We start from the raw sequence: 268,818 nt of genomic DNA on the forward strand, positions 1-268,818 counted from the left end.
CGCCCACTGTGATGAACGATCATCCCATATGTATATATACCGACACACGGACATCTGTATCGATATGGATCGGCGCGCCACCGCCGTACCCGAAGGAGGGCAGCGGGCCCTGATATTCACCGCCCTGATATTCACCAGTTGGCCGCGCGCGCCGGACGGCCCGAGTGACCCGGCCTGGGTTAGCTAGAGTTATCACCTCAATTGGGGGTTTATCCCGAGCTGTACCGTTTGTGGCAAATGTTCTACGGTGCTGCGTGACTCCGCACCAAAAAGCCTTTCATGCCAAGACTCCAGGGATACTCCTGTCGATCTGCCGCCCGGTCTGAGATCATTCTCGAAGCGCTAGATCGGGGAATCAAAGTTCTCAGGAACGGTGTGCTCGCTCCCAAGAACTCATTGGACACTCAAGAGGGTCGTCGCCACAGACTCAAATCCTTAGACAACATCACCTTATTACGAGCGATGCGGGATTCTATTGGCACGAAGGGTGCATGTCGAAAAGTAAGAAAACCAAGTCTAAATGCCGCCTCGACTTGCTAATGTACCACTGCGCCTGCGCGATGGGAGTTCATGTGTACTCGACGCTCCTGGGGAAGGCCAGTCTATACTGTTTGTAGAAAATGCACAATGTTCCGCGGAGTCTCAATCAATGGGTCGATTGCGATTGTGCCAAGTCTCTATATCTCCTGCTATTCCCCGCTTTGATTCCTGTAACTTCTTCGTCGACTCCAGTGTTTGCTGCCGAACCGCTTTCCTGATGCTGATATCTTCCCATCTCAGGCCAGCACCGCCTCTTTCCGAAGACTGGATGAGCCAAACCTCGTAGGCCGTGATGAACCTGTTTCAAGAAACTGACCCTCGATTTTCTTTCAAGGCCTGGAACGTTCTCGGAAATGTGTCACACCGAAGGACCAGCCCGGATCCCCCGGCTTACTGGACGGCCAGTCGGGTATTATCGTAGCTAATGAATCTCCAAGTTTGAGACAACACCAGCCTTTGACAAGTGTTTCAGAAGGCCTTTCGATCGTCCTACTGCCTCTTTAGTACACCAGGACTTGTCACGTCGTGGTCGGCTTCGGCCTCTGCAAAACACCCGTTTAATACATATCGTCTGCGAGCTTCGAAAAAAACAACAACTTTGACGCAGAATCAATTTTTGAAATTTCTCGCCCAAACTACGTTCTTTTGAACTGAAAATCCGCTCAGTTTCTCGTGACGGCGACCGCTATCGATTGATCCTAATTCCATAGGGTCTCGATTGCCATGTCGTCGTCGAAGCCAAAATGGCCGCCCTTGACGGTCGCGTCTGGCAACGGGAACGGGCCACGTCAGAATCTGCACGACCGCGTCTTGGACCTCTACCACGATACGAGCGTATATCTGAGCCATCTAAAGGCTCATAATCAGGGAGTCCCAAAGCCTATCGTTGATCTAATTACGGCCACGCAAAACCTCACCAGGGAGCTCATCAAAAGCCCCTTCGGTGAGGACTGGAGGAGAGCGGTCGCCGACCTCCGCGAGATCACCCTTGACATCAAGAAGACAACCCATTCCACGCAGAACGTCCTGACTACTCAATCTTTTCCACTCTCTAGCAAGATCCGATCATATGCGCAGGCAGCAGCGGGGGCACCTCCCCCAGCCCACACGGTCTCCTCCCATGGTTCCTCAAGCCCCGGGGCCACCCCCTCGGAGCTTAGCAAAGACCGTGAAGTGATCGTTAAACTGCCTGACGCGGGCGCAGTTAAAACCTTCCGTCGCCTGCGGGCGGTGGAGATCAAAAACTGCACTGAAATGGCCCGTGTAAAGGCCTCCAAAACCGCTGTGGCCGTGACCATTGCTGCTGTGCAATTCGTCGCGGCTCGCCAGCTGAAGTCAGGTGACTTGAGCCTCAGCCTCCGCTCTGCTCAGGAAGCAGAGATCGCCCGCTGTCACCCCTCCTGGGCCAGCGCCCTCCACAAAGGCGCTGTGGTCCGCCTGCCCACCTGGGGCGTGGTCGTTCACGACGTTCAGGTGAAATCTGCTGGTGACCTGAAGGACCCCCAGGAGGCGAAGCGGGTGGCCGATCAGATCTTAGCAGAAAACATATTTGCATGGGGAGACACCGCGCAGATCATTCATCTTGCCTGGCTGACTAGCACACCGACTAAGAAGTCCTCTGCATTAGTGATTGAGTTTTCAACCCCCCAAGCCGCGAATAAGGCCATCGACACAGGCACCATCTGGGACTCCTCGATCCTGACCACGGTCCTGTACGACCGGTCCGCTCGTATCCGCCGGTGCTTTAATTGCCAACAATACGGACACATAGGAAGCATCTGTTCCAATAAAACCACCTGTGGCCTCTGCGCGGGCAGCCACGAGACCCGGGACTGCCCCCAGCGAGCCACAACCACCGGCCAGGAGCCGCGCAAGTGCGCCAACAGCGGGGACGCGCACGCTGCCTGGTCCAAAGGGTGTAAGAAGTACGCAGAGGAGGTGGATAAGGTGCAGGCTGCGTCCTGCTACCGCCAGCGGTACCACCGCATTCCCCCCTACCTGCAAGACTTCCAAATGGATTCCGAGAGTAGCGGCTCAGACTCCACTGCCGTACAGAGCACCACTCCAGTGGAAAGCTCACAAGCCTCACAGTTAACCGAGGGACGCGGGGGATCAAAAACAACAACTTCGACGCAGAACAAATTTTTGAAATTTCTCGCCCACACCACGTCCTTTTGAACTGAAAATTCGCCCAGTTTCTCGTGACGACGACCGCTATCGATTGATCCTATTTTCATAGGGTATTGATCGCTATGTCGTCGTCAAAGCCGAAATGGCCGTCCCTGACGGTCGCGCGCGGCGACGGGAACGGGCCACGTCAGAATCTGCATGACCGCGTCCTGGACCTACATCACGATACGAGCGTCTTTCTGAGCCATCTAGAGGCTCATAATCAAGGAATCCCAAAGCCCCTCATCGAGCTGATCAGAAATACCCAGTTTGTTGTCGGAGAGGTCCTCAAACACCCTCTTGGCGAGGACTGGAAGCAGGCGGTGGCCGAGCTCCGCGAGATCACCCTCGACATCAAAAAGAACACTACCACCACCCATCACGTTCTGACAACTCAATCCACCGTCCCCTGGTCTGCTAAAGTGCGCTCCTACGCGCAGGCAGCCGTAGGGGCACCTCCCCCAGCCCATACAATCTCCTCCCATGGCTCCTCCAGCCCCGGGGCCAGCCCCTCAGAGCTCAGCAAGGACCGCGAGGTGATCGTCAAACTACCTGACCCCGGCACCGTACAGACGTTTCGACGTCTGAAAGCCGTGGAAATCAAGAATCGAGCAGAGAAAGCGCGTGTTAAGGCCTCAAAAGAGACCCTAGCGGCCACTCTGGCCTCCGTGCAATTCGTGGCCGCGCGCCAGCTTAAGTCAGGTGACTTGAGCCTCAGCCTCCGTACCGCCCAGGAGGCTGAGATCGCCCGTTGCCATCCTAGCTGGACCACGGCCTTCCACCAGAAAGCTACCGTCCGCCTGCCGACCTGGGGTGTGGTGGTTCACGACGTCCAGGTCAAATCAGTGGGCGATCTGGGCGACCCCCAAGAAATCAGGCGCGTGGGCGATCAACTTCTGGCAGAAAATCGCTTCACCTGGGGTGACGACGCCGCGAAGATCATCCATATCACCTGGCTCACGAATCGGCCTGCTAATAAGAAATCTTCTGCCTTAGTAATTGAGTTTTCAACCCCCCAAGCCGCGAACAAAGCTATCAGTGAGGGAACGATCTGGGATTCCACGATTCTGACTACGGTCCTGTATGACCGATCCGCTCGCATCCGCCGGTGCTTCAAATGCCAGCAATACGGCCACATAGGAAGCATCTGTTCCAACCCAACTACCTGCGGCCTCTGCGCAGGCAGCCACGAGACCCGTGACTGCCCCCAGCGGTCGTCTGCCGACCAGGGGCCTCGGAAGTGCGTTAATTGCGGGGACGCACACGCCGCCTGGTCCAAAATATGCAAGAAGTACGCCGAAGCGGTAGATAAGGTACAGGCTGCATCTAGCTACCGCCAGCGGTACCACCGCATTCCACCGTATCTGCAAGACTTCTGCCGGGATTCCGAGAGTAGCGGCTCGGATTCCACCGCCGTACAGAGCGCCACCCCAGTGGAAAGCTCACAGCAATCTGAGGGTTCTGGGGGTTCAACCACAACCACAGCAAAGAAAATACCTAGACCATCCAAGGGGTCTAGGAAAGCGAAGTCTGAGCCACCTCGCAAACAGCTGCCCCGCGCAGCCCCTAGCAAAACATCCTCGCAGTCAGACCTAAGCGCTGCTGACATCTCGTTCGCCCCCGTACGGGTGAGGAACAGCTCGTCAAATACCTCTACCTCTACCACCTCCCGTCGTTCCGCACGAATCGTGGACCGCCTAAACACCGCCAATCCGTCGAACCTCACGGATGAGACGGAACGCCACCAGAAAACGCCCCGCAACGACCGAACCGCGACAGCCCGTGGGACCCGCCTACATATATATCAGGATAACCACGAGGGGGACGACAGCAGCGACGAACTCTCAGAGCCACTAACTATGAGTGACTGGCAACCCTGCTCAATCCTCCAAGATAAAGACACGAACTCTAGCACCCACGCTCGAAAGAACAAGCGGAAAAGGGATATAGAGAACCTGGTGCAGATGGAAAGGGACCCACAAATCAATTTTGCAGTACAGAGCCAGACGCCCGAATTTAGAGGCCGTCGAAAGAGCATACGGAACAGCCTACAACGACCATCTAATGCATAAATTATTCCAGATTCTGCAATACAACGTGCACCGCTCCAAGAATGTGGTAATGGCTCAGTTCCTGCGCGACCCTAAAGTCCTAGAAGCCGACATCATCGCCATACAAGAACCATGGGATAATCCCTATCAAGGCACCACCCACCACCCTGCCAACGCGACTCACCAGTTGCTCTACCCAGCAGCGGCGGAGGTCGGAGGCAGCCGCGCGCGCGTGTGCCTATATGTCTCCCGCCGAATCGACCCTACTAAATGGAAACATACAGCCTATTCACGGGATTGCCAGGAGCTGGAATTGCAACACGATACCGGGACGCTCCGCCTGTATAACATATATAACCCACGCCTTGATACTGACACTCAAACCGACACCCTCGACCTCCTGGAACAGGCCCTGAATCGACAGGATAGCAGCTGCCTGCTCCTAGGGGACTTTAACCTCCACCACCCAGCCTGGGGTGGCGACCACGTCCGCCATACTGACCCCAGATCTGACAAACTGCTCGAATTAACAGACGCATGGCTCCTAGACCTCTGGACGGAGCCGGGCGTGGTAACCCGCGACGAGCAAGGCCACCAATCGACTATCGACCTCACCTGGGGGTCCATGGATCTGACAGCCCGCCTCATAGCCAGCGAGGTGGCCCCTGATGTTCACGCCGACTCTGACCACCTGCCAATCCGCCTACTGTTAGATATTACAACACCACCACCGCCGGCCCCCAAACGCCGCAACTGGAAGGCCATGGACGCGCAGAAACTCTGCAAATACGTGGCCGCGAATATTAATCCAGACAAATGGTCTAACAGCGACCCCTACACCATGGATACACCTGGTCAGATCGACGACGCTGCTGAACACCTTATTGAGATAGTCCAACAAGCCATTGCCCACTCTACCCCCTGGGCCCGCCCCTCTGAATGGGCCAACCCCGGATGGGCACCCGAATGCAGTGTGATGGTCAAACTGACCCGCCTCTACCGCTGTACACTGGCACGCACACTGAAGATGACTGGGCTGCGTACACCAAGGTCCGCAACCGGAAGGGGAAGGTTATCTCTAAATCCCTGCAACGCAGCCACCGCAGACGAGTGCAGCAGACAGTCGACCAGGGCCCCCGCGGCATGTGGCGCATTGTCAAATGGGCCCGTAACCGAGCCGCGGGCCAGGCAGGCGTCATCCCTACACTCTGCCAGGGGGACCGCGTAGCAGAGACTGCAGAACAGAAAGTTGACCTGCTCCGTGAAGCCTTCTTCCCCCCACCCCCTGTGGCCGACCTCTCTGATATAGAGAACCGAACATATCACACATCCCAGGACATTGCCTTTCCTGAAATTAATGAACACGAAATCACTAAAGCAATCCAAAAGGCACCCCCAGATAAAGCACCAGGACCAGACACGATCCCCAATAAGGTCTGGCGCGCCCTAACTGCGGTCCCAACCTTCATACAGGCGCTAAAAACACTCTTCAATGCCTGCATCCGTGTAGGACATAACCCCCAGCACTTCCAAACCTCCACGACAGTGGTTCTGCGCAAGGCAGCCCCCCGAGACTTCCGCCTGCCTAAATCCTACCGCCCTATTGCCCTGCTCAATACCCTAGGCAAGATCCTAGAATCGATCGTCGCGCTGCGCATCTCTTGGGCATTAGAAGAGCAGGGCTTGCTACCAAAGGGCCACCTAGGCGGACGAAAAGGGGTGTCCATCGATCATGCCACTCAACTAATCCTGGATGAGGTCTACTGTGCATGGGGACGTGGCCACAAAGCTAGCATGCTTCTCTTAGATATATCTGGCGCCTTTGACAACGTCTCGCACCAGCGTCTAATTCACAACCTCCGAACCATGCGTTTAGGCTGGACTGCCAGCTGGCTACAGTCCTTCCTATCAAACCGGCACACCCGACTACAGCTACCTGGATTCCTAAGTGAGATATTCGCTACCTCAACTGGGATCCCTCAAGGCAGCCCCCTCTCGCCTATTCTCTTTCTCATATTCAATACCCCCTTGATCAAGACGCTCATCCATAAGATCGGCAACGCCGGAACGACCTCCTTCGGCTGGATCGATGATTCATGTGTACTAGCCACAGGCCATACATACGCGGAAAACATCACAGTACTAGAAAAATGCCTAGAAAAGGCAGATCGCTGGGCTAGACGACACGCCGCGAGATTCGCTCCTGATAAATTCGAACTGATCCACTTCACCAATCCAAAGGAACCGGCTCACCCACCACCGCCAACAGGACCTGCCGACATATGGGACCCGTACAAATATGAGGGACATGACCTAATGCCCATCCAGCACCAGAATAAGATTATCCAACCAACGGAATCAGCTAGATATCTTGGTATCTGGCTTGATAAGACCCTCTCATTCAACACCCACTGCACGAAGGCAATCAACCGCGCGAATAGCAGCCTGGAGGCGCTGCGTAGCATCACTGGATCGACCTGGGGCACCTCCTTGACGGCCATGCGGAAGATATACCGCGCAGTAGTGGTCCCACAGCTTTTATACGGAATCACTGCATGGTGTAGTCCTGCTAGCAGGCTGATCCCTGCTACAGAACAGAACAAAATCATCAACGAATTCACTAAGATTCAGAAACGCGCGGCAGTGCTAATTAGCCGTGTCTTTAGAGGGACTGCAGCTGCTGCATTAAATATAGAACTCCACCTGCTGCCAATCAGCCTGCAGATGCAGCAAACCATCGAGGAAACTGCCATACGAATCCAGACAGGGCCACAATTTGCGTGCCCACGGGGACTCACAGGGAAGCCACGTTCCACTACAGAGATGCAGCGGAGCGGGCTCACACCGCTAGAAGCACTTAGGAAGAGAGGCGGCCCCCTGGCACCTACTACCCCTACACGCCCAGAAGAGTGGGAATCTCGGAAGGAATACGTGCTCCCCCCATGGGAGCCACCTCTCCAATGCAAGATTGAAGAGTATCAAGCCGCACTGAACACCCACGATGAAATATGCAAGGACAATGACCAACTGGTTATTTACACTGATGGCAGTGGATATCAGGGCCACGTGGGGGCCTCCGCTGTCTGCCTGCGCGAACAATGGACCCGAATAAACCATCTAGGCACAGAGATGGACTCAACTGTATACGCAGCTGAGCTGGATGGAATCCGCATGGCGATTGATACCGCCAGAGCCGGAGATATAGGCCCCCGTTCGCTCACCCTCTTCTCTGACAGCCAAGCTGCTATCCAGGCAGTCCAGAACCCGCGCCGCCCCTCCGGTCAATACATCTTAAGGACAATATATGAGAAGGTAAAGACCCTAATGGCACGCGGGCTAACAGACGTACAGATACGCTGGATCCCTGCCCATGTGGGTGTGGCAGGGAACGAGGCTGCGGATGAGGCAGCGAAGGGGGCCGCCGCACGAGGGGAAGTTGAATCAAGCTCAGCGGAGCCGGATCAACCAATTATCCGGCTGGCTGCGGCCGCCAAACGCGCGGTCCGCCAGCGAATCCAGCAGCGCTGGAAAAAACAGTGGGAAACGGAGAAAGGGGCCAAGCCGACACGGCGGCTGGTTGAGGCCCCCCACAAGAAGAATTTAGGCCTATATAAAAGCCTGTCGAAGCCGCACACATCAATCATCATCCAGATGCGCACCATGCGTATCGGTCTGCGCCACTTCCTGTACAAGATTAAGGCCTCCGAAACGGACCGGTGCAGCTGCGGAGAAGGGTCGCAGACCCCAAGACATGTTCTCCTGCAGTGTTCGTTACACGCAGAGGCCCGCAGGAAGATGATCGATAAGCTTTTCAAACGGGAATTCCGGGGGAACATGTCAGACTACGACACACTTGTATCTGACCCGCAGGCGATCCGCTACGTCGCCGAATTTATGCACCAAACAGGCCTGCTTAGCCAGTTCCGCCATGCAGAACTAACTGAACAGGACCAGGAACAAGGCAGCCTCCTGAGAGGCTCTGGAATAGATGTGGAAGACGATGGTTAGATGATCGAACGGGCAACAGCTGCCTAGAAGGGGTCTTTCTAGGTGTGGAAACGCGTGAGACGGAAACACTACATGGAATGGAGTGGGATAGATATTTAGCGCGCAGGATGGCGCAGGGGAGACATGCAGCCTAGTGGCGGGCTGCTTTAGTTGTGACTACACTCTTTTCGATGTTTCTTATGTCTTGTCTGCATTTGTGGGTTACGGCGTTTGGATACTAGATTCCTGCTTCATTTGGCGAAGCGCCTGCATAGCTAGTCGCTTCTATAGACGGGCTCCAACAGGTTAATAGAATCTTGATTGATTGATTGATTGATTGACTTGCTGTTGTGGATTTGCTGGATATGTTTGATTTACTGGATATGTTTGATGTAGATATTTTGGATGTGCTAGTGCTGGTAACTGACGCCGGGGGCCTTGGTCTCGCGAACCGGGGCCGTGGCGGAAGGGGCTCGACTTGGCCCCCTCGGCTCGGTGTCCCATGTTTCCGAGCGGGTATCACCCCTCAAGACCATGAGATTCTATGCGGTGGTGGCACATCTTTCAATCTTGAGCGCCTTCCATCCAGCCTCCGGCGATCGAAAACAACCTCCGGAAGCACGAAGAAGTAGATCGAAGACCTTGCGTACGAAGTGAACTACCTTAAAGCTGAGCTTTTATGGCACTTTGAATTCAAACGGGCGCTGCTCCAGCTGCTGCAGATGTACCCGCTGTTTCATAAAATGGAGGACGCTCATATTCAGGTGACTGCTCGCCTCCAAGAAGCAGAACAGCGTTATCTGGGTCAGTGCGGTATTACTCCAAATGCCAATACTGAAGAAGGTGTGATCTGGATGAAACCGCGGAAAGCGGGATTTGGGAGAGTTGACTGGAATGGTGATCGGCACGACATTATGGTATGGACATGGGCATTCCTTTGTACTGTGGATGCTAGCTAGTGGGCATTACATAATTTCCCTTCAATGCGGAATAATTGTCCCTTTCTGATGAAAACTTGATCATCTCTAGGCTGGTAACGACCGATAGTTTCTGTATTTTACAGATCAATTGTTCGAAATGCCATATATAAGTGGACTTCCCCGAAGAATCTCTCCAGAGAACCCTACATCACTTGCAATCCAGGGATCTGCTACGACACTTAACGATGGCCCAGGAAAACTTTCCATGGCAACACGGAGTCTGTGACTGCTCTTCTTCCTGCGACGTGTGTAGGTACAATCGTACTCTGGTTGAACATAGCAAACGCCAACTAGTATATCCCACAAGTCTCTGCGCAGCATTTACTCCTTGCTGTCTGTTCAACAGAATAGGTGCTCAATTCAAGGGCCAAGACGCTCAAAGCTGCGGTTGGGGCGTAAGTGTTCGGAGAGGATGTGTAGTAAGACCTGCTGACCAATGATGCAGTGCTGCATGTATTTCTCAGTTGGTTGTGTGCTCGGTCTTCCGTGCATCCCTTTGGGATTTCGACGATACGCAATCCGGAAGGAATACAAAATTAAGGGCAACGGCCTAACCGACTGCCTGGCAGCATGGTGTTGCTCTTGCTGCGTTCTACGTCAGCTAGACTGGGAGACAAAGCACCGTCCATCTGCCCAGCAGGAAGGGTATCAACGACCGTCGGGAATGGCCTACAATACGGAGAAGTAAACGGGAAGATATTACGTATATAAAGCTTGCACTCAAGATGACTTGCTAAATTATCCTCCCAACAAATACAATACTGGGTTATATGCTATATGCCCACATGACAGACTGATGGGCTTGTAAAATACCGTCGGGTGATAATTCTCCCGCCTGGCTGTTGTAACTAAGTTTAGATGCTTACGAAACGCTGGCTAGTTCTCTGATCAAGTAATCTAATATTTCATGCTTCTAGGATTGGTTAGTGGTATTTCACTTACTTGGCATGCTTTAGATCGTGGATAGTAAAAGCCATGGCCGTCCGATAAGGATTGAACGAGTAGCTTGAGTGTGCTCCAGATTTTGAGAGCTTCAATACAGTAATATATATAGGACGCCACGGGGTATTCGTCCCCTGATGGCCTACCCTTCAACGTAAACGAATAGTACCATGCACACAGTCGAATCGAAGCACTGCCATGCTATTGTACTGGCCTCCTGCCTCCTGCTTACTCGGAGCCGGTCACCCCAAAACTCCATCAATCTGGAAGTGGAATGCTTTTGATCATAATTCTCTATCTTTGGCAATATGGCTCGGTCAGGGGCGAAGTTCACACTGCTCTCTTTGCCCTGGCCTCCAATTTGATTTGATTTATGATGTCGCCATTGTGCCACTCAATGGTCAGCTCCGAGAAGCGGCTGCCGCCCCTTTTAATTCGATTAGACTATGCAGGAATAATAGCGCATATCTGGGCCATCCATTTCGGTTCTTTTACTGGAAGCCGATGAGAAGTGGGTATCCTGGCATATCCTCATATCGAGGACTATAGGGGCCTTTCTCTCTGGAATCTATCTAGCTGTAGTCCGGGTGAAAAAGGACGTGCGGATGCTGGTGGTTGGAAGCTTCGGAGGATTTGCATTCGTGAACGTTGCATGGTACAACCTGGCCACCTCCAGGTTATTCCGGCTGACAGCCTCGTATACGTTAATGGTGGTGATTAATAGTATTGGCGGTTGGTTCTACTGCCGCGGGCGTGGTATATCTGTGGGTGCTGGCTCCTCGGAGAGTCTGTTTGGATCCGGGCATTTTTTGATGCACTTATGTTCCTTGGCTGCATCAGCTGTCTACAGATTCACATTGATCTCTTGGATACGCTTTCGAGCCGACTGCTCGTGAGACACTCGGCTGCCTGCTAGGGAAACGACGTTGGTCTGGGCAACCATTTTGGAGGTGCATGAAGATACATTACACGGTTACTGTGCCGGAAGTGAAAAGCGAGTTGTAACAAACTTTCCTGCTAGTGTATCGTCAGTATCACTATCTAATCTAGCCAGATAAGCGGAATTATATAAGAGAGGGTCTATGTCGCCTCTGGACCGTCGTCCAACATGAACAAGCCTCTCAAGATGAATCCTCTTCCACAGGTCATCATTACATCCTGTGTGCTGTTGGTTCAGGCTAGCTCATAGGGTATAGACTATGCAATGGACCCATTTGGGATCAACGGGATCATCACCTGGTGAATATAACGAATGCCTGCCTATCACGCAGTTTCAAGCTGCTGCGGCACTTCCAAGACCAAGAACAGCTGGATATCTCGATTGCTCAAGTGCCCGACTTATGGCATTCATATGATTATCAATCTTCTATGAACAATTTATCATGCACGTCCTTCATCCAAAGCTACTTGCCGATCAATGAGAGTGAGGGCTGCCGCAACACACCTCCGTACACTTGCCACCGGCTGCTGGGTCAACTATGGGCTTGACCCTGCGTTAAGAGGCCAAAAACCGTCTAAAAATTGGAACTCACCCTCGCCCTTGCCAACGATCCTCCCGTCTTTGTGTTACAGGCCCAGTTCAACACCCATCTCAGCCTCCTATTCACTACCAACCTGCGCATCAGCTAAAACAATTACAAGGCTCTACCATCGCCCCCCAGTATGTCACCGAGTGTGCAGTCGCCGCAGTACTCTCGTTGTCAAAGCCAACCGCTTCGCTGCTTGATAGCATGATACACCATAGCTCCTCACCTAGAGTGACCCCGCATCCAACATCAATGCATATATCGCGCCATATTCCGTCCTCCTTGCCCGTATCTACGTCTAGTATAAGCTTCACGCGTATGTCCAAGTGATTCTGGGCGAGGTAACGAAATTTTGTGTCCCAAACACTCAACGCCTTAGTGGATGAAACCGTGTGGTTCGATTCATTGAATTGTTCGTTCCTTCTCTATAACATGACGCCGGCGAGACCATGCTTACGTATAACAAGATTTGGGGATGATGCATATCAGCATGTACTCCACCAGGTCAGTTTTTCGGAGCCAATGTGGTTCCTCGGCTACAAAAGTTCTTTTGATTCATATCAATGCCCTTCGCCAACACAGTTTGCTCCGAACCCCCGTAATCTGGAAGAGAGATTCATTTGGGGTATCTCTCTGGAATATAGGAAACTCTCAGCTCCTCTGCGACAAAATTGGGCAGCAACCGGTCTTCGTTATAGATGCTGCTGAAGAGGTATAGAGTGAAGACTGCACGGCGTTTCACGGCCGCCACAATCCATGATTCCCATGTTGGTCTAGTCCGTGCTAACTCAGCAGCACAAAAGAGGCCGTTTCGAGCGGTCCGAAATGCCATCTCCATAAGGTGAGGGAACCATTTCAGGATAAAGCCCGTATTAGAAGTACCCAGACTCGTGAAATGGCAGGAGATAGTAGGAATAAATAGCTGCATTCCCAACTGTGATAAAAGAGTATCTTGTAAAATAATCATCACCAACGGCTTAAGTCACTTATATCTATAATAAATCATCAAATTTGCAAGAGACGAGGAGGAATGTCCAATGCATCAAAAACCGTTAAAGGCGGGCTGCGGCGGCGGTTCCATATTCTTCAACGCTTCCCCTATTGCCTGAAATGTGGCAATCTGCCGCTCCTGCTCTTCCTGAGGCAGGGCGGCAAAAGCAGTTGTTTCTTCGTCCCACCTTTTCACACAGTCCACGTTCCAGTTGCACCTCTCAACCTCCCCAAAGATGGGGTGATAGAATCGGGGGTGACGTTTTGGCCACTCGGAGGCATGGTAATGATGCTTGACCAACGCGTTGCGCGAATTATGGGTGCCCGAGTCGGAATGACCTTGCCCAGCGGCGAACGCTTCAACCGTCAGGACCAGAAACTCTCCAACAACTTTGGACTCGGGGATATCATGGAACGCATGCCATGTCACGGTCTTGCCAGTGGTACGGCTCATTTCAGATAGGATAGCACCCGTGAAGGCAGAAGGCCCGGTGCCTGTGATCACGTCATCGAAGTCCAGCTGAAGCTCTGAGATTGGCTTTCCTTGCTTGATGGAGAGCTCATTGAGCCAGTGGAGGATATTCTCGACTAGTCGCATCATCACGGGCTGTCGGGGCTTGCACATGAAGGTCCATTGGCAGAAGGACTGCGATTTCTGACCCAATATAGGATGGTCACTGAACTGTGGCTCATCAATTTCGATGCCTATGACCATGCCGATATCTCTTTCGTCATGAGTGCTTGGGACAAATCGCTCGACGGGTCTTAATGCTTCCACGTCTATATCAGCATATACCCCTCCTTCTATGTACATGACAAGGTACCGAAGAAGGTCAGCCTTGATAATCGGCGCAGTCAAAGATCGATACGTTTCAACGATATCTGGTCGATTCTCCCCAAGAGGTCCGAAATTCGTTTCGACATAGTCGAGGTCATTCTGGTCGGTCAGAACTTCGTATCGATAACCCGGGTTTTTCACTGTCCAGCTGCGCGCAACCTCGATATCACGTCCGTCAAATTCCAATGGGTTCACTTTCCAAATCTGCCAGATTTTCCGGGGAAATGTTTCACCAACTTTGGCGGTCACCTGGGTAGAGTATGATCGAGTCTGGCCAAAGTCATGTGATGTCCTGGTGACACAGAAGTAGATGAATAGGAACAATGCCACCAGACCGCCATGTGTGAATCGACGTGCCCTCTTTTGAAAGAGACTTATCGGCACGAATTTTTTCTCCACCATGACTGTGCCTGTGATGTGATCTTACTCACTGGCCTCTTGTCTGGGGAAAGCATAGAAGTGGAAAAAAGGTGAAAGATCGTGAGCCCAGGAAAACATAGCCTTATTTCACCACTAGTGTAGATTACATACGGCACATAGCATTGTATTTCACATGTGGTCTTCACTAAATCTGAAATACATTACCTCGGGTTGCGTTAGTCCCTGACACCCTTGAAAGCGTGTGTCTCATTTGCTGGGCTGTCGTGTTGGTAATCCCGCGAGCGCAGTTGCAGCCACTGGTACGGGAACCATGTAAATTTCAAGATCCACTGGATCATTTGGTGGCATCTGGACGCTCTTACTTAATCGGCCGGACTAAATAGTAGGGATGTGGTGGGGGCGGTCAATCGTGGCTTTTTAGTGGAAAACGCCATTGACTTTCCTTAAATATTATCCGCATGATACCCATGGAACCCACTCAATGCGGCCCCAAACCTTGTCAAATTGCCGGGGCGAGATCGTGCCTGCACGGCTCAGCCACTCGATCATGCTCCCCGGGGAGTCAGCGTTCAGAGCCCGACGTGTGGAGGTAGAAAAGAGGGTCCGCAAAGACTTGGCATAATGTATACAAAACGCAATCTAGCGGCAGCCTCGGCACCAGAGGGTAGTGAGCAGGCCGAGCCTGCCCAGCGACCCGCTAAGGAGCACTAGTCACTGTATGAGTCCACACAATTCACGTGTTATCGAGTTACCAGGAGCTGTGTAATAATTCTCAAGTAGTGAGACCTTGGATTTTTATTCTTTGACCTTTCAAAAGACTCTGGCAACTTCATTTCTTGCCCCTGATGCCCATCCTACCCTCCTCAATCGAGAGCTTCTCGCCTCAGTTGAATTTGAGCCCCGAACGAGCCATCGAGGGTAGAGAGTGGAAACCACAGTTAGCCGAGAGGACACATCCTCGACATGGAATGTCGTCTTTTTCATGGATGGCTCCTTTCCTGTCCACTTTGTCCATTGGGCCGACAAATAACGATACAAACACGAATGAGAAACGACGGCGTACCAGGCCGACCGCATACCTAGATGGACTGCGAGGGTTTGCGGCTCTCCTGGTCTACTGGACACATCATCAACTTTGGGCCCACGATGGCGTAGGAGTTGGGAAGGCCTTCGAGCTAGCCTACGGTTACGATAACAAGTACTATTTCGCATGCCTTCCTGGTGTCCGAACGATCTTCGCCGGAGGTCATTTTGCCGTCAGCGTCTTCTTCGTGCTCTCTGGGTACGTTCTCTCAATGAAGCCACTGGGATGCATCCAGGATGGCGACTACGCTGGACTAGGTAAAAGTCTTTCCTCTGCGGTATTCCGCCGATGGTTTCGTCTCTATATACCTGTCATTTGCACAACGTTTTGCTACATGACTTTTTTGCATATCTTTAAAATTCGCACTATCCCAGAGCTTCAAGGAAGCTACCTCTCGGAGCTATGGAATTGGTACGCTGAATTCAAGAACTTCAGCTTCGTTCTGCGAACAGGCGGTGAGCCTTGGTTCACGTACAATTCCCATGCTTGGTCTATACCCGTCGAATATAGAGGCTCTCTGGCTGTTTACACCGCCGCGATCGTTTTTGCAAGATTCCGCCGCGACGCCCGGCTGATTGGTGAAGTGGTATTGGTGGTATACTTTTTGTACATTGCGGATGGGGCGCACTTTGCCATGTTTATCGCTGGCATGCTTTTGAGAGATCTCGATCTCCTCGCCATGCGCAATGACTTGCCCGACTTCTTTCGCAGATTGGAGCCCTTCAAGTCAGCTATTATGACTTTACTCTTCTATGCCAGCCTCTACCTCGGCGGGGTCCCATCGCATACGGATAACTTGCAGCAACTACGTGACTCACCAGGGTGGTACCTCTTATCATTCCTCAAGCCACAGGCAGTGTTCGACTACAAGTGGTTCTACCTGTTCTGGGCTGCTGTCTTTCTTGTCTCGTGCACGTCTCACCTTCCGTGGCTCAAGGCATTTTTTGCAGCCCCGTTCAACCAGTACTTGGGTCGCATTTCATTTGCCTTCTATTTAGTCCACGGACCGGTTCTGTGGATTTTAGGAGACAGGCTCTACGCTGCAGTGGGATTTGTGCGTGATTCACATGCCCAAAATTGTCCCTGGTGGATTAATCGTTTGCCCCTGCCTACCCTTGGTCCTTTTGGGCTTGAGGTCAACTTTCTCATCCCACAGCTGGTTTTGTTGCCCTTGACCCTCTGGCTTGCAGAGGTCACAACTAGACTAGTTGACGAGCCCGCTGTGAGGCTCTCTCAGCGGATGTATCAAGAGGTGCTTGTTGACAAAACTTGACAAACCTCCGCCTGTGTTTATGATCTACTTATTTGTTTTTGAGCCTCTCATGCAAAACCTACCCTGTATTTTAAATTGCTTTATGATAAAAGTCTAGCAATTCTTGGAGTCCCTAGGACCGGATACACCTCGATCATGAAGACTTGCATGAAAGTACGTACGCCATGTGTCTAAGATCATAGTGGAAAAGCTTTGTCAGAATATTGATTTCGGCATGTGTTCTTCGTAGCTTTACCTCAATTCTCACGGTCAATGCAATGTTAGTCTTAGAAGTTGTATCTAGCGAGGAATTAGGTTGATGCTCCAAGGATACGCCGATTACCATACACAGAAATTAACAGTTGCGGATCTGGCCATGCTACTTCCCATCGATGACTACTGGCAAACTACCGACCCTCAATTCAGCCACTACCCGCGTCCGTCGGAGCCCCCTTTTCTCATGACTGTGTCATTGACTAATCTCGGCAACCCGTTTTCTGGAATATGGCTTATTACCTCGTACTGTTACCTCCTGATGCTCTACTCTACACCCGCCAGACTGAACATGGCTAAAAGAACAGCTATACGCCTGATGCTTATTGCAGGGGTATTGTCCGCAGTGATCCTCGTCGCTAAACTTCAATCCAACCATCTCAACTTGCAAACGAATTTTCTGTCCACGCATCACTCCACGGTTGGTCCATATGGGAAATCACACAGTAATGCTGAGGAATCTGAGACAGCTTGCTCAAGCGTCCTCGGCAGCGAAGGTTGGTCTCACTGCCGGGATGGACAAACCACAGACGAGGACAGAAGACATCCTGGATTCGAAAAAGAAATGTCTCGAATGCACCATATACTATACTCAGTATCGAGGCCCGATCGGAAGTATTTCGAGATCGATTTTGGGAGAAGAGCCGTGATGAATCCCAATATCATACCCCATCCTGAATTGCTTGACACCTGGATCGTCACTGCACAGCTACATAACCCTCCTTCGGCTCGAATGGCATCAGTCTGGTTCGCTGAACTCGTCTGCAATGCGGCGTTCTCAGAAGATAAGCGAGTTCTGAGCTGTCTGGAACCACCACTGCAATTGCCCATACCAGCGACGTTTGGTGACTCCAGCAAGTGCGTCGGCGACATTTCGTACTTTAGTCTCAGCGTTGGGCCTCATGATGCGAGGGTATTCTACGGGCCCGAGATTCCGTACACCATTTATGGCTCCAATTCTTTTTTTACGTGCTTTGGACAATGGATCTCCGATTTTCGAATCTTGGTGGACTGGGGCATAGACACGATACATGAACACGAGTTCCGCCAGTATCGTGAGCTCCAACGTCCAATGCCATGGGATGCTGTTGAGAAGAATTGGTTCCTTTTCTGGGACGACTTTGGACAAATGTTCATACACCATAATATTGCACCAGAGCGAGTATTTGCGAAACTCGAGCTTGATGGTTCCGTTGGGCCAAACTTGGCTCTGGCGACCGCGACTTCAGACCAAGCGTGTCTCAAGAGATTCTTGCCTCAGACTACGAGCCCAACGGAGAGCATTCATCAATCGACAAACTCGCTAGCTATCACTCTATGTGCACGATCTGACCAACCTTGCCAACCCGATACGACCAATACCTTTGTGCTTTTCATCATCCAACAAAAGACCCTACAAGGTCTTCACCCCGTATATGAGCCATATGTCGTACTTACGCGGCGTTCTATGCCATACGAGATTTATGCGGTCTCATCAAAACCAATTTGGATTTTTGGTCGCAGAACTACTGCAAAAAAGTCAGATGTATCTGACTCCGAGATGCTCTACGTGACTAGCATCAGCTGGAAAAACCAAGGCCAGAAGTATCATGGGTACATTGATGACACACTGTTCCTGGCATTTGGCAGGGAGGATTCGGCCGCTGGCGGTATCGACGTTACCGCGAGAGACCTCCTAGCAGAGCTGGGTATGTGTGCAGGCTTTTGATTTAATTCTTTACTAGGAGTTCTGGTGGCTTGCATATCTCGTTTTTCAATTTTCTTGAGGGTGAATGTGATCTTGTTACGATGTATAATAGGTAGATGTGCTTGAATATTGGGAATTTGATCCAGCACCGAACAATCCACTATCGGTACGCGGAAATAACAGAACGAACTAAAGAAAAATCCCTTTAGAGTCAGTGTGGGTCCAAAATCCTCGTCAGTCTCCATTTCTCGTATTATTTTCCTATCTTCCTTTCTTCCTATCTGTTTGTTCGCGCAGAACTTGGTCAGTGGGCTGGGTGGCTTGGGCGGCGCTGTGTAGCGTGCTCTCCCACAGGATTAGTTTTTTTGACATGAAAATTATTGGCGTCCTCGCAAGCGTTATGCGTCCTTTCACATGTCTTTCGCCACCATTTTGCCTAAGACATTGATCGACCGAGGTGAGTCCCGTACATGGAGAGTGCCGCGTTGATTTTGAGCATGTGCCCAAAACTCAAAAATAGTTAGTGCCTGCGTGGTGGGGGGATATGATCCTCAAGCCAAGAACCCTGATCTCCCGCGTTGGGCGTTATGCATTAATTGGTCCATAGAGACTTTCAGCCTCACACCTCACTGCCAGAACGTCCCTCTGGCTGTCAAACTATTCGGTTAGATATCCGATCGACGGCTGCTTTAGTCGCACCTGGCCACCCTTGGTTTCCACGGGGTAATGATGACAGGAATTGTTCAATGCGGGCAATATCATGCATCACTACGAAGTTGAGGATAATCATGTGCGGTTTATTATCTGCTATCGTCGGAATCGGGCATTGGGCGAACTTTTGCGGAAATCATTTTCCACTGGGGGAAGTGAGATTTTAGCTAGGGCACAGTGATGAGGTCCGAGGAGAACTGACTGACAGACCTGAGGATTTAGACAAAGTTTCTTCGCTTTAGTATTTCTCCCCTTATTTCGGGCACCGTTCTTCCTGCTGTCTTGAGTGTTGTACCTTACAGAGTCAGAGCGAAGTTAAATCCCATCAAAGATGTTTCCTCACACACGCCACGAGTAATAATCTAAAGACTCAGGACCAAGGACGTATCTAAGATCATTTTCTATTTTTGATTAGTTTGCCAATGCCGATGTTGCATCCAATATTACAACTAGAGTGTTTTTAGATTACGATGTCTTTTGATGGGACTTCTGTTTTCCGCATAGCCATCTTTTAGAGGTGTCCATATTCATATAGGCAGTGTTGCTGGAGAGTCCCTTGCTTCTAACCACCATGACGCCATTTCAATGAGACTTAGTGCATTCCTATACATTTGAACAAATCAGTCCAAATATTTTGACCGTAAGAATGCCTTTCCTTCGTGTCATAGGGCATTCCTCCTTTGAGGAGACTTTTCGTCGTTATTCTTACCATGGATTATAACAATCAAATTTGAGAAGGCTCTAGGGTCTAGGTTGAGATAGACAAGTAGTGAAGAAATGCACCCTGCAGTCAGGTTTCCCATAGTGTCATAATTATGTAATTGTATTCTGGAATAGGAGTTATTATAAATGATTGTAGCTTGAGATAGCTTAGTAGCTAGAAGCTACCAGCATCAAATTAAGTATATCAGACAACAGTGGGATGAACCTCCGAGATTTTCTCTACGCCATTCTTAGACCAGGAACATCATGCTGGCTAGCAGGATGGCAGTACCAGCCACCTGAGCAGCTCCGGATCCAGTACCAGATGCCCCGTTGAATTGGGAGGTGCTCGAAGGCGAAGCAGTGTTGACAGTGGACGAAGTCGTGGAGGCCGCAGACGAAGTTTGCGGGCTTCCGCCCAACCCACTGACCGTGGTAGAATTGGAGCTGCTTGATTTGGTCGGAACACTTCCTGCAGCAGTCGATGTGGGAGCCGATGAGTACACCGGCGGGACAGAGACCGGGTGGCCAACACCAGAGCACAAAGATACAACTACATTGGAAACAGCTAAAGGGCGTGGTTAGAGGGGATCATACGTAGTGGCATGTGGCTTCTCATACCTTGTTGGTCCGTGACATCACAAGCTTGTTTGACGCAGGGCACAACCTGTTCCACAAGGCCCGTCTTTTGGCAATGGCATGCGAAATCCGTCAGCTCAGAGCAGCCGTCCGCACCAAGGGCCGAAGTGAGACATTTAAGCTTCAAGAGGAAGAAGGAGAAGAGAGCATAGGTTAGTTTTGAAATTAGATATGGAGCCGGGGCATTGAGCGGACAGGTCGTACAGAGCATTGTGGGATATTGGATAGTTGGGCGCTGGTGATGGCACCGGCGCCGAGCACGACAGCAGCAGCAGCGAGACGCATTGTGGCTGTGATGCGGAAACGGAGGGATGGATAGCCTGGAGGTTGTCTGGCATGAAGGGGCTCTCAACGCGACAAGCACAATAAAACTAGAATGTATGCACCGACTAGTCTTATATGATATGGCACTCCAGGCCCTATTTCTAACTAGCGGAGTATACCGGCTATGAGCACATCATTCATGTCACGCTATTATCGCGTGGACTTAGCTTGATTTCTCTTTTCTATTGACTCATTCGGCTCGGGTCTTTTCAAACTTGGTCTGCTGGTTTTTGTACAGAGTAATCCTGTTACTGTTATGGTATGAACAAATCAAATCAAAGGTTGAACGAGGCGGAGCCCCCAAAACCCAGACAAAGATGGTTTAGCGTGGTCCTTCTGGCTCTGTTGCTGGAGTGTTTGTACCCTGACTACATGGCGTTACCCACATATGTCTTTAAACGAAGTGGAGCGAGCCTGGAGGTGCGTGCGGGGTAATTGGAGAACCGAGGGACCATTCAACTTGCCATAAAAAAAGGAAATGAAGGGCCAGTAATTCGCCGTCATTTTGCTATGTTTTTTCTGGGTCGGCTTCAGCTGCGACACTACCATTCCTTTCTCATTTCATTTTCGCGCTGTTGACTCTACTTGTATTCATTCCTTCAATTGTTTACTGAAAAGAATTTCATTCTGTGTTTATTTAAATGAATAACTAGGGCTATGACATATCTTCTCTATTCATTATATCCGGGGTCAGTTCACGTTCCGGGATTGCCAAGGGTTGAAGCTATTTATTCGACCGTTTTCAATGTCGAGCACACGTACCAGGGGCCCCCACAAAAATCCACCGACCGACAGTCCGCTCTTCTTGAACACAACAACTCCTGAATTTTAGTCTTGTCAATCCAGCGTGGCTACATGTGTCGGACACTACTGGTCCCCGCGCATATCTCGTTTCTACACACCAGCCCTGGTTCCCTTGTACTGCCACCTATGATGGAGTGCAACCTCAGCAGCAAGTCACTGCAAAACAACCAGATGAACATTCTCGTAATGAATAAGGCAAGGATGAAGGTCGTGGCCCTTATGTGGCATCTCACTCGTCAACCTCTGAGCGTCAAATCACGTCTTCCGAGGCAGCCAAAGACACTTCGCTCAAGTGTAAACGCTGCCAAAAGAATATCGAGGCCGAGGTCCCTGAAGTAAGACCAGTACTGTTGCATAGATTTCATGAGATTCTCAGCAATATTCTAAAAATTCACAAGCAATTACATAAAGACACATACCTGTCCCTACAAATGCGACACGAACGCATGTGTCTGGTGGTCTGCATCCCAGAAGGACCTCGCACAGCACTTGCCATCTGTACGTAAGGTCTATGAGCCAACTAGGCACGCCGCGATCTATTGCTCCCACCGTCATTAAGACTATTCTGAGAATGGAAGAAAAGAACCTATGCGACATGATATTCTGCTGCACCATATCAGAGCCAAGCATAGGCTACAGTAGAGGCTAGGTTTTGATACGTGCAACTAGCCAAGCATTGAGTGTTAGTATATATAGCGTTTGTATCACACCCTCACAGGCAAATCCATTGTTCCTCATTTTTTCGGAGGGCCTAAAAGGGCTAAGTACCTCCGAGAAAGCCCCTTCTACCTGCCCATCATATTAAGAAAATATAAGCAAGAGAAAGTGCTTTTACTGCATCAGGAATAGTGGGGAAAATACTGTAACTGTTTCTCTAATACTTAAGTTTCCAATTTGATCGATGCTCAAATGAACTCAGACCCTCTTGGCCAAGGAAGGTTCTCCTATAGCTCAAAGAGGTCGATACAGAAACACCAGGATAATTTGCGTTGGACCAGCCCCTGGCGTCCCTAGTTCTAGCCTTCGTCAGATTGAGGGATATGGCGGTTTGCGGGGATCATATCTGGTTACGGCTGAGATTGTTTTTTGGTATCCCGATATGTCACTCCGACTGGATTGCGATCCACATGTTGCACTAGCAAGATCTGCCTTTCCGGATTGATAATTCACATAGCTAGGCAGTAAACGCAAGCCATCTATACTAGCTTCTCTCAACTACCCACCAACTTTTCTCGATAATGATAGGAATTATTGACCACCAGCCGTTTCACAAGTTGTTGACCCAGCCTTTAGACCAGGCTACTGTTCTAATGGTACTTTCGCTTGCTCGATCCCCTTTGGGACATCCACCAGCCAGTAGAACACAAATCCGACAACCATAAGCAATAGATTCGGAATCATCGGAAAGCGCAAGTTGTGTGTCCGATCTTGAATCACGCCCATTACCAGAGGGTTGATCCACCCCGTCGCCAAATCCAGGGTGATCTCCAGCCCGAAGAACTGCGCCTCAGAGTTTTCAGGGATCAGAGAAGAGTAGATAGCACGGTTGTACGCCCGAAGCGCACTGCTAGTCGACATGAAGAGTACTTGCTCAACCCAGAACTCAGCCTGATGTTTGTAGCCTATTGCAATGTTGTTGCTGATACCCATGCAGCCCCAAAGAACACAAACAATGTTCACCAGAAGCAGCGCATATGCCCATGACTTCACGGAGAGACGAAGCTGTGGGTAAAGATACATGAAGCCAAGACTGCCCATGCATGCAAAAGCCACGCTGGTGAATGACCACACTGAGTAGACACCAGAGCTAGTACTAAAGCCGGTGACCTGAAGGAAAAGCGCGCCGATTAGTTGCAAGTGGTTTGAATAGCCGGTGTTCCATAGTACCCATCCGATACAAAGCTTGAAAGCTTCGGAATACCGTGGCGCATTTCTCAGCAGTCTGAACCAGTTTTTGGCCGGTACCAGCATGGGTCTCTTGTCCTTGGTGCGATCAAACTCTTTACCGCAGACTGATGGGAGCAGGCATTGACCAAGGATGGCAAAGAGAACTATAAAAGTCAGCACCGCAGGACCCTTGAGCTGTGGCATAATGAGAGTCACTTGTAATGCAGCCCGCGATCGTAATAGCAAGAAGGTAGTTGAAATATCCAACCTTGACATAAGACCCACGCCCATAGACAAGAATGACACCAATGATCAGCGCAGTCAGACCCCCAACATTGCTCGAGACCAACGCCAGAACACTGACCGAGACGCCTTTATACCAGACCGTCCTCTCACCTTGGGATCCTGCAATCTTGGAATCGCGGAAGCAGCCAGTGGAACGCATGAAGATGGGGATGTACGAGCCCTCGATGACTGTGTAGACGCCTCCCACGGTTGTCAGAAGGCAGTATAGGACCGATAAAGCGGTCAGATGGCTGTAAGTTTGACCTGTCAGGCCGGCGAATGGCAAAGCTAGGGCGCCAAAAAGGAAAATCGAGGTCATCATCATAGTCTTGCGGTAGTCTTCCATAGTGATCAGCGGTGGCAAATCGAACGCGCTGAGGGCTCATACATACAGAGATAGTCTGCAAGGCCAGCAGTGATAATTGACACAATGCCTTCCGCGGCTCGACTGATTGCACGTAGGTATAATCTAGTTTCGAGTTAGAGATTCGAGTTGCGATGCTTAAAGCAACGAAACTCACGTGTAGCTGTTGTAGTCAATCTCTCCGGCACCAAATTTCACAAGGCAACTGATATTGGTACCACGGTGTGAACAACGCTTATTCGATCCGGCCTGGTGGCCTAAAAGGTTGGCCGCAGACAGAATGGCTGCAGAGACGTATGTTGAAGCCATGGAAGAGGTTGGGCCAGTCTAATGATCGAACTCCGTCAAGTCTCAGCCAATCATTCGATCGAAACTGATGAGCATGGGGAATCAAGTCTCACCGAGTAGCACAGAAACAGAAATGCCCATAATGCTCTCTTGGAATTGAAGACAGCCTTGGAGCGCGCTCCCTCCAAATCGTCGACGTCGTGCTGCACCGTGGGTCGTAAACCATGCTTATCGGTGTCTCCGTCGTCTCTGGGGATGTCTTCCTCGATGGAAGGACCTGTGTGCATGTCGCGATCGGGAGTCACTCCACTGGCAAAGAGATAATCCACGTAGTCTGAGCTTGGATCTGGCCTATTAAGGGAATCGAATAATTGACTGGAAGACAATGAGAAAGAACCTCAGTAACGCACGCGCTCAATGTATACCGACATGGGTAAGCTGCTGGTACTAAATAAATATGCCACTCGCATGATTCGTCCGAAAGTAGGACAAGAGCTGATAAGAATGCATAACTGAGACACCAGTCATCCCATCATCTGGCATACACACTGCGCGTTGAGAGAGTTTGAGCAGATTACTGGAAGGAAACAGAGTGCCAAGCAACGGTAACATATAAGGGGGCCGAAATCTCCCCACTTTTATGTGCACGGGATTTCATGCCACAACGCCTGCGAATCACCGCCTGTTAGCGACTGAGAATTGTCCGAATTGGAAACTCAATAAGGATGAATGTAGCTTTTCAGATCCGCCGACCAATAAGCCGCATGGTTACGACAATGAGGATTACTTTCTGCCCGTCAACCACAATCTGCGGCACTACCAGTCCCTTTTAACTTGGCATATGTCCGATCGCTTTCCGTGAGAGTTGTCGGATTTTGGTCCTCATAGCCTCTGATGCCAGTCGGGTCGGCTTTAGGATGTGGCGTGAAGAATGCTTGAACATTTCCTGCTTTTTAGTTGCATCTGTTCCAGCCCTCTGTCTGGGCGTTGGAGTGACGTTACAAGCGCGGTCCGTGGCTCTCGGTTACGAGCTCCTCCTGCTATTTTTCAGAGGCCTTCTAGGGAGCTTGTCGCCTCTTTGCTGCGATGTTATCGCGATGCTACTTTTTCGGATCTGATCTCGCGAGCCTCATAAAAGCTAGACGCATCTTCAATGTTGGCAGAGTTGGCCTGGTGTCTCGTGTCGGCAGCGTTTGCAAACAGAATTATTGAGCTCATCTGCATCAAACAGCGGCGTTGAGGCGCAAAAGGGAATTAAGGCTAACTTGTACTGGCTTTTCTTCATGTCGCAGCTAAAACAGAGATTAGCGATGCCTCAAGCAAATAGGTGATAGGTGGCTCCACCTTCGACGTCGTTCTCCAAGGTGTTCCTAACGTGATGATCCTCAAACCGGGTAACCAATCCGTTTGGGTTGGCCAAATGCGGGCTTTGTCTCTTGTAGCTAGCAGATGAGCGCTGTGGAGGCGTGTACTATTGGATGGAAGGAAGCAGAGAGAAACTTGCTTCGACCGCTAGCGTCTAGTGCCATAGTCGTGAGCTACCGCTGCGAGATCACAGGAACTGCTACCGAGTACTAGGACCATGCATGCTTGAACACTTTAGCAGTGTAGAGATGCATTCAACATATCTGTGTCTAAATTGAAGAGTCGAGAGTGGAACAGGATGATAGCGTTTGCTGTTTGTACGTCTCCGATGATAGACAGTGTGACAAAGAAAGAATATCTCGGGACGACAATCCATGCTATACATAACAAGCGTGACCTCGGATCTACAGCTTCCGACAGAGACTATTATCCATCTTCAGTCGCGCCGCAAGGACGAAGACAGTTGACACCAGCGCTGTTCCAGCAGCATAGAATATTGCTGGTTTGTAGGGGCCAATTGAGTCCGCGTGGTCTGCTCCTGTAGCTTGGATCAGGAACCCCCCTATCGGACTGCCCAAAAAGTCACCAATAAACCAGCCAGTGACGGCCATTCCCATCCCTATTGATGCTTGCCCCGGTCCTAGAATTCTGGCAATGGCAGTAGGCATTGTAACGAAGAATGCTCCATTTGACAATCCATTAAAAGCAGCAAAGAGGAGTTGCAGGGTTAATGTGGATGAAACAGGCCAGATAGCGAACATGGTTAACGTATTAAGTCCCATTGCCAACAGCAGGGTATTTGTTGAGCCAAGCTTGTCACAGGCAATGCCTGAACTAAGACGCCCAATTGCCATGCACGCATTGAAACAAGCCACAATCCACGCTGCAGTTTTGCTGGTTAGCCCTATTGAGTGTGCGACAAAAGGCAAGAAGAATTGAGGAACGAAAAGTAGAAATACACCAATCGCTCCGGCTGTGAATAGGCAGGAAAAAGGCGAGTTTTGGAATAATGAAAAGTCGACGGAGGGGCCGGTATGAGTTGGCACTCGCTCTTTGATGAGCATTGCAGCCGGCACCCCAGTTGCCAGTGACATTAGTGCCATTGCATGAAATGTCCAAGCGACGCCTACTCTCTCGATGAGGGTCTGAAGCACAATAGCCATAACTGTAGCCCCAAGGCCCCCGCCAAGCTTCACCAGACCATTTGCAGTTCCTAGACGCTTGTTGAACCATTGCACCGGCAGGATATTTGACATTGTGTACATCAGAGCCCCACCAAAACCGTACAGGGCTCCAGACACGAACATCCCGCCAACATTGTTGACAGCGAAGCCGCCAATTATGTTACTAATTGCAAATAGCAGGATCCCAATTAAGGTGCTCCATCGGGCTCCAATCAGTTGTGCGAGTCGAATACAGACTAGTCCTAGGCCAACTGTCAGGGCAAGTCCGAGGGAGCCGGCAAAGGACAATGTGCTGGCTGGTGTATCTGTCATCGTAGTTCGTATCAGGCCAGCCTGAAGTATTCCCCATGACCCAGACCAAGCATTGACCCAAAATGTCTGAACAAAACAGGCAAAAACCACAATCCATCCATAGCCACCATCGGGAATAGCTTCCACTGAGCGGGAAGCGGAAGATGGAGCAAATGCGTCATCTTCACTTTGGTCTCTGTCTCTAGTGAGGTCTGCCAGCGGCAAATTCTGGGGGATAACCTCCGATCTGATTGATGTCTCCATGCTGTTGGATCCAGTCAGGGGCTTGAGCAAATGCTTATATTCTTGTGAAGTCGCTGATAGATGAGCCTGATGACGCTTTTAGAGAGAAAAAGGTCATACACATGCCTGTTTTGTCTCCAGAATGATGTTGGCAAGGTAAAAGTTATCATGTCAAGTATGACATGTGAAACCTAGGTATGGAATTAAGGAGCGAGGTACTATCACTATCAGATATTCAACCAGTTAGGGATCACATAACAAACAGAACTAATTCCCCACCAAACCAAGCCGTCAAACAGCAGCGGATCTGATTCTTGAGGCGAATCTTAAGAAGTTGACCTGAAATAAGACGTAGACTCCATATTCATAGCTTTGCCCCCCGAGCACAGGTGCTGATGGAAAGAGCTAGGAACTCATTCAGCTCAGCACTGGGTCATGAGTCTGATGTCTGAACAGCCACCAATTACAACAGACCGCAATGTTTAAACATAAGAATGCTACGTCGCGGCCTCGACTATCACATGCCAAGCATGACTGAGGACTTCTACAGCACGGACACCAGAGTTGCCCCCGAAAAAGTAACCAGGTGTGCCTGGCGAGTACCATTGCACGTGGCCTGCCCATGGGTCGTCTCGTCCTGAACTAACTGCTCCCTCAGCTCTTCTTCAACTTAAAGTTCAGTTCATCAAACCCAATAGCGACTCGTGAAAATGCTTTGAGAACTCTCCAGCCTAAATATCCAGCAAAAAGCTGTCTACTACCGCCGCATTATTCTATGTAGTGTTGCTCGCGATCTTCCATCACCCCAACCTGTAATCTTCGACTATCCGGTCGTTCTCATCTTCTGGCCGGCAATCCCCAAGAAATTGCACAATCATTAGCTTGAGGCCCACGACGGTTCAACAGCTGAATGGACCATTGATAGTTGGCCATAGAGCCCGACCTAGCCAACTGCTGAACAAGAGGGTCGGTCTGAGCTGAAGCTCCTTTTTTAATGTTCTTCCGCCCTGTGGGTGAACCTCGCAAATCTGGGATGATCCTCATCAATCAGCCTTTAGCGCAACATCTTTAAGTTAGGAGGATAGGTTGCCTTGGGATATGGTGATTATGAGTTAATTCCCAGAAAACTTAAGTCCTAGTTGCCTCCTTCCATGCGCTGGAAGCATGATTGGTTTTGACCTGCACCAACTGCTGGATGATGTTGTGCCGCCTACTTTAATTGAGCCAGCCGTAACTAGAATCCTCTTCTACTTGGATAATTACCTCTGGGTGCTAGAAAATAATGGGAGCATTCCTCCAACGGCGGCGACAGTCCATTTAGCAGGCATCCTTATGAGCAGTCAAGGCGTCCTTTCACAATCCCTAAACCACATGTGATTGAAGATGACGCCATAACTGTGGGCATGATATGTAAGTCATAGTTCCTGGTCCAAATCTCGTTACATGTGCGCACTGCAGGCGCTGAACACTGACCACGGAGATGGCTGTAGTGTCATTTGGGGCGGACCCTAGCACTACAAGCATACCTCTCGCGCCTTGACACGGGGCGCGTTGGCTGCAGCGGGCCACGGCTAAAGAAACCTCCGATGTAAATAATCTACGGCGGGTTGTTGCAACCACTTCCGCAAATCGTTTGAACGCGGCTATATTACGGACCGCAGTATTCTTTTATAAAGATTCCACTATGTGATCATAATTTTTGCTTATTTTGTTATCGAATCGAGATGCTGCGAATGAAAGGAACTTTGGATCTGGTCTGCGGCTGCGTTATATACTGTAGTATTTAAGCGGAGCAAATCTATGCATCTAAGAGGTCCCGACCGCCGACCTCTCCGCTTCTGGTAAGTACATTCGTAGTTGGCTTGTATCAGCTTTCTTCAGACGAAGGTGTGGTATAGTTGGATTGTGCCTTGACCTGTTGGGCTTAGATTGCGGACTAGCGCCCGCATTGCCGCATAAGATTATGCAGTATTGACTCCTACTAGTGGCGGCTTAGTCTTACTACGCCGCAGGAGTCAGTTACAATCAATTTGCAGAACATCGGATGCTTCGGTAGGCTCTGCAGAACTAAGCACTACCTAAGGACTGACCAATCGCTAGTCGTGGCCCATGTTTACCAACTTCCGAGGTTGGTGCGAACACCAGGAAGCAAGGTCAGGGCGAAATGACGCAAAAGCCAAATATAACTGAGACACCAAGGTGCCACATACTGCCAGGCCACTGGTAGCAAACCCTTTCGTCATCGCCATCGCCCCTTGTCTACTTAGGTACAGTCCGCACGCGGATATGACTTTGGAACGCCATAAGCTTGAGGAAACGGTAAGGACCGGGATTCTAATGCTTGAGCCTCAATTTCCGCCGACGATTTAGCCAGTCATACGTTCTCCAGCAGTCCAGGTAGAGAGATGGGCCTTCACTGCGAATACATGTAACTGGTTGACCATGGCGCAGACTAAACCACACTCGATCATCACTGCAGGGGCTACTGGCCACCACTCCAACTAGGCAGATCCATGTGTGTGCCTCTGGGGAGCACCTGATCCAGGTATCCATGGACGTTTTGACCAAAGCATCCTTCAAGATTTGAACGAGTTTTTGCAAAGTACTGGCGTTGACTGAGACATAATCATCGAGGAGATACCAGAATATTAAAGCAGCGGCCTGGCAGGATTGATCGATTCCGTTGGAGGTAGATGGATGGACATTTTCCGGTGCATCATGGCGTTGGCTGATCTTTTGTTGTAGCTGATTACGCCACTTGATCTTGGTGGAATTATACAAGCCCTCCTCTCCTGTTGAGGCCACGTAATGTTTATCTGGATATCTGCAGATCAGGCTGATGTCCTGGAAGATGGTGATCGCTTTGCGGGAAAGGTTATAGTATCCGGTCTGACGCGCAGCCCGCTTGAGAGCGGCCGTAACTAGATATGTCGGCGGCTTCAATGGTGTTGGTGGAATATCCAGACCCGGAATGTCAAACTCAGAGTCGAATATAACCGCCTCTGTCAGGACACATCTGCTGGGGTCAGAGGCTCCGTTGGCCGTTGGGCGGATGAATTGATAGGGGCTCTTACACGGGTATTAAGGCGGTAAAAAATGCACCAAAGCCCATCTTATGAAGTCCTCCTTTGACTCGGAGCAACTTCACCAGGCCTTCCCTATGAATCCGGGATGAGTCCTCGTCACTCCTCAACGACTACATTGGTTAAGGACTGATTCTACGACACAATGCAAAAGTAGCTCACCGAGAAAAAGACTAGCGGAGGAATGCACGCAATCGTCCCCTCGTCCAGCACACCACCAGGAGAAGCTAGCTTCTCGCGAAGGAGCCGCAGCGCCATAGTATAGTGGTATATTGTGATAGGATTATTGCTTCTGCCCTGAAAAGCATCCAGATGAGCAGAAGCCGAGAACAACGTGGCATGGAAGAAGCAAGGGTCGGCCAGGACTTGGGACACCCAACCAGTGCGCAGGAGAAAGGCAAGACTGCCATTTTCGACCTCGAGCGGTGCCATTCCGAACGTCTCAATAACTATTGGAGGATGTCATTTCGAGCCTATGGTCAGGACATATATACTTGCAAAAGACGGTCCTTGCTATGCCTGGGAGCTCATCCACCTACAAGAATGCAGTAGTATAGGCATGTGTTTCTGTGTAGGAACGGGAAATGACACCTTTGCATCTACTCGTTGTAGACCTAGCGAATCTACAAAGTAGGATGTAGCAGTATTGCGAGCGAAGGTAGCGATTGAACCATTCCAATACGTGCACTGAGTTTGGCGTCTATCAACGTCAGCAGCAGTTACTAGGGCAGACAGAGCATTAGAGATAGCCGTACCGGGTACATCGTGTGCGGCTGGGTAATAGCCTGTCACATCGTCTCTTTCCTGCCTTGCACGCCAGACAAGCTCGGTTGGCCTGTTGCTCATCTGCTACCGGTGGTAATCTGACTCGGGTCGCATCTATTTGTTTCATTCGCTGAAGAGAGAGGTGAAATATCTCATCCTGAAGTCTACGGTGAGCTTCCAAGGGAAACACAGAAACACCCTGTGCTAGGATGAACTGGGGCCCGGCGTAGGAACATTCTCGCTGAAGACTAAGTATTGAGTTAAAAACCAAATAAGTTTCCGGCCTATGGGTATCCCTTACCATCGACACGTAGAGCATACAGGAATAGCTCGATCGCATCTGCGTTTCTTCTGAGCGCATGACACACACGCGTTACCCGCGGTAACTGCCCCCACTCCCATAACGCCCGTAGGTTCAATATCTCTCATCACAATCATAAAAGGGTCAAAAATCCTTGAGGTTGGGTTCATGATGAACAGAAAAATAATGAAATAGCGATAGGAATAAGTTCTTCTACCTGCTTCCCTGAAAAGTCGGCGAGTGCTGACGTGGGATTGAAGCTAAATTTACTAACCAATTATCGAGTAGCTAAGATGCTAATCTATCAGCCACCTGGTCAACTTGACCCAGCGGAGATATTAAGGTGAGTACCCCCCTTTAGCGAACAGCTCTCTCTCTCTCCGCTTTTCAGTCATCCATCTCCTTGAGTGTCCATTTGATATCACCGCATCTCAAGATAATTGTCTCTGCACCCATAAGCAAGCACACAGAGAGCCGTCGTTCTTGCTGGCCGACCATGTTGTTGACGAGGAGCCGTGCGCAGATGTCGGGATCGCACCAGGTGTCCTGAGACGCTGGATTGGCCACATATTCCAGCAGTTGGGTGAGGGGACTGCTGGGGTGGTCATAGGCAGGATGCTGTGGTGTCGCCTTGACACTGGTCGAAGTGAAGTTCATGCGCACGCCACCCGTAGAATGCATTCCCCGGAAACCCCATCCATCACCTAAGAGAAGAAATCTGTATAACTGTCCCCCCTTGACCCTATCCATTGACTTCACAGAAGATCCGCATGGCTCCCTAAGTAGTCTGGACTGGGCCCCAGAAATTAGTTTCCATCTGGTTTCGGGCCCCCTCTTCCAGACTGGCCTCGGTGTCCCCTCTGAGCCCGTATCCTCCCTTGTTGATCACCAGGCAGAGCTTGAGCATGCTTGGGCTGTCGGGCACGCACGAGAGGGATGCAGTTGAGCGAGCTATTACCACAACATGAAAGCCGGCGTCATACACAGCCTTCAGAAATGGATTTTCTAAGACCAGAAGAACAGCTGGTCACTGATGTGTCAGGTTGAGGTCCCAGTAGTTGGTATGGAGGCTAATGGAGCATAATATTTCGTTATACTACCAAACCACACAAAATTAGAGTTGAATGACTGGATTTCCCGGAAGGACATTAAATGTAAGCAGCATACTGCACATATATAGAAAATGGAAATGGCCCATTGTTGTGAGGGCCCGGCTTTCATACCAAAGACATACCATATCTTTTTTTTGTTTGCGCCGAATGATGGGTTAGGCATCTAAATGAGCTAGCGGGCGCTAGTCCGCAGTGAATACAGCTAGGGCCCGTAGTTCAGTAGCTCGTTTCTTAACGCTTGCGTATTCTGTAGGCGTGCGGCTGCGTATTAAGTGGGGTAACACGGAGCAGTTAATCAATAGGTACAACATCCCGCGCCCTCATCCTACCGTGGGTTTCTGCTTTGTTGGGGGCTTTGGAAGACCTATTCAAGGAAGTAAGATCCTCTTCATCATAGCTTACAACCTTCCGTACTTTCAAACGGACAACCCAGCAAGATACAACTAGACAAAAACTTATCTTTAATTGAAAGAAGGAGAGACGCCGCCGAAGCTCTCAAAAGGACTGTCTATGAACTCATTGCGCTGTTCCATTGTCTCATCAATGGTACCAAACCCCCGCAGTAGCTCCTCTCTGCCTTGACATATCTAGCACCATGTTTGCCAAATGACCATGCTATTGCGTTCATCTCTTCCTCATCATGTGATGGTGCCTGGGTAAAGAATACCTTTAACCTCTCATCCATCGGCGGGTAGGTGCCCGGCGCCAGCTTCAGAGCATAAATTCCAACTCTTTGGATTTCACCTGTGGTATAATCCATCGTAACGGCAAAGGTGAATCCCAGAGGGTTCAGAAACCGCCGCATCTCTTCCACCTCCTCGCTCGTCAGAAGGTAGGAAGGATCGGCCAGGCGCACTAAGCTGCTTGCTCGCTCCAGAGTCAACGGGCCGTGCGCACGAAAGTAGATGTTGACTGTGTTCGACGTAAAATCAGCAGCAACGTGTCGAACGTGCTTTAAGCCAAGGATATAGAAAGACTTTGCGTGGTTGCGTATAGACAGAGGAACATGGGGGGCGCTTAATATGTCGCCTAGAGGGCGCATAGCCCCCAGATACACCCAGACTTTTGTAAGGCCTCGCTTGGTATCAAAGTCACAGGATTGTTGCGGAGCTCCCGAGTATAAGGAACTCCAGGAGACGATCACCTGGGACAAGGGATGATTCGGCTGTAATAGTTTGGCGTTGACTGCACAAGATATAGCGTCGATAGACACACGCTCGTAAAATCGAAAATTGAGAGCATCTCCAGGGAGATTGGTGGTTCTCCACAAGACAGCCCCTCGAGCGAAGCTGGCTTGGAAAGTCGCCAGGACTTTCAGTGTTGTTTCCTGGGAGTATGGAGCACCGATCGCGCGACATGTTTCTTGGATATCGACCAGGAACCTTTTTGGATCAAAGACAGCTTGCTGCACTTGTTGTATCATCGCCGCGTCTAAACCGGAGAGAGGGTCAGGAAAATTTGAGGATGAAGTCACTCAAGGAGCCCAAGTTGGTGCTTATCGCACCCTTTTTAAGTACAAGATAGTACCACTCAGTTCATCAAGAACGAGTCGGCTAGTATTACAATTTTTTTCATGGCTGAATCCTACCATCTCCACTATACACGCTAAAGACAACAAATTACGAAGTAGGCGCATATCCCAATGAGGATAGGACGCAAACGTAATCAATACTAACAATTCTGGGAAAGTCATGCGTCCCCTCAAACTATAAAGTCCTCTGGATTATGCACCAGCATGTCAGCCCTGATGATTCTCAAAGAAGTCGGATCAATCTCAGGAGAGTACTAATGCCGTCAAAAGCAGCAAACCCTTACATCCTCGGATCCGAGGCCATCAAAGAGAAACCTAGGTATTACTTCGATACATCGAAGCAAGTCAGGCTGTGGCTCTTAAGGTCCTAACAAGTGATAGGCTCAACGAGGGCCAGGCATATTTTAACATATTGACCGACGGAGAACTACTCCCGTCTCACCTTGCCATTAAGAAGGATGAGCCACTTCAGATTGCAGACGTGGCTACAGGAACGGGGTATGTGAGCAGTTGTTGATCTTCCAACCTAAGATTGCATGATCTAACAATACTCCTACAGACAATGGTTGCTTGATGTCTATAGGCAACTGCCAGAATTTTCGTCCTCTCGTTTTATGGGCTTCGATGTTTCATCAGCACTCTTCCCACCACCTGATGATCTTCCCGCACAGATTGCGCTTCATGGACACGACATACGGCGCCCATTTGCCGCTGATTTTATCGGCGCCTTTGATGTCGTGCATGTAAAGTTTCTGAAGTACGCGTTTCGTAAGACAGAGTGGGAAGTCGTCCTCCGCAACGTGATAGCTCTTCTAAGTATGTCACCGACTTATGTCCAAAACTAGGCGCTGATTATATGGCATTAATAGAGCCAGGAGGTTACCTCCTTTGGGAGGATTCAGACTATAGCCTATACAGCTCTATTCCGTCATCGTTGGCATTTACAGAGATGGTGAACGTTGATATAGAATTTGCGCTAAAGTGTGGGCGGGACATCAGGTGCGACAAGCATCCATCAGAGTTTATCTGAATAGAACTGATCCAAGTACAATAGGCATACTGAAACTCTCTTTTACCTCTTTGAGTCAGTTGGGCTTACCCACCGTGGCCAGGCCACGCTGTTTTCAACCGATAAACCGGAACTAAAGCTTCTGGCGAATGACCTTACGATGCGACTCTTTTCGACTTCATTGGAAGGAATGATTGCACAGGGTGGTGTGAAGGGTTGCCGCACTCAGCAGGACGTGAAAACCATCATTGACAGAGTCCAAGATGACATCGACAATCACGGCCTGCAGATTGTGCATGGGATTAAAAGAATTTGGGGGCAGATGCCAGTCTCCAGTATTGTGCAGTATGACTAGGTTATGTTTCTCTAATATTGGCTGGTCAATTCTAGCTGTTGTCACTGCCATCTCCTGAATCACCGGATTCAGTGGAAGAGTCGAGAGGGCAGAGTGAGCACTGTGTGCATACCTACAAACCCCGGTTGCGATTGGCAAACATCTTTTGCGATAAACAAAAAGTTACAAAACCTCGTAGCACGCTAGTAGGGGGCAAATCACAATTTAAGGTACATCTTTAACAAGAGAATCGGTAACAGGAAGCTACCGACCGCAGAAAATGGAGATATTCGTAGGCAATAAGACGGGTATCTGAATCCGGTGAGGTGGTCGTTCGGCGGTCAAATTTCATGCTTATTAACCGGAATGAATTGCCTGGTAGGGTAATTCAGTTGATCGGATCCCCAGCAGGAATACCAGGTTGGGAGTCTGTGAGCATTTGTATACCTCCCTAAGCTGAGAAGCACAATCTCCTGCTGCAGTATCTAGGCTGCTCACCCTTCAACTCTTTCTACTCAGGGAGCGAGCAGTGTGCTCAGTGAGCGCAAGGTGAGCAGCAATGTGAGAACCTTGAGCTGGGCTGCAAAAGGTTAACCACTGAGGCAAGATACCTACTATGATTGACCCCGTATAGTCAATCATGCCCAGCTTCCATATATGTATCTTCACTGGCACTAACAAGCAATGAGCGAGGCCTGAGCTGAAACATTGTTGTGCTTTTGCTTATCTTAGCTAGGATAATCAGCAACGTAGATCATTATTCATCTCGCCCTCAGTTAGACTCCCCGATCCTACTCCCTTCCCTTATGCTATTTAAAGGCTGTACCTTAACTGCAAGATGATTATCTTGAATACCCACTTCATACCAATGCTGATAGTGACTTAGCCCGATACTGGCATATAGGGCCATCACTTAACCCTTAATGAGACTTTCATCGGTCAAGAGATAAAAGCTGGTCGGCCAACATCGTCCGTACAAAAGCCAGGGCTGGGGATCAGTAAGATAAACCCGCGGAAAACTAAAATCTCAAACAAGGGCAAATAGAACGTCTCTTTTCTGCAGTAATCTATGTTATAAGCAGTCTTCATGTTCAAAGTTCATTATATGACTGGTATATAGGCTAGATCTAAATACATCACGTCCTTTTAGGTGGACTTTTAATCACTTCGACAATGTTTTATGTAGGCGAAAGAAAAGAGAGGTTTCGAAGTATCTCCAACTCTGACTGTTCTCATGCTGACAGTGCACCGATGTCCCGGAGAACATAAATGTGGAGCCATATTTAAACATTTCCATGGTGGACTTCCTGTTAATTTGTCTCATACAGTTGTTGTTTTTGTGCCCTGAAACCAAGGAACGGAGTGGATGGGGTTACCGATCTACAGTATCTTGATATTTTCGTTGACACTAAAGTCAGTTTATGTGGAGTGTGTCGGGTAACCCCTGGCCCACTATTGGTCGGAAATCCGACATCACCCCCGCACCTTCCGATCTTGCCCAATGTATGATTATGTATCACGGAAGAGCGATTTTAGTTTTACTGCTGAAATCTACGAATGAGGTTGAATCTGGCGGATCGCTCCGGTGACACTAATTACTAGCGTAGGTACCTAGTCTAATCAACAGTGACAATGCACCAAAGGTCAGAGCACAGCAATAATCACTTAGAGCCCCTGACACCTTCTCACATTTCAGATTTTGTTTCCATCAGTTCCCACATACCAGTTCCCCAGTGTTCTTTGCCTACGCATACATAAAAGAGCAGTGAGCTTACAACCTTGGCAATGAAATCTGTATGTAATCAATAAGGGCTGTTCAAGCCAAGGTTATTCCTAATATCCCTAGGAACATCAAGCAGCATCCGGTCTAGACAGCTTCCCAGCAGAAATCTTATACTACATTGTCCAGTTACTATCATCTGCTGAACTACATCCGCTATGTCTTATCAATAAAAGGTTCCGCATAATCGCTGAACCATTCCTCTACACCCAGATTCAATGGACATGGACAAAGTCTCGGAACGCCCTGATCGCTCGGTTTTTGCGAACCATTGTGCACAGGCCCGAGCTCGCCAGTTCTGTCCAAGTTGTGATCCTTAATGGGGACTGTTTCGGTCTCAGTAAGTGGGACTATAGTAAGAAATGTCCCAAACTCTCAGTCACTGAGGTTGTCTTGGATGAGCTAGTGAAATGCATTAAAAGGATCCAGATTCCATATGCTGAACAGTGGATCTAAGAGTTGCGCGCTGGAATGATGAATGCTTTTATTACACTTTTATTATTGCAGCTCCCCAGTCTGAGACATCTCTATCTAGGCAAGAATTTGCTTAAGAGAGTCGCCTCATGGGCATACTGCTCTATTCAGCCCTCTGCAAGGAGTCCCAAAATAGCCATCTCACTTCCTTTACACATCTCTAAGATATGTCAGTTATGTATCCCAGACTTGCTCTCCACATTCGCAGGTTCGCAGATATTAGGAATATGGCAGATGTCCTCCCCTTCCTCTACTTGCTGTCGGTTGAACAGATAATGACCTTAGTTGATAACCCTGCTGCCACTTTCATGTGGCTGGGAAATATCCACCAAATCCATCAAAACTGGCATCACTCAACTTAACAATGTTGCGTGAAGGGTCTCTTGGTCAAGTGTTATCAGTCACCCAAGTGCTTCAGAAGCTTCAGTGGGATTAGTACTACCACAAAGATAATAAAGGTCACTCTATCACGGATATTATCAATTTGGATCAGATCGCCGCGGAATTATCTCATGTTTAAGGGACCTTAACAGACTTGACTGTTACAGCAGCGACAGACCTTGCAGAATCAGCCCCTGAACACCCGGAGGTCGCATTCCGCGGGTCTTTTAAAACATTTAGTGGACTCCATATGCTGAAAAATTTAGAAGTTCCAATTGCATTTCTGCTTGGACTTTCTCCATTAACGCCAAATGTAGTTGGCCTAGAGGAAGCACTTCCAAAGAACATTGAATGGCTGACGGTCACTAACAATCTATGCCTCCAGCGAGAATGGGAATGGGAGTTCGAGACTAAATACCTATTAAGGGCTGTTCGATCATAGCTACAAGACTGGAAGAGATTCACGCCTTACCTCCGATGATTTCGTCTGTTGTCGAGGATATTCAGTCTGCGGGATTGGGACCCTGAGTTGATAGAGGGGGTCAGAGACATAGGTGCCCAGGCAGGAATTCAGGTTCAAATAATAAAAGAAGAACTCAATTGAGCAGATCAGATGTAATTATAGCTCTAGTTTCTGCCACCGATATGTCTTCAGACCACTAATCCAATAGACGTTAGGCCAGAGGCGCGAAGACAACTCATGGGTGTTAAAGAAGGTGGTGAAGTATAGAATATAGGTTGTACAGCCTAATAGCAAAAATACCTCAATTTCAAGAGTCGGAAGACTGCAAAAGGGTGGAAAACAGCGACAAAAGTTGGCCATAATCTCGAAGGGGGCAAGGAGGAAGCTATATACCATGCACCATGATGCCAAGGCTCAACCACCCGCTTTCCCCAAATAGGAATGCTATACCGCCTCTATAATTCGCCGTCACCAAAAACTACAGAGAAGAGCTTTAATGGTTCAAGCACTCGACTCATCTGAAGAAGCAGGAGATCCCCCTCCTCCAACTAGATCTCAAGTTCGCTCAACCACCTCATCAATACAGGCTACGGATTGCAAATTCTCTAGCAATAGCGGCTCGGATTTCAGTTACTGTATACGTTGACTGGTCGACTCGTGTTAGTACCCGCCTGAATCTCCGCTGATGTAGGTAGTAGGTACATCAGCTACAAGCGGGAAATGATGCATTTATACCTCTCATCTCTAAGCCATGTTCCGGCAATAGCCATTAGCTGTTCGAACTACATTATTATATGAGATGAAAAGGATGCCCTTCTGAAGAAGAACGTGGACTAAATGCCCCCTGTGGAATCGGGACGCTGTGACGGGCAATTCTAGGTTGTGTTTGCAGAGCACTTTAATCTTCTGTTCAGACAGAACTAGGCTTGTTTTAGTGGGAGCGCGTTTGAAGCAATTGTAAGACGTGTTTTTATCTAGGACGAATAACGATCAAAGAGCTCACCGTTCGATGCTCATTTTTCAAGATACCAATGGGAGTCCCGAGTAGAAACTCGGCAATACAGGGTATTATGTGACATCTGGCCCTGTCACGCCGCGGACATTTGAGTATCGTCTTGGCTTCCCCCCTAAATTGTCTCAGTGAATTCGAGGCTCTTTCGAGGCTCCATTTTCGATCGTGGTGCCTCAGGCATCAAATACAGTTTGGCTCTCGGTGATTGGAGGAGCCTGCGGCGGGTCTTGTCCAATCAGATAGATATACGGCAGGCACTCGCCTGCTGCCTGAGAGCTGATCTCCTTTTTGGGCAATATCCCAGGCATCAAGGACGCCACAACGGGAAGCTGCCTGGCGCGCTCAACGACGAGTGTTCATCGGGATCAACAAATTTGAGATTGCAAGACCTTAAGAATGCGTGCTTCGGTCGTCTTCATCCTTCTTTACTAGCATTTTCACAACCAAATTCTCTCCATTCAGCCAACCAACCATTGCAACGATCTTCTCTCTTTCTCGATTTCTCGCCAAGCAAACGCAAACATGACCGATCGGTACACTCTCCCCGCCGTCCCCACGAAGCACTCCACTTTCATCGACTACGTCAACTCTCACCCTCAAGAGTCAATCCCCGAGCTTGTACGCCCATACAACGAATATGACGCAGTCCTTCGCAAGATCTACGCCCAGCAACCATCCCACCCCAGGGCCACAGACAACCTCCTCAATGTGGTGCCGTTGTTCGATGCCAACGGCTCGGCAGATCTTCGGATTCGCGCACGTGATCTGGCATCCGAGCCGGAGGAGCTCAGGGCCAAGTATTTGATGCCACTGAAAGATGAGGATCGAAAAGCGAACGGGTCACCAGCCGTGGTATCCTCCTTCAAGCAGTTCCAGACCAACTTCAACCTGTTCTCTGAGAGCGCTCTGGGCGATCTCGACTGGAACAATGTGGTTGCAGCGGGAAGTGCAGTGACCACGTCTTTATTGCCCGTTCCGGAGGAGTACGGCGACTCGAAACGCGGCCTGCGCGAATACTACCATCAGAAATCTGCCCCCGCCTCGGATGTCGATCTGTTTTTGTATGGGTTGACGGAGGAACAGGCCCTTGAGAAGATCAAGCAGATCGAAACCCGCATCAAGGACTCGATCCTGGCCGAAACTTCCACCATTCGCACAAAGAATGCCATCACGATCGTGTCGCAGTACCCCACACGCCATGTTCAAATCGTCCTTCGGATCTACAAGTCCATCGCCGAGATCTTAACTGGGTTTGATGTCGACTGCTCGTGCGCCGCTTACGATGGTCGCCAGGTGTATCTGGCACCACGTGCAATAGGTGCGTTTGTCACCCAAATCAACCATGTGGATCTGTCCAGACGGTCGCCGTCGTACGAGAATCGTCTTTCCAAGTACGCTCGCCGAGGATTCGAAGTGTTCTGGCCATCGTTGGACCGCTCCAAGATTGATCCGGTATGCCGTGTGATCGAACATTGCGAGTGATACTGACTTTCACACAGACGATTTTTGAGCGCAGCTTCACCCGGACTCTCGGCCTTGCCCGGCTTTTGGTGCTGGAGAAGCTCCCGAAGCCTTCCGACCGTGATGCATACATCGATAAGCGGCGTCGAGAGCGAGGCCGACCGGTTCCCATGCGAATCTCGAAGCAGCTGCGAGGAAATATCAAGAATGACTGGGACGACGAAGTACCTGAATGGGTCGATGAGGAGGACGTGTCCGACTACCATACTTTTGTGAGTAATGCCTTGTTTGACGGCAAGCCTAGTACTAACCACATCTAGACCATTCCTTATGGCGAAAGATTCCACGCTCGAAAGATTGAGAAATTGCTTTACACTAAGGATTTGCTGCTCAATGCCGAATGGAACAAACCCAAAGACCGCGAGCTCCACCTGCATCGGCATCCGGCTTTCTTCGGCAACTTTGAAGACGTGATCGAGGATTGCTGTGGCTTTTGTCCTGTCCCCGTCACTCCCGAGGAAAAGCAATTGGCCGAGGAGGAGAGCAAGATCTACGTCTCGGGCAGGGTCAAATTCCTCCAGGACAACCCCGGCCGCCAGGAGATTGGCAGTTTCAACCCCATCACCGAAACTGATTGGACGGGTGAGTGTTCCCTGGATTTCCGGTGTCGGAGTTTCTAACCTGGACAGAAATGGCATACATCGGAAACACAGCAGGCCTGTGTCAAGCGATCATCAACAACGACTTGGAAGGCGTGAAGCAGTGGCTGTCGCACGACTTTGACGTGAACCGTCGGGATTTTACCGGTCGCACTCCGTTGCATCTGGCGGTCATGACCTCCACGCCCGAAATCGTTCAAAGTCTTGTTGACCACGGAGCTCGTTTGATCGCTCGCCTGGCCGACGGACGAACCGCCTTACATCTCGCTGCGGCTCGAGGCCATGCCGAGATCATCAGGATCTTGCTGACGAAGAGCGAGGAAAATGAGGAGGAAGAAGCTCGCAAAGAGCAGTCACGCAAGGCAGCCTCATCCGACAAAGAGGCCAAGGATGGCGAGGAAGTTGCCGAGCTCATCAGCCATCCTTCCGCTGAGAGCGAGGCAGATGCTCAGTCTTTTACCACCGGTTCTTTTATCAAAGTCAAAAAGGATGCGCTGGATAGCGCACAGGACTCGGTGCCCGATGACTCGAACGACCAGGACCCCGACGTCTACGACATCAATGTGATCGCTTGGGACAGTCACGCCTCTCCTCTACATCTCGCAATTTTGAACGGCCACGTCGCTGCTGTTGAGGAACTGGTATCTTCTTTCGGTGCAGATGTGCTTTTGCCGGTCAAATTGTTGCACGAGTACAACAACAGCCCGCGAGCTGCCATCCTCACCCTTGTCTTGGCTCTCCAAATGCCAATCGAGCAGGCGAAGGCAATGACGACGAAGCTGCTACAACTGGGCGCCTCACCGGCACAGGCAGACCTTGATCAAAAAACTGCCGTGGCTCACATTGCGGCTTCTCCGAAATACACTGAGCTGCTGGACTCGTACCTGCAGCATGATCGTCCGGCAGTCGAACGGACGATCAACTACATTGCTACTAGTGGCTGGCGATTCAACCCCAATGCCGAGACTGCGCTGACAACCGCTATCAACTCGGGGAATGTCATCGGAGCCTTGAAGTTGCTTGAAGCACATGCGAGCCCAACTATCGCCTTTGATGAATTCATCAAGTCGGCACAGGTGCACATCGATGGAATACGGAACGACTCCTCCGAGCAAGTGAAGAGAAAATTTGATGCGAACGTGTCCCAGCCTATTATATTAAGCGTCCTCAAAGATCAACCATCTGTGGCCCTGGAGCTTTTGGCCCGAGGTGCAGATCCCAATACCCTGACCAAGGAAGGGCACCATGTGCAGCATGACGATTACGCTAGGAACTACCAGCACGGCAAATCACTGCTGGATTGCGTGCGGGAAAAGCTGGAGGCTCTGCGTGCGTACAAGCCCGAGACTCACACCCGGGAGCCGCCCAGCCCCTTGGAGCACGAGGACAGCTTCTATCTCGCCCCCTTCAAAGAAGATACATACCAGCTGTGGACAGCCCAGGCCGCTCTCCGCAGTGCGCACTCCCGTATTGAATCAGAGCAGAAGCTCTACGACGACGACGTGAAGTGTGCAGCGAGTCGCAAGGGTGTCGAGGAGAAGAAGGCGGCCGTTCAATTGGCTCTCGGCGAGTATGAGAAGCTCGAGAAGGAATTACTTGCCAGGGGTGCCAAGACATTCAAGCAGTTGTTTCCAGACATTGAGATGTCTTCTGATACTTCACATAACGGCCGGAAGCATCGCCCATGCTTCGGCACCAAGCCTGGTTCGTTCAATTTGACCTTTGACTTCCGGAGGGCGGATCTCAACGACATAACTAGGGGTGGTTATATCCAGCTGTAAGTGCCCAATCGGTTCCCTCCATGTGCTGCAGTGTTCGCTTATGCTGACTGTGTTTAGGTTTGAGGCAGCGTGGCGTGGTGACCTTGAGACGATCAAATCACTCACACTCGGGACATGGGGTCCAGACACGAACAGACCGCCGCTGGAGATTGCTACGAAAGACCAGAGAAACTTCCACCCGTTCAACATCGCCGTCCTACGTGGACATTTGGACGTGGCGAAGGCGATTATCGCCATTGCACAAGTGCAGTACAAGCCTCAGGACGAGCAAGAAAATGTGCGGTATACGTTGCGAGCCACAACCGGTAATGACGATGATTCTTCCTGCGATGAGGGCGACGACGACAGTGACGGGCTCGATATCGAGAGGCAGATTCTCGATGAAGAATTCACTATCGACAACATTGGTGAGGTTAAGACGCAGGTCGAGAGCCAGATCCCGCCCCTCTCTCTTTTGAAGGACCGTTTTTCGGCTGAAGACTTCATGGGAACAACCTTGCCGGATGAGCGAAAGCCTTTCAATCTCGTCCAGTACGCAACCTGGAAGGATGATGCTCAGCTCCTGGTCTTCCTTCTGGATCTCGGTCGGGAGCTGTCTGCGAAGTCCGGAAGCTCCGAGCAGACTATCTTCACGGTTGAGCAGTGGGATCTTACTATGGCAATGCAGCTGGGACGACTCCGTTGCCTGGCAGAACTCATCAAACGTACTGGGGCTGGCATTCAATTTGATAAGCTGGCGGAGCAGAGCGGAGTGGAAATCAAGGAGAAGCCCAAATACTACCAAGGACTGTCCATCCACGGCAAGAAGCGAGCGGACTGGGCGGCTGCCGGTCGCGGCGACCTTCCCGTAGAGCCTGAGGAGGAGAAACCTCCCCTCCTGGTTGCTGCCCGTGAAGGAAACCTCGAAGCAGTGGAGTGGTTCTTGGGAACTGCGCCTGGCCGTTACTATTCGGAGTTTACCAAGGCACACAAGCACGATAAGCGTATCCAGAGGCTCGCCATGGGAAAGTTGGGTGTCGAGGGTTCCATTACCAATTGGTTGAGTATCAGACGTAGGTTCCCTTCGTGGTGTGTGGAAGACTTTGCTACATATGATGCTAACTGCCACCAGGCGATCTTGTCCTCCACTGCGCCCTTTTCGCAAAGCCAACGCTCGAGTCAGAAGGACTAGTCAAGTACTTGGTTCAGCATGCCCCTCACTGTCTCGAGGTCAAGTCCGTTGATGGATATACCCCCTTGATGATTGCATTCTCGCTTGTTCGTCCTACCTATGCCAAAATCCTAATCGAAGCGGGGGCCGACCAGACCATGCGCGATAAGAAGGGCAGCAACATCCTTCATCTTCTATTCTGCAGTGTCAGCTCCCCCTCGGCCGAAAGACTGGATGACTTCCATCAGATGCTCGAACTGGTCGATCCGTCTTTAATTCCCTCCCTGCTCGTCGAGCGTTCGTCACACGAGCCCGGCGCTCTGACACCCTTGGCAATGTGGATGGTGCGGGCCTTGAGCACGGCACATACCTACTCCGTCTATGGCAATGGCAGCAACCGCGAGGGCGATAACCAAATGAAAGCTCTTCGAATGATCTTGGACTTTGCCGAAAGTACCAGGCAGAAGCATCTGGAGCTGTTGGACGGGGCTGGCAACACCGTCGTGCACGATGCCGTGCGGTGCCAGCTCCTCCGAACGCTGGAGATCTTGCTCGAACGCCGTCCGGACCTCCTCCATCGCGAGAACGCATCTGGCTCGACGCCTGCTGAACTCGCCGAGGCTGCCTGGGTCACAGAAGTTACATCCAACCCTCCCGGACCGGGGCGTCGACACAGGTTCATGTACAGCAGCAATCAGTATGGAGATAGCCTTGTGGATCGTCAGCCCGAGTCCTTTGTCGCGGATGATGATCAGGCTCCACCGATGAAACGGAGGATCTACGACTTCTGCCGTGGCAAGGCTGAGAGTTTGAAAGGACCCGATGCGAAGCGGAGATTGGTCACACTGTTCGAGGCCAATGAAGTCGCCAGAAGACTGGCTGCGAAGGATCCGCAGGAGACTCGGCATGTTGGTCGTGCAGCGAGAAGGAGAAGATGGAACGAGCACAACGAAAGAGAGTTTGGCGATGAAGTTCGGGAATGGCTTCCGGAGATGTATTAGCAGTAGGGTTGGGCTCGCATCTGAAGGGTTGCTTTTTCCTTGAAAGGTTGTTGATATATTTTGAAATATTCAATTCGTGGATGAGCGAAATGTAATTACAGACGGTTACGGCCATCCACCTGTTGCTTGCCTCATCTCGTCGGGCTCCACTCGAAGACAATATTGAATCCCCATTATCAACCCTCGTCGCCTTACATCTTGATAGATTTTCGTTGAGTCGCCCCTTGCAAATCTGCTCTCTCAGCTGCTTTCAGCAAAGTGATCAGCAAAGTGATCTGGCATGATGAGTTACGAGGTCGAGTTCAAAAATACAGGCGATGGACCCTTGATGGTGCCAGGATGCAATGGTGTTCCCTTTGATGTCACAGCATCATCAGACAGAACGTTTGTAGGCTCTGACGATATAACTGGTATCCGTCGCCTTTCACCACCCGCGAACTGGAAATGCTGAGGCTGATGAACTCCTTAACTGATCGACCAGGCTGGGAGGAGCTGGTTTTTGATGCTTCTACCATGCAGACTTGCCGAAGTGAAGTCATGGCGCAATTACCATTGATCAGCCCCAAGGCATGGGAATGGAGCGAGGCTGAGCTGCGTGACAAAGCGCAGCGATGGCAGGAGACTGGTCTAATTGTGGTTCTGAATGCTGGCAGTGGTGTGTGTAAGTCAGACACCATCATTCCTCCTGCAGTGACCGCAGAGATCCAGGACTTCGTCACTTCTGCCTTAAACGAGTCTGCTGGGCAAGGCAACCCCACCTACGCAAAAGTCGAGTCCCACTGAAGAACACACACCCGTCATCCTCATTCGCCCAGGGTCAGCATAAGGGATGAAATACGAAGACATCCCTCCGAACATGGCACTAATTTGCGGACCCTAATGTGCGAAGGAGCGGGAGGAATAGCCAAGGACCGAGGCGGGACTGAGGTGGCCGAGGAGTGATTGCGACCCCTTAATGGCGTAAGGTCACGCCCTTGTTTCGAGGATCCTGCTTGACTCACGTGACTTTGGTTACATGTACAGTACCTCAGACCAACTCAGGTCAAGGAATATCGGGATGAACCTTGAAAGGGACTTATGGATATTTCTAGGGGCAAAAGTGTATGTGGGATTCGGTATGTACCATATGCCTATCCAATGTGTCGGCTATGAAGGGCCTCCTATCTCAACTTGCTGGCCTGGTAGTGCATTGTATGTCCTGAACCACGTAACAAATATCTGATTGTCAATGCCTTGCTGGCCTATCTTCGCTTCCGTAGCACGTTAGCAATAACAGGCATTCTATGTCACGTCTTCTGAACGTTTCGTGTACGTTCTTCTCATTTCCGTCAGGACCTAAATGATGCTGCGATAAGCATCTGCTCCAAGGTCTTGCTGAAATTGAGGCACTGGGGACACTACCCTGACCGCGAGATGATAAGAGCCAATCATGCATTATATTGGCCATTGTCGCCCTGAAGCGTAGGCGGGACGAGGTTCTTTTTGTCTATGAAACTCGACGTCTCTCCATGACATGATGTAGTGTGTAGCGATTTTTGTTATGGCACATTATAGCATAACGCTCTTGCCCGATTTAAGGTCATTTTTGCGAGTCAGTACTATTCCTTGGTATCATAGGCGAACAAAAAATTTGTTGGCCCCTTATATGTCAGAAACTATGCCCCCCAAAAAAGAGAGGAATGTGCATGGATATGGCTAGGCTTGGCTTAATGACTTTTATTTGGCTGTCATTTGGTGTTCATGGTGAATAATCAATCCTACTTCGTACCAGTTCAGGCAATGATCAGTGAGTAAACAGGGGCTATCCCGAGGACTCCAGAACTGCTCAGGGAGCGATCAGGGCACGCACTTTCTCTCTCCGGTCACGATCAGGCTGGCTCAGTGAGCAAAAAGCGGCGGCAATTCGGAATCCGGAAATGGAAAGTCGTACAGTTTCTGCAGGAAGATAGTTCAGTCGTTCATGAGAGGATGCAGGGCCGCTTTAGTGCCCAAGATCATCGGCACGTGACGCCCAGCATTGTCACGCGGCGCCATTCCACACTCCTGCCAGCAACGCGTATAAAACACCTAATGAGTTCAACTACGCCGGTTAATAGGAGCACTAAAAATCTCCCTTCCTCCCAGCTCCTTCCGCACAATTGGTCTTGCTCCTTATTCACCCTCGTGTTACAGTGTGTTTGCATTTCAGAGCTGTCTAGCAGAACTGCTCACGTGACGGAGGACCACCATCGAAATTGGTTCCTCATCCCTCTCTCCCTGTGGTCTCAAGTCTGAACGACTTATTGAGAATGACCTATAGGGAAACCCAAAGTTGGACGGACTTTTTCTTCTCCCAGAGTACACCCACCTTGAGCAAAGTCGACTATGAAACTCAAGTGGATTTCAAGCGTTTCCACCTGGATAGGGAAAAGTGGTTGTTGTGGGAACCAGTAGCTACTGGTAGACGCATTGGTCAGGATGTTATTCAAGTGCTATGGCTAGTTACTAAGTATCATGGAAGAATGGTGCGCAAGTACGTGGCCAAGGTGGTGAGTAGCCCCCCAGCAAAAATATTTTATACTTGACGCTAATATCAAGCGAGTTCCCTGAATACACTGAACATGATGCCCAGCTCCAGCTCCGACGCGTTCCAGACCTATGCAACCGGGGTTCAAGAGTGGTTATGAATGAGCTCGACCCCTTCCTGAATGAAGCCAGGGTGTTTCAACGCATTGAAAAGTATTGTGACAATGCACGGAAGATCTACTTTCCTCGGTTTTATGGTGTGACCACCGACCTCGACAGATCCCAGTTTCGTTCTGGCTATCCTAACTGCCGGGCGATTATCCTTGAAGCCATTAAGCCAGAGTTAGCTTCTCGACGTATCCTGGCAGCACACAATCACAGCGGAACTGGACACATTGAAAGCCTAAGGCGGCGGCTTCAAAGTCTAGACCTAAATCTAAGTGATTTTGAAAAGGAGTTCTATTGTTCTCTACTTGCAGACCGCTGCCACCGTCTTTTAGCATTGCACAGCCTTGCAGTCACTCATGGTGATGTGAAAGATGAACATTTTCGGCTCCCTGGTGACTTCCATGATACAGTCCTTTATGACTTCTCTATTTCATACACTTTCTCTCCAGAGCAACCTTACTTAATGAATTTTAGGCTGCCCAACAAATCATTAAAAGAGATATCGCACTATGAACTAAAACGCGTTGAGGAGCAAGTGTATGAACGGTAGGTGATATGTTACTACCTATTGGGATAGGACTGACTTGCATCAAGAGCCAAAAAGCTGGATTTGCAGGATCATATTGCAAAGTCAACTACCGCTACTCAGAAAGATATCAAAGACGCACTCTTCCAACCTCTACAGGATGGACCCTTGGAATTAATAATTCTAAGAGTAAAGACTCGGCCCGATGGTTAGTCTTATCTCCATCTCCCTCTTCCTGCACGCACGTTATTTATTAATTGATAGCTTTCTCTATGCCCTCATTGAACTCGGTCTTCCCATTCCTCGAAGCTATTTGTCCACTGCATGACCCTACTTGGCATATCCGTAGGGGTCGGCAGCTGGGCTGCTATGGATCAGTTTGGTTATTTTCCCAAAGATCTATGGATACGCCAAATTCAGTAACCTTGGTACCAATTAGCCACAGGCTACTAACTGATGCTGAAGACTTGGCTCAAGCTAGAGGTTGCTTTTTACTTTGTCTAATTCCCAGGAAGTGGGGGTTAGAAGGAGTCCATGACCAACTGCTGCGAGTTTGCGCACTATTAATGCCACATGGCGGCCCTGGACATGTTATTAGTCAAGTCGACTTTCATAGGTACAAGTGATAAATACAATAGCAGTGCCTGAAGAGTTCCGCTTCTATAAGTCCCTTGGTAACCTTTCGGCTGTACCAGCTGTGGGACTGTACAACATGCTGGGTAAGACGACGTCTCAGCTCTTTTGCTGGCCAGATACTGCAAAATCACCTATGCAATAGGTTAGACTTTCAGCATCTGGCATTAGAACAAGCAATGACTGTAAATTGAGGCGAAGCCAAACTTACGACTCGTTCCCGTGACAATATGCGAGACCATTCTCAATGCCGAAAGCCCTTCTGAAAAAATATCTTTATGCCGACTAACAATCGCGGCAAAACTTACCATTGCTTGGTTGCTCTATGAACTTACTGATTTTCATCCCTCATAGCCACATTCGTCTCCTAAAGTCATGATCCTCTATTGATATGGGCTCTAAGCGTCTGATACTTTACGCTTGTTTCGTTTTGGCAGCGGTAAGTATAAAAGGCCCTGAGAATCACTTTTGCTCGTCCACACTGACAAACTCCTATCTCAACGAACCATTACAATGCCAGAACAACTACTGAACTACCTAACGAGGCCCAATCCCACGGTAGTGGTAGAGTCTACACGACCACCGAGATTCACTTACAACGTTGCCTGGACGCCAATCGAAAACATTGAAAGATGGGATGAGTTTAATTATCAGACCCTTACAACACGGTTCAGGACTGAGTTGGATCGCCAGGTTACTTTGCCTGATTTTATGCCTCAGTGCCAAAATGAAAAGTTCAACAGACTATACGACAAGACGATGTTGGAACACCTGGTTGTGTCGTCAATCATACTGACCGTATCGTCTGCTCTTCCATCTGACTTGTTCCTCGTTGGGGGAGCGGCAACATGGCAGATGGATGCCTGTTATCCTGACTGGGGAGCTGGGAAAATAAATGGGCCCCGGAACGACACTCAACGACCCAAAGCCGTTCTTCCTGGAAAATACCAAATACCGTTGGTCCCACCAGGTGGCCATTGATGTCGTACGTTCAAGGGGGAACGGTTATGACAACCAGGATGTTGTTCATCCAATCGAGCAAGTGCAGTACTATTGCGCTACATACAAATGTCGACTTGGATTTTTGATGATGGAAAAGGGAATTTTGGTTATGCAGTTTTTCCAAGAACGAAAGATACAGTGGTCACCGAGATCTCAGCGCATTAGCGCACAGCCATCCCATCGACGTATAACTTCGTCCTCAGCAATGGACATGTCTATATCTAGCATATCGGCATCCCTTACAGATATGTCAGTTACTTCGCAAGATGTGCCAGCTCTGACGATCCGTCTGGTGCATTATGCTTTTGTACCTTGGGATGCACACGGGGCCGGTAGATTGACAGTCAAGCTGGCTCTATACTGCATCACTCTTCTGGCGAAGGATGACAGCGAACTCGGACCAGACTACGGCCCCACTTGTTCCTGTTTTTCAGCCGCCGCTCAACGTTGGATCGAAATCGTCCTCCGATCAGACCACAATGAACGCAGCAAGTTCGCCACACAGAGAGCAGTCACAGGAAAAATCACTTGGCGCTTCCATGGCGGGACAAGATACAGTTGTTAGTCTAACCAGATCTACTATGGGGAGCTGTTCTGTCGCGTCCCCGACTGTGTCAGAGCTCAGGTAAGTATATTTACAGTCTATCAAAGTGCTTGCTAACTGGTTGGGAACTGCTTAGAAAAATACACCTTGACTAATAACCTCCGTACCCACCTTCTCACTCATGACGGCGTGAAACTCGAAAAAGGGCTAGTTGGCGGTCGCGTGCACCAGAAGGAGATCGACGAAGCAATTAGTAGGTAATACTAACTACTTATTAAGTACTTTGGAACTGATTAGGAACTGTTTCGGATTCTATAAGAGTCTGTTCGCTGGTACAGAACCTAAGCCAGCAGAGGATAGCACTCCAAGCACACAGAATGCTAGTTCCGCTACTCCTATCCTGCCAAAGAAAAAGGACGGCACGGTAAGTAGTTCTGAACTACTTAACAAGTACTTAAGAACTGGTTGCTAACTGCTTAGGTTCATGTGACTAATATGCGGAAGAAAGTCGTTGAGCTTGGGCACAAGGTGCCGTGTGACTCTTGTGGAAAGCGCAGTGACTGCTGCAAGGATGTGAATAAATGTGATTATTTCATACTTTTTTAATGTGGTTCAGTCTGCCCAAGTCCTGCGTCGCAGGTGGATACAGCTGGGGAAACAGATGCTGAGGCCTGAACTAGTTTATAACTAGTTTGCAAGCAGTTAATAGTCTTTTCATTTTTCATAATTAATAAGTATTACTGGTCACTTCTTAAAAGAATAGTAGGTAAAAGAGAAGGGCTAAGTAATTAAAAACTGGTTAAAAACAGTTGCTTTATATTCTTAGTGAAAGTAAACTCTACGAATAGGTATGCGGAAATATATATATAAAGAGTGGTAAATACTAAGTAATTACCAACTAGTTGCTAAGCAGTTATGAACTAGTTATTAACTACTTGTTTGTCGCTCCTGCAATTGAATTCGCCGCTCCATAAGATCCAGTTCTAACTTCTCATTCTCAAGCTGCTTTAGGCGAATTTCCTCCTCCTGTTTTTTTAGTTCTAATTCCATTTTTCGAAGAGACTTGAAGAAAGAGAGAATCTGTCAGCTCCGAGGAAGAACGAGTCCAGGTCCTCGGAGGTAATACGTAGCGGCCTCGGGCACCACATCATATGCAGGGCTGGAGAGGCACACACACATGGTCAAGGTAGCAAATCTCCGACTCCGAGTGACTGGAGGATTCCTGAAGAAACAATCATTAATGTTATCCTTATTTTCTACCAATCATCGAATCGTGATGACGGATAATGCAGAAGTGGCAGAAATCCCGACTCTACTCTCCGCTGGTCGGATCATCGCTGCCATCGGACTTTTGGCCAAAGTCCGCGGACTTTCGACGCCATCCCGAGTGTCCCTGCCCAGTGTTTTTCTCCTTCTCGGATCTTGCCAAACTTCCATCCTTGAGAAGAATCTGACAAATGGACTACACGAGACAGATTTCAAATGGGTTATAAGTCCAGCGTCACAGCTCTCTCGTCTGTCTTGTCCTACCCAGGCAACTCAGGAGTCCTGACCTCAAAAGACTCCATCGTCACACAGGCTTTGCACACCGACAGACCACCGAAATCATGATGTCTTCTACCGACGGGTCCTCGATGCTTGATAGCAGACCTCTCAGCAAAGAGGAGGTCGACCGACCCGACAAGCTAATGTCAGGACCTGGCGGTGCTGGCGAACCAGACGCCGGAGGTCCCCCATCCGCATTTTCGTCGACCTTCCAAGAGGCCGTCTTCATCCTTGTCATCGGCTTGTCGCAGCTCTTTTCTGTTGGCGGTCTTGGAAATGCAGCCTTCTCGGTGCAGGAAATTAGTCTCTCGCTCAACACCACGAGCAATGGTCAGATGTCCTGGTTCCTGGCCGCATACTCCCTCTGCGGTGGTGTCTCTGTTCTGGTGACTGGACGACTGGGCGACCACTTTGGCCACAAGTATGTCTTCCTCTTCGGATGGATGTGGATGGCGCTTTGGTCGCTGGTCAGCGGTTTCGCCAAGGATATCGTTCTCTTCGACATTGCTCGCGGGATGACTGGCATCGGCAACGGCGCACTGGTCCCCAACTCATTCGCCCTCCTGGCGCGGGCATTCCCTCCATTTTCGGCTAAGAAGAACATCGCCTTTGCTTTCCTCGGTTTCTGCGCGCCTTCGGGTTACATCTTTGGTGGGCTCATTGGTGCTGCCTTTGCGGAAAAACTCACCTGGCGATGGGGGTTCTGGTTCTGGGCCATTGGCTGCCTCGTCCTTGGCGTGGTGACCTATTTCATTGTTCCTCACAGCGTGGGATCGCCGATTCCCGGACTCAGCATCAAGCAATTCGACTTCATTGGAACGATCCTTGGCGTCTCGGGACCCATCCTCTTCTCCTTCGCCTGGAACCAAGCCTCCGTGGTGGGCTGGCAAGAACCCTACGTCTACGCCCTTCTCATCGTCGGCATTTTCTTGATCGTTCTTTTTGTCCTCTCGCAGTCGCGCGTCCAGGCCCCCGTCCTTCCGAATACGCTCTGGACCCGCAAGGGCTTCTCCCCGGTCGTGGCAGCCATGTGGTTCGGCTGGATGTCCTTTGGCATCTTCCTCTACTACACGACCATCTACATTCTCACCGTCCACAGGGCGCAGCCGCTCACGGCCGTCGCGCAGATGGTCCCGCTGGTCATCGGCGGTCTATTCGCGACTGCCTCTGTCGGCCTCTTCATCGCCAAGGTCCCGGCGCAGTATATCTTCGGCGTCTCCATGTTCTCCTTCCTCATCGGTAACCTGCTCATGAGCTTCGCCAACTACTCCCCCGTCTACTGGGCCTTCATCTTCCCTGCGTGTCTGCTTGTCGTCGGCGGACCGGATCTCTCCTTCGCCTCATCGGGCATCCTCATCTCGAACGCGGTCTTGCCCGAGGAGCAGGGTGTCGCCGGCTCATTCGTCTCCACCGTCGTGCAATACTCCATCTCCATCGGTCTGGGTATTGCGGCGACCCTCGAGGCGCATGTAAACAACGGCGGGAAGGACATTGTGCGCGGGTACCGGGGGGCGCTCTGGCTCGGTATCGGCTTTGCGGCTGTCGCCTTCGTCATTGTTCTTTTCTTCGTCCGGGACACCCGGTTCGACAAGAAGGACAATGAGAAGGATGCTGCGAGCAGCACTGATGGTGCCTGTGAGGCTCCTGCCGACAAGGCCAATGCTTGAGGACTTTTGAGGACGATCAACGACTGTCACGCAATTTACACCAGGGTCATGTTTACTAGACGTTTTTTAGATTGAGTTTTCTGCACTACTTGTAGACAATTAATTTATTGATCTAATCATGCAGCAAATACCTCGAAATAGGTCACAAATGAGCGCTTTCCCAAACTGAGGTAGATTAATGGCCATTTCCGTAGTTCGCAATGTCGTACGACAACTCGGGCTCCCTGCCCTAAGACGGAGCCACGCAAACATGGCAGGTCTTACACGTGCCTCCATCCCCTTCAGCATGTTAGCCTGTCACTACTAGCACCTGTCCACGGACTCCGTGGAGCCGGGACGAAGAGGGTCGGCTGCGGTCCATGTCGAGGAGCGAGTCCAGTCTGGTGCCACCTCATTCGTCAGGCAAGCAAGCTAGACGAGGCCCCTGATCTAGCCAAATAAGTTGAGATCGACGCTCAGAAGATGTACCCCGCGGCTTCCACAGAGCAGCTGCTCACCGCCTTTGGATACCCAATACGATACGCCAAACTGACCATGGGACGGTCTCCGTCATTCGCCTCAGATTTGCTACAATTCGAACGCCATCATCCGCTCTTTTTCCTTGTGATGGTCCGGGCATCCAGCTCCGCTGCTCTGGTCGTCGACCTTCGCCGACTCCAAACGTCTCCCTGTCATCTACGTGGATTACCGTATTAATCGCTCTTCTGTCTCATTCTTTAAATTCCTTATCCAATCCCCCCTTCAGCGATGCCTGTCAGCAGCCCGTTGCTCAGGTGTCCCCTCTGGTCTCTGCTAGTAGGCCATGATCTGACCCCTAGCTTCAGAGAAGGTCGTCTTGCATCCGCATTCTCGAGTCACGTCAAATCAAGCATTTCAGGAGCTATAGAAGCTGGGTCTAGACTGTTATTACAGCATTTCTTACATTCTAGTGGCATTAGACCACTATCTTGATTTGCTGTGCAACAGTCACCTCCTTACTGCAACAGGTGCTTATATCCCTGGGGACTTGTCCCGCGCCATTTTGATTTTCTCCGCGTTCAAGCAATGATCAAAGCTTACCATGTGCTTCTGTATCGGAATTTTCAGGTCCAAACCCAAGGAGCCCGAGGTGGTCTCCATCATCCATCGGGTGAAGATGGCCGAGGATGAGACATCCTCTGTCAACCTCCCAAGCGAACATCAGCGTGAGCCAGCGCAAGACTTGTGGAACAGGTTCTTCAGACGGAGAGAGTCGGGAAAGCCAGAGTCCGAGAAGTCGGAATCCGTCAATAACGCGAGCCATCGTCCGAAGGCGACTTTAGGGATTCTTAGCGACAAGGAGACCGATGAAGTACCAGGTACATTTTACGCCCGTATCTGTGCCAATGCTGCAGTGATGATTCTGACAATCTCTAGGAACGGTGCTATTGCTCTCTTCGAATCGTAACGAACCATTGGGTCTGCGACACCAGCAACGGCGAACATCCGCATCTTCTCTACCTAATGTCATTCCTTCATCTCATTCTTCGTCGCGCACGCCGGCTCCCCAGCTAAAGAAGACAGCAGATGGCCGGATTGTACTCAATCCGCAGCCAGATGATTCCGCCAATGACCCACTGAACTGGCCCGTGTGGCGGCGCGATGCTGCGTTGCTCTCCCTGGGCTTCTACTGCTTAATGGGAGGAGGAATGACACCGGTTCTTGCTGCTGGGTTCAACCAAGTCTCTGAGAGCTACGGTGTGAGCACTCAGAAAGTGGCCTACACTACCGGACTGTACATGTTAGGACTCGGAGTTGGGTCGGTTATCATGTCACCAACTGCAATTTTATGGGGAAAGCGACCGGTCTATCTCCTAGGGGCTACACTCTTTGTCCTTTCTGCTGTGTGGTGTGCCTTGTCTCCAAATTACCCCAGTTTGGTGGTTGCTAGAGTCTTTCAAGGAATCGCCGTCAGTACCGTCGAGTGTCTTCCCTCGGCCACTATTGCCGAAATCTACTTTCTACATGAGCGAGCATATCGTGTTGGCATCTACACTCTTCTCCTTCTTGGTGGCAAAAATCTCGTGCCTCTGGTTAGCGCTGCTATTATCGGCAATCTGGGATGGCGTTGGGTGTTTTGCATTGTCGCAATCATTGTTAGTGCTTGTGTTGTCCTCCTCTTCTTTTTCGTCCCTGAAACATTCTGGGATCGCACACCGCGTTGTCATCGGTCTCACAGGCGTCCTCATATGATACGGAACGTATCAGACCTTATCCGGGGTCGACAACTTCACCACCATCTAGAGGACGGAGCCTTGAATGGAGATCCTATCTCACCTGCTCCAAGAAAGTCCAACAAGGGTCACGTCGGCATTGCGGAGGACCAAGATCAGGAAGGAAACCAGGTAGATGAAAAGGAAAGAAACCATGAAGATCACGACCAGATATTGCCATCCGAGACGCCAGCCGAGGACAATGACCAGCTGGGCTTTCCAGATCCCGAGAAGCATGACGCATCCCTACAAATACCTGCTCCAGCAGTCACTTGTGAGTCGGGCGCTCAGCAGGATCTCAAAGCCGCTAGGCAAGCTACTGTGACACTGGCGCGTAGCGAATCCGTACATTCAACCCGACCACTGCCTCCAGGGCAGGTGTATACCAACCGACTACGAGAGAAACCTCAAATTCCTTTTGCGCATTATCTGCGAGTCTGGAATGGGCGCATTTCGCACGATAAATGGTTTCGAGTCGCCATGCGGCCGTTCATTCTGTTCGCCTACCCGGCTGTTCTCTGGTCATCAGTAGTGTATGCACTGTCGGTCGGATGGCTCATCGTGGTGTCTGAGTCCGTGGCGCATCTGTATCAGGGCTCGCATGGTTACAACTTCACACCTTTACAGACAGGCCTGATTTATATCTCCCCGTTTGTTGGCGGTCTTTTAGGAACGGCAGTGGCGGGCAGAGTATCAGACGTGATTATGCAATTTATGTCCCGGCGCAATGGAGGCGTTTACGAACCTGAGTTCCGTCTTGTCATGGCCATTCCTATTGCCCTATCAACTTCGGCAGGACTGATGGCGTTCGGATGGAGCGCGGAGGTGAAAGATTCCTGGATCGTGCCTACAATCTTCTTCGGTCTGATTTCATTTGGATGCTGTCTAGGCAGCACGACATCAATTACTTTCTGCGTGGATAGCTACCGGCAGTATGCCGGTGAGGCCTTGGTGACTCTGAATTGGAGCAAGAGTAGGTCTCTGATTTTTCCTCCGCAAATAGGGCGCGAAGCTAACGAATTCTGGCTTTAGACGTATTTCACGGCCTGATTTTTTCGTTGTTCATTGTCGACTGGCTTGAGGCAGACGGCGCTCGGACAGTATTCCTCGCATTGGGAGGCATTCAACTCGGATGTTTGTTGTTCTCGATACCCATGTACATGTACGGCAAGCGGGCTCGGATGTGGACGGTCCGGAAGAATTTGATGGAGAAGTTTTGAGTGATGACGTCGGATGTACAAGTGATGATTAATACACGGATGATATACACGGATGATTAGTACAGGGAAATGGATTTAGACGAAGACCCAAACATCGTTGAAATAATTGAGAGTCATTCAGTTGTCCCTTGCCGTGCTCTGCGCAAGCAGATGGTCTGCGTCGACTCGCCACATGTGTCAGCCACTGAGCTGCCGTCCCACTAGCATAAGTCGCGTTGTAGCCTTGTAGGCCGCCCACTGTGGCCAGTGTCTAGCAAGACTCGTTGGATAAAACGGCCAGCAATCAGAATGGGAAGAGGCGGCGACAAGGGTCATGGTGACACCAGCGACTGATGCAGATCATCGTTGCTATCAGTATTGGACAGGTTCGAGCGTTCTCATTCCTCGCTAACCTGTCACTCTCTCTGGTACCGCCAGCGCGGTGGAGCCACTGCTCTCCAGAAATAAGAAAGAAGAAGCTCTAATTGCGTCGCTTTCCGGCCATGCCACCAGGGGTGCTAGTATAGCTCCGTGACCGTCTGGCGGATAACTGGCAGTCTAGATGCTTATTGCTATCAGGGGATTTTCCAATAGTCCTGGTTTGTTCTCTGTGCGAACTATCGGAGGCCCAATACAATCCATAGAGAAGAGTCAGTTTCCCTCATTCCTCTTTCAATGGGCACAGGATCCCTGTAGAAGGAGCTTCGCAGGTTGAACTATCTCAGTTGGTCCTCTGTCTCTTTCTCAGATACTCTACCTTGCAGTATGTCTGGGTTATCAGTGTGGTTCAAGTCCTCTCGAAGAAACGAAGATTAAGCTTCCCTATGGACTTGCCACTTCTGCCTGTCTTATGATGACCCGGGCTGCTCTAGAGTGAGTCCTCCATCACGCCTTTCGTCATCAGCGCCTCGTAGGACAGCCAGAGGCTTCCCTTGTGGTTGCAATTTCTGTGATTGGTCGTCCTTTATTCAATCATCTCCCCAATCAAGACCCTTTTTTAAGACAAACTTTTCTGGTATGATGAGAAGTTCCACCGCGGAGATGTACAAGATGTTTTTCGACAATATGACCAAGCAGGGACATAAACCTAGAATGCTAATGGGGCATTATCCAAAGGAATTTGGGGTGCGATATGCCAGTGTCTTTTATTAGATCTTTTGGGAGACTGTGTCTGTCTTCAGACGGAAGGGATCAATTTGATAAAGAAGACATGACCAGCCTAAAGTAATAATCAAGAAGGCATACAACAACAATCGACAGATTCAAGTTTCTCATCGTCCTTATCCCTAATACAAAGAAACCATGCTCGCTAAGAAGAGGAAAATTTCTAGTTGACATGCACACGCCAGTGCTCACGGTGACCATTCTCGAAAGCTGTGCGAGTGTGGTGGGTCATGGCGTTGTCGTTGAAGATGAAATCTCCCGCCTTCCACTGGTGACGGTAGGCGATCCGGCGATCATACAGAAGCCGGGTGAGCTTCTCGCAGAGCGCGTCGCTCTCGGCCAGGGGCCAGTCCACAACCCGCACGATCGTCGGCTCGCTGCTTCCGGCCACACACTTGCTCTCGGGCCAGGGCTCGTGAAAGCGGAAGGTGTCGACGCCGGACTCTGGGTGCGTGATGATGAAAGGCAGGAGGAGCTCGTGGCCGCCAAATGCCTCGTTGGCGGCGGTAAAGGTTTTCCACTTGAGCTTGCGGAGTTCCTCGAGCGGGATGCTGTCCGGGCCGAGGAGAGGGATGAGGTTGCGGGAGGAGGCGAAGAGGGTCAGCCCGCCCTTGGACTGGGAGGCGGCGCGGTTGCGGAACATCTGGAAGAGAGGCGGGACGGAGATCCACTCGCCCGTCTTCTCGTCCTGGACGGTCTTGAAGACGCCGTCGTAGTGGAAGGGCATGGCCTCGCGGGTGAGCACGTTGTTCATGTTGAAGTCGGCGTTCTCGCGGACCTCGAGAATGTCGCCAAAGGGCCACATCTGGATCTCGCCCAGCTCGCGGGCCTTGCTGCGGAAGACTTCCTTCTCGACTTGCATGGTGAAGCCGCGCAGCAGGAGCGGGGCGGTGGACAGGGCGAGTCGACGCACCCGCTTCATGTTGACATCCTCGAACCTGTAGGGGCCGTATCCGTCTCTGGGGCGGACGAGCATACCACAGGGGTAGAGGGGCTCGAAATCTAGTTCCATGCCGAACCAGCTGAAGAGGTCGGATTTCTCGCGAAGCAGCCAGGGGCGACCCTCGTGGTTGGTGATGACCTCGAACTTGGTCATATCGACGGTGGAGGCATCGACAATGCGCACACTGGCGTCTGCGAGGACTGCGACGGTCCCGTGCCAGGGAGTGATAAAGTCCGGATTGGTTGCAGGGGGGAAGAGGTCAAGAGTAATTTTCCCCACATTGTTGGACTCATGGATGGACAGACGGATTGTCGATTCGGCCGATGAGGCAATCAGCTTAGCATAGGCCTAAACAGGTCAGCAACATAGTACGAAGTGCAGTGTCGAACTAGGGCCTACCTTTCCCCGCTTAAGCATGGCAGCCTTCAAAGCTTCAGGATCCTCGGTTTGAGGCAGTGCCGTGTCATAGTGCTTGCTTGTTGCTTGCACATTCTCATCCTCGCTCGGGTCGACCGCCTGAGCTAGAGTACCATCGAGAAGGTTGCGGGTTTTTGAAACATGGTGGGAGTACTCCTCGAGCGTCTTAGCCTCCTCGGTAGCAATGCCGGCAAGAGTGCCAGGGCGGACGAATGCAAGATGAGTGAGACCGAGAGACGAAGCGAGCTTCTTCAGTTCCTGCTGGTAGGCAAAGGCGTCGGCGTCGGGAATCTTCAAAAGGTCTGGTTTACCATTAGCTACTTTGTCAGTCTCACTGGAGATCTTTTGGTTCACATACCTCCGTATACAGAAGCATCTGAGACTATTACAACAGTGGCACCCCCCTCGTAGATCTCAGCAATGGAGTCAGCGAATCCATCGAGGGTCTGCAAAGCGATCTCTTCCGCCTTGTCCGGCAGAGAGCCTAGGGTCTTGTGCTTGTCTCCCTCCGCAGGGGCCTTGAAGGGGAAGGCTGGAAGAATGAATCGCACTGCCTCCCCGCGCGAGACAGTCTCAGCGAGTTGCTTCTCGAGCTCTGGGGCGAATTCGGAAAAGCGATCAGGGACAGTGGCAGAGCGGTGACGGTACGCTGAGATGATTGAGAGGATCTGAGAGACCTTGTTCTCCGTAGGAGAAGGAGGGTTGCCGGCGTAGGGCATCCTGATGTATACTTGACAGATACGGTCTCTTAATCTGATTCTTTGGTTGTGTTTTCGATGTTGTCGTCGTCCTGGTTGCTATTGTTGTTGCCTCATCTCGTGCTTCGGGCCACTCTTAAGTACCCAGTGATCTTGCTCTTGGTTCAAGCTGAGAAATTGGATCGCCGCGGCCTTCGAAGCACATTGAATCTCCATCGCGACTGATTTCCGCGTTGTGTGATCCGCCCTAGAACGTCTACTGTTCGCTGGAGGCGGAAGAGGAGACAAAGTCGCGGATTCCGACGGAGCTGTCAATGGGCGGCGGCGGCAAGCCACGCATGCATCTCTGACTGTATCAACCGACCCAGTCAGCCATTACAGGCTTACCGTATCCCTGTAACTGAAGTATTCTTGTACACATTGGTTGTTCGTTCTTAGATCCGCGGGGAGAAGTGGAAAGATGGACCTCACTGTCATCACTCGGAATCCGTAGCGAAGGGAAGGGTCATTATTGGAGCGCGCACGAAAGAGTATCCTATTTGTGTGAAGAGAGTGGTAACCCGTGTGTTTCTTTTTGCGATCTTGGACAATCTTGTAATGGCATCGTCTCGCAGGCTATCGACACCCAGCGACTATGCTGAACTTTTGAGCCGTTATGACACTTGGCTCTTCGACTGCGACGGGGTGATATGGTCTGGGGATCATGCGCTTGAAGGAGCGAGCAAGGCAATCGACTTCTTGAGAGACCATGGAAAGAGAGTGGTATTTGTCACGAACAATGCTGCAAGGAGTCGGAAGATGCTGAAGAAGAAATTTGACAGGCTGAGAATCGCAGCCAGTGAGGTAAGGATCACGTCGCTGTGGATGGGTCACCTGCTGACAAGCGTATGATTACTGTCTAGGATGAGATTGTATCCAGCGCCTCTGCCGCAGCTGCTTATCTCAAGGAAGTGCTCCAGTTTCCCGCTGATCGCAAGGTATTTGTGATGGGGATGGAAGGGATCGAAGCAGAACTTGATGTCGTCAACATCAAACGATGTGGAGGAACCTCCTCCGAGGACAACCAGTTTCTCCCAGCCAACGATTATTCTTCGCTAGCAAGCAAGGAAGCGATCGATCCGAGCGTTGGTGCAGTTCTGTGTGGGTTCGATATGCACATGAATTACGCGAAACTTTGCAAAGCATTCAAGTACTTGACACGCGAAGGAGCCCAGGGCCCTGTTCTTGCGGAAGAAAGGGGAGGAGGCTGTCACTTCCTTTTGACAAACGACGATAAAGTGGTTCCGGCTTTAGGAGAGCTATGGCCCGGTAGTATTCCTCTTTTTGCGAGGGTGTTGGGCAAGTAGCTGACAGCAGCGTGTAGGCTCTGGTTCTCTCGTTACGCCATTGATTGCCTCGACAAAGCGCGATCCTATCGTTATTGGCAAACCGCATGCTCCCATGCTTGACACAGTAAAGTCACTTTACAATATCGACGAGAACCGGACGATATTCGTTGGAGACAACCTTCATACGGATATCCTGTTTGCCAGCCATGGCAATATTGATTCCCTTCTTGTCCTCACCGGTGTCACAAAGGTGGAGGACTGCGAAGCCGAAGGCATATGGCCCTCCTTCATCATTCAGAGCATCAGCAACATAGTAGCTTCGGAAGGGGGCCAGTCGAGCATTGCAGCCGTGGGCGTTGATGGAACAGGTGCCATTCATGCATCGCTATAGTCAATGTACAAACGAAGAATGAGAGCGTCTTTGGCCATAGGCTACGTTCCGTTCTCTCTGCATATACCATATATACTATATAGGACAGCTTGGCAATCTCTGCATCTGGGACGTTGACTTTCGCTTTGATAAAACGCACAACTTATATTAGTCTTTAGAACGACCCTGCAAGGTGCCTCAAAACTGAATCTTAAGCTACCACGTCCAATTCTAAGAAAATATTGATCAGATTCGTATTCCAAACATTTTCAGCTAACATGATCATTGAGTTGTTCAGCGTACGAGCTGAATATATTCACTCGGTGAAGTGGTTATATAAATATATCTTCCCCTTCGTATCTCTCGCACGACCAACTTCTAAAGGAAGATGAATATGGACATGAGATACCGCTTTTCTATGCGGATGCCTTATCTAACTGTCCTTAGAACTGCGACAAAGGATATCTTTGTCCCAGGCACACATGCCCGCCTGAGGCATCAGTTTGGCAAGCCACTGAAGTGTCTTGAGCATCATTCTCTAAGCAATGACAGATGCTCTAGTTCAATAGGTCAGACCATTTATCAATACTGACAAACTCGTTTGTTCTGTTTCCTCCTGGTATGCCCGTTGTTGCATAAATGATGGATGGATTGTTCGAGGCGGTTGCGAGGCCGCAAAGATGACGACGTGGAGTAGATAGACAGACGAGATGCGCTGCAATAGGCGACTAGACCATGAGGCCAAGCAACTTTGAGGCTCCTGCAAATCTCCTGGTTGATTTTTTCTCTCTTCTTATTTGCGACGCAGATTCCTGAGGCAGGGGGTGACACCTACACCCATGCTAGCTTGGATCACGTGAACAAGGCACTCAGCCCATGGTCCCCGTCCACTGTCAACAGTCTCCCCATCTCGCTTGATAATATCACACAGAACTGTCGAGACTGCATTGAAAAGACAAGTCCATACTGCGTACGCTTGTTACCCTCCTCTACCTTGATCGAGACCATAGACCATATCTCATTCCTCCGAGTGGCTCCGTTTTGGCCCCAAATCGACGACAAGCTGACGTGGGCGCGGTCAAACCCCGCCCCGTCAACTGGCAAATCAACAAAGACATCGGAAGCCACATGCGAGGGAGAGACAGCAGACTAACACAGTGTGACAGCGAACAATCCACAAATCCAGAAGCCACCGAGTGCGGCAACTGACTCGACCTGCCTACTAGATTTTCGGAAGATCGGCGCGTAAGCCGGCGGCGAGTCCAGAGTACAGCTGGATTGCAGAGAACAATCCCCGCCCAGCTTTTTGTCCCTGATCGAAACACATGTCCTGTTTTCATCCAACCACCAACAACAATAATAATGGCTGATGCAAACCGCAGCAAGGGCTCTGGGAGCTCCGACTCGGGTGTACGCAAGTTTACGCTTTCGTGTTCTCGATGTAGGGCCTCTAAACTAAAATGCGACCGCAAAGAACCTTGCGTTAGTTGCCGTTTCCTCCATGCGATGCATCTAGTTGAAGCTGGAGGCTTATATTCTCTTTATAGATGGAATGCGTCAAGCGTAACATTGGCCATCTTTGCACCAAAGATGAGCGTCAACCGAGAGCCAAACGGTCCAAAACCGAGCACAGAGACAAGATCGCCTCCAAGAAGTGAGTGTAGCTTGCCGTCGCTTCATCCATGACTGCTACTAACTGATGCTTATCTTATCAGTGATCCTCCAAAAGGAGACGGTGAAGCCGAAGCAGAGGAGACAGCACAACTCTTGGAGCATTTCGTCGAAGGAGCTCCTCGTCCAAATGCCTATCTACCCGCTGCCTTGGGCCCATCACCATCATCCGTCGCGCCAGACTTTCCGCATCACTATTGGTCGAGTAGTGACCCCAAGCGACACAGTGACAAACTCACCTTGATCCGAGAGATCGTCGACGCGTTGCCGGAGCTAGAGATGATCCATGTTCTTTTTGAAGTCTTTGTCACTCGTTGCCAGGGTGCCTTGGGGAATGTGGTTCACACCCTGACATTCATGAAGCAAGCAGAACAGTTCCGCAACTGCTTGAGTCTTGCTTCACCAGATTCGCGGGTCTTGGCGATATCCAGGACGATCTCTATGGATACACTGGCCGGCTACCTCTTAGCGGTACGTGTAGTATCCTACACAGGCGGCGTCTACTGACATCATCCAAGCTCGTGCTTGGTCTCGCTTTTCATCCTACACCGTCTATACTCGGGTGGACTCCTACGCCCTTGACTCTACGTGTGGAGGAGCTTCGAGCGTCCCATGTGCACTCCAAGACATGGAGATCGCTGAGCTTGCGCTGTGTCCAGGACGGACCGTCTCTCTTTTGTGGCTCCATCGCCGGGTTACAGGCCGCAGTTATGCTTTTGCTTGATGGCCAGGAGGACGTGTTGGTTCTGGACGCTGTTCTGGTCACTGCGATTTCTGGAGCCCGCAAACTCGGCCTGCACCGGTTAGGTGACATCAAGTTGGACGCCTCTGCATCACACTCTGTACCCTTGGACAATCGCACGTCAGCAGCGGCGGAACAGCCGCATATTCGAACAGAAATAGGCATTCGCATTTGGTAGGATACCCGAGCAGAATAACTGTGAGTTGAGCTTTGACAATTTCGTATAGGTGGGCACTCGTACAACGGGATTGGTCGCGCGGACAAGCCCTCGGCTACTATACCGTTCATCCGTCGCATTTCAACACTCGGATGCCGTTGCACATCAACGATGATGACCTCTGTCTGTCGACGTGGAGGTTGAGTGTCAATGGCGAAGTCACGGAGCGCCCTCGGTCGGAGTTCACCATGCTGTCATATACTGTCCATGCCCTCGAACTTACCACCATAGTGCGCGAATCTATTCATCTACGGGGATCTCTAACTCAGGGGCCCGATGCGGCCACTGAATCAGCCAAGTTGCGCCGACATCTCAACAACAAGTACGAAAAGTACGTTGCTGGTCTGCCGTCATATTTTCGCTTGGGAAGCACGGTAGGACTCACAGCCACCGGTCCAATGGCAGCGGTCCCCGTGCAACGGTGGATGTTGCACCAGCAACTGTGGAGTTTAGTCCTTCGACTGTATCGAGCCAATCTCGCCTCTCCGATTGGCCGTGCTTCCTGTCAGCTTCTGGCCCAAAATATCATCAGCAGCCAGGCTCAGATCCAGGCACGGTGCGCTGTTTGTGGCACGCTGTCGACCGGCGAGATCCAGCTATTCAACGCGGCCGTCGTGTTGCTCATTGACCTGCTCTTCACATTCAAGCAAGCAGATGCGGATAGTGCAAGTGCACAGCTCAGCCGGTTAATGACTCGCGACAAGATCAGGGAAGCGATTGAACTACTACGGACCAAGAGCATCACAGAAGGGTCATCGCTTCACGGCCTGCACTCGGAGCATGTCAAAGGATCTGCTCAGCGCAGCGTCGTTGCTCTGGAAGCGTTGATGAAGCTGGAGGAAGATGACTCTGATCACGCCAGTAATCAGGGTAATGCCACTGGAAATTGTCCAGGAGCACAGTCGGCCGGGTCGGCGCATACTGCTCAAAACTCGCTAAGACTTAAGGTTGCTGATATTCTCAGGACCTTGAGCGGAACGGCCGACCCTGCGACCGCACCCGTGCAAGAGCAGCAGGCACCCTTTGATGCGTTATCGCCGTTTGATATGTCGGTGCCTTCTGCCAATGTTGCTGACGTGTTCCCTGACTTGGATGTTCTGCCGATCCTCTCCAACGGCCTGAGCCCGAACTTCTGGGAGTTCTTGGACTTTCCCCTGCCACCACCTGATTTCCACGCAAAAGAGGTCTCGTTTGGGGACCTGCATGTCCCCACTGGACTGGGCAGTTCTCGATTTACCGATTCGTATAGTAGTACTCCTGGCACCCGTATGAGCCATACATCTCCTTCCTCTCTGCAGAGTGAACCTATTGGGCTGGGGGCAGAGAGTGACTCTGCCACCACCCCTTCTAGCGCTGCTGATGCCTACATTGCCGCCAAGTTTTATTATGCGATGGGCGGTGGGTCCCTGGCTAATGTAGACCAGCGTGCATTTGCTTAAGGTGATTCGGACTGGCAGTAAATGATGCGACTGCTCGTCGGGTTGGCTGGCAGTTAGGGTTGTGTGGATGTTACAATGTGCCCCGTACTTTCCTATTTCCTTGCTTATTGCAAACCCCACGGTCATGATACCTATAATGCATGGAAAAGTAGACTAGCAAGTTCATTTAATTCATTGAGGAATCCAGTACAAACGCAAAGACAACGAAATCTATCTATGGGCTCTCGTTGGTAGGCAAATCCACAAAGGGATCGTCGGCCGGATCTGAGTGCCAGCGGTACTCCAAACCAAAGGCGACGAAATGGGCATGACGCAGAGCCTTTTCCTTGCTGAAGCCCGGAATGGGAGACTCATCGCCACAGGGCGAAGACTTTTGAGCCTCTACCTGGCGGTCCTCAGGCGCGACATAGGTGCTCGCCAGGAAAGCAAAGCCCGCATCAATACCCGCCGTGACACCGGAAGAAGTCAAGAATTTCCCGTCCTGCACCCAGCGGGCCCTCTTCTGCCATTGAACACCAGCGTCTGTCACATCAAGAGATTAGCATTGGCTGTGAACGTCGCAGACCGACAGGGACAACATACACTTCGGCGTCATCTCATCATACAGACGCTTGTTTGTCGTCGCCTTCCGCTTATCCAGGCGGCCCGTCGCAGCCAGCAAGATCGAGCCCGTACACACAGTAAATACGTTGGGGGCGCGGTCAACCAGCTGACCAATGCGCTGCAGCAGGATCGGGTCCCAGACCAGTGGCATCATGCCAAAGCCCCCCGGGATGAACAGGGTATCGAACTTCTGGTCCTCCTGGAGGGCCTCGGCCAGTGTGAGGGTCGGGATCACGCCGATGCCATTCTTCATGGACGTTTCAATGCCGCGTGGGGAGTCGAGGTTATGCAGGCTGACTAACTCGAGAGTGTAGTAGTCGCTGCGGGGGACAATGGCGCCCAATGGGCCGAAGAGATCGAGGGCTTCAAACTCATTGTAGACGAGTGACAGGATGCGGTGCTGCGTAGGCATTTTTATTTATTCTTTATTTCTTATGAAGGTATTCAAGGTGGTGTGCGTTAACCTGAAGTGGGAGTGTTGCTGGCTCACGTCAGATGGCGGTCTTGGGGCCCTTGGTATTTGTACGTTTCCCGAGGCTAAGGTATCTGACGAAATCGCCATTGGTTTCCGAGGCCCTGGAGGGCCCTAAAGGGATTTCTCTCAGCGGACGGACGGCCAGCCGGACATGCCACTAGAGGGAGCAGGCGCGGATTTGCGACGGAACCTGAAACTCCATGGAGTTTTGCGCAGGCTCCGTGGCTCCATCCAGAGAGCCTGGTTCCTTGGAAAAATGTGTAGCGCCGATCTTAGCCTTCGGAATTGCCGAGGAAGGCTTGTATTCTGTTCTAGTAGCTTTGCTCGGTTACCCCACTTACGCTGTTGGTGAGAGAGAAGTCGGTGATCTGACTTTACCCCTGCACGCTAAAGTCGCCAACAGACCGAAGGATCCTTAGATGCTGCCGTTACATGAGGAATAACCGAATAACGATGCTCATCAGGTAGTATGCGACATTTTGGAAGTATATCGCAAGGCAGTAATGCAGGGTCGCGGGTGTCCCATTACTTTATTGCGCCAGTCAAGTTCCAGCGGTTACCGGAAGTGGATGTGCTGGCTACGTCTTCGCCTTTGTACTGGATTAAGGTGAAGTTAAATGAGGACGTAGCGGATGCAGGTAGATAGCATTGCATTTCTGTATCTCGCAGGGCATGGGGCATAATGGATTGGCCCCCCTGTAGGGTGTCCACTACTTCAAACAGCGAGACAAGCTCGCTGCACCTGCCACGTTTCTGGCAGCCTCTCTTCCCCGGTCCGTCTGATTAACTGTGCTGATCGCAGTAGACACGTGGGCGACATGATGCTGCTGAGCGTTCGTTACACTGAAATGGTGGCATCAGTCCACGAGTGCTCCGATATGCCGTCGTCTGAAACCAACTGACCGGGGTCGAAACATGGCGGCAAATGGGGTCCAAAAACTCGAAACCCACTGTGCACTGACCCTGCGCTGAGTCTCCACCGAACATTTGGCGTGGTTTTCATTGGTGCTGATCCGCTGGTCCCGCCATTGATTTTCTGCAGTCCCCTCCGTGCGCTTGAGTCTTGACAGCATCCGCTACCACTGCCGATCTAGCCCGTCAGCTCCTCTGCGCCTCTGCAGGTTTCGTTTGGTTTGTACTCACCCCGTCTCCGGATACCCTTGTCGCCACCTCGGAGTCTGGTTTAATTGAATATGGGTACGGCAAGGCTGCCTTGGCTGCAGTGCTGCAGCCAAATGGCCGACAGTCCGTCCGCAGCCAGTAACCCTTTTCGCTCCAACGGATGCCCCGACGGACGCCGTAGCCGCAGGAGTCTTCACGGAGGACTGCCGTGGGCGAACAGGCCTGTTCTATAAATGGCGATGCATCCCCTTGCTGGTCGGCCAAGGCATGCACCGTAGTCAGCATTAGCTGTCTGTCCTGTTCCAGCTGCCTTGGCAATCACGCAGTATATATCCATTATCCGTCACACAACGCTAGAACCTTCTGCAAAATACTGTGAAACTTGGCATTTTCCACGTGGTTGTTGGGGTTCACAACATGCAGTGCACCCGCAGTGGATCAAGCACGCCCATGGGGAGAGATCCGAATTCGAGATGGGTGCAGTGGCTCGCCCTCACCCGACGCAATAACCCTGCATGCTTGTCAGGCGCAGTGTCGTCGCCGACTTCCTCAACCTCCTCGCTGCCCATGGCTTGCTCCAACCTCGGTGACAGCGGCCGTGTTCGCTCGCGCAGCAGCGCAACCAGTTACTTTGCCCTGCTCTCCGCCGCCGCGGACGCCCACCAGCGACAGGATGGCCGCAAGCAGCACTACAGTGGCAGTGGCACGTCCACGGCCGGGCACATGGACTCCTCGTGGGTTGCCTGGCTCAATGAACGCAGCCTCCAGTTCCAGGGTGGAGGACCTGTCGGGGACCCGATGCAGAGTATGCCATGCACAGGACACTACGCCTCCAAACCACCAGTGCAATCGCCATGCTGCTTCCCCGACAGCACCGCCATGCCCAGCTCCCCTTTCCACATATCCGCCTTCACCACTCCTACTCCTCCGTCCATGGACTCCGGCGCGGAAACGCCATTCCCCTCGCCGCTGGCTCCCCTCACAGACGCAGACTTGGACGCCCTGAGCCAGCAATTCCCCGACTTTCCCGACACCCCAGACGGATTCCCCGTCTGCTTCACCGATTCAATGGCCGAAACGGACCCGTTTGATCCGGCGGAGCTAGGCGCGGGCTTGCTTACCTGGCTAGACGAGCAGCATGCGTTCGCGTTTGATCTGGGCGAGGATGCGCCTGTTAGTCCGAGCAAGCGGGGCCTGAATCTGGAGGGTTATCCGGCCGAAATGTCCGCGTAGGGAAAGGCGTGGGAGGAGGGGATCAAGAAATAGACGGTTGACCACGAGGTATAGACTATAACGGCTTTACCAGCCGGGAAAAAGCGCTTTGAATCGGGGCTACTTGCTTGTCTTATTGCTCTATCTGTAATGGCCCCTGTTATAGGCTCATGATGTGGATCTTCGGTGTTGGCTGGTTGGTTGATTGTATATACTTGCTCATGACTAGATGTATGATGAGTTAATGACTACGAGAAATGAAAAGTTGACTTTCTTTATGTATACATTGACGTTGTGTAAGTTCTAGTACATAGGTGTATGATGTATCTACGTCCTGCCCCATTAGGGCGCATTAGCCTGGTCGCATTAGCTCTCAGCCTTTCAGCCATGACGAATGTCAGCAGCCCCTGCTGCTCTAGTCAGACTGTCAGACTCTTTAGCCGCATTCTTCAGCGGTTCAGCCCTGTGGCCGGATTGTGCTCGACACGGATCGTTTGATGCATAAATTCCGACCGGAGTCTGAGGAGTTCCCGTTGCCGCCGCGGAGTTTCGCTGCGCCGTGTACACGATGCGAAGCCGACAGAGCGAGATTGCTCCGAGGTCTTTCCTTTAGTTTATGATTTCCTTTGCTATGGACTACGGAGGAAAAAAGAGTCTGTATAATGCGCAGAAGATGGGAGATGAGCGAGGTTCATTCAGTCTAGGCGTCTGTATACTCGCAGAATAGTAACATCTAGAATAAACAAGAAAACGAATAGCATCTAACTGTCAAAAGGGGCAACCAAAAATAAAAATAAAAATAAAAATAAAAAAATAAAAAAATAAAAAAATAAAAAAAACCAACGACCAAAGAAGAACAGAGACATCTAAGAACTATAGTCATTAAACTCCGCCACGCAAAACCCGCAGACTGGACGGACTCAAATGCACTGCCAGCGCAACGCGATGGTCCGTAACCACTGCATGGCCCGCCTGCCAGCGATGCAACACGCGATACCGCACATCGTCCAGCGCAGCAGCAGCCTCGATGAACGGAAGAAGCGCCGACTGCGCATCGTCGCCCGTCGCGGCCGAGATCTGCACGAAATACGACGCAGCCGCGGTCTCGCCCTGGTTCCTTGTCGCTGTCGTCGTTGCGACGCCCTCGTGCAGGATACTCAGCGACACCCCGCCCCCTGCGACGCGGCGGAAATCATCCGCCATCGCAGTGGTATATTGCATCGGGTCCAGGCCCTCGAAGATAACGGGGGAGTGCACCTTGGCGAGTTCCGCGACGTGCTCCAGGCGGAACTGGCTGATGGGGGTATCGCGCGGGACCCGGATTTTGAGGCCGAAGGGGTACAGCGGCTGGAATTGGACGTTCGGGGTGAGCGCCGGGACGTCGCGGGTCTCGATGACGCGGTACATGGGGACGTCGGCGCAGAGGAAGTTCAGGCCTAGCTCGTCCTGGAAGGGACGGTAGGAAATGGCCCCGTCTGTGGGTTTGCGGCTCAGGCTGAGTGAGACGCTCTCCGTGTCCAGGTAAGGTGTGTTGTGCCAGGGGGTGACGGGGAAGGTGCTGTACCGTTTGTGCGGCAGCAGAGCGACGGAGAGCTTGCCCGTGTTGTCGCTGGCGTGGATGGATAGACGAACGTGCAGGGGGGAGGCCGTGGCGACAAGGGCGGAGAACGCCTTGCCGCGTTCGATCATGCCGCGGGCGACGGTGGAGCAGTGCTTCTTGATGGCGTTCTTGCTCATCTGCTTGTCCTTGAAGAGGAGGGCGAGATCAGACATGAGGAAGCGGATGTAGCCCCGATATGTCAGTGCCGCGTTGGGATCTTTCTTCAGGTCCTCGTCAAAGTCGTAGCCGGCGGGGAGATACGAGGAGAACAGACGGTCCTTGAGCTCGCCGATGCGGCTGGCGTATTCCTCCTCGGTGATGGGGACATTGTGCCGTCCCTCGATCAGCTCGAAGGGGTCTGAGAATCGGATATGCTTCAGCCCCAGCCGGTCAACAATGCGGTGCAGACCCTCTGCGTATCGGAAGACCTCTTCGTCCGACACGCCCAGCAGGTCATTATAGCAGCACCCGTCGCTGACGATAGTGACGTGTCCACCGGGCGGGTAGATCTGCTGAATACGCGCACCCATCGAGTTGAAATGCTCGAGGGACATGCGCTCGCCGACGTCCGGGTCCGGGCCAAGCACCTTCTCCTTCCGGTTGGGGCTCTTGAACGGGTACGCGGGAACCACCATGTTGATGGGTTCCTGCTTGGAGACAAAATACCGCAGGGTCTCGAGGAGCTTGGGCTTGTATACGTCCTCGTACAAGTCCTCGGGCCCGCTGATGCGGTATGAAGCGATGATCTCCGCGATGCGTTCGACTAGAGCTTCATTTGCGGCCTTCTTTCTCGCCCACGCCAGCGTGTCGAGGGGCAGGGTCGCAGGGAAGCTCACCCGGCGCGAGGTATCAAAGGGCTGCAAGGGCTCGACGATGCGGGCCTCGATGCTGGGCACGATGGTGATGGTGTTGGACAACATTCTTGCTATAGATGATGGAGACAGCTAATGGTCAGGACTACCAGTACACGAGCAATAGCAATTAATAAAGACTTGTAATACAGCTGTTGCTGGAGATGGGCTGGCGTCTGCTCTGATCTCCTGCTTTCAACCGGAGCAATGCCGCTTCTCCCGCCCCTATGTATGTACAGCCCTCCTGGGCTGAGAACCCCCCAGGACCAATCACTGTGAGGTATTCTCCCACGGTATTCGTGCTCCGCGGATGGCTCTTGCCCATGAGCACTGCAGATGTGTTTTGCCTCTTTCATGGATACCGTTCCGAACGGATATTCCACGTGGAGAGACCTGTATTTGCTCACAAAGCGCAAGGAGAGTCAGGCCCAGCACTGGAAAGAGCGCAATGACGATCCATATGGCCCAGAGACAATGCACCAGCCTGTCAGGCTCGGAGATTACATTGCATCTGCCGGGTTTGGCTACATAACTGTTGCTGTCGTCCGCGGTTTCCGTCCTCCGTGGGTAGAGACTCGGTAGAGAAAGCTTTCCCCCAAGGTAAGGTCGTTATATCAGCTTTGTCAGCTTACAAGCCAGTATCGCTAGTCTTAGTCAAGGCATTCAGGGAACTGGATTCAATTCTCTCGAGGTACTTGAACTTGACGTAGTGGCTTGGGTTGGAAGTGGCAGGATACTGAGCGACAAGGAAGGGGGAAATCCTAGGACGGATATTCTCGGAGGATGAAATTAGCTTGAGCAGATCAGTCTGCTCAAAGGGAAGGTAGATTCTGCGCAGATAGGATACATTATTCTGCGGTAGGGTAGCATAATTATAAAGTCAGAATAGTTACATCCACGATATACGCTTTTAGCAACAGCATGTTGAAGTCGGACACTGGGAACACTTCTACGCATTGAACATGGAGGTGCCCAAGAATATTGCATACACCTGGCACGTGCAAATGTTAAAGATACCAAGTGAGAGATGAAGAAAGAAACAGAAAGAAGCAAAAGGAAACAACTTCTATTGAAGCCAAGATTGTTCTATGTACATATTCTCCCTGATCTCCAGACTAATCTACTGCATTGGGGGCACAGCCTTCTTGTATGCAGCCTGCACTTCAGGAAGTGCATCCAGCTTCTTGATGTAAGCATCAATAGCCGGGTACTCCTCAAACGGCTGGAGTGCAGAGCCAGCCAGCACCGAGATCTTCAACCAGGGCAGGATGGCAAAGTCTGCGATGGTCAGACGGCCCAGCGCGACGAACCCGTTCTCCGCGGACGCGAGATGCTTTTCCAGCACAGACCGCAGACGCTCAACCTCGGCCTGGTAGCGCGCAATCACAGAGGCGTTGGGCTTCTCGCCGTGAGCGCCCTCGTGGAAGGCAAGGAACCAGACCAATTGGCCTTGGTAGGGGCCCAGACCGGACACCTGCCAGGCGAGCCACTGGTTGACGGCAGCGCGTTCTTCAATGGTGTTGCCGGCGAGCTTGCCGCTGGGATCATACTAAGTTGGTCTGTCAGCTACTACGAGTCACAGAGGGAAAGTGGGGTCATGGGTACCTTCTCAGCCAGGTATCTCAGGATAGCGGCACTCTCGAAGACGGTAAAGTTGTTGTTCTGGTGGTCGATCAGGCCGGGGACTCGGCCGTTAGGGTTGACCTTGGAGGTGTATTCAGGATCCTTGACGGTGCCTTTGCCCTCGCCGAATCCAAGGGGAACACAGTCATAGTCCAGACCGAGGTGCTCGAGGGCCATGGCCACCTTGACAGGGTTGGGGCCGGGGCCTATAGGCATTCAGTAGTGAGCTCCAGGTCGTTCGGGAGAAGGTCTTACCGGCGTGAGTGTAGAGGGTGAATGGAGCCATCGCAAAGATTGTCGAGGAGAAAGTGCGTTGTTGGACTTGTCTGAAAGTAGAACGAGACTGAGATCGAAGCGCGTTTCTCAAGAGAGGAGAGAAGCTCATGTATGTGGATGTTGCTGTTGGATGATGCTGTTGGCCAGGTCAGGATACCCTTCCACTCGCTCTCTTTATACCTTTTGAGGCCATACTTGCAGCATGAGAAGCTATATCCAGAATTCCATATTGATAATCAAGACTCAATCCCCGGAGCAAGAGAAGCCTTCTTCGTTCCGCGGCCGAAGAAGAGGCCATGTGGAGTGAGCCGGAGCTATGGCTGCATCCAATGACAGAGACAGGACACCACACGATCGAGAGGAGACCAAACTAGCCAAGAACTCTTAGCTCTCGGGGATCTACGGAGACTCACTGAGGATGTTTCGTCTTTCGAGAAATTCAAGACTCCGCGGAAGATCACTTTGGCCCCCGAAACTCCGAAACTCCGAGAGCTGTGCAGAATCCGGAGCTCCATGCAAATAAGAAGTAAAAATAGCATCATGGGGGTTAACTCCATGTTGAGAATATATGGAACTGGAATGAGGTGTGGTGATACATGTCACGAATCATGTTCTGGATGATGTAGGTGGACGCTGCTGGCGAGAAATATATATATATACACTCCATGGATAGATTGTGTACAACTACCTAATGTTCGGCTCCTTATGTATAGTAGAGACTAAAGTTGGAATACATAGAGAGACAGCAGAATCAACGATAGATTTCATAGAGATATCAACAATAGCTACTTTTAATCGACATTCTATCTAGCTAACCAAGAAATCAACTGCTATAGAGACCCTACCTACCACTTACACGACTGATCATAGCCTATCTGATTCTCGCAATGCTGACATGCTGCGGCCCCGTCGCTGCTTGACAGCCTAGATAGTGTTAGTGCCAACCTGTGTAGGGGTGTAGGGGACATCCCTAACGTACCAGGCTGAGCGTCTGCAGCATCTTCACTGTAGTCTCAAAACCAACGCACCCATCCGTAATGGAGACTCCATACTTGAGATTCTGCACCTCATCCTCCGACTGTGGCGCAGCCTGCTTGCCTTCGTTGATGTTACTTTCGATCATGACTCCGGTGATGGCCTGCTCCCCCGCCGCGATCTGTTTGGCAATCGCATCTATCACCTTGGGCTGGTTACGGTAGTCCTTTTGACTGTTGCCGTGCGAGGCATCGATCATGATACTTGGATTGAGGTGCTTAGGATAGGCCTTGACCGTGGACGCAACAGAAGCAGCGTCGAAGTTAGGGCCGCTGTCTCCTCCACGGTGTATAACGTGGAGATGAGGGTTGCCTTTCGTGTGGACGATGGCTGCAAGGCCTTGTTCGGTAACACCTGCAGGGCAGTCAGTACAGGCAACGAACTAGCAAGTAAGCTGTTATTGGCCGACGAACCTAGGAACGAGTGTGGAGACGCGGCGCTCTTCATCCCGTCCAGGGCGATATTGATATTCCCCGAGGAACCATTCTTAAACCCGATGGGAAACGACAGGCCCGACACGAGCTGCCGGTGTACCTGCGACTCGGTCGTGCGCGCCCCCACCGCGCCCCAGGAGTACAGATCAGCCAGGAACTGAGGGGAGATGGTGTCGAGCACCTCGCAGGCAACGGGGAGACCGAGCGCAGTGATGTCGAGCAGCAATTGGCGCGCAACCTGCAGCTAATTTGAGCACTGATCCTGTAATTGATAGGGCTACAGATGGCCAAGGTACCTTCAATCCCCTGTTGACCTGATTGGTGGAGTCAATGTTTGGGTCGTAGAGGAAACCCTTCCAGCCCACTGTGGTTCGCGGCTTTTCAAGGTAGGCCCGCATGACGATTAGGAGATCCTTGTCCCACCCATGTTGTTGGACGGCAGCCTGCAGACGGATGGCGTAGTCGTGCGCCACGTCTGTATCATGGATGGAGCAGGGGCCCACGATGACGAGCAGCCGGTCGTCGCCGTTCCGCTGGATGATCTTCGCTGCCCCCTGTCGGGTTGATTCGATCGTGCGTCGAGAGGCGGGGGTGATGGGAAACTCGTGAATCAGAAGCGCAGGCGAGACCAGAGGCTCATAGGCTACGACATTGCTGTCTTTGAGAGGCGACGATGGAACGGGAACAACGCTATCGGCGAGAATATGAGGGCGAGTGTGCCGGCTTCTACCTTGTCAGTATGCAAATATCAAAGGCCAGACGGGAACATACAGTTCCGGTCCTTGACTGACGGCTCCGGGTGCGGCCAGCATGTTGACAGCGATATAGGTCCGAGATACAAAATAGTGTTATTGTATGTGGTGTTCGAAGGCGATTATAGTGAGGAGAAAACTTATGGATAGGTCTGCGTCGTCTTCTATTAGCTTTATAGACGGGGAGATTGTGCTCCTGGTAGACTTTTCTTTTATTCTTGAGCAGCAACTGGCTTTCTTTCTTCAGGATTATACATAGGCTGCTGGACTAGGATATTCAGCTTGTAACTGAAGAATTCGGAATCTGGGGAGCAGGAGCTCCGAGGTCAGTCCGCTATCAGATAGAGATGAAACTTGAGATGATCAGCATTCCAATCAGAGTTCTGGAACAGTGTTAACCAGATCGATAACCGGGGTAGTAACATGTATGTGCCAACCGGAGGCGTTCGCGGGATGTCAGCAAGATCCGCGCATATGCGGCTGTTCTCTCTGCTGCGGACTCCGACAGGCTTAGAAGAACACGAGAGGAATTTCGGCGGACAATGAAGCATAGCTATCCGCGGATATCATCAATTGCTGTAGTATGCGGAGATTCAATCGCTGGCTGGAATGAATATAAAAGTTCCTGTGGATTGGCGTCATCTCTTATCACACAACAACAACAACACCACCATCACCACCACCACCACCAACGACGACAATTCATCTCGAATCCCAATTAATCACCTTCTCATTCAGTCAGGTTAAAGCCCTCGCTACCAAAATGACTCAGATCCAGCCCACTCCCAAGCACACGTTTGCTGAGCGTGCTGCCGCCAACAACTTCAACGATGCGCAAATCCTCAACTCCAACAACCCTGCTGGTGCCGACATCCCTGAGAAGTCCGATGTTGTCGTCGCCGGTGGTGGTATCCACGGTCTCATCTACGCCATCCATGCTGCCAAGTACAAGCCCGGCAAGCTCAACATCTCGCTGATCGAGAAGGGCAGCAAGCCAGGCTACAAGATCGGCGAGAGCACGCTTCCTCTCTTCTCGCTGTGGTGCAAGATGCACGGCTTGACCGCCGAGTACATGCTGCGTCTCTTCGGCCTCAAGGATGGACTCTGTTTCTATTTCCTCGACCGCGAGAACCAGGGCCACTACACCGACTTCTGCAGCAATGGCACCCCCGGTCTCTTCCTCAGCGGTTTCCAGATCGAGCGCCCCATCAGCGAGCTGCTCTTCACTCTGTTGGCCCAGCGCAACGGCGTCAACGTCTACCACGGCCGCCAGGTCGACTTCAATGGCAGCACCATCAAAGGGGGATTCCAGAGCAACAAGATCGCCATCAACCCCGGCAAGTTCGACGGCAAACCTGCCACCACCATCGACTCCTCCCTGCTGGTCGACGCCACCGGTCGCTTCCGCCAGCTGGCTTCCAAGAAAGCGTCTCTTCACCGTTTCGAGGGTTGGAACTACGACGCCTTCTGGGGTTACTTCACTGCCCCCAAGGACGAAAGCAAGATTCCCCTTCGCTTCTACGAGGGTGACCACACCAACCACCTGTGCTTCCCCGAGGGCTGGGCCTGGATCATCCGTCTCCCCTCCTGGGAAGGCAGCCCCATCCCCAACCTGATGGACATGATCTCGTACCTGCTCGACTGCGCCGAGGCTGGTGTTCCCGGGGACCAGATTCCCAGCTCCGAGGAACTCGCCAAGATGTTTGACCTCAAGTTCCAGTGGGTTACCAGCATCGGGTTCGCCGTCCGCAACGACGTCAAGTACCCCGAGGACATGTCCGCGTACGGCACCCGCGAGGCCGAGCGCAAGTTCAACTACTTTGTCGAAAAGTACGACCTCATCAAGAAGTTCATGAGCAATTTCGAACTTGTCGAGGATCTATACGGACCAGGAACGACCTGGTACATCCGCAAGTCCCTCACCTACCAGTCGCCAGTCGTGTCGGGCCCTGGCTGGTTGGCCGTCGGCGACGCCTGCGGCTTCACCAATCCGCTGCACTCCCCCGGTATCACTGCCGCCATGTCCACTTCGACCTACGCGGCCGAGCTGACTCACAAGGCGCTCGAGGAGGCCCAGCGCGCCGCCGACGCCCAAGCAGCTGAGGTCTCCATCCGCAAGACGCTCGCCCCCTACGACGACTTCGCCAAGCGCCTCATCCCCGCCCTGAACCAGATGAACAAGTTCAACTACGTCTGCTTTCGCGAGCCCCGGCTGGGCCCGCAGGTCTCCTGCCTGTGGCAGTTCTTCTCCGGCATCGGCATCCCGGGCTGGCAGCTCATCCGCCAGGACTATAACCTCAACTTCGACACGTACGTGCCGCACTCGATCAACTGGGCCTGGGGGTCGATGGTGCCCGAGTACGACACCGTCGCGCGCAAGGCGATCGAGCTCATCGCCCCGATCCCGCTGGAGGAGTCTGTGCCCGACGCGACTGTCCGCGAGGTGATCGAGTTCTCGAACGCGGTCAAGCGCGTCGCGGTCGACTCGAACCGGTTCAATTTCCGCTGGGACGGTCTGCTGCGCTACTACGATCTCTTCCTCAACTACGACGAGAAGAAGAATTGGAAGGACGTGTTCTCGCGCCAGTGCAAGGAGTGCGGGGCCTGGCTTGTCTGCCGCCCGGACTGGCGCAAGTGCTACTCCTGCGGCCAGGAGAGGACCGAGGAGGAGGCGGCCATCGCCTGGAACCCGCCTCTGGCGGTCGACGAGGTCAAGGCGCTGGTGCGCGCCTCGGACGCCAAACCTGCTTCCCGGGCGGCCAAGGACGCGACTGTCGAGGAGGAGCAGCTCAAGGACGGGACTGTGCTTGTCTCGCATACGGTGACGATTTCTGTATAGAGATGGGGAGGTGGTTGTATAAAGGAATTTTTCTTTTGTCTGCACTTACGATTGTTTCTTTCTGGTGTTTTTTCTGCTGCTGTGGCTTTTCTGATAATGGTTCATATGCGATTAGATTGATGATTGCTCTTCTGATATACTATCTGGTGTGCTATCCTGCTTGCTGTGCTGAAAACTGTTTCCGAGAGTTCGTGTGAATAGTACTGTTAAATCTTATCCGTGAAAGATCCTCAAAAAATGCTCAATCTACATGCACTGCCGATGTAGACTCAGCTTATACCGCGCCAACGACGACGTCTGCTGCAGCGCCTCCAACAATGCCAATACTTCATTGATATGCCATTGCAACACCCGCAGCTTCTCCCGGCTCAGCCGTCCACTCCACGAGCCCCCCGCCGCCACATACGGCCCTGGCCCCAGCATAGGGGCTCCCGCAGTCGGAAACTCCCCACCCCCTTGGACAAATGTAAAGAACTCCGTCGCCGAGTTCCCCCTCGACCCCGCCACCACATCCCCCTGCATCTGCTTCCCCTTCCCCGGCACCATCCCCATGACATCCATCCCCTGCGCAGCATGCAACAGGACCTGACCCACTAGCGCCGCCGACGACGCAGGCTGCAGCACCCGCCGCAGACTCCCCGTGCAGGGCCGCTTCTCCTCGTTCTTATCAAGAGACATCTGCGCCTGCGACGGGGCCTGGCTACCGGGCTCGTCCTGGGTACCGATACTCCGGCACTGCGTGAGGACGAGGATGCAGGCGTCCACGCAGGCGTCCATGCACATCATGCGCAGGGCCCCCGAGGTGCTGGGCGCGTGCATGAGGTGGAAGGCCTCGTGGCGGAAGAGCTTGAAGCGAATGAGCCCGAGCTCGAGGCTCAGGTGCATATTTTGGATCTGGGGCGCGCGCGCCAGTGACAGTCGGTGGTCGGTGCTGGGCTTGCGGGTGGTGAGGTCCCCGGCAATGGGGTTGGTATCGAGCTGCATACCGCCGCTGTTGGACTCGCTGCCGGCCGGGAGGGTGCTGGCAAGGATTTGGTAGAACGAGAGCTTGTTGTCCAGGGCGTCCAGCTCGGTGCAGAGCTCTGCCGCTTGGGCGGGGGACACAGGCCCCGGGCGAATGATGCAGTCCTCTGCGCGGCGGGAGAGGTGGGCCAGGGCGAGTGCGTAGTCCAGGTAGTGCCTCGTCAGGCTGAGGCGGTCCCACTGCTCTTGTTCCATGGTGGAGGGGTAGGTGCCGTTGTCTGGGAAGCTGGGGATCTTGGACGGTGGATCGCGGTACATCTCCGGCCGGATGAAGTAGCTGCTGGTGTGGTAGATACCTGGGGAGGTCCAGTCAAGCAAGCAGATGAAGGACCAGAGTTGCCAGCGCCATTCCCGCTCGATGAGAAGGGGCCCCGCGTCGTAGGGAGAGTCGAGCGAGGCGTCGACGGCGGACGAGATGACGTCAAGGTGGAGCTTGAGGTACTCGGACGGTGCGGCAAAGGATCGCGCGGCGAGCAGGAGGAGGATCTTGATGGAGACGATCTGCAGGGAAATCTCCGTGGCTGCGGCGGTTTGCTGGAGTAGGTCGTTGTTTGTGTCCAGTACTGGCGGTGCTCGACCTTCAAAGCCGCTTTTGACCGTTGGGGGGAATGAGTCCAGGTCCGAAGATGTGATGAGCATCCGCGATCCTTTCCATAAATCGCGCACCAGGGCGTCAATGTCGGCACTTGCGAGCCCCAGCTCCTGCGCCTTCCCTGGATCCAGGTCCACGGCCGCGAGACTGGCGCACGCGAGGATCCTCGAGACCTTGATATCGAGACGTTCGAGCGAGGTTGGGGAACAGGCAAAGTCCATGCCCCGAGGCAGACGTTGAACCTCCTCGACGTCGCAGATGAGTTGGTGCACGTCGACGAAGCCGGTCAGCGAGGCAGATCCGGATATCTAAAGCAATGGACCGCGTCAGACGTTTTCGTGCTATTGACACAGGAGGGGATAGGCACATAATGCGAAATCAGGCCACAAAGCAAACGGTTTTCCGGCAGCAAGGCCATCAGCCGTGATGGTGTCCATTGTCTAAGATCCGAGGCTAATGACGAGTCTGTACTTCGATCAGTATCAACTGTGAAATCAGAAAGGTCAACATACCCTGGCCAATGCCGCCCACTGAACTGCTTCCCGATCGCCCGTGGGACGGAGGTCTGTAGTCAAGCGACGTCAAGTCCAGACTCTCCGCAAATTCCTTTCCTTTACCCCTGATGTTCTCGATCAAGGCCGAATTCGACGTCTTGAGCTCCTGGACTTCCTCGGTCAACTTGAGAATCAGTTTCGGTAGTTGCTCGAGGGTTTCCCTGTGGTTTCGCCTGCACTCCGTCAATATTTTTCAGTCATATTCCTACGCGCAGGGCCCGCACTCTGGTCTTTGCCCCTCCTCCCAAGTGCACAGATGTCCCTCTCCTCGCGCCCGACAGGCACCACAGGGGTCGAAACGATCGCATTTGAGCTTCCGCCGTCGGCACGAGTGGCAGCTGAAGATCTTCTTGTCTTTGCCTTTCTTCGGCGGCGGATTCGGCTGTGACTGGCCTGCTGGGGCGGGAGGATTGGGTTTGCCTGAGGACTCTGGTTCTGCGACGGTGGGAGAGGGCTTCTGAACTGTCATGTCGAGATCGGTATCGTGGGCTTGCCGTTTCGGAGTCCAGAGCGGAGCAGAGAAAGGACAAAAACAGTTGAAAGGCAGTTACGTTATCCTGTACCAAGAGAATAAAATGAGCCCAGCACAGCAATTCATGCCTAGTCACGCTTCCAGGAACACGAGCTGACATGACGCACCTCTCATTCCTCTCGTGTCGCATACGCCTCCAAACTCAACGAGCCATAGCTGAAGCGGATGTCTGGTCTCGTCTACATAGCGCCAAGACACTGGGAAAACATGGCTTGACAGGGTTGTTTATAAATGGCCTGCTGATCCCATTGCGCTCAGCTGTTTCGGCGGGAATGGGGGCTGCACTCATTGATCGAGAAACGTCCGATAGGATCGAGCCACAAGACCTGGGTCCTAGCCCGTTAGGGTGGTGGGGTGGTTCGACAATGGGAGGGGGCTGCGCTATTCAGTGGTATCCAGGACTATTATTCAGTACTGCAGTTTGCCTCATCGCTTGATTGGGTGATCACGTCAATGATCAGGGCCTGAATAATACATCGCAGGTCGCGATGTATCCAATCGCTGCCACGATTAGCACTTTTGCTCCGTTGGTAATCACTCTCTACTGTCAAGGATCTGTCTCAGAAGCGACCGGAGAGATGGTGCCGGTGACCGGTCGGTCCTACCAGCGGATATGTGGGTGACATGACTTGAGTAAGACGGGGCTTCGCCAACGTGAGGACTAAGGCAGAGTAATGGCGAATAGGATGCTCTGCTCCATTTTGGTGAGAAAGTCAGCCTCCAACTGCTCTTACAGGCCCCCACTGAGCTTACTCCCGCAGCCGGGCCAGATTGGTGGACTAGAAAAAGACCAGGAGCAAATAGGTAGAATGCCATGGAAGAACGAGGAGAGCTGAGCTTCTCCCAGGCTTCAGGGCGGGACCAGTCCTCGGAGATTTTTGGTCGCAGCGCAGTTGTGGCACTTACTAGCGCTGATAATCCCGTATTATCCTTTCCTCGTTCCGTCTTCCATCCTCCTGTGGCAACGGGCGAACGTGTCTGTGAGTCTGCAATATCTGCAACCTTCACTACGAGATCTCCATCTTCTGGAGGGTCCGTGCCTACTAAGGTAGCTGTTATTAAGGATAGAATAGAATCCTAGATCACATACATTCCCGTTGATGGTAACAGCTAGGGATTTCTCCCAAGTCCCCCCACGGTCCGTGCCGGTGAAGGGACGGACACTAAGCCACTGGGCCTAAGAATAAAGAACGGTGGTATCCACGGGGATCCCCACTGAAATCGCATCTCAAGTCTCAAGACCCAAGAAGTCTTCTTCTCCCTTGGCACATGAAATAACCTAGCCAAGCTCTACCAAGCGGGTGGAGTGGCCGATCTCCAGACGCTACTGAGCAATATGCGCATCGCTCGCTAAACTACGCATCTAATTGGCCCATCCATACTTGATCCTTGCTTCAGATGTCTGCACAAATACGAGGTTGCTTTGCAGGATAAGGATTATCTACACTATGTATTTGCCTGTCTGCCGGTTAAACTGAGGGCTAGCCCCCGTGTTTCAAATCATGGTGGAGCGGCGGCCTCCGCATGCTTTCATCTGCGTCATAGACATATTTTTATTATTCTTTCCTCCTTTGCATGACGATGGGCCGAACAGCTGGGTCACTGAATTATGACCGAACCACTGCAGATTAGGACGCCTCGAGCCAACTAGCGGTACTTCGCCGGACAGAATACTATTGCACAGTCCGAAGACGGCATACGAAACAAGGAAGCCAATCCTTCTCGGCCCATCGGGTGAAGAAAACTCCCGTGCTTGCTGCGTCCAACCAGATCAATCCAGCTTCTTATTGGCCAACAGAGCAGGAACTGCAGGCGAGTCAACAGTACAGACTAAAGGGTGGGCAGAGCCCCCCGAAACAGTCCGGTGAGATCCTGAGTACAAACAGCCGGAGAGTGTGAAAGCGCATGTATGTATTGATGGGGCACTATAGTAGGACCTAATTAGGTTCTTGCTCTTCCCCCTGAGTGACTCTCCTTCACACCTCATTTGGTGACAAGAGCTTCACTGCATCCTTAGAAAACATATAGCCGAATACCAGAGCTAAATGGTGGTCCCAACGATGTACCTGTCTACAGGTCACAGCGCAGGGCGTTGGGAGGAAGAACAGCGACCACGAGACATGGCAGGTTTTGGGTGGCCACGTCAGCCGTGCAGGGGTCGTTCAGCTGCCGCTTCAACAAGGTGGTGATTAGCGTGGGTGCAGTTTATGGAGGTAGCGATGTCGGAGCATTCATCACCAGTCGGGATTATACACCACCCACTCTGGAGCAAACATCACACTTAGGGGCGCAAGATCCACTTCGCGCTAAATCAGCTGCCTTGTTTGGAGGAATGAAGTAAAAATGAAACACCCAGTGTTCTGCCATAAGCACATAGCCACAGTCTTTCCTCTTCTTGGAAAATGTCCGAATAATCCTGGCCTAGGGACCGTATTTGTCTGACTGGTCCAGTTTAAAGACTGTGTGATTGCTTAATCAACGAAACAATACATTGGGAATTCAAATTAACTGCCCAAGTGCGGCTGAAGAGTGGTGATGGAGATGTTGGTTATGTCTGGCGAATTAATATCCCTTCTTTGGAGGACTTATTCAGGAAAACCCTAGCCAAATCCTTATTTTCACATTTGCGCCCGACGCTTGCCTGAGACTAACCCAACCTCTTCGGCTGATACTCGGGGAAAACAAAAGTCATACTCGTCGGACGAAAACGCACTTGTTGGTGGGATTGAAAGAGAGAGAGGGAATTCCAGGTCCGAGATCGCAGCCCACTTTCCTGACCGAAGTGCTTCATCCCTCCAAGTCCGTTATTCAACCAGATTACGCCAGAAGGCGACCTCTCGATCTGGAAGGCGATAAAGATGCCGCTAAGAAGCATTAAGTTGGCGGGGCAATCTGCTTGGGAGGATGTAGCTTCTTTTGACCCACGGCTTCTTTCGCTAGGCGATCCGCTTTATCGTTCCCCGAGTGCTCTCGATGTCAGGGAGTCCCCGCGCTTTCAAGTGTTCGGCTTTGAAGAATAAAATGTCGTATGGGACGCCCCGTACGCTAGAAGCCGTAAGATGGTGTTGAACCATAGTGTGTGAGGATGCCAATGACGTATTCGGTTCTGATCTGGGGGACGTAATAACAAAGTTGTAGGCTTCATTATTACCCGAATATCATGGTGAAAGAACTCGCCTGTAATTTTGCTCAATCGCGCATAGCGTCTATCCCAAAATGACGAGATACAGCCATGGCAAGCGCGCTGCTGGACCAGCATGATCTTAATATATCACCACCTATTGGTCAAGGGGAACACGCTCAAATTATGCGACGTCTGATCTGCCCGGCCTATAGTCTCTTCGAACACTTCGCAGAGGAACGCAAGTTTTATCTCGTATGAGTGGAAGATATGGGGAAGTTGAGCGATGCTGTAAGATTATACGTTTATAATCTGGCATATTATGGCTTGGGCATGATTCTCATTGTTGGATGGCTGAGACGTATAAATAGAATTCGCCCTCATATAGTAACCATAGCAAGCGCAATAATACAGCGTAAAGAATGAGAAAATGGATGGACAATGTCCCCAGCCGTACTCAGCACCCTAGATGAATGAACGGTGCCCATTTGGAAATTGCGGCATGATTATCTGTGTCTCGGTAACAGAGTATTGCATTATGCAATGCCTGTGCTACAGTAGTATCGCTTCTCTGCAGCAAGCCCTGATAGAACATGCTGGCGAATTTGACAGCTGCATCATCGTCGGCGCCCCACAAGGTCCCGATGACATGTCGGAACCCAGCGATCTGGAACGTACTAGCAAGATGGACGCTCTCTTCAGCTAGGAATACGTATTCCAGCTGTTGAGCAAGCTGAGAGATAGGCAATCACCCCATGGTCATGGTTGAGCGCGTCCAGGTCTTGTACGGTTAATCTTTCCTCAATCTCTCGCCCTATAATAAGTGCACTTTTTGCAGGCTCTATTCGGTCCGCACAACCCTGGCAAGCAAAGTGTGCGATTGTACAGGACTCGAGTGGGTCAAGAACATCCTTTTTCTTCGGCCGCTCAAGGATGTGGAGAATGGAAGGCTCTATCAGTCCATGTTGGACCAATACAAAGCCCGTGAAAATTTTGATATTGGCGGAATTGATCCCAAGAGAGGCCTGACCACCCTTGCCATTGCCGCGTTGAAAGGCCAAACCCACGTGGTCAGACTACTCCTCTACAACGGTGCCTCTGCGTGCAAGCTCTTCAAGGGAGACCGCGGTCCCCTCTGGTTTGCTCCAGCAGGGAGAATGCATCGCAAAGACCGCTCTGATATTATTCGACTTCTTCTGGACAGCAAAGCTGAAATCGACAGGCCGTCGCCAGTTAATGGGAACTATACGCCATTAATGAAAATCCTCGTCGAATGGAAGGATCCGGAGATCGTCAGTCAGCTGGTGGACGCCGGTGCATCTTTGACAGTAACGAATGAGAACGGAGAGGGCGTAAGGGACATTGCTGAAAAGATCAATGACGCAGCCTTGAACAGAGCCCTTCTGTCCAAAGAGGATAGGCAGACAAAGAGAGGAGACTTCGTTTCGTTGATCGTTAAACTTGTCTATTTAATCGTACATTATATAAACGGCGGTGACACAACTGACATTGTCCAATCAATCATCAGTGACTTGTATCATATCAGTGGGCAAAAGTCTCCGGAAATTGCAAAGGTCGGTCAAGGATACAGTTCCAGGCTCCTAGCTAAAGTGGGATCTACCAGGAGATACCCGAAGCCCAAACAGTGGAAGAGTATAAAAACCACATCGATGAGTTCATAGAGACCAATTCGTTGGACGAATTTTTCGAAAAAGACGATCCCTTTTTACATACTGTACGCTTGCTGCCAAGGCAGCGAAATTGAAGAAAAGCACGACTACAACCCTAAAATCCGACGACGACATAAGAGACCTAACAAGGCTCTCCCTTTATCAGCCAGTCATATATTGCGGTAAGACATGCCGTAAATCCGATAATAACAAGCTCAGAAACAGTCAGATGATAGCGGATCGATGAAGAACCATGGCCGTAATGAAGCGCAGAGCACTCATCGCAGGGGGAGAGGCGTGTGATCTACATATTTTGTAAGTGTGGCCCTTGGGCTCCGGCCTCGGAACCCATCGTGCTATTTACCCAATTTAGACCATGGGTATGCAGCCTATGTGAGTATCTAATAAAGCTAAGCAGTGTATAACAGGGGGAGAGCCGTCAGGATCATCTAATTAGTTATTAAACACCTAGAGAGCATCATACAGTGCGGTGGGCAAAAAAGCCAGAAATATATAAAGAGTTAGCTAGAGGTGCACAACATTTAAATGCTCCTGGCAAACACGATGTGTTACAGCTGGGTAATGCAAAGATCTGACTAGTCCTGCATATTCTTCTGGTTCCTTTGCTGAGCGCTTCTCAGAACGGGTCAATTAGCGGCATGAGCATTACCACTGAAAAGCGTTTCCGTGTTATCTAACAGCAGTGATTTTGTTTGCCCAGGATTGGGTATCAGCTCAACGCCAAGGGGTGTAACAAGGTTCCTCGGCGGGTGCCGGCCAATGGTGTTCTCTAGTTGACCACGTTAAGATGCCAGATACGTTAGTAAGTGGGCTTAGTTACGCAAACAGGACAACAAAAAAGCCCAGACAACCTCCAAGGTGATTCTAGTATTGCCCTGCCATATTCGAACTTGGCTATTTTATTTATTGTCGCAGATATTAACACTATGAATGAGATACCCGGCCAGATCAAGTGGTTGCTTGACCGGTTGACTGGTTAACCCAGGGGAGGCGGGAAAAAAGAACGTCAGCGATAGGACTCGAACCTATGCGGCCGAAGCCAAGTGATTTCTAATCACTCCCCTTAACCACTCGGGCACACTGACTAACAGTGGAATATAGACGATCCTATTTGCCTGTTGAGGCTTATCGCAGCGATTGTCTTATGAGGTTGAAGTGTGTCAAGTGTTTTCCACGTCTTCTCGCAATTCATCCGGTGGAGGACACTCTCGGGGTACAAACAGCCTTTACTCATTGGAGGGGATTTCAGTAGTTCATTTCATTAGAAGTTCGTCTTGTCAGAAGACAGACAAAGAACTTTACTACTTTCCTCCGCTCGCAGTGCCTGACATATACCAGTAAACCTTGGATATAAGCAACTAATTCAGCAGGCCATCTCGATTGCTTATATTGAGGGATTGCTTATAGTAAGATATATATACTTTACTGCCTAAAAAACATTCGGATATCAGTCTGCTGCTGCTTCTGCATCTTCCTCTGCAAAAGAACCCTCTCATGCCTCATAAGATGCTGGATAAGGTGCTGATCAGCATCTACCTGCTGCTCCTCAAAAAGACGAAGTTTATATAGGCATTCTAAGGCATCTGCAGGTGAGATCTGCGGAAGAGGCTCCCAAGCATCATCATCATCAGATTCGCAGGTCTCTGGTGCAAATTGGCTAATGATAATATCATCAAGATTCATGATATTATCATTAACCTGCTCATCTGCAGGGTTTAAGAACTGGCTCAAACTCATTGCTTCCTGGATATTATGAGAAAGTTGAAGCTTTTGAAGGCCTTGCTGAATCTCATCCATAACCTCCTTTTCATGGATCTCTATACTATCTTCGATAGCAAGAGCCTTCTTAAAGCATTGCTGAATAGTATCATTCTTTAAGTCGATATTCCATGCTGAAATAGCCCACCGAAGGGCTTGTAGGATTGTCATTGTTGAGATTGGATTAAAGCCGCGATCAAATTCAGCCATCATGTAGAGAATCCACTGCCGTTTCCAGTATGCTTTCCATGTACGGATAATCCCTTGATCCAGAGGTTGATATCGAGAAGTTGAATTAGCAGGAAGCCAGATAATAAGAGTGTTCTGCAGCTGTTGATTGATCTCTGCATATGCAGCTTCATGCGCAGAGAAATTATCCATAAGAAGAACAACTTTCCGGCCACTCATTCTTTGATCAAACCAGATAAGCCATTCCTTAAAGATATCTCCAGTCATCCAGGCCATCTTATTACTGCGCCATTTACACCCTAGATTCTCTGGGTTGATACCAGCAGCAGTAAAAGCTCTTGGTCGCTTTGCACTTCCAATAATCCATATTGGTAAGCGTTCTGAAGCATCAGAGTTGCAACAAAAGAGAGCACTTATTCTAGCTTTCTCTTTCTTGCGGCCAGGAATTGACTGTGTTGATAGACTACTATCAGGAATCGTCTTCCAATATAGACCAGTCTCATCACAATTAAAGATATCTTGAGGAGCATACGCGCTTAGAGCCTGACGGATCTTAAGCATCTCCTTTGCTGCATCTTGAGATAGACTGCCAGCTTCGCCATGCTGAGTATTCCTTCGGATATTCTGGCGAGACTGAAAGCCATGGAGCCAGCCATTCCTGAACCGCGGCATCTCCTTTTCTAGATATAGTAAGGGCCAAAATTGCCTTGCTTTCTCCTGAATAGCCTCCTGTGAGATAGTTATCTGACTCTCAGCCCTCCTTTTTCATTCAAAAAGCGCGTTTTCGAGTTCCGGCCAGGTTTCCGTAAGGCGTCGTTTATCAGGGAGAAGGTGAGGTTCTAGGGTGTCAAGAAGGCAAATCGCGGAGATAGAATGCGAGAGATTGAGGAAGGGTTGATTGGCTGCTTATATTGCTCTTCAAACCACTTCTGAAACTGTAGATTTGAGAGAGAAGGGTGAAGATAATGGTGAGCACGTAAGGCAGCCTTCTAGCTATTGCTAATCGAATGGCGTGTCTGGTTTGGCATTCTGGATAAAGCTTTGCTGGTTCAGATCACCTGCTCAAAAGACTTGAATATTAGCAATGGGAGAATCTAAGCAATTTCCTAGTATCCAGGGACTAAACAATTTTATATGGTGATTTAATTTTGGACACGTGTTTGGTTGCTTATATCGAGGAAATTGCTAAGTCAGGTTGCTTCTATCGAAGGTTTACTGGTATCGTCTGGCTCCGATTGGACATCAACGAGTGCATCATCATATCTGGTCGAGACCGAGGAATATACCAATTGAACTAAAGAGCCCTGCACAAATTTGATTCGATATCAATGTTCCCGGGAATCCGCTCTCGAGCATCGAGTTGATGATGGAAGTCACATGCTTCGTTAGTCGCCTGAAAATGGTGGCATTAACAAGGGCATTTCACGTGACGACTAGTCCCGCTCGAGCAGCCACAATCATCAACAACCTGAGCCTCCTGGAATGCATCGCGATCGAACACTGAACACTGCGCTATCGTACGAACCAGCCAAAATGTCCCCCCCTCGACGCAGCCCCACCTTCAAGCTCAACCATTGTCGAACTTCCCTCCAACATCCAAAAGCTCCGCGCACGATTCTTCGCCCTTGATGCGCCGGTGGCAATACCCCTCTCCGTTTTCAACGCCTCCTTGCGCTTTCCTGACAATGTGGACCCGCAGCACGGATCCCGTGTTATCGCATACTTGAAAACAGACCATGAGTCGTGGGTCGCGGGTCGCGCCTAAGGAGCGCACGACGCAAGCGCGAGCGAACGTTCCGCGAGCCCCCTGGTGCGTGAAGCAGTCACCGCGGGTACGACGATTACATTTTCCCGTCTTGGGTGCGAACATAACCACGAGTGCTCTGCGCTGGAGGACAAGGTAACCTTCAGGTGCGGGAGCTGGCGGCCAAAGAGGCGAACAAGGGGTACAAGTGGCAGGAGACAGAGAGGGACGAGCGGGAGGTTAGGTCGGCGGCGATGCGCGGGGAGCGGATATGCAAGGTCCTGGATAACCCATATCGGAAATACCAGAACTGGACTCCTTTACGGCCCAGTGGCCTCCGCAGGCCCGGGACCAAGCTTATCTATAGCTTCGGCCCGAGGCTGGATGAGCCCGCGCAGGTGCTAGGGCGGGAGTCTCTGACGCAGGTCAAGCACCGAATACAGCCCACGATGGAAGGGCAAACCCAAACTGTAGCACCTCAGTCCAGCCCGGTTGGGCCTGCTGGCACTCTGGGGCCCGTAGGTCCAGTAGAGAATCGCGTAGAAGAGAGAAGCGTCGAACCAAGCCTCAAACATGAGGGCTTATGATACTCTATCTACTGTACATGTAGCCACCCTGGACGTGGCCTCTGGAAATCTATATACAGCCGTTAGGCATTATTCGCACATGAAAAACTGGCACTACCGGGGTCGTCGTGCAGGGCCTTGCCTGACACGTAAAGCCCCAGACCACACTGTGAAGATAATCAGCAACTGTATCGTAGAATTTCCGGCAAGAACTTACGATGCAGCACGCGATCCCCATGATGAATACATTAAGGATAGTAAGCGCAGTCTTCATCGGTGTCGAAAAGAACCGGCCCTTATTGAGATACAGCCAGAAAAGAGCGCTGAATCCGTCTGCAATCGTCAGCCAGCTGTCTACACAGATGAAAAGGAAAATGAAACTTACAGGTAAACCAGCTTGCAAAAAGCGACGCCTGCATAATCATCAGCTTGATCCAGAGCGAACCAGCAAGGAATCATACCACCAGACTCAACAGATTGTTGAATACCGGGATAGCCTCGGCAATAATCCAAGCAACGATCCAAGTCGCCAGCCCAATCAACACCCATGAACCGGTTGCAACAAGATCGCGCTTATGCATGCGGTCGCTGTGGCGCCACATCCGTACGTAGATATACTTGCATGCGACGTGACCGTTCACCACGCCTCCGATGATGATCTACTCCTGGTCAGCCGGATCCTGGGGTGAGCACAGAAGACTTACCGTCGGCAAGGCGATTCCATACGCCACCTTTTTCACGGTCTCCGAGGCTGAGCCTAGCGCCGGTGAGGTGACGTCGTCCCCGGCATAGCAGTAGATCACCACAGCGGCGACGATATACAAGCATGTGTCGATGCCCTGCAGCAGGAAGAGCGACTTGGGGTAGTCGCGGGGATTTTTCAGTTCGGCCATGAAGCCGAAGAAGGCGACGTGGCCGGCTGTTTTGTCAGTGACGCTCCATGAATGAGATGGAGAGGAGGAGGAAACCTACAGAATGAGAAGACAATATTGCAGACCGCAAGGAAAGCCTTGTATAAACTGGTATCAACGGTGGCATTGACCCCGCCGTGCCAGGGACGTTGAACACCAACGGCAATCATGACGATCAGAACCGCTGAAAGGACGCTGATGAAAGCTGCGAATTGTCAGTGGCATTCTACATCGCCAGAGACATACGCACAAGCAACTGATAGAAACGAGACCTTGGCCAGCGTCCGCGGCAAACACAGCACGAACGAAATGACCAAGCCAACCACTCCAAAGACGATCGAGCAGGTCCCATGGTCGGTAATTGAGTTCATGGCGACGGTAAAAGTGAGGATATGACTAGCCATGATGAAGATGACGAGGAGCAATTGGCCTGTTCCGAAGAGCTCCCGGCCGAAACTGCCCATGATGACCTCGCCGGCGTCTCCCATGGAGTGGATGAACGGATACCGCCATTTGAATTGCCTATGCGGGTCAGTAACAGTCCAGGTGTTTAGTCCATGACGACAAATTTACCCAATCGTGTAGCCGGTGTAGGTGGACATCAGACCAAGCGCTACAAGGAGAATGATGGCTCTATGCTCGTTAGAGTTTAGAGTTGTCTTCGGAGGGCAATGGATAGACTCACGGAACGAGGCCCAATGCAGCCACCACCGCCGGCAGGGAGAGAATACCCAGCGACACCGTCTCGGCAACCATGACTGCTCTGGATCAGCTACGTCCTTGAAGTCATGAAGGCATACTCACGGAAACCACATTGCCTGCGGCGGGTTAGCAACAGTCCAGCTTATTTAGTCAATGACGACAAACTTACCACCAACTCAAGGTCTTGTACTTCACCTCGGCATACTCCTCGTCCCCGAATGCATCCTGATACTCGGGTCTCGAGTCCTGCTTCTCAAAGTCACGCTCGCCATCGGAAACAGCCTCGCGATGTACACGATCCGCGTCCATATCAGCGTCCGCAGCAGGACGGGATCCTCCCTCGGGCGTGGAACCCATGATTGCGACTCTGACGAGTGACAACAGAGACGGTTGAGGTCTGGTCGAGCGGCTCCCCGGACGAGTGGAGCTGGAAAGCAGATTTTTCACCGTGAAAACCCTACGACCTCACTCGTACAATACAATCACGGAACAGGTGTCGAGGGGCCGGGATGTTCTTCGTCGTCCCAGATACACAGTGTCACCGGCACTTGATACTGACAGGTCAAGCTGCGAGCTCCGGACTTCCAACGGAGATACAAAACTGCGACAGCATCATGATGACTCAACGGCAAGCAACACGCTCAGTCTGGGGCCCAGTTCGTGTGCTCCATTCCTGAAGACAGCCTTCGATATTGGTATATGTTACCTAATGCCGAGATCTCCCAGGTCCCGATGAGGACAATAGATCCATTCTTAAAATTGTTGGCCAATAAGAAAGCAGCGGTGTTATGGGTTCTGAGCAAATACAAGCATCTGATTGGATTAAAAGAAATTTCTAGCCAGAGTGGGACTAAATTGTTGCTTGGCAGCCAATGAGAATGATTCCCGCTGTTGATCTGCCAAGTGCTCATCGTCACTGGGAAACAGGGACGACAGCATCGAGTCTAAGAAATAGCATGGAGAGGAGTAATATGTAGGATACTGATGGTTATAGAACAGTTATCGAGTATCGAACAACAGACTCAAAGACCGGGACAGATATGGCAAGAAATAAAACCAGGCCAACAGCACAAATTGTTGAGGAATATACCTCCGCATCCGCATCGACATACAACATCCCCTAATAATAGTCGTAGAGCTGCTTCTGCGGTGGCACATCTCTCCGAAGCAAATACTTCTTGACATACCACGGCAACATCGCGCGATAGTGATTGATGTGCTTAGTCGTCGGAACCGAAAAGACTTGATCCAGCTCCTCAAGCGAAAGGGCCTTGGTCTCCGGCAAACAGAAATAACAAAAGATCCAGCCGAAGAAGTTCCACGCCGCGTACCAGCCAAAAGCACCGGTGGGTGTAAACGATTTATTGAGCGATGGCCAGGTCAGCGAGACGATGAAGTTGAAACCCCACGTTGTGGCCGTTGCGAAGGACATGCCGATGTCTCGGATGTAGAGGGGCTGACACTATCAGTATAGACTGCGATAGTGATTGAAGGAAAGACTTACGAAAGCTTCTGCAGAGTAGGTGAATGGGACCGGCCCTTCACCGGGCGAGTACACAATCATGAAGAGGTATATGCCAGTCGCGACGCAGGCCGTCCGAGATGTTTGATCGGGTATGTAGAAGGAGAAGCCGGTGAAGAGCAGGAAAATACACATTAGGGGGAATGTGGTCAGCAGTAGATTCCGTCGTCCAAAGGTGTCGATCGTGTATACGGCTGGCAGGGCGAAGATCCAATTGGTGATGCCGCATCCGAGGGACGTGACGAGTGCCATACGGGTGTCAAAACCGGCTTCCCGGAACATTGACGAGGAATAGTACATGATTGCATTGACGCCACAGAACTACGACAGTTAGATCCTGACTATGGGGTGAGAAGAAGTTGACTTGCCTGCTGCATGAACATGACGAAGAAAGACGACTGCGCCGCACGTCGGTTCCGCGGAATGGTGAACATCTCGCGGAACAAATGCTTGCCCTCGCGGAGCTTCTCCTCCACCTTTAGAGCAGCATGAATATAGTACAGGTCTCTCGCGGCTTGGAACGTTGAAGGGCGGAATTTGCAGAGCGCCTTGTACGCATCGTGGTAGCGGTTGCGCATCATGTACCATCTAGGCGACTCGGGACAAAAGTAGACCTGCATGCAGACGAAGAATGGACTGATTCAAGGTCGTCAGCACATGTACATGCAATACAATGGCCTACTTACGGAATGGCGGTCGACCCTAGCATCAGTCGCCAGTTGAAGCCAGGGATCGTGGGATGCGACACATCCATAAACGCAACCGAGGCAATATATCCCAGCATAATGCCAAATGCCGTCCACATCTGCCACATCATAACCAGAGCGCCGCGGATATTGGCCGGGGAGCACTCTGCGCCATACACCGGGGTGGTTGTGGATTTGGCGCCCACCGCAAACCCGAGGAGGAAACGGCCGAGTAACAAATTCCACCAGGTATGCGCGGCCGCCATCCAAAACGAGGCAGCAAAGGAGATAAAGCATGAAATAAAGATGCATCCGCGGCGACCAAACCAGCGATTCAGGGGCGCCGTGGTCCAGCATCCGATGACGGCGGAGCAGAGATAGGGAGCCCCGTTGAGGAGGCCTTGCATCCAAGTGTCGGTGACGTTAAATTCAGCAAAGTAGAACCTGCCCTGTTTAGCATAGCTCAGATGGCGAATGTGAGAGTACCTACTCCTGCGCACCGTTGACAGCAGTCTGATCCATTCCCTGCACAATAGCAGATCCAGCACAGAGGACTGACAGGCTGGGTTAAATTGAAATCCCACAGGAGGATCGCGAGGAGACTTACTGGTCATGAAATACATCATAAACGGCTGACTCCACCGATGCGTCTTTTCCCGTCGAAGTAGTTCTTTCTCACTCTCCGTAAGCTCGTTCATCTGCTCAAACCCTCTTGGATCCTGCGCGACAAGAGCACCCTTTCGTAGATCATCGAGGATATGCTCGAGATCTTTCTCCTTCGCGAAAGCCTCGACGTCATTCAGGAGCTGTTCTCGACTCAACGCGGCAAGAGGATTCTTAAGTTTAGTGTTGGTGGTGGTGCTTTTGTCCATATCGCGAGCCCACTCTCGAGCAGTAGCTGCATCTCCCTCTTGCTTCTCAATAGATATAGAAGACTCATGGTGGGAGAGACTTGGAGCCTCAGGGTCGGAGGTCTTCTCCCCCATAGTGACAGACAATCAGCAGAAGTTCAGGACGAAGTGGGTATGCTTCGCAGAATATCAGCCGACGAAAACAAACGCGGAGTATTCTTGGAGAGATCTGGGGAAGAGACGGGGGATGTGGAGGTCGGCTTTTATGGTTTCGATCGCTTAGACCTCCCCAACTAGCCGAGAAACGGCCCCTCAGGCTAGTACCCTCTCCTGCTCGATGTGTGGATTCATTGTCTCTAACTCAGTCTAGATCCAGTATCTCTCCGCTGACCGAAAGCCCTCCGAGCCAAGACCGGCGGGGTCAGAACAAAGAGCTGGATGGCGTAGATGGCTGACTACCGGCGTCTTTGGCGTGGTGACCAGGCAGCTCATCATGCGAGCCAGGGAGTGCCAAGGCAAAAGAAGCAGGGCTGCAGCGGTACAATGACGACGACTAATCCCACACCTCTCATGGATGCAACGCTGAGGCGGCTTTGCTCGGTAGACCATGGCCGGAGGATGGCGTGATGCCAAGAAAATCAGATTCTAATGTCCAGGCATGGGTTTCTGGCCCTTCGGGATGCCTGTTATCTCAATGTCCGTGCTATCACAGAGACATAATGTAGTAGAAGTGGGAGGGATCGGCATGAGCAGACCTCGGCGTACTTGGCGCCGAGACCGGAACAGCCAGTGAGGGTGGAAGGGCCGGCGGAGGCCAAGCAGGGCGGTGCCCAAGATCGTCCACAATGATGCAGTTGCGTGGGGAGCCAAGAATCTGGGCGTGGACTGGTCTGAGCGGATGTACCAATGCGTAGTTGAATATGACATGATTGAAACAGTGCGAGAGATACACCTGATCACCCCGAAAATGTCCATGTAATGAAGTACTATACTCGGACGTCTAGGTCCAACAATGCAACCCCTAACGAAGGCATTTCTTAACGACATCGCAGGAATTGGGAAGGGCGCATTGTCTGAGAAATATGTTTGAGATATCGAACTTCATGTGCTAAAGTCGTTTGTGTGGCATTCGAGTAAGATGGAGTGCCAATTCACATGATATAGGCTAAGCTGCGTGTATTATCGAATTTAATGTTACAACAAATGATGAGATTGAGGAGATTATAGAGATTGTGCTCGTTATCGCGTTCATAAATAGTAAAAACTGTGCTGTCCTTCCGGATTTGCACCGCCTCGTAGGCCATTCTCGAAGCTGAAACAAAAAGTCTGCTACATACCAAGATGGGAAAGGCCATGTTGGTATAGTCACAGAGCGGAGAAATTGGACAATCACAGCCAAGCCTCTATAGTGAATACACCATGGGAGGTTCAAACACCAAAGTGGTGTGGGGTGGTCTACCGCCGTAGACAGGTTCTCGCATTTCGCAGCCATCGCTCAGCCTTGAACTCGTCGGGTTGAGGGAAGATCTCCTCGTCGACGTGGAGCAGACAGTTGTCTATAACCTAATCAACTTCTGCGTTGAGGAAGAGTATGAGCAAATAGGCTCGAATCCAAGGAAAGAGATAACTTCCCCCACCTGAGATATGATAAGAACCCGCTTGCAATCCCTCGGGAGGAACCCCACGGGGCAGTGGCCCAGGAAGTGCTGCCCAGATCCGATGCGCCTCCTTGATGATTCCATTCTCTTTGAGGTTCTTAGAGGTCCATCGTTCCGACTCATCCAGCTCGTCTTTGACTTCTTTTCTACCACTGGATTCCGAAGGATGTAGTACAATGTTGCTGCCAGCGTTATGCCTTCTAAATTTACCCCAGTTGCCTGCTGATGTGCCTGTGATTGGACGACTCACACTTAGGAATCACGACAGTACATTGTTAAGGTTTGTGGTCATTTCAACTGTCAAAATGGTATTGCTTAGGTTGGATTTATGTGTTGGGTGATACTTCCCAGAGCTAGTTCGATATATCGGAACAATACTGGTGTATCATGTTCGGGAGGAGCGGTGGTAATCCAGAGTATGTATGCAATAGCCAACTGGTGTTTCCTTTGACACCGGAAATCTCATGCGACGATATTCAATGCGTTTCTCTAGGTATCCCGGATCCAGACGTTCGTCTTGTCCGTAACCCATCCGCGGGTTGCTTTTGTCTGCGGAAACTTACATGCCATGGAACAAAAATGGTAAGCTCTAATCAGCATCCGCTCCCTCACATTTGCACCCATTTACCAATCTATCGCTAGTTATTTGGAACTCTGCCTGCCGAAAGGGAAGGAGACGCATTGTCGACGACACTTGATACCAGGCCATGGGATCTGAGATACCGCAAACGTGCTTTCATACTTAGGACCTGAGCCCCGTCTTCTCCCGGTTGAGCGAATGACAGATCGTGGGGTAACAAAGAAAAGCTTATCCTGAATGCCATTACCCATACCTTGGCTGGTTGACATGCGGGGTCCCCAGAAAGCCCCAGCTCCATTCGAGCATAAATGAAGCTCGATCCCTTGAAGTCGAGCATCCTAAGACCTATCTCTTCATTTATGTGATCAGTCCTCTACAACAAGCAAGATGCTCAGAGGAAAATCGCTTCGTGTGGCCCAACTGCTTCTCACAGTTGTGCCGGCCTTCATCACCTACGGATATAATCAAGCGGGATTGGGACCGCTGGCTACTTTGCAGTCATGGTATTGGCGCCAGCAGAATCAAAATGAATAGAATCCAGAGGCTGACAAATGCAAGGGTACATGTATTCCCCGAAATCGACACGATCAACACCAGCGGTGAGCTCAAGGCCGAACACTCGACCAAAAAGGGGGCAGTCATCGCGTCTCTGCAGCTCGGGGCGCTCGTGGGCGCCCTCTCGTGCATTTCCTTTGGTGACCGGCTTGGCCGGCGCAAGACCATCTTTCTGGCTGCCATCATCGTCATTATCGGCCAGCTGTTGCAGACCTCATCGTACGGCATCATTCAGTTTGCCCTGGGCCGGGTGATTCTCGGCATTGGGGTCGGGCAGCTGAGTGCCACAGTCCCAGTGTTCCAGGCCGAATGTAGCTCGGCGAAGCATCGTGGGCAGCATGTCGTTGTTGACGGCATCTGCATGACTCTGGGGTTTGTGCTGTGCAACTGGATCGACTTTGGCTTCAGCAAGACATCGGGTGAAACTCAATGGCGCGTCCCGCTGGCCCTGTCCTTTCTCTTCCCGCTGACTATTCTGGGGACGGTCTTTCTGCTGCCTGAATCGCCGCGCTGGCTTGTGCTGGTCGCCCGCCGCGATGAGGCGGCCCACAGCCTTGCAGCCTACAAGGGCCTCAGAGTGGACGATGAGGCCATCCAGACAGAGATTGCGAGCATCGAGTCGTCGTTGGAAATTACCGAGCAGTCCAGCCGTCTCACCCTGCGGGAGCTGTGCCTCGGAGAGGATGACGATCGCCTTCTGTACCGGTTCGGCCTGTGCATGCTCATCCAGTTCTTCCAGCAGATGTGTGGCGGCAATCTGATCTCCACTTACATCTCGACCATCTTCGAACAAAACCTCAAGCTGGGCAAGGACCTCTCGCGGATCCTCGCCGCCAGCGCATTAACGTGGAAAACGCTGTGCAATTTCATCCCCTTCTTCGCCATCGACCGCCTCGGCCGGCGCAAGCTCTTCATGTTCAGCGGGACGGGAATGAGCGCGTGTATGATCGTGCTAGCCGTGACGACCAGCTTCGGCTCCCGGGACCGATCTCTCTCAATCGTCTCGGCGGCAATCATCTGGCTGTTCAACTTCTTCTACCCCATTGGCTTCTCCGGGGCCAATTTCGTGTACTGCACCGAGGTGGCGCCCGTGCGGTTGCGCGTCGCCATGGCCTCGGCGTCCACTGCAAACAAGTGGTTATGGAACTTCATCGTAGTCATGATCACGCCTGTGGCGCTCGATACAATCGGTTACCGGTATTATATTGTCTTTGCGGTGATTTCGGCTTGCATCCCTGTTGCGGTGTTCTTCTTCTATCCGGAGACGATGGGCCGCAACCTGGAGGCTATGAATCAGGTCTTCCGCGATGCGCCGTCGGTGTGGCATATTGTGGCAATGGCAAGAAGGCTTCCGCAAGGAGATGTGGCTGGGTTTGATATGCAGACTGGGGAGGAGAAGATTCTGGTGGAGCAGAAGGAACATGCATGATTAAAGCATTTTTTTCATTTGCCTAAAACCTTTTCGCTATAGTGAGTGCGTAGCTATAATGAAAACATGCAACCAGAACCTGTCAGATGAAGTAGCCATCCAAATGTCTTTGTATCCCTCATTTTTAGTCTAAGTAAACGAGGCTTAAGCCTTTAGAAGCAGATACCTCAAAAGTGCATTATGGTGTTCTTATTCTACTTTGGTATCCGCATCTTGCCTTCGACCTGAATAGTGTAGATACAGTGCTTCGCGCTAAAAAGAAAAAGAGAGGCCGAGAAGCAGCAACACGGAACCTTGGTGACTATCGAGAGTGAATGATTCTGTGTTCGAGATATGATACAAGTACCACTGTATCCTATGCACCCGGGACTTTTCACCACCAAGATGGTCACTTCCTGTGATCGTTTCAGCAGGCGTAATTTGCGCTAAGGACATCTGCTTCTTCGCGGGCTCGAAGAGGTGAGGCAAACTCTTCATTGTGAATTCCGTGGAACGGTATCCACGACACCCAATGGCGGTTCGACGGAACATAACTTGCCGCGGAATAAGCACCGTTGTCTGTACCATCTGCCGAAAGAAGTATGCAACATGACGGTTAGTATAGCTGGTTGGAACAACAGTATTGGCTAGTGATATATAGTGAGGCATAGATGTTAATTCATAGAATGCCAAACGCAGTTCAAGTTCAATTCACAGATGCAAATTACCCGTACCCTGCGCTCAATCATGTCACCAGCCTACGCCATATCACCCGTGGAGTACAGTCCTGTCAAAGCCCTCAAATATGCCCCCCCGTCCAGTAGAAAGACCTTGCCCGCTGTGTGGATGCGATCAGGCACATCAAAGGGTCTATTCCTCCACCGGCATCATCTCCCAGCGTCCACCCACCTCTGGGAGCCGATCCTGCTGTCAGCCATGGGGTCCTCGCAAGGCGATGGCCGGCAGATCGACGGCGTGGGCGGTGCATCGTCGACGACGTCCAAGGTTGCCGTAGTGGAGAGATCAAGCCGCCCGAACGTCGACGTGGAGTATACATTTGTCCAGGTGGCGCCTGACCAGCCGCGTATAGACATGACAGGGAACTGCGGCAACATCGCCGCTGGTGTGGGCCCATTTGCCCTGGACGAGGGGATTGTGCGGGCCGCACCGGGACAGAAAGAGGTTAGTAAGTCCCTGCTATGTCGCCCTTGGTTCAGCGTTCACAACTGATCTCTGCTATCCAAGATCGACATTCGAACGTACAACACCAACACCAGACAACTTATAGTGGAAACCGTCCAGATTGCCCCGGACGGTACCTTCCAAGAAGAGGGCGAGTACCGCATCCCCGGAGTGGCGGGCACATCCAGCCCGATCAGGCTGGCCTTCCTACGCCCCGGAGGCAGCATGACGGGCCGGCTCTTCCCAAGCGGCGCGCAGCAGGAGATGTTGACCGTCCAGTCGCGCGCTATGGGGACGTTCACCGTGCGAGTCAGCCTGGTTGATGCTGCGAACCCGTTTGTTCTCGTCGACGCAGCGTCACTGCCAATACCTGATCAGGACCGTCGTCCCGACGACCCAGTGTTCCTGTCCGTGATCGAGGACATCCGCCGGGAAGGCGCTGTGCAGTTCGGGCTGGCTGCCGATGTGGAGGCGGCGGGCACGGTGCGCGGGACTCCCAAGATCGCACTGTTATCCTCTGCGACGGCGGAGGATGACGAGGCAGATCTCCGTGTTCTGGCATTCACCATGGGAAAGGCCCATGCGAGTCTGCAGTTGACGGGAGCGGTGTGTGTGGGTGCAGCCACGGTCATCCACGGGACGATTGCGTGGGAGTTGGCGCAGAAGGGGAAAAGGGACACACGGCCGAAGCATGGGATGTCAGTGGGCAATCACCAGATTGCGCCTCCGTTGTCAGTGGGCATTCGACATCCGGCTGGAGTGATCCATGTGGAGGCTGTGTTGGGGATGGACCATACAGGTGAGGTTAGTGTTGATAATGTAGCTGTCTTCCGGACGGCGCGGCGGCTTTTTGAGGGGAATGTGTACTATCGTGTTTAAAGTAATTTATAGAAGGCATGCATATCACCAAGGAAAAGCTGTCCATACAGGTCGAGGGCGTACAATGGTACTGGACTTAAGAGGGTGTTGTACGACAATAGTAGAATATTTTGGGGAAAATTATTTTACAACACCTGTGACTGACTGATAATATCTAAGAATTAATCGCCAAATAGATTGTCCTGGGGAGATCCATTAAACCCAAACAGCATATCATCGAATGGCACATAAGACATTGAGTCAGGAGCAGTGGAAGGCATAGATAGAGTCGAAGCACCCTGGTGAGCCGCGTGAGGCACAGCAGAGCCGAAAAAGGGCTCAACGCTTTCATAAAAGGGCTGCTCGTCGGCGGGTCTGGGCTGCGTGCGAATAAAGCTTTGAATGATCATATCAATGTCCAGTTCAGACACCTCGATATCTGGCGGAGGCTCTCGACTACCAGCACCTTCCAGTCCGAGAGGTCTGCCGCATGAGGAGTCACCCAGGTTCCGGGACTGCTCGACCATGCTTCGCTCCGCCTCGGCGGGCACGGCGGGGTGAGGGTCCAAGTGAACGCCCATGCGCTCCATCAGGTGCAGGATAACATTGTGAGCTCGTCGCACGGCCCAGTTGGTCTCTTCGTTTTTCTGGAAGATGTCCAGACAAGTGCGGAGACTGGAATGGGCTCGACTGGCACCTTCACGCTGCGCCGCCACTCGCACAAAGATCGTCGCCGCAACGTAGGTGGCGTATGAGATTAGGTACGGCGCTCGTCGGATAGAAAAGGTGTGATCATAGGCCTGGAGTAAATGCAGGATACTGGATGCCGCGGCCGTGCAGGTGGTGAAGGAACTCAGGGCAACCGACGGGTCTGCGGTGTGAAGATGACCTTCGGAGACAAAGGGTCGGTGGAGAAGGATAACCAAGACGTTGTACAGCGCCAGCAGCGAGAGGACATGAGGCGGCGGTACCGCACCGGTGGTCTCGTTGTCGAACCGTAAGTGATCTGGCAGGGCGGCATTCCAGTTCTTGAGTTGCACGTCCAGTGAGTTGAGCGTCGCGATGAGATCCTGCGGTGACCGGTTGGAGCTTCTTTCCGAGTAGACCTTGTTGAGGATCTCATTCAGGATGAGCGACAGCTTGCAGAGCTGGGTGAATGTCGACACACTGTAGGCTGGAGACCCCGGATATGACTGCACATCGGAATACGCAAACGGCTGCCACGGCTCGAGCTCCTCGAAATGGTCCAGGAAAGACAGCTGAACCTTGGTGTCGAAGTGCTGGAGGCTGGCCGGTCGCCCTTGATACAACGACTGAATCTTATCGACCACAAAGGCACCCCAGAAGACGCGCCGACGGATCTCGAGATCCTCGCCGGAGAGCCGGCGCATGTTGGGAAGCAGCGTCGCATCCACATGCATCCCGAGATCGATGATCATTCGAAACGCAGTCCCGGCATACAGCCATGCGGCACTACGCTCGTCCCCCAATGCAAAAAGAGAGCTCGTCATGACCAGCAAGGCTTGAATTGTGGTGATCTCACTCCGATCCAAAGCACTGCCCAGCAGTTCCTTGACCCTCATCCGAAAGGTCCACCCGGCCGTCCGCGCATCGTCCGGATCCTTCCGGACCTCTGGCCGGTTGCTGAACTTTGATGCTCCAAAGTAGATGGCGTTAAGCAGTAATTTGGAAAAGTAGGGACCATTGGTGGCCATGTCGCGCATGAAAGCTGGGCGGTAGGTGATCAGAAAGGAGTGGTGCTGCCGATTCCAGTGGAGGGATAGCAAATGCATTCCTAGCTCCGGGTCGACGCCATCAAAGTCTAGCTTTCCTTGTCGAAAGTTCAATTCCTCCAGTTGCCCTATACTTGGTAAGTAACTCACTCCTCATGATCCAGCGAGCGCCCAGACATACTCTGATAAGCCGCTTCCCCCATGAGCTGCTTGCGAATGGGCTCCACTGGGCCTGAGTAATCGGCCAGCTGCATCTGGCTGTGCCGGCTCATCCGGGCATCATCAAACAGGGTACTAGTTAGGCCATGATAGCTGGAATCCCCGTTGGCCGAAACAAACATGCCCGAGACCACCGACTGGGGATGGCCTCGTTTGTCGACGTCGGACTGTTCCTGGACCTCTGCGCTGGGCTGAACTGCATCCTGTCGCGGAGCATCCCCTAGCCGTTCTCGAAGCTTCTCATTTTCGGCCAGCAGCCGAGCAATGCGGGCATTGGACGGCCTTCCAAGTTTAGTGCCGATTTTCTTCTGTTAAGTTGAACGGGTGTACTGATGCGTACCTTGGCCGCGGGGAACCCGTCATGTAGACACATTCTTTTCCATATCCCTGGCAGTTGGAGCAGGTCGGTTTCTCGTCGCAGCGCAACTGGAGAATGACGTTAGCAGCATGTCGCAATCAGCCCAGCCGGATTTCGCAAGGTCAGTCACCTTTCTGCGCCGACAGAACGAGCAGGCCTTGGCGGCCCTTCGAGAACGGGACGGACGACTTCTTTCCATGGCTTGAAATTTCGCTGGAGTTCTCGAGGAAGAAGATGAGGGGATGAAATCTGGTCAGAGTCAACCGATCGTTGTGTTCCGCGGCAAGTTTCCTTCCGTCTGTGCCGCCACCACTGCCGCTTATAAGATAAGGTTATAAGAGGGAATGTAATCCGGCCACAGGATTGGACAACATCGCTCAAGCAATGACTCAGCCCGTGCGAGACCAGCCACAAAAGGTGGGTTTATCCTATTATAGTATTACTAAGGAGCCAGAAATACTAATTCTTCTCAGCATCACCCCCCGCAGTGGGTCTCCTTGATTGCCGGCGGAGTGGCCGGGGGCACAGAGGCAGCAGTCACAGTAAGTTATATCTATATCTACAGCGCAGTGATCTGATTCCAGCGTATAATGACTGACACATTCAGTATCCATTTGAATATGCCAAAACTCGAGTCCAACTCCTGCAGACCCGCACGGCTGTCACTTCTTCAAATCCACTGCGGCTGATCTTCAGGGTTGCTCAACATGAAGGCGTTGGTGCTTTGTATACCGGCTGCTCCACGCTCATCATGGTGAATTCCAGCATTTATCTGCTCCTGTCACTAGTGCTAATGGTTTGCAGGGCACCACCGCCAAAGCCGCAGTAAGATTCCTTTCCTACGACACCATCAAAAGTTCGTTATCCGATGAGCGGGGGTCACTCTCGCCAGCACGGGGCATCCTCGCCGGTGTCGTCGCAGGCGCAACAGAGAGTGTAATTGCAGTCACTCCGACAGAGAGAATCAAGACCGCATTGTGCGTAGCCATTCCTAACCCCTCGCCCTAACAGACCTGAGGAACCTTGCTGATCCAGGCGCAAGAGTCGACGATGCAAAGCACGCGAAACAATTCCGGTCAAGTATGCACGCGGTGCAGGTGCTCGTTCGAGCCCATGGGTTCACGGAACTATACCGCGGCCTGATCCCCACGACACTCAAACAATCAGCCACCTCGGCAGTGCGGATGGGGACCTACAATATCCTAAAGGAGGTGGCCAAGGCACAGGGATTGGCCCAGGGCGTCTTCACGACTTTTGCAATGGGTGCCGTTGCGGGGGTCGTCACGGTCTACGCCACGCAGCCTTTCGATACCGTCAAGACACGCGCGCAGGGCGTCCAGGGCGCAGGCCTCGTGGAAGCAGTTCAGAGCGTGTACTACGAGCATGGAGTCCGGGGGTTCTGGAAGGGCAGTACGATGCGGCTGGGGAGGCTATTGCTCAGCGGCGGCATTGTCTTTTCCATATATGAGCAGATGACACTAGTTCTTTCTGGTGTGGCATACCAATAGCCGGCACCATTTTAAGTGCTACTGGAATGTAGAGAACTAATAGATACATACTACAGAGACTATTACTACAGTTTTGCTCCATCCATTCCAGTAACAATTTTGGAATCTAATATCCTAGCAGCATACCTGTAGTTATAGTTGCTAGGCGCATATCATTCGTAGTAAGGCTCTTGGATTAATCAGTCTATATCTAGTAGTGCAAGTTTCGTATTTAAAAATAAGCCCGACGTAGCCTAAGACCAACGGCCACACATAGCATGTTACCCACGGAGAGACTTGAGCTCTCTCTGGGACCTGCTCGCAAAAACAGCAAGGACTTCACAATCTCATCAACCAGCTCCTTAGCCGTACTCCGCGACATGACCTGCTCACTGGTACAAATAACCACCTGCAGCGACGACCCTTGAGGTGTTGACATGATCCACAAACCCAAAGGAGGAATGAAAGGGGCCCACGCACAGGCTGTAATTCCGGCATCGGGCAGGGCCAGTTTTCGGGCCTGGTTTACATTCTGATGCTGGACGACTCATGGCAGCCGGGTTTCCTGGGGCCAGTTGGAGCAGTGGCGCACGATGTCGGAAAAGTCCATGAAGACGTAGCTCAGTGTTGTACTGCTTTGCTGCTGCACGTGCTTCAGGGGGTCCATTATGGTCGACGCCGGAGGGAGTGTCACGCGGAAGGGGATGAAATTGAGACAGACGCCTAGGACGGTGTCGATGCCGGGGACGGCAATGCTGCGACCGGTTATCGTCTGGCCCAGGATCAGGTCGGTTGGGCTGCCGTGTCGATGCATCGCCCAGGCTGTTGCTGCTTCGACGAGATTGGCCGTGGTGATTCCTCGGGGCGGATTCGGCATGGGAATGTTCTGAGCAGCGGCGATGCGTGCGGCGCTAGAGGCGGAATTCTCTAACGATGCAGAAGGTGCAAGAGGTGAAGCAGAGGGCCTAAATGGTAGACGTTGCACCCTGAAATGGTGTAGATAGTTGCGCCAAAAGCAAAAGGTAGGGCCATGGTCGTGGAGAGCGCGGTAGTGCATGTAAGAGCAAAAGTCCAGGGTTTGGGAGAGAGGGGGCCGGAATACGCCATGCTGAGATCTTTCGACAAAACAGGTATGGACACCCCATCGTACTGGGTGTGAGATAGCGCATGATGAAGACATGCCTCGTTGGAGATTGAGACACGAGGGTAAAGTGGAGGGGCACTTGATTCACTGTTGATCCGATGGCGCAGTTACCCTCCCAGACAGAGTCACAGTACATGGAGAGATCCTTCTCGGCCTTCTCTGTGTGGAAGGAAAGCTTGGGGGACTGCATCATGGCCTGGACGATCATGTCTCCTGCTCGCACAAACACTGTTTTCAGGATGCTGTGGTGTGCTACAGCAGCTTTACACACATCATAGAGGTAATCCACGTCCACTTGCCCTTGTACGAAATTGCAGTGGTGCACCGGAGTCTATTGGGTTAAAAAGAAGGACTGACCTCAGTCACAGGTCGAATATCAGTAATCTGGAATTCCTGGGCCAGCAGCCCTGTCTCCATGAGCTGGCGCGCCACCTTAGTATGAGTAGTTTCTGTTACAAGAGAAAATGGTGTGATGCTGGGGTGATGAGAATCATCTTCAGTCCCAGAGGCTGGATGGTGATGTGTGACGCCAGGGTAGACAGCCGGCGACTCTTAAGGATATCCGACACGGCTAGCGCGAGACCTTGAGCCCGTGCTGCGGCGCCAGGTGCATGGCACTGATTGAGTCGCTGCCCAGATGGAAAAAAATCGTCATCGAGACCAATCTCCGCCGGGCCAGACGCAGAACCCGTGCACAGAGGGACTGCAGAGTCGATTCCGTGGGCCCGCTCGGAGGCCTTCTTGTTCACAACATGGGAAATCCGGAATTGATCCAGGTCGGTCTTGCGTATCTCGCAACGGTCGCACACAGTTGCCGCCAACCAACCTTGCCCGTCATTATCCGGGGGAGGCGGGTCAGTCGAAGAAAGAGAGAGGGTATCATGAAGCGAGGAATCCAATCATGGAGCTTGACAATGGCGTCTGCGACCTGGCTCTGGAGGTCGGCAGTAGGCGAGGCAATGAGAGGTGAATTCTCTGTCTCCAGAGGCTCCTCATGGACACCCTCCTCCTTCACAAGGTGGACGAATGCGACCAGGACCATGTTGTCAGGATCTTCATTTGGAGTAACAAGCTCCACGATGACCGAAAGCTCAGACCCCAAGACGGACTGTACATGGGTTTCCACCTCACCGAGCTCGATGCGTTGTCCATGGAGCTTGACCTGAGAACCCTTGCGGCCAATGTAAACCAGCGATCCATCCAGATTGTACCGCATCAGGTCTCCAGAGCGATAGACTCGGCGATTCCCGCCCCGGGGGCCCCGAGCCTCTGTGACAAAGGCAGGATCCGACAGGAATACCTTTTCCGTTCCCACCGCATTAGTCAAATATCCAGGCCCAACCATCGGCTCCTCTAACAGGAGCTCACCAACAGCCCCGATGGGGACGAGCCGGTGATGTCGGAAATAAAACTTAGGGAAGCGGCATCCGGTGCGCGAGACACGCTGAGGATCTCGCTGAGCAACGCTCTGCCGAGTTTTCCTAGCCGCAGAGTGAGAGAAGCTCGATTTGTGCCATGTGCGGAATGTAGTGAAAAGCGTACTGCAACCGAGGATGGCAATTCGGAGTCCATCTCTCCCATTGTAAATCAGCGTCTATCGTTGCTGAGGGGGCCATTGTAGGGAGTTAGTCGTCGAGCTCGAGTCAGTAGCCAGCTTTCTGAAAATATCTACATCTTGAGATTCGCTTGTAAATAATGGCCAGTGACGTGGTCGTATCAGGGCGGGGAGGGGTCTCTCTAATCAGAGCGACCCTTGGCGATGCAAGCCCTGCATAACCGCTTCACTCACACCGCTCAAAAAAGGAGGCGAGATGAAGTGAGATCGACGCTAATGGTCTAACTAGCGGGGCAGGAAACTCATGGCTTGATGTCTTGCATTTTTAAAGCCGGTTGAGTCATTGAATCGTACGGGGGGTGTCGTGACGATTTGACCACTAATTAAGGCATATTCCTAAATCTGTTGATCTCACCAGGTGGTCAATATCATATTGATTTATATCACAAAATTCAATCCAACCGTCTTGTGGTTGCTGAGTATTAAGGCTGCGTTAGATATGTCGGTGTTTAGTATAAAGAGGTGTAGTAATATCTATTCGCGTCTGTAGAGAAAACATGATTATCGACTGCCACTCATTCAACTTCATCCATATCAAATGTTTACATCAAAATCGGAGGAATAATAATTTCCATGTATCTCCTGTAAAGCTTTATTTTCTCTAAGCATGTTGGACAGGCCGGGTTCCCAACCAAGTAAGGGACTTAGCCACAGATGCTGACCTCTAGCGACTCTAGATTTAGGAATACTATAATAACAACATTTAACCACTACACGAGGATAGTAATGAAAGTCTAGAAAGTCACTGTGACTATAGTGGTCAGATAAGACAGTTACACTCCTGCAGGGGTTTAATTTCGCCATCACCAGGGACGGGCTGTTGCAGGCATCTAACTAGGCATCATTCAAGACTAGGAGGTGGCACAGACAAAAATAATTCACAATGCTTAAGAACACCACTAGTTCAGCTCTACTCTTGGTGCTGCCGTATTAACCACCTTCAGATCTGGGCGTTCCTGTAATATTGCGTCGCACCTAATGTGATACGGTCCTTCTCGACGAATAATGTCCTTTCCAGACCCTTGAATATAGCGATCAACCCGAGTCTTTCCTTTCGTGCCTGGACACTGTCATCCTGCGCTCCGTGGGCGGCCAACGTCTTAGCAGCCGGTTCTTGGTAACCCTGCTAGTCCTACTGATCAGTATCTACTGGGTAGACGGATAGGGCGACATGTTATACGCACAATGGCACTGAAGTCAACATCCCGCCTGTCAGAGATGCATTCAAGGCTACACTGGAGAGTTACCGAGGCTGCGAATATTTGGAGACTACGCCGTAAACCGGAATTTCTCTATTCACGTCATCGAGTTAGATGGCCGTGATCGTACCAATACATGATATGACCAGGTTCTTGGGATCTTGAACCAGTAGTATGGCTTCTCTTCTCCTGAGTATCGTCTATCTAATATTTAGACTACCATCCCTCTACAGTTTTCTTAGATTACATCCCACGGTATCGCGCTAGCTCGACATGCAATCCTTCAACGGATTCATAGAGTTCGTGGCCAAGAATCTGAAAAGTTGGATCACAGAAGTGACAATCAGGACTAAGGTGGCCAGCCGCAGAGACAGTAATACATACAATTGGGGTAGATTTTGCACCACAACATCATCCTTGTGCATATGACTTGCATGGGAAGGCGAGCTGCATCCCAAGCGGCGACAAGCATATTATCCACCTATCGGATATAAGACAAGCGCTTCTTCTCGGGGGTTGTGCAGACGATCTTGCAGGCAATGTCCGATGCATCAGGCAATCCTCATTGAAGATCAGGGGAATGCTGACGAAATGGGAGGGAAATCGTGGGCAAGGAAGGCACCAAAGCAAAGCTTTCTCTCTTCTCAGTCTCTCCAAGTCTCCAAAATTTGCAGGATAAGTGGGTCCCGAGAGAGCTTCCTATCTACATTTAGCTTTCTACTAGCTTCAAGGCTACCAAGGATGTTTCCCGGTTTTCCAGCGATTCTCTCAGTCTACGGAGTGCGTGATACGGAGTAGGTAGATAAAGTGGAGCATGGATTGTGGAACTGGACCGTGGGCAGAAACGAACGATCAGAATTCCAAATAACAATGAAACTAGTCTGTGATTAGTGGGGCGAGGCATGAACTAGCACATCTCGACCCCCACGGTGGAAGACTGGAAAACCAATGGCACGAAGCAGTTCGGGTGATCGTCCTGGGCGATTCCCAGCAAAGGCAATAGATCGATATTCAGGCACAGCCCGCTATGAGGCGAGAGAACGTGGCCGCCTTTCGCAGTCTCGTTGCTACGCTCGGCCTTTGGGTTGTATGTTCAGTATCTAATCTTGTAATGTCGCCATCTCCCCCCCGATATATGCCCCCATCAACGCCGATCGACCCAGCTTTGTATTAGTACCGTGTATACCGGCAAAGTTTGTTTAACAATGAGTTTCACGACCCTGCGTTGTATCCGCCTACCGTTTGTTCGGACTAATATCGACAGCCGTCCCAGCTCTACCTTCTCCTTTCTTTCCACCATGTCATTCACTCAGTCAGTCACTCATTTTCCTTGATCCTTTGTTTTAACCAGCCTGGTCAATATGGGGTCAGAACTGGGAGTCACGCCCGACTCGAAGCCGGAGCCTGTATACAGCCCGGTAAGCATTTGGTGGGCCACCTGGGCGGGCGTTTGGACAGTCCTCGTCGCCAGTGGCATGGCCTATCTCATCGTTCGTCGGGACACTCCTATTCTGCGCATCAGAGGCCTCGGCCTGTCGCTCTCTGCTATCGTTCTCCTTCATTTGTATTACGCCCCTGTCCAGTTCGGCACCATGATCGGCCCCATCATGCCAGGAGATGCTCAATTTTGGATCATGGGTACTTTTCTGCCCTGCGGGATCGCTCTCTTTCACGCGTCCAACAGTCGTTTCCTTTACGTCGCAAAACTCCAGGAGAAATACGTCTATAACGATCGTCGACTCATCGATTTCGGTCCAAACCAAAGGAAAAGCGGCCTGATCGGCCGCTTCAAGCGTCTCGATTACAATACCAGGATCCTTGCTCTTGTTGGAATTGGCATGATTGGCCAGATCCTGCTCACTATCATCATGTGGTTGATTTCGCGCAAGTGGCATCCCACTTGGGGAATTCCGGGCACAGAGGTTACCGGACCCAAAATGGCCCAGTTATCGGCGATGGGTCGAGGTTGGGAGTGGTATGAAGCACCAGAATGGTACAGTATGCGAGGGCTATGCTAACACCTTCTAGGTGGCCAAGTATCTTTTGGCAACTGTTTTGGGCCTGGATCTTTGCTCCTATTGTTCTCTGGAAATCTCGCAATATCCGCGATACCCATGGCTGGCGAGTTCAGACCATCGGCTGCGCCATAGCCAAGTGAGTACAGCACCAAAGCCGCGTATTCTCCTTCTAATTCACGTCGCGTGCAGTCTCCCCGGCGCTCCCCTGTGGCTCATTTCCCTCTACGTCCCTGCGTTCGACAAAGTCAACCAAGTCTGGCTGCCTCCACAGTGGTAGGTGCTTGAGCGAGTCGACCTTCCTCTCCAGTATGTCCCCTAATAAATTGTAGGGTATGTCTCTCGATCCTGGTCATGGAAATCTTCACCGTCTTCCTTCCCTGCTGGGAGGTAATGCGCCACCAGGCACTCCGCAAGGAGACCCTCGACGCCATCGCGCAGTGGGAGGAAAAGAACAAGAAAAACAGCTCAGCAAGTAAATCTCTTGCCGAGACGGCCACTCTGGTCGAATCCATCATGACCGGCGGCAAGTCCACCAACGGTTCCGTTCAGACCAACCACTCTCGCGACAGTATCCTGACCATGGGCGCTCTCGAGTATGCCCTGGAGCGAGACCCCGCTCCTCTCCAACGCTTCTCCGCCCTCAGCGACTTTTCCGGCGAGAACATCGCCTTTCTAACCAGTGTTACCGAATGGAAAAACTCCTTCCCCAAGGCGATCCGGGATCACACCGCCCCTCGCGACAGCAACACCGAGGACTTGATCCGCGAGCGATTCAACCGCGCGTTGCGCATCTACGCCGAGTTCATCAGCGTCACACACGCTGAGTTTCCCATCAACATCTCGTCCCAGGATCTCCGAAAGCTTCAAGACGTCTTTGAGCGGCCCGCTCGGATCCTGTACGGCGACGAGCGCGAGGTCGATCCCGCCACCCCCTTTGATTCATTCAAGCCACCCGCGTCGCCGACCTATTCAAATAACTCCCAGAAGGAGCTGCAGAGCTCCGTGGGCGCCATTCATGACCGCGTGCAATACTGGGGTGATGTTCCCGAGTCGTTCGGGCCGAACGTCTTTGACGATGCACAGGAGAGCATCAAGTACCTCGTTCTCACCAATACGTGGCCCAAGTTCGTCAAGACCCGGACGGCGTCGATAGATTCGGGCAAAACGATGCATGGGGTGAATGCCTGATTTTCTTTACTCTTTGACTTCTCAACCTTCGTTTTTACCTTCTTCTTACCTTCTCTTTCTTTTCTTTCATTTTATGTGTCATTTTTAATGAAGAAATATACCCTATTGATGGATGGCAAGGCCTATGTACATATACCAACCCGGTGGTGCGATGAACTAATCAACATAGTTATGGTAGCCCTTCAGGGCTACATATTTGAACCGATTCGTTTGCATGTAACTCTACAGTTCACGATGATATCATCCCCAAGTTTGACTGTAATCGCCGCTGCGTATGGACTCTTGTCCGTCTTCATATACGCCACACATACAAGGTACAAGGCTCTCTCCAAGGCAGATACACTTCAGGTGAGCAGGATGAACAATGGCAACAGTTTACAGAAAAGCAAAATAAGGCATTAAAAACATACAGTAACCTTGGAGAGGACGGTATATGAGTAAATCAGAAATCCGAGATCGTAAACTCAAATGCGATCAAGTAGCTAGCAGTCATCAGGCTGGCACCTGAGTAAAGTCTAGACCTCCAGCAGCGGGGGAAAGGGTCAGTCTACGTCGCCGCCCGTGGCGCGGGTCGTACCTATCTCAGATTCAGCATTGCAGAATACAGAGAACGATCAATTGGGCTGACTCAATCCCTGTGGGATTAGTGAGGTATAGCGACATTAACCTCGTCGTTCCGGTGGCCCGACGACAAGGCACGTTAGCTCAGGAGAGAGTCTAATAGGGCTATATCCATACTTGAACATGATAGATATATGATTGAGATATGCTGTGTTCAAAATCTATACAGAAATGCTGTTACTGATGCTTGAAATATACTGGACATTTGAATATTTTAAAAGACATCATGGATCCATTGTACATCCATCATAGTCTCAACTCATGGTCCTGCTGTAAGGTATCTACGTGGCCCAGTGGGCTTTGACAACGACAAGCTGTACAAACTCACTCAATACATGTCTAAAGCCTGCGGACTGTTATGTTAGTTGCGCCAATCTTCCCAGTAGGTGGGCAGTTATCTGCATCTGTCCATTTAACACGGGCCCAATCTTCTGACGTATAGTTTTCATAGCGACGTGCCCAAGCAAGGCGTTGAGTAGCATGGAGAGGTAAGAGCTCTGGACGAAGAAGCTGCCTCCATTTGCGGAGGCTCATTTCATGAAGAAGTCTCTGGATTGAACGCATCTTTACACAGAGGTCAACCTCTGCCAACATATCTCGTGACTTAATATGTGGTTCAGACTGACTACGATCATAGATATGATCATGTTGAGCTTCAGTAAGCTTTCGGGGTCTGCCAGAACGTGGGCGCGTCACATTGTCATTCCGGATAGATCCTCGACGAATAGTAGCCTTAATAGAACCAAGAGGGTTATCAGGATGCTTTTATGGATTCTAGAATGACTCCATCCAATACTATGAAGCTTACAGATACGTGCTCATATATGCGGAGTGAAATCGGATGGGGGGCTCGCCCGGGAAATACGTTTTAGTAAAGCCGAACGCCTCTTGGCTTCATTTTGATATTTGGTATCTATTACACCTATATATTGGGCATTACCACCCTACAATCCTACCATGATGTAACTACTCTAGGAAAAGGCTTAATACTAAGAGAAAGCTTCTAATAGAGTATACCTAACTCTTAGTTTATCTATTTTTCTAGACTGGAAATACCTATGCTAATTGGTTTTATTTCTTATAGTATATATTATTCTAAGTACATGCCGCATGCGGATTGATGGAGTAGATATCTTAGTAATCCTAGACTGTAGGGTAGGAATATATAAAGGATCCTGTGGCCTCTCTGTACCCTTATAGACTAGATTAGAGTATTCTTCTCTATCTTGTGTTTTACACTTTTCTATAACCAAGTCTTGTGTTAATACTATAATCTACTCTGACCCCTTAAAATTTCTCCTAACATGTCTTCCACCACAGACTATCAATATAAGGCTATTAAGGGAATGGGGCAGAAAGCACTCTTAGATGAGCTCCAAAGGAAGGAGCGCGCAGAAAATGATCGGCTAAAGAAGGCTTGTATTGCAGAATTGCGGCGTGAAACCTCAGATGTCAGGATACCTTCTGTGATAGCCCTCGTCTGCTCAGCTAACTAAGTTACTAGAATGTATGGTACTATGCAAATGACATACGAGAGCTTTTAGCAGCTTTCTATATTGCAGTGAGTAATAACATATCCCACGCATGCTGTGACATTACTATTAGATGGACTTGCTAACTCATTTAGGATGTCGATGATGACGGTAAGTAGAAGTCCCAGGGTTGATATATTGCTCAATTGCCTTGGAGATTGACAGCATGGCAGGCTGTCTTTCACCCTCTGAGCTGCTGGAGGCCATCCAACCAAAGGGCGAGGAGGGTGCCAAAGTCATGAAGGAAATTTTAAAGAATGCTGATATTGGTAAAGATCAGAAGTTCAGTCTTGCAGGTGAGTCTAATCTACTGTGTATCAGAACCACTACATAAACTGACCTGATAATCAGAATACTTCATCTTAGGCCTGCTCGCGACAGATCGTCGAGGGGGATACAACCTTCTTGGTAAAAGATTCTGATGAATCATGCCATTTCGCAGCATTGAAGGGTTGCCTGAGCACTCAAAATTGCCATTAGAGGGGCCATAATCTTCAGACCGCGTTGAAGATAGTATCTGTCTTCACTGGTCAAGAAAATAACCTGGATCTCAAGCAGTTTTTCACTACAGGAATCTTATGCGCTGGCATGAACAAATTCTGTTCTATAGTGGCCTTATTTGACAAAGAAGAATGAAATGCACAGTAGTAGATATGCAGTGAACAACAATTCTCAGGTATCTGTATCATTTCTACTGAATTATTTGTTTTCATTGCTGTCTTGATGTTCGTAGGACTAGAGCTGGCGATCGACAAGAGCTTGAACTGCATGGGCGACGTAATCAATCAATCAATCAATCAATTGTACGACATTTATTTCCTAATTTAGCTAGTCAGCTAGCCCATATTCTTTATGGATCTATTGATTGATCATAGCTAGATTTGATGAAGCAGACCGTCATACTCATACTACTAGTTGAACACGGATTTGGGCGACCCCAACATTTTTACGGTAGGTATCCACAACCCCGTCGTTTCTTCAAGGGTTGTTAGCAGCCTGAGGTCTTGTGGTCGCCAGTATGCTGAGCGTGATGTTAATACTTGAATGAGAGTTTGATTGATGCTTAACTGACAAGACATACTATTTCATTAAAGGTTTTCAGTATAATTAAACAGAAAAAGGACCTAGATGAGAAATATCTCCAAATATCAAAGCCATGGCTTTACTTGAGCACATAGATGACACCATGGGCACCTCATCAGCTATATTGGCGTGTGATGAGTCGCTTAAGAGTCCGAAGCACCTGCTTGCTCAACTTTGCGGAAACCTCGGAGGACGCCTAGGATAAAGAACTCTAACTGACAAGTTAGAAAATGGAACGGCTTGAGATGTTATAACTATTACCTGCAAGATTGAGCTTCTGGTCTTTGCCGACGTCGCAAGCCTCTACAAAGTTCCTCATCACTTGATAACTCTCTTCATCCTTATTTTTGAGAGTTTTCAACAGCTCAGAGGTCTCAAGACGTCCTAGCAAAGTCAATACACCTTGAGATATTCGGGTGTGGTCTTTTTACTCACCATCATTGTTAGTATCCTAAACGACATAGTGGTTCAATTCAGTATTCATGACCAGCTTTAGCTCAATGGAAGGTATGACTTCGACTCACAGCAATATAAAACCCCCCTAGAAGAGTTCGTAGTAATTTCAAATTATACCAAGCATCCTGGCAAAAATGTTAGCTGTGTATAGAAGATATTATAGAGAGTATCCTGACCTCTGAGGCCTCATGCTGCAGTTCTTCAAGGCAGGCCCTTTTCAGCTGATTATTTTCTGCGCGCTTCTTTTGCTGAAGCTCCTTTGAAAGTGCTTCTCGACCCATACCCATCAAAGCCAGAACTTGATTATCTTTGAGACCTGAAGACATATTAGGAGAAAATCTGAGAAATTTTAAGGGGTCAGAGTAGAAAACACAAGATAGACAAGAATATTATAATCTAATCTATAAGCATAAGGAGAGGCCACAGGATCCTTTATATGTTCGTACAGTCTAGGATTACTTAGATATCTACTCCATCAATCCGCATGCGGCATATACTTAGAATAATATATACTATAAGAAATAAAACCAATTAGCATAGGTATTTCCAGTCTAGAAAAATAGATAAACTAAGAGTTAGGTATACTCTATTAGAAGCTTTCTCTTAGTATTAAGCCTTTTCCTAGAGTAGTTACATCATGGTAGGATTGTAGGGTGGTAATGCCCAATATATAGGTGTAATAGATACCAATTATCTAAGGGAATTTAGGAAACCAAACAGCTGAATGGTTCAGCTTTGCTAATTGTGGAGGATTAATTCTACACGCCATCACATGCCTTTGTCTTATATTTTGATTATATAGCCATATAGGGCTAACTATCTTTATGTGAAGATCTTAACTCTAATTACTGAGGCAAAAGCCATCTCTGTATTACTATTGGTGCCTTAGGCACTAAAATGCCCTGACATCATTCTGATAGGGAGTCAATTTATCACTGTCGTCTATCAAGTCTCAGTAGTACGGTCTATGCTACTCTTCCACAATACATAATTGCTAAATAAATAAAGATAAGACACTAGGAATTCAAGTCAACCCGGGTCCAAGCCACGCTGAACAACTGCAACATTGCGAACAGAGAACATAGGGATTGGCATTCCCGAAAACGGAGGAATCAGTGGCGCGTCGCATTCAAAGGCAGACAATATAGCACTAGGCCTCGAAAGTGGAACAAGCTTCCTAAGCATAGAAGAAGGCTTTTCTTCCATTAAAGGCTCTGGGATATCTGCTTTATCTGAGGCCTCTTTCATGATTGAGCTCTCCGCGGCAATTACCTAGTTGGTCATGACAACGTTACTTTAGAACAAGGATCAAAATAGATTGGTGTATGCTCCTGATATCAAGGAGAAATCAGCTGCCTGCATAAAGCCTATCCTTCGCCGAATCGTAATTATTGGCCTTTAAGAGGTCGCCAAGGAAACCGAGGTTGCTACCGAAGTACTTTTGATACACATTCTTGCTGTGTTGGCTTTTGCATATTGTGTACACCCGAGCATTATTAATGTTACGTCAACAAGGCTAATTTGTAATTTTTTATTGCCTTTTTAAGCCATCTTCGACGGTCTTGGCCCGGCTAGGAAGGCGTAGGCCCTTGAGTAGCGTGCATTTCCCGTTCATTTTTTCGAGTCGTTTTGGTCCCAGCGTCAGCTCACGTCCACAGTTTAGAGGTCTCCCATCAAGTCGGACACCCGTGGAATGCAAACCGTTCAGGCGTCTCGCTTCGGGGAAATGAAAAGCTGTAGAGAAGATTTAAAGCTTGGGAGTGGTGTGACATGTACCAACGCTGAAGGCAGAGCCGTCTATCGCACCCTTCGGGACCGGTGAGACGCCTCGATCCTCATGGTAGCTCGTGCCTTGGCATTGAAGGTAAGTTGTTTTGCGAACCGCTGCCCTTCTTCCTGACTAAAGAAAGGTTACGAGTGTCTGCTTATGAAGGTTAATCTTGTACGGGGTGACATTACTACTTGAAATCTTATTCTTCACGACGAGGAAGGCAACCCATCCTGGCCGGCGTTCCTACGAATTCTGAGCACTTTTTATGATGCGAGATTCGATATCATCAATGTAAAATATCGGGATGATGATATCGAATCGATCGCCTCCCAGTTAGATGCTCCGGGAAATGAAACCCGAATCGCTTGCAAATCCATAATCACATGACTATGGACCTTTGAGGTATTTAAAGATAGACGGCTGCTCTGATCGAACTTAGCCTGTGGAAATTGCATAAGACTTTCTGCTCGAAATCATGGCCAGTAAAGGGGAACACGCTCTCATCTTCGGGGCCTCTGGTATCTCGGGGTGGTCCTTGATGAAGCAGTGCCTCTCATATCCTTCTCCGTCAACCTTCCGGCGTGTTACAGGCCTGTGCAATCGCCGTCTCGAAAAGGAAACCCTTTTGATTCCAAACGATAGTCGCCTCAGCATCGTTTCGGGCATCGACCTTACAGGATCTGTCGAGATAGTCATAGAACAGCTGAAGGCCAAGGTTGAAGACGTCGGGTCGGTTGATATTGTTTTCTTCTGCGGTAAGCCAGCGAAGCTTCCACCCTTCGAAGCATCCTTAGGTTGAAAGCAGCCGGTCTAAGTTTCTTCGCACAGCCTATATCCAAACATCCGATCACACGTCATTGCGAAAGGTCAACACGGACTTGCTCCGTACAGCAATCCAGGCAATCAGCGCCGTGGCGCCGAATCTCGAGGTAGTAATTCTTCAAACAGGTGGCAAAGGCTACGGTTTAGAATTCCCAGACAAGGTTCAAATCCAGCCCCCGCTACACGAAGATCTACCCCGAATCCCAGAGCCATGGAGAAGCAAAATCTTCTACTACGACCAATATGACCTGTTGATGGAGCTATCCAAGGAATCAAAGTGGACATTCTCTGAAATACGGCCAGACGGAATTGTTGGTTTTTCCCCTAGCTCCAATGCCATGAACATGGCACACGGCATAGCCTTCTACCTGACGCTCTATCGCGAGGTCCACGGTGCCGGAGCTTCAGTTCCGTTCCCCGGAAGACCGCATGGATATTACTCAACGCACTCCGATACATTCCAGGACATTCTTTCGCAGATGGAGATCTATGTTGCTCTACACCGGGAAAAGTGCGGCAATGGGTCGTCTTTCAATGCTGCGGATGGGAAGACTGTGAGCTGGGCCCAGGTTTGGCCTGGTCTCTGTGCGTATTTCGGCCTTGTTGGGTCTGAGCCACTGAACGGTCGTCAGACAAGTATGCAGGACTTTGTCAATAGACACATGGATCAGTGGAAGCGTCTTGCTGAGGCCCATGGGTTGAAAAGTGACACAGTTGAGAACCAGAACTGGGGCCATACGCACTTTATGCTGGTTGATTTTGACTTCAATAGAGAGTATTCATTGGAAAAAGCTAGGTCTGTTGGGTTTATGGAAAGTATTGACACTGTGGAGGGCTATAAGATCGTCTTCGATCGGATGGTTGATGCCAAATTGATTCCAGCGTTTCGTTGATTATACTCGAGAGAAGACTAGCAGCTTGATAGGTACATCAATGGACACAAATGAAAGATAAGAAATATGCGGTCGTTCCAAAGCCCCAGAAGCGATTGACTTTTGTCTCAGGGTTTCCTACTGAATCACGCGACTTCCCCCTCTATCACTTTTGGCCTCTCGCTCAGGTTCGCTGCATCAACCCACTCACTCGAGGCTTCTTCCTTTTCCGACATCCTTGCGCTAAGCGGCTGTAGACATAACAGCCGTAGACACATCGGAATGTTTCGTCTTGAAGGGTGTATCGATGTCTTGCAAAGACAAGCTCGCCGTCTCTTCATAAAAGAAGTAAACCATAGGAATGAAGGCAACGTTCAGCGCAGCATAGACAAGAGATAATTTTCTCAATGCCCACGGGTGTCATCAGCACCACATAGTCGCATATCCAATTCGCAGCTGTCGCAATTCCCGCTCCCCTATTCCGCCACTGCTGCGTATTCACCTCGGCAGGGTACATCCAAGGTATAGCAATCCAAGTCAGACCAAAGACGGCGTAGTAGCCAAATACAAACGCAATGGCAACAATAGATCAATTGTCTTGGTTCGTATTCAGTCTTCCAGTGAAGAGCGCAAAGCATATACTTTGGGCTAAGGCACCCCAAAGCATGAGAGGCTTACGGCCGACGGATTCAATGAAGGCAGCTCCAGCAGAGGTTGATGTAATGAGATTAATGGCATTGCATACGAACAGAATGAGGGACCTCCGTCGTGAGATACTCAGCGATCTGAATATCACGGGGAGGTAGTTAGTGATGAGTTGATACCCCCCAATTGCTGCATGAACTGGGTCCCAGCACCGAGGAGCACACGCCGCGTGGTTCGAAGGCAATTATTGCGGGGGAGCACCCGCCAGTAGATGGTATTGCAGTCTTCCATTTTATGCTGAAAGGAGTGAGCGGCTATCTCATGGAGCTCTCTTATTTCCGGTCCGGTCGTCTATGGAGTAAAGACGGGCAATAACGGCCCGCCCCCCGCGGGAGTTTGTGTCACTTCTGTATAAGCCAGCGTGGAGAGTCCGGCAGCGAAGGGATGATGGACACCGTAGCAGCGGCATCGAAGATCTGAAATGCAATTGAGTGCCTCCAGGAAACGCCGAGGTGGTCGATATAGTTGAGACCAAAGTTAAGCCACTGGGCCGTAACGTTCCCCAGCTGATTGAGGGCTAGCTGCAGGACGATGAGGCAGCCGCGACGACTTGACTTCAACATCTCCGACTGCCATACTGGAGGGGCAGTCGTGTTGACACTGTTTCCGAGACCTTCTATGAAGCGGGCTATGATTATCTGGGCTACATGGAACGAAGTTGCCTGCAGAACGACACTAATAGTCAGCATAAGGCAACTGAGGGAGACTGGCATGCGCCGTACGAAGTGATCGCCAAGTTATGCAGAGGATGACTGCAAAGAAGCAGCCCAGGTCTTAGGTTTCAGTGAATTACCACACTATTGATTGTGCGTGTTAAGGAGTACGTGGCGACGGCATGGGCGAGGTATGTCACCGCTAGCGTCGGTATGGAGCCCTACGGTTACTCTGCATCCAATCAAAGTAATTATGAGCGCTTCAGTCTGGATGTGAAGTGGATTATGACGAGGTTTAAAAAGTACCTGGAATTTTTGAATGGTCGGGATGCGAGGAAGATGGGATGGCAGCGTATCTAGATTCAACCCGGAACGTGGTTGAGGTCTTCCTCCACTTCAACCTGATAAAAGACCTGAACATAGAGCTCTTTGTAACAGTCTAGAACTTGAGGCATTTCCTCGTAACGTACTATACAAAGGCCTTGGGAATTCCCTCGCTAAGGAGGATATTGCAAAGATCCGACTCCAGAAAGTCCGCGGCATACGATGGTTCATCTGCATAAGAACCAAACACCGAATCGACAGCAGGAGTCCTTGTGCTCTCTCTCAGAACCTGTAGGAGTTGGGAAGATTCCGGTTCCCCATAGGCCATACTTCCATTCCAAGGCATGAACCCACTGCTCCCGGATTCATGGACACTGTCAAACTTCCTCTTAACACCCCGCATGAGTTTACTGCGTCGACGTGTTTGCCACTCGCGCTGGAGAGTGCTCAGGAATGTACTGGTCCGTTTGGCATTCTCAAATTGGCTTCCCATTTCATCCAGAGCTCGGAAACATGTATTTAGGTGAGCTACCAGATCCCGATCACGCTCACAATGCCGGATGGGGACTATGGAAAAGATAAGAATGAGCGCAGAAGAAAATATAAAAGAAACAATCTGGAAATTCGCCCGGCGAAAGCTGTAATATCGCTCATATAGGGTGAGAAGTTTTGCAATTGCGATGGCTGATTCCACGCACATCATGCGTGCATGCGATGAACCAGGTCCTTGAGGAGGTTGTGGCTGGATATGGTGTCGTGAGATGTATGGGCGGTGGCAGTGTATCAGTAGCTGGTGGTATTGCATGCTTTAATCACAAGTGTTAGAAACTTGTGGAAAGTGGTATACCAATTCCTCATAACTTACTGGAGAGCCAAAACATGCGGGAGCGGTTGTAAGTAGCCGGCCGTGCCATAGATATTAAGCTCAGGAGGAAGATTCAGCTTCCAAATTCGCAGCTTCTCGACGGTATCCGATGTAAGCTCCTGTAGGTGATGTTTCGAGACCTCGCAACAGCCGTATCTGATCATAATCAGCCATCTGAGGGTATTTACTGTTGCGGTTAAGTTGTAGGCCACTCACAGTACATCTGTAAGTGGTAGCATGAGATGATAAAGTGAGATCCATTGGTAGCATATCATAGCGAGTGGATTAGGCAGGTTGACTATATTTTTCGATAAATCTGGCGAGCCATAGGGTTTCCACTTCAGCGTGGAGAGAGCATCGCCACAGCCCGGTTTTGGCACCGTGACTCTTTCTACTGGGCTTCGAGTAGGCCGTCCAAGATAGTAGCTCCAGAATCTAAACTAGTCAGTAAGTATTGTTTCCAAAGGCGGAGAATAAGTCTCACTGTTCACTCATGTATACGCCCCAGAAAGTTACGCAACGTACTTCGGCGTCCTCAGACCGGATAGTGCCTCTTTCCACATATGGAGCCATGTCCAGATGTAATCCAAGATCAAAGGCAAGTCTCATTGCCATCCCTCAAAGTAGTTAGTACGGCCCAGAAAAAGATTGTCTCAAACTATTTTGTTCAGCTCACCACTGTACAGCCAGCCACGGGTATCCCTAGTGCATGATGCTTCATAGCTACTCAATATGACTAATGCCTGGATTGTTGCTAACGAAGGGTTCTCTAATTCAGGCTCTAGCAAAATTTTGGCCCTATCACCGAAGAATTCTGCTAAAGATCTAGGGAAGGTCACAAGGTTCGGGTGATATCTGGACTCATAAGCAGCGCCAACCGCACACCTGCGAACATGTTAGCGAAGTTCACTCTGGTTTCCAAAAATACAACCCCTCACATTGCGTCGGATAATGCATGAGAATAGCAAGGGGCAGTGAGACCCCCACGTTTCTTTTGTGCCCTTGACCTCCAGAAAATCTCCTCGCTCACAACATGTAAGCAAGGATCCTGCCAGGTGAAGTAGAGCTGAAGCAAATGTTGCTCAAATTCCTCGTCTACAGGTAGACTGAGCTCTGCATTCTCAATTATCTGCTGGGTCTCTCTTTGAGTGCTTGTGAGACCCGAAGGAGCAACGCCAACTAGAACGTCTAGTAACGTAAGATTTGATGTAGACCCGAAGTACCGTAGCTGTCCATCATGTGTCACCTGGAGCCGCCCTAGTCGACATGAAAGCTGATTTGTCACTTCATCATCGTCTTCTTCCTCACTGATTTCAGGCGGAGGGACGTTTCCATTTGCCGTTACGTTGGGAGCCGAATGGTACGGGCCTGAATCTGCAAGTTCTAGAAGAGCGGATGTCGCATTTGGAGATGCGTCATCCGGCACCGTGGTAGGTGGTTGAGGGCTTCCGGCATCATAAGAATGCACTGATAAATGTTCTGACGTTTCTAAGTGGGTAGAACCTAGTTCCAAAGACACATGGAGCACAGGCTCATGGGCAACTCGGGCTTCGTCTCTATTCGTCCCGGTTAACGCTGGTTGGAGCCCCATAACAGTGTCATTTCCCGTTCCGCTTATGTCCTGTGAGCGGCTATCAGACTGAGAAGAGACTTCCCGTCTGTTTTCAGAGGCCTCTGCCACCGGTTTCGCTATTGGCGCAGTTTGATCTCCGTTTGTCAAGTCTTCGTGTCGTAGGCCAATGCTTTCGAAAACGCCTTTGATAGTTTGATAATCATTCTCATCCATAAAGGGAACCGCTAGGCCGTGGTCACGGATATAACAGGATAGCTGATTGATTCTATGCGCAAGAGCACTGATAGTTACTCGCAGTGGAATTCTGAGACATCAACAACCCACGCACCCTGTCGCTAGAGACATAGATTTCCTCTTACTTGCGTTTGTCATAGACTTGTCGATAGCTGCAATCTTTGCCTTTCTCCCGGCAATTCTTGCATATTGGAGACACCCCGTCGCACTGACAGATAACTTAGTCAGCTCCTGGAATTACTCATCATTAGACAACGCTGAATTGCTCTGCACCTTGACTTTGCCGTCTCTACAAGGAGTACATGCCGTCGTAACATGTTTCCGTACAGGCTTGATGGCGGATTTCCTTGGTGGCATTTTCAACAATAATGTTGGAAAATATAAGTAAGATACGATGCCCGAAGTTCTCTTCGTCGCCTCACCGATCAAGCTGTGAAGATGTCTGGACTGTGGACGTTTGGTTCGGGATTCAAATTCCGGCTGCTCTAAATATAACGGATAGTAATCGTGGATAACCCACCAAGCCGCCAACCCAACCAAACGCACAGAGGCGACATTCGACCTCTTCTACCTGAGCTATTTCCTCATCAGTACTCGCCTAGACCTAAGTTCTGGCCAAGAAGTAGCGGCATATTCTTATGCTGAGTAACGGCATAATAATGGACTTGAACGAAATTGCACCTACATTTTCAATGCTGATTTTCTAGTATTGGATGGCTTATTCCCTTAGCCGTTGAGCATCCGACAACGTGGGATTGGAGGTCTGGTACACCTCAGTGGCCTCGATCGTGTAAGCCGTACTATAGAGGTCACTTTTAAAGGGAGGTACTTCCACAGTATTAGTACTTTGTCTACGGCTAGATGCTACCACTACAGTACTCGGCTCTTTAAGCGGCATATTAACAAATGTATTGCTTATTCTATGAGTCAAAAAGGCAAGACTGTCAACGCTATCCGCATGTTCAAACGCTCCCTTGACTAGCTCCTTACTGCTCAATTCTCCGGCATATAAGATTCCTTCCTCGCCTGTATAGTAGGCCTAGTCGCGCGCCATTGGAACTCCTGGCGCTGCATCCATGGAACAGCATCGGAAGAAATCTGCAACACGGTGGAAAGACTCCTTAGGGGCCCAGGGAGGCATAGCTTTTGATCTCGGATCGTGGTGAGGAAAGGTCTTGACCAGTGAGAAAGACATCATGTCGAGATCTCTTGCCCCCTCTCCCGCTCGCAAGGCGGGAAATGAAAAGACATAGACAAAGATTGCGTGAACGTTCGCTTGGGCGAGGAGATTGAGTTGCGTGTCTATGTAATCAGCCTGCTCCCGCTCGCTGCGGGTCGGGACGACACCGCCCTCGAAGACGCCGCTGCCATCCGGGTTCGTGCCCTTGAGGAGAATGAAGCCACCATCACCCCGGGCAGCTGCCCCCTCATAGGCGCAGCAACCAACCTCCATTACGACGAGAGGCTTGCCAAATCTAAAACGCTCGAGACCCGCGGTGTACTGGTCCTTTGTCTCTCCTCGGCGATAGTAGTCGATACCGACAATGTCGAAAATCTCCCAGTCCACAACTTCCCAGGTGCCAGCGGAATATGTCAGCGGCCCACTGAATTTGGCGCGAACCACCTCGGCAAAGGACCGCAACACTTTGTTTAGTTCCACGGACTTCTCTCGTAGGACCAGGGGAATTTCGTCCGACATGTGGCCGCCAGGGTACTGAGAGGCAAACCACATTACACGCTCATTGAATGAGTCTCCAGGAAAGATGCCTTTGCTGAAGATCGTGTACTCACAGCCGGCAACGAAAATTATGTCGACACCTTCGTTCCGCAGTTGCTCGGCCGTCTGCGCGGCCTCTTCCAGGTAGGAGCGTGTCCCATCGGCGCCTTCATTCATCTTCCACGGGTTAAAGAATACCGTAAGTCCCATCGAACGAGCAGCCCGTGCAGCCGTTGCCAGTCGATAAACCTCCTCCCCCTCGATCCGCACGGCGTTGGCATGCATGTCGTTGGCGATGACACGCATGTCGTACTCAACCAGAGTAGGATCGAAGGGGTGGACTGAAAATCCCTGGCCGTTGAAGTTCAGTCCGACATCATAAACAACTCCACGATACTTCATGGCTCTTTCTTTCGTCCAACGTTTGAAGGAACTGGCTCCGCAAGGGTCAAAGTACCAGGAAATTTGCAACAGTAGTCGGAAGGGGATATGCACGCAGAAAGATGCACCCAGAAAGATTCACCCAGAAAGATGAGATCCACGGTTTTATCTCGGTTGCCATTGTGGACTTCGTTGGGTATAAATTCCTCATCTGGGGATCGCGCACCCGTAACACCGTGAGCCAAAACCGCGATGGCAGAAGTGTGTAGGTCCCGAACTCCCGATGATAGTAGAGGCGGGCCGCGGCCTGCGGACTCTTGGCGTTCCGTGGGTCCGTAACCATAAAATTCTTGGTCTTTTCATTCCGCACTCACGGAGACCTAATTCCTATCCTGTTCTCTTTCCAGAATTCCGGTCACGGAGCCCTCCTGAAGACTTCGTCTTCTTTGTTTCAAGATCTTAGCATATAGCATCCAGCCGATCTTCTAACCTAACGTTGGCGGTCCTTACAAACCGTTTTGTAACGATGTTATCCATGTCTGCCAAAAGTGACGGTAGCCCCACCGGCCGAGCGCTAAGGGAAGAAGAGGATAGCCAGGGTCTCCTGCTAGAAGAGGACCTAGTCTCACTCTCGAAGGATACAGAGGACAATGCGACTGCGACAACGGAGAAGTCGGCTGTACGGGCTCCCTATTGCTTCTATCAGATCTAGTCTTGCAATGCTTAAATGCTGACATTATCGGCTCGGCAGTGTGATCGTTGTCGTCGGCGAAAGGTGTGACTTCTATGCTCACCCAATGGTGAGCGAGAGATATTGAACTCAGAGAACCTGTCCAGCACGGCGAGCCTGTTGCTGATTTTCTTCTTGCCCAACAGACCAAGTGTGATCGAATCAACCCGTGCTCGCAGTGCATCAAGACGGGATCGCAATGTACCTACAAGCTGGGCCAGACGGTCAAGACAAAGCGGCAACGGATCCTCATCTCAAGTTTATAGTTCGTATTGCACATCCAAATCAGGGGCTTTCTGCTCAAGTCAGTCTATCGGGGTACTAAATCATCGATTTGCATTATCTGCAGCGAGAGTAGAATGGAGCACATTTCCAATAAAATTGACAACCTCAGCGAGATGATGAGACGACTAAGCCATGGGCCACCCAGTAACAGTGGTCTTAGGACTTCAGCCGGATCGCAGTTGCAATTACATTCCTCACTTCAACCTAGTGAGCCACGAGTCGCTAGCTGTGACAACAGCAACGCAGGCGCTAGACCACGCCACCAGCCTTTAGATAAAGGTGAAGGCATCGAGACCACACTGTTTGCCCATGTCATCTTTGCAGCCAGGTTCATCCAAACTGTCGTGGCGAATGACCCCTACTCCAACGTCCCCGCCGAAATGGCAGCGGTGCTGGACAACCTACAGAGCACGGTGAACATTCAGAAGCAGCAGAATGAGAACCTGGAAGGTTTACCTCCATTCTCGAAGTCGCTTCCTTTGGGTCTTAGTTTCAGGGATTTGCCTATACCGTCTATGGATCGAATCCTGGCATGCTTAAGGTTCGCTCACGGTTCGTATGCACTTGCCTCTTACACTGAGCATTTTCTGACTGACCACTTGGAAGAGCGTTCACCCACTTCTATATATTGGCCCTTCGAATTTGGATCTCTGGGCGATTTCACCCAATATGTCATCAAGGCCTGCTCGCCTGGACCAGTGACGGACGCGGAGCTGATAATTGCCCACTACGGTCTTTACTATCTCTTCACCGAGTGCGCCAATTCTGCTGGAGATGATATCACTAAGGAGGAGTACGAGGCACAGGCACTTATCTGCAGGGACAGCCTTGAAACGATTCTATCCAATCTCTCATTCTACGTCAGTACGAATACAGACTCTGTTTGTGCCATGTACATGGCTGTAAGTTCATCTCTAATTTCCTCACGCGTCTGGTTGGTCGCAGCTCTGATTCGCAATGCTAAAACAACCCAAACAGAGTATTTACTGCCTCCAACGTGGCAAACCCTTCGGGGCGTGGACATTTATTTCCAGGGCTTCACTCATGAGTCAGGCACTTGGGTTGCATAGTACCCACGTTATGGCGGCAGAAAGCGCACAAGAAGGACAGCGGAAGATACGACTGTTCTGGGCGCTCTATGTCCTTGAGAAGGCAGTGTCCTTACGCCTCGGCAGGCCATCCACTATACGAGACCATGATATTACCGTGCCGCGACCGCTCCTCGACCGCAAGATGACCTCCCTATCATATAACAGGTTGCCAGACTGGATCGATGTCGCCAGTCTCTACGGACGTGTGTATGATTATGTATATAGCCCGAGCGCACTGGCGCAACCAGTTTCCGCTCGAGAGTCTCAGACTAGGGCCCTGGCTGCCGAACTCGAGAAAATAATGGCTGCGAGAGCGGAGCTCTATGTAAGCAGTTCCCGTCCATCTTTTCCATGCTTGGCCGCGGACAGGAAGTCAAATGCGATCGCTAATTTCGCTCCTCAGAAACTACCAAGCCAGTGGACTAGCCATGTAGTTCATCCTGAGCAGTGCAAATTCATCATACATGCCAACCGAGCCACCGACTACTCTATTCTGGCGTCCATATATAGAGGCATTCCGGCAAGCAAAGCTTCTAGCTTGACGCCTTGTCCAGAATGCCTATCAGTTGCGAGAGCGGCCCTCAAAGAGGCTGAAGTATGCATCGCCACGCTAGCAGACGCGACGGTGTGGTCGCCAGCCCACGACCTATGGGTCAGTGAAGTGTGCTTGTTAGCGTCGTTCATGCCCTTCCTAATCCTGTTCTGCAACATCGTCGAGACATCCGACCCGTCTGACTTGGGTTACCTACGACGATTAGTGGACGGCCTGCGCAAGATGGCTCAATCGCCTCGCTATTCCATCTGCAGTAAGCAAATGCGTATTCTGAAGGTCCTGTATGACGTTACCACGACATACGTCAAGGCCAGAACAAGAAGACAATCAACGGATACGACTGGCGGTCACTTTCCCGACTTCGACATCAACACGTATCCGAACGATAAATCCGGTACTGGTCCTAATTCGCCCTTTCCCTCATTATTCACGGAACCGGATGCGTTGTCGCTCGGAGGGGCCCAAAAGCTGGCGGCAGCTTGTCCTACTGGGACAGCGGAGGACGAAAGCCAGCAAGTCATGAGCCAAACCTCAGGCTTCCAGGCAAGTCATGACTTTCTGGCCATGCAATCACACCTACCTGGTGACTTCATTACGGAGCTGGATACTCCAGGCGCCCAGGTGGGAAGTTGGTTCCACCAGAGTCATCAGCTGATGAGGCTCCTGGATGACATTTAAACGATGTCTTATGAATTTACTATTCCGGATGACTATAGGCGTGAGATATTCGAATCATTGATGGGGGTGTCACAATGAATGTCGGACAAAATTGAGACGACCCACCTTTATGCCTCCAGGTTCGGAGCTTTGCAAAAATAAGAAAGGGGAAAGTGAAGAGAAAGGCAACGCCAATACTCCGTAATGGTCGATTCGCGGTCTCAACGTAAGCGTGGCATGTGTCCAGGGGCTCTCAGAGACGTTACGACAGGGAAATATTTTGTGGGTACCCAGTAAGTCCATCAGGACCAAATCAATGACAGGCATTGGGAGAACTAATCTTAACGTATCTAAGAATGGTGTTCTACTTGGTTGCTTCACTTAACGTACCTGTAGGTTTAGCATGTCTTGTTACACAGTGCTGATAATTTTTTGAATGGCTGACATGTTTAGTAAATAGTTCAGTTATACACATTGATCAGAGCAAGACTCAATATGGGATGGTTTCGATAAGGTAATCGTCTGGGTCTTCCACGAAAGGGACAGCCACTGCAGCTTCCCGTATAAAGACCTATCAAAACCCTCGGGCATTTCGCAACCTAAGAATGTGGCTGCCACCTCCAAGCCCTGAGCCAACTCCAGCTTCTTTAAGGACTGACGTTGCGGCTTTTGATGTATTTCATGGCCTTCGTCATATCAGGAACACTGATTGCCAGCTTAACAAGACGGGTACCCAGATAACCACTCGCGTGTGTGATAATTTTCTCTGGATTCTAGGGATAAGATGAATCACGGGTATTGTAGTGTATCTATCATTAGCTGCTAATTCCACTTTGACATTTTGTAACACTGGAGCCCTTGTCATGCCTATCTTGAAGTATATAGACCTCACGGCATTTCCACTTGTTCTCTTCGCAACAACCAATTCTCAAAGGCATGTTGAATGAATAGACTACATCTTCGGGTGCGAAAGCTTCGGATATTGACTCGTAAACTAGTATAGTAGAGAAAGGCAGGTATAAAGTACAGTTCTGGAATGAGCTTTAAAAATCTGTCGGATTCCGGATAATGATGGCCTTCACATGGCATATAGGCAGGCAGGCAGGCAATCGCGTACGTCGCGCCGATTCGCTAAGGTACCAGGGAAGGGAATTCTATGTGCCGTGAGTACAGTACACAAGCACTATGAAACATTCCATGACCAGACACTGATGCCTGCCCCCATGCAGCTTTATTCACCGAAACTGGTCTACTCAGCGAACGCTGTGAAAAAGGCACGATACGGCAAGCATTGTGCAACAGAAGGATGAAATCCGAATGAGCTTTGTGCTCTCTATTTCTATTTCTATTTCTAAGTGGCTGCTGGGAGGGGGCTTTAACCCCCCTTGCTGATCACTTCCTCCATCAGACGCTCATTCACCGGCGTTGGCACTCCCACCTCTTTTCCTCTTCGGACCCAGTATCCGTTGATAAATCTGATCTCCGTCTCTTTTCCCGCCCTCAAGTCCCACACCATCGAGCACGTTGTCTCAGCGGTCTTTGTCAAAATATCAATGACTGTCGCCTCCAGCCTATCGACGGCAAACCGATCCTGTACACCGCGGATATGTCGCAGCTCTGGCAACATCATCACCACATTTGAAACCTCGGTGAGTATCTGTCTTCGGAGCTCAGGCAGCGTGAACAAGAATCCATTCTGCGCATTGTGTAAGGCGCAGAGTGGATTGCAGAATGCGTTCACGGCGAGCTTCTCCAGCTGGATCTGCAAGACTTCGGCGTAGGGGTATGCGGTCGCATTGAGACGAGGGGACTGCGGAAGGAGGCTGAGGAGGTATTCCCGCTCCGAAGAGGGCGCAACACCGGACTCTGGAGGGACCGCTCCCAGCGAAATAGCTGCGGCCCCAGTATGAGTGACGTGAAAGGGGCTGTTAAGTGTGACCCCGTGCGAAACCACACCGACGATGTAATTTGGTCTGGTGCTGGGATCCGGGAAAATGGACTGATTGACTGCATCAATCATCCCGCATCCATTCTGGAGGAATAAGATGGTGGATTTAGCCGAGAGCCTGTCCTTTAGTGCGCGGAGAGCAGTCGTTGTTTGCGTGGCCTTGACACTGACGATAAGGTGGTCGATCTTGTCCGTTGTCTCCTCCGAAGCCGGGAGACGATACCAGCTGCCTGCTCGATACACCTCTGTGTCATAGCCCTCATGGCCAAGCAATTGACCATCCAACGTCTCCAGAAGAATCTTATTGCAGTTTTGGCGGTAGCCTTCATAGAGCGATTCGCGGTGCAGCAACAGGGTGACCGCTGGACTCTTCGGCGTCTCTAATAGACCGTGAGCAGTGAAAGTGCCAATACTCCCCAACCCAAGGATATGCACCCGTGGTTGGTGCGATAATCGTATCGAAGAAGGCATGTGGAAGTTCCTCTTGCTTTTAGGCAGTGACGTTGGAAAAAGCCAGCGACTGTGCAGTAAAAACATGACATCTGCAGTCCTCAGCCGGGTAGAGATTCTATATTACTGAGAAATAAATCCCTGCGTTTTTAAGCATCTGCTCCGTCTCCCGTCATCGTTTCCAATTTCCTGCTGCAGTTGCCTCTGTCTTTTCACGGGCTTTGTCCGCCGCCTGCGCCCTACGCCTTACGCCTTACGCTGTGCGCGAATCACATTAGATGCTTGGCAGGCCGAACAACAAAATTTTCTTTTCAGTCAACAAGGTTTATACAGGAGACGCGAAATTCAATAACCTTCAACAACATGGAAAACACGCCCTGTGGGCGTAGTATGCGCCCCACGTCGTGTCGAGCCCGAACTGCCTGCCGATAGAGACGTTTCCAGGCCGATTATCCACTTAGTTGTTTAAAGATTACGGATGCCCTTGACCTGGGTATATTTGAGGAGCAGACACCAGCCACTGTTGCAATCAAGCTTCTGAAAACCTCTTTCTACTCTTGCAGATTTGCTGGAGTGACACGACACTTTGATCTCCTAGAAAATTACGCGGAATGGCCCCTGAAGACTTTCTCCCTGCCTCTGTCTTCCGACTGACAGACGGTAAACCTTTCCCACCAACGTCTCCGAAGCTCGACGCCTCGAAGACCAAGATAACCAGGACCGAAACTCCCAAGCAGGTCCCGGCTCTCGATGCCCCCGAGCTGTCGGCCCACAACATCTTCACTGACCACATGGTTTATGTGCGCTGGACAGCTGCATCTGGCTGGGAAGATCCGACCATTATCCCTCACGGTCCTCTAAGTTTACCTCCCTCTGCTAGCGTCCTTCACTACGCAACTGCCTGCTTCGAAGGCATGAAGGCCTACCGAGGCCACGACGGGAAACTACGACTGTTCCGGCCATGGCACAACACCGCTCGGATGCTCGCCTCCGCAGCCCGCATCTCACTCCCGAGCTTCGACCCGGATGAACTTTTGATGCTCATCCATCAGCTCTGTGCCCTCGACGCCCCCAGATGGTTACCCTCCACAGCGGCCGGATCATCGCTGTATATTCGTCCAACAATTGTCGGCACCGACGACAGCCTGGGCTTCCAAGGGCCCCGTGCAGCAATCCTGTTTATCATCATGTCGTACTGGCCCAGCCCCGTAGTCTCAGACGGTGGTGCTAGTGCTGGTGCTGGTGTTGGCCTGCGGCTGCGGACCAGTGACAAAGATACTGTGCGTGCATGGCCCGGCGGTTCGGGGTCGGCCAAGCTGGCTGCCAACTACGGCCCATCCATCTTGGCGCACACACAAGCTAAGAGACACGGCTGCGATCATGTGCTGTGGCTGCTTGGGTGCGATGGGCGTGTGACCGAGGCGGGAGCGATGAATTTTTTTGTGATTTGGAGGACCGAAAAAGGACTGCTCCAGCTTGTGACGCCGTCTTTAGACGAGCATACCATTCTGGCCGGAGTGACCCGGCAATCTGTGCTTGACCTTGCCCGCGAGCGTTTGTCTCTATCTGCGAGCGTGGACCTTCCAAATGGGGTCGAACCGGTAGAGACTGTCGAATGTATCTTTACCATTCATGATATTGCCAAGGCTGCGGAGGAAGGGAAACTGGTCGCTTCATTCGGGGTGGGCACGGCAGCTTCGGTCGTCCCGGTGGGTGAGATACACCATGAATCGAAGAAGATCGTGGTCGAGTCCAATGCATCACCGCACATCTCTCTGCTACGGAGGTGGATGGCGAATATTACATGTGGCAGGGAGCAGAGCTCGTGGACGGATGTGGTGGACGAGAGTGGCTCATTGTAGACTCTCAAGAGGATCCAAAGCTTCGAGACTGGGGCCATAGTGTATATAGAGATCATTATGAATATAGATACATCGCGAATTAATTACCTGAGTTTACGAAACCTAGGTACGGCGGACTGAGTAAGTGGGATAGCCAGAGGTCTGTTGAGCACTACAAGCAAGCGAGGTTCCCATCGTTTGCGTTTTATAACATACTGCCTTCTTCCAGGCCAGCTGCCCAGCTAACGTTGGATGATTACTGATCAAGCCAATAAAGCTGTTTTGAGTTTCAGTCTGAGCTGGGCGAAGTTAATTATATGCGCAATAATGAGTTAAACGGAGAGTGGCAATCTCTCCGAATAGCTACTCAGTTGCCGAAGGGAAAAGCATATCGGAGACGTGCGTGGGAGCCAGGATGTTTCAGGAGTATGCATAAGCTCTTCACCCGCATGGCAGCCAGCGCAAGCCCCGTTTGGGGAGTGGCTATACGTCTAGTGCCTGGCTCTAGACTTCCGTGATATGGATAAATATAGATATATTCATTTTGTACGAGCGGATCAGCGACTAGTTACACGATCACTAGATAACTTCGTAGTCTTGCCCTGCCCGTCGCTATCCCATATGCTGACTCCCCAACCCGAACCCTAAGTTATCGACTAGTTGTCGACACCATGAACGTGAAGTTTCCAGCATATTCAGTTTAGCTGCTACGCTGAACTGAATGCAGAATCACAGGGGAAAGCTAATATTGAAATAGAAATAGAGTACGAGTGAGTAGGTGCTGACTAACAGCAAAGCTCGGCGTTAAAGGGGATTATCACTGGGGGTTTTTACAGTTTGACAGCTTCGATGGGGCTTTAAATTGGACGAAATGATGCTAGCAATATTTCGTGCAGCGCTTGAAGCATTATGCCTGCGTTAAGATAAGTGGGGTAGCCCGAGGATCCAGATTAAGCTAAGTGCAGGCAAGGCATTAAAGTCTGGGCTTCTTTGGCAAGACACCAATATGACTTTCCCACTGCTTATCAATAGCTGTGCGTTCATCATGCGGGACGCGGCCCCAGGCTTTCTGGAACTTCCCAATTCGAGCTTCCGAAGACGAGAGCGTGGAATCGATGAAATCAGCACTCGCATGGGCACTTTCTTGCACACGTTCCATAGGGACGAGGTGACCACAGGGAAGAACCACTTCTTGTACACGGCCGCGAGATACGCCGCCGCTACCCCCCACGCCGGTACCGGTCATTACTAATTTCTCTCGACGAGCTCTGGGAGAGGAGAGGTCGGAATCACTCCCGAAGAGATACAGAACGGCCGGCTTCAACTCCGGTAGACGACGGAAAATCTGGGGAGGTTCGGGTCGATAGAACGGGAAGCCGTCAATGTCGTCACGATGCATTTCCTCCTCGGGAACGCCTCGAGGTAGACCTGACCTCTCATCAATATAAGATGATCGCAGAAATGTGAATAATTCTTGCGCCCTGGGTGTCGTCAGTGTAACAGCGGACTTTCCACGCATGGTATCCTCCGAAATGGGATATAGCTTTGTCGGCAAATCGCGGAGTCCATATTCTACCCACTTGTCCAGCACACGGGGGTCCCAGGCTTGATAGAAACTGCTGGACTGGAACTTTGCCCTAGCCTCGTCGCGGGAGGGCCAAAGGTCCCGCCTGTAAGTAGATGGCAAAGCGTACGTCCGACTTGGGTTGTCTCGTTGAATAACCGGATCCATCAGGATTAGACCTTCAAAGAGTGACGGATGCATTAGGGATAGATGGGCTCTGGGCTAGTCAAAAAAAGTTGCTGAACAGCGCGGGTGAATAAGAACAACATACAATTGCATGCCACCCATGCTGTGACCAAGGCCAATCAGAGGCCCCGGAATTTGGTCTTGAAATTGGTTTAATAGAAACAGCAGGTCTCGCCCGTGGTCAAACCAACTTGCTATTGCAAAAGTCAGCTCCGAATTACTGGGGTAAATATAGGGTGATAGAGACTCACGATCATCTCCCAGGATAGATTCGTTAAGAACACCGCTCTGACCCTGTTGAACGACATCTGCAATCCAAATGGATCGAATACGCCGATTGCGGGCACGTAGTCTCGTATATATTTCATCCCAAAGGGGCTCGTAGAGCTCCTACAACCGCCTTCAGTAAAACTCACACAGAGAATGAAGGGGAACAGAGATGTTACCTTTGGAAACCCATTTGCATGGGCGCCAATCAGCGTGACATCTCCTTTTGCAGGACAGGGGTTGTCATGTGGAATATATTGCTTGACTGCCAGTCTCAGCTCCTGTTCATGGCCAAATTTGACTGCACCAGGACGCTCGCGAACATTCTGCGCACGAGCAACGTGTTCAACGACACGAAAATTGGACATCTTTCGTGTGCATGTCGACGATAATCTATCGATTGGACGAGCCCGAGTCGGCAGCAGCACACCCAGCATTGTAAAACAACATCTATGGAGAGGATAACGGGCCAGGTAAACAGTCACAACAGCGCGCTCTCATTAGCAGCCTGGGCTTTCTCCAATTTGGAGTTTTGGAGGGGGCTCGGAACACACGCCCTGCCACGCCCTAAAGTCTTGGCCAGGACCAAAGATGCATAATTTGAGCCCTGTATGAACAGTGATCTAATAGGTCTTAATAGTTAGTAGCTTCGGACCCATGCCTGCGGCGGATCCACGCACACGCTGACTAGCTGTATCCCCTTGTCTGTCCGTCCTCCTGTCCCTGTCGACGCTGGGCACTGGCTCAGACAAAATGTTGCTATCCGATCAGGAACAAGAACATAAGGAAAGCCAAGAGATTCTAACCCCTAGCTGACTACGAGAAACTGCTGCCAGTCATTATCCCGAAAGTGCCTGCAGAAGGATGCCAATAGGATATTGAGTGCTTCGTTTGCAGGGCTAAAATTAACTGGCTGTAAGGTGAGAATCAACGCATTCGTATTCTTGATGACAGCCAAATATATGTATGGCATATACCTCGATTCCGTGTATCCTGTAATATTTGATACCGGAAGGGCGAGCTACTTGCCAAGTAAAGTGAATTTCGGGTGGAAAGCATGAGAACAGAGAATGATAGCTGAATGTAAACTGCGATGCCAAGTCAAGAAGAAAAGTATTACTACACGTTATCTGGACGACGCGTCAAGGGACAGTCGTAAGCTTTATTGAAGGCGTCGGACAATGGGGTTGGCATATGCGGAGCCCAGCCCTCAACGCGAGCTGTACTCATGGAAATATCCTGACCCAGGGCAAAGTAGATCAAGTGGTATGAACCTGAGCTCTTATGAATGGGAATCAGTCGGTGGATGATACCATCAGCCAATGTCCAATCGGACATAATGAGTAGCAAACTACTACATCGACTATTGATGAAAACCCCTCCGGATGGCCATTTTCACGCCTGATTTCCAACTCTTTATTACTCCCCAAGTTGGTGCGAAGGTAGGCTTCAAGGCAGGTAATACTGAGAGAAGAGTCGGCGTTGTCATCTCCGTCGTTGTGTGTCCATCCATTTCCCTGGCCGGATTATTGTTGGCTTCAACACGACTTCTTTTTGACGCGTCCAGAGAAACATTGACAGAAAAATGCGCCAACGGGTAACACCTTGAGGAGGGCGTAGAGGTACCCGTCACAATCTTTGCTGGTACTGAGTCTGCCCCACCAGCATTGGTTGTCTGCGATTGACTGTTCAAAAACAGGAGAAAAATTGAGGATTGAAAAGATTCGCGTACTCTTTTCACAACCTCTTCAATAATGGATGGAGGAGGGGGTATAATTCCATCCATATACTGCAGAAGTTCCTCCCGTTCCTCGTATGATAGATTCAGTTCACGCGATGCCCCTGGGCTGATATAATCGGATACTAACCCCCTCCAGAGAACAACAAGATGCTTTGCCTCATCGCACTGAGAATAATGCGGTCCATCCTGTCCATAGGCAGATTTGTACCTCTCACTGTATTCCCTCAGGTCCATGATGAACTCGAGGAACTCAGAGCAGTGATTCCTTATTAGGTAGTTCTTGAATATGTCAAGTGTGTAAGGATATGGAGCCATATCCTTCAGCACGTCATCGAATCGTGGCAGATCTTTGGAGGAAGGTACGGGAAAAATAACATGATCATCCATTGATGAGAAAGATTGTGTCGTGTATACCGCATTCGAGATATGCCCTTGCTAGGTGACTCGTAACACGGTTAAGGTAGAGTCTGCGTGGACCACGAACTCTTACCCTTTATTCTCCCTAGTGTTGTCAGCTAGCAAAGGCGGCCAGGTGGTGGGATCGTAGATGAGAATTTAGCCCAAGGGACGCTACAGGCCATTCCTGGCAGCTATTTCCTAAATAGTGCGGAGTGCTCTGGAGAAAGATAAGCAGAACCTTAGTACTGCACAGGCTGGCCACATCGACACGGTTCCGGACGCATGTCGGGCTGGGGCATAAATACATGGTAGCTTGGTTCCTCGGTCGAAAACTCCATTTGTAATCGATGGTTATCGTGCTTCTAGGTGGTTGTTGAATACGTCTTCGAGGAGGATCCATTATAACGCCACTCCAAAAAGTTTCCATCTTGGGAGAACTCTTTTACGGATATGACTGTTTGCACGGGGAACTGGAACCATGCGGACACGTGAGCGACGTGGTCAGGCCATGCCCAGTAGAAGGTGGAATGACGACATGTTCTCGATGCGGATGATTACTGATCCCACCGATAAAACTGTTTTGAGTTCAGTCTGAAGCCGGGCGGAGTTGATTATTTCGTAACATGGAACTGAGTTTAACGATTGAAGTGTTACCACAATAACTGGTAGTCCAATGATTGACAGCAGTCACTAGAGACCCGGTCTAGGCCCACAGCTACTACTTGTGGTTGCAGATCACCTCGGATGGAATGTTGTCGTTGCCTACTGAATATATAGGCTTGATTATTCGTATAATACCATCCTCGCAGGGTTTAGACCAATGGCATGCTTGATTCCAATATGTATAATTCTTGACATTTCATTCTAGGGAGTATATAAGAGGTGGCAAAGACGCCACGAAGAAGCAGATTTTATCTATTCCAAGTAGCAAAGGCTCCAACACACCTCGAACTCTTATCTCTATAACTTTGACGATTCGCAATGTCCCAATACGCAACCTCAAATATTTTCGTCATCGGCGGCACGGGCGCTCAGGGCATCCCGGTCATCCGAGGTCTTGTCTCTGACGAGAAATATCACTGCAAGATCCTTACTCGCGACCTTGGTTCCTCTCGCGTTAAAGAACTGAGTACTCTGCCCAATGTATCCTTCATGGAGGGCACTTTCGCCGACGAGTCAACTCTTCGCGCAGGCTTCCAAAGTTGCGATGGGGCGTTTGTTAATCTAGACGGGTTCAATACCGGAGAGAAAGGAGAAACATATTGGGCCATTCGCTGTTATGAACTGGCACTGGAGTGCGGTATCAAATTCTTCGTCTACGGAAACCTCGACTACGTCTACAAAAAGTCGGGCTATGATCCAAGGTTCCGCACTGGCCACTACGATGGTAAGGGCCGGATGGGCGAGTGGATTCTACAACAGACGAAGGATAACGGGCACAGGATGGGCGCGGCCCTGTTCACCACAGGCCCATACATGGAAATGACCATTGCAACGGGCACCCCCATGACCCCGACAGTTGAGGATGGAATCGTCACGTGGCGCGTGCCACTAGGTGCTGGGGCGGTGGTGCACGTTTCGCTGGAGGACTGCGCATATTATGCTCGATGGCTGTTCGATCATGCTGATCGTGCAAATGGGATGGACCTTGAGGTAGCCATTGCGCACATTGGATACGACGAAATGGCGGAAGCCTTTGAAAAAGTGACCGGCCACCCAGCCCGGTTCATTGACACTGATTTGGACACGTACTTTGAATCGGGCCCACTGAGCAAAATCTCCGAAGCGTCCGCAGGATATAGCGCTGATCCGAGCGACAAGTCGACAATGACCACGAGACAGAACTTCACAGGCTTTTGGAATATGTGGAAGTTCTCGGGCAATAATCTCGGGGTGGTGCGCAGGGATTATGCGCTTTTGGATGAGATTTTCCCCGGCCGGATTAGGACTGCTGAGCAGTGGTTTAGGAAGGAAGACCAAAGAGGAAGAGACCAGGGGTTGGGAGGACTATGGGAGAGGGTCCAGGCAAGCAATCTCAGGCCTATACTCAAGATTGCAGAGGATGGAAGACGCGGTCGTCTCTGATCAATTTCCAGAGATGACAAAGTAGAAGCGATTCAGTGATTACCTGGCCGCGAATGGTGTTATATGAATTTGACATATCATAAGCCTCATAATAGCTACATATTCCGCTTGACATTGGCCTATGTGTTTTGTACCCACTCTGAGACTTTGCCTTGCGTAAAACCGGGCGACTGAGCATGCTACACATGGTTTCTCAAGTTATCTTGTTCAAATCCATTATAGAGGCCTACCGTCATACTCCGCTTGTATCATGCTGCAGAATTGACTGTGCTTCCGCATCAACGCCCCGTATCGAATAAAGCAAAAGGGAATGAATGCCATCCCAAGAGCCACAAAACCAAGCAAAGAACTAGCCCAGTGAATACCCAGCTTCGTGTACATGGGTTTCGTAGCCAAGGGCAAGCAGACGGCAGTGATAGAGCGGATGGTACTGGCGGCAGCCTGCGCGGAAGCAGAGCTCTGTTTGTAGGCGTCGGTGAGGTAGTTCAGCATCGCAATGAAGATGAGTAGATATCCAACACCGAACCAGAACCCGGCGAGCATGGGGACAATGGGATGCACTGAGTCGCGAGCGGTCCATCCGAGCCAAAATAAAGAAATTACTATGCTGCAGAGACCAGCTCAGGGTTAGATCAAAAAGAGGATACAGCAGGGATAAAGAAAAGTCAAGAAGGTTGAACTCACTTGGGAGCGCCGCCTCCAGCAAGAGGCAAGCGGCGATATTCCTCTACTGTTGCCCAGGTTTTGTTGGCCTTCAGGGCTTTAGCGTGAAAGTTGGAGTACCAAAGGAATATGAGAAACGCAAAACCAGCGCCGACCATGACTAGGGGAAACATGGTTAGACGTTCTTTCTTTTCCCCAGTTTTGGTAGATGATTCTTACTAGGAATGAATGCCAGACTAGCAACCCCGGCAGACATCAAGTATACACCTTGCAAGCGTCAGCCCTGTCCTGCCATTGTGTCGATGGCACTTCGACAAAACCTTGGAAAATAAGTGGATAGGCCTGCATGAAAAGATACAATGTCCCGTATACCAGTGCGAGGTAGAGAGACGTCATCAACAGAATAGGCTCGCGAACCACCATTAGAAATGGTCTGGCAAATACGAAAGTTCGGCTTTTCTTTTGTAACTCCGACGTAGTTTGTAGCTCTTGTCTGAAATTTTCAGCATCGCTTTGTGATCTTTGTGCCAGCACTGGAGCATAAGTTTCGGGAAGCAGAAGTATCACTGGCAGGCCCGACCCAGCAATAATCAAGGCACTCCAAAACGTCCATCGCCACGAAGCAAGCGATACAAAGCCAGAAATAATAGGCCCAACTTCTGGTCCTAGTGCAGTCATGAACATGAAAAGCCCCATCGCGATTCCCCGTTTCTGGGGGTCATTATATATGTCAGAATACAGACCCCCGAGGACCGCGTTTGGGGCAGCCGCATTCAATCCGCATAGTAGCCGGAACAGTAGGAGAGAGCCATAGCTTGGTGCCAGAGCGCAGCCGAGAGTGAAGGCTGTATACCCAATATAACTGCCGATTAACACTGGCCGACGGCCACTATACTCACTGAGAGGACCGAAAAACAGAGGGCCGACTGCGAATCCGACGAGATATAACGAGTTTAACAATACAAGCGAGGTGTCACTTGTAAGGTTAAATGATGATCTGATCTGGACATGTGCTCCAGCTGGTAAGGAGGATCCCAGGGCACTGTTAAAAGTGAAGAGAATCCCAGCGAGGACAATGTGATATTTCCGCGTCTATTTATTCCAGATTGCATCCGAATCTTCGCGTAAGAATATATTCGCATGTATAATGGTTCAACTTACATTTGAAAATGTAACTGGATTGTTTTCGTCCGTAGGTTGTAGCTCCATCTCAGTGAAGCATCCATAAGCCTCAACCTTCTGGGTTGGTGGGTGCTTAACAAGACGAACAGGAGAGAGGTCTGCTTAATCAAGCAACTGACTTCGGAGCAAGCAGTGATATTCCGTTACTCGCCTGTCCTGTAGGGTCCCTGTATCTCACCGCTCCGTGAAAGCACGAGCAATGCAATTTGATGTTTCAATAGGCGTTTCCCGATTCTCTTCTAACTGCTGAAGTCCAACGACGAAGGGCGTGCCCCAACTCCACCCCACGACGGCGCCCTAATGTCCACGCCCTACAATTCGCGCCCTACGCAGTAAAAGAGGACTTTTCGGAAATAAAGTGAAGAAAAGACTTTAACGAAATAGTCTTCGTGGATAGTCTTAAAGAAGCGCATAATCAAATGTAGATGGCCACCGACGCATGTGCCATTCCCCTGGTTGTCCTATCTCAACACCTCTCAAGCGCCATTGCATAAGCACCACCTCGTAACATCTTGGAAGGATCAAGAGACCTTGGCGGGTACACATGCATTGGACTAACCCCTCTTCCCATTACTGATGCGTCTACCTACGGTCAACGAGTTTGCCAATCATCAGAGTTCTCAACTGGGAACCTATGCCCTTCTATAAGGCCAAAATCGCTTGGGATTAATGGCGAGAAAAGTGACCGTCCCAATTTGGTTTATTCCATCAGAGACATTCTATTCAACGCCGACAGACAACCGTACAGTCGTATGCGTATACTCCACGGCTGCCGAATTGAGTCTGGACGCCTGAAATTCTTGCGTGTAATATCAATTCAGCTCGTCAATAACCACTCCCAGAGGGGAATGCTATAGAAGGTGAGAATTCCCAGAGAGGTCCCGGAATAATGATAACCGAAGCCACTAGCGTCTTGTCTAAGCTGTGGAAAAGACAGATCCCGGACCTTTGAAGCTGGCCGTCAACTTTGGATACAGTCAGGGCTAGAAATTTGGCATTCAACTCTCACATGCAAGGCGCAAAGCATCCGCAATATCACCACGAGTCGGAGAAGAGACCCGCCACAAACGCCGTTGGTGGTTAGGTCGATAACGCCAAAACAGTTAATTAATATATTTTACAACAACCCCAAAAGAGAGTTTAAAACAGACTCTCTGGAACATTTTGCAGGTCGAATTCGTTCTCAACCCAGTATGACCTAAAACTTGAACCCGGTGCATTCCTTTCCAACCCCGTCAGGTTTGCATTCGGTGCGAACAGGTTGGGATCCAATGTGTCTGTCTGTCGTTCCTCTGCCAATGGTGCTGGCTTGTATGTGTTTTGAATGTCTCTGTGTCAATTAGCGCCTATTAGCTTCTGAAACCGACTGCGACCACGGTAAAACTTACAACAACCACGGGAAAGAGTCAAAAAGATCTAGGTCTGTGCCAAAGGAATCTCCCATGGATGTCAAAGCGTCCTTGGCCATCTTCATGATATCCGTACTGATCAACTTGCCCGTCAGTGGGCCCACATGCTGGATTTCATACAGGCACTCAATCCCGCGTTCGACCGTAGAGAACGTAGCCTTGGCGTGCTCCGGTGCAGTTCGCGGATCCAGAACATCATAAGAAGCGTGATGCAAGCGGAGGCGAGAAAGGTTGCCATGGTGCCGTCCGAACGGATGTCGGGAAATCGCCGCAAATACACGTCGTGCGCTAGATTGATTAGACATCTCGCGGCGTTAATAGAAGCGTCCATAGATTCCTTGATTCGGAGCGGCCCAGTGGAATTGTTTTCAGCCTCTTCAATAGAATTGAAAAAAGTCGTGTACATCAAGCTAGGCCGATGCATGAGCATGTGGGTCAAGTAATAGATCATCCCCAGGCTGACCCGCTGAACCTCCTGCCAGCTTTCCCCAATCGGCAGATCCCGATCGTAAAAGTGCAGATATGGAGGAAGCGACTGTGCAATGGATTTCAGTCGAGCATCGCATTCCAGAAGAAGCTTTTCCGACTTTTCCACATCGGCAATTTCCCGCATACAGTTTGGAGAGTACGTGGCGATAGAGACTTTGTCTGCAACTCTGCCAATTTTGGCCACTGCTCTTATCCAGGCGCACTCCATAGTTGGCTTGAGGTATCCCGGGTTGTCAGAGTCCACCCCAGTGGTATTCGGTAGGAAAATATCCTCCGGGCAAGCTGTATCGACTTGATCTTCACATAGGCTGGACGGCCGGCCAATAAAAAGAGCAGATATTTTCTCATTAGCGAAAATAGTCCAGAATGTAACGCGGAGTCTGTGCATGCTCAGATTGTTCCCGTCCGTCACCTGGGATCGATTGATGCCGATGGCCAGCACGTTGCGAGCGGCGTACCCGAAATAAAGGTATGCCTCATTTGGCCTCATAATTTGGAGCGCATACATCGCCTGTATGTTTCCGTATCAGCATGATACATCAGGAGCGGTAGACAGACGAGCAGCACAGTATTCGGTTCTTACCTTCAGAAGCATGAAGTGCGTGCCTTTCAAACTGGGTTCCTGAAAATACATTGCAAAATTGTTGGCCATTGTGGAGAAATGCTCGGCCCATAGATCAATCCATTCGGCAGTCTGTTTGCCCTTGTAATTTGACACGCGCGAGCCAATAGCAAGGACCATATAAAGCAGATCCCTGTCTTTCAGCACCTTCCCAGGTTGAGGAGCGTCCCAGAGTTTGTTCCACGTCTCCTTGATTTCCGAGTAGGTTAGCAGTGGCATCTGAGGATGCATGATACGAAAATAGGCCTCAATAAATGTCTCCCATGTCCCGTGGGAAGTAGGCATCCGTCTGTGATGATGAATCCCCTTCATTGCCATATTGGCGTGAAAACATGAACTTCTCGAGACCCCATTTTTCCAGAGCCTCTGGGACTGTCGAGCTTCTTTGTGAGTTTTCTATAGGGTAGAGATCCCTCTTAACTCGCTCATAGATCCGTTGGATAAAGCAAAAATGCGAGGATGGGCCTGGTCGGGTCAGTCGACTATACATAAGACATGCCCCAACCCAACAGCCTAGCCTACCGTAGAATTGAAACGATCCGGTAGCTTGGTTGGACACACCAATGCCCACACGTAGCGCCTGGTGCAGTTTGAACTGAACAAGATCACTGAGGCTTTCTGGTTGGGAGGATACCGCGTTCGTTAACGCCGCTGTTTGGTCAGTGTCAGCAGGCTGGAGGCTGCCCAGTTTAGGAGTCTTCACTCGCGCCCGGCTTTTTTTCCTCCTTGCCGCTCCGACCCGATATTGGCACTGCCGCTGGTGCTGCCTGCAGTTGTTACAAGGGTTGCTCCCGTTACATCTGATTTTCCGGGACCGACAAGGCTCGCAGGCCCGATTTATGTGGAAGCGACTATGCTGTTGATGCGAGCTCTTGGGCTCAGCATCGATAGCAGGAGCTTGAAGACGTTCCATTGTTTGTAATTCCCCTGGGTGTGGCATTATCCCCAGAATCACAGAGACAACCAGTATGCCATGAGTGGGAAGTTCGTCGCCAAGACCATTATTTCCGTATCACGCTGATTGGTCTCTTTATTCCGGTCCCCCAATACTTTCGAGGACGGTCAGGTGGCAACACTGTGTAGAAAACTGTTGATTTCATTTACTGATTACCTTATTCGGCATTTGCTTTACTTGCCTGGGAGATAGATATCTTTTTCTTACTTTTGTGTTATCCACAGGAATGAACTGAATACCCCTCATCTAGCTCCTGACATACAACTCCGGTAGTATAAATATACATCCATTAGACACTAGGTTAAAAAGAATCAGGCCATCATTGACTTATCACTTCCACATAAAATACTAGTGATAACTGAGACCGGTACTGTACTGCGATTTCTGACAAGACACATGATGTTACTCGCTAGACACCCTCCCATGTGTTATGATTTGCCAGAAAGTGAAACGTTCTGGCCAGTCTGTACCGCAACGACTCTCTTGATGCAATAAATATGTTTGCTATAGGTTACGGTCATGATGAAGCGGAGCAAGTTGGTCAGTCCCTAGGACAATGTTCTTTTCGCCTTTCTTTGAAAGGGAGAATGCTTACCTGTTATAGTGTACCTGTTATAGTGGAAGTTAACCCAAATGATACTACGGTCGAACCCGTGAGCATAGCTCTGTCTACGACTTTTAGGCACTTTCCTCTCTTCCATACATAAATTATGCTATCAACCCTTGTAGCAAGTAATGGTAGCGTAAATGACTGCAAGTTGTCTATTACCCTTGTCCATGAAGATCAGGAGTTATCTCCCAATTGACCTATCGTGACATGTTCTTTTGATGATTGGATTATCATTGTTGTTGAAATTTCAACTTGGTGACACCTAGTATCCATTTTATCGAACCCCTTAAAAAAAAAAAAAAAAAAGATCCTTAATGAGACTACACTCCAAACTGGGAGAAAGAACTTGGCGATTATAAAACATTCTGATCAATCATTGACTGCACAGCATCGGTGACACTCTGTTCCAACTGAATATACTTCCAATGTCCATCCTCTCTCCCCTTGGACAAGACATCCAAGCTGACCCGCATATCCCAACCGGTTGGATGTACTCCGTCTGGCAAGATTTGTGAAGGTTTTCCTTCTGGAACACGATCCCTCAAGCTGGGAAAGTTCTGCCGAATGATATTCACTACTAACTGCGGCGTAATCAATCCAGAGATAAGCAGGATCCGCCGACCCCCAGCAGCAGGGTTCGTCAAGGCGTCGACGTGGCTCTGGGCGACATCCCGAACATCGACCTACTCTTCATTAGGTATACTGCCAACTTCTTGAATGGAAAATAGATGAGCAAAACGTACAAAGTGATAAAACGGAAATCGCACATCCTCGACGGATTTGTGAGTCCCATCAATGAAGCTCGCGATTGCAAAGTGGTTGGTTTCGTTGATAGAGCCTGGTCCCGAGATGGAATGTATCATAGGGCCTGTGATAATGTCCGGATTGATTACGGTTAGATCGAAGTTGGGTCTGTTGATCTTCATGAACTCCCACGCAGTTTTTTCACTCTGGGTCTTGGACACATTGTAGCCAAGCACCGTGTCTTTTCGGTCAATGGCTTGCTGAGCAGTCACCTATTATGTATTAATCAAAATATTTATGTTTTTCTATTACGAGGAAAAACATACTGGATTCCAATCATTTTCGTTATAAGGACGGCCCTCGCGGGTGATGTCCTCGAACGAGTTAAGGACGGAAACAGCACTGCCCAAAAGTACGAACCGCCTTAAAGACGTGCCCCCATGTTTGTAAGCACTTTTGAGGATCTCCGTAGTCCTATTGCGCGTTAGTTTTACTGTCCAATGTGCATGTGCAAAGAGCTATATCTAACCCCTTAACAGCAGGTTCGATCATCTCTTTTTGGATGTCGTTGACATTGAACTTTAAGGGCGATGCTGTATGAATAACGTAGGTGAAGGGAACAGTTGTTCTTTCGAATATTTCATCAAATGGTTGCTGGGAGGTGAAATCTGCCACTATGGCAAAGGTAATTTTGTCCTTCCATGAGGGATGTGTCTTGATAATATCGTCGGCCTTGGCTTGAGATCGTACAGTGGCCGTCGCGGCGAATCCACGCTATACACACACTGTCAGTTCCATCTATAAACCAGGAAGAATAATGGTACCTCTAGCAAGATGGATAAGATATGTGAGGCAACGAAGCCATTTGCGCCCGTTAGTAAAACATGCTGGCCACGAACACTGGAGGCCATTAGGGATGTGAGATCTGAGATTGTACAATTCTACTGAGAATGGTACGAATAATGATCAAGAAAACATGAAGCAAGTTCCTGTCCAGTTGCTATATAGGCATGAGGCGGTCATGCCATCATGGAACATGTCTATGATGCGGGAAAGAGCCGAGACCCGTAATCCCGCAACCCCGCAATCCAACGACACTGGGATCTGCTAAGCCCGGAATAAGATTGACTGAGGTTGCTATTGACAGGTATTCCGACAGGGGTTGCACATTCGGGCTGGCCTTGCTAGCTATTACACCCCATATCTCATTTTCTACCACACCAGCCCCTTCTAGAGAAATGTGATGTCGATTAATTAGCTAAGGGGGAATAATAACTTGCCTATATATTAGGAAATATATAGAATAGTGTCATGGAATATTTCTTTTTTGATTGAGTGAATAATGAGTTCGGCCATTGAACTTTAACCATGGCCTTTACATCCTAGTTTTACAAAGTGGTAAAGACAAACAATATCTCCATTATGCCGACTCCTGGCCCATCGTCAGCTACGTCAATCATATCAATTAAAAATCCCTCTTGAGCTTTTCCACTGGTGGCAAAACGCCCTCTCTCTCAAGAGTCTCAAAAGTCTCCTCCAGTTCGCCCCAAGTATCGGCGTATCCCGTCCATCCCAACCGTCGCGCCTTGCTCATCGTCCCAACGCAGCTCCAATCCCTTCCCAGGACAAATGTTAAAAAGTCCCATGTGGCTTTTTCCCACGCTTTTTGGTCAAGATTGTACCTGTCGCGCAGTTTGGCCCAAGCGTCATTCACATCTTTCCGCTTTGCCCATTTTTCCGGGTCGACCTGCAAGAATAATGTAGGATTGTCATCGGCCGATACCCCGAGCTCATGCGTGTGGGCGGCAAGAGGATGCCGGTTCTGAAACCTCACTGTGGTCGCCTCATATTTCCCATAACCTTGGGTGTCGGGAGTACCCCCATGCGGGAACATCGGGTTGGGGATCTTACAGCCAAAGCGCTTAGCGAGCCGTGGCCAGAGGCTTTGAAATGACTCTGTATCCCCGTTCATCACGTTAAAGATGTTGTTCCCTGCACCTGGGGCGGTCGCGGCCCAGAGACAGAACCGGGCGTGGAGGTTGGCTGAGGTCCAACAGTTGAAAGCAAAGTAGTTTGCCTTACAGCCTGGGAAGGGCAGCTCAGATCCCGGGAGAGCTTTGCTGACGGCACAATATAGACCCAGCGCAGTGGCCTCATTCATAAAATTACCGCGGGCGTAGCCCAAGACATCCTCGGGGAGGGTGACAACCCATTCCCAATTGCCGCGTGTGGCGGCATCCTTGAGGATCCGTTCTTGTTCATAGTAGAAGATGGGAGGCCAGGAAATACCACCCTGATCTTTCGCAAGAAGGGGGTCGTCTTCAACAAGTGGCTGTTTGCAATGGCCCAGATGGACACCGTAGTGTTTGAAGCCACATGTTAGAATGAAACGTTTCAGTGCCTTGGTAGCACCTGTGATTTCTATAGCTCGAAGAAAATTGGATAGCATCAGCCCATTCACGCGTGACAATTCAGCCGGATCATCGCGTGCTAGGTAAGCGCAGAAGTAGACATAATCAGCGGAGATGTCTTTGAGATTCTCCGCCATCTCTTCAGCTGACGCCTGGAGATCCAGCATAGCATGTTGGACTTTTGGATTTCTGTAGCCGGGATTACTGCGGGAGAGAGAAAAAACTTTTCCATACTCTGGATCCTTGCATAGGTGATGTACGATGGCACTCCCCGTGATACCTAGGAAACCTTAGAAAGTAGTACAAGGAATGTAAATGAGGCAACACTCACCGGTGGCACCAGTGACAATCGCAGATGGCATAGTGAATTGAGTTAAAGCAAGACAGATATTAAATCTGCTGATAGTGCAGTCAATAAAGACCAAAATTAAAGAGTTGAAGTATTGTTGGCGACCTTGTCCATTATATGCAGCCCTATCTTAATTCCACCAGAACGACATAGGCGCTCACTGAACGTCATTTGGAGGTTATCATGGGTGACGTCATCAACAGTCATCCGTCCATGAAATACAGAAGATTCCAATGAACTGCGGATGTCTCGGATCCATACCAACAATCATCACAGTTATGCCTTCCCAGATTCCACTTGAACCGGAACAGGTCTACAAAGTTCGGCCTGCCTAGAAAGGAACTGGCAAAGCCATGATCGACCCCACTTCCATGCTTCTTCGGAGAGTGGATCTCGGGGTTTGCCGCGCCCTACCCGCGCCCTACTGCGGAGGCCGATCAATTCCGCCGGAATTAGCTATTGACTGACCCACTAGTCAAAACCCTAGTTATTCGGAGACTTTTGGTTCTGTAGAAGTGCTTCGTGTTACATTATATTCCCGAACCACTTTAATCAGCCCTCCTGATTACCAAGGTGAAAAATTTTCGCAATACAGGGCAAAGGGCTTAGAAATCAAATAAAGGATTCCGTAGAAAACATGCACAAGGTGACAAAGATATAAATTGGCTTGTAGCATAGATTATAGTAATTGCTAGTATTTGTTTATGGCCGCCTATAATCTGACATACAATACCATCAAACGACAAATTGAGACAATATGACGAACTGGCCAGATATTTCAACAAGGCGTGCCGAGGGTGTCTCATACTTCACTCCTGAGCAGAGCCCCCCGGCAGGTACAGCACGAAATCCCTAGTCCAGCGGAAAGCCGATCCCCAAACTATTCCACCCTTTAACAATCTGGGGTCAGACATTCCATAACAGACTAGGGGTATGTATTCTCGTACTAGTTACACCATTGATACCGAAGCACAACGAAACTGATTTGGCGATGAACAAGCTCGCACCCATGTGCCAATACAGCGCTGACGACGGCCATATGACCCCGTGGCACTGGGCACACTATGGTGGTATTGCTCAGCGCGGCCCAGGAATGATGATCATAGAAGCCACCAGCGTCCTGCCCGAGGGTCGGATCACTCCTGGTTGCGTTGGTTTGTGGAAGGACTCGCAGATCACCCCCATGAGACACGTCATTGAGTTTGCGCATACCAGGGCCAGAAAATAGGAGTTCAACTTGCCCATGCCGGCCGCAAGGCGTCTACCGTACCCCCCTGGCTAGGTGGGGCCACTGCAACAGACGCAGTCGGCGGCTGGGTTGAGCACGTCAAGGCGCCGAGCGCTATCCCCTTCGCTCCCGGGGGTATCGTGCCCAAGGCTATGAGCAGGGCCGATATTACCGAGCTCAAGGAGGCATGGGTGGCTGCCACGAAGCGAGCTCTAGCAGCGGGAGCAGATTTTATCGAGATACATAACGCTCATGGATATCTGCTTTCCTCTTTTCTGAGTCCCTCTTCCAATCAGCGCGGAGATGAGTATGGTGGCAGCTTTGAAAATCGCATCCGGCTCTCCCTATAGATTGCTCAATTGACCCGGGACACGGTTGGTCCTGACGTGCCTGTTTTTCTCCGTGTTTCGGCCACGGACTGGCTGGAATCCAGTATGCCAGAAGAACATGGGTGGAAATGTGAGGATACGGTTAGATTTGTGGAGGCTCTAGCGGCGCAGAGTGCATTGGATCTCATTGATATCAGCAGCGGGGGTATTCACAACGCCCAAAAGGTGAAAGCCGGTCCAGCATTTCAGGTGCCATTTGCTGCCGCGGTCAAGAAGGCAGTTGGTGGTAAGATGCTGGTGGCTGCTGTCGGAATGATCAACAACGGTAACTTGACTGAGAAGATCCTCAATGAGGATCAAGTCGATGTGATTCTTGTTGGACGGGCATTCCAGCGTGATACAGGTCTGGCATGGCATTTCGCCAAGGACTTGGACGTCGAGATCGCCATGGCTGCTCAAATCCGCTGGGGTTTTACCAGTTTCCGTAACGCTTCTGAATACATCCAGCCAAACTCGATGAAGGCGTCTATTTTTGACTAGACAAGATGAAGGGAGCGCGGAATAGTGGATTTCGGATGTTGCATTAGATTTTTGGCTAGCTAGAACCTGCTATAGACTATAGAGTGCTAATTTTACCTTCTGGACGGATGAGAAGTATTGGCAATTTGTTTTCGTTAGTAACCCTACGGCTTACGATGAAGTAGTACAGAGAGGGCCTTAACATTGTGCATCAACATACAAATAAAACTATTTATAATGGCAAATCTCCAACTCTTATTCTTGACCTCTATTTCCACCGCTTTTGGTCAATTCGTTGATTGCTCAATCCCCTTGTCGATTACGCTGGCTGAAGGTCGAATAATTCTACATGCGGATGATGCTCCTACAGTAGTATCTGATTGCTCTGGTCGACACCATAGCGGAAGGTACCCGACTTGGGCAATTTACTCAGATAAAATGCAATTGAAGCACCCTGCCGAATGATTACTTCTATCAATTGGCCTGCAGGAGTAATTTACCCGCCGAGTTTGACGAATATTTACGTTTTGAAGCGAGTGTGTGTGCCCCTTGTTGGCAGTATACGGGAATATGGCCCGTTTGATCACCCAGGCAACGATTCCGGCCCATCGGGCCATTGCTGTTGGGATTAGTTAGTTATTGAAGGCCTTTTAATAATCTATGACGCAGGATAATGCCGGAATGATCTTACTTTGCCGGTGTTTGATACGGATTCTGGGACTTAGTATTAGTGGCGACCCATCGGCGACTTCTGATGTTAGGTACTCCACTCATCTCTCATTGACTAATTCTCAACTTGAAGTCCCCTAACTATGATATAAAACATGTATCCCTCATCTGTAAATCACTTGTTTTTACGTTACTGGAAGCAAACAGCGACCTCGTAAGGAGGGCCAAAAAAAGAACTAAGGAAACTATATTCGAAATGTCCTCGTAAGTCCCGGTAGTGGAATGAATAAATCTCTTCACTACTGACAACTAGCAGTCCCAGGGATAAGTACCTTGCTCTTGCGAAAGAGACTGGTCGAGTTGATAAAGCAACCCTCGACCATATCTTCGACCAATTGCCTCCTATACAATTGGACCAGCTTCTCGGTGAATGGAACGGGGGCTTCTTCGACACCGGCCATCCTGTCGCTGATATCCTCAGGAAGATCAACTGGACGGGGAAATTATTTCGGTCTCGAAACGATGTTGATCCGGTAATTGTGCTTAAAGATGGAAAGCGGGTTAGCTGGGGTGAATGGGGGATGGCATCCGTAAGCGCGCCTCGTTCCGTCTTGAGATGGACGATTGTTTATTATCGATTTACTGAGATGCATTGGCAGGTTCATGACATGGTCTTTCGAGGTGTCCTCTCTACCACGATGATCTATGATGATCGGCCAGTGCTGGATCATTTTCGATACGTGGACAATGACTTCGTGGCTGGTATCATGGAAGGTAAGGCATTGGGAAAGGATGGAGAGTTTCACTTCTATCTTAAAAGAAGCTATTGAAATAATTCACCGTGATTCGTACGGGCTTGTTGATGCAGGGCCATTTTCCATTACTAGTCCATGGAGGTTCCACTCCGATGTCCCAGAAGTTGGTATTACCGCCGTGAGTCCTGATCTAATAACTTCATATTATGGAAAAGTCTCTCATGATCTTCGAGGCTGGATAGATAAGTTAATCTTCATTGATCTTGTCAAAGCATGCGAAAAGGAATTGCAGGGTGTGCATTAAGAAGGGCTAATCTACCAACATGACTCAATTGAATTAATAGAAGTTGGTGAGTCGAACAGAAGGGCTAGAGAAGGTAGTAAGCAGCGGGCATTTTAAATACCAATCTATCTCTTCTGGTAAACTGTACTCGTGGTAAAATGTTCCGAGTTGCTTCCCTGGCCCAAAGTTACATACAAAAACCAAAGAAATGAGGAGCAAGACAACAATCAGTCAGGAGGAGACTATAAGTGACTCCCCGCTTACGTTGACAGCTCTTTCTTGCTGGCTCGTAACGGCCGGCATCCGATTTTCTAACGAGTCTCGTTGACTGGCAGTGTTAATACTGTTGTATGCTGGGTAGCCAGTATACCCTTCTGATGTTTCCCCATAAACTGTATGCCAATTAAATTGTGAGAGTAGCTTCTGCAGTCTCAGTCGATTTTGCTTTTCTTTCTTGCCTTGCGAGTTGCTTTCCGTATAAAGGAATAAGATGGATCAATGAGAGCTTACTTTAATCACTATCTAGTTGTGCTGGTAGCTGTACTACATGGGATGAGCTAGGATACATATTCTCGTGCCAGTATAATGACTTTACGCCTCGTGGATATACTGGATATACTATAGCAAGTCATAATGTATTAAATAACCCTAGTGAAGCCCTCGGCTTTGATATATTTGATCATGCTTACTATATTTGTGGTTCTTCTGTGCAAAAGGTTGATGGCTCGGTAGTTGAAACCATCTCAAACCAACGGGAGTTTACATTGATCAGTAATCATCCCGCATCGATTGATCAGTAATCATCCTTCATCCGACTGGTCTGACCGAGGGCCAAGGTTGGGATCTGGATTGGAGATCAAATTGCATTGCCCAAATTTTCCCGAATATATGGCTATGGTTGACAATAAAACGAAAGCCATGTTCAAAATGCTTGTCCGCCCGATGCAATGTTGTCGTCAACTACTAGCCGGTTACAGACTCAGATTCACGCCAATTCTCAGTGGATGGTATCAAGTCCGCGGTGACCTTTACAATATTCAGGATATATTTTATAACAAGAAAAAAGGTACTGTGAGGACTTGGATGAGGGCAAATTTTTCTACCCAGTGGTGGTGTGCTGCAACTAAGACTCAGCGGCCCGCGATGCGATTTTAGGCATCTCTTGACGGATGGTCGATGGAAGAAAACTTGATAAAGAAAAGAATAATAGTATAGTGAAGAGAAGAAGCCTGTAAACCCGTCAGATTTACGGAAAAGGTATCAAACTTCCGGCATTTATATATCTTCAGGTTTATTCTAACCGTGGCTATGGCTTGACAGTAATCCGGAAACCACCAAAATACCCCTGTCGTCTGCGACTTCCGAGGCCTCTGACAGTTAATAACGATTAGGCAATTGTGAATAAAGCCCTGTAGGTCCGGAATTAGTTCTCTTCTAAGGTGGATGCAATATCTGTTGGCGGCATTTTGGAGTGAGACTTTGTATAAATGCAGACAGAACATGTATATCTCTGCCAATATCATTCTACGACCAGACCTTTTAGCATAATAGGCATGAAGTCTGGAGACCGCTGTTGAACGGTGCGGATATACGCCAACTTGCGTCGAAGTTCTAGTTATATACGAAATATAAGCTTCAGATTATTAGCTAGGTGTCTGGCATATTATTAGAATTCACACAGCTATACTGGCACGCATAACTACCGTTGCCTGGATGCCACTTCTTTCATTTTCCCTTTTCTGGCAACTTTGTCCATGAGGTGGAGATTGACAGCTGGGCGGCGTAGACACCTCTTAAGAACCTGCTGTGAACCCAAGCCCGCTACGCCGCCAGCGAACGATCACTAATCACAAATTGAATACGATCGGCTAACTGGGTTGTTCGCTATGGGTGATTACCTAGGCATATAATGAGATGGTCAATCTTTTCTGCATGGGTGTCATGTCGTTTGCTATTCAGTGTTGGGTACACCTGTTACTAGGCCATCAGGTTGATACCCTGAGATTTTCTAATCTAGGATTCTCACACAAAATGTCTTCAAGCATAGGCTCAACGGGACAAGACAGTGATGTCGAAAGAAGGTCCAATGCACGAGATGTAGAGCCCTTATCTTGGGACGATCCCAATGAGAAGAGAAATCCAGTTAATTGGAACATCTTTCTGAAAACGCTGCATACCTTTATTCCCTGTGCTTTAGCCTTTTGGATGTAATCTATCTATACTTTCTTTTCAACTTGATCGTGAAGAAGCTGACGCAAATCCTGCACAGCACTTTTGGCACATCTGTTATGGTGCCTGCGACCACATTAATCGCTGTCGAATTTAATGTCAGCCGAACGGAATCCATTCTTACACTGGCACTATATACTCTTGGGATCGCCCTTGGACCTATTTTCATTGCCCCATTGTCCGAGATCCTCGGCAGGAAATGGTTATATGTGATTACCGCTTCGTGCCTCCTTGCCTTCACTGGAGCTGCCGCAGGAGCACAGAACTTCGGTACCCTCCTAGTTTGTCGGTTTCTGGCGGGCTTTCTTGGCTCGGCAGGGGTTGCCATGGGGGCCGGTACAATTAGTGACGTGTGGGCATTAGGTAGAACAGGAGGTATTGTCTCTCTCCTATTTATATTGGGTCCCTTCCTAGGTCCGAGTCTCGGACCGCTCGCCGGCGCCTATATCCTACACAATCACCGAGATGACTGGCGGTGGACACAATACCTTCTTCTCATCTTGGGAGCACCGATCGTGCTGGGGACGCTGTTGATGCAAGAAACCGCGAAGAACAGAATCTTGCGAAACGCGTCCAAAGCCAAGGAAGGCAGTGAAAGTGGGAACCAGCAAACCCCCTTTAGCCAGATTATGCGCTTCTCCGTTGTGAGACCTGTTAAGATGCTGTGCGACGAGGCGATTGTTCTGTCGCTGACCATATATACGGCCTTCGCCTATGCGGTGACCTTCAGCTATTTCGGCAGTGCGATGTATGTGTTGCAGCTGGAGTATGGGTTTGATCTCCGACATGCCGGGCTGGGCTTCATCAGCGTCGTTATTGGATATGTGATGGCAATCATCACTTTCCTTGTGTTTGACAGTACCCTTTATGCGAAAGCCCTCCAGGCTGGAGGCGGAGATGCAGCACCTGAACATCGCTTGTATGCTGGGATGATGGGAAGTGTTCTTCTCCCTGTTGGACTATTCTGGTGATTGATCCAAATCAAAATCTTCTGGTTTATATACTAATGTGGGATTAGGAACGCGTGGGAAGCCCACCGGGGAGGCCATTGGGCTGCCTTGGTAGCTGCTGGGATTCCCTTTGGATGGGGCGCATTCTCCTTGTTCGTAAGTGTCTCTGATGACTATGAAGATGGTTCGTATTCAAAGCTAACCTCCCCATTAGCTGTCTACGATCATATACATGGCGCAAGTCTATCGCGCAGAAGCTATTGCCTCGGGTAAGTGTCGCTCTGGGAAATGCGTTGAATGATGACAGCTACTAAACAAAATCTCATGCAGCGCTCGCGGCCAATGGAACATTGCGATACACCCTCGGAGCAGTATTTCCACTGTTTACTATCCAAATGTACCAAGCTATGGGGATTCACTGGGCAGGAAGTGTTTGGGCATTTATTTCGGTCGTCCTTCTCCCTATTCCTTGGCTCCTGTTTAAGTATGGAGATAGATTGCGTGCAAAGAGCCAATTTGCCCAAATGAAGCACTAACTCAACATGTGGAGGTGTGTGGGCTATTAGTCTTATGCAGAAAAGGTCAGAAAAGCTTATTAGTCTAGTTTTGTATTAGCAGCACTGTATAAATATCAACCTTACCATATTATTGAAATTGCTTTGCATTGACACTATATCTATATTTCCAAATAATCTGAAGGAATTCCTGCATAATTAATGACGGTCTTTCAGCTAGTGAATTGAGTGGCTTCCAGCTCTTCCCACATCTCCAAATGGGAGTTGCACGCTAATTCCGTACGACGCTTTAAGTTCGAGCTCAGAAAAGAGGCTGATGTGGGGATATTATCACAGACTCCAACAACTGAAAGAGATGATCAGTTTTTAAGCAAACATAGAAGGCAAATGTAATGAAAGCATTAACTGTATTGGTGAAGCTGCATGATACTTGTAGGCTAGGGGTTCAAAGATGGACATGCATCAAGCACTCTTTCGTGCCCTTTAAATTAGCGCCAGTAGGATGACTTCCAGTATGTAGCATCCTGATTGTTTGTCCAGGTCTTATGTTGCTATTGGTTATCCTTTTGATCACCACATGCTGTATTTTATGGCGGTTAGTATGGGACAGTGGGGAGGTTCTAGTGAGGCGAAAATCAGCTGCTCACTAACTGTACACAACTATTGGTGGCCAAGGTAAGGCAACAGCACATCAAGCATATTGATGCAGTACGGAGTATTGTTGACCTCAATGGCAGGCATCTGCACGGGGTCGCGGGTCTTAATTCTTTGTAAGCTCCAATCACCCAGCCGCCTCGATATCGCCTAAGGAACGATAAACTTTGGAGATGCTTGGGTAATGCAGGATTAGGGGCTCTTATCTGGAGCCTGACGGAAACCTTTGCTGACTACGTCGGTCCTTTTACTGGCCCAGATGGGCTGAGGCTATTATATGTACGGAACCCCGCGTTCAAGATTACGAAAAAACCTATATGCTTTTACTCTAGAGCCTGGCATTCCATATGCTGGCAGTGATCCCATCCAATTCTACCCAGGCTGATGGAGCTGATATCCAACTGGACATATCTCCAAGCTTTTGTTCGTTGATTGCTGTTGATTGCTGCCCTGGGTCACATCAATATAATGGCCTGCGGCCTTGGTCGTGATTTTGCTCAAAGCTCTATTCTAGGGCTGATGTGGGTTAGGGCTTTTGGCAGAATCAGATACGTTCTCTAGTCTATCTCCCTCATGAGATCGTTCATAACAAAAGGAGGGCATCTTGAGAAGTGCAATGGTTTGCATGGGGTTAATGACGTGTGACACTAGGAGCTGATAGATTCGTCGTCTATGTGACCGAGAGTAATGTAACCATCTCTTCATGGTTGGGGCTTGAGCACGTTATGCCTCTTCGTAACTCTCAGGCTTAATTCTCAACTCTTAATGGTAGTGGAATCAGCAACAGTGCGATAGCTGTAACACCCAGCCTAGGGGTTATAAGGATGCGATGAACATACAAGCTTCTGGATGTGGGCTGTGAAGCACAGGTCCTTGCTCGATTCAGATAGTGTTTTAGTAACTATCGCTGCATATAATCTATCAGGTGCTGTAAGCCTTAACATGAAGTAGGTAGCTGGTGGTAGCTCTAAGAACCCCTCTCTGGGTGGATCAGGAATGAATTCCAGCTCTGAGCAGAACACCAAGACATAGATCTTAGAAGTGTTAAAAAGAACTGAATTACACACAGCCCTCATATTAGTCACCTTTATTATCTTCTTCCCCTTAATCGCCTTAGATTTTCTCTTTTCCCTTCCTAGAGAACTCTGGATATCCATGCTTGCCTACAACTCTTCACCCTTTGCATAGTAATTATGGGATTCAGCCTCAGCATCTGGATAGCGAAGAGCTGGGGCTTATAGGAACCCACTATCCCATTACTAGCATTATAGTTGTTTCAAACTAATCCTATTTAAGCTATCTATGGGCCTCTTCTAGCAGTGGTAGTTCCACTGATCAGAGTAGAAGAGTATCGCCATCTATGCACATTAATGGCTTAGTTGTACTTGAATCACTTTATTATGAATGCGGGGCTTGGCTTTCATAATACCGGCATTAGGGCTAACATAGCTCCTGCTGGGGCTGGATTGGCCTGCATGGTAACAGTGCAACTCTCATCGCCAGCCTTGACGGCGGTAATACTTGGTGTGGTTGTTTGCCTGGAAAACTCACCTGGTGGATAAAAGTTGGCGTTCGGGTGTACCCGCTGACATCCTAGAACAGCAGACAGCTTAATGTCTCAGGGCGGGTCTGGTAGGGACGGCAGTGAGTACCGACTAGGTACAGTAGTGTCTTCGGAGTGACACTCCCCATGATATAGAGAGAGATGACCAAAATTGGATTCAAACAATCATTATGGTCTATGGTCTAGATTCCGTGGAACTTGAGAGCTATTGCCAAGACCTGACGTGAGGTGCTTACCTGCAGTCGGACTTAAAACCGCAGAGGAGAATAAAGCCGGGAGCATAAACCATCACGGTTTTTAGTCTTATTAAGTCCGGATAGAAACATATATGAATCCTAGCTTCGACCAAGTCACATACGCTTGAGCTCTCTGTCTGTTGTCCGGGGCATTCTATAAACCAGCATAAGTCCTTTTCATTCCATCCTTTCTCCAATTCCAACATGTCGAAAATCCTCATCCTGGGAGCAACCGGATATCTAGGCAAGCACGTAGCCCACGGGCTCGTCCAGTCAGGCCAACATACAGTCTACGGCGTGGCACGTTCACAGGAGAGAGCAGTGCAGCTCGCCCGACAGGAGATAATACCCGTTCTCTGCAGCAACCCGGTCGAAGATCCAGAGCCCTATCTCTCCGTTATCCGCTCCGAGAACATTGACATTGTAGTCGACGTCTCAGGCGCAAACCAGGGTTCTTACAGTTTCCTCCACAATGTGATGCTCATCGGTCAGGAACGGCAGAAGGAATACGGGCGTCACGGCGTGAAAGGACCAAAGCTTGGCTTCATCTACTGCTCCGGGACCTGGGTGCACGGCTCATCTTCCAGAGCCGTTAACGACCTCTCCGTTGTAGATCTGGCACCCTCTCCTGCCCCGGAGCTAGTTGCGTGGCGACTTGATCTCGAAAAGCAGATACTAAACGCGACCGAGGTGCTGGACGTGATGATTCTCCGGCCCGCCTTAATTTACGGCAGGGAACTAACAATTTGGTCGTCTTTCGTGACGCCGCTTCTCAACGCAGCGAGAGATGGAGCGAAGACGCCGATTGAGATCCCTTTGGACGCGGATGCAAGACCGGGTCTGGTGCATGTCGACGACGTAGCGCGAGCCTTTCGGTGTGCTATTGCGAAGCTCCCTTGCGTCTCCGGAACGGGTGCATACCCTGTTTTTGACCTAGTTACGAGCCAGGAGGGCATGCGCGAGATCTTCGAATCCATGGCTATATGCTGGGGTTTCAAAGGGACGGTGACGCTGAAGGGTGCTGGTGGGGACAAGTTCGCTAACGCAATGAGTACGACGTTCCGGGGCTCTTCTGCGCGAGCTGAGCAGCTTCTTGGCTGGAGGCCGAGAAGGTTAGGGGGTTTTGTGAAGGACATGAATGTTTATGCGGCTGCGTTTGCGGCACAGTGATTTTGGCCTCTCCTATTATGTCTTTCATTTCAGGAGGGCTGCTGTTACAATGTCGAGAATTTAGTACCAGAACACGATTTTGCGCTTATAATATCTCAGCCATTATTTCAGAGCCGTTTCTCGTAGTTACCATCTGCAGATGCGCACGGCGTAAGGTATAGGTTCAACCCCCTTGGGAACATGCCGGGAAACTCCCTTGAGCTGCATTTTGTCCATGAAGCCGCAGCGGAAATCCTCATTTAGCAAGCCTTAGAGAAGAACCGAAATATAAGTCCTACCAGATAAGTGGGCGGATGCGGATGTGCAACGGGAGATTTACTGGTTCGATCGTCGGAAGGAGACCGAGAAGAAGGTTGATGGGGACTTGCATAAGCCTATTTTTGCGCCTCTTTTTCCCTTTCTTTTATTTTTCTCTTTGGCAGAAATGATCTGTATATGTATATAGCTGCTGGTGTAAAAGACATCAATCTGGAGACGCCAAAGTGGCATGATGATATGAACAGTCTAAATTTACCTGCATGTACTTTTATTCCATAATATTCCATGTTATCTTCACTTGTGGCCTCAAGTCAACGTCTAGACATCCACTGCACCAAAATAAAACACCCAAACCCCGCTGCATACGCATACCCCACAAACACAATTAACCCCCAGTACTCCCCTAGGCACCGGTGCAGAATCTCCCCCGCAATAGGGACCCCCGTCAGCGCTCCCAGACTCACAATGGTGTAGACCGTCGTGTAGTACCGCCCATACTGCTCCGTCGGACACAACTTGCCCACGCACGCGGGCACAAGGCCGATGTTACTCCCACTGCCAAACCCAAACACCACGGCAAAGCCCACGATTGCGACGACATTCCCCTTTGCAGGTAACCAGAGAATGGCACCGTGGTCTAGATGGCGCGTGGGCTTCGTGCAATGCGTGCGGCTTGCAGTCAACCAGAATTGGTGCGCAAGATAGGTGCTAGCAAGGCACAAACCATGCACTCAAACTTGAGGACAACCGCTGCTATAGACTCCATAAACTCTAGACTTGGCGTCACTCAATAATCGTTGGTTACTGTGCGGTTGCTCCTGTTCTTATTACCAGTTTTGTTTGGGTCAAGTTAGCTCACTGGGGAAGGAAGCGCCAGGCATGCTGCGCATCCTCCAGTACTGGGGACGCGGAGGATATATAGAGCAAAAGCACCGAAGCCGCCTAGATTTTGGATCATGATGGGTTTGAGATGCTGAATTATAAACGCTCCTTAGCTTTGGGTTGCTGGACTGACATGGACATAGTCAAAAGCTGGCATGATGAGTATTTTGGGGAACCACCCAGCTGACTGGAAGGCTATCTGATATGATTCACCCTCGGCAGGGGCTGATCTACAGCACCTCAATACGCAGAAAAAGATGTCTACTGTAGTCAAGGTGTTTGTTGTATTGTATCGCCATAGAGCTACTGCCGGATCTTAGCCAGTCCGGCAACATGTCCCTGTTCCTTAACCCGCTAACTACCAGCCCCTGTTAAATGTTTGATATTCATTAACCTCAGGCTGGAACTGACTTCTTGCATATTTGCTGATTATGTGCTAAAAGGATTCTTACATGCTGCATGAACTTGCTCAAAGTAACATATCCCTATTGGATCATTTCTGCATATGGTGCACGAGTGTGACAACATCAGCCAAAGATAATGCTTGTAGTAACTCTGTAGATATATAGCCCATATAACCATAAATAATTTCCTTTCCAACCAAGTGTTGCTTTCATGCCATGTCTTCTTCTTACAGTTTGAAGATTGAATGCGCTAGCCGTTCCAGGACACAAACTAAAGCAAGCCACTTAGATCATAAACCCAGCTCGACTATAAGAGATTTGTAAATAATTCTTGCAAGGGCCGTATGCTGGTCTCTCAACCCGGAGATGCCTACCTGAGTTTTCTCTTAACAAGCGCAATAAGGTGCGGGAGTGCCAGGCCACACACAGCATGCCGTTCCACACTGAGCGGCTAGCACCCATTGCCTGCCATTGCAAACTGCAACTGCATTAGAGTCTACAGTACAGTCGTATCCACTTCCACTGCAACCGTCGCCAATAGTAACCCGTGCAGAGACTGTTGCGGCGAGAGGGAGGAGCAAATATAGAGTGGAAGGAAGGTGCATGTTGATGATGCTCAAAGGTGAGATAGATTGGTAAAGATATAACGGGGTAGTTGAAGAGATATTGTGTTTGACTATGATGAAAGTGTTGTTAGAAGGCAGAATAGGGGTATTTATAGTCCACTTCATTCCCAACATAAAAAAGGATGCCTAGCTCGTTGAACACTGAAGTTCAAGCAGATCGCACCTTCGATGTCCCTGAGGGGGCATCGAAAGGCCCCACAGCCTTGTCTTATTGTCTCAGAACACTTAACCAACGTCTGCCAATCACTGCTTATCCGTAGAGTAATTCTGTTGGTTTGATCTTTCGAACAGCCGAGGGCACTTAGTGCTCATTTGAATAGGCAGCCAGGGTTTCATTTTCTAAGTAACACTGTGGAGTATGCCAGCAGTACAGTTGCTGAAGCAATACTGTCCGAAAACAGTAACACAATAACAATGAGCCCAGTTTTCTACATAGTTTATTGGATCAATTGGTTCTTGGTAGCGTTTGTCGCGTGTAAGACTATTAGCACTATTAACTCATCATGAGAATAAACACAGTACTGCCATTTGCAGCCATGGGACTTTATTAATGAGAATCACATGCAGTTCAATCCTGCAGATGCGTGGTCTGACTTTCGTTCAAGGGTATGTGAAGTCAGCATGTGCTAGCAGTCTTATGCGAATAACCCCCGCACTCTTTGACCTCTTGGCGGATTCTCTACCTTACGTAATAACATCAGGGCATCATTGTTCGAAGCTGCACCGGCGCGACGACTGTAATATGATTGCGATGAAATACTCCATCACATTCAGCCAACTCCGCCTGATGAATCCTCTGATCAACGCGGACTGTACTAATCTATGGGCAAACACTTCCTACCGTGTAGCATTAGTGAGTGGCAATAATGTGACAGCCACTGCCACCTCCTCAGCCAGTCCGACCACTTCGTCAACCAGCGGCTCGACGAACTCTTCGCCCACCAGCACGACAGTGGCACCACCAGCGCCAACTCAAGCTGGTACCACTTCGTCTTGCTACGGTTGGTACGTTGCTGTGCCCGGAGATGATTGCTCTAAGATTGATAGCCAGTACGGTATCACATTTGCACAGCTGAGGGCATGGAATCCATACTTGGACAGTACCTGACAACCTCTGGGCGGACTACGCTTATTGCGTGAAGGGAGTCTAAGTAAAGATATAGTCGAGTTCGATCGAACGGGCCAAATGAAATCTCTAAGTGGAAAAAGAGGAAAGAAAGTTGAAGATAAACGAATATAGAAAAAAATGCATTGGGGTAGCTATTTTCTACCAATTTACTATCTTGCTCTAAGTAAGAGGTCTCTAGAGGTAGTAATCTTTGTAAAGGCCATACTGGGATATCTAAATACCCTATTATGTTTGGAAAAAATTTATATGTCTAGAGTTAAGATTATGGTACATAATTGCTACGGGTTAGCAGCTAGAAGCTTGAGGCCTTAGAAAGGCGGCAGATAATTAAGGCCTGAAGCAAGAATAAGAGGCACAGAGTCCGTAACAACTCCGTAAAGAGTATGTCTCACAGATATATCAACGAAAATCAAGACAGAGGCATAGCAACAGACCTAGAAAGGGAGAACTCGTAGAATATACGGTTCAGTACTGTATTCATGATAGATGGAAACAGCATACTTTCACCTGTCTGGGCGGTATCTACTCTCTACCCTTGTCTTCAATGAAAGTACAGAGCACTTGCAGTACGATACTTGTGAGAGAGGTTAATAACAGGGGTTTTTAAACCAGAAGTCATGGACGTTAACCAACTATTGGGTAATCATGCACTATACCCCACTGCTATTCCCGCATGACAAGAGTAGCGTAACTGTGTAGATCTGGCTCCCTTAGAGATCTACAATTTTACGTACGAACAATTACAGAAAAGTATGCCAAGGACTGCAAGCTAACAGATGGTATTATACGTCATTATAAGCAAGTCTAATACACGCTTACCACCACTACCCGATATCTTCCCCTGTCCGCTTTTCTCCGTTCGCTGTCTCCGACTCCCATTGCAATAACCACTTTATTAGAATCATTATGGATACCATTCGCGACAAACACAAGTGTCTCATTAATGGACTCACGCGCCTTTTTTCTCTTTTTGTCAAAGCCCATTATATATCCCCCACTGATGTCCTGTATCCACCTCAGGATGCTGATGTCGGACTCCTTCACAGGCTTGGATTTGAACCTGAAGTAATTGACCTTGTCCAACTGCTGCCAGCCATTAGAAATGACGCAGTCTGGGGATATAATGATGAAGGAATGGAGTTAATTCCTCGTGCTAAGCTGGTTAATTATTTAAAGCAGTCAGAAACAACTATAGCTCATGACATGTTGGAGACCCTGCGATGGGTTGATCATACAGATAAAGAGGTGCAGGGGATCTTTCCTCCATTTATCCTCCGGCTAACATTCCCCGGTTTTTATGGAGTAAATGTGCTGTATGATATCCATAACCGTAGGTTATTTTGTCCTTGAGCTTCATACTTATCAGCCCAAGATCCAGCTAACCTCTGCAGCAGAGACAATAATGGAATGGTGCCACCTAAACCAAAAGAAATGGCAGGACTGCCCCCGCCAAGCATGTAGGAACTTTTTCTCTAAGGTCCTTGAGAAATTTCAGACACTTGAATATGTCCCATTCTTTGACCTGGATGACGGAGCGGAAGTTCCAATACGCAAAATCAAGGAAAATCCTATTTTATTCCAGAACATTTGGCCTGGTGGAATCCGCCTTCCAACTGATCCTCAGGCTGCTGTTCAGCAATGCGGGGAGAGACGGGATGGCCGGGATGGCATACGCCGTAATATTAATGAATGGAGGGCGCTACAGAAGCTCTATCATGATGCAGGCTGGGAGAGTGAATTCAACGGAGAGCTTTTTGACGATAGACGAAGGACATTATTACGAATGATGGACGAGCTCCAGGGTCAATCCAGTGAATGGAGCAGGATTCCACCGCATAGACGAACGGAGGAGCAGAGAATTGCTGAGCAGGAGTTTCGTCAACGTCGGGAGGCATTTTGGGCTGAAAGTGCTGGAGAGTTATATGTTTAAACGTTCTTTAGTTTGCATTGTGACTTCATAACTCATTTGCTTAGACTACTGCCACTTTACTGGATGCAACCTGCACACCATACCAGCTAGATTTAACAGAAAGAAACAGGTTTTTTGGTTGTTCTGGGTAGCTTCAATATATCATGGTCGAATTCGACGGGGTGATCCGCTCGGTAGATTACTATCATTCAGTAGTCATAGGCTGTTCCATAGGATCACTCCTTAAGTGAACTTGCAGAAAGTGGGTATCAGCCAATCATTCCTTCTCAGATTTTACGACATGTGATATATCCGGTTTTGGCTTCCCGCTCCACGTTGCTTCATAAAAGTGGTGATGGTATCGTACGGAGTAGGTCCCCGTCTTCGTCCACCTGAATTACGTGCTGCCATCGCTGATGTGTCTACTCGCCTGCCCGGTACCCTTTTGAATGATATCGACGGAATGAAGAACTTGGAGACCTTCGGCTGCTTGCTTTACCCATTTGAGACGAAGCTTGGACGTAATTGTCGTACCGGAAGGTTGAATGCCTCAGACTGTTTGCAAATTCTCGAAGTTAACACGGTCAGAAGCTTTCTAGGCTAGCCCGCGTTCGTGAAAATGAACGCAAAAGTCGTGCTAGGAAACGGAATTATGTCCAGGAGCTCGAGTATAGGCTTGCATCTGCCAAAGAAGTCGGACACAGGGGCAGTTCGGACACTAAATGTCCGGACACCAGAGCGGGGTGAAACTACGGGTCGGAATCGACCCAAGGAACTGAGAGGGAATCCGAAGCGCCCAAGGTCCCAATCTAAATATTCAGCGCTTCGCTAGGCACCCGTAGTGGCTGGAACAGAAAGCGTATTTGTTTCCCTAAGCCTACTGGGCCATTGAAGCAGGCCATTTCACACTTAATCGCTTCGAGCCCTGCGCTTCGATACTGCACAGCAATGTCTTAGTGTCGGTTACGCGCTCTCCTCACGGGCCGGCCGATAACCTAGACCGGAGCGATGGAAGTCAACGATTGAATCAAGCTCCAGTTTTGAATTCCGCAATATTGGCAGGGAATTCATTATTTTAACTCGAAATCCCACGCCAAAACAGAGGTCTGTCATTGAGATTGCTTGTGGGACGGCTTATACTCGACCGTGGTGAGGAGGGTAGTGATATTGTCAATCTACTCCATTGAATCCACAGACACTGCCTTATCAACCGTCGACTCGTTCCTCACAGTAGACGTAGATGTAGGTGAGGTCAACACTTTCTTCAAGGACACCGCCGCAAGACCCAGAACATAAACCCCCAAGCTCAAAAAGTTCAACCACATCAACCCAACAATATAAACCAACACCCGAGGCGGGATCATCTTGAACATCTCTGTCGGGTCAAACCCGGCCTTTTCCTTGAACTCGTTGACCTGGACAGAGACGGTGGTTGTGCTGCCGTCCTCGCGTTCAGACTCATACACACCGTTTGTAAACGCATCATTGTATATCGCTGTGGCAATAACGCCCCCGAAGACCGTCATGAAGAACAACAGCAACGCCTGGTTGAGTAATTCATATAGCCAAGTGCAGCACAGCGAGAATAGGACAAGAGCACCCCGTCGAGATCCAGAGTCGGCGGATGCAATCAGCTGAGCGATGGTGGCATTTTGAGAACTCATAGAAGACGGATTCCAGACGACGAGGAGACGGCACACGAGGAAAGTGAACATAGTGGTGCAAGCGATGATCTCGTGGTACGTGCTGTTGGTGTTGAGGGCGACAAGGGCGGTAAAACTCAGCGCGGTGAGACTCCATGAGACAAGAATCCCAATAGCAAGGCCTTTGTAAAGGCTAGTGCTGAGATGAGTGAGACCGAGAGCCATATTGACGTTGCTTGATTTGGTGAATGGAGAGGTTCAACCGTTCAAGATTTTTCGGGCGTCCGATTCTTTAAAGTCACCTGATTTGAGGCCACTCTTAATAACCTTGAAGCCTTCAAGACTTCCAGCTTTCAAGAGTTCCTTGAAGTGTCCACAAACTATCGAGATGAGTCATGTAGTTAGTGGGTCTAAATTAAGCCAACTAAATAAGGCGTCCGGATGTAACCATAACAACCGCCTAATTCGATAATTGGTTTGGGTCTTCCCGCGTGGAGATGGCTGCCTTGATGCCTGCTGTCGATGTCTCAGATTTCTCATCAGCACGAGCGCACGGCATAATAAAGGATAGTTCTTCTTCCTGGATTATTCTTCGACAGTTAGAATAAATGTGCCTCTCAACTGTTGGAATATCCTTTATATGATGTTGTTGTTGTTTTTGGCCGTCCACCGGCATGGCGCACAACCAGGCATCCCTATTCCCTGGCAGATGCTGACATGGATATAGACATGCGTCCGTGCTGGAAAGAAATAGCTCAACAACACTGCATACAGGTTCTCGTTGCGGTCTCCAGGCCAAAGCACCAGCAAGACAATCGCCCTGACCGTTCCAATTATGAAAATGCCGTTGGAGGAGATCTTGTCTTCCAAGACACGGCGTTTAACGCTTCAGCTACGTGAGCGGCATTCTTATGGCCAGTCCGGATCTAGCATCTCAATGATTGGCCCAAGCCAGATGTCCTCTGTACTTGAGAGAGACTCTCTGTGGGGTCACGTAGGTTGAGAAACGCGGTTCTCGTGAAGATCAAACTTGCAGTGCTTCCAGTTATGACTTCATAGATCACCGCCCCTATTGTCCGACGTTCGTCTGAATTGAATATCCATTGTCATCAGCAGTCTCCATGTCGGCATCACTCATAAGGTATTACCATTGATTCAGTATCATTGCAGAATTCGATGGCTAGAGTGGAACCAAGGAGACGATTCCGACAAGCAATATCTGTAACAATAACTGAGCGGTCATAGATATGGCAGAGGGCATGGGCCATTTGCCGGAATCACGAAAGTTGCAAAGATTTGGATGATTGATTCTGTGATAAATATGAAAGTAGATCCCCATTCTTCATCAAGGCGAGTTGGGTGCTCGTTTGTGAGAAGCTGATAGAATGGAGGACTCCTTCACATTCACTCTGACGCTGATAAACATCTGCTCTCGCTGAATGACCGTAGGTTTATAGCCATGTCATCATCTGTGCTTTCCCAGTATCTTAGGCGCATCTTCACGGCCAGGTTTATCCTGGGTGACTACAATGGTGGACATTGCCGGGTCTAAAAATGATGCAGACATTGCTCGGACCTGGACAGAAAGAGAAAAGCTTGTATTCTTAGCCTTAATGGCAGCAAAGGAGATTGATTGGAGTCATATACTAAATACAAATGAAGAGATTGACCAATGCTGACGCGATGTAACCATAACAACAGCTGAATCCGGTAATTGGCTCAGTTTCTCCCGCGTGGAGATGGTGCTTGACACCTGCATGAAATGTCTTAGCGAGTTGTAAGCAGGATTCTGGTCAACATCAGCTCAAGGGATAAATATGAGCAGTCCTGCCTACGGAATCATAAATTACTATCATCATAAGCAATTAAACATGGCCCTTTCAACATCCTGCAACCTCGTTGTCAACCCATCCTTCGAGACGGGCAATCTATTTCCATGGTTCCCGTCTGCCCTCAAAGTGGCCAAGATAAGCAATGCAACCGAGGCATATGACGGGGATTACTACCTGTATGTCCTTCCACATATTACCAGCGCATAGCTGATGCGTGTAGTGACTTGCAAACCGCCATTGGAAACCGAGGCAACACCATCTCGCAGCCCTTGAGAAACCTCGACCCCAGTCTCGACTACACGTTCAGCATGCAAGTGCAAGCGGCATCCCCAAGCGCGAACTACTGCTCTTTCTATGTGTATATGGGCAAGAACTCGACTACGGGTTTCGTGGCCACCAATATGCTGTTCAACTCTGGCGAGTGGACGTCTATAACTGGGCATTACCGGCCGAGACTGGCGCAGGAGTATCTGAATATCGTGGCTAGTTGTACCTTTGAGGGGTCGTCTTATCTGGGGAGGGTGTTTATCGATGATGTTGTGCTTGCTCCATCGAACTGTGAGGATGATGTGTAGCGTGACATTCAGAGAGGATCAAGTACGCGACTAAATCATCTACCTTGGACGAAAGGGTGCCTTTGTTTAGAGATCGCTGTCTGATATTTTTCTTTGTCGTGCATATTATGATAGACTTTCAATCTACGAAATAGATCTACTGTGTGATCGTCCCTCTTGACTTCTCAACTCCACAGGACAATGGCCGCCACTTACTCTAAGGATGATTCTTGAACACATCAAGGAGATGGCTGTTTATCTGGATCCACATTATCGTCCTCCTCGGACTCGTCCTCAGATTCACTCTTGCCACCTTCGCCTTCTTTATCATCATGCACATGGTCATTAGCTGCTTTCTCGGCCAGCGATGTCTCAATCCATGTTTCGACGCCGGCTACAGCATCCTGTGGCGAATCCCGATACCGTAGCAAATATCCCTGGACCTCAGCAGGAGAAAGGGTGCAAGGAGGAATCTTCTCAGCAAATGCTTTGGCGAGACCTTGGAGATCAACCACTGCTGGTCCTTCTTTCGTCGATAGGTCACCCTGAGCGTGAGAGGCAACCTGCGCGCTATCCACCTCAGCCGAGGTGTAGACCTGGAAAATATTCCGAAACATGGCCGAACAGAGTTCGCGACTGGCGAGTTGAAATTCAAGCTTGTAGTCTACCCGGCCAGGGCGAATGAGCGCCGGATCGAGGTGTTCATGATGATTCGTCGTCATGATCAGCACCCGGCCCTCCTGAGCGGCGACCCCATCGATGATATTCAACAAGGAGGATAGAGAGATGCCGTTTTTCCCTTTTCGGCGCCGTGCACCCGGCTTGCGGCGACCGGTCACTTCATTGGCGTCGATATCCTCTAACAGCACCAGACATCGTCTCGGAAGCGTCAGAAACAGCTGCGTCAAGGCATCCTCGGTAAGCTGCTGTGAGTTCAGGTTGACCATGTATACATTCAAGCCCAGGAACCCTGCCGCAGCGAAAGCAAGACTGGATTTCCCCGTCCCCGGGGGGCCATAGAACAGATATCCCCGCCGATAGGGAATGCCACGGTCGCTGTACCAGCGTATCGTACTGGGGTGCAGGTAGTGCTGGATGTCTTCTAGGAAAGCCTTCTTGACCGCTTCATCCAGAATGACGGTCGACAGTGGTCGTGCTGGACGAGAAGTCGACCGTTTCCAGGCCAGCTCGCCATCAAATATTGACTTCATGCCGCGGTAGATGACCGTCCTTCCCTTCTCCTTTTGCGAGAACGCTACGCGAGCATCCTGCATCAGCTCCTTTAGAATCGCTGGGTCCCGTCCAAGACAGGAGACCCGCAGCTTCTCCGTCCGTGTGTACACCGTTTGCCGGCTTTCCTCCACCTCCCGCGTGAGCGCGAGATACCGACCCCGATACCGGAACCAGTGTGTCCCTGCTGAAGGAGCCCAGAGCAATGGACGGGTATTTGCCAGGGAGGCCTTGTATTCTGCGTCAGCTTGGACCTCCACTTCATCCTCCTCAGCCGCGTCGTTGTCCTTGTTGTTGTCTTCACCGAAGAAACCCCCCTGACCGCTCGTCAGTGACGTTATGGCTAGCAAGCGGTTTTTGTCCATGTCGAACTTTTGCTTCATGAGCCAGTAGAGGAGGTAATTGTAGGCCTCATCGTAGGAATGGACCTCGATGCTGGAGCAGAGCAGTTGCAGCGGGATTTCGCCGTATTCGTCCAGGAGTCTCTTGGCTACCCAAGATCCCACGGCAAGGGAGGAGAGATACAGAACCTTTTCGACCGTCCCGTTCATGATGGGTGATGTTATTCGTGATATGAACTGATTCTAAGTACACATATTTATTTATTTTTCTTGGACAGTGCTGCCTAAGGATCCACGTCACAGGCTGCAATTCTGGCCAATAGTGGGGATGGTGGCTGCCTAGGTGCAGATCCTGGCCAAGTCTCACTCTGTGACGTTGTGGATTTGTTGCAGCTAATCAAAAGCGAATGGTTCAGCCTCATCAGGCACTTTCAAGATTTCTCTATCCCTCGTGTGGGACAGAAGATGTAGGATACAGTTTAGACTACTGGAGTCATTCAGACCAAGGCCAGATCCACTCATGTGACTGTTGCATGTTTGTAATGAATGCACACGACTATCATTCTTATGAATTTGTGTTGATATAACTCGATTTAGCTTTGATGTATGCATTAGTCTCAAATTAACGAGGTTAGCCAGCCATTGCAACCCCTTAATCTCCGTCGGATACTGTCGGGACTCCCGAAAGTTATCTATTCGCTCGCTGAGAACTGCCACACAATTGGTACGTAAACCGACACAATGAGAAGTCCCAATTCTGTAGGCAATCCAACACAACTATTTCATTGCGTCTCGTTTATCACAACCTCATAAAGTCTCCGAATTTGACGTTTGGCACCAATTCTTTGATCAACTCCCTTTTTCGACTGACGCAGTGGACTGAACGGGGCAGCCACATACGGTTTCAGTTATTAACATGACAGCTGAAGCAGGTGTCAAGCCGCAGCTTAGGGATGATATCAGCGAGCTGTATCTTACCTCTGTTACGAACAGACAGCTCCTTCCTAATTGAGAAATTGCAATATTTTCTTTCTATCACGATGTCCAAAGACAAATATCGACCAAGAAGCTTTCTACAGTAGATTATACACCATTCACTACCTCTGGCCCCCGCCTCTCCAGCTCCATCGGCCCATCGCTGACACTTATCTGCACTGTCTTTATGATGCGTCCCCCTGAAGCAGCCGGGGCGGTCCGATCTGGCATCCGCTCCCAGCCACGGTCGTATTCTGTCTCCGACCGCTGCAACCTACGCGACCTGCTATCCGACGAGGTATGACTTCGCAACTTGGAGTTCGGCGGCGATACATCGTCCGTGTAGGCGATGCCGTATTCATCGACATAGACGGCCAGCACGGGCTTCATGAACGAGGCGACGAGGCAGACGACGCTCATGGCGAGGTAGAGCTCCGCGGTTATGCTGGCGAACGCTCCATAGAGGGTGGGGTTACCTGAATCTAGCTGGACTTTGATGTAGTAGAGATGTATAGCCGCCAGGGGGATGAGGCTGCTCTCGTCAGCGGGACCGCGGAATTGGGAAGGGACCTTACATGATTCGACAACTAAGGGTGCCGAATACGACGAGTTTTTGTCGCGTTGAGATCTTGATGCTGTATATCGCTCGGGCGGAGTAGAGGATGAGGAGGACTTCGAGGATAATATCGATCGCGGTGATTGCCTGCCATCTTTGGAACTGTGTCTGTCAGCATGGGGTCACTTTGGATAGCGTTGACCATACCAAACCGCCACATTGTGCGTCGATATCGAGCCATGGTCGCTGGCTACATCGGACGGCTAACAGTATAACCGACAGTATAGCCCAGACACCACCGCCGACGAGAAGGCCACGGATGACGGTACGGAGTTTCTGCTTGAACAGGGTCATGTAGAAGACTGCGGTCGTTATCTTCGACAGGCCGAGGGTGACAACAAACACAATATCGGAGGCGTATCCCATCTGCGGATGTCAGTATGAAGGAAACACACGGTCGCTTTGACTTACCTTGAGCATTTTTTCCTTCGTTGCGGAGGCAAGTCTCTCTCCGGTTGCTCCCCAGCCGTAGTGAACCTGCGCCAGTACCAATGACGTCTGCGCCAGTGCAACAACCTGTCTCCAAATTAGGCTGTATTTGCAAAGAAACTTTAGCGTCCTACCAGTACAGCCATAAACCCGTAGTCGTCCCTCTGGATAATCCGTCTCTTGTACGAGGAAAACGTCCGAGCGGCCAGGGATGAAAGTACCAGGACCAAGCAGAAGCCGGTGATCACTACTACCAGCCCTCCATGGTTATCCTTCCGGTTCACCGTTGGAGGGCCACTAACACCCGACGGGAGAGCCATGGTAGTCATGACTGACGTCGATGTCGATAAAAGCTGCTCATAAGGAAGGGCGACATTGTTAAGGTAATAAACTGCTCATATAAGCAGAGCGGGTGAGATAACCGGGATATATGGCCAGCGGAAGGCGAAGTCAGCGAGGGTATCACAGGCTTTTTTAAGAGTCAAGGATTGGCCTTACGATTTTGGAAAGAAAGCTGGCTCGAATGGGAATCTGACATGATGAGGAATCGCAGTGGTTGGTGAAGAAGGTTTTGTTGATGCGTTAGTTGCATGATCATCCTAGACAGCAGGGATCAAGGCGAGTCTCCTGACCACTGATGCAAATGAGGATGAAAAGAATGCTGACTGTTAGTATCAGGGTTATGCTTATTATCCCACCACGTCAGCATAGCTGAAGAGCAACAGACACGAGCACGCCCATGCCCCTGTGTAACCCCACCTCGCTTGTTTTGTTTGTTCTCGTCAGCGTCACTCCCCCTTGCTTCAGCCTGCATCTTCCCCTCTTTTTCTTCCTTCTGATCGTTGCGCATATCGACGGACCTTTGTTAGACTTCGATAAACCGACAATGGCATCGATACATGACAATTCTACGATGCAGCCGGCATCCAAGGCGCTGGCCATGGCCTCGCTCCAGGTGGAAGCAGGACAACGCGCGACCAACACAAATGCGAAACACACGGGAACGGTATATGATGGCCATGATATGCAGCGCATGGGAAAGGTCCAGGAACTAAAGGTGAATAGTCGGTGATGGTGATATGGCCATGTTCTGACACCAACAGAGGAATCTCCGCCCGTTGGCGGCATTGAGTTTCGCGTCGGTACTTCAGGCAACGTGGGAGTTTATTCTCATGTGAGTGCGCTTCATCCTTCCGACCGATCATACTGAGTGATCCAGATCCAACACGCAAGGGCTGCAAAATGGCGGGCTCGCGGGCATGGTGTGGTCCTATGTGTGGACGTTTGTCGGGTTCGGCTTTATCATCGCATCGTTGTCGGAGATGGCTTCCATGTACGTCTTCGTCTCCGTTGCGTGGGTATGAGATCAAGGCACCTGCTGACTGCAAAGGGCCCCGACCTCTGGCGGACAATACCACTGGGTGTCCGAGTTCGCTTCCCCGCGATACCAGAAATTTCTAAGCTACATCACAGGCTGGATGTCCGTTCTAGCATGGCAGGCCGGCTCTGCGTCAGGGTCTTTTCTGACCGGGACAATCATCCAAGGGCTCATCAGCGTTCGTGATCCAGAATATAATCCCGAGCGGTGGCAAGGAACATTGTTCGTTTTCGCCATGATTGTAGTGATCTATTTTTTCAACGTCTACGCGGCGGACATGATGCCTCTGTTTAATAACCTGCTGATGATCCTGCATATCCTCTCCTGGACCGTAGTCGTGATTGTACTGTGGGCCATGGCTCCGCATCAATCTGCCAAGGCTGTGTTCACGGAGTGGACGAATGGAGGAGGCTGGTCCAGTATGGCGCTGAGTGCCTTGATCGGGCAGATTTCTGCCATCTATGCTTCGCTGAGTATGTTGCTGCCTCGTTCCGAATTGCTCTAACTTTGGCAGGCTCCGATGCAACGGCACACATGTCTGAAGAAGTCAAGGACGCTGGACGCTACGTCCCGATTGCGATCGCATGGGGGTACTTTAGCAACGGCATCATGGCCATTGTAGTGGTCATTTCCTTCCTTTTTGCCATTCCTTCAGTCGAAGACGCACTCGCCGACGCTACCGGATTCCCGTTCATCTACGTGTTCAAGAACGCCACGTCAGTCGCCGGCGTCAATGGGCTGACGGCAATTATCCTCATTCCCGTCATCTTCAGCAACATTCTGTTCAATGCTTCCACATCCCGGCAAACATTTGCCTTTGCCCGGGATAAAGGACTGCCCTTCGCGCGCTGGATCGCCAAGGTCGACCCCAAACGCAAAATACCTGTGAATGCGATCGCCCTATCGTGCCTAATCAGCTGCCTCCTCTCCCTTATTAACATCGGCTCGCTAACCGCCTTCAATGCCATTATTTCGCTTAATGTAGCGGCTCTCATGTACACCTATATCATCTCCATTAGCTGTATTATCTACCGGAAGATCTGGCATCCGGATACCCTGCCCCCGCGGCGGTGGGATCTAGGCCGATGGGGTTTGACCGTTAATATCGTCGGCTTGCTGTACTGCATATTTGCACTGTTCTGGGCGTTGTGGCCGAGTGAAACCCCCGTCACAGTGAACAATTTTAACTGGAGCGTGGTGATCTTCGGAGGCGTGTTGGCCCTCAGTTTGGTCATGTATGCTGTCAAGGGGCGGAGGGAGTACTATGGGCCAGTGGTGATCGTCCGAAGGGATTAGCCCTCATATACCGAAGTTATCGAGTATTGTCTGGTAGACGACTCGTACCATTTCAACCCACCAGTTCTTGCCTAGCGAGCCGCCAAGGCACGTCAAGCATCACGCAGCTGTACAGCCCAGTGATCAACGCATCGTTCGATGATTCCGCCTCAAGATCGGTCAGTGCAGCGCAGCCAACACGAGCTGATCGCATGTGCCTTCCTCTGGTCCCTCATCGCTCTGACAATACTGCTGATCTCCCGACGCATCCACCCGGGCATATACGTCGCCTTTGACCAGTTGCGTCCCTGGAGAATGTGATTACGGAGTGCATCGGGCTGGCGGTGCTGGTGCTGGTGATGGAGGGCGGATATAATTGCTACTCTGAAGTTCGTGACGGGAATGCAATGCTCCGAGCGGAGATTTTCGCGTACGTCGTTGTGTTGTGAATGTGTAAGTTGGGCTCATGTTGAGGGAATAAGCTGATGGTATAGGTGGTTCATTCGATGCTTACGGTTTGGGCTTCGTGGGCCTGTCGTATCGAGAGGGGGAGGGGAAGAGCGTTTGAGGAGGTTGGGTCGTAGGGCTGATGGTATCTACTAATGTGTAATGTACATTCTAGTCTTCATGCGTTTGTCATGGATATCATGCGCTAAGGCATTGTCCATCGAGGTTATCGTCACTGGATACATAGCCAAGTATGCTCGTCGACTATATCTACTTAGAAGAGCGACGATAACACAAACGACGCTATTAAGACGTTCTCTATACGGCGTCCATGCGGTGTGTTATAATTGCTCTGAACATTGCAACCTCTCATCATCTAGGTATGGTATATAGCGAAAGACAAACATAAAAAACGCATGCATCCTAAGCCGGCTAAACCCAAGGTTGAGCACGCGGTTTCGGCGGAACTGAACCCATCTCCTCCTCCTCGACATGAGCCAACAGCGCCGCTCCCCGCGTCCTGATCCCCGCAAAAATATATCCCAGCACAGCGATCACCTCAGGCAGGAAGCCCAGCACCACGCGGATAGCCAGCGACCCGGTAACGGGATTAAGCGACGGCCTCTGCGTGCACAGCGCAGCAAGACTGTAGAAGACTCGGATGCCGATGAACACGAGCGAGAAGGCGACGGCCGTGAGCAGCTGTTCTTTTGCGTTAGCATAGCATTCCCATACACGGTGGAGAAAAGTACTTACGACTGTCCCTGCCCTCGTGAGCGAGGAATTCCGTCCCCGGGGAGCAGTAAACGAGAACCCAGCCCAGCCAACCAAAAATCCCCACGCGACCACCAGAATCGAAATACCCGCCTTGGCGATCTTCTCGGCCTTGTCGAGGGGTTGTTGGTGCTCCTGGAGTTTTGCGGATCCGGCTGCTGTGAGGGCCACGCCTGCGACGACGAGCATGTGGTAGGCGAGGACGGAGACCCATTCCATTTTTGTGTCGAGGGGTTGGATGCGATAGTGTCGACTGCTCACGTTAGAAATGATCTGGTATTTGAGGGCGGAGTACTTACGCCTCGTGCAAAATGCCGGCTGTTGCGAGGAGGAGAGGGGAAAGACCGACGCTGGAGATGATATTAGCGGCGGTGCCGGTGTCCCTGACGGCCACCACGCCGCCGATGATGCGGAGAATGCAGAAGATGAGGAGGAAGAGCCATCCCAGAAGGCCGTGGCGACCGTGTCGGATGAGGAGGTAGAGCACAGCCATGGCGAGGACTGCGTAGATGGGGTAGCTAGCGGCAGACAGGGAGTTGGTCATTGTGCAAGTCAATTCTGTAGGAATGCCACTTCTTTCGTTCTATCTTGGCTGAAGAAAATGCTAAGACAAAGGCAGGAGGAGTGGTAAATAAGACGAACAGGCCATGGGGTCCTCCATATAGGACATCCTCATTGGGTATATCAGTTGTCGATCTGTCAACCGCTGCGCCACGTTGACAACAGACAAGATCGGCATTCAACCAATCAATCATATGCATCATCGAATGTTGGTAGGGGGATCGACATAAGCGCCAGGCTGAGACCCCACTATTCCCCTCGTATTATGCATTAGTGTGAGAGGCTGGGCATGAGCTTGTCAATTCCCTTGATGATAAAAACAGCAGACACGAGGGTTTGGCCCCTCGGCAGTGCAGAAGCGAACTTTAATTACGGGGCCCAAGATATAAGGCAGAAAATAAATGGTGAAGGATGCTCAGCCCAGCCCCACACAATCAAGACAGCCTTGTCGAAAGTGTAGTTGGTAAGGCTCAAAACCTCAACAATAATAAGCTCAAAGACAATTAGTACATGGATCCACAATCAGCACTGTAACTGGACCAGGCTGGGGGATAATTTAGCAGATATACATTTGTAGTCATGAAAAGTAATGTGGCTTCTCTTCAAGAAGTACGGAATGTCGAATAAATATATTTTTATCCACGTACTACTAGTATAACACCTTGACAGCAAGATTGTCACCCATTCAAGAGATGTACTGAAATAATAGAGGTAGTAGATAAGTAATCACCATTTGTATATGCAAACTGAATGTCATGTATAGATAATTTAGTATCTCATCGCTAATATTCTGTTCCTTGCCTCAGAAATGATGCTGCTCATATGGACATAGACACTAGCATCACAACTAGCAGAGACAGATTCTTTGCTGGCTCGTAACTGCTTGGGGAAGTCAGCGAAGAAGGGAAGTTGATAATTTACAGTAGTGTACGAATAGAGGAAGAGAAAAGATCAATGAGCAAGAGGCGACTGATGCAGGATCTGCTTTGCAAATGAAGTGAATATGATCAAACTTTATAGGGACCGAGCTAGTTACGAAAGGATGAGATTGAATATATAATCAGATCAGGCTGATCCTGCTAGACTTGTACAAAGTGAATAGAAATAAACATCATTATAATACACAACTAACCATCCAGAGCATTTGAATGAATGTCCACTAGAGCTAAATGAGTCTATCCACTATTGGTCCACCATTCCCCTTCTCAGACTCGCCAACGCATCATCAATCAGCTTCCACATCCGCTCATTTTCGCATGCAGCCCTAGCCTCCTTCAGCGCATCCTCCCAGACTCCCCATCGCTCCCGCGTATAGCCCGTCCAGCCCTTCTCTTCACACCTCTTCCCTGGCCCAGCGCCAGCCGCCTCAGGATACGTGCGATCATTGAGCACATTCGCCCACAACCGCTCAGCAGCGTAAATGAACCACAAGCAAGCGGCTTCCATCGCCGCCGTATCTCCCAGTGACGCAGGAGAGCGCTCGTTCTCAAGGGCCATGGCCATTGTCCAGATGGCTCGTAGTGATTTGTCCACGGGAGAGAATCGCACTTCTTCCTTGGGAGGTGGATAGTGAATTTCCGCGGTCTGAGTGAGCTGCGCGAGGAAAGCGTTGAGATTTGCCCAGCGACCGCGTTGCTCGGAAGCCAATTTTGCATCACAGGGGTCTACATGCGTTAGCAATCTGACTGTTTGAATGTGACAGATGTATCACCTTTGTAGTCACCCCCAAATTCATACCACGTCTCCAGCTCCGTGTAGCCAAATGACGGCATATCGGCCCAGAGGATATCACCTTGGACCCTGAGGGGTTCGTTTGTGGATGGATCAACGGCAACTTGCTTCTGGAGATGAGATACAAACTCAACAAGCTTGCTTTGTTTGGATGGCTCCAGGCGTTGAGCGAGCTCCATCACCGCAAGAGAGACGTTGTAGTCTGGGAGACCGATACCGCCTTGCTTGTTTGGGCCATGGATGGATAATGCAGTCATGGTCATGTTGATGACTTCTTGGACTGCATCTTGCACTGTAACTTCTTCCTTGACCACTTTGTCGAGGAGCTTGAACTCGACGGAGTTTTCGATTTGTCGGATGAAGTTCTCTTTTCCCATAGTGAGGATTGTGGGTAATGAAAGGAAAGTAGGTAACTGTTCTCGAATAAACTGAAAGTATAGTTTGATGGAGGAATCTGAAACGTAGAAACTTTGACTGACTGATTGATAAAAGAAGGACGAGGCGCAATTGAGATCTACAGAAGCGGATGAGGCTTGTACAAAAATGGCGGGCTGTGCTGAATGGTGCGACACGAACCCTCGACACTGCCAGTCTTGGCTGCGGGGGCCCGACTAGCTTGTAGTGCTTACTCCCGGCCCCCACTCTTGGCCCCAAGAGTCTAAGGTATCAAGCATTCTTAGCATCTCTACCAAGGCCAGAATTGATCTGCTGGGGCCGTTTTGGATATCAACACCATAATGTATACACAGAGCAAAGCATACACAGGAGGAAGATCCGGGGCCAAATCATGGCATCTCAGCCTCGAGTCTTGACGAAATCTCACTCAGCCTGACGATCAGGAGACGTTCTATCAGTGCTCCGAGTTTAGAACCTTGTTAGGGTTGAATTGACCAGCTATGACTGTGAAGATATAAAGCCCTCAAGATATCACCGGATCTCTCATCATCATCAACAACAGCATCAAAGCAATCCACTTCAGCTCAGAAGCCTCTCTCCTCCTCTAAACCATTGTCTAAAGCACCAGCCTCTCAAAATGCTCTTCGACATGAAATCCATCGTCCTCTACGGACTGATTACCCTGGCCCATGCCTCTCCCCTCCCCCAGCTCAGCAAGCGCGCCCCCAAACTCGCCGACTACCAGTGCCCCGACGGCACCACCCTGTCTGAAAATGACATCCGCGAGGCCCTGCACCAGTGCCGCAGACTCGATGACAGCTCCATCGGCAAGTACCCAGCCTACTTTGGCAACAAGAGCAACAACCAAAAAGTTTTCGACAATATTCCCGATAGCACCGATCTGCGGGAATTCCCCATCGTCGTGGGTGGAGTGTACACTGGCGGTAAGCACCTCAAACGGGGAGACACTGACACAAGCTGACGAGCGCAGGCGAACCTGGCGCGTACCGCATCGTCACAGACTACAAGGACAACCGCGGCGACTTCCGCGGTGTGATGCAGCATACCGGCGCAACCGTCGGCGGCGCCTATACGGCTTGCACGCGCGTCACCAACTCCAAACGCGAGCCTGGCAAAGACAAGCATGACAAGGACAAGGGCGACAAGAAGGGCAACAACGAGGAGCGCAGCGTCCAGGAGACCGAGAACGAGACTAACGACCTGACCAAGCGCGAGCCTGGAAAAGACAAGGATGACAAGAACAAGCACGACAAGGGCAAGGACGACAAGAAGGGCAACAACGAGGAGCGCAGCGTCCAGGAGACCGAGACTGAGATCACCGAGGATTCCACTGGCCACACTGTCAACGACCTGACCACCCGCGGCAAGAAGAAGAAGATCGGTAGTGCTACCTGCCCTGACGGCGTCACGCTCTCCCAGGATGCTGTCGCCAATGCGTTCAAGGAGTGCAAGAAGTGGAATGACTACGGCGTGGGCGGTTATCCCCACAAGTTTGGCAACATGAGCGGTAACAGCCAGGTCTTTGAGGGCGTCACCAAGGACCTGCGCGAGTATCCTATCATTGAGGGCGGAACTTGGACTGGTAAGTCATCATTACTCTGTTTATTGGATCGAGACTGACCATTTGAACAGGCGGCGAACCCGGCAAGTACCGTGTTGTCACCGACTACAATGACAACTTTGTTGGAGTGATGATTGAAAATGCTGGTGCTTCTTTCTCCCGCTGCACTGTCAACAGTGATTAGACTGAATAGGTGCTCTTGGGATCTGATTAGGCGGTGTATATAATTGGAGCTGAATTGGTCTTTTCTCTTTTTTCCTTGTCTGGTGTTCTGCTAGAGGTCTTGTTCTTCCGCTTCTTGCTAGTTGAATGGAATTATATCTCCAATGTTTCGTCCTTATTCCTTCTGATGTCTTTAACCACGGACAGAGCCGACAGGGCGCAAAGCTCCACAAGATACTCCCTCTGCTCTGTGATACGCTGCAATGAAAACAAACATGGCTTCGGGACAATAGGAGCTCGGTGAATTACTAAATCCGAAATCCGGAGTTCGAAGCCCCAGCCCCGACTTGCCAAGGCCATGAGTTAGGCAGCCGCAGGCATCAGCTTCATAGTCAGGTCATCCACCAGGCTACCCTCGCAAGACGGTAACTGAAAATCTTAATTATAAATACCACTTAAACCCTATGCTGTTAAGGAACCATCACATCTTAGTGATTTGAGACTCCTATACCTATCAATCTAAAAGCTACTCAAAGGGACTTGACCTCTTTCCAGATTTACGTACTCTCATAACCACTTCTGTTTGTGAAAATGCCAAAATTCATGCTTCTTGTTCGCGCTACCCAAGACAGCGACTCTGGCGAACCCCCTTCAACAGAAATTATTGAGGAGATGATGAAATACAATAACTCTCTATCCAATGCGGGTATATTACTTGCTGCAGAGGGTTTGCTATCATCCTCGAAGGGTACTCGGGTCAGCTTTAATCACCAAAACGAATCGTCGGTGGCGACTGGACCATTTCCTCACGAATCCACCGTTTCAGGATTCTGGATAATCAAAGCCAAGGACGTTGAAGAGGCAACAACATGGGCCTGCAAAGCACCATTCCGCGCTAAGGGGAGTGCTATTGAAGTCCGACAAATTGCTGGGCCAGAAGATTTTGGTGATCAGTTAACTGATGAACTGAAGAATCAGGAAGGAGAGTTACGGAAGAAGTTGGAGGAACGAGCTGTAGAAGAAAAAGCTTGAGGACGCTGGGATAGTGGTTAGTCATATGACATTGTACCTGAAAAGAATATTATTAGGGTAATTCTAGTACAAATGGTTCCAGTCTGAGCCCGTGTATCTTACGTTGTTGTCTAAACAGACTAGTACAAACCTCAATATATATCTGAATAGGCTGATGGTCCGATGACACGGCGGCCATCAACAAGCCTATCGCTGATGGCGGACATAACTTGAATGACCACACTCAGTGAAATGGAGTGGAGGCATCCAGCACTCGCAGGGGGTTCACACATTACGAGAGTGACTCGGCAGCGCTACCAGTGTCTGGAAGTATTGTCTTTCGCCTCTGTCCGATAGGGGCACTGCAGGCCTCACTAGGGAAACGACTAAATGATATCAACCAACCAACCTGGTATAAAAGCATACATGCCACCAACGCACCTGCGACTCAAATAGAGAGCACAGAAAGTTATCGTCAATCTATATATGCTCCCCAGAGACCATCCAGTATGGGAGATATTGTCCAGGGCTCAGAGGCGACACGATAATGTGGGATCCTAACCCTGGTTCCATCTTCCGGAATCAACGAAAACCATACAGGTGGAATAACTAGACGGTCTATATCTCGCTTCGACAAGGGACTACACTTTGGAATACGGAGGTGATCTGACAGGGAATATGTTCATCATTGCAAGTGACGCTGCCTACGGGACCAATTAGATCGTAGCAGCAGCGAGGGATATCTGATGAAGCTATTCGGTGCCGCCGTGGATTGGCGCGCAGGGAAGCAACGAACGGTCACCACTTCCACTACTGAGGCCGAATTCCTTGCTGTTTCGGAGGCCGCGAAGAACGTCTGTTGGTGGAAGCGATTGTTCCTCGATATTGGATTCGATCCTGAGCATGGGATATCCATTCTGTGCGATAATCGTCAAACGGTAGCGCTACTACGCAACGAGGAGCCTACGATTCGCACGAAGCTAAGCCATGTTGAAATCCACCAGCACTGGCTTCGGCAAGAGGTCCAATCAGGCCGCATCTCAGTCAAATGGATCAAAACGAATCATATGCCGGCAGATGGCCTGATGAAGATACTGCCGAAGAATAAGAATACTGACTTTTGCAAGATGGTTGGGCTCGTCGACCAATCAGGTGGCAGAGATTGAGCTTCAACCTGATCCATGCCGTCAAATCAACACAATACCCGATTAGGAGATGGATATGGCTGATTTCGCATGCAGCTTTGCCTAACGGCTCAACTTTGGGGGTGGGTGGAGGGGGGAAGAAGGTATTGAATTATATTACCGCTTGCCCGATTTGGACGCATAAGAATTGACGGCAGCACTGCCACTCTCGGCAGAATATTCGATAGCATTCGTTCATTTGAATACCCTCAAATCTGACCCTTATTGAAGGCATAAATAGGAGCTAGATAGTCATTCATTAAGTAGAATCGGACCTTCATTGACTTTCAACTGGCCTTATAAATTACTAGTGATTCGGGAACTCTACTAATGCTAGCGAATTCAACAGATTGCGTCTCCATGGATGCCCGTAAGCCCATTCAGTAGCAAATTCTGGGAGGAAAAGATATTGCTAGCAATTGACAATCATCTGGTGCAGTATGCTAGCGTCCAGCTTGACCAGTATATATTAATCAGGGCCTCCATTTTCTGTTTGAAGACTAGCTCTCTCCTGAATGTCTCGGACAAGGTCGCCCTAGCGGGCGACCCTATAAACTAGGTGGAAGCGTCGGTTAATGGTGGCGGAGTTAGATGTGACCTGGCATGCCCATTTCCAGCTTAGGCTCCGGGGCTAAAAATTCCATAATAACGATATAATAAGTATTTGTTCTCATTGATGATAACTACGTAGCTAGGGGTTGCAACGTTTTCCCGCCCCCTTCAAGAAGTCGTTTGACCCAGTTCTCCGCTCATAAAGAGCGCTCGATCTCTCTTCCGGGTCTCTATCAGAGCGCAGTTGGTTGAAAAACCTAACATTTCTAAGTGCTCAGGACTCCTTCTAATTATATGGGGGTTATCATGGACCTCAAGGAAAGGGACTGGGAAATTGCTCGGGCGGTCAAAAATCCCGACCGTGTGCGTGAGCTTCTGTCCCAGGGGCACAAGCCAGATGCTTTTGATCTTTGCGAAGCAGCCCGTCACGGGACTCTATCTGCAGGTGCAGCAGAGACAGTTGAAATTCTGCTGGCTACTGGTGCCATTAACCCAAATACTAGACCAGATTACGCGGACCACACCAATACAGCCGGAGTAGTGGAGGACTGGGCCAGCAGCAATAAGAGCTCCCAGCCCCCTGAAATCTATGAGGATCCAGACGAGTGGTACCCTCTTCACTTTGCTTTAACATATTCACGTCTGCCAGCAGATTCTCAAGTGCAAAAGGCAAATATGACACGAATGGCAACAGCACTCCTGCAAAAGGGCGCTGACCCTTACGCCCTCTTTCGCCAGACGATCAGGATCTACAACTATTGGTCGCGCTTCCCTGGCGAGCCACAAGACGACAAGGTCATCGACGAGGATGCTGACCTGGGAATCACCCAACTTGAGCGTCGAGAAGAGCGTGAGCAATACCTGCTCCGTAAATTTTATTCAGTGGACTCAAATCGACCTTTGTTTCCACGGAAGTATGGTGTATGCAGCGTTATACACTTTCTCCTTGAAAATGGAGAATTCGTCCGCCCAGTGCTCGACTTCTTAGGCACCAACCTCACTCTTGAGCACAGAGACCCGCAGGGTCGAACGCTCCTCCTGTCTGCCTGTCGGAGTGCCTTGGGCGCTGATGCTGCAATTGACGGCGTGCATGGGGATCTTTTCTACGAGGAGAGTGACCGTGGTATCAAACATAATCCATTTCCCCAGCCAGACAACTGCTGGAAAGCTAAAGAGCTCCCTGGAGTAACTACAACAACCTCACTGGACACGCCAACACTACTTGACTACTTCATCGACCGAGGTGCGAATGTGTTGGCTGTTGATAACTATGGAAAGAATGTGTTACATCACCTTCTTGAGGCAAGACATCAATTGCGGTCCAGTGAACCGCCTGTTATTAGTGCCTCCCTCCGATATGTGGCTAATAACTATGGGTCGCTCGTCAACCAGCCTGACAAGGCAGGCGTATATCCCTTAATTGCTGCCTTATCCCGCATTCGGGCCTACTGGTCGAAGACTGAGCATCTCGGCACGCTGGAGAGCGCGATTGATGATCTCCTAGCGGCAGGCGCGGACCCCCTGGTCCGCGATCCCCGGGGTAATACCGCTCTGCATTACCTGGCGCTGAGCTGGCTGGATGACTTTGGCGTGCGCGGTGACGAACAGAGACGCCTATGCCGCCTACTTCTGGACCGCGGTGTTGATCCAAACGCTCGAAATGTGGATGGGCAATCTGCCCTTGAGTTGTATTTCACAGCATTTGAGACCTCTCGATATCAGAATCGACAGGGATATAGGTGGGATGTATGGCAGGATATGGATGAGCCATACGCCAAAATCGACGAAGAAGTCCTGGAGATCTTCGAAAAGGCTGGGGTAAACTTGACAGCACAAGACTCCGAGGGCCAGACGCTGCTGCATATCGTGGCAAGGAAAAGAACGCTGAGGACATATGATAGGCTTATGCTTCTTCTTTCAAAGGGTCTGGATCCTATGGTGCGAAATGCAAAGGGCGAGACGGCCATTGATGTTGCAATGAGTCTTGAACCAAGCGGAGAGTCATTCTACGCCACCATTCTAAAGGACCATGTCGAAGGAATGAATGGCTAGATTAGTCTTTGATTAGTCGAGGATCACCACTTCTTGTCTCTCTACGGTTACTCAGATGAGGTGTGTTGCCCTTCAGCTGAAGATTTAGAAGTTGCTGGCTGATATGCTTAGGTGGTGCCATTCCATTTGGCCGTAATGAATCTAGTAGGAAACTGGGAGACGCAGGTTTGCCTAAGCTTAAATCACGAATGTCTATGCTCTTTTTCTATATAGGCTTGGTCAACTGTAGGAAGGTAGCACAAAAACTGCTGCAGCTTTGCTCACCCATATGATGAGAAACTTAAAGTTCTTGAACGGGTGCAAGAGTTTCATTGGGCAAGGTCTGTGAGTTTACAATACGCTGAAATTTGTAATGTCTTAAACACTTGCGCCTTTAGATCACCTCGGCGGGCGGCAGTTTTTGATTCTGCGTGGGGTCCATTTGCGCTTCAAGCTTCAAGGAAAAAAAGTTGTAAAACATGGTTCAAGTCAGAAGGAATATTGGACATCGGTAGGAATAGGAGTTGCTTAGTTTTAGCCGCATGGTCATCACCCTCTGCTGCGTACAACCACAATAGCACAATGCAGTTAGTTGCAGAGCTCTAGGAGTATTTTTTGTGTCACAACAGCGCATATCTTGGATAACAAGTGCTGTATACTGCATGTAGTGCATGTTCAGACTCCGTGATACAAAGCTAATCTCAACCAGAGAATATGTTGTCGAATTACTGATTTTGGAAGGATGATTATATACTGCCATCCTTCTGACCCCGGAGGGGTTGGATATATTATTGTAGCGTTCCAGTGTCAAGCCGCAATAAGTAAGGTTCCCTCTACCTGGTTCCGCAAAAGACAGGTCCCCCATCATCAAGTGATGAGACTCTCAGCGAGCTTTAGGAAGAGGGGTGTTAGTAGTGCAGTGGAATGAAGCAATATCCAAGGGAAGGTGAAAACATCAAGTGGGGCGCTATTCAAGTTCCCCATGGCTCTCATCCTAAACTCAGATGCTTTACATTCTACATGGGATGGGTCTGTGCTATGGTAAGTGAACAGTGACTCTCACAGAATTAAGAGAATGCCATACCACCTGTAAATAAATCTTCAGAAGCTCCATCCAGCCTATATCTAGTTAAAATTTTTTTCTACGGATCACGCAGTCAGGATGATGAGCCATCTGTGCTGGCTATTAGGTAGTGTTCATGGTGAGGATAATGAGAATAGTTCGTTAGCTTCTTTTGAGCTATTAGTGAGAGATTTACTGCACCATAGAATCAAAGTTCAAGGGCTGGATTCTTTAAACCCAAAAGTCGGAAATATTCTCTTAATTTTCGCTTGTGTGTTGCTATCAGCCTCGATACCGAGCTGGCAATCTGTATGGCAGCTCTGCATCATGTGCACTGAATCAAGTTAATATGGGAACGGCAGGCATTTGACGGCAGATTTGGCGCTGTTGCTGAAAATAGCCGAGTTTGTCATGCTCTTACTCTGTGTCCCTGGTCTGAGGAATGAGAGCACCGCTTAGCTACCTCCTTGCTGTGGTCAGGTGTCAACATTCTGGATTCTGGGTCTATGACCATGTCATACTGATGTGTCAACCCGCCATTCCGCAAGTTCCTTGATGCGGTATAAAAATAATAGCTAGAATTAGCAGTCACCTGTAAAGCTTGAGCATGACAGTGATGATCACCATTCTATTCATGGCTGCTTTGTCTCCTGGTGTAACTATACATCTAGAGTGACTATCAACTATGGAATGTAAAAATTTCTCGCATGCCAATCAAGGAAGCTGTAAGCAAGGTATGCTGTATATGATTCCAAATAAGCAGGTGCATGCCTACTACCTCGAAGACATAATTAAGCTTCATCTTCTCCTCTGTTTCTGTCAGTCACCTCAAAGCATTAATTATTTGCACTCTCTAGAGACAATACTGTCTTAACAACCACGTCCCTAAAGTCGTCGAGTAACAATGAAGTCCACTCTTTACTTCATCGCCCTCGGTTTCGCAGGCTTTGCCCAGTCTACTTCTGTCTCCAGCTCCAGCTCCCTGTTTCCAGGCACTGCAACTACTGCAAGTGCAGCCTGGCTAACCCATTTCGATCAATTCCGCCAGCAACATGAGCCCTTGGATCCTGCTCAGTCTGCCGTCATCGATAAGGCCACCGACCTTGTGAAGCAAGGACAGAATTTCGACCCCAAGGCCATGGACACTCTGAAGAACGATGCTATCTCCGCCTTTGGATTCAAGGACGCCAAGTCCCTTCTTGCCACCATGGATGATAAGCCATTGCAGCCTCGGGATAATAATGAGCAGTGTGGTTGCGCCACCCAGTCTGACTACTGTGATTCTGGTTACCATTGCGTTGGAGGAGGTTGTACCCAGACCGGTTCCGGCTGTGGAACTTTCTATGAGTATCCTTGTGACGGGCTCTGTCGTCTTGCCTAGGTGAATCTAGCCTCTTGGTTTTAAAGACTTGTCTGGTTGCGTGATTTGATTGTATCTCATGACTGGCAGAGCGCACATCTCTGCAATCAGCGGAGCACATGGTATGAGGTTCCATAGTCGGCACAGAGGAGGTATTGGGGAGCTAGTGTTTTGATCTCACGTCTGCTACTTTCCATTGGTACTTCGATTGTTACAGCTTCTTCTTTGAGGTACTTCTAAGTACACGCAATGAGGATCCTTAGATAGTAGCTAGTAGCAGAGGAATATCTCATCCGATAAGTTGTTGGCAATTATTGCTCAAAGTACGCGTTAGACCTGGTGCCACTATAACCCCTGTGATAATGCGCTGGTATCATTGGGTCTGAATAGTATGTTTAAGGATTAGAAAAAGAGACTAGCTATTATATAAGAGTATCTAGCAAGGAGTACCGCCGCTGTTTTCTCTAGAATCAAGGCGTATAACCATGCCACGGTATGGTCGTCATGGGAGCGAGTTGTAGAGGACATGAAGGATATGAGGCTGATTGCATTGTCGTTGGCTACCGGATAAGAATATAATTGCGCCGATCAAACCCACTAGAGGCTTGGCCATTGTCGTAGACGTTGTCCATGAAGAGCGATGTTTCTGAGGCTAAGAACGGAGTGTTACCTGTGTGGGGATATCTTTCACATAGTCTACTTGGAGCATGCGCCACAAATGGCTGGTATTCCACCACAGCGTGCAGGTCTATGTAGACATCAATCGCAATTCGGGCGCATTGCTTGCTGCCAATAACATCATGTCTTCTAGTGCCCTGCCATGCTGCTGCGTCCCATGTTCGACAAGGCTGAGCTAATTCCCGAAATGAAAGGATACTTGGCTCATGTTGAGCATCATCTGAGTTGCTACGTCGCAACTGATGTATGTCATAATAACCCATCTATCTTACATTATATTACATGCTCATGCTGTGATCAATGCTTCTCAAATCTAGCCCGTATCCTCGCTCCATAGACATAGAACCCGTACGGGATAAATACCATCCCCACCCCCAGAAACGCCAGCAGCCACGACGCCCACTGCAGGCCAAGCTTATGATACATCTGGGTAGTGAACAGCGGAAAAGCCGCGCCGCCTCCGGATCGCAAGAACACCTTAGCGGCGAGCGCCGAGGCCGCGAACTTATGGTAGGAATCGATGATGTAGTTGTTAACCGCGTAGTAGCAGAGCACCATGCCAAAGCCGAACGCGATACCGGACGAAGCCGGCCCAACCCAGATGATGTGTTTGTACGAGGTAGCACCGAGAATGAACAATGCGATCGGAATGAACGGGGCTCCAATAAGCGCAGCGACCAGTCGGTCTTCGGGTGTCGGGGCGCGAGACCGACAGACGCGCCGAAACTGCTTTTCCATGAGGGGCGTTACGAGGAGCGCAAAACCAGCGCCGATCAGAATTGGGATGAACATCAGGCCGATCTGCCCGTCGTTGAAACCATACAGTTCGCCGAAGATAACGGGAAATGCGAAGAAGAAGCCGTAGAGCATGGCGTAGATGAGCACAATGTACATACACATCAGGTCGAGGACGGGCTCGGTAAGGATCATCGTGATTGGACGGACGAGGTTTATGCGCACGATATCCTTGAAGCTCAGCTTTACTTTTTCTTGCTCGGTGATGATGTTGGGATTGCCTGTTTCCTTGCGCAGCTTCTTTGCGCGGCGTTTCAGGATCACGGGGGCGTAGGTTTCTGGCACCAGGCCGACGATGATCATGACGACGCCGGCAAAGGCCATGTTGGTCCAGAAGAATAGGTCCAGTCGGTGCGAACCGACGTTGATCCAGCCGCACACGATGGGGCCCACGACGGGACCGCAGTAGGGCGCTGCGGCGAAGAAGGCAATGGCCATGCCGCGCTCTTCGATATTCCAGATATCTGCAATGGTACCGCCAGCCAGCGACAGACCAGAACTGGAGAAGACGCCGCTGAGAAAGCGGCAGGCCAGCAATCCACCGATGTTGGGAGAAAGAGCGCAGGGTATTTGGAATATCGTGTACAGTGCTAGCGAGATGACATAGACGGGACGACGGCCGATGATCTCCGACAGAGGACTCCAGAGTAACGGGCCAACCGCAAACCCGCAGACCATGATCGAAACGGTCAGTGTAGCCACTTCGAGCGAAACATGATACTTTTCCTCAATCAGGCCCAGTCCACCGGTGACGAAGGCCGACCCGTAAGCGACGCACACGACGAGCACCGAGACGACGATAGTGACGTACCAGCGGTATAACTGGTTCCAGTTGTGCGGATTATCCGGGTCATTAATCGTAAACGTGACAAAATCCACGGGTTCGCCTCCCTTTTCCACATCCGCCGGCGAGATCTGCCGGCCCCTGCTAGTCGTCGGACGGATTGATTCAAGTGTCCGTGCTGGGACCAACCCCGTTTGAGTCTCGATGTTGTATTCCTCGGGGAAGACGGGGTCGGTAGGACGTCCGACTTCGGGATAATTGATCCCAATCTCAGGGGGACTTGGGCTGAATCCAGCTTCATGGAGAGTCTCTCTAGTCTCCGTTGGTACCAATTCAAGATTGTTGGTGTCGCGTCGTGCTCGAGATCTTTCCGGAGGTAGGGTCGACATGGTGAGAGTTAGCCTGCGAGAGGCTGTGAAATATCTACGGTTGTAGCAGTGATATAAGATTATATGAACACTAGAGTTAATAGGACCTCCGGGATATATATACTCCCAAACCTCAAGCTATTGCCGCTCTATCATCATACCGTTCAGTGGCCGACATAATCCCGAAAGCCGAGTTTCAGCCCTGAGCCATCCCATACAAGGTCAAATTTTCTGCATTAAATTGGAGCATCTACTTGGAGCTTCTACACGGGTTCCTCAGAATCTGATTGACATAGCATTGTCTGACGTATATTTGAGTTGGATCTCACAAACGTAATGGTGAAATGTCAACACGTCATCATCTGGTCAAGCACTTGCCACGTTGCTTAGAGTTAGGACTAACTGCGTGTCTACCAAACATACGCTTCGTCTGTTCACCCATTCTATGTGGTGATGTGTTTACGACTTTTTCTGTTTTATATTTGTAGGTCTTAATCTGTGATATAGACATAGATTGACTGAAAGTCTACCTGCATAGAAGACGGAAAAATAAAGTCGAAAAATAGGATCAATTATGTCACACGGAGGAAACTCGGTACCGAGAGATTACCGAACTACATTCCGTAGCGAAGCTTCAACGGGTATTCCAGAGATAATAACCTCCTCGTGCCGATTCCGATAATTGGACCTCAAAAATAAATCGCATAGTTACCTTTCTAGGCATCCATTTCCATCTCTTGATACCCCTTACACCCCTTGCCGATCTCCCTCCGTCCATAGTTCGAGGGATGAATTACCACCATCCCAAATTCACAGAACTCCAAAGTCCAGATAACCATGACAGATTATCAGGCTGAGCAAAATGATCCTTAACACAATATGCCAAATCTATCTAATCTAGGACATAGTAGGGTTTGTAGTTAGAGCCCTAGAGGCGATAGATGATAAGAACTGCTGCTAATCCATGAGGAAGGCCAATATTTGACCTTTTAGTATTAGGGTAAGTCTTCACTCTTCTGCCCTCTCTTACTGCTCCAAATTCTGGTATAGCTGCTCTGTTTCTATTTATATGCTTCACTACCTGTGTTTATAGATTTACTTGGGAAAACTAAATCGCATACGTCGCCTCAGTGAGCCTCACCTCGTGATGAAACACATGTAAAGCTGGGTTAGGAATGCATGCGACCTTCGCCCCCGCTCGATTGCAAAATTCTGTTCTATTCTGCAATATTCTGCAGTCAGTATACTTAATCTCTAGAATCTAGTTCTGCTCGTCTGGCCTGGCTTATACGGCAATGTGATAAGTGAATTTTTCCAAGCTGTTCGGTGTGACAAGACCCCCACGGAACACTAGGTTAGCCTCGTACTGCCGAATTTCTGCAGTCGGCTTACTTGAGAAGGAATACCCATCTCCATGACGAATGCGTGTTGATGATGCCACTAAGGACATGGGCCAGGACACTGGCGACGATAAAAACAGTTGATACAATACCAATATACTTTCCATATATCTCGGGGGCACCATGTCTGGCGCAATCACCATGACCATGGAGTAAATTTCCAATGCACAAATACCCTGGAATGCACGGACTATAATCCTAAGTCGTGCATGAGATTTACTGGATGGCTGGGTCAGGGTTGTTTATAACTCACAGTTCAACGCTTGAGTTGGAAATACCGCACAGAAGCGAAGACAAAGAGAAAATTGTCAAGGCGGGGATGGGCATTGTCTTTCTCCCAAAGATGTCACTGAGTTTAGCGAACGAGGAAGCTTAGACTTGTTTCTCAGCCGTTGTTTTATGGCTTTATTCTTCTTCATGTTACTAGTTACTCGCCCGTGTAGGTCAATAGGTATGCAGTGACAACCCAGACCTTAATCAAGAAGCCATTCAAGGCGTTGGTGATCGAAATCACCGAGGTAATGACAATGCTGGTCTCGACGGTGGGAGAAAGAGGGCAATCGAAACACTATGCAATGAGTTTGCTGCCTTTCTTGACTCAGAAAGGACCTAACTCAACATACCCAATCGTTAAAAGCCTGTCAAGTATTTTCGCTGCAGCTTGTTCCCCTGCTCCCCTTCTGTATCCGAGTTAATTTCCACAGGATCAGCATCCGGTTCGGTCGGCACTGACGGCGGTCCTCCATCTCAAATAAGGCAGGAGATACATTCTTGACTATCTGCTCGGTGGACGCCATAATAGCAGCTTGGGAAGAGTGAAGTTGCCAGAGACGATGATTCAGGGGAGCGACGCGAAGAGGAAAAGGGCAACATGTGTTGAAATCTGAAATTAGTAGGCGCATTATGGTTAGGGATTAGACAGCGACCTGGAGCATACTGACTGATTGATCGTAGGGAGCGAACCGTTGAGGAGCAGTAGAGTGAAGGCAGGGAAAGGACAGGGAAATAATAAGCATAACATCATTACATATAGAAATGTGATACTCTATCCAGCCTTATTGCAAAGGTTACAGTGACACAGATTCTGATGGCGAGGCCATATGTAGGTCAAAGCGGAGATAAATACGTAGGGCTGCACTGCATCCTACAGCTAGCTAGCTAGTACTCTGATTCATGTCGCACGAGTCATGCAGCATATGGGCCAGATTAGTCACTTTTATCCACATGGTAGGCATTTATTCTTGTCAACTAAAAGTATTCGTCTTGCTACCGTGTATAAATAACGGTCTTCCCATCCATTCAAGACGTCTTATTTGTCGCCGACCTCTAATTCATTTAGCCTCGACGATAATAAAGGCTGCCTTTTATTGTACAGCCTGGAAAAAGACCTGGACCAACACCGTGATCAAGATCGCACCATGGCCTTGAAGCGCACTCAACCACGGCCTTTGCCCAACCCATCGACACATGTCCCCAGGGCAGACGTTGGACCTGCCCTTGTTATTGGCGCCCTTGAACCAAATATTCACAGTCCTCTTGGTTGTTGATTATTCTAATCTGGAAATCATATCAATTCCCGCCTTTGATAAATTCATTGAACCATTGGACTGCTTGAAGGAACGCCTGCTCCTTTGCAAACTTCTTGGCCTTATTGGTCAGATCTGCGCGAATGGCGAACCCATGCTCGACTCCACTGTAGAGACTGATCTGGTATGGCTGGCCACGATCACGGAGAATGCCTTCTGACTGGTGCCGTTTTGATGTTGGAAAGATGTCGTCAGTCTCTGTGATTTAGGTTAGCCATCATCTCTGATATCCATACAAAAAACAGAACTCTCACTCACCTGCAGCTGCAATGCTCAACGGGCCTGTAATCGCGCTGAGTTCGTCAAGTTCAACGAAGCCAGGATGCGCGATATATCCGACATCAGCCTTTCCCTCCTCGGGCCTCAGAAATCGGACGACGTATTTTGCCTAAGGATATTCTTTAAAATCATGATTCAGGGACACATCACGACGCAAGCTCTTTCCGCACACATACCCCAAAGCAATACCCGACCGCTCCAATCTTCTCGCAGCCAAACTGTGTGCGCATATGCTTAATCACAGAGCCGACAACGGGATCCACCCTCTCGGTGGGGTGTCCTTTCAGCCAGGTCATTAGTTTAAAAGACGCAGGCCTATTGAGCTTGACCGGGTCGCCGTGGAACAGATCAGGCATCGCTACGAAGTATCCATTCGCCGCAAATTGGTCGGCAATGAGCTGGGAGTTGATGAATCGGTGACCAATGACGTCCGTGAGAATGATAACTCCATGCTTGGTCGACCTGTCCTCAGGATATGATAAATACGTCTCAACTAGAGAAGGTGAGCTCAATTAAATTCAGTACTTGTAACACACGGGAAACATACCACCATCAATGTCCTGATATTCGCCGGTTGCTTCTCCACTGTGCTTGACTCCCACAGTGCAGCATCTCGCAGGCATATTAGACGCCATTTTGATGATAAACAAATATTGTATTCGAAGATTGTATAAGATGACCAGATGGTGAACAGACGAGGGAAAACTGGCTTTAATAAATACCTGCGTGCTCGGCTGAACTGTATTATTACGTATTGCTATTCTGCCTAAGATATTGCGTTGTCAAACACCTGCCCTGAATACGAGGGGGGCCGCGCACAAGTGGGCCGACTAAAATACATCTTCATCTCTTTGGACAACCCTCTCCATACTGCTTCATTCCGGCATCTGTTTTCTCCATCACCTCTGGACGTTCCCACATGTTCTTCACTTTCTCAACCAACGTACTCGCAAACATTCCTAGCATGTGCGTATGTTTGAACAAGATTTTCGGCGCAGGAGCTTTGGAGGGTGTGTTCCTAAGCTGGGGGTGGTGTCCCTAACGATTTCCTATCTGAAAATAGGCCGGCCATTTTCTACAGAATAGACGTGGCCTGCTGGCTTGCATGGCCCGCTCGTTTACTCATGCCTAGTACCTGGTCACAGTCACATAGTCGCGGATCGCCCTGCAGAAGGAGCGAGGGAAATGAGGGAGGGAGGGACAAGCTGCTATGTTGATTGCTTTGTCGGCTGGCATATAAAGTGCACGTCCTAGTCTACTTAAGGACTCACTCCCTTCCTATGGGCCGGGGCCCCTCCTACAAGTCAGTGACCTTGAGCATAACCCACCCATCTATCATGTATCAACCCTCCTATCCTGAGTTCTTAGCACAAAGGCGTTCCATGTTGAATTCGCAACTGGAGCAAGGAAATACCTCCCTCTTACAGCTCCCTCGTGACTTTTTTGTCTTTTTTATCGCTGTCCAGCGTTAACCCTCCAGAACGGCAGCCGGTGGGTGACCTGGGCGCGATGCCTCACATTCCTTTTGTCAGTGCTATCTGCGTTTGGACAATTCAGCATTGTCGGAGCTTCGTGCGTGATGGTGTGCTGATTGGGATTGTATATTCATTCACTATCCTCCTTAGCAGCGTTTCTTGGTTTTTGTGGACTTTGAGAGCAATTACAGGAGGATTGAGAGGGTTACAGAGTTATCGTCCAGGAAATCGGTGTCTCAATGCAAGGAGCGTCATTCAATTAGGTGCATTAGAGGAATTGATAGACATGCATCTCAGCTGTCGGACCCGAAACTGGTTCCCATTGACATCAAACATTGCAATATCGCTGGCAGTCATACCCCAAGTCCCTCGGACATCGACTGAGCTGGATCCTGGACTTGATACTCAGTTCCCGGGGTGGCTGGTTGGAATTGGCGCCTCAACATCCTTCCTCCCATTCCCGACTTTGCGAGTAGGCAATTATCGGCTACAGAATACCAGGCAGAGTTGCTTCGCTTTCTCCGATCATGTTTTACAACTAACGACCCGGTATTATATCACGCTGGACATCCTGAAGATCTTTCTGATAAGAGATCCTTATTTCTGGGGCATCATCTCTGCTCAACCGCCTCCTCCCTTAGACTATCTTCACCACATCCTGATTAAGGTGTACCGAATAGTACTGGCAACAACAACTCTCCGCCTCTTCGGCGCATACATCCCCTCCGTCATAACTTTGCTTTTCGTCGGGCTCGCGGTGCTGTGTCCCTGCTTCGAAACGTGGATGCGCGCCCCCTACCTCGAGTCCTGGGTCCATCCCCTCTCACCAGGGAGTTTTGTACAAAATTCAGTTTGCTTAATTCATGGCTCGAGAGCACTCATTTAAACACTCGTATCTCGGACTGGGTGGTCCAAAGCTTGTTGCTGATGGGTTTTGATTGATGAGTTCGCTCAAGGCATGTGCATCCTCGCCTGCGGAGATTCCACAAGCTGTGGAGGAGACTGGGCCTGCACCTAGATGACACTGCTTGCCGCCAAGGGGACGGGTGCTGTTCCATCCAGATTACCACCTGGTCTAGAAACAATTGCGAGGGCTCATCCGCCAACCCGTCGATTGCACTCGGCTCAAGCTACGAGTGCTTTATAATCTGCCAGGAGCCTCCTTTAGTGTCACGCGTTCCAGGGGCAGTTGCAAGATAACGACCTGGTCTGGAGACAATTGCGAAGGGAGCTCTGCAGTTTTTGCTGGTGACACGCAGGGGTGTACTGCGATTCTGCTTGGAGCTGTGTCACTGTATTGCCCTTTCTGCCCTTAGATGCCTCTTTCTCTGGTTCAGAGAAGCCCTGATTCTTTCTGGGGAGGAATTGGATCGCTTTTGCAGAGAAACTGGTGCTCAGATCTCTTCTGCTCGATTGAGGTGGACATAGGCTTGGGCAGTGTACGGACCTTGAGTACTGTTTCAATATTTACTCTTTAGCATGTGCTTAAGCATGTAAGTTCGCCGGGCCCTTTGGCGTTGTACTAAACCTCTTTGTTTCTCTGTGTTGTGCTGCGTTGCTAGATATCATTAGAAAACATTGGAAAACATATTGAATCTCCCCTTCTTCAGTACCGAACTACCCCCAGGAAAATATCCTCAGTAAGGTGACGACACAACAAAGTCAACATCAAGTAGCTCAAAAACTTGCATACCTTTGAAAATCAGTACCCGGAAAAACTGTCAAAGCTGGCCGTACTCCCCCACTGACGCACAAAGTTTAGCCATTACTATTTTCTAAGGGTTTCGGGTTTTGCGGGGACTGGAATGTTGTAGTAATGTGCCCCACGGGTCATATTACGGAGTATGCACAGTCTGCAGAACCCGACGGGGTTAAGACGAAACATATCCGACTCTATCTCCGAAGGTAGCAAATGAGTAGGTGAGCACTTGCAACATTCAATGAATACCCAGTTTGCAGGCACGGCAGTCTCGCAGCTTCACTGACAACCTCGGATCGATCAATTGACCCGACCACGCCACCTACCCACCGATAATGCTGTCCTGGGTAGTCAGTAGTCGCCGCGTCGGCGAGGGGAGCCCGAAAAGGACCATGGAAAGAGGTCGCTGAGCCTGTCTCAACGTCATCAGTGGCACGCAGATGTTTCGAAGCTCATCCAAAGGGGGCCCACTCGCACAGTAAGGGAGTTTTACAGGACTGGAAACGGAACTTGGCCGCTCCCATGACCCAGCAATGGGCTGGCGTTAGTTTATGGCATCATGGCAGACCACTATAATAGGCGCTGCAGCCACCGTTTTAAAAGAGTTGGTTTGTGATATTGCATTATCCCTTTGCCTTCCTCCTAACAATCATGGCTTTTCCTTACAAGAAGGTACTCCTGGTTGGAGCTACATCTGGTGTGTTTTCCAAGCGTGTGCTAGGCTATATCCTCACTTTACTTTTGATCACGGAACATAGAATCAGCGTTCCAGCCGTTGACTCCAATCTTCAGGTATCGGTCGTGCTTTAGCCGGAAGTCTTGTCGAACATGGCTGTTTCGTGATTGCCGTTGGTCGACGACAGGAGCTCCTTGACTTGTTTGTCGAGGAGTACGGTGCGGATAGGGCTGCATCTTTCAGCCTCGATATCAGCAAGCTAGATGCAATTCCAGACTTTGTGAAGAGGTATGTCCTTCTGTCAGCTTCTCTGGTATTTGCCTATGATAATGATATGCTTGACGGTTGGTTTGAGCAGCGTGGCCTCATCCCATCCAGATTTAGACTGCGTCTTTGTCAACTCGGGAATTCAACGGCGGTCTGTTTTTAGTGAGCCAGAAAGCATTGATATGAATCAAATTCAGGATGAGATGACAGTAAGGGAGCCATTAAACCTTGACCGGTCACATTCTTTCCATTCTTACATTTAACTGACAATGTTTCTAGGTCAACTATGTTTCCTACGTTGCATTGGCGAAGGAATTTCTACCCTTTTTTATCGCCAAAAGGGACACTCCAACATCATTCATATTGTAAGTCATGGGCAAATACCTGCTTCCGATTTCTGGGATATTCCCACCTGACCAGAGATAATGTACCAGCACTTCATCCAATCTCGCACTAGTTCCCATTCTTCGCTGCTCCAACTACTGCGCTTCCAAGGCTGCGTTGCATCATTGGATCCTGTGCCTGCGGGAGCATCTAAAGAACACAAACATCAAAGTGATTGAGATCTTTCCACCTATCGTGCAAAGTATGTATGCCTGAGGATTCGTTCATTCCAGGGGTTGGGAAAGAGAACGACGAAAGATGTTATAATATGATACTGATTTTCCTGCGCTGCAGCCGAACTTCATGATCCAAAGCACCAACCCGACATGGCAGAGACGGTCCATGGAAAGCCCTTTGGTATCCCAGTAAAGGAATTTACTAAGGAGGTTCGTCTACTACTTACACACGTGACTTCTCGACTTCAACTAACACCCTTGTGCAGACGATGGAGAAGCTCCTTGCTGGAGATGACCAGATTCCAGTGGGTCTGTCGAATATTGCGTTTAATAGCTGGGAACAGCAGCGTCAACAGGCCTTTCGGGGAGTGGTTGAGATGATGCGAAAGGGCGGATTTTAACGTATCCCTCCAATGGCGATATAGACGCGGTGTATTGATCTGGTAGCCTTGCAGATGCTAAGCAGTTATATAACAGATCTTTATCTATATTGTATTCGGTACTGTGGCAAGGGGCCTGCTATATCAATCTATGCCATGTATTGTCCTATCCGGCGAATTTGATCATTGGCTAATCATTGCTTTAGAACCGAGGTACTTAGTTAATATATATCATTAATTGACTATCACGACTTTACTTGAATGGTCTTGCCTTCTAACATCTGATTGGCTACTATGTGTCTGTGACCGCTGCGTGCTGGACTCAGCCACATCGCATCTACTACCTGAGCTAACGGCAATCAGGGCTAGCTTGTCATCGCGTACCTTAAGGCTCCTACATTGGCTGTGAAATTAGACTGACGTATCAAGCTGTTGCCATGTTTGATCCGGCCAACGGCCATACATAACAACCGTCCGTCAAAGTCAAGTCCAATATTTGTGTTTGTCGGCGCGCAAAGCAGAGAAATCAACCAAACTTTCAGCAAATAACGGAGAAACTCGCTCTCCAAGCATGGCCTGTTACCAAGAGCCTTAGCTGAACACTAGAGGGGCTAGCTTTCAACACTAAAGTATCACCGAATGCTACCCTACAAGACACATGCCAATCAGCACAAGGAGATGCAGTCTAGCGCCAACAGCATCGATTTCAGAAACAATGGTTGGTGGACCTGGTAGGATACCTCCAGAAGACTCATCTCCTGTTCTCCTAGCGTTGTGCTGGCGTCGCTTGTTTGTAGACTATTGACATTGGTAATCTCCTACTGGACGCGAAAATTATTATTCTTTCTCTTTCCTCCCCGTTAAAAGGGGCCGTGCTTCTCTCTTTCCGTAATCTTGTCTGTTGACTCTCCCCCATTTCTATTCTCTCTCAGGTCTGCACACCAGAAAAAAAACCATCAAAATGCGTGCCTCATTCCTCCTTCCTGCAGCCCTTTACGCCCTGGCAGCCCATGCCGACGACAAAACCACTACAGTCGGCTACTTCATTCCCAACTGGTCCGCCACCTTGTTGAGCTACGGCGGCTGGGCCAGCACCGGCGCCAGCGTCGCAGGAATCAACGCCGCCGCAACAACCTACAACGTGGGCTGTCTAAAAGACGCCCCCAAGACAGATTGCAACATCAAGAACTCCTGGACTATCATCCAGGGGCCCTCGACCGTCAGCGTGACAGGCGTGTACACCGCCTCGACTTCGGGCAAGGAAACGAGTTACGATATCACCGTCACGCAGTCATACGAGTGCAAGATCCGGTCCCGCACCGAGTCTGCCAGTTGCACGATGAGCGTTGGGATGACCGGCTCGGTGGGTGGTGCTACGATTGCATCGTCGACGTCGAGTAGCGCGACGTATTCGCCGGCGACAAGCTCGTATTATGAATTGGCTGTTACGGCGGGGGTGGACAAGTTTACTGCCCCAGAGGCGACCAAGACACCTGGTGCTGCTGCTGCTGGGCCTGCGGGGGCATTGATCACGGCTGCGCCTGTTGTTGCAGCTGCCGTTGCAGCTTTTCTTTGATGTCTGGTTGTAAATATTTCCTGCGCAGCTTATGTCCTCTATTGCTGTAATGACGCGCCCCCTTCTGGTATAGCCTCACGAGTATCTCTCTGCAATCTCCAAAAAGTGCGCTCTACGGTGTAGTCTACCACATCTCGCTGTTGGGTCATTTGTTCTATGGTGACAACATATAAACAAGCGACCTTGCTCGGTCTAAAAATTTGGCTAAGCATAAGCAAATCTAACATAGATGCTCCATAAAACACCAAGGTATAAAGGCTTGAAAAACAGACAAAACAGAGCACCAGCAGCTCTACTCAACCAAAGACATCACAAATAACGACAAAACAGCCATTGCAAGAACAACCAACCACAGGAAAATCCCCAACACCATCGCCACCCGCTTATAATACCGTAAATAGCCCGCCTCATTGCCATGCGGGAACGGATTCGGCCTCTGCCTCCCCAAAAACTCACACAAAGGGCCCCACCCATCCTGGCACTTGAAGACCAGCAATCTCTCCTGCGGCACAATGCTCTTCACCCAAGCACTGTGCGCATGGTACAGCTCCTCCGATGGCTCGGCCTCAACCCCGAACCGTTCGGACGCAAGCCGCATCCAACCGCGGTAGAGATCGTTGGCCGCCACAACGCCAGGAACCCAGTACCCGACCCAGCGGAAGCAGTCGGACCGCAGATCGATGCCGAAGCCGCGCCATGAGCGCAGCCAGACGGCTGCGGAGGTGCGCTCTGTCAGGATGACTTTCGCGTCGGGGTACATTTCTAGGAGATCGGGTAGGCATGCGCTCCCGGGGACTTCGAGGGTGACCTTGGAGCCTTGGAGGAGTTTGGCGAGCTTGCGCCGCCGGAGGGCCGTGTCTTTTGTGTGAACGATGGCGGCGCTTTGGCGGAGGTTGTCGAATTGGCAGAGGGGTTCGGCGAGGTGGAAGCATGGGCCGTATCCTAGTTCTTCGAGGGCGCGCTTCATGCTGATTGTGCCTGTGCGGGGGAGTCCGGCCTAGGTGTGTTAGTTATGTGTCAGTTTTGTTCTGTTGCTGGGTAGACGTACCACGATGACTTTGATTGTTCCTCCATAGTGTACTCCTGATTTGATTTGGAGTTTTGCGTCTGCTTTGGGATCGGGGCTGGTAATCGTGAGGCCAGATCGAAGGACAAGGCCTAGAGTGTGGATGCTGAGCTTGTAGTAGAGCCAGGAGTTGGACTTGTGCATGTCCATTTGCATTTTTGTGGTCTCCATTGCGAGATGTGCTTTAGAGTTGTTGAGATGAGTGGTAAGTGAAGAAGTGATCGACTTTGACGCGCATTGAGTGTGTATTAGTACACTTTCGGCCCATAGCAAGCTGCAGTGTACAAAGTCGTAAAGTGATATGGCCCCCATTGCAAAACCCACAACACGAACACAGCCACCAATAATCTAACATGTCAATATTCTAACAGATAGAGCCCTACTTGCTTTATTTTAGTGGATTACTTGAATTGTTCGTGAATAACATCATGTCTGACATCAGATCGTTGGGGCCGTTGGCGATCCAATAAGCATCGCCAAGTGATCTTGACGATCTTGACTTGTTCCAGCCAAGAGCAGCCCCAACACGAAGCATCGTGAATTAATAACCTTAATCCACATAATTTTAGCCCCTAATGCAACTTGCGCCTCCCAGCACATCTCTATATAGAACCCACACGAGGCTCTGCATGATGGATTTGGCCCCAATAGTGAAACATCTTCACGAGGGCCTTCAGCTTGGGCACTTTGCAGTCAAAACATGCAACATCAGGGGTTTATTTCTGATGACAAAATAACCATGTGTGCCTCGCGTGAGTGATCTTCATGACTAAAATCTTGCAGATCTGCAGGATCAAGTCGCAGTCAACCCCCCATTGGGCCAAAAGCCCAGCAACTCTGTGGACAAGGCTGCTTCACCTTCTACTCCTCTCCTTCGCCCCTAAGTGGTGGTTAGCATTGAAGAAGATTATCAGAGGCAATTTTCTTCGTGTCTAGGGCGCATGAGTGTCGTGTCTAATATTAGACCAGATCAACGTTACACCTTCATCGTATAGGACCCTGTGAGGTGTGAGGCGGAATCTGAAACTTCACACCTTTGTGAATGTTCTGGTTTATGGTAGTATGCCTCGGGCGAAGCCTTCCAGCAGTAGGTTGTTTGGGCTATCTTGTCTTTATCCTTCAAGCACATAGACCTTTTCTGTCAGGGATCGAATGACTATCCATATGTGAAGAAAGATGCGCATGCGAACTTATCCGTGCTTTATATGTATTTAAGTCAAATGAACAACTTGTATTACTGCACTGAGTATTTTTTATGCCAATGCTTCATGTAAATATATATTGCGACAAGAGAGAGACAAACAGGTTTGCCAAAGAGTCCAGAGAGAAACGCCTATATGTATAAATATATTATTCTGTTCGTGACTCAGTCAGTGACTCTAGTAACCATTTGTAGAGGTTTATTGTGGATGGAAGTTACGGAACCCTTCACTTTCCTCCAAGGATGGATTACAACTATAGAGGAACAGTACGTAGAGAATGATGATAAGTGGGTAGATTCAAGCAAATGATGAGATTGAACAAACGATGTTAAGCAAAGTAAATACATAAAACCATCAGCGATGAAATGATAAACTTGTAGCACCAGATAACCCATCGGCTCCTAAAGCAACGTCAACAACATATCTCAAATCTCCTCATCCTTAAGTGAATCAGCCTTTCCTGCCGTCAAAACCACCACCTTCCTCGCAGTCAGAGCAACAGCGGTGGCAGACAGCGCAACGATATATTCCATAACAATGACCATGAGGAAATGCAGCCAAATTCCCGTCTCATCCCCCGACATCGGGTTCAACACGGACCCATCCCCCGAAAACAACGATCCAGCGGAGAACGCCAACCGTACACTCATAAAGGGTACACAGAGCAAAGCGCAAACGACAGCGGCGCGTTCAGTGCGGTAGAACTTCACCCGGACCTTGAGCATGGTGATAACCGAGAGGACAACAATCCCAGTGAAGAGGGCGATGAAGAGAATGATGCCGGCGCGCATCAAGCGGAGGTCTTGCGCTTGGCTCTCTCGGCTCGTGTAGAGGTCTCGGCCGCCGTATGCAGTCATCACCGTCGCTGCTATGGTGATCATTTGCAGCGGGATGAAGACCCAGAGAGGCAGGCCTTTGTATACAGGGGCGTTGCTGCCATCCGTGTTAGAAGATGTGTCGAGGATAGGAGGCGACTTACGCTCGGATCAAAAGTCCTATCAAGAGACACAAGACTGGCGCGAGTCCGATTGTGTCTAGAAGGGTGGCTGTTGTCAGGAGATTGGATTTTGCGGGGTCCATGGCTGCTAGGCCCAGTCCTGCGGCGGCGATTCGCAAGCCGGAGAGAATGACGAGGGGAATCACGATCGGGCGCCATGTGTAGGGGTGCTTGTTGCCATGGAGTAGAATGATGAAGATGATAGCAGGGACTATGGGGGCATAGAATGCCAGTTCGATCAGGTAAATTGCGTCTCGTAGGGCGAACATGGTGAGCTTGGAAATGGTCAAACAGATGGGCGGGACAGTTGAGGTTGAGGAGAGTCTGGATAAGTTTCTAATTCTACAGTGTTATAGGAAAGGATGGTAAAGAACTATAACTACAGATTGCTTCAATAATTGCCACCGAGATGCCACGAGTATCTGTGCATCTTTTTTGAGGCGTGAGATCGACCCTGCGGCCCCATGGCCCCCATCCGACACACATCGCAGAGGCAAGGCAGGATCGATCACATACGAGACATCCCGAAGGTTTGTGAGCAATGATCTTGCAAAGATACAGTCTGCTCATCTATACCATATACGAAGGCATATGGATGTACCATATTGTAAGACACATGGAGTGTGATAAGAAGTGGGGGCGATCCCTGCACCGCCCTAATCTCGTAGTTAAGGTTTAGTGAAGAATCCCCAATCAAAAGAAGCACCGCCATGAATACCAAGCAACGGTCCGCCAAGCCTGGTGTTTCAGCCTTGCAGGGGTTATTTTCAGATGATCTGCAGTCTGTAAGCAAGCCAAGGTTAGTATACGGGAACTTGGCCCCAGTAAGCCAGAAATAGATTCGACATCACGACACAACCATCACAGAATCCGCCTTGACCCCTTGAGAACGAATATATAAGAGCTCAGAGCTCAGCTGATCAGACTCTCTTCTAACACAACAATTCAAACAGAATCATACTCAAACAGTATGCTTGAAGCTGAATACCTTGCCTACCTCGTCGTCTCTTCACCACTCCAACTCTGCATCTACTCCACCAGCGACGACTCCTGGTCCTCAACACCCGAATACAACCATGCTCGCTCTACTTCTCGTCCTAGTCGCTCTCGCGAGCTACTTCCTCGTGAGACTGCGCCAGCAACGAAACATGTTCAAAAATCTCCCTGGACCGCCGCATCACGCTATCTGGGGTCACTTCTTAGTCATGCGCGAAATCGCAAGCACTCTACCCCCCGATGCAACCCCACAGCTGTTCGCGCACTTGATGCGCCAGCGGTACGGTCTCGGTGACTTCTTCTACCTTGATCTGTGGCCGCTCGCGCCGCCGCAGCTTGTCATTGCCCACCCGGAACTGGCCACGCAGATCGTCCACAAGATGAATCTTCCCAAGGAGTCGGCGATCATGCAGAAGTGGACGGGCCCTATCCTTGGCGAGAAGTCTATGGTCTCTGCGAATGGACATGACTGGTTCATTGCGCGCAAGTCTTTCACGCCGGGCTTCCAGCCGCGGAAGTTGCTGCAGCATGTCCCGAATATCGTGGATGAGGCGCTGGCTTTTGCCGATGTTCTAAGAGAACATGCTCAAAGGAATGATATCTTCAGAATGGAAGACCTAGGCGCGAGGATGATATTCAACATCTCGGCTTGGGTGATCTTGTAAGCCACATGTCCTTGTCGCGGATAAAGCATCAACTGACAGAGTACAGGGGAATCAAGTGCAACGCGCAGAGGGATGACGATGAATTCCTCGAACTCTTCAGGAAACAGGCCGCCCTGGCACCGCAGGACTTTTGGTCTCGGTATCTCTACGACGTCAGCCTCCGACGACACTATCGAAAGTGGAGCAACGGACGTGCTCTAGACCGTTATGTCGGTCGCCTGGTAGATCAACGAGTCGTCAGCGGCCCAACTGCTGTTCCAAGTGAAAAGGCCAAATACTACGCCATCGACGATGCCATTGCTACCAGCCGCAACCTGAACAAGTCCATCCCCCCTACCACCGCCATGGATAAATATACCCGGGACATGCTCATCGCGTCCGTCAAGACGCTCATCTTCGCTGGTCACGACACCTCAGCCAGCACTCTCTGCGTAAGTCCATTGCAGCCTCTACTCCACCACCACTAACAATAGCCAGTATACATACGCCGCCCTCAGCAAACACCCCCAAGTCCTCCACACCCTCCGAGAAGAACACAACACCCTTTTCGGCTCTGACCCCTCCGCCGCCGCGAATCTCCTCCGCAACGACCCCAACCTTGTCAACAACCTCCCCTACACCCTCGCCGTCATCAAAGAAGCCCTCCGCCTGTGGCCTCCAACAGGCGTCAGCCTCCGCCGCGGCCAACCGGATCAAACCCTCCTCGCAGACGGCAAAGAATGGCCCACATACCCCTTCGCCGTCCTCGTCAACAACTGCGCTACCATGCGCCGTGAAGACCTCTTCAAGGATGCGGAGAGATTCTACCCAGAGCGGCACCTCGTTACAGATCCCGCGGATCCATACTTTGTCCCGCGCGACGCGTGGAGACCGTTCGAGAAGGGACCGCGGATGTGCCTTGGTCAGACCTTGGCGTTGATGCAGTTGAAGATTGCCTTAGTGATGACGGTGAGGATGTTTGATTTCGAGATCGTTTATGAGGAGGGGACTTTCATGTATCAGGTTCTGGATGTCACGGCTAAGCCGTCGCTGGGATTGCCGACTAGAGTCAGGTTGATTGAGTAGTGTGCTTTGGATTTTGGGATTTTGCAGGAGTTGGATGTAGCGAAAGGGGTGTTTCTGCATATTTTCAATTATTTAGCAATGTTGATATTTTACTGCATTTTTCAATTGCCGAGTCGTGCCGTTACGACTTCAGCCCTGCAAAGCATATCTAGTGAGGAGCAATCAGAAGTGGCTGGCTACGGACACTGCACCATCTACAAAGAGTAGCCGGAATATTCGGCCAAATAAACTATCAGAAGACTGATTTTCATTCTGTAGAGTTAATCATTGTTTATAACTCTCTCTCTCTTCCTTCAATTTCATTCTACTAGGAACACATTTGGTAGGAACTCAGGGTAAGGAAAAGTGTTAGGGCTCAACACTTTATATTTGGAGGGAGCGGCACCAAAAGAACGATACAGCAAATTCAATGTGACGCCGCTGAGATGAGATTGACATCACTATCCTAAATGGTAGAAATGGAAATAATAGAATTAGTAGTAAGATATTAACCCTCATGCCATGATCCCAGCTGATCCCAGAGCAAAATTGAAAGTCGACGCTGTTCCGCAGAAATCCTGTTCAATAGTGAATTTCATGTGTGTGCTAACGGCTGCGCAAAACCTGGACCTTTTGCAGTGAGATGGTGAATGTATGGCTTCCTCTTGACATGCAACTATTGACGTGAGCCAAGATATATTGTTTCTATTGCACTCATGAACATCTTATGGACTGACGTATTCAATCTCGTGCTAATCACCAGCTACGAACACGGATGAACGGGTTTAATCAAACAAGATAGGGATCTACCATTGAACTGACTCATTGCATATGCAGGTACCAGCACGGCTCCTCTTCTACAGGAACATGACTAGAATTTTCCGCCAACGGGACATGTCATTGACAAAAGTTCACGTACTTGAAACACAGGCTGTTTTCAATATTTCCTCTCGGTACACGGAAGAGACGGATTTATCCCAACTGGTGAATCTGAAACACGCCAAGGTTTGCCGCCGTCTCCATTAAGAGTATCAACCTGCGACAGGAGCCCCTGGTCCAGACAGCTAGTGTTTTATGCTTATTTACACACTCTCCGGATAGATTAAGTGGCGCCTGTAGCAATATCTTCAGCATTCACGATTGGCTTTCTTGATTCATGAAGTGGTCCAAGCCCAATGGCTATGAACCATTGTCTCAACTCACAGACACATTGTTGCGAGACATTGATGCCATTCAGGCTGAAGTACTCAATTGCTCGGGCTTAAAAGAGACCAGTTCTCTCCTTAGATTCGACTGTTCTTCACACTTCAACCAATTCATTCATTCTCATTGACTGAGTCCGCGCTGGTCGCTTACATTCTTTCCATCCATCGATTCATTCATTTACTTTTCGTATTATTTCCATTCTATTACAATGCCTCAAACAAAGTCTCTGTCTCTCCTGGCAGCTCTGCTCTCCGCCACGCGTGTCGCAGCCCATGGCCATGTCACCAACGTCGTTGTCAACGGGGTTTCCTATGCTGGCTTTGACATTGGAAGTTACCCCTACATGTCCGACCCTCCCAAGGTCGCCGCTTGGACCACCCCCAACACCGGCAACGGCTTCATCGCCCCCAGCCAGTACAACTCCGCCGACATCATCTGCCACCAGAACGCCACCAACGCGCAGGCCTATATCGAAATTGCGGCTGGCGATCGCATTCAACTTCAATGGACTGCCTGGCCAGAGTCTCATCATGGACCCGTTATTGATATGCTCGCGTCTTGCGGCGAGTCGTGTACCACTGTGGACAAAACCTCGCTCAAATTCTTCAAAATCGACGGAGTAGGGCTGGTGGATAACTCGGCGGTGCCGGGCACCTGGGGCGATGACCAGATGATCGCCAACAACAACAGCTGGATGGTCGAGATCCCTAAATCCATTGCGCCCGGCAACTACGTCCTCCGCCACGAGCTGATCGCCCTGCACAGCGCTGGGCAGAAAGATGGCGCACAGAACTACCCCCAGTGCTTCAACCTCAAGGTTACCGGATCCGGCACCGACTCACCGGCTGGTACCCTGGGCACGGAGCTGTACACTGAAAGCGACCCCGGCGTCGTGGTGAACATCTACTCCTCCATCGCCTCGTACGTTGTCCCCGGTCCTGCCATGTACTCCGGCGCCGTCTCCATCACCCAAACCACCTCGGCCGTTACCTCTACCGGCACCGCAACCGTCGGCTCAGGCGCCGGCAGCACCCCCGCGGCCTCGTCTGCTGCGTCCTCCAAGTACTCGACCATCGCCGTGCAGGTTCCCACCACCAAGGCCCAGTACACCCCTGTCCCCTCCAGCTCGCCTACAACCCTCAGGACGTCGCCTGCGCCCAGTACTCCCGTCCCCAGCAGCTCTGTCCCTGTTACTTCTAGCACGTCGGCTCCCCAGGGCCCTTCTGCTCCTGGCGGCACTCAGACTGCCTACGGCCAGTGCGGTGGACGGAACTGGACTGGTCCAACTGCTTGTGCTTCCGGCTCGACCTGCAAGAACTGGAACCCTTATTACTCCCAGTGTGTGCCTAACTAGATGATGTACATTAAGTAGACTGCGAGCATTCAATTTTGAAAGTACAATGTATTTGTTCTCAATATATACACCCCTCTGACCGGCCTCTCTGGCTCGGGGGACACCAGCTTCGAAGCTGCCACTGGATGCATCGCCGCCTTGGGATGCGATACCCCGCTGCCGGGTTGATTAGCTATGTCTCGAATACGTACGCTCGAGATGTTGCATACCTGCTTCTGGGCGTCCATACTGGCAAAGCCGCCCTGGTAGTACTTGCTTTAGTTGCTTGACTACTATATGGGATATTGTTCTAAGGGACTAGAAAGTTAATTAAAATAAGAGAGTACCATCTTATTAGCATACCTAGGATGGTCAAATGTGAATCTATCTCTCTATCCTCCATAGACTCGCGAAGCTCACCTCTAAAGCTCAACCATGACTATCCTCCTAACCTATAAAGAAAAACTGGCCGCTAAATGGGCTATAGTTAGATGCTGAAATTTCTTCTCAATTGCGCCTCTAGTAGAGGTCTTACAGTAGTTTAAAGCAACCATGTGTTCTAGGCGTGCCAGCAAAGTAGCCTCTAGCAAGGTAGAGCTTTTAGTCACTAAGAGCGGAGATACAATATTAGCCTTACAAGATAATATGGCCACTTAGGAATCAAGCGCAGTTAAGGTATTTGCCTATGATCTGGTTAATATGTGTTGAGAGGGCCACAGGCTCGGTGAATACTCATCGAAGACGCCCTGATCGTAGCGAAAGAGAGACGTCCTCCTCACGTAAATGCGAGATACGTTAACACCACTGAACACTCCCTTCTTGATCACATAGCGCATCACCTCTTGATCAACTCTATTAGACTTTCACTGCGCCAACGATTTCCTCACCTGCGGCAACCTTAAACCTTAAACCTTTCACCTCTTTATTCATTCGCCATCTCTAACTCAGGACTCTTCCTACCGCAACATTCTCTTCCTTCAACTTCCTGATTCTTCAACCTTCTTACAACAATGCCGTCCCCATCCTCGCGCTGGTTCCATCAAGGCACAGACCCTGGCACAATCATCACCCTCGATCAACCTGTCCCTTCGCAGTGGAAGATCCTCGAGAAGCTCAATGAGCGTAACTTCCAGGCTAGCGAAGAAATGCGTCGTCGCCATGGCCACTACTCTTACGCTACGGCTAAATTCCTCTGTTGCAATCCAAAGAAGCCCTCCAGGAAAGCCTTCATGCGAGTTTATCTTCAGGTTCCTTTTAAGAACACTGAGATACAAAATCCGAAGACCAGATCCCGCCAGGCCACAACATACACGCCCCCAGAGTTAACTGCCTACCAGGAGTTTACTCAGAAGGATTTCAGCAATGTACCAAAGCTCCTAGGATACAAAGTCAACACTCAAGATAAGCCAGGGCTGGTCCCAAGTGGGTTTGCGATCTGGCTGGCGTGGGAAATGGTCCCAGGTCTACGCCTCGGTAACAAGCTTGGGACCATACTGTACTCTGTCCGCTGTCGAGAGGGAATATGTCCGTATGGCCTTTATGGAGGCTCTTCCGTATGTCGATTCTCCAGTTTCCTGATCATGCTAACCATAAACTTTAGTCAGGCGCTCGAGAAAGGGTATGGACCTTATACGCCCAGTCTCTCTAAGCTAGTCTGGCACAGTCAAACAGGCACCCTGTATGTTATTACATGTTTTGTCTTATGTCAAATAAGTGGACTAACATTTTCCGTCCTCTTCAGTTACTTCATCGGTTACATCTACGGCATTAACGACGAACCTAAAGACCGGAGCAACATCAAGATCGGTCCTGAGGCCCTAGCGCGCTATGGCCTCGCGAAACCCTCTTCGAATGAATGGCGTAACAAAAATTGGAACGGGGATACCACAGGCTGGAAAATGTAGCTCATACAGGAGGGGAGTCCATCTAGCACATCCCTTTCTAGCTTCATCATTGCTCTTGATAAAGGCACTTCTTGAATATAATGTGAATATGATTCGCCAGTACCGGCAGCGACTATTGCATAGAGGACAATTCCTTTCTCCAGTTGCTGGTGACGCCTTCGATAATACTCGGGGCTGCAGATTTGCTTCTTCCTTGAAGCAGGATAGTTCAAAATAGGCATGCCTCAGGAAAAATCCGGGAAGAACTACTCCCATAGCCCCAAGGCATGATCATTTCTAGAGGAGTCCCCGTAAGAGCTAAAACTCCCACTTGCTTTTTCTAACCAATAAAAAGGTTAAAGTTTAGTACGAAGAGGTAGCCAAGGCACCTTGGCGGAATAGCCAAATCTTTAGCAATGAGCTTGACAAACTCAGGGATAGTGGCATAACTAGTCTTCCTGTACCAACACAGGCCCCATCCACGTGGTAAGCATCATTTGTAACCATTGCCATGGACTATTCATTTCAACGCAATGGCCGTGATATTTGGGGATCTTGACCAAGTACGCAGTTGACGAATAATGTTAGGAGAAATCACGCGATCTCTAGTCAGCTGCACACTTTCTGGACAGATCAGCCAGGCATGCAATCTTCTCCACTATTAATAGATCCAAGTTGATAAACTTTCAGAATACGGATTCGTTCAGCTGCTGCGGGTTGTGACTGGACCACGAATACGAGGTGGCTGCTACTCTGCAAACCAAGCCTTGAGACCATGCTTGGCCCCCTGAATCCTCACAAGCGTAAAGACTTGGAGTTCTCTATTCAACTTCTCGCCTCCTGCTGAAGCTTCATCTTTTTATTTCAATACAAAATACCAGTATCCTCCTCTCCAACGAGATGCATCTCACCAGCACCGTTGTCACAGCTCTCCTCCTCGCATCCTCGACCCTGGCCCAAAGTCAAAGCCAATGCGTTACCAGTTGCGAGACATCCAACCTCGAAGTCTCAGCATGCGAAGGCAATGAAACGGGCCAGGCACTCGCCGACTGCACCTGCGCGTCGTTCCAGGGCCCGACCGATCCCATGCTTGTTTGCATTAAATCCTGTCCTGCGGCTGACGTTGCCGCATTCGCTGCTGGCATTCCAGATGAATGTCGCAGTACACTGTTTCCTAACGTCACTGTTGCGTCTGGCAGTGGCAGTGGCTCGGCGAGTCCAACACAGACGAAGAGCTCGTCTTCAGCTACCACTACCGGTTCGTCTACTGGCTCCATGACAACTGGCACTGCGGCCACTGTGACTACGACTCATGCGACTACCACTACTACCGCGGCTGCCTCGTCGTTCACGCACGCTGGAATTGCTGCTGTGAATCAGCCAGCGGGAATGGTTATGGCTATGGGTGTTTTGGCGGCATTTGCGATTTGATCGTGAGCAGGAGGAAATACTGGCTTGGGATGGTGGTGGCGACCTAGTCAATACCATCAAATATGTGTAGGTTCATGCTGTCCGAGGATACGGGTAGATATTATGTTGAATCACTCATTCCACTATGGTAATGTCGAGTCAAATAAGGGTACTCTTGTGCGCGGTTTATACTGAGTAGTGATCCTATTGAATACAGCCGATAGCGTACTACGTACTTGGATATTCTCCCTTCCAATATGCATGGCGACCTTTCGTTTATATCGAGGTTGTCTGGCGTTTAACTGGCTTGATTTGAAAGAATTGCTCGTGCCCTGCTCACTAGGTGACATGCCATTCTTAGAACCTTGGACCTATCTCCTCCAACTCAAAGGAAATGACTCCTTAAGCCCATGAAACTGAGTAGTACCTTCAGCTGTAGCAGATTTCAGGCTGCACAGACGCGTTTGACCAAGGCAAGGTGCGTTGGGACAATACAGCATAGCCCTCGTCCCCAGGCAGAAGGTGGAGCAGAATATATGGCTGGGATGTGTCCTTGTCAAGTGTGCTAATATCTCCAAACGTTGCAGGCTGTGCTGTTCTTTCCAGAGTATGCCTTTGCCCCGGAATCAATGGGCCAGCCATATCTACACAAGTTCTGATGTCTTTTGCAAGGCCTTAACGCAGAGCCATGGGTAGTTTGGATGAACTGCCCCGATGTTACATGGCGGAGACTTTCGGCGATAGCCGAGCGTATTCTCCTTGATAAAAACCTCGTCAGTGAGGGGTTCAGTAAGGGGCGCTGTTTTCCGGCCTGCAATATCGAGCTAGTTCAGTCCAATCGACAGGGATTGCAATGCATTCCTGGGTAACTAGCTGAGTTCCTCATCTGAGTCTTCGTGCCACTCATCGTCTTCGAGACCATTCGGTTTCACAGTACCACTTAACGCAAGCACACGATTCAGGACCCACTGCATTTCAAGGATTCGTGTATCTGGGAGAGGGCAATTCTCCAGATCATGTGTCTCAAGGGTCATCATCTCACCAGAGAGGAGTGGACGATCGTTGCGGACATCATGCAGAGCAGCACCGTAGTCTGATGGGTGGAGATCTGATGGAAGTTGCGGGATAATACTGAAATCAACACAGTCTTCTTCATGTTGCTGCAGCCACCAAAGCTTAAGTGTGAGCCACTTGCCCTCTGGATCTTTGTCGATGGGCTCAAAGGCAATATATCCCTTGGTGTATAGTACATATGCGTTTGGACTGAGAAGTATGAGATTTTCAGGCTTCTCAGGCCCGGAGGCATCTCCATAAATGGCGTTATGCCATTCATCCACCTTCTTATCCCTCCAAAATTGTCTTAGTCCCCCGAAAAACAATCTCACATCAACCATATTCTCATCACTCATCCAAATTGGGTATAAAGGGCATGGCTGGCAGATGTCCTTGCTGTATTTTGTGAGAATGCAGGCTTTATCGCGGTCCTGACACTAGGTTGCCACAAAATCAGTATTGGGTGGGTTGGAATGGACCGTGAAGGGAAGGCATAGCTTACTGCAACGTCTGCAGATTGTCTTCTAGGCCCCTTCCCATTGGGCAAGTCCATGTATTCACCTGATCTTTTGCGCGAGTCAACAGCTTCCTCCTGTCGGTCCTTTTGTTGCCCTGAATAGAACACACTGTCAGCCGTACATAATGATAGAGACTGGATGATTGCTGACATCTTTGACCTATTCTGTGGTCCGACTCAAAAACCAGTAGGCTGGCATAAATATCAAAAGGCTCTTTGTCACTCAATGCAATTAATTTCTCAATATCGGCGAGCCATAAGGCCGCATAAGAAGTTTTAAAAGTACTTATCTTGTGGGTGTAATCTGTCAGATTCCCGAGTTTTTCAGTGATAATCTTTATCAGCTTGAAGCGCTCGGTCTCCTCGAAAGGGGCACCTGGACCGCTTGAGTTGGCCATAGCTGATGGCATCAAAGCAAATCAGAAGTAAGAACTTCAATACGAGTAAAGCTTTGTTCGAGGTTAATTTTGCTTTGCTGGTTCTTATCAAGCTGTAACTGGTGATGTTATGAAAGAGGAGATTTTTCATGGTGACATGATGTAAATCGCCCAGAGGGTTGTATGGCCAGACTATGGGGGTGTGACTTGAGCACGAAAGATAGACGTCACTCTGGGAACCATAGTGGTAAGATGAAGCTGTGGAGTTGATCAGATCTACAGAAACAAGGCGACATCTATGTATCCAACGGTTGCCTGCCTAGTCTAACCTGTTTTGGCGCGGGGGGCCGATCTCCCCAAGTATGGCTACTGTAGCGGATCACGTAGTAAGGTCATAGAAGGACAAGCAAATTAAGATTCTGAACATGAAGTTATAGCGCTTCAACGATTTATGGGCTGACAAGTAGCCTGTAAAAAGTGGCTCTTGCAAGATTACGAAATGTCGATATACCGCTCTGATGTTATGGGTGAAGAAGTGACAGAGCAGCTCCTGCAGTATTGCATAGTTGATTTGTAGTGCATACTCCGAAGGCATCGTACGTTAGAATATCCCATTTTTAGAACTGGGAGCCAGTAGCTACTAACTTTGGGTTGTAAGTGCACTTTAGTAAAGGTAGTTTGTTTTGTTGATTGAGTGTTAATGGGAAACCGCCGGTTCAATTCCAGGAATGCTACATACAGACCAATGGCTATATACAAGGAAAGTTCATTTTAGCTTCACCTGCACATAAACTACAGGTTACTGGACTCCAGCACCACGGTGAGGTGTGAGCTTATCGCTGGAGGCCTGGAGACCATCGAAGATGACCACCAGGAACCTACTTAGTAGGATTTCAGGCAATGTGTCAGGGGCACATTCTCAGCACACTTGTTCAGTGTTGACAACGATCCGCCACATAACCTGTGGGCGTAAATGAGGACACTTCTCCAGCGCCGCAAATAAGGACACTTCTCAGTGCCGCCAGGACAATAAGGACACTTCTCCAGTGCCGAAGGAACACACGGGCCTCACTGGCGGTCGGCTTCACAAGTAGTGTTCTTCTCTTCGCCGTGATGCGAATCAACTCTTTGCTTCCGTTCATCCTCCTGGCCTTGTACCTGGCGCAGCTGAGCCTCCCCCTGCATTTTGCTATTGCAGGTGCTGCAGCCTGCGTCGATCTCTACGACGGTCCCTGCTGTTGGGATTCGAGGACGATTCTGCCAGCCACGAGGACGGGGGGGAGGAGGAGGAGGAGGAGGAAGATCTCCCTGGTTCTGTGACACCGCAGTCTGTAACGAGAAGTCATAGTCAGCATGACTTTAGCATGATGAGTAATATTGTCCTTACCACAGCGGCCAGGATGCGGGCGGCAACACACACGTCGCAGCGTCGTGACCCCAGCGTCGGCAGAAAGAACACCACTGGTCCCTTTGTAAAGTATCCTGTCAGCTCAATATGAGGTAGATGGATCTTTGCTCGAGCTACCTTCTTTGCCCTCTTCACCTTGCCCTTGCCAGGGCCGTGGCTGTCGCCATTGTTCCGGTCAGGATTTCTCCCGCCGGAGCCAGAGGCAGCAGCTGGCTAAGATGAGCTGTAGCCGAAACGGAGTTGGTAACCGAAGCTATCTGAGTAGCCATTTCTGCTGATGAGAAAATAGCGATGGTGGTTGTGGTGAGGAGTCGAAGGACAGGAGGGAAGAAGAGCGAGGAGAAAAGAAAGAGAAAATAAAAAGTTATCAACAGTTAGTATTTGTTCGAGGCGTAGTGATGGGTTCTCACCTCCTAGTTTTGTCTGCTGGTCATTCACTTTCGTTTATGGATCTTCTAGGAAGACATGGTGATGGTGAATGACCACTGAGCAACACTGGCAGTGATAAACAAACAATTTTCTCTTCCTTCTCTCTTCTCTCTCTTTTCTTCTCCTTTCCTTTCTCTTCCCATCGCCAAATCTCAGGAATACAGAAACGCTGAACAAGCAAGGTTATTCAATATGAGTACGGCGGTCCAAGGTCTCTCTGCATCCATGCATGCCCCCATTGTCGCCTCTGACTCTGGTGGGAGACGCCCCGATCGCGGCAAGGGTGGTCGGCGTCCACATGATCGGGGCCCGGGCAAGGTGATGAAGAAGAAGAAGAAGAAGGTATGTCCATGGACTGGTCTCCATTAGAAATTTACTCACTCTCGGCTTTTGATAATAGGAGAAGCGGTGCCGGGCTTGTGGAAAAAGGGGACACAACGCGGAGGAGTGCCGTCTTCTCAGCGTTGTCTTCAGCCATCTTGCTCTGGCAACGGTGCGTTTAATTCTCCCAAGATGACAAACAGTTCAATCTGATGGATTTGCATTAGACAAGGGCAATTGCTACTCAAAGTAGCCGCAGCAGTCGCCCTCCCCTGGGCCCTCCGCAGCAGCACCCTCGTATGAACTCGAGGCAACGTCGCACGGCACGTCGGCTGGCAGAGCGGCAGCGGCAGCAGCAGCTGGCGCAGCTGGCACAGCAAGCGCTGGAGCAGCTGGAGCAGCAGGCGCAGGAGCAGCTGGGACGCCAGCAGCAGTCTCCCCAAGAGTAGCACCCCCAGCACTCAGCAGAGTTGCCAATGCGGCCGGCTCCTCAGGAACCTTCCGAGTGAGCGCCATGGGCAGATCAAATGGACTTCGAGGCTGAAAAGAATGCTCAGTGAGAGATTCTTTAATATGACGGCACTGCAATTATGTGATCATCACCTTTAATGGCACTGCAATGTGTCCTGGTTACCGTCGATGGCACTGCAATGTGTCCCGGTTACCTTCGATGGCGCTGCAATGTGTCATCCACACTAATTTTTGGACCAAAATCCTGCGCAAGTAGGTGCCTGGTCGTCATTTCTGATAACCTCCAGGCCTCCAGCGATAAGCTCACACGTCACCGTGGTGCTGGAGTCTAGTAACCAGTATATGACTATAGACTGGCGAAGCTAAGACGAGCTTACTCTCATATGTAATTAACATTTTAATTTATGTTTGAAAACAGATTTTTTTACCCTTGTGGTGTAGTTTGTTCAAACCTGTCGTGTGTAAAGCTTTTTGGCAATGTTTACATGTCTTGATGCATCTGGAGTATGTTGTAGAGTACACCTGCATTTTGTATTGTCAATTAATACCTATTTCCCGTCTTGCTTTGGCAATCTAAGCAACTCCGCGGTATTTCGATCTGCTCATACTACTTCCAATTATCTTTTTTCATGTTGGTCCGACCACTGGTTTTAATGAAGGCAAAACCCTCAATTAGTGTTGTCATCCCTTCATCGTCTACGGATTCATAACCGGCATGCCTCCAAAATGTCATAAATTCCTTGGGCTCGCTTCGATATGTGAACAATAATTTGAAGACGTCTGTATGTATTATGGCATATACTTGCCTAAAGAACCTTAGACTATGTGGTTTCTCTCAGGTCAAGGCAGAAGATCTCCGCTATTGGCCAAGAGACGCTTAAAGAAGAAAAAACAGAAAAGGAAAAAGGAAAAAAGTATCCGCCTCGGTTGATCATACTCCATAACGTTTCGTTTCCATTAGGTCTCTGCCTGGAATGCATGAGTTCCTGATTCTCAAAGACTCCCAAGGCATACAGGCCACGATGGACTTGGTAATTAAGGAATGCGATCGTTTCAACTAGGTGCCTAGTTGAATGTACTGTGGAGGACCTCACAAATAATTTTTCAGTTCGTTCTAGACTGCCTTCTTTACTCCATAGTTCGTACCTTAATTTTGAGTTCTGGGACCATTGCTACTCTGTTAGTCTGCTCCAGGGCTCCAGCCGTTTCCGGCCAGTCTAACTACTTCTGGTGCCGAGGGGGCATGTGTGAATGTTGAAAATGTGGTCATGTCACTCATGTGACTGGACTGAGTGGGTGGGAGTCGATTTTCCGTCATGTCAACATGGATATTTTTCTACTTCTCTGAGCGTCCTGTAACAGCTGGATCAAGTATCATCAGTATGGTCAGCTCAAGCCGTCCAGGTTCTTCCTCCGAGGGTGCTGCCGGCGTTTCGCCGCCCGGTGCTCTTTTCGAGGATCCTGAGCGTGTCAAGCTGATCAACAAGATTGCCGATGGACTGAACACGTTGAAATCTGAACTCGATACCATAAAAAAGTTCAAAACCTCTTATGCGTGCTTGTGGCTTGCTGACATGGAGAAGCTACGGTTTTTGGTTGATCGACATCTCCCGGATGATGGACTGTATGAGCCTTTTGAGCTCTATGACAAGCTCTGTCGCATTGAGACCAAGGGCAGAATAGGTCAAAAATGTAAGCCATCATACAGTCTCTATTATTATGTACGCCTAACAGCGTGTTCAATTCAGGGCAACAAGACAACCAACCTGACTCAAGGGCTCCATCTGCTCCACAGACACCAATCAAGGAGGCTCCACCCTTGTTCCTGTCCTCCTCTCCCCCCTGGCCCGGCGATTCCACATCTGGGCCTCCCAGTTCAACTCCGCAACGCCAGGGCCCACCCCTGTCTGTCCAAGCGGCAGGAAGTCCTGATACATCGCGCAAAAGACCAGGTGAACCTCTGGGCACGCCCAAAGCGGCGAAGAAGCCTAAAATATACGAAGACTTCGGGGATATTGTAACCTATGCCTTCCCCCCAGAATCTATCGCAACTGCCTTAGCACTAACCACGCGGTATCCTAGAGTAAGGAGCGCGACAAAGCCTGCATTCTCACGAAATACAACAAAGACATCTGCCAATCATGCCATTTGTACCCATATTGCCTGAATAATGAGAAGACAAAGGATGTGGAAAGACTTTTCCAGGCACTGAGAGATTTCTGGAGTGATGAAAGGGTGAATAAGTGGCATGATGCTGTCTATGGAGATGCCTCCAAGACTGCAAAGCTTGAAAATTTCATATTGCTCAGCCTAAATGCACATCAGTTACACACAAGGGCACTGTTTGCCCTTGAGCCTGTTGCCAAGGATGATGATGGGAAGTGGCTCAAACTTAGGTTCTGGTGGCTGAAAAAACATGACCATCAAGGAGGTGTTACATTTACTGTTCCCCCACAACTTCCCCCAGATTTTCGCCCAAAAGAATATGCAGTTGGTCTGCATAATGTCATCAATGATCATGCACTCGTCTCTGGTGAAGAGATCATGCTTGAGACGCATGATCCAGAGACTCATCCCCTCCCAGATACTCGGCTCCTTGAAATGCAGTGGATCATGAATCGTGTGATTGCCATAAGGGGTAGCGCAGAACCGGAGGACCTGGCGGATGATGAGTCGGATGTAGACTCCGATGGCGGATTTGACTATTTCGCCAGGCCTGTGCTGCAATCCCGGAGTCTTCCTGGTTAATCATCGCCTTCGTCCTCTCCCACCAATATCGCGAGCGACCAGCCCAAGGCTAACCCCGTCATCGCGACCACTGATACGCTTCGACAAGAACAAGTTGAGAGATGGGCCCTGCCTCTACTGCCAGCGCTGAAAAACGCGCACCAGTCCTCGCGGCTGAAATCCTACCTTCTCAATGGGTGCCTGGTTGTCTCAGCTGAGTCTGAACTCCAGGCCTCCAGCGACAAGCTCACACCTCATTGTGGAGCTGGAGTCCAGTAACCTGTCCGTCAGTAGACGACAGGTGAAGCTAAGATGAGCTTCTTTATGTATAAAATTATCGCCACCATAGCCCTTTTATACCCTATCTCTTATTCTACCACCCTCTCTAACGAGCGGAATATTAACACGAACTTTTGCATAAACACGACGTAGACTTGTCACACATTCCATGTGGCAACCATAGTACCAATAACCTCTTCGAGAGCCGCTGAGTCTTAAACCACTGGTGCATTAACTAGAATATATACTACTTGCTAATGCCAGCCGCAATGCAGTTTCCGCCACGGAACCGCCAATCACCCTGAAATTTTGATGTGAGAACATTACCCTTGGGTAGTACCAAAGACCCTCAGTGCACGGAGGGAGCAGAGACTACAGGTAATCGATCTTGAATTCGCCTAAATATCCCACTCTCCATCTCCTTCGCTGCTATCCCATCTGGTCCATCTTTATTGAATCTGGATTCTGATCAATCTTCAAGTATCGGACCGTAAATTAAGGATGACACCTTCCAGTTGACTGGTTCCTCTTGCCTAGTTGGATATTGAAGCACTCATCGATGAAATGGGGAACGGTCCAGCTGTCCAATAACTCGATGTCTTGGATCGCACCATGACTTACAATACAAAGTCGAGTTCGACTTTGTTATGGTAGGCAACGCTACATTGTGCAGATAATCTGAAACGCAAACCAGCTATAACGGACGGCAGGAGCTGGTCCGCCCAGCTGACGGAAACGCTTGTAAGTTATCAAATCATTATCAGGGCGGACTAATGGCCGGATCGCTGACTTTGCTATATCGTCAGGAACTATCCACTGAACCGAGGCAGTTACCGAGACTATACGGAGCAGGATCGCTCACCACCCAACAAACTCGCGCTTACATTTACCGATTATTGAGATTATGGCTCGGCACACAAAGACAGCAAATATGGACATGGGTATTCCGGATAGGGTCGCTTGTTGTGGAATTAGTCGAAGCACTGTAGATGTCGTCGCCATATGATGACGATATCGACTCTAGGATAGATAGACCGGCTCACTATAGGCCCATGCTGATCCAGAGGGGTCCTTCAATCTGCCCAGGCCTAGGCTCGATGATCAAGCAGGTGACACTCAAAATATTCTTAATTTTTGGTACCACGCCATACTCACTCCTCTATTGGGCTGAGGCTCCGATAATGGTATGGAAAATCGATACCGCGCTCAGATAGTCTTAGTTAAAAGACCTTCTGAACCTGACAATCAGTGGGGTTCGGGAGTTGCGATAGAGCATCTGGCCAAAGTCCTCACAAAGTCAATTAATTCGCGGATACCGAGTCATGGTTCATGTCGCGTTGTTTTCGGAATAAGATTACCTAGATCACGAGGTGTCCACGTCTAAAATAGAGTCATATACCCATCCGAGGTAAGCAATCAATCACCTATGAAGGCTACGGTCAAAACATTAACAATAAGCCAAGGGTTGATATAAAATCGCAAAGATTGCTCTTCTAGGCGAAATGTTTCACTTAGCAAGCCTCGGGAGGATCCCCAGTTCACATGTGGGGTTACATCGACTTGTCAGCCACAAGGCAGTGTGATTCGTTCGGACCCCTGTCTGCAATATCGCATCTCGCTTTCTTTTTGCGGGGTAGAATATAGTCCCATTGTCCTCTTGCGGTATTGGGGGAAGAATTCATGGAACCTACGCAGTTGGGCACAGACATCTTGCAGGATGATGAAGACCGGGAATTCAACAAGGCCGGACAGGGTATAAATTCCCCTGATCAACTTGACTTCAAGATACACACGCACTAGATTATCCACACATCATCGTCATCCTGAAGTGAAGATGCGTTTCCTATTTTCCCTCCTCGCGGCCACGGCCGTCGCCAGCGCCATTCCAACCGCCACAATCATCAAACGCGACGCTACAGCCGTCGTGGACGCAGTCAACACGATCGCCAGCCAAATGGTCGTCCTCAACAACACCGTCACCTCCTACAATGGCGGCATCCAAGGCACCCTCATAGCTCTCAAGATCGAAGTCGAATCCGTCAAGCTCTCCTGCGACCTCAGGGACGGGATCTCCACCACGCAGGACGCAGCCAACTTCACAAACGCGGAATCGCTGACCGTCGCATCGGCATTCATCAATCTCCAGCCGCAGATCTTCTCCACACTGAACAATATCGTCGCGAAGAAGCCAAAGTTCGATACCGGGTTGCTGGGGATTGGATCGTTGGCGTTCCTCGTCAAGTCGAATCTGCAGCAGCAGAAGGATTTGTCGGCGCAGCTCGGGAATGCGGTTGCGGCGAAGCTGACGCCATTGTATGCCCAGCTTGCGCCGATGATCAATAAGCAGATTGCGGATGCGTTTGATAAGGCTATCGCAGCGTATAGTTGAGATAGCTAATCGGGTTGTGTCGGGAACGAGGGAGTGCGGATAGCCATGTAAATATCTTTCTGTAGTTGCTACTCAATACCGAGGGTTAGCACTGCAACGATAGCATAATAGGAGGACATAGGACTCACCTCTGTGGATAATATCTTTTAATGTAACCATGGATTCCTCGTGGGTTCAGAGTTGCGTCCAACTCTCGGTTCCCTCAACACCGGTGATTGATAAGTCTAAATTTGCAGCTTTAGATGGCATCGTATCTGCCTCTGGAACAATTCATTTACCGACGATGTCAACTTTGTCTCACTCAGGGTGGCTTAGTATCATCTTGTGCCATGACAATGGAGGTCAGCTAGTACTCAAGCCATGTTGGCATAATCAGCTTCTGGTCACTCACTCTGTAAGGGAGGTCTCTCATGTTGATGCGTCATATTGTGTCGTATTCTCGCGAGCAATGAGATTCGGACGGGCGCTGTAGCTACCCAACGATGGTCTGCAGATGTCAGACTGACAGGTAGACAAGTAGCACAGAAACTTTATGTGGTGTATGACTGATATCGCAGCAAGAGATGTGGCTGGGTACTCATCATTGGGGTACAGAAACTAGTTCAAGCTTCCCAAGTTTTTCATCGTACGCAAAATATGAGCGGTACTACGGTACTGCTAATGCTCATGCCTCGCTCCTTTTCTCACTGGCAGCGCCCATGTCGATATTACGATCGATCCAGACAGTAAGGTTGAAAGCGGCTGATTAACCTGTCTTCTACAAGAAACCATCTTTTGGAGAGACGAAAAGTATCATTGTCGCAAACTATCAAACTGATAATACAAAGCCGAAATCATAGAAATCATAGAAATCATCAATCGTGCAATTTACTGGTATCAAAGTATTCCATCACAAAGCATTAAGCATTACCAAATATCATTCTCATCAAATACCCGTCGCTTAGTAACCACGCTGAGTTCCCATGGTGCCACGGTTGTCCAAGTCGGAATCGACACGAGGGTCGAGCTTGTTCGCGACGTTGGAGCTGTGAGGGCCAGCCGTGGTTCCAGCACCAGTACCAGTGTAGCTGCTTCCAGCTGGTGCAGTGCCAGTGCCAGTACCCAGACCACGGTTATCCCGGTCACTGTCGACGCGTGGATCGAGCTTGTTGGCAATGTTGGAGTCGTGGGGACCAGCAGTGGTGCTTGTGTTTTCATAAGTGTTCCTAGATGCTTGGGTGTTGCTGGTGCTTTCGTACGTGTTCTTGGTACCATAGGAGCCAGTAGTGGGGTTTCCACTGCCATAAGTGTTGCCGGCGGTAGTGTCAGTAGGGCCAGTGTCAGTAGGTCCTGTGCCGTAGCCGCCGGTGGTAGTGTCAGTAGGGCCTGTGCCGTAGCCACCGGTGGTGGCACCACGGTTGTCCCTGTCACTGTCCACCCGAGGGTCGAGCTTGTTGGCAGTGTCAGATGTATGAGGACCAGCAGTACCTCCCATGGCCTCAGTGCGAGCGCGGTTGTCTAAGCCATAAGAAGGTTAGTTCTGATCTTTTGTCATTATTCCATATTGGTGAACATACCACGGTCGCTATCGACCCGAGGATCGACCTTGTTGGCAGCCTCGGACTCATGGGGACCATTGTCCGCTGTGCTGGTTTGTTTGGATTCACCATGGTGGTGGTGGCCACTCAAGGCCTCCTTCACCTTGTGCATCATGTGGGACATCTTGTCGAAGACTTGCAATGTTTTGTATTCAAATCGATAGGTGCAGTTCTGTTATTGATTGAGTTTGCTTTGTTGTGGATTGTGGATTGGTTCAAACAGACTTAAGGCGACTTCTCAATCCTTTTATAAAGCAGGTTCCTCACGATCATGTTTGGGGATTGCGTCAAGCCGGGGATAGTTGTGGTATCTCTGAAGAGTGGCGAGGAGCGATGCCGTCATCTCGCGGTCATCGTGCGGAGAGTCAACCACATCAGGCTGCACTTTATCATCAGTGGATCAGTTTCAGCCACATGTCAAGGCCTGTAATGAATTTCATATATTTGGTCGTCATTGCAGCTTTATTGATGTAAGTGCGAGCATGCATCTCATTGTTGTTGAACCTGTAGCTCTCCAATGGCAGGGTATCCACAAGGTTGCCAGATCAATTGCGTTGCGCAATCCAGCACCACTGATGATATAATTAGCCCATTGTACAGTCAATCAGCTCGTGCAACACTCATACAGGTGATTATCTCAGCGAAGGAGAGAGACCGTGGTTCTCGAGTGATTCGTGATTCGATGGATATCATGATATGAACTCAACATCAGGTGGGCGTGGCAGCTCGTGACTATTCCAGTTGGGATCCAGAAAGTTAATTGCGGCTTAAGCTTCTAATCATCCCAATCTGATAATGTCTTTGTCATTTCTCTTGGCAACAATATTCTAGGTCCTGGATCAAGTACTGTATTTAGTAGCGGTTGCTGTGACGAGGGAGGACGCATAGGATGTCGCGATTCTTACCTGTATTTGCTTGCTACTCAATAGCAACACTGTCTAGACTCGCATATAGTGTAGTGATTTATGTCAATAGTAAACATCATCTTTAAAGAAATATGACTATGCAATCAGCACCGCAATTATTATGTTATTCAAATTGGCTGACAATTACTCGCGTTGGAGCTGATCGAAGTCGATATAAAGGTACTTTAAGAATCTAGTTATTACACAAGGAACCTCATCATCATCTCATCTGATTTGAAGCATCATCATCTTTGGTTTATATGGTGGGAAGACTATATGAGTATGGTATCACCCATCTCGCCGGTGTACGTATCTTAGAAAAACCACCAATGAAGGAATCAATCGATCGCAATACCATAGCATGGGCCGATACCACTTCAACTTGGTAGCATGCCACTGAGACCTGAGACCTCAGATTAAAGAAGCTTTCCCTGAATCTTTTTTACGCTTCTCTCATCCAACAAACCTACTTATCTAAAATTTCAGTCAGCAATGCTACCACCACTAACAAGAATCGACAATGGCCCAATAGTAGCGTACAACTTGTCAACGAAACTATCCCATGCCCTATTCTTGTCGAGATGATAGGAGTGCTCTGGGGTGCTTGAGCTGGCCATAGCTGATGGCATCAAAGTAACGAGAGTGAGCAAAGCTTTAAGATGTACAAAAGGGAAGCTTCGTTCAATGCGTAATGAAGCTGTCCTGGAAGATATTGAGAGGTAGAAATTCATACATCGAGGTAGTTTGCCTCGTCTGATATAATCATTGAATATTTGTAAACATTCACTAGCAGCTTTGCTAGGAAAGTTAATTATTTTACTCCATATGAATAGAATAGAGTGCAGGTTTCCTGCGGCTGTGTTGAGCCTTAGACAAGGGTGAATGCCTATAGCCACTATTTCCATGAAGACACAATCGTAAAATGAGAATGAACCATTAAATTACAAGGCTTAGCGACTGTGTTGAATACTCATACAGTAGGAGTATCAATCAGGATATGGCCCGTGCCGCTATTGGTGCAATATGCCATTTCCGATGCGCATACAGGTCCAGGAGTGTACGGTGAAGGGACGTGGCTTGTTGGTAGGTTGTAGCTGGTGTCTGTTACCGGGGTATTTATTTCAATGGAGTATAGAAGGATATTTCCCATGTGTCTATGGGTTGGTATCAACATGGTATCACCATACCATTCCTATTGGAGAGAAGAGGTCGAACATTTATTCTGCTGGAGGTTGAATGCTCCTTTATCCCTAATTTAAAGACCTGCAGTTGCTCCCATTCCTCACGTTAACAAATACCAATCAAGTTTTGGCAAGGTCTTGATGTCTTTCTTTTTCTGTTTTAGTACCCCACTTCGAGACATCTGTCGCGTTGATTTTCCTTGAGCACCATCGATTCTTGATGAAAACGGTTCGAGGAAGAGAGTGTACGGCGAAATGACAATAAAGGCTTCCTTTGATATGAGTAAAGTAAGTATATCGCCCTTTACATTGCATTCCACTATAAACATGCCATAGCCTTCCAAACGGAACATTCGACAATACGTCTACGATTTGTTATCTTCTCCTTCTCCTTTAGCCGTTCGTTATTCTCGTTCAATGCAAGACCAAGCACGACCTATTGTGGCACATCATGAGATTAGGAATTCTCGTGATCTATGCCCTCGCCGAGTCAGTGGCTGCAAAATACTAGAGATCAGCGAATCGACAATCCTGAAAGTAGGCCATACAGTCACCATGGGAGAAGCTGAGGCTATGATCCTTGTCCGAAACTCAACATCAGTCCCTGTCCCAGAAGTGCTCAATGCTTATATGATTGAAGATATTGGATTTATCTTAATGAGAAAGATACCTGGTGTTACTCTTCAGGTACGCTGGGAAGATCTTCCTGAGGATACCCAAAAAGTCATCGTGGACCAACTCCGAGGCTATATACATGAATGGCGCAGTATTGAAGGCACGTTCTTTGGGTCTATAGACCAAGGGCCCTGTCAAGATACCGTCTTCATGCATCCTTGGGGAAATCAGAATTATCAATATGGGCCGTTCCAAACACGAAAGGAATTCAACCAAGGTGTTGTCGAAGCGCTTAAGAATGCAAGGCCCTGTGGGCAGCTGGTTGATGAGGATGACTACCGCCTAGCAGAAGAGATTCTTGCATCAGGGGAGAATGGGCAAGACGAGAGGAAAATGCTGACTCATGGTGACCTACACCCAACTAATATCATCATCGACGATGGTAAGGTAGCTGGGATTATTGATTGGGGTGCTGCTGGATACAGTATTGCTGCAAGGGAGTACTTTGGTCTGGTTTGGATGACAATGGATTCATCATGGAGAAAATCAGCATCTACCATTCTGCCCTCTGATGAGTATGAGTTTTGGGCTAGGGTGAATTATTCTATGACTCAATACACGGGCATCTAAGAATACATTGTTATGCATGGATGTCATTTTCACAAGCATTCCAATGGTCTCAACAAGCTTTTGCGAGCTCTTTGTTGTTATTAGACACCGAGACTATACTATCCAATTCCTCTATCTAATCATATCAAAGTCTTCACAGAGTAAAGGAGATAACCAAATCTATTAGCCGGAATAGATATCTCCCTAGGTCACAGGTTAAGTCTGAATCTCAGTTTTGAGTCTCAGCCTGAGCCTGAGCCTGAACATGTCGAAGCAGAGTCGGCGGAACCGGTTCATGCTCCCACCACTGCTGCTTGAAGAACGCCTCATCAAACCGCGATTCAACAGCTGGACGTGTCCTCCGTCTTCCGGCAAACGGCACATCGCCATACATATCGTAAAAACAGCCCTGAATACTCATATCGTCCGCAAAGAGAAGGTACCCCAACTTCTCCGCGCAGTCGCGACCATCAGTCTCTCTACCCCGCCAGCAGAACTTCAGCCGCTTGTCCTTTTGGAAGCGGATAGGCGACTCCTGGAAGAGCATGATGCCGCGGTAGACGCCCATGGCGAACATGCCCCACACGCAGCTTTCCTTGCGATCGACCAGAAGGCGCATCCTGAGTCTGCTGGCTTTGCGCGACCAGTTGTGTTTCATAGTGGGACTGGAGATCTCGTAGCTGCCGCAGACGACCTCGAGGAACTTGTCCTGGTCGTGGCGGGCCCAGGAGCGCTGCATGGTGAAGGAGGTTGCGTGGAGTCGACCGATGGTGCTGGCAGCCGGTTGAGATTGCTGGGTCGGTTCCTCGGGCGGCGGGGAAGTGTGTGGAGTCTCGGCTGGTTTACGGACAGGAGAGGAAGGATACACTTCCGTAGTGACCTCATCCTGTTCTTGGTCTGGATCCTCCAAATCCTGTTCGCAGTCCATCCGCATGGCCTCGTCATTCACAACCTGGGACTCCGGCTCAGGAGAAAGCGCAAGTAGAACCAGGCGCTGCGACTCGGGCTCCTTTGCTGTATCATGCTGAAGATAATTCCAGTCCGCGATGAAGGTCTCAACAGGCCACGGAATCATGGGCGGTCCGACCTCCCGCACGGCCTTGAAGACGCACTTGTCGTCGGGGAAATCCGCGACAGCCATTCCCCTAAAGCAGCCGGACACAGGACCCTTCCCACCCAGGGTGATTTCTCCGATTGTGATACCCTCGTTGTCGTACGCGACCTCGGCCTCTTTCTTGCAGACGCCTCGCCACGCGAAGGAGTACGAGGTCGTGGTGTTATCTCGCGGCCCAGGGTCGATGAGCATTAGGCCCTTCCACACGCCAATGTCGAAGCAGCCCCAGACACGGTCGTAGTCCCAGATGAGCGTCATCCGACATTCTTGGTGGGGAAGTTCGCTGATCTCGAGCCGGTACATTCCCTGAAAGAGTTCCATCGCAATGATATCTGCTTCCGAGATCGACAGGTTGCACAGGTAGTCGTTGTGTTTGAAGGGGATTGGCGCTGGAGGGATTCGCCGGTTGGGATTTGCATGAGGTCCATTGAGGGGGGTGATGGTCGTGAGACGATGGAATATGTCCGGCGAGAACTCCACATCGGTGAGAGAGTTGCTCTGGTTCGGCTGCTGGATCTGCATGATCTGGGCAAGACCAAGTTGGCTATTCTCGCAAGTTTGAGTGGCTTCAGAGAATCTCTTCTTCTTCTTGGTCTTCTTCTTCTTCCGGCGTGGTTCTTGGGTCTCGGAGAGGTGAGTCTCCGAGCCTATAGGTTCACCTTCCCCATGAAGCTCGTGGAGAACAGAGATCTCGTGTGTATCCACAGCGTCGGACATGAGCTCGACCTTTCTTTTGTTCATGGCGAAAGAAAATTAATGAACGAGGGAATGAGATAATGAGTGACAATGTGAAAAAGAGCAAATGAATGAAAGGAAAAAGGAGTGAAGAAAGCAGAAAGGAGGAAACTGAAACTTCTCTCTGTCCTGAAAACTCAGTCGCTCTTATACCAAAACTACTTTCATTTGAACCAGCTTAAAGTCTTGCCGTCAGTTTTAAATGCTTGCTTCATTATTTCAAGCCAAAGGGCAATTGACGTATCACATCTGTCATTCATTAGTGCCCACACCTGTCGAACTCCTCTGGACACATTCTGGTTGGCCTCGTATGGACTTTTGACATGCTGGGTAAAGCAAAAAAGCAACGTGCAGATATGAGACACGGGGGGAAGGAGAAAATGACAGGTGGAGTTCCTGGCGTTCCTGACTGCAGCTGAACTTTGAGGTGCAAGAGTGCTCAAATAGGGTCGGAGAAGAAAATATTTCAATCCCAATTGGAAGTCACCCTATCAAACAAGCCTCCATGAAAATAGTCCTGGTGAATGTAGATCTGGCTTAGGAAACCTTTATGTACTCCAGCAGAGGATTCGACAACATCTTTCCCACGCGAGATTGCAGAAACGGAGATCGAAAAGCACGACGCATGCAAACAAAATCTTCAATTCAATTCAACGCATGATGCATCTATGAACTTTATAGTAATTGTGCAATTTCCAGACCCGGTACAAATTCCGCTCGTCCATATTGCTGAAGCTGTAATGACTATTCTTTTCGTGCTCTGGACAGTGGTACATTCTTGCTAAATACAAAGCGAATCCCAACGGTATCACAAGGTGCTGGAAATTCAGCGTCCAACCTTCCGCGATTCTCAGGCCGTTCAATGATATTTCGCTGTTCTGGATTATGCCAGGTGTCAAAGCTGCTCAGAATACTGCACGCTAGTACACAGACAAAAGTAAAGTCCAACCCACATCTAATCATACTCATGATCGGTCCATTCATCATCCGTCTCCCTCTCCCACAGATCATCCTCGTTGTTCTGCGGCTGCTTCACCGTGGTTGCGTTCTCGATTAACTCATCAATCCCCTCGATGTATGTCAATCGAGGCAATTTCTTGTCCTTCTCGGCAAGCAGATTCTCCAACTGCCTATCAAACACGTCGTCCGGAAGACCCTTAACCTGCGGCTTCATACCCTTCTCGTACCCATAGATACAGAGCGATTCGAGACTTGGTGGAAGATGATCCACGATCGCAAATGATGCATCCTCCACCTGGTCGGGGCCGATTCCTCGAGCCAAGTAGTAGAGGAGGTGGATGCCGAGGCTCAGATTCTTTAGTTCGGTAAACCCACTAAGAGAGCACGGTGACGATCGACAACCGACCGGGTCATCCTTCGCTTCGAGCTCCTGGAGTTCTTCTGCCCACTCCTGTTGATAAACCGGGTGGGATCTGGACGATGGGCCGTCACTGGCAAAGAAAGCTTGTCCTAGGCTGGGGTCGAAGGTCTCGGCCAGTGGTGCTTCTGCCTCCACATCCAAATCCAGATGCAGCAACGAGTCACCGTGCATGAGGAGAGCCCGAAGGACATGATCCGGACTGAATATGCTCAACGAGCCATCGCTCGAGCCTCGGCCACCGACCGCATAGGTAAACTCTTCCAGTTGCTTAGCCGACTCGATGACCTGCACCAGATGGTGGTAATCCAAACTGGAGTTTCGAATGGTGATTTTGGTATAATTCGCTGATTGGGGCGGGGGTTCCACACTGGCAATCTCCGTGCCCATGATGGCGTCGACCCGGATGGATTCCACTCCGGGCAGCCGGCGCACCAAGTTCAGGCTGCCGTAAAAGTCATAGGGCTGGTAATAGAACCAGCGATAGATACTTGTGTCAGCATCGACAAGGAATCGAACCTTGCGAAGATATTGCAGGAATGGCATAGTCTCCTGCGGGCCACTATTCGCACGGTCTAGGAAATGCTTGAAGAAATAATCTGTCTCTCGGAGTGGAGTCCCATTGGCTTGTGCAGTCAATTTCGACAGCCTCGAAGGTTCCTTGCCGACAGGGCAGAAATTCAGCGATTCCAACAGTGGCGAGACGCTGACCAACAACGCAGCCAGCGCTTGGGCGAGAAACGGGGTTCGCAGGTCATGATGGCTAGTCAAAATCAGCCTCGAGCGTTCTAGAAGTCATTTGCTCTGAGGACATGAAAGCCGCATCATGAGACAGTAGAAGAATAAAGAAGGGTGCGGGAGGGGGGGAGTCATACTCCATGCTGGCCGGATTTTGGAGTAGGATGTTGAGCATCTTCTCCTGTTCTTGCGAAGACTCAAAGCCGGCCCTCCGAATAGCCGCGGTCAGGCGCTCCTGGTCTTTTGGTCGGAGGGTCCGCTGAAGGGGCTTCACTGTGTATGACTGCACGATTCCATAACCTACCGATGGGGATCGGTTCAGCTCTATATGGCGAACATACCGCCCATATTGAGGGGTTTTGAGAATCGACCGGAGCATTTTGAAGGCCACAGCCAAATCTAATGTCTCTCGAAGCTTTACTCGGCGGTATTTGCGCCGAGTGGTCATGTCACAAAGACGATGCCAACGGTGGCATTGTAGAGAGAGCGCCGCTGCATCTGCATGTGATGGAAGGTAAGAAAGGATGTGCAGGAGAATCTCGTCTGGGAGGGATTGGACAGACATTCTGATGGAACGGCGCACTGGATATATGATTTCAGCGGTTCAGTTATGCAACACTATCCATTAGAATGTGACTAGCACTAGGACGGACTAAGTAAGGTTGAGCCTTTCTTATAAAGCAGCGATTCACAGCGCGGAAGGGCCACAGTTTCTGGCACAAAAGCCATGCACAACTGTGTTCTTTCCATTGTCACCCAGACTTACTCCGTACATCCCTGTCACAGACTTATTCAGGAACGTGGCTTGATAATAGCGCGTACCTATCAACTAGATCTACCACACATCGCCCCCCCAGCCGTTACCACGGCACCTCCTTGCCATCATACTGATTCAATCCCTTATTCTCCTCCCATCCAGGCACATGGATATTCAGAAACTTTCCATTCTGAGACGGAGTTGCCTTCTGTATGATATCGAGGACTGCCTTTGCCCCGGTCGCAGGGGGGAGATCGGCTCTCGATCCTCCCGCATCTGTTTGGAGCCACTGTATTCCGTAGGGATCAGCATCTCCCTCAACAAAGGATGAAAGGACGGTAAATAAAGAGAGAGAACTTACACCAGGACTCACAGCGAGAAAGGTGAAGCCCTCGCTTTCGTAATCCTGCGCGTACTGCACCGTCAACATGCTCAATGCTGCTTTGCTGATTTTGTACGCTGGTGTTGGCGCGCTTTTGTAGACTGGAGCGAGAGTCATTGAGCCAAGCGTTGACGATCTATCGAATGTTAGACATGATTAGAGGCAAGGGTAGAGCGAAGACACACATATTAACAACGAGTTTCCTCCGTCCTTCGCGAAGTAGAGGGAGAAATTCCCGGGTGACATTATGGACGCCGTTGACGTTTGTCTGGAATGTTTCCGTCAGGTTATCCCTGCCATTCGGTCAGGACTGGCTCAATAGTCTCAGCGAAGTGTTGGAGGACATGCATATTCGCGACTCCACCCTTTGTAAATGGTATCACGCCCGCATTATTGATGAGTACATCCAGCCCTTTTCCCTGTAGCTTACTCTGCACTGTCCTGGCTGCATCCTGGATGCTTTCTGCGTCGGTAACATCGCATTTGACCCATTGGATCCGGTCTGATTGTTGGCTGAGTTCCTGGAGGCTTGGGTGTTCTGAGCGGGATGTTGCGAAGATGGTTCCTACAGAGGAACTGGGGAGATTGGCGAGGTGGCGCACCAGGGCGAGGCCCAGGCCGCGGGATGTGCCGGTTATGAGATATGTTGACATTCGTTAATAGTAGATGATGATTTTAAGGATCGGTGGATGCTGTTGGAGTTTGTGCTGAAGCGGATGGCATATGTAATGATGAGCAAGGAGTATTAATATTCGAAAACATTCCACTACTCAGCGGAAACGGAATTTACGGAGATAGCGGGCCAGAAGTCATGTTAACTCACGGCGGTATGAAAGTAATTACCAAGCATTTATAATCATCACGGCTCTTGTGGCATACATCAATCTCGATAATCATATTTCAGCCTTGGGCTGTTCGGTAGAACGATCCCTAGCCTCTCTATCATCCTGCCGGGACTCCTCTCTAACCATCATAAACACAATCCACGACGCCCATATCACCAATGCGATCGAGCACCCAATCATCGCCCACATTCCCCGTGTGAACCGTGGCGCCAGGTTTGCCGAGTAGAATATGATACTCCACCATGCATTGACCGCATTATTCCCCATATTCATGCTTGCAAGCACCACCGACCGATGCCGCGCATCCTGCGATCGCATGACATCGTTGCACCACGCAAAGAACGTAGCTTGGCAGGCATACACGGCACCGGCCCAGTAATATGCCCCGAACACGGTCGGGGTTGAGTCGAACCTCGTCAGAATGAGGACAGAGGTCACGACCCCGGTAATGCCAATGAAATAGGCGACCAAGTAGCGTTTACCGTGCAAGATGTCTGTCAGTGTAGCCCAGAAGAGGGTGGAGACGATCCCGACGGCCGGAACGCCTGTTGGATAGTTGTTCAGCTGCGCGACGGAATATTTGATCGTAGGATGAGATTTCATGTACAGGGCCAGAAGTGAGTTAGACGAGAAGGACTCGGTCTCGCCGGCGATCACCCAGAGGATGACAAACGCCCACCAGTACCACGTGGTGAACAAGCGTTTGATGAAAGCCCGGTTCAAGGGGGCACGCTCAGCATTGGTCACAGGCAATCTGGAGATGGCCAACGCACGTTCCGACTCCGTCAGATATGGAGCGCGAGTGGTGAATGGCGTGTCAGGGAAGAGAAGAAGGCCGTAGATGGCAATGGGGAGGGTGATCAGCCCATCGATCTAGCACAATTAGCAGTGTCGCAATTTGGAAGAAGGGAAAAAAAAATTACAATAAATAACCACCGCCATCCTGAAAGTCCTCTGACCCCATCCAGCGACGAATGAATGCCCGTCTGGATGAAACCGCCAAACATCGTCCCCGCCAGACCAGATGCCGTAAAGATGCCACTACGTTTGCCCAGCTCCTCCTCCGTGTACCAGGATCCAAGGATATAGTGCGTCCCTACAAATGTGCTCGACTCGGCTAGACCGAGGAAAAAGCGGATGGCCATGATCCCCTGTGGACTGTGCACCGCGGCCGTGATCATAGTCAGCCCGCCCCACAGGAGGATCATGGCGGGGAAGAAGATGCGCGGGCGAAAGTACGTTAGGGCCAGGTTGCTGGGAACCTGGCCCAGGATGTAGCCCACGGTGAAGATGGTGTTGATGACATTGAGCTGGTTGCCATGGAAGGCGAGCTCTTCCTTCATGCCTGATACGTATGCATTACTAAGGTTTGAACGATCGAGATAGTTGAAGAAATAGGTGATACAGCAGAAAGTGAGGATGAAAAAATCAATCTTGAAGAGGAGTCTGCTTTCCGCGTCGTGAAACGCAGGAACAAGCCGCATCATGCTGGATGGGATGCATGATGAGGAGAAGAAGATGGTCATCTCCCACTGAGATGAGATACCTTACCCCTCTTGCTGCTCGGACTCGACAACAAACGTAAGTGATCGGCCTCATTGCCGATAGCAAAAGGAGCTGTTTTGATTCGACAAAGTTTGTTCTTTGCCAAGCCGTGTCGCGTGACTCTGCCACACGTATGCCTGAAGTTTAAGGTGTCTGCGGGGATTGCAGAAACAACATCCTAAAGATTTGGTACAATTTTTGGAGATTGTTCGAAGATTATCGTTTTATATTCTGTACTTGTTACTTGGCAGATGCAACATCCTAGTCTTTTAGATAAGCCCAGCCCTTGCTGAGACTATGATTGACCCGCCGATCACTACGACATGTCACCCAGGGGCCAAGGTCTTGGCAAAGCAGAGCACTGCCACCTCCCAGGTAGAAATTTTGAACAGTCCTTGAGTCTTCCATCCGAACTGCTTCAATCAAACAACAGTATGGCTCTGAGGCTGCCCTGCTTGCAAAGTTCAATGCGACGTCCAATGCTGTCCGCTCTTCCTCTATATTTGAATGATGGAGCTCTTCTCCGGCCTTAGACGGCTCCTGAGCCGGAGGACCCGCACAGGAAGCCGAGGGTTGTCAATCGAGACGGAAAAGGTATTTCAGGGTCAGCCTCCTCAAGACGCAGAGAAGTTGTACAGGCGTGATTTCCTGGAAGATTATTCCGATACCGAGACAGCACAGTTCAGCTTCTTCACCAGCAAACTGGACTCGGTGATTCATGCTTCCAGCATCAACTCTTTAGCGTTGATCTATAGACCTCTCCACGCGCTACTTGAGAGTGGAGAGCATGATGGCATTTGGTGGCTTGACGTCACGGATCCCTCAGATGGAGACATTGAGCTTCTCTCGCGACTGTTTGACATTCATCCCTTGACAACGGAGGATATCAGGATCCGCGAGACCCGAGAAAAGATCGAAATCTTTGGCCCGTATTATTTCCTCTCACTGCGGCCGCCCCAGCAGGCGGAAGACGTGCCTGGCTCACGGACGTCAGGATGCAACGTCTATGCTATTGTATTCCGAGAGGGGGTTCTCAGCTTCACCTTCGGCACTAGTCCTCATACGAGTCATGTGCGAAGCCGGATCAAGGACCATCAAAGCCATCTCTTTTTGACAAGTGACTGGATATCTTACGCTTTGATGTATGGCCCCTTCCCTGCCATGTGGGAGAATCCTGACTGACGATTGCAGCGACGATATCGTCGACGGCTTCGCTCCACTCATCAACCGAGTAGAAGCTAGCGTGGAGACGATGGAAGACGGTGTCTCCATCACCCGCCCAGATGACATCGGACTTGCACTGAAGCAGATCTACACATCGCGCAGGCAAGTCCTCCAGATCCGGCAACTTCTTAACGATAAAACGGACGTCATCCGGTGTTTTGCCCGACATTGCGACGCACTGGGTTCCACGAGCGAAGTGGTCTCCTACCTCATCGATATCCAGGACCACGTCTTGACCATGGTCTCCAACCTGGCACACTCGGAGCAGAGGCTGTCCCGGTCGCAGGACAAGTACTTGAGTCAGCTGTCGTTTGACTCGAGCCGGATGCGTAATCAGATCGTGGCTTCGCTCAGCCGGCTGACAGTGATTGCGTCCTGTATCGTGCCTATGCAGGTCATTACCGGTCTGTTCGGGATGAATGTCATGGTACCAGGCAAGCTTAGCAAGGGGCTAGGTTGGTGGTTGGGGATTTTTGGTGTTATTCTCGCGTTGATCGTTTTGTCTTTGGCGATTGCGCGACGGAGTCGGTTTATTTGAAGTTCACTGTTTCTGTCATCCTAGCCCAGGCGAATAGCAAGAGCATCGAAGATAAGCCTCCGAGGTTGTCTAGACACCTTTTTGGCCTAGTGGTTTCATGGCTGACATCCACTAAGTTGACGATCAAACTTGTCAGCACTGCTGGATTTATCGGAATTAGTGGGGTAATCAGCGTTATCCCCATTCAAAACGATCAACATATACCGTATAAAACCTGCTCTACTCCTATACCTGAGGTCCCATATCTTCACAAGAAGCCATCAGTAACTTGCCGTATTTCGCTCGCGACGTACGTCAGACACAACCTGCAGCATGGACTTCGTCAGTACCCACCACCACGATACCTATCCCTTCATCTCCCAGTCCACCCACCACAACCACAAAGTCCTCATCACCGGCGCCTCGCGCGGCATCGGCCTCGCCACAGCGCACTCCTTCGCGCGGGCCGGTGCCCCATCCATCGCCATCGCCTCCCGAGGGTCCCTCGATGCCGTGGAGACCGCCCTTCTATCCACCGCCAAAGAAGCAGGCCACCCACCGCCAGCAATTCTCAAACTAACCCTCGACGTCTCGGACGAAGCCAGCGTGGCAGCGGCAGCGGCAGAAGTCGCCTCTCAATTCGGACACCTCGATATCCTGATTAACAATGCCGGGACGTCGGAGACGTGGGTTCCCATCGCGGAAAGCGACCCGGCGGACTGGTGGGGATGCTGGGAAGTGAATGTCAAGGGCGTGTACCTGGTTATGCGGGCGTTCATCCCGCTTCTGCGGAAGGGGACGCAGAAGACGATTGTGAATGTGAGCTCGATCGGGGCGTTGCATGTGCGGCCGGAGGCGTCAGCGTATCAGACAGGGAAGTTTGCTGTGCTGCGGTTGACGGAGTTCGCGATGGCCGAGTATGCGGGTGAGGGGATGGTGGCATATGCGATTCACCCGGGTGGGGTGCCGACGGAGCTGGCGTTGGGAAACAAGGCGTTGCATGGATTTCTGACGGACACTGCGGAGCTTGCGGGGGATGCGATGAGTTGGTTGACGCAGGAGAGGAGGGAGTGGTTGGGTGGGAGGTATGTGAGTGTTACGTGGGATATGGAGGAGTTGCTGCAGAAGAGGGAAGAGATTGTCCGAGAGGATAAATTGAAGATGCGGCTGGCTGTGTAGGCTTAGCATACATTGAAGAACCGTCAAGGCAAGCTGATGATGGAGCGAAATTACGGGGTTCTCTGGAGACGGGCCGCCTGTGGTAGGGCGGTTGCCGGCTGAGGGAAAGACACAGCGGCGGGAGAGTATCTAGCTGCTTCTTTTACGGATACGGCATGGCTAATTCCTTGCTATCAAGCGAGGCTGCGGCGAGGACAACCTGGGGGGGAACGTGAATGACTTGTTGCCGAGGGAGTAAATATCATCATCGGAGGCCGGAGAAGCTGGCATTGCATTCAGCAGTAAGAACCATTTATATGAGTCTATCGGGTATCAATGATTTACATCTCACAAACAAGGATCTATGACAGGAGCGGCTGGAAGTGGCGCCTGCAGGCTGGTTCCTTGCTACCGTTGTGAAACAGCCGCAACGTACTCCATGAGGCTTGGGGCCGTTGTAGGGCCTGCCTTCCATGTGTGCGTCTGCAACGCGGGTGTCGTTTCTGGTGTGGCACGGCTGTAACGCTCAGCGCCCTGCACGTCGTAGGTTTGAACAACCAGCTCATCCCGCGATAGGATGACCTTCATCTTCTTCTGTTTTCCATCACTTGAAACGGCCAGCAACTCTCCATGGTGAGGATACGTCGCTTCCCACGGGACAGACTTGGCTTCAGTCTTTGCAATGCTCGAAGCTTGCGAGGTCTGCGATTCAATCGCCGCGACAATATCCAGCATTATGAAATGCGTAATGATCGTTGCGGCCTGGTCGTGCAGCCCAATGCGGTTCGGAGGGTGGACGTCTGGGTAGTGAGGCAGGTTGAGTGAGATCTCAAAATGAGTCCCAAAAGGTGGTACCGACAAATTGGTGCGTGTCTTCACTTTGAAAGAGCTCTGCGGTGTGAGGAGATCCGCCGAGAATGTGGACTCGAGTGGCAGAAGAAACTGTCTGATCAGACCCTCCACCTTGGGTACCGAGCGATCGATGTTGGAAAGGTTCACCGATGAATAGGGTGTCGCAGTGAAGCTACAACTGAGGCCTGCTGATTGAAGCACTCCATACACATCCTTCATAAAGGTCTCTAGCCACCGGACATGGAAGCTGTGCTGCAGATATGCCATTACCGGTCGCAGCAGGTGGTATTCGGGAATATGACGTCGCTTCGGAGACAATGGAGGAGGCGGTTGTGTTCTTCGACGTAGGTTTTGACGATGAGCATAGCACAGTAGAATGCGGATTGAGTGCGCAAGTGCGTCGGCAAGCACGTTGTGTTCTTCTGATTTCGTCTCCTCGCCATCGACATATGCTTCTTGGTCGGGGTCCACAAGGTCCAGTAGAATGTCTTGCTCTTCGGACACAGAGAATTGAACCAAGTTCTGGCGTGTCGTCACACCTTGGCTACCCATTATCCGCGCCTCTCGGAACAGTTCGTGGAAAAGCTCCTCCTCATACAGTGTATCTCGCGCCTGCAGGATACGGCCTTCGATTGAATCTGGGTCCTGGGCGGCTGACCGGTATGGCTTGGAACAGCCAGTGATGATGCCATGGTCCTTCACACGTACACGCACTGTCTTTGCTTTCGTCGGGACCAATCCCTTGTCTAGTATGAGTGCGCCATCTTCAGATCTTCGTAGGGCTGCGAGGCCTCGGTCGCGGAATATCGGGGTGGCTGTAGAGAAAGAAGTCAGCGCCCATTTCAGCGTTACTTAATTTGCTAGCTCACCTTCAAGGAATCCATATTGCACACCCAGGGTTTGTCCCTGACGGGGCAGCCTGCACAGTTTCCAACCCTTGTCCTTGACAGCCAACACTTCATGCCAGTATCGCGTCTCGGAAGCGACTTCATTTTCCAGTCTTGAAGCGGACTTCAACAACTTATCGGCAGCAGCATTGAAGCTCTGCAGCCTCCATCCACGCGAGACGGTCTTTGTGTCTCTGACCACAGCTTCGGGCTTTGGCGGAGGGCTAATGATTTCTGCATTGAGTGAACCGAGTGGTGCAACTTGCTTCAGATAAGCGGACATGGAGGTTTCGGCCTGTCGTGGGGTGTGCTTGGAGAGGAGCAGTGAAATAAAATCGAGAGCAAACATCGCTTCCATATGTGCCTGCCTGTAAGACCTCAGTACGGACCGGTCGGTCATATCACCGTAATGGTTGCCTTACATCGCAAACTGAATGATCTCTGCTCGTCGTTTGTATAATTGATCCAAGCGCTCTGTTGTGTCCAGCTCGGCACCCGCTCCCTCAGCCTCCTCCTCTTCAATTGTGTATTCCTTGCTCTTCTCCTCCTCGATCTTTGCGCGTAGGCTCTCCTCGCTCACATTGCGGAACGATCCCCACTGAGCATTAATCTGAGCGATCTCGAGAGGCAACGGATCTGGACGGTCGCGCTTTTCGATCAGGGGGCGCAAGGGAAGGTTAAATTTATCAGCCATGGTGACGGTTACAGACGCACCCTACGTCAACGAATTGTGAGCAGTGCAGAGGGATCTCTTTGAGGCTGGAAATGAATGATGGAGATAGTGACGCCGAGGCACGTGACCGGAGCTCAGACATTGCCGAATCAACAGTTCACTGCGCAGTGATCAATTAATATGATTCACATGATATATGCTAATAGCAGATGATAATCGATGAAGCTTAAATACTGCTTGCAATGCTTATTAGTCAAGTAAGAGTATCTAATCACATGTCTTGTGTATAGCCCTGAGTGTCGAAAGCAGAGAGGTACGTCGCCGCTATATATTTTCCACATTGAGCTTCAAAACAGATATTGGAAGACGCAATTGTGTACTATTCAGTGGTGGACAAGCTGTCTTTACGAGTCTGACAATGTTGCCATTAACTGTTTTGTGTCCTCTTATCAAAATTAAGTCGATCAACTCAATTGAGACGGTATTGAGACGATATGACTGCATTGCAAAGAGCAGTGCCTGAAATGACGTGCATCGAATCATTCTGCTCCTAATCCATCATTAATTGCATTGGTTGCCATGGCGTCACAGGCCAAGCACGTGAAACTCTAGCCCTGCCCTAAGTTTCTTCACGTGACTTTTATGACGCTAGGACGAAAGAGGGGCGGGTGACGTCGACAATGGGTGCTGGAGTCTTGTAATGACGCAGGGAGGTAATCTTCTACTGGTAGTTCAGAACCTGCAGGATTCTCAAAAGAGGGGTTGTCGGCTGTTGATCATCCATAAGTTTCTGCCATTGTCTTTCTTCATCGGAGATCCTTAGACAGTTTCTCATCTCAAGCTCTCGAGGCTCATTGTCAGCTAACTAGTGAGTCCATTGACCGGTCGTGTCTGTGACGTACCCTTTCCCACTCCCGCTTTCACTCACCGGAAATCTTTCACCCCACCGTCACAACAACTTATCTACAGTTTTGGTCTCAACAACAGCTGTCCCCCCTGGTGCTTCACTTTCCGGTCTAGCGATTGATACCTGCAACACTCCTTTGTGGATCAGTCTACGGTCGTCAACAGGATGAGCTCAACACAAGCGCCCGTCGAGCCGCCCAGGAGACGCCGCATTGGTGTCCTCACCTCGGGTGGTGATGCCCCTGGTATGAACGGAGCCGTGCGGGCCGTCATCCGTATGGCCATTTACTCCGACTGCGAAGCGTATGCCGTGTTCGAAGGTTATGAGGGTTTGGTTCATGGTGGTCATATGATTCGTCAGCTGCACTGGGAAGATGTGCGTGGCTGGCTCTCCAAGGGTGGTACACTGATCGGATCTGCTCGGAGCATGGCTTTCCGCGAACGCGCTGGACGTCTGCAGGCCGCTAAGAACATGGTGCTCCGCGGTATCGATGCTCTCGTCGTCTGTGGTGGTGACGGAAGTTTGACCGGTGCCGACGTCTTCCGTTCGGAATGGCCCGGTTTGCTGGAGGAGCTGGTCAAGAATGGTGAATTGACTGAAGAACAGATCAAGCCCTACAAGGTGTTGAACATTGTTGGTTTGGTTGGTTCTATTGACAACGACATGTCCGGCACTGACGCCACGATCGGCTGCTATTCCTCTCTCACACGAATTTGCGATGCCGTCGATGACGTTTTCGATACCGCGTTTTCCCACCAGCGAGGTTTCGTTATTGAGGTTATGGGGCGACACTGCGGTTGGTTGGCTTTGATGTCCGCGATCAGCACGGGTGCGGACTGGTTGTTCATTCCGGAGATGCCTCCCCGTGACGGGTGGGAGGATGACATGTGCTCTATCATCACCAAGGTGAGTCGCGATATATCTCGTTACCCGGCATTGAGCTGACGGAATGTTCTCTGTAGAACCGCAAAGAACGTGGCAAGCGTCGTACTATCGTTATCGTTGCCGAAGGTGCCCAGGACCGCCATCTCAACAAGATTTCCAGTTCTACGGTCAAAGATATCCTCACTCAGCGACTCGGGCTGGATACGAGAGTTACTGTTTTGGGACACACTCAGAGAGGAGGAGCAGCATGCGCGTATGACCGCTGGCTGTCCACCTTGCAGGGTGTCGAAGCCGTCAGGGCTGTTCTGGATATGAAGCCGGACTCGCCATCGCCAGTCATTACCATTCGCGAGAACAAGATCATGCGGACACCACTGATGGACGCAGTGCAAGAAACCCAGCATGTTGCGAAGCTCATCCATGACAAGGACTTCGAGGCAGCGATGAGAATGCGGGATGCCGAATTCAAAGAATACCACTTTGCCTATCGCAACACTGCCACACCGGATCATCCCAAAATGATCCTCCCTGAAGACAAGGTGCGTTACTATCTCTCAATCAGCCGAGTTGGCTAACTCAAATTAGAGGATGAGAATTGCCATCATCCACGTCGGTGCCCCGGCCGGAGGTATGAATCAAGCCACCCGCGCCGCTGTCGGTTACTGCCTCACTCGTGGACATACCCCCCTCGCGATTCACAACGGTTTCCCCGGCCTTTGCCGTCACCATGATGACAAGCCCGTCAGCTCTGTTCGCGAAGTCAAGTGGCTGGAGGCCGACGCCTGGGTCAACGAGGGTGGATCGGATATTGGAACAAACCGTAGCCTGCCATCCGAGGATTTTGAGACCACGGCAATGTGCTTCGAGAAATACAAGTTTGACGCACTGTTCGTGGTGGGTGGTTTCGAAGCCTTCACAGCCGTCAGCCAGCTCCGTCAGGCCCGCGAGAAGTATCCCGTTTTCAGGATCCCCATGGTTGTTTTGCCTGCCACGATTTCGAACAACGTGCCTGGAACCGAGTACTCGCTGGGAAGCGACACCTGTCTCAACACTTTGATTGATTTCTGCGACGCCATCCGCCAGTCGGCTTCGTCCTCTCGTCGCCGTGTCTTCGTCATTGAGACACAGGGTGGTAAGTCGGGCTACATCGCCACCACCGCTGGCCTTGCCGTCGGCGCTACAGCCGTGTACATTCCCGAGGAGGGCATTGACATCAAAATGCTTTCCAACGACATTGATTTCCTGCGCGAGAACTTTGCCCGGGACAAGGGAGCCAACCGTGCCGGAAAGCTCATTCTGCGCAACGAATGCGCCTCCAGCACTTATACCACCCAGGTCATCGCCGACATCTTCAAGGAGGAGGCCAAGGGACGGTTCGAGTCCCGCTCGGCGGTCCCTGGCCACTTCCAGCAAGGAGGCAAGCCATCGCCGATGGACCGTATCCGGGCCCTTCGGATGGCGATCAAGTGTATGCTACATATCGAAAACTACGCAGGCAAGTCACGCGACGAGATTGCGGCGGACCCGCTGTCGGCGGCGGTCATCGGTGTGAAGGGCTCGCAGGTGTTGTTCTCCCCCATGGGCGGCAAGGACGGTCTGGAGGCGACGGAGACGGATTGGGCACGCCGGCGTCCCAAGACCGAGTTCTGGCTGGAGCTTCAGAACTATGTCAACATCCTGTCTGGCCGCGCTGCTGCGGGAAAGCCTATGTGGTCATGCTATGAGAGTAAGCTTTGACTACGATTGGATTTGCATCATATACTGACTGTCTACAGCCATTGACCCTTCAGCGCCCACTTCACCTTAGAGCGACTGTGCAATGCTGGGGATACGATTGATGAGACGGGAAGCTGACGGCGACCCTTGAATGATATTTCGGAACATAGCTGATGCCCTGGACTTTGGACTCTGGACATTGGGGTAGATTATGATTTTGCATCTGGAGTTGAGAATACATGATGGCTAGGTAGTCTGGGCAAATATATTTGAATCTAGGATTTCATAATCAATGAATGATGGTATCATACGCCATGATCCGGTAAACCGAAATATAAACCCGTAATTGAAAAAAATCAATCAGGAACGATTCTTCTCCGCCTTCTGCAACTCCTCCAGTTCGTCAAGCAACTGCACCGTTTCCGAAGGACTGGCAATCCAGGCAGTCGTAGACGCCAATCGAGCCTACATGATCACGACGTCAATTTCACGCTTGGCTCTAAAAATTCAGAAGACGAGACTCACCTTGAAATCATTCGCACCAGCCGACAGAAACTGATCGCCAACGTGGAGCGTGTGCGACCGCTCAATTCCGCCGAAATACCGCTGACAAGCGCGCACACCCCAGGACTTGTCGCCGATGTCGACGAAGACATCATTTCCGCCTGTCATCAGCATTAGCTACACGGCACGTGGGAAAAGGAGACAAGGGCCGAGAAGGGGGAAGCACCGTTAAACGCGCAAAAGGGCAATCTGGTGCCGACAACAGACCGCTCAACCGTATTCTGCACGACGAGGACGGTCTCCTCGAGCTGCTCGCGGTGGATCTTGCTCCGGTCATAGGGATACACGCCGACGGCGCGGTCCTTGCGGAGGACGGCGACGGGGAGGTTGAGGTTGGAGGCGCAAGCGCGCAGCGAGGATTCGGCGATGTCGAGCAGCTCGGTGATATCCTCCTGCTTCCAGGCCTTCATTTCGTCGAGGAGCCACTCGGGGCGGGGCACGTAGGTGAGGCGGTGCGGGGAGGCGGAGTCGAAGCGGAAGAGGAAGTTGCTCTCGCCGCCCATGACGACCAGGCCGTCTTTCTGGGCGGGGGTGAGCGAGGGGGAGTCGTGGACGGCGTCGAGCAGGCCCTTGAGGCGCTCGTAGTACTTTGCGCCCTCGGTGTAGCCTGCCGCGGTGACGATGCCGATGCGCACCCCCTGGTGCAGGAGGCGGATGATGCGCGGGATGGCGGGGTTGTCCGGGGTGAGGCAGGCGCCGTCATCGTAGAGCGTGACGTCTCCGTCAAAGGTGACGAGGTCGAGGCCGGGCCCTCGGACGAGGCCGAGGAGCTGGGCGGTGTTGAGGATGAGACGGATGTCGTTGAAGGAGGGGGCGACGAAGCGGCGGCGGCTGATCATGCGCTTTGTGTCTTGGTATTTGAAGGCGTCTTCGATCGGCAGCCGGCTGAAGAAGGAGCCAGCGGTCGGGACGAGCAGTTTCAGTTTGGACTTGCCGGGGGCGGCGTTGCGTTCATGGTCGACTGGCTGGGGTTAGATGCGACTGAGGAGAGGGGCATGAGGCTTACTGTGGTCGTCGATGAGCTTCTCGACGTCCCGGAAGATCTCCGCGTAGCGTTGATGGGTGTCGGCCGCTACGGCCACAAGGTTCTCGCTGTGTTCCTGGTAGACAGCGGTGGGCTGCGAGTGCAGCACAAAGGGGACCGCCAAGAGACCCTACTGGATGAGCTTCCTCCGGTGATGATGAAGTGGTGCACTCACTTTGATCCATTCAATCTGAGATCTGTTAGTTTGCGCGTTGAAGGCACGTTGAAAGAGGGAGAACTTACCAGCTGGTCTCGCCGATGCGACTATCGGAGTGAGTCAGCCAAGCACAACCTCAATGGCTGACAGCATACCTTGAGAGCATCTATCAGTTGGTTAGGATTAGCAGTCTAGTGAATTATATTCAAAGAGGACCTACATTCAACGCGATACCGAGTGGTCATCGTGCAGGGGTGTTGTTGGCCAGGGGTAGGAGAGTGAGGAGGATGAGGAGTGCGGGATGGTTCCCCGCGCGATGAGTTGGAGAAATCGTGCCAAGACAGGGGTGAGACACAGGCCGGTGAGGTTTCGGCGGACTCCGATCAACGATTGACTTGTTGGGCTAGTCTTGATTATTTTGAGTGCTTATTGGTATCAAAACTTCCGTCTAGACCCAGCATCAGAGTGACTCATTCTGCGCCATGACTTTATTGGCTCGAGAGTCGATCTTATCGCGAATAAGCCTCGCTCTGTGAGCAATTCAAAGTGGCTTAGACGGACCCAGCAGGGATTATATGACGAGGAAATCTGGAGTAGAAAAAACCTGCAAAAGCACAACATTTGTGAGCAAATTGGAGTACTCGTAACTCGTAGCCTCATCGGCCTTTGGGATCGACACCTCGTATTTACGCAAAACATGGGAGCCTGAGGCATATCCCAGCCTATCACCGTCAATAATTCCAAGGCAGTCATCGATCTCGTGTCGAGTCATACTCGCATATTATTCCAGGGACGATGACGATGTTGACGCCTGGAGTGATTCATCCAGTCAATTGGTCAGGGCAATATAAACCGCCCAAGTCGTACACGGAAATGCCTATTCAACAGAATCAAACCCACGAATCTCTGGCATCACCAGGGTGAACATGAATACGAACATGAATTTCCTCAGCGATAACAACAATCCATCTATATCGGATCCTCCACCCCCATATACACCCTCAGAGGCATCTCCCACTATGCCAGAACCAGGACAAGAACAAGAACCAGACACCAAACAACCTCTCCCACCCTCCTCCTCACCATCAGAACACACAAGTTCCACCCTATTTCCAAACCGCGGGATCCAAATCCCCTCGAAACACGACTACTTCACCTCCGGCTTCGCGTATCCTCCCTTCCTAGCCAACTACGACATCTCCCCTCACTACTGGACCCAATTCACCCACGACCTCAACGAGGAGGTGAAACTCTCCCCGCGACAATGGGCCACGACAGTCGCCAAGGGCGTAGGCGTCTTCGCGCTGGGCGGGATGATGGCCGGCGTGCTTGGTGCGATTCCCGCTGTGCTGGTGGCGCGCAAAGCGAGGCGGAACCGCGAGGAGATGAATCTGATTGTTGCTGCTTCGGAGAGGCCAGCGGATACGGATTCGGGGTTCGAGGAGGGTTCAAGGCTGTCGAGGAAGGTTGAGCGGTGGAACGACACCTTTTTCCGGCCACGGGGGATCATGGTGCGGGTTGATCTCCCGTGGGAGGAGCTGGACGAGATGCATGGGATGGAGGTGGTCCCGACGTCGAGATACGGCTTGTCAAGGAGAGACGAGCAGGCTGTTAGAGAGGATGCGTCGCGAAAGGCGCGGATTGTGATTATACCAGTAGATACAGATCCTTCAGGTTCAGCGTCAAATTCGTGAATTAATGCAAAGAATAAATTCATTAACATGCGTTCCACATCATGGCTCAAATATGTTTGACCGCAGCTGCCTACACCCTCGACTTCTCCACCGTCTCCTGGTGCATCGCGGTCCCGTGCATCTCCTCGGCCATCTGCATCTTCTCGGACACCACCTGATCCCGCTCCTCGGCGTCCTTGTTTCCGTACAAACCGATCTTGTACCACGGCAGCTCGAACAGGCTATCCATGCTCTCGAGCGACCGGCCCGCCGTCTCCGGCACACTGAAAAACACCCACAGCCCACCGAGGATGGTCACCGCCGCGAAACACCAGAATGTGCCCTTGGGGGTGATGCCGCCCTGGTCGGTGGGCAGCAGCATGTTCGGGACGGCGCGCGAGTTGCCGTACTGGTTGACAAAGTGCAGCGTCATGGCGATGGAGGTCGCCAGGGCACGGATGCGCAGCGGGAAGAGCTCGGCGGTGAGCAGGTACTGCATCGAGTTCCAGCCCAGGGCCCAGCCGAAGCCGGAGATGTAAATCATGGCGATGGCGCCGCGGCTGACGCCCTGCTTCGCCTTCGGCAGGACGAAGTCGTGGACGATGCCCATCTCCGGGACGTCGGTGAGGAAGGAGGCGACGTAGATCATGGCGATGGCCTGCAGGGTGATACCGATGAGCAGCGCGCGCTTGCGGCCGATCACGTCGACCAGGAACAGGGCGCACCCGATGGCTGCGACGAGCTTGACGATACCGAAGACACCGGTCACGAGGAGGGTCTCGTTGGAGCCCGTGATGCCGAGCAGCTTGAAGAGATCTGGGGCGTAGAGGGTGATGGAGCCGGCTCCGGACCACTGCGAGAGGACCTGCGCCATGGCAGTCAGGTAGATGCGGTACAGGTTCTTCGGGACGCAAAAGGTCTCCTTGATGACGCCGAGCCAGCCCGCGCCCATGGTCGCCTCGAGTTCGGCCTGGTGGGACAGCTCGATGGCGGTGATCTCCTGCACAACGTACTCGTGGTCTTCAGGGAGGTGTCGCACGCGCGCCAGGTTGCGGATCGCTTGTTCGTGTTTGCCCTTTTTGATCAGGAAGCGAGGAGACTCGTATTGCAGGAAGGAGAGGCAGAAGATCAGGCCGGCGAAGATGATGTGCAGACTGGTTGGCACTTCCTACGGGGTTGTCAGCTGCGATTGAACCTCAAGCGGTTGCCGGCTCACTCACCCATCGCTTGTGCGTGTTATCTCCGAGGTTAACCTGGCAGCCGTAGTTGGTGAAGTAGGCCAGGACGATACCGAGATACACGAAACCAGTAAACACACAGGTGCAGAGACCTCGAATGGACGCCGGGGCCTAGCCATGACTGTCAGCTTTGCGTCAAGACTGTACGCGAATGTATACTCACAATCTCAGCGAGATAGACCGGGCCAACCACGACCGTTTGTCCGACACCCAATCCTGCAATGAAGCGACCGGCGTAGATGGCTCCAAGGTTTCCGTTTGCGCCCATGAATATACCGATACCAAGAACCCACAGAACACACAGCTGACGAGTAGCCCAGATACGACCGATGCGGTCACAAACGAGGAAGGCGCTGCTTGGGTCAGAAAGTCTGCCAACTAAATACAAAAGCTAGAACTTACAAGAGAGCACCACCGACAGAGCCGATCTGCACCATTGATGACACATTCGCCTTGATGTTCGCCTTTTCGACAGCACTGTACTGGCTGTAGTGGATCGTCCGTTGGAAATCCTTCGAGTTGAAAGCGCCCGAGATCAAACCCTCATCGACACCCCGGGCAGCGCCCATGAGGCCGAATGAGAGAACTGCGAACCATAGTCTCCAGTTGAAGACCTCTTTTGGCTCGCTGAGGTTTTTCAACCGGAAGATGTTGACGGGTTTCTTTGGACCGCCTGCCATCGTCTCGTCCTTTGTGTGCTCAGAATATCAAGTAGGAGAGATGGGGAGAAAAGAGTTGAGAAGTGCGTTGGACAAACAGGGATGAGCAGACGATCACTACCCAGCTTTATACCCTGCATGAACAGTGCGGAGAAAACGTGGAGTAGAAGCGTGGGGTCGAAATCTCCGAGATCAGGACCAGGAAACTAACGTTAGTCGCATTTCCAACGCGAAGATATCGCGAAGATGGACGCATTTGTCCATGCGGCTGGGACTCACTGTCAGTGGCAATTTGGATTCCTTGGTCGTGAAACGGAGGGTGACCGACTGGCCCTAAATGGGGTGCCAAGAAGGCGTGGGTTGTATCTCTTCTCTGGCCCACCTAAGGTTTACTCAAGAGTCTGGAGTTGAGAGCTTGGGAGCTCTTGACTACGCCAAAAGCCTTGCTCCCGCTCTCCGCATGAAGTCTATACTCTGCCTTGTATGTTGTGAGTGCTACTCAAGAGACGAAATGTACTCAATAACTCACACATTCATCAAGTTTATTCGCCTTTCTCAGTCACTTCAAAAAACAATTCAATGAACAAGTTCATGAAGTCCATGTGCGTGTTTGTTGCCCTCCTCTCCGCATAATGAAGGCTCGGTCAAGTTCCGAAACCGAGAGACAGCTTGGCACTGGGAAATGCCTCACAAGATCGGGACGTTTTCAATCTAGATTCACCTTAGACTCGGACCCGACTCGAAGTTCCGTTTCTCGGAGGTTCTAATAGACATGTTTAATTCGCCAGTCGCACAAGAATATGGTGAACTATTGACAGCATCAAGAACACATCGGGCAACCTAGGAAAGCGTTTGCTCGGCACTCAAACCATGCTCTCCCACCAGCAGTAGCCCCGCGGTACGGAGTTAGTGCATACTCACTATTCTACCACGCAGAATGGCATGCGAGAAAGGCCTATTCGGTCCTTGTCCGAAGCGACAAAGATCGTCAATGACGGCGGCGACTAGCGTATCGAACTTCAAGCAGCGATTCCTCCGACGCTTCGCAAGAAAGTGTGGTTCCGCGTGTGCCTAGCCTGATTGGACCGTTGGTAATTCGGTGTTCTCCGAAGATTAACCATACGATTGAGAGTCGTGGAGATTATTACTGGATGGTGCCTGTGCACAAGCTGGGGTCTGGGGTTGACGGTCTCCACTGGACAGTGTCTCATGCAATAGACAGAGAATGACAAACCACCGACCCTGATTGGTTTATCCCGCCCACCACATGGACAGGATGGCAATGGAACCAATGAACATTTGGCAGTAGTACTGTGGTTATAGGGATATAATAGATCTTACATAAACAGTCGTATTGATAATTCTTATATGACCCATTGCGGTCTCATAATACAACAAAACAACAAGCAAGTCATTATTCAATTGACATACGCGTGAGCGCAGAAAGGTCACGAGGCAAGATAGAAGCACAGACCACCGATTAGTCACGCCAGCGGAAAGCAGGATTGCGCCAGTCGAGATCCTGGATCTGCCTCAGCGACAGGCCAGCCAGAGCCTGATCAACGTCTACCTTCTCGCGTCTCTTGTTATCCCACCGCATCCAACCCCAGAGCAATGCTCCGAGAATCATCGTCATGGAGGAGGTCGCCAGGTTGAGACCGTTGCCAATGTGATAATTAGGGGCATCAAAGGGCAGAAAGGACCATGTCGAGATCAAGCCACCAATGTTACCCATCATCACCGTGGTTCCGATGGCCGAGGACCGCGCAGTATCGGACACCACGTTGTTGGATGAATTCGCATTGCACAGAGCACCAAAAGCGAATGCTCCGCTAGCAATCAAAAACGTCGCGCCATAGCGGACCATCGCGTCAGTGCTGGCGAGGAACATGATGTATCCCGTCATCATCAGAGGGGGCCCAATCACGAAGAAGATCATGCGTCGGTCAAATCGCCAGCTGAGGAACGGGAACAACACAGTGAAGAACGCTCCGACGACATACGGGGGGACAGTGTGCAGCTGCTGGGCCACCACGGTGCTGTGTGGATAGATGGTCCTGACAATCGTGGGAGCGAAGAAGGCTAGGCCTTGGACCGTGATATTGTTGAGGAGGAAGATGAAAGAGGTGGCGAGGGTCACGGGGCTGAAGATACCCCGGAGCGTTTTAGCTTTATCAATCTTGTCCAGCACCTCCGTGGTTCCGACCCGCTCGGACTTGACTCGAGCGATCGCCAGGTCCTTCTCTTCCTGCGTCAGCCAGCGAGCAGTCTCAGGCCGGTCGGTAAGAGTAAAGAATGAGATCAACGCTAGACCGATGGTAATGATGCCTTCGATAGCAAAAATCATGCGCCACGTGTGCAGGCCACCGAAATGATCCAGTGACAGGATGCCCGAAGCCAGCAGACCACCAAACGCGCCGGCCAGCGGCGCCATGACAATGTAAAGCGACAGGCGGAAGGCAAGTTCACTGCGACGGTACCACCGAGACAGATAGTAAGCGATTCCGGGCATCATACCTGCTTCAAAGACGCCAAGCAAGAATCTGACTCCTGACGCGGCGTGGATATTGTGGACAAATGCCGTGCCAAGCGAGCAGATGCCAAAGCCCAGCGTGATGGCGGGGAGGAACCAGCCCGGGCCAATCCACTTGCAGGCAATATTGCAAGGAATTTCGAAGATAATGTAGCTGATGTAGAAGATGGATAAGAGGGAATTGTAGTCGTAACCCTTCATGCCAAGGTCTTTCTCCAGCCCGGCGAGCTTGGCATTACCTGAGACGGGATCGTCAGTCAGACAGAGTACGATAAGAGGTGGTGGGAATAACATACCGACATTTGCTCGGTCAATGAAGCAAAACAGATAAAGAAGTGAGACAGTAGGAACGATGTACAGATCAATCTTCAGTCGAAGGCGAGATTCCGCCGCAGGGTCGAATTCGACCAAAGCTCGACCGTATTGGTCCGTTGCAACCTGACCACGGCTGGCGGCCTCATGAGCTGACTCATGAGCCAGAGTTGTTTTGAGTTCAGACGTGCCCTTTTCCTCCGCCATGACTTGCGAAAGATTATCGTTCCCGGATTTGGGAACAACGAGATAAAAGGCGTTGGAACCTGTCAAAGGTCGATGAGGATGCTGATCACTGCGACAATGAGCTCTCCAGGAATCATGCAGCAGCGGTAATTTATAGCTTGATCTCACGTCGGATACGAGTCTCGACTCTGATCTGCCGAAACGTCAGGACGGGAGTGACTGTCGGAAGCGCGTGGGGACAGAATCTCGAATCCGGGGGTGGATCGGTATCGTGGGGTAGAGCTGGTGATCAAAGCGAGTCACTGGCACCGAGGTTGAAGAGACGGTATAGCTTAGCGGTAGTCACACGGCAGATAACAGGGAGGGAAAAGCTGACAAAGCTCAAATTCCGAGGTGCTGACCGGAGGAAAAACCACGAAAAGTCCATGTCTGCCGTCCCCTTGCTTTTTTGGTGATTCATGATGCATAATTCCAGCTAGTCGCTTGGCACAACCACATTTTGACAACTACGCACTGACTGTCTGACATGCTGACCATCGTTGGTGCTACTGGTAGACAGCAGATTGGCGAATGAGCCGCGTAGGAGCTTCGCCCCAAGAAACCAGCGACCAATCCAATGGTCCAGGTCATATTAACGTTTTAGCGATGCTTCTTGGCCCTCAGCTGGTGTCCAATCCGGGTCCGACCACGAGACTGTCCCTCTCTTCACGAGAACTTAAATACAGCCTTGGCAAGTGCCAAGACCCGAAAATGTGTATGTATCAGCTAAGGCAAGTTTATGCGGCAGTGCTGTGGGTTTGAAGCTATGAGTTGCACAAGCCACTTGCCTTCGATGGCGAGGAATGCAAACTTACCTGGAAAACCTCCGTAAGTTGACATATGACGAGAAATGCAGAGTGCGGGAAACAAAACACAAAATGTTATCATAAAACTCAATTGATATACACTCACCTGCATACTCCCGCAACTGCAATCAGATGGCGGGCTATTGTGCCAAACTGATGCTTATGAGAGCACAAGAGAGGACGCTGGTCAAAAACACTGAGAGGCTTAGCCGGCCGAAGCGGTGACTTGGCAAGCATTCATTTTCCTCCCCGCGCTCTAGCTCTCGCTGTTTCTCCCCACAACCCCGGAACTGAGTTGCGGACGTGTTGATGACCAATGACGGTGAAACGTTGGGGAGCATTAGGCGTGGGATGTGGGGAAAAGGTCGTTTGATGTTTGAATAAATCGCCTAATTGGCGACTGCCCTCATTGAGTTGTGTGAGAGCCCGAGAGAGGCATCAAAAGAAGAGCTAAAGCGTCACTTTCCGCTTAGAAGGAAACTCGAGTAATGGCACTGATCTCTCCTAGGCCACAGGCAGTTAGAATACATCCATCGGTTTGATGAGGCATATCATCCTCGAATCTCCAAACATTCGGCCGGGGAACTTGCTCAATATCTCATCGCATACTTAACAAAGTCACTATCAATTTTACATGCAAGAGGCGCGCTGCTGTGAACTTTTCATGTTACTCGGAAGATACACAGTCCTGCATCGGTATGAAAGTCATATCCTATCCTGTCTCACCCTTTTCTGTTGCTCATCCTTGCCAAGCTGCCATAGCACCCGAGCTCTTCCCATCCTCGCGGCAAATAGAACTCCCATCCCCTCATCCGTACCAAGGGGCGAGGTATGCCTTGGCAATTGCGCATTTACTGGTTGGGACGAAACAAAGCAACCCCTCATCGTCCTTGACCCCGGGACTCGACTCAGGTATCACACGCAGTCTCTGCTGGTTGAATCAAGTCTCTCCGAATTACGGAGTGTCGTTTTCCTGAACATCCTTGACCCGAGTGTCGAGTCACGCATCCGACGCAGGCTCTCCTGGCTGAATCAAGTCTCTCCGAAGAACGGAGTACTGTCAATCCTCATCACACTAGGCCTCCTTCTCCGTCACAGTATCGGCTCATCTCAAAGAGATTTCTCCTATTTTCTAGTAGCTCCGATCGCTGCGTCCAACTGTGCGAGTCAACCAGAAGGCATTGCCGTACAGGCGCAGCCTAGTTGCTTCGGCTGAAGTTGTATGAGCGGTTTGATAAATGGCTATATTCTACTCTATACATCTGTACAATGGCTCTTTGCTCTTGTGGATAGCTTGCAAATCGCCCATGCATCAAGGAAGTATTGAAAAGTCGTGGAGTCATGGCTATTCCTGGTGGGATACTCCGTGAGAGCAATAGATGAGGTCTCGCTCGCTCGCCACACATAATTAACCCTCTCGTTACGTTTCAGGTGTTACCAAGCTGGGAAAGAGACATCGCACAACGCCTTCGCACCCCAGCCTTGATGTCGTAGCAAAACAGCGTGGCGGACAAATCCGGAAATACGGACTAATCACGTGACGTAAATCCGAAATTTTCTCCCGTAAGCGACAAAGGACAAAGCAATGAGAACAACTTGCCACTTAGGGACCGGTTATCTCAGTTTCTTTGCTGGATGGCGGAAACCCCTCAATCAGGAGAACCATCCGGTTGGCGGATACCCAAGGCCTGTCAAGAATGCAGAAAGCGAAAAATCAAGTGTAATGGAGACAACCCCTGCAAGACCTGTCAGGTGCGGAACACTCCATGTGTCTACCGGGATGTGATCCGACAACGCAAGAAAAGGAAGCATGGCACCGTAGGCGAGGGCCTGGCTTCCCATGAATCTGCGCGCTCTGAGCTTGATACACATCAGCCATCCTCACCGCTGCCCCAGCCGTTAGGCCGCCGAAACAAATCTGCCTGCTATACTTTCCACAACAGCGTGTCGGCAACGCACATGGCATCTCCGTCATGCAAGGTGCAGCTATATTATGGACCCACGTCCCATTTCACTCTTATGCATGAGATTTACCGGGGCTTGGTTTCGAATCAAACCACTCGTCCCGAGGAGCCGCAGGGAGAAGTCGAAGAGGCTGGGGCTGGGCTCGATATGTTCAGTGTTCGCGGCATCTTCTTCGGTACTCCAGACGAGACGCATGATCCCAATAAGGGGATTGGTACCACAGCTGCACCGGTGATGTTCTTGCCCTATGAACTCGCCAGAATTTTTTTGCACCGATTTTTATCAACGCTGTATCATCTGGTACCATTCTGGTCTAAAGAGCTTTATGAGCGCCAGCTAGAACACTTGTATCTTCCCGCCTCTCGTACCGACTCTGACACCTGTGTCAACTCCATCTTATTGATGGCTTTGGCCATGGGATCCCTGGGTACACAGCATTATCGCTGGGGAGACATCCTGTTCGATCGGGTCAAGGCGTCTTGTCACTCCTTGGACGACGTGGTGAATCTCGAGACTGTACAGCTGTCCTTGACGATGATAAGTATATTCTGTCCTTGGCGGTGTAAGTTTATGCCTGACGCTTGGCTAGTACGCCCATTTTCAAACGGAGCAAGGGCGCCCAAATTCTTCCTTTCTCTACCTGGGCACAGCTGCGAGGAAGGCCATCTCAGCTGGATTGCACAAGGAATCTCCGACTGAAGGAGGAGAGGGTAGGGAGATAGTGGAGCAAAGACGATTGACATTTTGGTCCTTGTTTTTCTACGAGACGTTCGTCCTTGGTCACTAATTCTGCCTTTGTAAGGTCGCCCTGCTGACGGCTCGCCAGCTGGATTTGCTTTCATCTCGGTCGCCCAAGCTCGCTCTCGTCCAGGGACGTTGGCATTGCACCTCCCAAGGATCCATTCATTCTCATTCTCATTCACCTTACGAATGTCATGGCTCGTTCAGCAAACGAAATTTACGGCCGGCCACACGACTCATTGCTGCAAATGTGGAAGCTGGCCAAATCCATCGCAGAAGACCTTCGTTGTTACGACGAGAAGATGAAGCTTGCTCTCGGGTTTGGGCTTGACAAATGCCCCCAGCCTGGTGAAGTCGGAGTCCGGCAGGCCATTCTCATAACCTGTAAGTCACTGATATACAGAGTAATGGACGGACAAGCTAAGAAAGATAGTGTACTATCACACGATTCTATTGACATTTCGACCGTTCTTGATCTTTCGCGGGCGGTGGCGGCGCGATATCAAAAACTCTTCTTCCGAGACTGGACTCAACACCAAACGCCCGACGGAAATGCCGGCGTGGCTAAATGACGCGTGCGACCACGCGGTCCACGCTGCGTGCAAAACTCTCCATCATCTATGTGAGGCTGCTATCGTCAATGAGTTTGTTCGGGTATGCTTTCCCCTTGTGCAATACACCGGATTTCTACACACATTGGGGCTAAACAGTCGTTAGGAACTTCGCTATCATGGCTTCTTCCTGACCAGCGCCTGCTTTGCACTTATTTACGACTTCATGTATAACGAGAAAGCTGCTCCCACACACCTTCCATGGGTTCACGTGGGCATTCAATGTCTTGGAGCCATGCGGCCGGGCGATCCCATAACAAGCTCTATTTCAGCTATACAAACTGTCCTGAAGAAACTGCACCCGTCTTATGAATGGGTGCCACCTGGACCTGTTCAGGGTCAGGCATATGCGCCAAACCCTATGGGCCCGGCATCAGCTCACCCCTATTCTAGTGGTGTAGCATCGAGCCAGACAAATCTGCGAGAAGCTTTCCCTGGCGACACCTTTGTGGGAGGGTACCTTCCCACAATGCCAAACATTCAAGTCAACCCGCTTCAAAGCGATATCCCGGAGGCCTCTGCTAGTGTTGGGAGCAGCGAGGATCTTCCGGATTTCAATCTGTCGGATATGGGATGGGATTTTGACTTTTCCACGATGGATCTTGAAGCATTTTTCTCTATCCAACCAACTATGAACCCTTCGCAGGCACTGTGATTCAGACAGGACGAAGCCGATTCACAGCATAATTGCTGATCGCTGGCTTTGCCTTTACTACGCCATCGTATTGCCTTGCCACTGTCCGGTCCATCTCAGACTGCCGAAACACATACAATGCAATCGTTGCTGGCCTCCGTCCGGTTTACCCGCGAGTGATCCTTTCTGTTCTAAGGCTACGGACTCTTCTGCGACCTATTGCTATCTGGGTTCCATTCTCACAAGGCACATATTTGTCCTCAATGGCGGAGACGGGGAGCAGTCTACTGGTTTCAACCACTGAGATATCATCATAAGCCACGGTAGAACACTGAGAGGAAAATCAATCAGGTTTTGCCTAACAGATCTTACGGTTGTCGGGATTCCCCCGGTATCCACTGAGAGTGATTAGGTGATTACCTTTACCTTTCATAAGAGATCGGTTCCAATCAAGAGAGCTGGACCCGTTGATTAATGTCTCTATCTGTCAGCCGAGGTCCAGATCCGAGATGAAGTCATACACTTTTCAGTCATTGTATGAGACTTTGATTACGAATCTACCTTTGTATTCTAAGCGAGTTGCTCAGACTGGACAATGATGAAATTCGTCCTGCGTTGCTTGGAAGGTTCAATTTCGCTTCACAGGCACATTCAAGAGTTAAACAGGCATACCGATATGGTCTTAAGACTAAGACCAAACTTTTATATAACGTACATCGTCTGATTCGTCCGTCATGGGATAATATATATCTTTGACCCTCATGCAGCATTGGGAATTATTCTTTGCCCTGAAACCTCATCAAATTTGATATCTAGAGTAATATCTTCAATGTTAACATTGCTTGATCTCACGAACCTACGAGTCATGCTCTGTGGAATAAATCTCCGGTTGATGCGGTGACTGGTTTGCGCACCACTTTCCGCATGCGGCACCCCCCCCGCAATAACAGTATCTCCGGACCGATCCACGGCCCATGGCGAGGAGGATGCTGGAACCAAACATTCTACGTACCTTAGCTTACCGAGTAGGAGTCCTCATTGATGACGATGGATGGCTCTTCTCTGGTCGAGCCAAACAGTCCAATGAATCGATTTGCGACCCATCTTTCCTCGTCTCCGTCGCACTTCTTCTCCAGCTAGGGATGAAACAACACTGTTAGATGGCCAACACTATTCATGCCTGATCCTTGTATTATTCAAGGATCGCAAGGCCGACTGTCGGTATCGTACTGCAGGCAAATTGCGGTCTTGGCTGTAGTTTCGGCGGGATAACTTAGCAGCAGGGTGACATTAGGCGAGATCGAACCACGGACACGTCCTGAAGTCAGTGATCGACCCGAGCCACCCGTGAGCTCAGCATCTGGGTGAACGGCCAATGACACCGTAGACTGGATTGTCTGGTCTACCTAGCTATCTGCTGACTATTTCCTTGACCATGGTCTAGACAAACGGAGATTTTCTCCCCCACAGTTTGACCAGGATCTGAAATCTTCATCAGCCTCGCCGAATTTCACTACATGTACTCTCCGTCTATTCTTATTCACGGCTCCCTGTGCTTTGCCCTGCTGCGTCGATCTCTGATCACCGGGCAAGTTTGCATGACCAAGTCTAGGATGCGTCGCTAACTCGATCATGCCACTGTCGGGCTCTGCGGTGCCGCCTCCCCTGAGCACTGCCCAAGGAACAGTCCTAGAGCAGGAGGAGTATGTTTCATGTTTCATTCTGCATTAAACGAGTCTCTACTGACTGGAAAGGTCTCGTTCGGCTCATTCTCAGGATGACATCAACGAGCGCTCCGAGCCAACTAGCGGGCGACTTGCAACCCATAGGCGAGACAAGTCAAGTTCAGCGGCTTCCTTGACCGCTTACGCACAATTGGCGACGTATCGGTTCAGCTGCAGCCACTCGTTTGTGGTTCGTTTCGAGCATGGACGGGCGAATATCATTGCGGAAGCATCACCTTCTCTCCGGTTAGATGGGGAGGAGGGGTTTGGCGTTGACGGGGAGGTTCAGCGCCAAGTAAAGGTGTTGAGCCTGCGCCTGGTTGAGGCTCATGTCGTCGACACTTCCAACATTATTGCCAACAGCACCCGATGCGTCATACGTGATCTCACGCAGGACAATCATCATGACAACCAGGTGATCCACTTCTTCGCCGCGGTCCCGATCCATGATGTGAACAAAGACACTATTGGCGCTGTTTGTGTTGTAGACAAGACGACACATCCGACTTTTGGAGATAGCGAGGTTGCAAGCATGCAGGAGATTGCGGACCTGGTCGCTTGTACTATCAAGGATAGCTCGGCTGAAGAGCATCACCTTCAAGCAGAGCGGCTCATCAATGGTCTGACCACTTTCGTCAGCGGTCAGGCCGTCCCTGACCTTGAGCAAAACTATCACTTCCAAAGACGGCCATCATACCTCCCTGGTATTGAAGATCTTTCGATCTCTGAGAGATGTAGCGTGGGCTCGCCACAATACACACATTCCCAAACTCCTGCGACCTCGCCAAACCAGTTCTTCTCAAGAACCCGCGGAAGAAGAAATTCGGTGACTGTTATCGAGGGCAGCACTGTATCCCATTCAATGTCGCGTTTGTTCTCCCGTGCTAGCACTTTACTTCAGAAATGTATGCAGCTAGACGGCGTGCTTTTCCTGGACGCCACTCGAAGTAACGCTCGGAGGTTCGTCTCGCCTGGCACTGCTCGTTATCAATCTAACGTCTCTAGCTCCTGCTCTCCTAGCATGAGTGACCTGGACATACTTTCCAAGGACGGCGATTCTGGTATCCTCTCTGCGGGCCTATCCTCAGCCGGGCCTTGGCGAGAGAGGGTATGCGAGCCTTTGGGCTGTGCGTCGTCGGAATCTGCAAATCGCGGTACCTCGCAGTATTACATCTCAGAAGGCTTGCTGCATGACTTGTTTGCCGCCTACCCAAAAGGCACCATCTTCGATAACCGCACCCTCGTTGACTGTACTAGTCAGAAATGTGGCCACCTCACGGATGCAAAGGGATCGCGTCATCACGCAATCATTCTCCGTCTGGTGCAAGACATTCCGGAGGCCAGGTCGCTCCTCTTTTTCCCAATGTGGAACTGGAATACATCGCGCTGGTTCGCCGGTGCGCTCTTGTGGACATCAGACGGCCAACGACATTTTGGCCAAACCGATTTGTACTATCTCAAAGCATACGGTGACTCAATTGTGTCCGAAGCGGCTCAAATGGACTGGCAGGCGACGGAAAAGTCTAAATCAGATCTATTGTCATCAGTGAGCCATGAGCTAAGATCACCGCTACATGGCATGCTTGCCAGCTTAGAGTTGCTGCACTCGACAGATCTTCAACCGGCTCAACAGGACATGCTCACGATGATTGAAACCTGTGGTTTGACACTGTTGGATACGCTGAATTATCTGTAGGTTGGCAACTCCGTCGGTGGGATCTCACTAACATACATGCAGGTTGGATTTTACGAAAATCAACAATCTGACCAGTGCAGACGCAAAGAATGACGGGGATACTGAGACCTCTCTCGCGGAACTAACGTGCGAATTCGATTTGGACACTCTGGTAGAGGATGTGGCGGACACCTTGTATGCAGGTCACCAGTCCCTGGTTAACGCTTCCCAAGTTGCAGGCCGGTACCTGCCCAGCGGGCCAACAGTGGGACTTAGATCTGCCAAGGGCACCGAGAACGCCAAGGAGTCGGACCACTTATCAGTGATTGTCCGGGTTGAGCCGGGAGACTGGAAAGTGCGAGCCATCCCTGGCGGATGGCGCAGAATCGTCATGAATCTGCTCGGCAATGCATTCAAGTTCACCAAGTCTGGTTTCATTGAGGTCATACTCGCCAGGAAGATAGAGAGAACCTGCGGCACGAAGAGGGTGTATGCTCTATTGACAATCACAGATACCGGATGTGGCATCTCTCCGGAGTACCTGGAGCACAAACTTTTTCAGCCATTTACTCAAGAGAACATCCTGACCGAAGGAGTTGGCCTCGGACTCAGTATCGTCGACCGATTAGTGACAAATGTGGGTGGCCAGATTGATGTGAAGAGTACCGTCGGTACCGGAACTCAATTCGAAGTGTACATTCCGGTCGAATTTGTCGATACGCTGGTGGGTGGTGCGTCTGGGCAAGAGCAACCAGAGAGTGGTTCGGTCTCCCGAGTGAGCCTGGTCGGACTGAACGTATTTTCCAACCTGAAGAGCTCAGGCCGAAGACTGAGCGTTGACGCGAAGAGGAGGCTGTCAGTCCGCAGTGCTCTGAGTAATGCAGTCCTCAGCCAGCCCGGCTGGACAGTCTCCTTTGCCGACACTTTGTCTCAAGCCAAGGGCGATATTGGTATTATCGAGGAGAGCAGTCTGGCCGAGATGGATGGAAAGCAGCCAATAACTACAGAACTGAGAGGACTGGCCATACTAGGACAGTGTGGTAGTAACCTACCAATCGATCCTGTCACGAAAGAGCTGGATGTGGTCTACGTTCCTCAACCGTAAGTAGCACCAAATTCCGAGCAAGTGCGAAACTAACAGGATAGACTCACGCCTCGAAAAATTATCGGCGCGCTGCATACAATTTCCAGCTTGCCCGAAGGTGCGCCTCATATCGGCCATGCCGATAGTATCCCATCCCGTGGGCGTAGCTTATCGGAAGCTTTTGCCCTGGCAAAACAGACCGAGTCGCCACCCGTGGTGGAGGAAACCGTGGACGAGTTCCGTGCCTCGACACCCAAGGCCTCGAGAACAGTCGATCTTCATGTCCTGATAGTGGACGATAATGATATCAATCTCAAGATACTGGCTACTTTTATGCGTCGCATCGGATGCAGCTACGAGACAGCGAATAATGGACTCGTGGCGCTGGAGAAGTACCAGCAGTCCGAGCACCGGTTCAACTATATCCTGATGGGTAGGTTGCATCCTTTGAGCTTCATGGCCCAACTAACAGGCGATAGATATTTCCATGCCAGTTATGGACGGGATCACCTCCACGGGCAAGATTCGAGAGTACGAGGAGGAGAATTCCCTTCCCCGGGCTGCCATCATGGCCGTGACAGGAGTCGCGTCGGCGACGATGCAGCAACAGGCATTTGCTGCGGGGGTCGATGATTATCTTGTGAAACCTCTTTCACTGCGTGATTTAAAACGAGTGATGAATATCGCATGACATGACTTTGCCAGCAAATTGTACAAGTTGTATAGCACAACTTCAATGTAACAACCTTCCACGTTCACCAATACACCAATACACCAACACAGGAACTTCTTAGCATGTGCTCCACCAGCATATCAAAAATTCTCAAGACAACTAACAACCATGACTCCCTTCCGTAGGTGGGTCCGTACACCCATTAGGACACAGCTTTGCATGCCCCACATCCCCAGGATTTGTGCAGTGGAAGAGCACATTCTTCAGGTCCGCAGTCTCCAGATCCGTCCCCTTGAGAACAGCTTCGAGGTCCGCCTCGGTAAAGCCTGCATCCATTAGTACTTGCCATCATGGAAGCGTGAGGGACTGAAGAAATACCCTTGTCAGCAATGAGCTTATTAGCGCAGTAATCGAAACTCGGCGTGCATGTTTTTGCGCCTAGGGCAGCGCCGGCTAGCGCGAGGAGGAAGAGAGTGGATTTCATTTTCCGATTTTGTGTTTGGGATATTCCGTGAGGGAAGGCGATGGGGTATTTATGTACGTGTTTGCTGTGTATCGAGGTGAGGTATTTATCTGGATGGAATGTGGTCGGCATGGATGGCGGCGCGTGGCATGTGGATTGTACGTCATACTAGGCATTCATTGGACTTGATCTGGATCTTGCGCCAGCTGCAGGAGAGATACCTAGAATGTGTATCATGTGAAAGATGAGGTGAGAATATACTTTGGGGAGATGTTTATGTTGCGATATTTTTCTTTAGGATAACGGTTCGGCGCTGGGAGCGGATCTATCCTTACCCATAACGATGACTACTACTAGAAGGGATTCTGAGATTCTGTAGAGCCTGGTTGCTTAGATAAATCCTAGTTGATTGATATAATTAGAATAGGTTTGGATCCTTTAAAGCATCATACACAAAGCCCTATTGATGGCCATGCCAGGCTGTGAACACTATTTGCTATGATCGTTAATTAGGCATACATCTGCTAAGCGTCCTTCAATAAAGGCTGGACCATCAATATGTTCCAAGCACTAGTGTAACTGAAGCACATATTGCATGAAAATTTCAATGACCGTACTTCTTAAGGACTCATGATAATTAAGCAATACCAGATGGTTGTCTATTCAATTTCGGCGTCCAATCTGGCCCCCTCCTAGACTGTTCCTTCGACTTCATGCGACACCGCTACCACAGGCATAGCGGCGTCCTCTCGCGCCCGTTCTATAGTCACCTCTAAATTGAGTTGTCCTTCCGACAACCCTACACATCCGAGACCATTGTCTGTTTCAAGGAAAGACTTCCCGGCCCAGATATACCAAGCCATATGTCTCTTAAAACTTTGCTTCAGTAGATGGGGAAGTAATCCTTGTGCGTGACCGCCAACCAGGCAGACAGGATGGAATTCTCGGTGTTGCATTAACATAGACGTCAGCTGGTCGACTTCACGAAAGCTAATTAATTGTTGACTCTTGAGCTGTGCCGCTATCTGGTTGAGGGTTCCTTCTGGCAAGTTAGACCGGTGCACTAGGGTGTCAATGGCAGCCCGTCTGACGTCTGGACTTTGATGTTTGAGCTGCGCCACTATCTTATTGAGGGTCCCTTCTGGCAGGTTTGACTGCTGCTTTAGGGTGTTACTGGCAGCCCTTCTGATATCTTGACTTTGATGATCAAGCTGCGCCACTATCTGGTCCAGTATCACTTCAGGCAGGTTTATCTGCTTCTCTAGGATGTTAATAGCAGCTATTTTAACATCTGGTTGTTGATCCTTGAGCCGCGCTGCTATCTGATTAAGGGTCCCTTCTGGCAAGTTTATCTGGTGCTCTAGGGCATTACTAGCAGCTATTCTGACATCTAGAAATTGATCCTCAAGCTGCGCTGCTATCTGGTTAGAGGTCCCTTCTGACAGGCTTGTCTGGAGCCCTAGGGTGTGGATGGCTGCAACTCTAATATCTCTATCTTGGTGCTTGAGCTGCGCCACTATCTGGTTGAGGGTCCCTTCCGGCAGGTTCCTTTGGTGAGCCAAGGCTTCAATGGCAGCTATTCGGATGCCCCAATCTTGATGCTCAAGTCGCGCTACTATCTGGTTGAGGGTCCCTTCTGGCAAGTTTGTCTGGCACCCTAGGGCATTACTAGCAGCCATTCTAACATCTAGAAATTGATCCTCAAGCTGCGCTGCTATCTGGTTAGAGGTCCCTTCTGACAGGCTTGTCTGGAGCCCTAGGGTGTGGATGGCTGCAACTCTAATATCTCTATCTTGGTGCTTGAGCTGCGCCACTATCTGGTTGAGGGTCCCTTCCGGCAGGTTCCTTTGGTGAGCCAAGGCTTCAATGGCAGCTATTCGGATGCCCCAATCTTGATGCTCAAGTCGCGCCACTATCTGGTTGAGGGTCCCTTCTGGCAGGTTTGTCTGGGGCCATAGAACGTTAACAGTTGCAACTCGAACACTACTATCTTGATCCTCAAGTCGCGCTGCTATCTTGTTGAAAGTCCTTTCTGATAAGTTCTGTTGGTGCCCTAGGGTGCCGACAGCAGCCATTCTGACGCCCACATCTTGGTCAACAAGCCCTACCCCTATCATATCAAGGGTCTCTTCCGATAAGTTCAATTGGTGCCCTAGGGCCTCGATAGCAGCACTTCTGACGCCTGGATCTCGGTCAACAAGCCGTTCCTGTATCATATTGAGAGTAGCGCGCGGTAACTGATCCCTCGAACTCTGGAACAGGTGCAGTACAGATCTTGTCAATCTATCGGATACCCCGCCTTGAAGCCAGGAAGTCACGATTTCTGTGACTTGAAGGGGAATTCCGCGCCGCGATTCCATCGACCTGAGAGCGACCATCCTCACATCATCCTCTTCTTTTTGTAGGACGTCGGCTATGGCTTGCTCAGGGAACTCGATCTCGCTTGCCAGAGTGTCTAGCCACAGGAAGGGTACATCAGGTACATCCCACTCCCTGATTTTCTGGCATTGAAATATCAACCACCTTGATAGATGGCCTTCGAGTTTGCTTCGAAGTGGAAATGGGTGGCGAACCTCGCTTAAGCAGTGTATGACAAGCCGTTGATGCGTAGGACCCAAGAGGTCGAGCGGCTTCTCACCAATCACTTTGAAGAAGCGGAGCGTCTCTGCCTCTCCCTTAGAATCAAGTAAGCCGGCAACAAAACGCCACAAGATATCGTAGCGGGTGTGATATTTATGCCTCCTGAGGAACTCGACAGGGTAGACATTCTCAATCTTTCTGCTGTTGAGCATCAAACATGTGAGCGGTTCTCGAGCTTCCCACTGCCGCACAAAATACCGAGCGGCAAAATACTCTTGGAATGTCAGATGTATGAAATGGTAATTCTGATTGCGTTCCTTTAATGAAGGGTCCGACGTGCGTAGAAACGAGAGGCGGCAGAGAGTTTCATCAAGGAAGAGATCCGTCCTGGGAGGTTCGAATTGTTCGAAGATAGCGTCGCAATGCTTTGGCTCGAAGACTATTACATCGTTGTGCATTCCAGTAAACGCGATGATTTCAAGGAGGTAGGCCTCAGCCTGGACAGAGCTCCTGATCTCCCTGGGACGAGCGACATTCATTTGAGCCTGAGTCTGTTTCTCCAGCCTCACGGCATCCTTCTTCCACAAGCGTTGTTCGATAGCGTGGTAAACAGCGGTCATCGTCTGCGGTATAGACTTGCCATCGAAATCATCCCAGGTGTAACAGAGGGCGTCAAGTTGAGTCGGGATCCGCACAAGTCCTTGGATTAGTTGATGTTTTTGGAGGAATGATTGAACTTTATCAACCTTCTCCAAATCGGCTTCACCCGTTTCTGGTCTAGTGAAAGCGTTTTTGATGTAGTCATTTACTTGATCCGGGTAAAATCCGATGGCTTCCAATTCGAGATCGAAAGTCCATTTGAGCCAGTATGGAAGTGATCCATGTGGGCGGGATGTTATAATGACGTTGGGCAGTTGTAGCAGAAACTGGAGGAGAGAGAACACCTTGCTGCTTTCATCCAATTCTGCCGAAACTTCATCTAAGCCGTCGAGGACAAAGAGCGTTCTTCGATACTTGCTGGCCTTCAATGCAACCCATAGTTCATGGGCGAGGACCTTCCCTTTTGGGGTTTGGGAGAGATATTCCTGGAAAAACAGATCTGCAAGGTTGTATCCTTCCTTAGACTTTCCCTTCAAGTTCCGTAAGGGCACCCAAAGTACGCGGTCGAACAAGTCCTTCCAAGTATCGTGATGGATAAAGTCATAGACAATCTTTTTGCACAAGACCGTCTTCCCAACTCCGGCGCGACCTAGAATCAAGATTCTCCTTGGTTCTGTTGTAGGACGTCTTGGCCGTTTACACTTTTCGAAGATTGTCCGCAAGTCGACTTGAAGATTCTTCTCCGGTGTCTCGACTTTCAGTCGAGCGGCAAATGAGAATGGAGACGGCTGTGCATCTCCTTCCTCTGAGTGACTCTCTATGTCACCGAGCTGCTCCACTAGGGCAAGATTGATATAGCACTGCTCCATTGACAATGTCTCACCCGAGAGCCGCTCAATCTCGAGTCTGTCCGGCGTATAGTGATTGTAACGTATCCAGTCGTCCGCTTTCTTGAGCGAAGACGCCTCACAAATATCGTCAATAAGGATTCGAATCTTTCCAGCAACAGCAACATAATCCGGGTCGTTTGGACCAGGAAACTTGTTCATTAAAATATGGGACCGCTTAAGGGGAATTGGGTTCGGGACCATGTCGAGACGGGCAGAGCCGCTATCAACTAACTTAAAACGTGTCAACAAGTGGCCTCATATCTTCGAGCCCGAATCTCAGGATAAGAACTAAATTGTCCAAGAGCCGTACCGACTTACCTTTTTTGGCTTGTTCAGGATATCCGCCAATTGTGGTAGTAAAGGCAGAGCCTTTCGCAATAAGTTAGTTTCTTCTGTCTCATAAAAGATTGCTAACTGGCATGGCGGATCCCGTTGCTGACATATGCCCGTGAAATCGCCAACAAGGTCCTCAAGGAAAGGAGTCGATGCCGTCACACTGTCGAGCAGGTTTGTCACTGCTCTGTCTGCGAGCATCGCATAGCCTTTCAAAAAAGCGACTGCTACCCTAGCTAGGTCCTTAAATGCAGTCCCTCTGAACGGCGTGGCAAGAAAAACCACGCCGCCCGTTGATCTCCAGACAGAAGCATATTCGCTTC

The 268,818-nt window shown here is 50.3% G+C and overlaps 100 protein-coding genes and 1 non-coding gene across 101 annotated transcripts in view; 50 read left to right on the forward strand and 51 right to left on the reverse strand.

Moving 5' to 3' along the window:
• Positions 1-13,237: 13,237 nt before the first annotated feature.
• Positions 13,238-14,425, reverse strand: Aud_001800 (glycosyltransferase family 32 protein; the record flags this gene model as incomplete). Its single annotated transcript, XM_043295803.1, has 1 exon — positions 13,238-14,425. The coding sequence occupies one exon, from the start codon at positions 14,423-14,425 to the stop codon at positions 13,238-13,240; it is 1,188 nt and encodes a 395-aa protein (XP_043151738.1).
• Positions 14,426-15,249: 824 nt separating this feature from the next.
• Aud_001801 (acyltransferase family protein) lies at positions 15,250-16,761 on the forward strand (the record flags this gene model as incomplete). Its single annotated transcript, XM_043295804.1, has 1 exon — positions 15,250-16,761. One exon carries the CDS (start codon positions 15,250-15,252, stop codon positions 16,759-16,761), a length of 1,512 nt encoding a protein of 503 aa, XP_043151739.1.
• A 355-nt stretch (positions 16,762-17,116) lies between these two features.
• Positions 17,117-18,721, forward strand: Aud_001802 (uncharacterized protein; the record flags this gene model as incomplete). Its single annotated transcript, XM_043295805.1, has 1 exon — positions 17,117-18,721. The coding sequence occupies one exon, from the start codon at positions 17,117-17,119 to the stop codon at positions 18,719-18,721; it is 1,605 nt and encodes a 534-aa protein (XP_043151740.1).
• A 1,643-nt stretch (positions 18,722-20,364) lies between these two features.
• On the reverse strand, positions 20,365-20,963 carry Aud_001803 (CFEM domain-containing protein; the record flags this gene model as incomplete). Its single annotated transcript, XM_043295806.1, has 2 exons — positions 20,365-20,681; positions 20,735-20,963. The coding sequence occupies 2 exons, from the start codon at positions 20,961-20,963 to the stop codon at positions 20,365-20,367; spliced, it is 546 nt and encodes a 181-aa protein (XP_043151741.1).
• Positions 20,964-23,179: 2,216 nt separating this feature from the next.
• Positions 23,180-24,991, reverse strand: Aud_001804 (MFS transporter; the record flags this gene model as incomplete). The annotated part of the gene is made up of 5 exons (XM_043295807.1): positions 23,180-23,931; positions 23,984-24,391; positions 24,445-24,521; positions 24,574-24,743; positions 24,818-24,991. The coding sequence occupies 5 exons, from the start codon at positions 24,989-24,991 to the stop codon at positions 23,180-23,182; spliced, it is 1,581 nt and encodes a 526-aa protein (XP_043151742.1).
• Positions 24,992-26,473: 1,482 nt separating this feature from the next.
• Aud_001805 (uncharacterized protein) lies at positions 26,474-27,808 on the reverse strand (the record flags this gene model as incomplete). The annotated part of the gene is made up of 1 exon (XM_043295808.1): positions 26,474-27,808. One exon carries the CDS (start codon positions 27,806-27,808, stop codon positions 26,474-26,476), a length of 1,335 nt encoding a protein of 444 aa, XP_043151743.1.
• Positions 27,809-30,121: 2,313 nt separating this feature from the next.
• Aud_001806 (uncharacterized protein) lies at positions 30,122-31,302 on the reverse strand (the record flags this gene model as incomplete). Its single annotated transcript, XM_043295809.1, has 3 exons — positions 30,122-30,803; positions 30,862-30,983; positions 31,033-31,302. 3 exons carry the CDS (start codon positions 31,300-31,302, stop codon positions 30,122-30,124), a joined length of 1,074 nt encoding a protein of 357 aa, XP_043151744.1.
• A 1,021-nt stretch (positions 31,303-32,323) lies between these two features.
• On the reverse strand, positions 32,324-32,686 carry Aud_001807 (uncharacterized protein; the record flags this gene model as incomplete). Its single annotated transcript, XM_043295810.1, has 1 exon — positions 32,324-32,686. One exon carries the CDS (start codon positions 32,684-32,686, stop codon positions 32,324-32,326), a length of 363 nt encoding a protein of 120 aa, XP_043151745.1.
• Positions 32,687-33,556: 870 nt separating this feature from the next.
• On the reverse strand, positions 33,557-34,471 carry Aud_001808 (putative secondary metabolism biosynthetic enzyme; the record flags this gene model as incomplete). Its single annotated transcript, XM_043295811.1, has 1 exon — positions 33,557-34,471. One exon carries the CDS (start codon positions 34,469-34,471, stop codon positions 33,557-33,559), a length of 915 nt encoding a protein of 304 aa, XP_043151746.1.
• Positions 34,472-34,836: 365 nt separating this feature from the next.
• On the forward strand, positions 34,837-35,943 carry Aud_001809 (class I SAM-dependent methyltransferase; the record flags this gene model as incomplete). The annotated part of the gene is made up of 5 exons (XM_043295812.1): positions 34,837-34,898; positions 34,961-35,077; positions 35,139-35,395; positions 35,449-35,578; positions 35,634-35,943. The coding sequence occupies 5 exons, from the start codon at positions 34,837-34,839 to the stop codon at positions 35,941-35,943; spliced, it is 876 nt and encodes a 291-aa protein (XP_043151747.1).
• A 4,611-nt stretch (positions 35,944-40,554) lies between these two features.
• Positions 40,555-46,084, forward strand: Aud_001810 (ankyrin repeat protein; the record flags this gene model as incomplete). Its single annotated transcript, XM_043295813.1, has 6 exons — positions 40,555-41,484; positions 41,532-41,765; positions 41,814-42,135; positions 42,183-43,929; positions 43,991-44,985; positions 45,045-46,084. 6 exons carry the CDS (start codon positions 40,555-40,557, stop codon positions 46,082-46,084), a joined length of 5,268 nt encoding a protein of 1,755 aa, XP_043151748.1.
• Positions 46,085-46,528: 444 nt separating this feature from the next.
• Positions 46,529-46,867, forward strand: Aud_001811 (uncharacterized protein; the record flags this gene model as incomplete). The annotated part of the gene is made up of 1 exon (XM_043295814.1): positions 46,529-46,867. The coding sequence occupies one exon, from the start codon at positions 46,529-46,531 to the stop codon at positions 46,865-46,867; it is 339 nt and encodes a 112-aa protein (XP_043151749.1).
• A 1,505-nt stretch (positions 46,868-48,372) lies between these two features.
• Positions 48,373-49,496, forward strand: Aud_001812 (uncharacterized protein; the record flags this gene model as incomplete). Its single annotated transcript, XM_043295815.1, has 3 exons — positions 48,373-48,612; positions 48,666-49,303; positions 49,352-49,496. 3 exons carry the CDS (start codon positions 48,373-48,375, stop codon positions 49,494-49,496), a joined length of 1,023 nt encoding a protein of 340 aa, XP_043151750.1.
• A 3,573-nt stretch (positions 49,497-53,069) lies between these two features.
• Positions 53,070-54,674, forward strand: Aud_001813 (uncharacterized protein; the record flags this gene model as incomplete). Its single annotated transcript, XM_043295816.1, has 1 exon — positions 53,070-54,674. The coding sequence occupies one exon, from the start codon at positions 53,070-53,072 to the stop codon at positions 54,672-54,674; it is 1,605 nt and encodes a 534-aa protein (XP_043151751.1).
• A 1,060-nt stretch (positions 54,675-55,734) lies between these two features.
• Aud_001814 (uncharacterized protein) lies at positions 55,735-58,125 on the forward strand (the record flags this gene model as incomplete). The annotated part of the gene is made up of 3 exons (XM_043295817.1): positions 55,735-56,011; positions 56,070-57,878; positions 57,938-58,125. 3 exons carry the CDS (start codon positions 55,735-55,737, stop codon positions 58,123-58,125), a joined length of 2,274 nt encoding a protein of 757 aa, XP_043151752.1.
• Positions 58,126-59,431: 1,306 nt separating this feature from the next.
• Positions 59,432-61,347, reverse strand: Aud_001815 (isocyanide synthase family protein; the record flags this gene model as incomplete). Its single annotated transcript, XM_043295818.1, has 3 exons — positions 59,432-60,559; positions 60,611-60,930; positions 60,987-61,347. 3 exons carry the CDS (start codon positions 61,345-61,347, stop codon positions 59,432-59,434), a joined length of 1,809 nt encoding a protein of 602 aa, XP_043151753.1.
• A 576-nt stretch (positions 61,348-61,923) lies between these two features.
• Aud_001816 (putative 4-nitrophenylphosphatase) lies at positions 61,924-63,045 on the forward strand (the record flags this gene model as incomplete). The annotated part of the gene is made up of 3 exons (XM_043295819.1): positions 61,924-62,169; positions 62,229-62,634; positions 62,690-63,045. 3 exons carry the CDS (start codon positions 61,924-61,926, stop codon positions 63,043-63,045), a joined length of 1,008 nt encoding a protein of 335 aa, XP_043151754.1.
• A 1,341-nt stretch (positions 63,046-64,386) lies between these two features.
• Aud_001817 (putative C6 transcription factor) lies at positions 64,387-67,093 on the forward strand (the record flags this gene model as incomplete). The annotated part of the gene is made up of 5 exons (XM_043295820.1): positions 64,387-64,506; positions 64,572-64,678; positions 64,740-65,166; positions 65,214-65,611; positions 65,665-67,093. 5 exons carry the CDS (start codon positions 64,387-64,389, stop codon positions 67,091-67,093), a joined length of 2,481 nt encoding a protein of 826 aa, XP_043151755.1.
• Positions 67,094-67,307: 214 nt separating this feature from the next.
• Aud_001818 (DJ-1/PfpI family protein) lies at positions 67,308-68,108 on the reverse strand (the record flags this gene model as incomplete). Its single annotated transcript, XM_043295821.1, has 2 exons — positions 67,308-67,615; positions 67,676-68,108. 2 exons carry the CDS (start codon positions 68,106-68,108, stop codon positions 67,308-67,310), a joined length of 741 nt encoding a protein of 246 aa, XP_043151756.1.
• Positions 68,109-69,710: 1,602 nt separating this feature from the next.
• Positions 69,711-70,526, forward strand: Aud_001819 (uncharacterized protein; the record flags this gene model as incomplete). The annotated part of the gene is made up of 1 exon (XM_043295822.1): positions 69,711-70,526. One exon carries the CDS (start codon positions 69,711-69,713, stop codon positions 70,524-70,526), a length of 816 nt encoding a protein of 271 aa, XP_043151757.1.
• An 861-nt stretch (positions 70,527-71,387) lies between these two features.
• Positions 71,388-73,281, reverse strand: Aud_001820 (isocyanide synthase family protein; the record flags this gene model as incomplete). The annotated part of the gene is made up of 2 exons (XM_043295823.1): positions 71,388-73,030; positions 73,107-73,281. 2 exons carry the CDS (start codon positions 73,279-73,281, stop codon positions 71,388-71,390), a joined length of 1,818 nt encoding a protein of 605 aa, XP_043151758.1.
• A 795-nt stretch (positions 73,282-74,076) lies between these two features.
• Positions 74,077-74,964, reverse strand: Aud_001821 (glutathione S-transferase family protein; the record flags this gene model as incomplete). The annotated part of the gene is made up of 3 exons (XM_043295824.1): positions 74,077-74,505; positions 74,562-74,785; positions 74,835-74,964. The coding sequence occupies 3 exons, from the start codon at positions 74,962-74,964 to the stop codon at positions 74,077-74,079; spliced, it is 783 nt and encodes a 260-aa protein (XP_043151759.1).
• Positions 74,965-75,719: 755 nt separating this feature from the next.
• Aud_001822 (3-deoxy-7-phosphoheptulonate synthase) lies at positions 75,720-77,136 on the reverse strand (the record flags this gene model as incomplete). Its single annotated transcript, XM_043295825.1, has 5 exons — positions 75,720-75,779; positions 75,835-76,244; positions 76,304-76,562; positions 76,621-77,050; positions 77,096-77,136. 5 exons carry the CDS (start codon positions 77,134-77,136, stop codon positions 75,720-75,722), a joined length of 1,200 nt encoding a protein of 399 aa, XP_043151760.1.
• Positions 77,137-77,839: 703 nt separating this feature from the next.
• On the forward strand, positions 77,840-79,915 carry Aud_001823 (uncharacterized protein; the record flags this gene model as incomplete). Its single annotated transcript, XM_043295826.1, has 1 exon — positions 77,840-79,915. The coding sequence occupies one exon, from the start codon at positions 77,840-77,842 to the stop codon at positions 79,913-79,915; it is 2,076 nt and encodes a 691-aa protein (XP_043151761.1).
• A 246-nt stretch (positions 79,916-80,161) lies between these two features.
• On the reverse strand, positions 80,162-82,553 carry Aud_001824 (Zn(II)2Cys6 transcription factor; the record flags this gene model as incomplete). Its single annotated transcript, XM_043295827.1, has 4 exons — positions 80,162-81,838; positions 82,043-82,095; positions 82,148-82,257; positions 82,294-82,553. The coding sequence occupies 4 exons, from the start codon at positions 82,551-82,553 to the stop codon at positions 80,162-80,164; spliced, it is 2,100 nt and encodes a 699-aa protein (XP_043151762.1).
• A 3,939-nt stretch (positions 82,554-86,492) lies between these two features.
• On the forward strand, positions 86,493-87,419 carry Aud_001825 (ankyrin repeat domain-containing protein; the record flags this gene model as incomplete). Its single annotated transcript, XM_043295828.1, has 2 exons — positions 86,493-86,521; positions 86,576-87,419. 2 exons carry the CDS (start codon positions 86,493-86,495, stop codon positions 87,417-87,419), a joined length of 873 nt encoding a protein of 290 aa, XP_043151763.1.
• A 1,013-nt stretch (positions 87,420-88,432) lies between these two features.
• On the reverse strand, positions 88,433-88,513 carry Aud_001826. Its single transcript has one exon. It is a non-coding gene; the product is annotated as a tRNA-Ser (tRNA).
• A 2,598-nt stretch (positions 88,514-91,111) lies between these two features.
• Aud_001827 (uncharacterized protein) lies at positions 91,112-91,706 on the forward strand (the record flags this gene model as incomplete). The annotated part of the gene is made up of 2 exons (XM_043295829.1): positions 91,112-91,207; positions 91,287-91,706. The coding sequence occupies 2 exons, from the start codon at positions 91,112-91,114 to the stop codon at positions 91,704-91,706; spliced, it is 516 nt and encodes a 171-aa protein (XP_043151764.1).
• A 62-nt stretch (positions 91,707-91,768) lies between these two features.
• On the reverse strand, positions 91,769-93,655 carry Aud_001828 (putative amino acid transporter; the record flags this gene model as incomplete). Its single annotated transcript, XM_043295830.1, has 11 exons — positions 91,769-91,852; positions 91,903-92,018; positions 92,071-92,098; positions 92,147-92,344; positions 92,390-92,604; positions 92,658-92,801; positions 92,847-93,118; positions 93,170-93,229; positions 93,282-93,354; positions 93,401-93,414; positions 93,468-93,655. 11 exons carry the CDS (start codon positions 93,653-93,655, stop codon positions 91,769-91,771), a joined length of 1,392 nt encoding a protein of 463 aa, XP_043151765.1.
• A 763-nt stretch (positions 93,656-94,418) lies between these two features.
• On the reverse strand, positions 94,419-95,120 carry Aud_001829 (uncharacterized protein; the record flags this gene model as incomplete). Its single annotated transcript, XM_043295831.1, has 2 exons — positions 94,419-94,754; positions 94,803-95,120. The coding sequence occupies 2 exons, from the start codon at positions 95,118-95,120 to the stop codon at positions 94,419-94,421; spliced, it is 654 nt and encodes a 217-aa protein (XP_043151766.1).
• A 41-nt stretch (positions 95,121-95,161) lies between these two features.
• Positions 95,162-96,492, reverse strand: Aud_001830 (uncharacterized protein; the record flags this gene model as incomplete). Its single annotated transcript, XM_043295832.1, has 2 exons — positions 95,162-95,456; positions 95,507-96,492. The coding sequence occupies 2 exons, from the start codon at positions 96,490-96,492 to the stop codon at positions 95,162-95,164; spliced, it is 1,281 nt and encodes a 426-aa protein (XP_043151767.1).
• A 2,629-nt stretch (positions 96,493-99,121) lies between these two features.
• Positions 99,122-100,579, forward strand: Aud_001831 (sugar porter family MFS transporter; the record flags this gene model as incomplete). Its single annotated transcript, XM_043295833.1, has 1 exon — positions 99,122-100,579. The coding sequence occupies one exon, from the start codon at positions 99,122-99,124 to the stop codon at positions 100,577-100,579; it is 1,458 nt and encodes a 485-aa protein (XP_043151768.1).
• Positions 100,580-101,305: 726 nt separating this feature from the next.
• Aud_001832 (uncharacterized protein) lies at positions 101,306-102,619 on the forward strand (the record flags this gene model as incomplete). Its single annotated transcript, XM_043295834.1, has 2 exons — positions 101,306-101,740; positions 101,804-102,619. The coding sequence occupies 2 exons, from the start codon at positions 101,306-101,308 to the stop codon at positions 102,617-102,619; spliced, it is 1,251 nt and encodes a 416-aa protein (XP_043151769.1).
• A 161-nt stretch (positions 102,620-102,780) lies between these two features.
• On the reverse strand, positions 102,781-105,107 carry Aud_001833 (uncharacterized protein; the record flags this gene model as incomplete). Its single annotated transcript, XM_043295835.1, has 4 exons — positions 102,781-104,459; positions 104,513-104,832; positions 104,891-104,976; positions 105,039-105,107. The coding sequence occupies 4 exons, from the start codon at positions 105,105-105,107 to the stop codon at positions 102,781-102,783; spliced, it is 2,154 nt and encodes a 717-aa protein (XP_043151770.1).
• Positions 105,108-105,292: 185 nt separating this feature from the next.
• On the forward strand, positions 105,293-106,416 carry Aud_001834 (uncharacterized protein; the record flags this gene model as incomplete). Its single annotated transcript, XM_043295836.1, has 5 exons — positions 105,293-105,325; positions 105,382-105,450; positions 105,516-105,662; positions 105,713-105,885; positions 105,951-106,416. The coding sequence occupies 5 exons, from the start codon at positions 105,293-105,295 to the stop codon at positions 106,414-106,416; spliced, it is 888 nt and encodes a 295-aa protein (XP_043151771.1).
• Positions 106,417-106,942: 526 nt separating this feature from the next.
• Aud_001835 (uncharacterized protein) lies at positions 106,943-107,956 on the reverse strand (the record flags this gene model as incomplete). Its single annotated transcript, XM_043295837.1, has 3 exons — positions 106,943-107,544; positions 107,651-107,870; positions 107,897-107,956. The coding sequence occupies 3 exons, from the start codon at positions 107,954-107,956 to the stop codon at positions 106,943-106,945; spliced, it is 882 nt and encodes a 293-aa protein (XP_043151772.1).
• A 35-nt stretch (positions 107,957-107,991) lies between these two features.
• On the reverse strand, positions 107,992-109,155 carry Aud_001836 (AM-toxin synthetase; the record flags this gene model as incomplete). The annotated part of the gene is made up of 3 exons (XM_043295838.1): positions 107,992-108,330; positions 108,366-109,020; positions 109,082-109,155. The coding sequence occupies 3 exons, from the start codon at positions 109,153-109,155 to the stop codon at positions 107,992-107,994; spliced, it is 1,068 nt and encodes a 355-aa protein (XP_043151773.1).
• A 2,559-nt stretch (positions 109,156-111,714) lies between these two features.
• Positions 111,715-113,559, forward strand: Aud_001837 (regulator of G-protein signaling domain-containing protein; the record flags this gene model as incomplete). Its single annotated transcript, XM_043295839.1, has 4 exons — positions 111,715-112,328; positions 112,382-112,507; positions 112,561-112,644; positions 112,701-113,559. 4 exons carry the CDS (start codon positions 111,715-111,717, stop codon positions 113,557-113,559), a joined length of 1,683 nt encoding a protein of 560 aa, XP_043151774.1.
• Positions 113,560-115,484: 1,925 nt separating this feature from the next.
• Positions 115,485-116,134, forward strand: Aud_001838 (EF-hand domain-containing protein; the record flags this gene model as incomplete). The annotated part of the gene is made up of 5 exons (XM_043295840.1): positions 115,485-115,631; positions 115,685-115,741; positions 115,808-115,823; positions 115,886-116,008; positions 116,064-116,134. 5 exons carry the CDS (start codon positions 115,485-115,487, stop codon positions 116,132-116,134), a joined length of 414 nt encoding a protein of 137 aa, XP_043151775.1.
• Positions 116,135-116,938: 804 nt separating this feature from the next.
• Positions 116,939-117,577, reverse strand: Aud_001839 (uncharacterized protein; the record flags this gene model as incomplete). The annotated part of the gene is made up of 5 exons (XM_043295841.1): positions 116,939-117,006; positions 117,057-117,179; positions 117,231-117,246; positions 117,320-117,376; positions 117,428-117,577. 5 exons carry the CDS (start codon positions 117,575-117,577, stop codon positions 116,939-116,941), a joined length of 414 nt encoding a protein of 137 aa, XP_043151776.1.
• Positions 117,578-119,497: 1,920 nt separating this feature from the next.
• Positions 119,498-120,737, forward strand: Aud_001840 (SDR family oxidoreductase; the record flags this gene model as incomplete). The annotated part of the gene is made up of 2 exons (XM_043295842.1): positions 119,498-119,777; positions 119,851-120,737. 2 exons carry the CDS (start codon positions 119,498-119,500, stop codon positions 120,735-120,737), a joined length of 1,167 nt encoding a protein of 388 aa, XP_043151777.1.
• A 1,025-nt stretch (positions 120,738-121,762) lies between these two features.
• Positions 121,763-125,049, reverse strand: Aud_001841 (MFS transporter/fungal specific transcription factor domain-containing protein; the record flags this gene model as incomplete). Its single annotated transcript, XM_043295843.1, has 7 exons — positions 121,763-122,096; positions 122,545-123,204; positions 123,264-123,419; positions 123,480-123,698; positions 123,748-123,880; positions 123,940-124,148; positions 124,202-125,049. The coding sequence occupies 7 exons, from the start codon at positions 125,047-125,049 to the stop codon at positions 121,763-121,765; spliced, it is 2,559 nt and encodes an 852-aa protein (XP_043151778.1).
• A 1,060-nt stretch (positions 125,050-126,109) lies between these two features.
• Aud_001842 (uncharacterized protein) lies at positions 126,110-127,189 on the reverse strand (the record flags this gene model as incomplete). Its single annotated transcript, XM_043295844.1, has 1 exon — positions 126,110-127,189. The coding sequence occupies one exon, from the start codon at positions 127,187-127,189 to the stop codon at positions 126,110-126,112; it is 1,080 nt and encodes a 359-aa protein (XP_043151779.1).
• Positions 127,190-127,703: 514 nt separating this feature from the next.
• On the forward strand, positions 127,704-128,164 carry Aud_001843 (Zn(II)2Cys6 transcription factor domain-containing protein; the record flags this gene model as incomplete). Its single annotated transcript, XM_043295845.1, has 2 exons — positions 127,704-127,847; positions 128,006-128,164. 2 exons carry the CDS (start codon positions 127,704-127,706, stop codon positions 128,162-128,164), a joined length of 303 nt encoding a protein of 100 aa, XP_043151780.1.
• A 132-nt stretch (positions 128,165-128,296) lies between these two features.
• Positions 128,297-130,505, forward strand: Aud_001844 (fungal specific transcription factor domain-containing protein; the record flags this gene model as incomplete). Its single annotated transcript, XM_043295846.1, has 4 exons — positions 128,297-128,735; positions 128,790-129,085; positions 129,162-129,599; positions 129,678-130,505. The coding sequence occupies 4 exons, from the start codon at positions 128,297-128,299 to the stop codon at positions 130,503-130,505; spliced, it is 2,001 nt and encodes a 666-aa protein (XP_043151781.1).
• Positions 130,506-131,859: 1,354 nt separating this feature from the next.
• On the reverse strand, positions 131,860-132,903 carry Aud_001845 (ketopantoate reductase family protein; the record flags this gene model as incomplete). The annotated part of the gene is made up of 1 exon (XM_043295847.1): positions 131,860-132,903. The coding sequence occupies one exon, from the start codon at positions 132,901-132,903 to the stop codon at positions 131,860-131,862; it is 1,044 nt and encodes a 347-aa protein (XP_043151782.1).
• Positions 132,904-133,493: 590 nt separating this feature from the next.
• Aud_001846 (uncharacterized protein) lies at positions 133,494-134,744 on the forward strand (the record flags this gene model as incomplete). The annotated part of the gene is made up of 1 exon (XM_043295848.1): positions 133,494-134,744. One exon carries the CDS (start codon positions 133,494-133,496, stop codon positions 134,742-134,744), a length of 1,251 nt encoding a protein of 416 aa, XP_043151783.1.
• Positions 134,745-135,696: 952 nt separating this feature from the next.
• On the reverse strand, positions 135,697-137,108 carry Aud_001847 (alpha/beta hydrolase; the record flags this gene model as incomplete). The annotated part of the gene is made up of 4 exons (XM_043295849.1): positions 135,697-136,504; positions 136,559-136,667; positions 136,725-136,863; positions 136,920-137,108. The coding sequence occupies 4 exons, from the start codon at positions 137,106-137,108 to the stop codon at positions 135,697-135,699; spliced, it is 1,245 nt and encodes a 414-aa protein (XP_043151784.1).
• Positions 137,109-139,861: 2,753 nt separating this feature from the next.
• Aud_001848 (uncharacterized protein) lies at positions 139,862-140,965 on the forward strand (the record flags this gene model as incomplete). Its single annotated transcript, XM_043295850.1, has 1 exon — positions 139,862-140,965. The coding sequence occupies one exon, from the start codon at positions 139,862-139,864 to the stop codon at positions 140,963-140,965; it is 1,104 nt and encodes a 367-aa protein (XP_043151785.1).
• Positions 140,966-141,181: 216 nt separating this feature from the next.
• On the reverse strand, positions 141,182-141,786 carry Aud_001849 (putative MFS drug transporter; the record flags this gene model as incomplete). Its single annotated transcript, XM_043295851.1, has 2 exons — positions 141,182-141,572; positions 141,650-141,786. 2 exons carry the CDS (start codon positions 141,784-141,786, stop codon positions 141,182-141,184), a joined length of 528 nt encoding a protein of 175 aa, XP_043151786.1.
• Positions 141,787-143,950: 2,164 nt separating this feature from the next.
• On the reverse strand, positions 143,951-145,648 carry Aud_001850 (fungal specific transcription factor domain-containing protein; the record flags this gene model as incomplete). The annotated part of the gene is made up of 4 exons (XM_043295852.1): positions 143,951-144,140; positions 144,199-144,294; positions 144,324-145,219; positions 145,292-145,648. The coding sequence occupies 4 exons, from the start codon at positions 145,646-145,648 to the stop codon at positions 143,951-143,953; spliced, it is 1,539 nt and encodes a 512-aa protein (XP_043151787.1).
• Positions 145,649-147,248: 1,600 nt separating this feature from the next.
• Aud_001851 (uncharacterized protein) lies at positions 147,249-148,550 on the reverse strand (the record flags this gene model as incomplete). The annotated part of the gene is made up of 5 exons (XM_043295853.1): positions 147,249-147,578; positions 147,639-147,911; positions 147,966-148,113; positions 148,169-148,413; positions 148,464-148,550. The coding sequence occupies 5 exons, from the start codon at positions 148,548-148,550 to the stop codon at positions 147,249-147,251; spliced, it is 1,083 nt and encodes a 360-aa protein (XP_043151788.1).
• Positions 148,551-149,104: 554 nt separating this feature from the next.
• Positions 149,105-150,412, reverse strand: Aud_001852 (SDR family oxidoreductase; the record flags this gene model as incomplete). The annotated part of the gene is made up of 2 exons (XM_043295854.1): positions 149,105-150,330; positions 150,382-150,412. 2 exons carry the CDS (start codon positions 150,410-150,412, stop codon positions 149,105-149,107), a joined length of 1,257 nt encoding a protein of 418 aa, XP_043151789.1.
• Positions 150,413-151,390: 978 nt separating this feature from the next.
• Positions 151,391-151,977, forward strand: Aud_001853 (uncharacterized protein; the record flags this gene model as incomplete). The annotated part of the gene is made up of 2 exons (XM_043295855.1): positions 151,391-151,549; positions 151,615-151,977. 2 exons carry the CDS (start codon positions 151,391-151,393, stop codon positions 151,975-151,977), a joined length of 522 nt encoding a protein of 173 aa, XP_043151790.1.
• Positions 151,978-152,061: 84 nt separating this feature from the next.
• Positions 152,062-152,496, forward strand: Aud_001854 (uncharacterized protein; the record flags this gene model as incomplete). Its single annotated transcript, XM_043295856.1, has 1 exon — positions 152,062-152,496. The coding sequence occupies one exon, from the start codon at positions 152,062-152,064 to the stop codon at positions 152,494-152,496; it is 435 nt and encodes a 144-aa protein (XP_043151791.1).
• Positions 152,497-153,400: 904 nt separating this feature from the next.
• Positions 153,401-153,974, forward strand: Aud_001855 (DUF4334 domain-containing protein; the record flags this gene model as incomplete). The annotated part of the gene is made up of 3 exons (XM_043295857.1): positions 153,401-153,408; positions 153,461-153,734; positions 153,804-153,974. 3 exons carry the CDS (start codon positions 153,401-153,403, stop codon positions 153,972-153,974), a joined length of 453 nt encoding a protein of 150 aa, XP_043151792.1.
• Positions 153,975-156,470: 2,496 nt separating this feature from the next.
• Positions 156,471-157,382, forward strand: Aud_001856 (putative MFS polyamine transporter; the record flags this gene model as incomplete). Its single annotated transcript, XM_043295858.1, has 1 exon — positions 156,471-157,382. One exon carries the CDS (start codon positions 156,471-156,473, stop codon positions 157,380-157,382), a length of 912 nt encoding a protein of 303 aa, XP_043151793.1.
• Positions 157,383-160,534: 3,152 nt separating this feature from the next.
• Positions 160,535-161,500, forward strand: Aud_001857 (NAD-dependent epimerase/dehydratase family protein; the record flags this gene model as incomplete). The annotated part of the gene is made up of 1 exon (XM_043295859.1): positions 160,535-161,500. The coding sequence occupies one exon, from the start codon at positions 160,535-160,537 to the stop codon at positions 161,498-161,500; it is 966 nt and encodes a 321-aa protein (XP_043151794.1).
• Positions 161,501-167,883: 6,383 nt separating this feature from the next.
• On the reverse strand, positions 167,884-168,576 carry Aud_001858 (uncharacterized protein; the record flags this gene model as incomplete). The annotated part of the gene is made up of 1 exon (XM_043295860.1): positions 167,884-168,576. One exon carries the CDS (start codon positions 168,574-168,576, stop codon positions 167,884-167,886), a length of 693 nt encoding a protein of 230 aa, XP_043151795.1.
• Positions 168,577-170,222: 1,646 nt separating this feature from the next.
• On the forward strand, positions 170,223-170,758 carry Aud_001859 (uncharacterized protein; the record flags this gene model as incomplete). The annotated part of the gene is made up of 2 exons (XM_043295861.1): positions 170,223-170,359; positions 170,404-170,758. The coding sequence occupies 2 exons, from the start codon at positions 170,223-170,225 to the stop codon at positions 170,756-170,758; spliced, it is 492 nt and encodes a 163-aa protein (XP_043151796.1).
• Positions 170,759-170,976: 218 nt separating this feature from the next.
• On the reverse strand, positions 170,977-172,518 carry Aud_001860 (BCS1 and AAA domain-containing protein; the record flags this gene model as incomplete). The annotated part of the gene is made up of 1 exon (XM_043295862.1): positions 170,977-172,518. The coding sequence occupies one exon, from the start codon at positions 172,516-172,518 to the stop codon at positions 170,977-170,979; it is 1,542 nt and encodes a 513-aa protein (XP_043151797.1).
• Positions 172,519-173,391: 873 nt separating this feature from the next.
• Aud_001861 (uncharacterized protein) lies at positions 173,392-174,657 on the reverse strand (the record flags this gene model as incomplete). The annotated part of the gene is made up of 5 exons (XM_043295863.1): positions 173,392-173,815; positions 173,859-174,001; positions 174,047-174,265; positions 174,311-174,415; positions 174,463-174,657. 5 exons carry the CDS (start codon positions 174,655-174,657, stop codon positions 173,392-173,394), a joined length of 1,086 nt encoding a protein of 361 aa, XP_043151798.1.
• A 557-nt stretch (positions 174,658-175,214) lies between these two features.
• On the forward strand, positions 175,215-177,002 carry Aud_001862 (putative GABA permease; the record flags this gene model as incomplete). Its single annotated transcript, XM_043295864.1, has 5 exons — positions 175,215-175,385; positions 175,432-175,502; positions 175,548-175,661; positions 175,719-176,179; positions 176,221-177,002. 5 exons carry the CDS (start codon positions 175,215-175,217, stop codon positions 177,000-177,002), a joined length of 1,599 nt encoding a protein of 532 aa, XP_043151799.1.
• Positions 177,003-177,860: 858 nt separating this feature from the next.
• Aud_001863 (uncharacterized protein) lies at positions 177,861-178,746 on the reverse strand (the record flags this gene model as incomplete). The annotated part of the gene is made up of 3 exons (XM_043295865.1): positions 177,861-178,130; positions 178,185-178,455; positions 178,502-178,746. The coding sequence occupies 3 exons, from the start codon at positions 178,744-178,746 to the stop codon at positions 177,861-177,863; spliced, it is 786 nt and encodes a 261-aa protein (XP_043151800.1).
• A 1,199-nt stretch (positions 178,747-179,945) lies between these two features.
• Positions 179,946-180,871, reverse strand: Aud_001864 (DUF3632 domain-containing protein; the record flags this gene model as incomplete). Its single annotated transcript, XM_043295866.1, has 2 exons — positions 179,946-180,427; positions 180,475-180,871. 2 exons carry the CDS (start codon positions 180,869-180,871, stop codon positions 179,946-179,948), a joined length of 879 nt encoding a protein of 292 aa, XP_043151801.1.
• A 656-nt stretch (positions 180,872-181,527) lies between these two features.
• Aud_001865 (putative extracellular guanyl-specific ribonuclease) lies at positions 181,528-182,656 on the forward strand (the record flags this gene model as incomplete). The annotated part of the gene is made up of 3 exons (XM_043295867.1): positions 181,528-181,834; positions 181,882-182,493; positions 182,544-182,656. The coding sequence occupies 3 exons, from the start codon at positions 181,528-181,530 to the stop codon at positions 182,654-182,656; spliced, it is 1,032 nt and encodes a 343-aa protein (XP_043151802.1).
• A 3,019-nt stretch (positions 182,657-185,675) lies between these two features.
• Positions 185,676-187,433, forward strand: Aud_001866 (uncharacterized protein; the record flags this gene model as incomplete). Its single annotated transcript, XM_043295868.1, has 1 exon — positions 185,676-187,433. The coding sequence occupies one exon, from the start codon at positions 185,676-185,678 to the stop codon at positions 187,431-187,433; it is 1,758 nt and encodes a 585-aa protein (XP_043151803.1).
• Positions 187,434-189,379: 1,946 nt separating this feature from the next.
• Aud_001867 (uncharacterized protein) lies at positions 189,380-189,856 on the forward strand (the record flags this gene model as incomplete). The annotated part of the gene is made up of 1 exon (XM_043295869.1): positions 189,380-189,856. One exon carries the CDS (start codon positions 189,380-189,382, stop codon positions 189,854-189,856), a length of 477 nt encoding a protein of 158 aa, XP_043151804.1.
• A 954-nt stretch (positions 189,857-190,810) lies between these two features.
• On the reverse strand, positions 190,811-192,481 carry Aud_001868 (MFS transporter; the record flags this gene model as incomplete). The annotated part of the gene is made up of 1 exon (XM_043295870.1): positions 190,811-192,481. One exon carries the CDS (start codon positions 192,479-192,481, stop codon positions 190,811-190,813), a length of 1,671 nt encoding a protein of 556 aa, XP_043151805.1.
• A 2,948-nt stretch (positions 192,482-195,429) lies between these two features.
• On the reverse strand, positions 195,430-196,360 carry Aud_001869 (dienelactone hydrolase family protein; the record flags this gene model as incomplete). The annotated part of the gene is made up of 4 exons (XM_043295871.1): positions 195,430-195,644; positions 195,705-195,834; positions 195,902-196,218; positions 196,273-196,360. The coding sequence occupies 4 exons, from the start codon at positions 196,358-196,360 to the stop codon at positions 195,430-195,432; spliced, it is 750 nt and encodes a 249-aa protein (XP_043151806.1).
• A 3,190-nt stretch (positions 196,361-199,550) lies between these two features.
• Aud_001870 (uncharacterized protein) lies at positions 199,551-200,803 on the forward strand (the record flags this gene model as incomplete). Its single annotated transcript, XM_043295872.1, has 7 exons — positions 199,551-199,596; positions 199,692-199,863; positions 199,934-200,051; positions 200,122-200,207; positions 200,277-200,428; positions 200,521-200,612; positions 200,669-200,803. The coding sequence occupies 7 exons, from the start codon at positions 199,551-199,553 to the stop codon at positions 200,801-200,803; spliced, it is 801 nt and encodes a 266-aa protein (XP_043151807.1).
• A 940-nt stretch (positions 200,804-201,743) lies between these two features.
• On the forward strand, positions 201,744-202,358 carry Aud_001871 (uncharacterized protein; the record flags this gene model as incomplete). The annotated part of the gene is made up of 1 exon (XM_043295873.1): positions 201,744-202,358. One exon carries the CDS (start codon positions 201,744-201,746, stop codon positions 202,356-202,358), a length of 615 nt encoding a protein of 204 aa, XP_043151808.1.
• Positions 202,359-202,650: 292 nt separating this feature from the next.
• Aud_001872 (sulfotransferase family protein) lies at positions 202,651-203,595 on the reverse strand (the record flags this gene model as incomplete). Its single annotated transcript, XM_043295874.1, has 2 exons — positions 202,651-203,355; positions 203,407-203,595. 2 exons carry the CDS (start codon positions 203,593-203,595, stop codon positions 202,651-202,653), a joined length of 894 nt encoding a protein of 297 aa, XP_043151809.1.
• A 1,456-nt stretch (positions 203,596-205,051) lies between these two features.
• Positions 205,052-205,892, reverse strand: Aud_001873 (uncharacterized protein; the record flags this gene model as incomplete). Its single annotated transcript, XM_043295875.1, has 2 exons — positions 205,052-205,559; positions 205,606-205,892. 2 exons carry the CDS (start codon positions 205,890-205,892, stop codon positions 205,052-205,054), a joined length of 795 nt encoding a protein of 264 aa, XP_043151810.1.
• An 807-nt stretch (positions 205,893-206,699) lies between these two features.
• Positions 206,700-208,349, forward strand: Aud_001874 (cytochrome P450; the record flags this gene model as incomplete). The annotated part of the gene is made up of 3 exons (XM_043295876.1): positions 206,700-207,280; positions 207,331-207,715; positions 207,762-208,349. The coding sequence occupies 3 exons, from the start codon at positions 206,700-206,702 to the stop codon at positions 208,347-208,349; spliced, it is 1,554 nt and encodes a 517-aa protein (XP_043151811.1).
• Positions 208,350-209,742: 1,393 nt separating this feature from the next.
• Positions 209,743-210,888, forward strand: Aud_001875 (uncharacterized protein; the record flags this gene model as incomplete). The annotated part of the gene is made up of 1 exon (XM_043295877.1): positions 209,743-210,888. One exon carries the CDS (start codon positions 209,743-209,745, stop codon positions 210,886-210,888), a length of 1,146 nt encoding a protein of 381 aa, XP_043151812.1.
• A 989-nt stretch (positions 210,889-211,877) lies between these two features.
• On the forward strand, positions 211,878-212,771 carry Aud_001876 (uncharacterized protein; the record flags this gene model as incomplete). Its single annotated transcript, XM_043295878.1, has 3 exons — positions 211,878-212,420; positions 212,472-212,545; positions 212,609-212,771. The coding sequence occupies 3 exons, from the start codon at positions 211,878-211,880 to the stop codon at positions 212,769-212,771; spliced, it is 780 nt and encodes a 259-aa protein (XP_043151813.1).
• Positions 212,772-213,650: 879 nt separating this feature from the next.
• Aud_001877 (uncharacterized protein) lies at positions 213,651-214,181 on the forward strand (the record flags this gene model as incomplete). The annotated part of the gene is made up of 1 exon (XM_043295879.1): positions 213,651-214,181. One exon carries the CDS (start codon positions 213,651-213,653, stop codon positions 214,179-214,181), a length of 531 nt encoding a protein of 176 aa, XP_043151814.1.
• Positions 214,182-215,029: 848 nt separating this feature from the next.
• Positions 215,030-216,128, reverse strand: Aud_001878 (uncharacterized protein; the record flags this gene model as incomplete). Its single annotated transcript, XM_043295880.1, has 3 exons — positions 215,030-215,650; positions 215,716-215,825; positions 215,882-216,128. 3 exons carry the CDS (start codon positions 216,126-216,128, stop codon positions 215,030-215,032), a joined length of 978 nt encoding a protein of 325 aa, XP_043151815.1.
• Positions 216,129-217,175: 1,047 nt separating this feature from the next.
• Aud_001879 (uncharacterized protein) lies at positions 217,176-217,784 on the reverse strand (the record flags this gene model as incomplete). Its single annotated transcript, XM_043295881.1, has 3 exons — positions 217,176-217,436; positions 217,495-217,728; positions 217,764-217,784. The coding sequence occupies 3 exons, from the start codon at positions 217,782-217,784 to the stop codon at positions 217,176-217,178; spliced, it is 516 nt and encodes a 171-aa protein (XP_043151816.1).
• Positions 217,785-218,136: 352 nt separating this feature from the next.
• Positions 218,137-218,714, forward strand: Aud_001880 (uncharacterized protein; the record flags this gene model as incomplete). Its single annotated transcript, XM_043295882.1, has 3 exons — positions 218,137-218,286; positions 218,345-218,437; positions 218,493-218,714. 3 exons carry the CDS (start codon positions 218,137-218,139, stop codon positions 218,712-218,714), a joined length of 465 nt encoding a protein of 154 aa, XP_043151817.1.
• A 1,404-nt stretch (positions 218,715-220,118) lies between these two features.
• Aud_001881 (uncharacterized protein) lies at positions 220,119-221,484 on the forward strand (the record flags this gene model as incomplete). Its single annotated transcript, XM_043295883.1, has 3 exons — positions 220,119-220,428; positions 220,485-220,753; positions 220,819-221,484. 3 exons carry the CDS (start codon positions 220,119-220,121, stop codon positions 221,482-221,484), a joined length of 1,245 nt encoding a protein of 414 aa, XP_043151818.1.
• Positions 221,485-223,576: 2,092 nt separating this feature from the next.
• Aud_001882 (cell wall mannoprotein 1 family protein) lies at positions 223,577-224,131 on the forward strand (the record flags this gene model as incomplete). Its single annotated transcript, XM_043295884.1, has 1 exon — positions 223,577-224,131. One exon carries the CDS (start codon positions 223,577-223,579, stop codon positions 224,129-224,131), a length of 555 nt encoding a protein of 184 aa, XP_043151819.1.
• Positions 224,132-225,071: 940 nt separating this feature from the next.
• dprA (putative cell surface protein) lies at positions 225,072-225,832 on the reverse strand (the record flags this gene model as incomplete). The annotated part of the gene is made up of 2 exons (XM_043295885.1): positions 225,072-225,628; positions 225,688-225,832. 2 exons carry the CDS (start codon positions 225,830-225,832, stop codon positions 225,072-225,074), a joined length of 702 nt encoding a protein of 233 aa, XP_043151820.1.
• A 2,517-nt stretch (positions 225,833-228,349) lies between these two features.
• Positions 228,350-229,039, forward strand: Aud_001884 (uncharacterized protein; the record flags this gene model as incomplete). Its single annotated transcript, XM_043295886.1, has 1 exon — positions 228,350-229,039. One exon carries the CDS (start codon positions 228,350-228,352, stop codon positions 229,037-229,039), a length of 690 nt encoding a protein of 229 aa, XP_043151821.1.
• Positions 229,040-229,247: 208 nt separating this feature from the next.
• Positions 229,248-230,873, reverse strand: Aud_001885 (uncharacterized protein; the record flags this gene model as incomplete). The annotated part of the gene is made up of 1 exon (XM_043295887.1): positions 229,248-230,873. One exon carries the CDS (start codon positions 230,871-230,873, stop codon positions 229,248-229,250), a length of 1,626 nt encoding a protein of 541 aa, XP_043151822.1.
• Positions 230,874-231,822: 949 nt separating this feature from the next.
• Aud_001886 (uncharacterized protein) lies at positions 231,823-233,548 on the reverse strand (the record flags this gene model as incomplete). Its single annotated transcript, XM_043295888.1, has 2 exons — positions 231,823-233,008; positions 233,121-233,548. 2 exons carry the CDS (start codon positions 233,546-233,548, stop codon positions 231,823-231,825), a joined length of 1,614 nt encoding a protein of 537 aa, XP_043151823.1.
• Positions 233,549-233,843: 295 nt separating this feature from the next.
• Aud_001887 (uncharacterized protein) lies at positions 233,844-234,775 on the reverse strand (the record flags this gene model as incomplete). Its single annotated transcript, XM_043295889.1, has 4 exons — positions 233,844-234,029; positions 234,102-234,258; positions 234,308-234,390; positions 234,527-234,775. The coding sequence occupies 4 exons, from the start codon at positions 234,773-234,775 to the stop codon at positions 233,844-233,846; spliced, it is 675 nt and encodes a 224-aa protein (XP_043151824.1).
• Positions 234,776-235,015: 240 nt separating this feature from the next.
• Positions 235,016-236,493, reverse strand: Aud_001888 (putative MFS pantothenate transporter; the record flags this gene model as incomplete). The annotated part of the gene is made up of 2 exons (XM_043295890.1): positions 235,016-235,840; positions 235,891-236,493. The coding sequence occupies 2 exons, from the start codon at positions 236,491-236,493 to the stop codon at positions 235,016-235,018; spliced, it is 1,428 nt and encodes a 475-aa protein (XP_043151825.1).
• A 529-nt stretch (positions 236,494-237,022) lies between these two features.
• On the forward strand, positions 237,023-238,274 carry Aud_001889 (magnesium transporter CorA family protein; the record flags this gene model as incomplete). The annotated part of the gene is made up of 2 exons (XM_043295891.1): positions 237,023-237,654; positions 237,704-238,274. 2 exons carry the CDS (start codon positions 237,023-237,025, stop codon positions 238,272-238,274), a joined length of 1,203 nt encoding a protein of 400 aa, XP_043151826.1.
• A 312-nt stretch (positions 238,275-238,586) lies between these two features.
• Positions 238,587-239,432, forward strand: Aud_001890 (SDR family oxidoreductase; the record flags this gene model as incomplete). The annotated part of the gene is made up of 1 exon (XM_043295892.1): positions 238,587-239,432. One exon carries the CDS (start codon positions 238,587-238,589, stop codon positions 239,430-239,432), a length of 846 nt encoding a protein of 281 aa, XP_043151827.1.
• A 387-nt stretch (positions 239,433-239,819) lies between these two features.
• On the reverse strand, positions 239,820-241,844 carry Aud_001891 (mediator of RNA polymerase II transcription subunit 17; the record flags this gene model as incomplete). The annotated part of the gene is made up of 3 exons (XM_043295893.1): positions 239,820-241,078; positions 241,133-241,518; positions 241,573-241,844. The coding sequence occupies 3 exons, from the start codon at positions 241,842-241,844 to the stop codon at positions 239,820-239,822; spliced, it is 1,917 nt and encodes a 638-aa protein (XP_043151828.1).
• A 1,051-nt stretch (positions 241,845-242,895) lies between these two features.
• Aud_001892 (ATP-dependent 6-phosphofructokinase) lies at positions 242,896-245,422 on the forward strand (the record flags this gene model as incomplete). Its single annotated transcript, XM_043295894.1, has 4 exons — positions 242,896-243,636; positions 243,693-244,154; positions 244,201-245,341; positions 245,391-245,422. 4 exons carry the CDS (start codon positions 242,896-242,898, stop codon positions 245,420-245,422), a joined length of 2,376 nt encoding a protein of 791 aa, XP_043151829.1.
• Positions 245,423-245,691: 269 nt separating this feature from the next.
• isn1 (IMP 5'-nucleotidase ISN1) lies at positions 245,692-247,321 on the reverse strand (the record flags this gene model as incomplete). The annotated part of the gene is made up of 6 exons (XM_043295895.1): positions 245,692-245,796; positions 245,857-245,996; positions 246,062-246,856; positions 246,902-247,049; positions 247,095-247,183; positions 247,297-247,321. 6 exons carry the CDS (start codon positions 247,319-247,321, stop codon positions 245,692-245,694), a joined length of 1,302 nt encoding a protein of 433 aa, XP_043151830.1.
• A 774-nt stretch (positions 247,322-248,095) lies between these two features.
• Aud_001894 (uncharacterized protein) lies at positions 248,096-248,770 on the forward strand (the record flags this gene model as incomplete). The annotated part of the gene is made up of 1 exon (XM_043295896.1): positions 248,096-248,770. One exon carries the CDS (start codon positions 248,096-248,098, stop codon positions 248,768-248,770), a length of 675 nt encoding a protein of 224 aa, XP_043151831.1.
• Positions 248,771-248,840: 70 nt separating this feature from the next.
• On the reverse strand, positions 248,841-250,667 carry Aud_001895 (putative MFS quinate transporter; the record flags this gene model as incomplete). Its single annotated transcript, XM_043295897.1, has 4 exons — positions 248,841-249,917; positions 249,970-250,098; positions 250,151-250,340; positions 250,390-250,667. 4 exons carry the CDS (start codon positions 250,665-250,667, stop codon positions 248,841-248,843), a joined length of 1,674 nt encoding a protein of 557 aa, XP_043151832.1.
• Positions 250,668-252,126: 1,459 nt separating this feature from the next.
• On the reverse strand, positions 252,127-253,698 carry Aud_001896 (putative MFS transporter; the record flags this gene model as incomplete). Its single annotated transcript, XM_043295898.1, has 2 exons — positions 252,127-253,418; positions 253,476-253,698. The coding sequence occupies 2 exons, from the start codon at positions 253,696-253,698 to the stop codon at positions 252,127-252,129; spliced, it is 1,515 nt and encodes a 504-aa protein (XP_043151833.1).
• Positions 253,699-256,157: 2,459 nt separating this feature from the next.
• On the forward strand, positions 256,158-258,494 carry Aud_001897 (Zn(II)2Cys6 transcription factor; the record flags this gene model as incomplete). The annotated part of the gene is made up of 5 exons (XM_043295899.1): positions 256,158-257,003; positions 257,077-257,255; positions 257,314-257,612; positions 257,662-257,882; positions 257,946-258,494. 5 exons carry the CDS (start codon positions 256,158-256,160, stop codon positions 258,492-258,494), a joined length of 2,094 nt encoding a protein of 697 aa, XP_043151834.1.
• Positions 258,495-260,105: 1,611 nt separating this feature from the next.
• Positions 260,106-263,647, forward strand: Aud_001898 (hybrid sensor histidine kinase/response regulator; the record flags this gene model as incomplete). Its single annotated transcript, XM_043295900.1, has 5 exons — positions 260,106-260,176; positions 260,228-261,889; positions 261,936-262,973; positions 263,019-263,389; positions 263,451-263,647. 5 exons carry the CDS (start codon positions 260,106-260,108, stop codon positions 263,645-263,647), a joined length of 3,339 nt encoding a protein of 1,112 aa, XP_043151835.1.
• Positions 263,648-263,788: 141 nt separating this feature from the next.
• Positions 263,789-264,113, reverse strand: Aud_001899 (uncharacterized protein; the record flags this gene model as incomplete). Its single annotated transcript, XM_043295901.1, has 2 exons — positions 263,789-263,955; positions 264,008-264,113. 2 exons carry the CDS (start codon positions 264,111-264,113, stop codon positions 263,789-263,791), a joined length of 273 nt encoding a protein of 90 aa, XP_043151836.1.
• A 671-nt stretch (positions 264,114-264,784) lies between these two features.
• Aud_001900 (uncharacterized protein) overlaps positions 264,785-268,818 on the reverse strand; it is a gene marked incomplete at both ends in the record, with an annotated part of 4,443 nt that continues 409 nt past the window's right edge. The window contains 2 exons of the mRNA XM_043295902.1: positions 264,785-268,393; positions 268,481-268,818. The exon at positions 268,481-268,818 is cut by the window's right edge and continues 409 nt beyond it. Of these exons, the coding sequence (XP_043151837.1) occupies positions 264,785-268,393; positions 268,481-268,818 (3,947 nt within the window). The remainder of the gene's footprint in view (positions 268,394-268,480) is intronic.

Source organism: Aspergillus udagawae (genome assembly GCF_001078395.1).
Source record: "Aspergillus udagawae IFM 46973 DNA, scaffold_10, whole genome shotgun sequence".
Classification (NCBI taxonomy): Eukaryota; Fungi; Ascomycota; class Eurotiomycetes; order Eurotiales; family Aspergillaceae; genus Aspergillus; species Aspergillus udagawae.